Source organism: Pelodiscus sinensis, chromosome 1 (assembly GCF_052426305.1).
Source record: "Pelodiscus sinensis isolate ZL-2025 chromosome 1, ASM5242630v1, whole genome shotgun sequence".
Taxonomy (NCBI): Eukaryota; Metazoa; Chordata; order Testudines; family Trionychidae; genus Pelodiscus; species Pelodiscus sinensis.
In genome coordinates this window covers 326157089-326445446 of record NC_143052.1, presented here as the reverse complement: position 1 = coordinate 326445446, position 288358 = coordinate 326157089, and the positions used below count along the sequence as shown (strand labels likewise).

Below are 288358 nucleotides of genomic sequence, written 5' to 3'. Positions count from 1 at the left end.
CATGTTTTACATCACACATGAGCCCAGATTTGGTAATAGTATTTTAGGCTACTCTTAGCATCTGTGTCTGTGCTGTCCTGCAGGCCTCTTCTCCTCTTTCTTGTGGGACAGTTGAAGGGCTGTTCCTGTTTCAAATGGTGGAAGGAGATGGGTCTGTGTAGGAGAGTCCCTGATGTGCTAGGCAAGAACTACACCTCTAGCCAAAAGACACATTAGTGGCACCTCCTTTGATCATGGCTGTGCCTACTGGAGGAGACATGCTCTATAAGTTTGAAGACTTCTACATTAGGGACACCATTACCCTACCTGTAAAGCATTTGGATGCTATGGTGAGGGTGTTATAGAAGATTCTAAAATAAGCAAGGATACTTCCAGAGTTCCTTGGCAATTATCATTCTCTAAAATGTGCATAGTTAGTTAATCAGAAACATAAAGCTTTCATTTTATAGACAAGTTCTGATAGAGTTGTATTATGTCGGTAGTGTCTGAAGCACAGATCTTTTCAGATTTTGTAAGGTTTCATTGTGCTATGGGCACTCCATAAAACTCCAGCATCCAGGAAAAAGAGTTCTTGATTGGCTTCCTAATAAGCAGTAAATGTGATACCCGAAAGTTGTGTATTGAATGATTCACTGTATGCTGTACATCATTTTTATCGATGGTAAGGAATATGTCATCTGTGCAGCATCTGCCTACAGTTATTTGTATAAAGTTGATTAAAAGCACATTCCAGATCACCCATAAAGATTTCATTTGCTGAAATAAATAGGAAATTCCATTGCCTTGTTTGAAAGTTGCTTATTGTCCATAATATATGTTAAGAAATATAACAGAATTTCATGAACTCTCTTGTGCATGTATCAATTCATCATTATTATTTGGACATTTATTACTGATTGTTAGCATTTGGGGTAAAGAATTGCAGGCCATAGGCTATAAGAACTCAATAAAACAATCTGTATATGTATAAGTGTGAAAAACTGGGAAATGAGCATGCATTTGTGGGCATTTATGTACCGAAGGTACATTTCACCCCAGTGCAGAGGACTTATACTTAAAGCTACTATGAAAGACTTAAATACATAAGAACATAAAAATGGCCGTACTGGGTCAGAACAAAGGTCCATCTAGCCCAGTATCCTGTCTGCCGACAGTGGCCAGCACCAGGTGCCCCAGAGAGGGTGGACCGAAGACAATGATCAAGCGATTTGTCTCCTGCCATCCCTCTCCAGCCTCTGACAAACAGAGGCCAAGGACACCATTTTATCCCCCTGGCTAACAGCCTTTTATGGACCTAACCTCCATGAAATTATCTAGCTTCTCTTTAAACTCTGTTATAGTCCTAGCCTTCACAGCCTCCTATGGCAAAGAGTTCTATAGGTTAACTACACGCTGTGTGAAGAAGAACTTTCTTTTATTAGTTTTAAACCCGCTCCCCATTAATTTCATTTGGTGTCCTCTAGTTCTTCTATTATGGGAACTAATAAATAACTTTTCTTTATCCGCCCTCTCCACACCACTCATGATTTTATATACCTCTATCGTATCCTCCCTCGGTCTCCTCTTTTCTAAACTGAAAAGTCCCAGTCGCTTTAACCTCTCCTCATATGGTACCCGTTCCAAACCCCTAATCATTTTAGTTGCCCTTTTCTGAACCCTTTCCAAGGCCAAAATATCTTTTTTGAGGTGAGGAGACCACATCTGTACACAGTATTTAAGATGTGGGCGTACCATAGTTTTATACAGGGGCAGTAAGATATTCTGGGTCTTATTTTCTACCCCTTTCTTAATAATTCCTAGCATCCTAATTGCCTTTTTGACCGTCGCTGCACACTGTGTGGAAGTTTTCAGAGAACTGTCCACGATAACTCCAAGATCTCTTTCCTGATTTGTCGTAGCCAAATTAGCCCCCATCATACTGTATGTATAGTTGGGGTTATTTTTCCTGATGTGCATTACTTTACACTTATCCACATTACATTTCATTTGCCATTTTGTTGCCCAATCAATCAGTTTGGTGAGATCTTTTTGGAGTCCCTCACAGTCTGCTTCTGTCTTGACTATCCTAAACAGTTTTGTATCATATGCAAACTTTACTACCTCACTGCTTACCCCTTTCTCCAGATCATTTATGAATAAGTTGAAAAGGATTGGTCCCAGGACTGACCCTTAGGGTACACCACTAGTTACCCCTCTCCATTCTGAAAATTTACCATTTCTTCCTACCCTTTGTTTCCTGTCTTTTAACCAGTTCTCAATCCATGAAAGGACCTTCCCTCTTATCCCATGGCCATGTAATTTACACAAGAGCCTTTGGTGAGGGACCTTGTCAAAGGCTTTCTGAAAATCTAAGTATAATACATCTACTGGATCCCCCTTGTCTGCATGTTTGTTAACCCCTTCAAAGAACTCTAAGGCTGTGTCTAGACTGCATGGGTTTTTTGAAAAAAGTAGCCTTTTTTCGAAAAAACTTCACCTGCGTCTAGACTACAGCCGTGTTCTTTCTAAATTAAATCGAAAGAACACGGCTTTTCTTTCGACGGTGGTACTCCTCATTTCATGAGGAAGAATGCCTTTTTTTGAAAGTGCTGGTTCGAAAAAAGGCGTTCTTGAATGCAAACGGGGCTTTTTCGAAAGAGAGCATCCAGACTGCCTGGGTGCTCTCTTTCGAAAAAGTGGCTCACTTTTTCGAAAGAATAGATTGCAATCTAGATGCTCTTTTTCGAACGAAGCTTTTTCGAAAATATCTTTCGGAAAAGCCTCTTTTAAAAGAGGCTTGCAGTCTAGACGTAGCCTAATAGATTAGTAAAACATGATTTTCCTTTACAGAAACCATGCTGACTTTTGTCCAACAAATAGAACTTGAGTGGTACATAGGGTCTCATGTGACCTCTTACAATGGACTGAATTTCACCTAGAGGTAGCATGAATGACACATGTAAAATAGAAGTGGATGGACATCCAAAATTTGGAAGCAATCTTATAACCCTGTGCATAGTAAAGGGCTTGGTATACTGGGAGCTTCAGTTTCAATTAATTACCCTGATATTTGGTAGCACTAGAAATGGCATGATAAAAGACTTTCTTACAAGAGTTGTAGTGCTTCTTGCTTCTGGATGCTCTAGAATAGTGATAGCAGTAGTCTCTCAAAAGCATAAGGCTATTTGGGGCCTTATGCTTCTGGTCTCAGTTGAAACCTGAAAGAGAGGAGGCTTGTGGAAATGAAATTCACTCCCCCAAAAAACAGTTAAACTATGCCTTTTTAGTGTTAAAGGTTTGGTTTCAATTTTGGACTAAAGTTCATCATCTGTTTCATTTAGAGATGGACTCAAGATGCAAAGTTTAATTCTGAATCAGACCCAGATTCAGACTTACCCAAAGTTTAGGATGTGGGTACATCTACACAGCAGGGCTAACGTTGAATTAAGTTATGCAACTTCAGCTACGTTAATTGTGTAGCTTAAGTCAAAATAGCTTAATTTGATTTTGGGGGCTCTCTACACAGCAGGAAGCTGAAGGAAGAACACTCTTCCTTTGACTTCCCTTATTCTTTGTGAAATGACAGTTACCATGAGTTGGAATAAGAAGTCCTTCAGCTCAACATTAATCTGAAATAAAGGCTTGTAGTGTAGATGTACACTGTGATATTTTGGAATAACGTCAGTTATTCTGAAATAACGCTGTTGTGTAGATGTAGCCAAAGTGATTTGCATATAGTAGGTCTTCCTTGACACTCCCTCTAACCTTATTAATACTAGTTAACCAGTGCCTAATATTTATATAATAAAAATATATGCATAGCTTGTATGCCCAGACGAGACAGCAGTAGGTGGGACTGCAATATAATCACATATGCATAATTATCAAGGGAACACTATGGGCAACTTCTATGATGACTGCACAAACTAACAGGAAATGAAAGCAGGAACTAAATAACTTTATATAATGCTGCATGTGTGTGTGTGTGTGAGCATATATTTGAAAGAATTTGTCTGTCCGTGAGTGTGATTCTAGGTATGTCTACACTACAGTGCTATTTTGAATTAACTTAATTCGAAATAGTTAATTGAATTAAGCTAATTTGAAATAATGCATCTATACACAAAACCTATTTCAAAATAACATTTTACTATTTCAAAATAGCACGTACACACTGAGTGGACCCTGAACCAAAGTTAAGGCTGGCCAGAACCAGTGCTGACAGGGCATCAGGTTAGCACTTAGGCTACGTCTACACTGGCCCCTTTTCCGAAAGGGGCATGTTAATTTCACAGGTCGTAATAGGGAAATCCGCGGGGGATTTAAATATCCCCTGCGGCATTTAAATAAAGATGTTCGCCGCTTTTTTCCGGCTTTTAGAAAAGCCGGAAAAGAGCATCTACACTGGCCCCGATCCTCCGGAAAAAAGCCCTTTTCCGGAGGATCTTATTCCTACTTCAAAGAACAAGATCCTCCGGAAAAGGGCTTTTTTTCTGGAGGATCGGGGCCAGTGTAGACGCTCTTTTCCGGCTTTTCTAAAAGCCGGAAAAAAGCGGCAGACATTTTTATTTAAATGCCGCGGGGGATATTTAAATCCCCCGCGAATTTCCCTATTACGACCTGTGAAATTAACATGCCCCTTTCGGAAAAGGGGCCAGTGTAGATGAGCCCATAGTGTGTGGGGCTGCTGCCTGAGGCTAACAGAGCTCCATGTTTAAGGGGACCTTACTCCCACCCCGGACAGACAGTTCTCAGGGTTCCCCGCTTGCTAGTCTACCTCGATGAGGGACAGCAAAGCAGTCCTGTCTTGGAGTGCCCTGAATGGCCAAACTAGGGACACCACAGCACTCAGCCGCATGGAGCCAGAGCTGCCCCTGGGCATGCCGGTGTATCTTGTGGGGTTGTTGCCATCAGCCTGGCTGCACTTGCTGCAGGCTGCCATCCAGGGGGTCCACTGGGGAGCTGTCAGGATCCAAGAGGCCCTGAGGGAGAGCGTCCACCTCAAGGAGCCCTCAGAGTCTCCCCTGTTCTCCGCACCAGGGACTCGTGCCCCATTCCTCCCTCACATCCATCCACTTACCCCTCCCTAGCCCCCCTTCCTGAGGTTAAATAAAAGACTCGTATGTTCAAAAATAGAAACTGGGTTTATTGAACAAAACTGGAGGGTGGGGGTGGGAGATGAACCTCTGGTGAGACTGGGAAAAGGAGGTGGGAGAGGGGAAGAGAGAGGGTTGGAGAGGGGAGGGGGAAACCTGGGAGGAGGGAGCTGGAAGGGGGAAGCAAGGGGAAGAAGGGGAAGGGGAAGCTCAGGGCTCAGGGTTGGGGGTCTCGCCGGACCAACCTGACTTTCATGCTAACCTGCTCCTGGGTTCGCATGTGGCCTTTGGTGGCCAGGCTGGCAGCTATCCTGCCATAGACGGCTGAATTCCTCTGTCTAGTGTGGAGATCATGGATGTTGGGGGCATCCCCCCTCAAACCTGAATAAGGTCTATGATCTCCACCCTTGACCAGGAAGGCACCCGCCTTCTCCAGCCCCTGTCAGGCTCCTGGGATCTGGCAGACTGCTCCTGAGGAGTGGTGGAGGGCTGGCTGCCAGTGGCTTGCTGTCTCATGTTTTGAGGCCACTGGGTCAGGGGCCCTGGTGGCCACTGCTGGCTCTGGACTGGCAGGCTTGGAGCTGGCACAGGCACTGTGGCCAGAGTCTACCTCTTTAATGGCCCCGGGGATGTTGGAGAGGAGAGTAAGTTTTCCTGGTTGTGCCCAGAGTGGCCACCAGGGCTCCCTGGGAATGGCTGGAGGCCCCCTATTTTGAATTAAGTGTCTACACAGCACTTAATTCGAAATAGCTATTTTGAATTTGGTGTTACTCATCGTAGAATGAGGTTTACCAAATTCAAATAAGGGCTCCACTATTTCAAATTTATTTTGAAATAGTGGTTTGCCTTTGTAGATGCTATTAAAGTGAATTCGAAATAACGGCTGTTATTTCAAATTAACTTTGTAGTATAGACATACACTCTGTCTATCTGTTCAAGAATTTATCCTAAAAGATAAGAGCTAGCACCACCAAATTTGATATGCAGCTTTCTCTTCTCATAACTTAAAGCAAGGCAAGGGTTTAGTTGTACCAGGAAAATGGGAAGTGCTTGGAATGGGATTTCTTCTAATAAAATGGAAAGGAAGGAGGCTGCTATATAATTACTGCACATGGGCAGCAAGGGACCAGATATGGAGGCCTGGACATTAATTTGCTGCATTCCTCATTCTGCCTGGGGAGTGCAGGAGGCGGACAAACCTGAACCTGTCCAGGCAGGGGACATGCACCCCTTCCCTGGCTGTGCCTGATGAAGCTGCAGGGGACATGGAGAGGTGCTTCTCACTAGTCCCTGATATAAAAAGTTTCATGTGTGACAAAAATGATTTGCTTCTTTTTTTATGGAGCACCTGTACAATTTATTCTAATGCAAAATATAGGTATTACAAATTAAGTACCTGCAAAATTTTGCACAGTGAGGATAACCTCACAATTTTCCTTTAACTATATCTGTTAAATAGAATGAAATTAGTTTGTCTAACAGCAGATACATTACCTAAAATAAATATAATCTACGAGATGTTCTGATAAAAATTACGAACTGTGAAACAATCCTTACAAAATAACCAACCATAAGCAATCCACAGAAATATTCCAGATAAGATCTCAATCCAGAAAAGTACTTAAGCACATGCTTAAAGTTAAGCATGTGCTTATTTCCTCTGTCTACAATGAGGCTATTCATATTTAAGTTTTATCATGGACTGATGCTTTAAGTAACACAGAGCAAATCCTAATATGTACTCTTGAGAATCTGAAATTCTGTGGCTCTTCCTTAGCCTTCCACCTACAATATTTACACTGGTTCCCTGCCATTGAAGCTTCACCAAGTTTCAATAATCTCAAGCTTTCTGTAGTTCAGATTGAAACAATCAGCTTTCATATGCACACTGAAAGGGTTCATAAATACTGGCCAGTACAGTGGCAGAGGAGTTAAGATTCAGAACCTTAGCTTGATCGTTTTCTTACAGCTATCTGAATATAAAATGGTTCATTTTCTCCTAAGCTGTCTGGAATAACAGTGCACTCTTTATCAAATTAATTCAGCCTTTGTTGGCACTAATATACTGTATATAATAATAAGTCCCCAATGATAATTCCTTAATAGCTGCCAAAAATTGAACACAGTAATTCTATTGAATTAAGTAATTCAGTCTTCTGAACTTGTATGTAATGAATGCTACATCCAGGTCACTGCACTGCCTTTTGTTTTTTCTATGGCACCTTAAAATGCTTGCAACTGAAAATTTAGTTTCTCAAATCAGACGCTTGGATATTCTGGGGGAGAATATGTAATATTTAGCTATATACTGTACGTGTGACATAAATTAACTTTTTGTCTAAATCTCTCAGTTTCTGTAGACCCCTGAACAGTGAAGTGTGTGTGGCTTTTGAAGTAGTGGACAAAAATAAAAATTATTTGTGGTTTATAAGTGACATAGTTAATGTTCTCCTACTCTTCTGATAGGAAGATTCCAAACTCTTTCCCTAAAACTCTTGCTTTTTTCTGTATGGTAGGAAGCACAAAATGGAGCTTAAATAGCTGCTTCACAAAACTATACCCATATATACCACATATACTCATTTTCTGAGGCACATCAGCAGAAGATAATTATTATATTTCATGATATTCTGGTTCTAGTCCTTCAATTATCCATTAAGGAGACAATTTGACCATATAATCAACTGATGTAAATAGGTATAGCTCCATTGATAGCAATGGTAATTGGCTGATTTTATACCAGCTGAAGAGTTGGAATATTAAATATCTCTAAATTGTACAAAAATGTTGGTAATGGAAAAAGTTGGAAATGATAGCACAACACTGTTCTTTCCAGTACATTAGCGTACATTCTGATCAGCTCCGTTATTTTGTGATGAAGTTGTTCCAGATTTACACAGGTTTGGTGACATGTAGCTACAAAAAATTTCTATTTTCAGAAAAATCATATATACAAATGTGTCAAATTTTTCATCCTGGAAAATATAAATCTAAACATCAGCCTTTAAAGATATAGAGACAGATCCTTCATTAGCATAAAATGGTATAATCCCATTGTAGTAAATGGAGCTACCCTGATTTATAACCTCTGAGAACTAAAACTGAGAACTGCTGAGGCCCTTAAAAACTATAATGTGCTCATACGAAAAACACATTGTGCACTGGCCACAGCTTCTATTGACTATCATCTGAAATTTTGCCTGAGCATGTGTCAGAGATGTTCCTTAGTCTGGCACTCTATGTGCAGAAGCCAGGGGCCCACAAAGACCTTAAATACCTTGCCACTACAGAATCTGCTTACAAAAAAATTCTCCAGAGTTATAGAAGCACTTTATCTGAAAAAAAAAGCCCAAAAGCTTAACTATCAAGGGTATGACTACACTACCCCGCTAGTTCGAACTAGCGGGGTAATGTATGCATACCGAACGTGCAAATGAAGGAGGTTGGGGTATAGCCAGGGTGGACAGGGTAGGTATGGCTGGGGCAGTTCTGCACCTTGATGATTCTGGCTGTTTGCATTGCACACCTTTAAAGTGGTTTTCAAATGATATCTAACTCTGCACACTGCCAGGAAAGGGCTTTACATTAACTTCGCGTGGAACTATTCATTTAAATGAGCACCTAAGCTAGACAAGACAGTGTATCACTAACACTAGCTCTTTCATAACACAACTGATGGATTGTATAAGTATTTTATGAGTGGCACAAAAAACTGAAGTACATATTTACTTTTCATATCTGCCCTGCTCTGAAATCTGACACTGTTAAATATACAATTTGCTCCCTTCTCAGTCCCTCTCTTTACCAAATTGTAACTCAGAATAGTTTAAAGACAGAATTAATGGATCCCGCTGCTGTGATAACAGACATTCACTTCTGCTTGTTAAAGAGACGTGCCATTGAAAATACACAGCTCACCTTTCCAGGAACTCAAAGCAAATGAAATAACATGTCAGACTAAGTGATTCATCCACTGATCTATTAAGTGAAAAAGATACTTTCCAGTCTAGCTCAGAAGAAGCTGCTGAAATGGCATCTAATATAGGAATATTAAAGCTTAAAATAAAGAAGTTTCCAGAGCACATCTTGCACATTTTACAAGAGGAATATCACTCCTTGTCATTTTATAAAGGGGAGACGTGGAAAACAATGCTGAAAGACAGTGCTTGTAAATACACACAAAGCAATAGTGAACTTAAACTCCGTAGAGAAAACAAAGTGCCTACCATTTCCTTGCTCATCAAATTAAAAGGATATTGATAGCTGTTATAAGACTTCAGATTTTATTTGATTTTTAACAGGGATAATCTTTTAGCTATTTTCCAGTTTAAGTTCAGTCTTTAAACCATTCTCTCCATCTCTCAGCTATTACTAGAGAAAGGAGGTGGATAGCTGAGTAAACCTGAGTAATCCCTCTAGAGACAGTTAGTCAAATGTACTTTATCACTTGCAAATACTGTATACTGCAAATCCTGTGTACTATGTACCCAGCAGAAGAATGTTGTGCTCTTTGAACAAGGTTAGTAAGGCTACATCTACATTGCATCCCTCTTATGCAAAAGCCTGTGCAAATGAAGAGTGGCTTAGCATATTGCTGTGCTTCATTTGCATAATTAATTAATTTTGCCCAAGAGGCTTTTGCACAAAAAGGAGCCATGTACATAGCTCCTTTTTACACAAAATCCCTCTCTTGCACAAGAGCCATTCTTCCTCATTTTTTCCGGAAGAACGGCTCTTGCACAAGAGGGGGTTTTTGTGCAAAAAGGAGCTGTGTAGACATACTAGCTCTACCTCTACTTGTGCTACAGCAATGTGCAGACATAAACAAAATAAGCCTTCTACGTTGCCATATTTGGAAGAATTCTCAAGGCCATTCTCAAGAATAATAATGGTCTTATCTGACCAGCTTTTGCAGATCTTTACAGTCAGGGGCTAGTGCTGCCCTTAAAATATTTTATGGCCCTTTCTTATTCTGTTGAGTTTTAATCAGTTGGTGGAATTTAGAGCCACTGCCAGCGTATGCCAGCTAAAGCCAAATTCTGCTAGCCTCAGACTAGATGGCAAGTTACAACTTTTTAGAAGTTAGTAGATGATATTTGTAACAGATTTTGCAACCACCAAAGGTCTTTTGGGGGATCTTCTTAGGCCAGGTCTACACTGGTGGAGAAAATTGATGTCAGACACGCAATTCTAGCTTTGACAATTGCTAGTTGGAGTTGGTGTACCTTACATTGATTTTCTGGAGTAGCCCCACAGTGGGATGTTGATGGGAGAAATGTTCCCATTGACTTCCCTTAGGAATGCCAAAGTTTTAATCAGTTGGTTGAATTTAATCAGCCAGGGATCAGAGAAGTCTTCAGTATTCTGAGTCCCCTTTGCAGGAATTTAGCTTGTTTATGGGCTACAAGATAACTGTTTATCTAGACCAAAAATATGGGCTAAAAAACTCCTGGTTCTATGGCCTTCATGTTATATCATACCCCACAATCACCTGTCTTATAGAGACCTCCCTACTTCAAGGATTCATGTGCTAAAAAGGTCATTTACTTATTATTTATATATATTTTAATAAGAATCTATACTCTTTCTTTCTACAAATGCAGAATTTCCACTTCTTCTTTCCTGTCCACTGCTTGCAAGATACTTCTTGACTCTGGTGCAAAAATTGCTTTTCTTTGCCTGCTCTTTGCTACTTTTGATTTATTAGACACACAAAATCTGTGGTCCTAGGCCTTTCGCTTTATTTTTGGGCCATTAGAATCATAAATGAGGACTTTGGATTTCAGAGTTTAAAAATATAGAAAATGTGCAGCCTTTTTTGTGCTACTAGGCTTGAAAACAAACATAAAATGATCCCTAAAGTGCCAGGAAGAGCTCTCTTGCATCAGGAGGCTGGGAGAACTCATCTGTTCACCCAAAAGATCCTCAGGCTGCTCCACAGCCAGTGTTGAGACTGATGACGTTGAATAATTGGATGTTGGAATAGGGGATCATAGACTGGAAGGGACCTGGAGAGGTCATCGAGTCCAGCCCCCCGCCCTCAAGGCAGGACCAGGCTCCGTCTACACCATCCCTGACAGATGTCTATCTAACCTGTTCTTAAATATCTCCAGAGAGGGAGATTCCACCACCTCCCTTGGCAATTTATTTCAATATTTGACCACCCTGACAGTTAGGAATTTTTTCCTAATGTCCAATCTAAACCTCCCCTGCTGCACTTTAAGCCCATTACTCCTTGTCCTGTCCTCAGTAACCAAGAGGAACAATTTTTCTCCTTCCTCCTTGTGACACCCTTTTAGATATTTGAAAACCGCTTAATCTTCTTTTTTCCAAACTAAACAAGCCCAGTTCATGAAGCCTTGCTTCATAGGTCATGTTCTCTAAACCTTTAATCATTCTTGTCGCTCTTCTCTGTACCCTTTCCAATTTCTCCACATCTTTCTTGAAATGTGGCACCCAGAATTGGACACAGTGCTCCAGCTGAGGCCTAACTAGTGCAAAGTAGAGCGGCAGAATGACTTCACGAGTTTTGCTTACAACACACCTGTTGATACAACCTAGAATCATATTTGCTTTTTTTGCAACAGCATCACACTGTTGACTCATATTCAACTTGTGGTCCACTATGACCCCTAGATCCCTTTCCACCATGCTCCTTCCTAGACCGTCGCTTCCCATCTTGTATGTATGGAACTGATTGTTCCTTCCTAAGTGGAGCACTTTGCATTTCTCTTTATTAAATCTCATCCTGTTTACCTCTGACCATTTCTCTAACTTGCTAAGGTCATTTTGAATTATGTCCCTATCCTCCAAAGAAGTTGCAACCCCACCCAGTTTGGTATCATCTGCAAACTTAATAAGCGTACTCTCTATCCCAATATCTACATCATTGATGAAGATATTGAACAGTACGGGTCTCAAAACAGACCCTTGTGGAACTCCACTTGTTATCCCTTTCCCGCAGGATTTATCACCATTAACAACAACTCTCTGACTACGATTATCCAGCCAATTATGCACCCACCTTATCGTGGCCCTATCTAAGTTATATTTGCCTAGTTTATCAATAAGAATATCATGCGAGACCGTATCAAATGCCTTACTAAAGTCTAGGTATATGACATCCACCGCTTCTCCCTTATCCACAAGGCTCGTTATCCTATCAAAGAAAGCTATCAGATTAGTTTGGCATGACTTGTTCTTCACAAACCCATGCTGGCTATTCCCTATCACTTTATTACCTTCCAAGTGTTTGCATATGATTTCTTTAATTACCTGCTCCATTATCTTCCCTGGGACAGACGTTAAACTGACCAGTCTGCAGTTTCCTGGGTTGTTCTTATTCCCCTTTTTATAGATGGGCACAATATTTGCCCTTTTCCACTCTTCTGGAATCTCCCCTGTCTGCCATGATTTTTCAAAGATCATAGCTAAAGGCTCAGATACCTCCTCTATCAGCTCCTTGAGTATCCTGAGATGCATTTCATCAGGACCTGGTGACTTGCTGACATCTAACTTTCCTAAGTGATTTTTAACTTGTTCTTTGTGTATCCTATCTTCTAAACTTACCCTCTCTCTGCTTGTATTCACTACGTTAGGCACACCTCCAGACTTCTCGGTGAAGACCGAAACAAAGAAGTCATTGAGCATCTCTGCCATTTCCAAGTTTCCTGTTACTGCTTCTCCCTCCTCACTAAGCAGTGGGCCTACCCTGTCCTTGGTCTTCCTCTTGCTTTTAATGTATTTATAAAAGGTCTTCTTGTTTCCCTTTATGCCTGTAGCTAGTTTGATCTCATTTTGTGCCTTTGCCTTTCTAATCTTGCCCCTGCATTCCTGTGTTGCTTGCCTATATTCATCCTTTGTTATTTGTCCTAGTTTCCATTTTTTATATGACTCCTTTTTTATTTTGAGATCATGCAAGATTTCCTTGTTAAGCCAAGCTGGTCTTTTGCCATATTTTCTATCTTTCCTACACAGCGGAATTGTTTGCTTTTGGGCCCTTAACAACGTCGCTTTGAAATACTTCCAACTCTCCTCAGTTGTTTTTCCCTTCAGTCTTGCTTCCCATGGGACCTTACCTACAACTTCTCTGAGCTTATCAAAATCTGCCTTCCTGAAATCCATTACCTCAATTGTGCTGGTCTCCCTTCTACCTTTCCTTAAGATCATGAACTCTATTATTTCATGATCACTGTCCCCTATACTGTCTTCCACTTTCAAGTTCTCAGCTAGTTCCTCCCTATTTGTTAAAACCAAATCCAGAACAGCTTCTCCTCTGGTAGCTTTTTCAACCTTCTGAAACAGAAAGTTGTCTCCAATGCAGTCCAGAAACTTATTGGATAGCCTGTGCCCCGCTGTGTTAGTTTCCCAACATATGTCTGTATAGTTGAAGTCCCCCATCACCACCAAATCTTGGGCTTTGGATAGTTTTGTTAATTGTTTAAAAACTATCCAAGGGATAATAAAGGGATGGTCATTTATTTTTGTATTCTCCCAACTCTGCACAAGAGTCCCATAGAAAGGAGGCTCTGGTGTGTCAAAGGGAGCAAGATCAGTGGGACAGCTGCTCTAAATTGTTGTCATTTTCATTCCACAAGACTTGAATGTGTAAGTTAATGCTGAACCTGAATCCTCCCCATGGCAGGCATGGTTAGGGTTACCAGTGTCCGGTTTTTGACATAAAATGTCTGGTATTTTCTGTTTGTTTCCACGGCTGCTTGGGACATTCTTCCCCCTGTTGCATCTGCTGGGGGTGGGAGGAAGCGTGGGCATTTAGAGGCTCCGTGACTTTTTTTGGTGAGGCTGGGTTTTTTTTTAAATATTTTTGCTCAACCACTTGTTCTCCCTCCCCTTTTTTCTCTAACAATTTTTTCCCCTCCATGTTCGGTATTTTTCTTAAACTATCTGGCAACCGTACTTGGGTTCCCCTGGCACTAAAGATATGTTATCAAGCTCAAGAGATGTGTTTTCAAGGTCCTAGGACAGCCAGTGAGGTGACATATGCCTTTCCTCAAAATTTGCAAGACTTCCTATAGAAGAACCCTAGCAACCTAGGACTGGATGTGACTTTGAGAGGTCCTTCTAGTCCGGTCCTTTGCACTTTTAGCAGGATTATGCTTCATTTTAAATAATTTTAATTTTCACAAAATTCTGAAAATTCAGAGTACTTGCAAAATATTTTAAATTAATTTTGAACAAAAATTGTTGTCAGAGGTGCTAGTAAAGACAAGTTAGACTAGATTGCTCTTATATGTTAGCTTGCATAGCTGGCAATACTATTAATGGTCATGAAATTATCCAGTGCTTTTAAAGATTCAATCATGATATTTGTCTAAATGACTTCATATGATAGTGAGTTCCACAGCTTGATTATAATCTGCTTAAGACAATATTTCTATTCTCAATTTGTACTGGTGTTTTATCATTTACATCCTGTCTCCTGGATGAGATTTATGATCTTTAAATCAGCTCACTCGTTTAATCCTTTTTCTACACCATCAGTTTGCTGGCACTTACATCATCTCCTTAATGGGTTTCTTTGTTTAGCTCTATATTGTAGTTTTCTTTTTACTTAACTGCATCTCATAGTAGTGCCTTGCTGATTTTAACTCTAGTAGTGTACTGATAGTTGTGCCTCATCATCATTGATTCAGGTCTTGCTACTCTTACTACCAGGCATTGTATGATCAGCAAAGTTCTATCTTCTTTTTCAAGGGACTTTCTAACAACTGCAATCCTGTTGGCTATTTTCTTCCTATCAGTACAGGCTGAAATTCCCTAAACCGGGTCTCTCAGGTCTGGCAACATCCATGGTCTGGCATGGATGTTGCAGGACCAGAGAGTGCCAGTGGAGGGCCAGCCATAGGAAGCCCTGCAGGGCTGGCAGTGCAGTGGAGTTGCCGGCGAGGCTACTCAGTGCACAGCAGCAGGGCTGAAAGACCCAGCATCTGGCTGCCTGGCAGTGCTTGGAGCCGCAGCAGCAGTGGCGACGGTTCAGTAGTGCTGGGAGCTACTGCCATGGTAGTGGACTGGTGGGGTCCAGAGCAGTGGTGTGCAGCTGTTCAGGGGAGCCAAAATCCCCAGTGCATGACTGCTGGGAAGGCTCAAAGTGACTGTGAAGCTGTGCGCTTTTGTGAAGAATGCATCCACATGGCTGCCTGGGGGGGTTGGCAAGGCAATGGGGTCTGCAGCAAGTGGGGAGCCAGGTAGGAGGCCAGCAGCCCGGGCCAGAGCTAGGGGGGCTGGTGGGAGGGGGGACAGAAATGACCTCAACTGATCCGGCAAAATCCCTCATCTGGGACTGGTCAGGACCCAAGGGAGCTGGACCAGTGAGGTCCAACCTGTACTTCTAATCCCATTTGTTGCTGCTTGAGAGAATGGTTCTTTCAAAAATCCATTTTACCAGCCTTATATAAAGTTCAGTTTTTAATTCTGTAATTTCTTTTCTTCTTGTAAAACATAATGGTTCTTCATCCCTTGAGTGATGTCAAAATGAATTCTCTTAGCTGTCTATTGTTTGCTGGGGTTGTTTGATTTACATAATGCCTAATGTCCATAAAACTGATACAGATAAAAATTAAGATTCAGTCCCTGACTTGAAAAGCTTAATTAATAAAGAGATCCATTCAACTGCTTTTCTTCCATGTTCTTACTCTTTAAATCAACCACACATTTTCTGCTGCTCATTGCATATATTGCTGAAGCCTCTCAACAACAAATAGTTCATTCTCCTTCATCAACCTAGATACCGTTTTGGTAATCTAATGGAAAAAACCCACCACATTTATTTTCTATTTTCTACTGTCCTGCTGCACTCTGTCAAGGCCCTTTATGCAGCTAGTCAAGACTATTTGAAAAGATTGTAACACCTTCTCTTCTCTTTCATTACTTTTGCCAGAGATTGCCCAAGTCAATCTATCACAGTAGGCAAAATTTCAAGGTGCTCCCCTACTCCAATCTCCTTAGAAGTTCACAGTAACAACCGAATTCCCACTTTCTCTCTGAAGCCCTCTCCTGGCCTCTTCTATCTCCTGGGCTAGGGACTTAGTCTCCATTTGTCCTCAGTAACCCTCCCACAGTCTTCTCCCCACCACGTCCAGAGACATTCCTAATTCCCTGCTGCAACCCTCAGCCAGTACTAGCCCACCCCAGGGGCCAGAGGCCCCAGCACTTCCCCTGGAGCCACTCAGCTCAACCAGAGTGATATTTGGACATCCCTACACCTGCTTCCTGCATCCTGCATTCCCAGCCACCTCTAGCCCACACCTCTCACCTGACACCACGCCCTTCACATCACCAGCTCACTACAGCCCAAACTTCATGCCTGCCTCTTCATCACTTATTGGAAGAGCTTCTTGCACAGTGCAGCAGCAGCTGGGGCAGAGACTGGGAGCTGCTTGGACAGCAACACCCCAAGGATTCTGGCAGAAAGTAACAGGTATGAGATGGATGTTGATACAGAACCAGGTGGATTACTGGGCCCAAGCCCCAGTAATACCCTGTATCCCCAGGAACAGCACAAAGACACACAGCCTGCAAATACTTGCTGAGAGACAAAGTCCGATAACAGACAAGAAGAATATTTCCAGCTGGAAATAAGGTGCAAATGTTTAATAGTTTAAGGTCAATTATTTTAATAGCAAAGGCCTATCCATTGGGATAGATTGTCCAGAGAGATGGCAGATTCTGTCTCACAAGAACTCCAAAACAGATGACATTCTAAAAGAGCTGTTGAAGCTCAGTCATAAGTAAATTAGACTTATTCAAGGAAATTAATGGATGAAATTCTATGACCTGTGTTTATGCAGGAAGTCAGACAAGATATTAGAACAGTCTTTTCTGCTCTTAAATTAATTGAAAGTAAATAATATCACGCGACTTGTGACAAATCCCAACTGATCAACACAACTTGAATTTCCCATACAGAATGTCCAGTACTAATGTTGAACTATTCAGGATCAATCCCTTGGAGCTGGGGAGAACTCTGACCCCCAATTCTTTAGACTGTTCAGCTTAGGTTGGAAGAGACCTGTGATAAGATAGTCCCCTCTCTTTGGTGGATCCATGTAACTATCCCCAAGTTTTCTTTGCTAGCTGTGTGCAGTACTAATCTTGTCAATCTCCAGAGGAGGTGATTCTTTGACCATATGTCCTATTATTCTTTTAGTTAAATTTCCCAGCCCAAGCAAGAAAGCAAGAAAATAAGTAAATTATTCCTAAAGTAGCAAAAGTATTGAAAGTATTCTGTGTATGTATTCAACTAGCCATTAAATGCACAAAAACAATGAATATAAAATAAACTATTTTTTTCCCTTTTCTTCATCCTAGCATGGAGGGTGTGTATAGACTACAGGGTTTTTTTTGGCCTTTTTTCGAAAAAATTTCCTCTGCGTCTAGACTGCTGACGAGTTGTTTTTAAATTAAATCAAAAGAACACGGCAGTTTTTTCAACCGCGGTAAAACTCATTTTACGAGGAAGAAGACCTTTTTTTTGAAAGTGCTCTTTCAAAAAAAGGCGCTATGTAATGCAAACTGTGCTTTTTCAAAAGAGAGCATCCAGATTGCCTGGGTGCTCTCTTATGAAAAAGCAGCTTGCTTTTTTGAAAGTACTGGTTGTAGTCTAGATGCTCTTTTTTGAAAGAGGCTTGCTGTCTAGACATAGTCATACCGTTAAACCTAACAATAACCTTCATTTAACATTAACATTTTTACCCCAAAACACTTCATTTGACTCTATTTCATCTTTTATTAATTAGGTAGAAACATTTGAATCTTTCATTCAGAAACAGCAGTTAATCTGAGAATATTTTAAATTTTTAATGTTTCATAAGTCTTTTTTTATTGAAACTATTCAATTAGCCCATCATAAGACAGGATTTTCAGGTCTCTCCTCCACGTTAGTCTTCTCTCCTGAGCCTTCAGTCTCTCTCTCTCCTCCTCCTCTTGCCTCTCTCTCTCTCTCCCTCTCAGTTCTCCTCTGCCTCCTGCCTCTCTCTCTCTCTGTCTCTCTCTTTCTCTTCTTCTCCCCCTCCTGCCTCTCACTCAGGGGACCATGGAGCCCAAACAGCCATTTGGGCTCCACACTCCCCGTGCTGCATGGGGAGCGTAGAGCCCAAATGGTTGCTTGTGCCACTTGCTCCCATGTGGCAGACTGGCTGAGCAGCGCAGAAGTAGCCGAGCACCACGGCAGGAGGCGAAGGGGGGCGGGGCGGTGATGTTCATGGCCAGGGGATGAGGCCAGGAGCCACTGTCACACCACACGTCACTGCCCCGCCCCCCTTCACCTCCCGCTGTGGCGCTTGGCTGACTTCTGCACCGCTCAGCCGAGCTGCCGCGGGAGAGCAAGCGGACGTTTGGACCCCGCGCTCCCCATGCAGCACATGCCGCCGAGAGGGAACAGCCAGCATTTCAGGCAACAGCGCCACCCAGAGGGAACAGCCAGCATTTCAGGCAACTGCCCCCCAGAGGGAACAGCCAGCATTTCGGCATTACAGACTCACAGACATTGGGCTACTATATATATGTCTCAGGAAGCAATGGGAAAAATGCAAAAATACTTTCTCAATGATCTGGACCTAATTAGCTGCAGTCAGAAATGTTCTTATTCAGTGTACTAAAATTGTTTATACTCTAATTTGTTTTGGTTCCCTGTTTAGCAAGATGTCTGTAATTGTGCAAAGACTACCATTTTCACATCTGAAGTAATTTTTCCCTCTAGCTGTCTTTAATTGTTCAAATGTTTCAGAAAAAAGAATACCTTCTATGAAAAGAACATTGGGAATTATAAATTATGAATTATATCCAAATCTTTCACTCATTTTTGGTTGATTTTGGCAGATGCACTTTGAGTTTGTGATCTTTAAAAAAGAAATAAATCTAGATAGAAATTAAAATATTTTCTGGGCACTTTGTTCTTTTCCTTTTATAAAGTAAAGAAAGATTCAATCTGAACAGCACATTTTAGGAGGTTCAGATTGTACAGGTAGTGGAAGATAAGTGGACGGCAGAAGAACATCAGGTAGAAAAAGACCTTGGATGGATGATGTGATTATCCTGAGTGGATCAAAAGGACTAGTCACCAGAAGGTAATATAGTAGAAAATATAGAATGGCCTACTATGGTTGCAAACCAACAGTAATAGAGATGCCACATAAGAATTTTAGTGGCTTGTCTTCCTACAAAACTGATCCATTTTGAATACCATAAAAGCTCAATATTCCTTAAATCAACAAATAAGAGAGAGAGAAGAAAAGACCTTAGAGAGGAAAACCAAGTTAGTAAAACTGTCAATAAATGTATTTAATAAAAAGAACAAATACATATTTACTAGACTATATATGTCAGATACATTAATTGATGCACGAAAGTAAGTAAACTTAAGCAGGCTAACAACCTTTGATTGTAATATCTTCAAGGCAGAGGCCAAGTCCTTCTATTTATCCTGCTAAGTGCAGTATTATGATTATTAATAAATGAACATTGATGTTGTGGTAGCACTTGGAGGCCAATCAATAGCTACGAGCTGTACAAAACATATAGAAAAGGATAGCTCCTTCTCCAGAGAGTTTACAGCCTAAAGTAATGTAAAAATATGTTTATAAAATATTGTGATTTGGAGACACTTCCTCACAAAGGACTGTGTTGTGAGTGTAGGAATTTGGAGTTATGCCATGAAGGCAGGGATTGGGAACCCGACATGGCTAGGTTCAGTTGATCATCAGAGACATTATACAATTTGTTTTATAAAAGTTTTATTATGTTTTCATTCATGGAGGTCAGCAAACTTTGGCTTCAGGAACATCAGGGTAAGCTGTGGCGCTCTGGAACATTTTTTTTTTTACCTGGAATGTACAGAGGCATGGATCCTGTAAGTTCCCAGTGGCTGCAATTTGCCATTCTGGTCAATGGGAGCTGCAGGAAGTGACACAGGCCAAAGGATGTGGTGGCTGCCGCTTCCTGTTGCCAGGAATGATGAATCGCAGATACTGGGATTTGCAGGGCTCCTTGCCTGTACACCAGGTAAACAAATTGTCCCAATGGGCCATCAGCTTACCCAAAGTGGAGAATTTACTGTTTCTTTTCATCTTTGATTGCTTATTGACTGAGGAAGATTTGCTAATTTTAAGGACTGTTCTAAAAATTAATAGCTTTTACTGAAACATGACATACTGTATTTTGTTAGAATCTTCAGCATTTGAAATCTGGTCCAGTTCTGTGAGAAATGCCTTTACTATGTGAGGGCTGGAGTCTGCCAATTCTGCATCAAAATTATAGAAAAAATCACAAGTGTGCTCCAAGGATCCTTCATATCAGCAATGGTTTTAGACACACAAACCCAATCTCAAAAAATGTTTTTACGTTTTTATATGTATTGCTGTTACAGTCTATTGATTGAAGTATTCAGCCATCTACAAGGCCTAAATTACCTCAGCTGTAACAGATCAGGTCTCTCTCAAAATACTGGATGGTTTACCTGAGATCATGATGGAAGATTTTACCTTCTGCTGGTCTATTACTGGTTCCTAGAGTAGAGAAGCAATTGTTTAGCAGTGCCTGTTCTGTACTTTTTCATTCCATATAGGTATGTCACTAGAGTCTACAGAGGCTCACAAAAGGCTTTCAAGCCTCACAGGCCTAAAAGAGTGACAGCGGACATAAGTGGTTGTGGCCTCATTTGTACAGTTACAGACAGGTAGGAGGCAGTGCAAGGAATAAACCCTGTATATGATGGGTGCATGAGCCTGCAAGAGGAAGGACAAGGAACTGGAGTATGTATATTTCTTCACATTGGAAAACAAAAGGCTTTTCTCATCACCATAATTACATGAGGAGGCAAATACCATTGTATTAAGCTCCTCTTGCTGGAACTGTATTTACTTTATTCCATAAAAAGGATCAGGATAGACTAATTTTCAAAATTCAAACACATTAGGAAGTGAGGCACACTGATAATTGGGCAGTATAAACGGATCTTAATGGGGCCTCCAGAATTCTTAGGTTTATGGATCTTGGGTCGCAGAATACCCCCAGTTGGCATTCTAGGGGTGTGTCTGTGTAGATATGTTCTTGTGCTTCTTCAAGGAGTTTCTTTGGTACTCCTCAGTGGGATCAGAGGCAGATGGCCTGTATAATATGGTATTGGAGAGCTATCTAGCTCATCAGACCTACTCATAATGACTACAGCACCTCCTTTGTCAGCCTCTTAGATTATAAAGTGCTCCACAATGAGCACCGCAGAATGACCACAGAAGGGTAGCCTCACCAGGAACAAAGTGGCCAGCTGAGGTCAGAGCTCTCTATATGGCCAGCCACTGGTCCAGGTAAGTGGCCCTCCTGCCTAAACCCCTCCTCCCAGCCCCTTGATCTCAGAACCAGGTGGGAGGGGGGAGTCAGGTGGGCCAGCAACCCTGCCACCATGGCCTTCCCGAACCACCACCAAAGCTGGCCAGACAGCACCCCCACTCTGGAGCTGCTAAGGTTGGGACCTACATATGCAGCCTCAGTCCCCTGAAGAGCTTCCAGAACCAGCCTACACAGCCCCAGCCTCCTACACCCAGCCCCAGGAGCTGCTGGAGACAGGGGCAGGGCTGTGGACAGGCTGCATAGCCCTGCCCCCCCAGAAGGCTGGGCATCATCACTCCAGCCCCCCCCCCAAAGGAGCTTCACACCTCAGGAGCTAGCGGCCAGTGCCAGGTCATGCAACCCCACCTCTTCTTGAAGAAGCTGGTGGCCAGGGCCAAGCCCCATCGTCCCAGCCAAACCCCACATGCCAGTAGTCAGGGCCAGGCTCAATAGCCCTGGCCCCCCTGGAGGAGCCAGGTTGGGGGGTGGCCACTACAATGCCATCTTAACTGTCACAAGCAGCCCTGGTGAGCCCCCAACACTTCCCAGCCTCTTGCCCTGAGCCCCTGGCCTGAGCCCCCCCACCCTGAATCCTGCCCCTCTTTGCCTCTATTTTGCATACCTCCCACAAATCCCACAAACCCTGAATCCCACAAACCCAGCTCCTTGCCCTAGCCCCCCCCCCCCCCCATGCTTCCCAACTCCCTGCCCTGATTCCTGCACCACCAGCCCCCTTCCTGGAAGGACCCAAGCAATGCTGGGCAAGTCTTCTAGCAATAGAATATTTTCCAGGATCAAAATCAATAGAAGTTCAAGATGCTTAAAAATAACATGAGAACTTTCTACTGAAAGTAATTTTTAAAATCAATGTAAGTAAGAGAAGATTTAACTAAGTTAAATTTCTTAAATTGCAATTGAGTCAAATTAGAGGAAGGATTGTCCAGTGATTAGAGAACTCGCTTGGAATTCAGATTGCCTGGTCCAGTTCCTCTTCTCCCACAGACTTCCCACGATAGCCTTAGATATGTCACTTACATCCAGATTCTCAATGGCATTCAGGTGTCTAACCCCATTGATTTTAGACAGCTAAGCATCTTTGAGCCTTAGTCTTGACATGTTTCATCCAACAAACAAGGCTGATACAACTTTACCACCTCGCAGAGGTGCTGTGTGGATAAATATATTCAAGAGTGTGAAGATACTAAGGTAACAGGAACCCTGTAGAATTCAACCCATGAAGGATGAGTGCTTGCAGCTCCTGCTGATTTTCAATGAGAGCTGTATGGGAACCAATATTTCCTCACAGAAATTGTAACTGCTTTTAAGGACAAATTTAGCCCCAAGTTAATCAGATGGAAAGATTAAGTCCTGTAAGGGACAGCAGTGCCAACTTTCTAATGTGTTGGGGGTAATCAACCCTTTTCTTCTTCTCACCCCAGGACCCTCCTCCACTCCACCATCCCCTCCCCACAAGCCACAACCCCTCCCTACCTCTTCCTGCCCTATTTCACCCCTCCCTTGAATGCAGCCCACTCTCACTAATCTTCCTGGGGTGCCTCCTGCTGCTGTGGAACACTTGATTGACATTAGCTAGGAGGTGCTGGAGGAAAGGAGGAGGTGCTGATTACTAGGGTCACAGGAGGCACTCTTGGGGGAGCTGGCTGCTGATGGGTGTAAAGCACCTACCATTTTTCCCATGGAAGTTCTAGCTGCAGCTGCCCCAGAGTGAGTGCCTATGGTAAGTGAAGATACACTGCAGAGCTTGTTGACAATGACTAAGGGAGGTATCCTATTTTCCATGCCTGTTAGCTAGACACTGCTCTCCAATGGGGAAGAGACAAGAGGCTTTGCACACAGAGAGGAGGGTGGAGAGTCGGGATCCATAGTTAATAAAAATATCAGTAAGAGTCACCTGCTATTCTTTTGCAATAAGGCCTGCATGAGGAGAAAAGAAGTCCCTGGACAATCCATGAGAATCAACTCATAGCTCTCTCTGAATGTTCTCATCAAGTGTTAGAGAATCATAGAATTTAAGGCTAGCAGGGACCACAAGATCCTTTAGCAGAGGAGAAGCGTTCAAGGGTTGTGATCATACAAGGCCCAGGGACTCATGGGGAAAGGGAGCTACAAGCCCTGCTTTGCTGATGGCTCACCACCTCTCTTTGGCACCATAGCTTATTCTAGAGGTGACACTGTCTCCTATGCCTGGACAGCACCACCCTCTCTGAGAAGTTACAGGAAAGGGGTGGGAATAAATACAGCTTGTATTAACTCCCATGAGGATAGTTCTAGGCCGAGAAGGAAACATGCTACAAAGAGCAGCTCCATTCCGGCTCCAACCCCCTCTTAACCTAGCCAGCCTCTATCTTACAGTTGTTGTGAAGAGCCTCCTGCAGGAATAAAAGTGGGTGAAAGAGGAGCATGCTGTAAAGGTTCTGATTCCTATTATATATCTTTGACCCTGTTTCCTGTGGATTCCTCCCCCCTGCTTCCATTTGCAACAGGGGAAGGAAAGCACATAGGCATTACCTGGCTCAACCTTCAATTTTATTTCATTTGGTTTGTCACAGTAAATATTGACCCCAGTTACACAGAGTGCTTCATAAACAATAGATTTCTCTGGAAGAAACGGCAGCACTTCAGTCAATAGGTTCCTCAAACGTTGCCTGGCTGCTGGTTTGCTAGATGGCTGCATAGCTGCTGTCAGTGAGATTAAAAGTAGTTAATGGAGGAAATATTACAAATGCTTTCACTGATGGATATGCTAGGCTCTCATTAGGCTTGACATGTTCATCGTTGGTACGTGGAATTTCATTTAGAGTGGACTGGCAGTAAAAATTCAACATTTACCACATTGGTATTTGAGGTACTGTAATATTCTCAACAAATAAAGTACCAAATAACTGCAGATGAAACAGAAAGCTCCTCCAACGTGTTTAGCAAAAAAGTATATGGTATAGATCTGGGAAACCACAAAGTGCTATAATTAAGTAGGGATGTAATAGTGTAGTCAATTAACCAATTAACCAATAAGAAAAAGCTTATAGGTTAATGATATAAACTACATGCATTTCCACCCTACTCCTCTCCACTAGTAAATGTTTTAGCAGACTGGTCAGCAGCCCTGCTCAGTCCTGGCTTGTGCCAGGTCTGGGACCTACCCCTGCTGAGGCTCTGCATTTAAAGTGTATTAGGAGCCAGGCAGACTGGCTCAGTTCTGGCTCATGCCAGGTCTGGGAGCTCCGATCCTCCTACCCGGACAGGGGCTGCCACCACCCTAAGATGCTGCATCTTTATAGAGGCAACAGTGCAGGGTGACAGGTGGCCAGTCTGCGAGGGAAGGTGGTTTTAAAACTGGCTCCCCACACAGACCAACTCCTGCCTGGCACCCCGCACTGCTGCTTCTGATACAGAGGCAGCAGCGTGGAGTGCAGGGAGCTCCTCAGGAGTGATGCCAGAGTGCACTGGCTGCCAGCCCCACCCATGGAGACTATAGAATTGTCAAATAGCTGATAAGAATTCATGAGGTTAATCAACTATTCAGTTAACCATTATTTAACATCCCTATAGTTAAGTACACATTTAGGCCAGATCTCACTACTTGCCAATATCGGTATAACTGCATTGCTCAGGGACGTAGTTGCACCAACCTACCCCCCTATGTAGACAGCACTATGTTGACAGGAGACCTTCTCCTGCTGACGTAGCTACCAGCTCTCAGGAAGGTGGATTAACTATGCCCAATGGGAAACTCTTCAGTCAACCTGTGGAATTCCTTACCAGAGGATGTTGTGAAGTCCAAGACTATGCTAGGGTTCAAAAAATAACTAGATAAATTCATGGAGGATTGGTTTCCCCCCCACACTTGTCACTGAAGAAGTGGCCATTGAGCTGCAGTTGCCACTGTGGAAGTGGCTGGACAGTGTACTACAGCTCCCTTAGAAGCAGAGGAGGACACTTTAAAGGGGCCTGGTCATCAGAGATTGAGTACTGTGCATTTTCCGAAAATCAGACCCATTGAAGGTATCTCAAATGAGTGCCCATATCACAAATCGCTTTTTAAAAATATTTTTAATTTTAACCCCCCCAAAACTCCACTTCCTAGTTTGTGTGGATAGTAATAGATAGAGCCAACATAGTTTGTGAGGAAAACAATCTGAATTCATTTAACCCAGACATTTTAACAGTAAGAGTGCATATGAAATATAGTTATTGTGAGTTAGGATGGGCAAACTGGTTCTTGTAAAATACAGATGGATGCAAATCTCCTTTGAGTTAATGTTTAAAAGTTGTTTTGCTTTAGCCAAGTCAGATTGTTCTTGTTTTTTATCTGTCATGAAAAAAAAAACCCCTTCTGGAAATTGTCTGTGGTAATGTACTAAGCTAGGTCTTTCACTAGGATACATAACGTTCTTATCTCTCAGAGCAGGTGATATGCAATGACTATACAACAGTGCATGTGAAACGTCCCAATATTTTATATCTATTAAATTGAAAGACAGTTATACTGGCTTTGCTGTTGACCATCTGAGCTGAAAGACAACAATCTGGCAATAGTCAGATATATAATACTATGTTTTCTGAACTGATTGATAATGGTGTGTACAAACTGTAACCCCAGCTTTAAGTATATTCCCTAATCTGGGTTATTTAGTTAAGCAAGAGACATTATGTCTAACTGTAAAATTCTTTTTATTGGACATCACCTTAGTGTTCTTCACAATGACAAGTTAAAAACAAGGAAAAATGAATTAATCTTAACATGAAGATGTTGTATTGACTTTATTTTATCACACTCAGTGCAATTTCCTCCCGCTTCTACTCTCCAAAAAGAGGATGGAATACTACAGAAAGGCATCTGTGACACCATAATTCTCAACTCTTGGAAACACTGAAGAATGGTTATTAGGTGAGTTTGCATAATACCTGTACAAAAGACACCTATTTTGTGCTAATCAGTGACAAATGGTGAAGGTGAAATGACTGAAGGTAAGAACAACTTAAAAGAGATATATGTTCAGAAGGGACCAAGAAGAAAGGTTGTAGCAACTCGTAGCCATATAAAAACTTCAGTACTATGTAAGTATTAACTTAAGAACCAACATTCCTGTGAAGCATTCTGGGCAGGTGTACACGTACCCGGAGATCAGCACTGTGGCGATCAATCATCTACTAAAGACCCACTAACTCGATCACTGATTTCTCTCTCATCGGTTCTGATACTCCACTGGAGTGAGAAGCATAAGGGAAGTCAGTGAGAGAAATTTTCCCATTGATCCCTCCCCGCCCTCCACAGTGGAGATCCCAAGCAATACAACTTAAGGTTTGTTGACTCTAGCGATCTATTCACATAGTTGGAACGGCATACCTTAGGTGGACATTGTCCTGTTGTGTAGATCTGCCCTCATTTGTAGACATAGGAGGGCAGAGTGCAAGTGGCCAAACTGCAAGCCCTGGAGTTAAATAGTCAAGGCAGATGTGGATAGATGTAGAAATTCTTTCTCGCTGGTCCAACTGTCTTCACTCTTAGGTCCATGAGTGCTCAGATGCTGCAGTGGTAGGGGAGTATAAATATTGCCATTGGTGAGAAGCTGGGACAGCCATTGTAGTCTGCTCTTCAAGAAAGAAACAAAAATATAAGGTAAGCTTTGAAGTCAACTTGTAGCTCAGGGGTGGGCAAAAGTGCCTCTGTGGGCTAGATCTGGCCTTCCAAGCAGGTTGATCTGGCCCACAGAAGTTCTGTCATTCCCCCACGACACTTAGGGCCTAGTTATGAGGGAGCATATGGTGGCTGACTCTAAGCACCGCATGCCAGAGGGTAGGGAGCGAGACTTCCCTGCAAGGCGTGTGCAGCACTTAGAAGCACTGCACACTCCTTGCAGGATGGGGGCAGAGTGGGAGAAGACTTTGTGAACTCCGCTTGCCCCCAAGCCCTGATTGGCCTGAAGGTGGGGGGAGTGTGTAAATTCTACTCCCACCATGCAAGGGGCTCAGCACTTAGAGTCAACTCCAGCTGCTGCTCAGCTGGCAGGTGACTCTAAGCACAGCACTCCCTTGCAGGGTGGGGGCAGACTGCATGCTTCTCCCACCTCCAGACCCTGACTGATCTGACAGGGGAGCATGCAAAGTCTCCTCCCACTGCCAAGGGCCTGGACACCTAGAGGGAACTACCAGCTGTTCAGAACAGCTGGCGGTCCTCTCTGGGGGTGTGCGGGGGCAAAGACATCATGTGCTCCCCTACCCACAGACCAATCAGGGTCTGTGGGTGGGGAAGCAGGGAAGTGTTCTGGCCTCACCCCTTCCACCTGAGGCTCTGCCCTTTCTGAAGTGGCCCCTGGTGAAAAATTATTGCCCACCCCTGATGTAGCTATACAAGCTATAACAATAGGGTCTTATCAATGTAAGTTATAGGCAGGCATACAGCGCAGCTGGGGTTGTTTCTATAATCATCCTGCAGTTAATTGCTAATTGAGCTCTTATAACTAACTTTTGGCAGTACAGTGCTTTTGTACTGGTGGGAGCTGGCCTCTAAATAAAGTTTTGGGCAGAGCAGTTCCAAGGGTGGAGCCCCAGGAACAACCAGGCCTAGAAAAAAGGACTAGGACTGAGCTGGAATTTTAAAACAGTGTCTTTCTTTGGCTCTCTTTATATGTTAAAAGGGAAAAGAAAAGGGATTTTGACTTGTTGGCAGATTTAATTTACATTTTTACCATTTGTTCTCATGCAGTGTTTAAAGTTGTACTGTTTAGAGTTTTAATGTTCTGTTCTAGGGATGGTTTTCTGGGTCATGTGACAGGGCATATGAATGATGTATAGATTGTAAGGGTCACCCTAGAGATCATGGGCCTGATCGAACATTTGAGTCTGAAATGGGTATAACAGAGCAAAGGGATTATTTGAGGGTTTTGGTCTCCCAATTCAGCAATAGCACCTCGGCAAGAATCTTGTACTTATTGGGGACTCTTTCCAGAACACACTGTTGCTTTCTGAAGTATACTAGAGAGAAGTTGGTAAATGGGTATTTTGCTTAAGATCTGTGGGCCACAATGTAGCAGTAAAGAGGAAGTAACAGATGGTGCAGCTCACCAGACTGCCTGTATGTCTAGTGGCTTTTATTTCATTGTATTAAGTGTTTGTCTTTTCCCCAAATAGAAAAGTATGATTCTGTGTTCCCAAATAATCACCAAGCAGGGAAGGAACAGTGTTAAGCATAAACAGAGCTTTTCACTTCTTTAAACTTGCAATCAAGTTAGGTTTGCAGAGGGTGGAGAAGAAACAATAGTTTTATTTTGAAAAAAAATATTTTTTGGAGTTGGAGTATTGTGTCCAGATCTGGGCACCACAATTTAGGAAAGATGTGGAGAAACTGGAGAAGGTCCAGAGAAGAGCAACAAGAATGATTAAAGGTCTAGAGAACATGATCTATGAAGGAAGACTGAAAGAATTGGGCTTGTTTAGTTTGGGAAAGAGATGACTGAGGGGGGACATGATAGTGGTTTTCAGGTATCTAAAAGGGTGTGTCAAGGAGGAGGGAGAAAACTTGTTCTTCCTGGCCTCTGAGAATAGAACAAGAAGCAATGGGCTTAAACTGCAGCAAGAGAGGCTTAGGTTGGACATTAGGAAAAAGTTCCTAACTGTCAGGATGGTTAAAAACACTGGAATAAATTGCCTAGGGAGGTTGTGGAATCTCCATCTCTGGAAATATATAAGAGTAGATAAATGTCTATTAGGGATGGTCTAGACAGTACTGGGTCCTAGCATGAGGGCAGGGAACTGGACTCGATGACCTCTCAAGGTCCCTTCAAGTCCTAGTATTCTATGATTCTATGATTCCATCACTGTAGATATTAAGTTAAATTGAGCCCTATCCTTTCACAATTGTTAACACTTGGCAGAAAGAATATTAAGGCTGGAGTTGGATAATACATGATATTCCTGTCCCCTGAAAATTTTCAAAATATTGGGGAAAATGGATTTTGTTTTGATAATTTTTGAACATTTTATTTTGCTTTGAGCCATTTTAAAAAAAATATTTGTACTATAAGATTACATTTCAAAATGAAGTAATTTCAATTGTGTAAACTTTAACATGTCAAAATGAAGCATTAATATGTCATCTTCAACATTTTAGTAGAAATATTCATTGAAATTAACATTTGCTTGCAAAAGGGTTCAGCACCAAGAATTTAACATTTTCTAATGAAGTAATGATAACGACAATGACAACAGTAATTATAATGATGATGATGATAATCATCCTGGACTGTCCCATATTTGAGCTCTGATGACTTGTTAAACTCCTGAAGGAGCTGTTAAAATATCCCTTGAAGCAGTGTGAAAAGGATACTTGGTTACAAGAGGTATCATGTTTCTTGTATGGTAGTAACTATACTAAGGAAGGTTTAATGGAAAGTAGGAAAAGACTAGTTAAGCCCTTTGTAAAGTCTATGAGCATGCCAAATGTGAACTATGTGGGTACGTCTAGACTACATGCCTCTGGCGACAGAGGCATGTAGTCTAGACGTACCCTTGGTTTCAGAAGCTGGAGCAGACTCAGTTTGTATTCACAGTTTGTGTAATTGTGCTTCTCATCTTGAATACCTAGTGAACACTAAGTGATACATGATTGATAAACAGCTATAAACAAACTATTAAAGGAATGATGTCATACTGGAAGGAATATCAAGTGGGATTTCACAAGGATCTGTTCTGAGCCCTTGGTTATATGACATCTTTATTAACAGACTGGTTGGAGGAGTAGTCAGACTAGTTAGCTTAACTTCTATACCAGGAAAGATAATGGAGCAAGTAAAGGATCCATTTACAAATGCCTAGAAGATAATAAAGTGATAAGTAACCATCAGCATGGATTTGTCAAGAACAAATCATGATCGCTTTCTTTGATAGGATGACAAGCATTCTGGTTAAAGGTGAAGCAGTCAATTTGGAATATCAAGATTTTAATAGAGCATTTGATGCAGTTTCACATAACCTTCTCATTAATAAACTAGGGAAATACATCCTAGATCGGGCTACTATAAGAAGTGTATATAATTGGTTGAATAATCATTCCCAGAGAGTAGTTATCAAGGTTTCACAGCCCTGCTTGAAGTACATAATAAGTGGGGTTCCACAGGAATCAATTTGGAGACTAATTCTGTTCAATATCTTCATCAACAATTTAGATGATAGCATAGAGAGTACACTTACAAAGTTTGTAGATGATACCAAGCTTGGAGGGGTTGCAAATGCTTTGGAGGATAGGGTGATAATTCAAAATGATCTGGACATACTAGAGAAATGGTCTGAGGTAAATAGGACAGAATTCAATAAGGACTTATGCAAAGTACTCCACTTAGAAAGAAACGGACAATTTCACACATACAAAATGGGCAATGACCATTTAGGATGGAGTACGGCAGAAAGGTACCTAGAAGCATAGTGGACAACAAGCTAAATATGAGTCAACAATGTGACACTGGTGCAAAACAAAAACAAATAAACAAACAAAAAGGAGCATTGTAAGCAAGACACAAGAAGTAATTCTCTGCTTTACTCTGTGCCGATTAGGCCTCAGTTGGAGAACTGTGTCCAGTTCTAGGCATCACATTTCAGGAAAGATGTGGACAAATTGGAGAAGGTCCAGAGAAGGGCAACAAAAATGATTAAAGGTCTAGAAAACATCACCCGTGAAATTCAAATAATTTGATTTGTTTAGTTTGGAAAAGAGAAGACTGAGAGGGGACATAACAAAAGCTTTCAAGTTCCTAAAAAGTTGTTACAAGGACAAAAGAGAAAAATTATTCTCCTTACTCTCTCATGACTGGATAAGAAACAATGGGCTTAAGTTGCAGCAAAAGGAGATTTAGGTTGGCTATTAAAAAAAAACCTTTCTAACTGTCAGGATGATTAAGCACTGGAATAAATTGCCTAGGGAGGTTGTGAAATTTCCAGCACTGGATATTTTGAAGACCAATTTTGACAACCACTTGTTAGAAATGGCCAAGATGTGCTTGGTCTTGCCATGAGGGCAGGAGACTGGACTTGATGACCTCTCGAGGTTCCTTACAATTCCATTATTCTATGATTTTATGTGATCACATTTGCAGATGAATCACAACTGGGGGGAGGATTGCCAATATTTTGGAGGATAGAGCTAAAATTCAGGAGAGATCTTGATGAATTGGAGACCTGGTCTATAGACAACAAAATGAAATTCAACAAAGAAAAATGTAAGATGCTATACTTAGGGAAGAAAAACTAAACATACAAATACAGAATGGGTGAAATCTCACTGGGCAGCAGCATTGCGAAGAAAAATATGGGAGTTTTGGTTTGTAGTGGATCACAGCTTCAACGTGCTATGTTTTAAAAAAAGCAAATGAAATTTTTGGTTGTATTAACAAAAGCATAGCATGCAAGTCATAGTGCTGGTTAAACCTCAGTTGAAGGACTATGTCCAATTTTAGTCACCAATGCATGGAAAGAGTCGAGAAGCAAGCAATAAATATAATCAGAGGATGGAATGCTAGCCATATGAGCAAAGGCTGAAAGAACTGAGTATGTTTAGTTTGAAAAAGAAAAGATTAAGGGAGCTCATGATAGCAGTCTGCAGATACTTGAAAGGTTGCCATTAAAAAGATGAAGAAAAGTTGTTCTCCCTTGACAGAGAGAGGATGACTATAGGTTCTGGGTTCAAACTACCATATAGCACATGGGTTTGCAAACTGGGGGGGGGCGTGCCACCCTGGGGGGCATGAAGAAATTGCAGGGGGGCACGAGGTGACCCAGCCCCCTGTTAATTCCTCCCCCCCAAGTTTTGCTTCTAATTTTGGGGGGGAAGAGGGGTGTGATGGTTTCTCAAAAATCAAAAAGAGGGCATGATGCCAAAAAGTTTGGGAACCACTGATATAGCAGATTTATATTGAATCTCAGGAAAAACTTCCTAACTGTAAGGACGATGGGCACAGATTGCCTAGGGAGACTGTGGAAGCTCCTTCACTGGAGATTTTTCAAAGGAGGCTTATAGCCACCTGTCTTGGATGACTTAGATCCAACAAATACTGCTTGGCTGAGGGTTAAATCAGCTGACCCTTGTGGTCCATTGTACCCCAATAGTTCGATGATTGTGAACATTCAAGAGTTAAGTATTTGGCCCTCTGAATGTTGTGACTTCATCCTCAGTAAAGCAGACTCCATCCTCAGCTCCTTTATTTTGTTGTGCACAATGTTAAAGGTTGGTTAGTGTGGCTTTTGACAGATTGTTTCAACCATTTTCAACTAATTTACCTAATTAAATACACATTGTATATTTCAAATACCCTGTTAAAGATATACTAATGAATATAGACTTTGTTGAGATTTCAGGAAAGTATAAGTGGTTGGTGTTGCTTTATACTGTTGGACGTAATCATAGTGGGTTGGGTGAAGGGGGAAAACTGACCATGAGTGAAGCCTACCGTCACCTTTTCTGAGGAAAAATGAAGTTATAAACATTAACATTAATCAGGCATAAAAGCACACTGAGTCAGATTGGAAACTAGATATTTACAACATAAAATAAAGTTTCTCTCAGCAATATAATTCAAACTTTTAACATTTTATTCACTATAAATAAATTGAAGAGAAAAGCAAACACATAATTCTGTTTCTAATAAAATAGTTATTTTCCCCATTTTTTATTATTTACAATGTAACTTTCATTTCTAGCAATTTGCAAATACAATATTAAATGTTCTCTATAGCTCTGGAAAGCTTGTTTCTGAGCAATACTCGTTCATGAGTTATTATAAATTTTGTTCTCTTTGTATTCTCTCTACAAAAGTATGAATATTAATTTCAGTTAAGAGCCAGATTCAGCCATTCTTACTCACATTTGAGTGATATCTTACTCTCTGAAGCCCCATCGAAATAAATGGAACTACTCACTGAATAAAGTATTATGAAATGTGAATAAGGCTGGCAAAATCTGGCAAGATAATAGTTTAAAACTTTTTTATTGTTAGATAAAAGTAATAATATTTCTCATAACTAACAACTTTAATATAAATTACTATACTGTGACCTATGAATCCTATTTTCTTTCTTAAACATGGCATTGTGGAAATGGGTGTAAAATATACCTTTGATACATTTACTAGGACTTTTGTACAAGCCCAGGCCAATGTTCTCCAAGGGGATGGACATGGAAATACCCTTATGGGTAAATGGGATTCCTTAAAGACTGGGGATATGAGAATTATAGTGAAATGAATTGTCCACATTATTTAAAAAGTCATTATTTTTCACTCTTTAAATTAGAGGCCCTGGGCGTGATCAGGGATCAATTATGCCAGGAACCATTTAAGCACAGCCCTTGTACCAAAGAGTGTGAAATCTACTTTGAGACAGGATACACAAATGAGTGTGATAACAAAGGTAGACCTGCTTATGGGAAAAAGAAGTTATGGAGACTAAGGGTGTGTCTAGACTACAGAGTTTTGTCGACAAAAGTGGACTTTTGTCGACAAAACTATACCTGCATCTACACTACTGCTGAGTTCTGTCGACATAACGTCGACAGAACTCAGCAGTTTTGTCGACGTTGGTAAACCTCATTTTACGAGGCATAACGCCTTCTGTCAACAGAGTTCTGTCGACAGAAGGCGTTATTGCATGTAAACTGTCCTTGCGTCTACACTGCCATGTCGACAAAGCAGCTTGCTTTGTTGATAGAACTGAATGTAGTGGAGAAGCTCTTTGTCGACAGAAGCTTTGTCGACAGTATCTGTTGACAAAACTTCTGTCGACAAAACTCTGTAGTCTAGACGTACCCTAGGATCATGGGTTGGAGAGCTGATAGCCTCATGGGGCCCCTAGGGAAGGCGAAGGGCAACTTCAAGGTCCGGGAAGGGGTGGGGCCAGGGGCAGCCAGGCCTCAAAGCTTCTAGAGTGTGCCACACTGCTGCAGTGGCTGGAAGCCCCAGGCCCTTTTGAATCACCGGGCCTAGAGTAATTGTCCCTTTTGCTCTCCCAGATTGGTGGGCCTGATCCAAAAGCTATGTAAGTTAGCTGCTCTACAACTTAATGGCTCCTGATTGCTTCAAATCAGCGCTTTTCTAATTTATAATTCTTATATTAACTAAGCAATTCCATCAAATCAATGTAGGTTCATGAATGGAGGATGAAGTCAAACCAAAGCTGAGTGTTTTCAAGATGAATGATTGAAACAGCTTTAATTCGCAGCTGAAAATGCTTCATTGATAGAAATCAAATACTGAAAAGCTGTAAAAATTATCTGATTCTGATCACTTTGTGGTTTTGATGAAGTTTTATTTTCAGCCCGTCTCTTTAAAAATAACTCAGAAAAAACTCCATGCATTTGACAAAGTGTTTTTTACTCATGAAATCTTATGACCAAATACATCAATTAGTCTTTAAGGTGCACCTAATTTTTTTTACAGAATACATGCTGACAAAATTAGCCAAATCATATGGGCTGTGTCTAGACTGGCAAGTTTTTCTGGAAAATCAGCCGCTTTTCTGGAAAAACTTGCCAGATGTCTATACTGGCCGCTTGAATTTCTGGAAAAGCACTGACTTCCTACTGTAAGAAATCATTGCTTTTTGCGGAAATACTATGCTGCTCCCGTTTGGGCAAAAGTCCCTTATGCGCAAAACTTTTGCGCAAAACGGCCAGTGTAGACAGCTGAGATTTGTTTTGCGCAAAAAAGCCCCAATCGCGAAAATGGTGATCGGGGCTTTTTTCTGCAAAAGCGCATCTAAATTGGCCACGGGCGCTTTTCCGCAAAAAGTGCTTTTGCGGAAAAGCATCCTGCCAATCTAGACGCACTTTTCCGAAAATGCTTTTAACGGAAAACTTTTCCGTTAAAAGCATTTTTGGAAATTCATGCCAGTCTAGACGTAGCCATGTATTTTAGTCTCTAGGTATATCTGCAACTGGATTTTCAACCACGATAAAAAAATACTAATTATAGAACAATTTTTGTCTTAGTTCTGTGCAGCAGATAGCGTCCTTTTGTGAGCACTTTGCATAAATGAGGTTAGTAGATAAAGAATAGTATCAGAAGAGCGATCACCCATGGTGATCTAAAATTTGTCCATGACCATAGTCCAGTGTAAGAATAATTAGCACTTCTATAACAATTTCCTTCAAAACGTACCCTCTATAGGGATGATATTATGAGTCATCCTATTCTTAGGTGCCTAAATCCTTCACAAATGTGCAGTCTTATTACAACTAAGGCATATGACAAGTTCATAGGACCACAGAAACGCAGGACTGGAAGACACCTCAAGTAGTCATCTACTCCAGCTCCCTGCACTAAGGCTGGATCAAGAATACCAATGCCTTTTTTGAGGGGATGTCCACCTTACACAAGGGCTGAAGAGGTTGAAAGTCTCAGAGGGGGTAGCCGAGTTAGTCTGTAACTGAAAAAACTTAAAAAACAGCTAATGTATATCAGGGTATGTCTACACTACCACCCTACTTCAAACTAGGGTGGTTAATGTAGGCAACCGAAGTTGCAAATGAAGCCCGGGATTTAAATTTCCCGGGCTTCATTTGCATCTTTCCGGGCGCCGCCATTTTTAAATGTCCGCTAGTTCGGACTCCGTGCCCGTGGCTGTACGCGGCACGGAGTAGGTAGTTCGGATTAGGCTCTCTAATCCGAACTACCGGTACTCCTCGTCGAACGAGGTGTACCGGTAGTTCAAATTAGAGAGCCTAATCCGAACTACCTACTCCATGCTGCGTGTAGCCGCGGGCACGGAGTCCGAACTACCGGGGTTTTAAAAATGGCGGCGCCCGGCAAGACGCAGATGAAGCCCGGGATATTTAAATCCCGGGCTTCATTTGCAACTTCAGTTGCCTACATTAAGCACCCTAGTTTGAACTAGGGTGGTAGTGTAGACATACCCTCAGAGACTGGGAATGGATGACAGGAAAGGGATCACTTGATTCCCTGTTCTGTTCACTCCCCCTGGGGCACTTAGTACTGGCCATTGTCAGAAAACAGGATACTGGGCTAGCTGGACCTTAGGTCTGACCCAGTGTGGCTGTTTTTATGCTTGCTTAGAAAGGACTGCTTGATGACTTATAATTGTGGGTAATACACTGTCCATAACCTCTGAAGAGTGAGCAAAGTACAGACACTGGACTGTTTAGACAGTCTGAATTGCTGGGAATATCACAGTTTAAATCAGGAAGATGTACAGCCAGAAAAATCCTGCTCAGGAGGGATAAAGACTCCGGTCTTGACCAGAGAGAAGTGATGATTGGGAGCTGGAAACGTTTAAGTGAATGCCCTTGACCAGGGCTCACCTTAGGGAAAATGATGCCCTGGGAGAGCTTGTATTTTGGCACTCCCCATCACATCTGGCCCCCACTGGCTCTGAGAGGATACTATTATTTGATTATACCACTTTAAATAATGAATGCAAAGCACAATATAATAATGATAATTACTCCCACCAGGAAGTTCCCCCTGTGTGCTCCACCAAGGGCATGTTAGAATTTCCTGCTCAATAATTAAATTTCGTCATGGAAAAAATAAAATTCTGAAATGCACAGTCAAGTCAAAGAACTAAAATAACAGAGCTATAATCCTTAATTAACTTTGAAAGAATAAAATTACAGAGACTTGTGCATTCCAAGAAGAAATACCAAGAATAAGGACAACAATAATAATAATACAAAGGTGTTTTGGGAAGTGAGAGAGACAGAGAGAGAGAGAGAGAGAGTGTGTGTGTGTGTGTATGTGTGAGAGAGAGAGACAGTGAGTTGTCACTTTAAGCATAGTGCTCACTAGCCTGAAGGTTTGTTCAGTCTCACACCCACAGACAGCAGCTCCCACTCCTAACTAAGAGGCAGAACAACCAGATTCTTGTCCCCTCAACCTAGCTCAATGGAGACTGGTACACAAACAAGGAGGATGGAGATACACAAGCATCAGCCCCCCACTCTGCACAGCAAAGAGGGAAAGGGTGGCAGGGTCATGTTTCAAGAGCGTTTGTCACTCCTTGTAAGGAGTTTCTTTTGCTTCTGGCCAGGAGCAGAGTTGGCTGCAGACAACAGCAGAGCAGCTGGGAGCAGGAAGGGAGGGTCAGGACATCCCCACTGGATGCACTCCTTCAACAAGACACACCCTGGGCCATCATCCAGCCAGCCCTGTCCGAAGGGTGGCCCAGCCCTTGGTGGAGCACACAGGGGGAACTTCATAGTGGTAGAGTTGCTAACAATCCGAACAGTACTAAGTGAAGGCAAAGAAGATGATGCACATAAAAACTATGGAAGTGGCTGTTTCTTTTCATTCAAACAGGATAACTATTCAATATCCTGCATGTAACAAATAACTTTTTTGCATTTGGCTGATACTATTTTAGGAGCCATCATTTATTTTGAGAGGATTATTTCTTTCTCTTTTTATAAAGTGGCTAGTGAGACAAGAAGTAGTGGTGATTTTGCCACTGAGAGCTACTACTCTTATTACTGAAACTAAATCATACACAGAATGCAAAATATAAATATTATTTTCTTGTGACTCCTTAACTACTGGCTTGAGACTGGACAGACTTCCTGTAAAACAAGCTAACAGTGTGGTCCATGATTAACCATGGTTCTGATAACTTAGATATATAACAAAGTCAGTTTATTGACTTTTTCTCCTAAGACTATAATTTGCTGATGAAACAACATGGTGTAAAGATATAATTCTTTGGGACTGGGCAGTTTTAAATTAAAGAAGTAGCCTTTTGAATAGCCTGCTGGAAATCAGCTGGTTATGAAAACTGTCATATAGATAGAAAATAGATGAACGACTGAAATAAAGGGTAATAATAAACTTCAAAAAGGATAATAAACTCAAACAGGACATAGAAATAAATGCACAGCCTGAAGGGAGGTTCCAAAGAGGATGGAGAGAGGCTGTTCTTAGAAGTGACGGAGGCAGAACAAGGAGCAATGGTCTCAAGTTACAGTGAGGGAATGTAGCCAGACACAAACCCCATCTTGGTTTTCCACGAACCGCATCTTGGTTTCCCCCCCCAGAGAGCAAGAGAAAGGCAGTCAGCCTTTGATGCCCTGGGAACGCAGGTGTGCTGCCTAGCCCTGACTCTACCATAAACAGAAACCAGACAGTAAATGGGCTAGCTGACGACCCAGGGCCTCCCGTCGCCCTGATGGCTAGTACCAGTAATTGACACGCCTGCACTGCCCCAGGAGAGGAATCTTCGCCCATCACATACCAGAGGTGCCCATTGTCTGCATTTTCCCAGGTGTAAATTATGCTTTGCACCCTTCGTGGGAAACTTGGTGTTCAAAGCCATTTTTCCTAATTGGCCACTTGAGCCCAGGAAGAAGCCTACATGACCCAAGGGGTATAAAAGAGGTTCAGCAGCCCACCCCATTTGAGCTCCAATCATCTATACCTGCTGGCAGGTATTGATTGTCTCCCGAGGTCTGTGGGACGCCCAACCTCGCCCTACTTCTTCCCGAGGGATTGAGAGAAAGACGCTGGCCACGCCAAGTCTGGAACGCAGGGGTGAGAATATATACCTGCTATGTGTCTATTTTGCATGCATTTAATAAGAGCTCAGAGAACCAAAGGGTTTCATGGTACCTGTAAGTGACTTATTAGTGTAATTTCTGTCCTGTCCTTTGTAGTGTCTGTGTTATCTGTAACACAGTAGTAGCATTTAACAACTAAGTTTACCCTGTAACAATAAATAGTAACTGTTTAAGCTTTAACCTGACTCCTTCAGTTGCTGTAACAGAACCAAGCACAATTTAAAAGAACTCCAGCCGGTCATAAGGGACTCACTGCCCTGACCGTCGGCTGACAGGGAGGTCTAGGTTGGATATTAGGAAAAACTATTTCACTAGGAGGGTGGTGAAATACTGGAATGGGTTACCTAGGAAGGTGGTGGAATATTCATCCCTAGAGGTTTTAAAGTCCTGGCTTGACAAAGCCCTTGCTGGGATGATTTAGTCACGGTTGGTCCTGCTTTGTTCAGGGGGATGGACTCGATGATCTCCTGAGGTCTCTTCCCTCTCTAGGATTCTATGACTCTATGATTCTTTGGAACCTCCCTTCAGGAAGTTGAAGGCTGCTTTCAAATCCCCCCTCCCTCTTCGCTTCTGCAAACTAAATAAACTCAAATCCCTCGACCTCTCCTGGTAGGTCATGTGCTCCAGACCCCTAATCATTTTGGTTGCCCTCCGCTGGACCCTCTTCATTGTGTCCATATGCTTTCTATAGTGGGGGGCCCAGAACTGAACACAGTACTCCAGACGTGACCTCACCAGAGCCAAATAAAGGGGAATAATCACTTCTCTAAATCTGCTGGCAATGCTCCTCCTAATGCACCCTAAAATGCCATTAGCTTTCTTGGCTACAAGGTCACACTGTTCACTCACATCCAGCTTTTCATCTACTTTAATCCCCAGGTGCTTTTCTGCTGAACTGCTACTTAGCCAGTCGGTCCACAGCCTGTAAAATGCTTAGGATTCTTCCGTCCCAAGTGCAGGACTTTGCACTTGTCTTCATTGAACCTTGATATAAGTCTCTAAACTTATAGAATTTTAAACCTAAGAAAACTGAGGAATTATTTAAGGTTCTAGAAAGGGGCTTCATTAGGCTAAAGAGATTAAATTTGGAAAGGGACTTTTTATTGTTGTCCTTCATGACTGAAGATGACACTAACAATTGTATTATGTCTTCTGAATATGGCTGTGAATAAAAAGGCTGATGCATGAGTGTCAGTCCTTTTGGCACAAAGAGCATAGGCAATTTGATTCCGAGGGAAGAATTTTAATCTATGCCTGCTGAGTCTGTCGTGTCTAGTACTCCACTTCTGTGCCTCAGGATCCAGTCAGTGGTTAATCTCACACTGAGCAATGCTATCAAGTCTACAAGTCTCAGCTATCAATGTCAAGATTGCGCTGTTTCACATTATGTTTCAGTGTGCTCTTGAAGCATTTCTTCTGGCTGCTTCATGTACAGTTGCCCACTTTCAATTTGCTGTGCTACAGCTGGCATTCTGGTTTCATTTAGCCTCAACATATAACCAGCCCTATGTACCTGTGATGTGGTCATCGTGGCTTCAATTGTTCTGAATTGACTATGTTCCAGAACCTTGTTATTGGTAACTTTATCCTGCCTTTCACAAAGAGCATGGTCTGAAGATGTCATAAACAGAAGTTATGTAGAAGCTTAAAGTGATGCTTGTAGTAGATCCAGGTCTCCCACCCATGCGACAAATTGGACAGCACAGTGGCTTTATTGACTTTTAAATTGGTTTGAAGCTTGATGCCATGTTGCTGCCAGTCTGCCTGATCACCTGCCAAATGCTGAACAGGCGTGTGTAAATATGACTTGTCAGCTCACTGTGTATAATAACATCATTTGACAATATACTTCCAAGATAGCAGAAAAAAATCCTGCCAGAGACTATATAATGGATTCTCATCTCCCAACCAGTGCCTAATGTTCCATTTGCTAGCACTTTCTCATCTACTAAAAGTGCCACATAGTGGGGCTTTCACTGCTTCCAGCTGCAGTGTAGACATACCCTACCTAGATCTAATAGGCATTTTTCTCTTCTATCTTCTGTGAATTCATGAACGCTTCACAGTAAAATCTTTTCAGGGGATATCTGTAGCTCTGATATCAGGAGTTTGTTTGTGCTACAGAAATCACAACTCTAATATTAAATTGTTTTGCTCACATTTGCCTTAAAGGGAAAGAAAAAAGATCCATGTTTAATTAAATTAATTCTTGGTATAAATGGAATGCAACCTCCACTGATTTCAGTAGGGATCGAGCCTGCTTATGCCAGGGTTTGAGTAGGTGCATTCCGTGAATGAATCTATGATTTTTGTACTGGATAAGTGCCTTTTCTGTTTCACCTTTTAAAACATCTAATTCCTTCTGGAATCAGCCATTTTTGTTGTAAGTTAGGGTCTAGCCACCTCATTGCAGGAGGAGTAACGGTAATTCAAATTAAGAGTGTTAATTCAAACTACCTAGCCCGTGCTGCGTGTAGCCGCAGGCAGGTAGTTCGAGCTACTGGGCATTTAAAAATGGTGGCGCCCAGGAACATGCAAATGAAGCCCAGGATATTTAAATCCCGGGCTTCATTTGCAAGTTCAAATGACTACATTAGCCACCCTAGTTCGAACTAGGGTGGGTAGTGTAGCCATATCCCCAGAGTCCATCTACTCTGCAAAAAACACTTTGTTTACAGAACTTGTATGTGAGAATATTAAAAGTGTCAGCAGATGTAGCACTAAAATATTTTCAGGTATGTGGTTCATTTGTTTGACAGGCCTGATTACAGAGAAGTGCTATGTAGTATTAGTCATAGTCTAGAAATAATTCGAGACCTCTGTTAATATTCTTGCAAAAAAAAACCCACCTCCAAAATCTCTTTTCTGGACTTATTTATTACTTTCTTTAATTCTTCAGAATCTTCTTTTCCATAACACAATAGTTTTAAACCTATCCACTCTGTTTTCTGGCCTCTGTATTCAGAAAGTGTCAGACTAAGTTTAGCAGACTTTGAAAGTTAATGTATTTAGATCAGTGAATTTGCCCCTATGAGTTTAATCCTGTTCACTTTTCAAACTTTATTACATTCTCGGACTCTGTAAATTGACTTGTCTGATTCCTCATTTAAAGAAGCTTCAGCTTATCTACCTAGATGACTAAAATCTCAGAATCTGTCTACAGGCCTACACAAGCTTGTGATGAAGATCACAGTCTTTCCTAGACATTCCTTACATGTTCTGAAGAGAGAAACTGTTGTGTATACTTTCCTTAGTAGTTTTTATTGCAACAGGGAAAATTTTTACTTATGCGTGATGCATTAGCTTCTTAAATCAAAATCATGTGAGCAATGTTAATGTTTCACACCAACACAAAGTCATTGCAATGACATAAAATAGGCCTGATTATGGCATCTGACATTAGCTAAAATGACTACATGGAACTCCTTCACCATACACTGCAGCAATGCAGAGTATCCTTATGACTCCAAGGCTATTTCTAGACTGCAGAGTTTTTCTGGGAGACCAAAGGTATCCTGGAAAAATTCTGCTGAATCCAGGGAACATATCCGCTTTTTCAGAACAGTTTCCGGAAAAGTGGGAGTGTTCTTTCGGCATCCCTGTATTCCTCATTTTATGAGGAATAAAGGATGTTCTGAAAGAGAAGGTTTTTCCAACATTTGGCTCCATGCGGATCACAATTTGCATATCTTTTTCTGAAACCCCATCTTCCCCAAAATGGCAATGTAGACATAGCCTAACTGCTTTTTGGACCTCTGATCTGTGATGGAAGAGGAAGCACTAACTGCAGTTGGCCCTACATTCTACTCTTAGATGACTCTCAGAAGGTTGGATCCATGATGGAAGACCTGAACTTATTGCTTGCTTAATGCACTTCAGGGGTATCTGAATACATGCAGATTATGTTGTGAAGTGCTGTGATTTAAAGCCATTTCAAATGTTATAACACACATGCCACCATTCATGGATGTAAATTATTATTTGTATCCCTTGAGAATGTTCTATCCAGCTGTGATTTTAATACTCAATCTAAACCCTTCTAGGAAAAAGTGAGGAGTAGTAGTAGAAGTATCAGTGTTGTGCAAATGGAGATACTGAAACACAGGGGGTGCATCTAGACTGGCAAGATTTTGCACAAAAGAGGCCACTTTTGAGCAAAAACTTGCCAGCTGTCTACACTGGACGCTTGAATTTACGCAAGAGCACTGACTTTGTAATGTACAAAATCAGTGCTTCTTGCGCAAATACTTTCACGTTCCCATTCAGGAAAAAGCCCTATTGCACAAGAATACTTGCGGAAGAGGGCCAGTGTAGACAGGGAAGAACTGTTTTGAGCAAAAAAGCCCCGATGGCTAAAATGGCGATCGGGGCCTTCTTGCACGAAATCGCGTCTAGATTGGCCATGGATGCTTTTGCGCAAATGCATTTTTTTGCGCAAAAGCATCCATGCCAATCTAGACACGCTTTTGCGGAAATACTTTTAACGGAAAAACTTTTCTGTTAAAAGTATTTCTGCAAAATCATGCCAGTCTAGACGCAGCGAAGGGGTGCTATGACTTGTGTCAAAGCACACAATTTCAAAAAGATTAGGTGGTAAATCTTTAAACAAATTTTACCAAAAATCTTTCTTCTTCTTCTTAATTATCATTTCTGAGTCCTGTTCAAAGAAAACATCAGAGAGGAGTTTACTTAATTATGACAACTAATGCCTACTCCCAAGAACTCTAAATTAGTTTAGATTATGGGTATCTGCTTCTTTATAATTTTGATATAAGGCTCAGATTATGAGTAGTTTGGCTCACAACAGGACATACATAAATAATCTTTTCATCTTTATATAAACCTCATTTATTCTCTGGTTTACAAACAAAAATGTTGCTGAATAGCACATGGAAGGAACTTTTTGAGTTGCTATATTTCTTACACATAATCTTTCTTCTTATTAGTTTTAATTATCACTTGTAACATTTACCTGATTAACAACTTGATTTCTATCTTGCTTGTTCTACCTTTCAACCAAAAAAATTGTTGATTTCCAGATCATGTATTTCTATTGTAACATACTTAATTCAATCCAAAGGATGCATTTTAAATTGTTACATTTAAAAGTGCTTCATGAAGACGATAGAGAAACTATTTCTGATTCAATGAGATCTGTGACAACCTGCACTATGTCTGTTTGATATAAACATGAAATGGTGTGTTTAAGATTTCCAAAAGTGCTATAAATGTAAATCAAACATAAGTGTACTCAGCTTGTCTGTAAAAGCTCCACCACCTGCATGCAGAGGGAAGGTACTATCAAGGTAAAAGCATAGAACTGAGTAATGGGACTGGAGTTAGACTCCTCGCTCTGACAGAGATTTTCCTGTATAACCTTGGGCAACTCACTTGATGTCCTTTGGACTCAGTCTCCACTTATAAAACAGAAATAATTTCTGCCTTGGAAGTGAATCTTAGTGGATGATGAGAAAGCACTTTGTTATCCTTGAACAGAAAGTGAAATATAGAATAAATCCAAACGAGAACTGATTGAAATTTTTCACATTAATTTTATGCTCTTGACAAAAGTCAAGGAACAAAATCAGATTTCAATAGATTCTATTTGACACTTGACAAATAATACATAAGTCTTTACATTTCAGCTGATTTTAAAGGATGTTCATTTGCCTACAGCAACACGGAGAAGAATAAATATCATAGTGATGAAACCTCTTAGGGCTTTTCACCCTCTTTTTGTTGTTTATTCATTAGGTTCAAAGATGATTATGACATGAAGGGGTGGTTTGGTTTCTGTGAACATGTGAGTAACTGGTCAGGACAATTTGAGCTTTAAACAGTCTGTGGCACACTGATCAGGAGATGCCATGACAGGTTCCCTTGATTACTAGTGGATGTGCTGCTGTTATGAGGTTTATGCTGCTGGCTCTTCTGCTCTGCTTCATCAGTTCTCTGCTCATAGGTTGTTGTTCCAATGTGGATGATGCTTTGCCAGGTAGCATTATAATGAATAAGATCTTCCCAAAACTCTGGGTTAATGTTGCAATACCACATTTTTCCTACTTTAGCTCATTGTAAAATATCTTCTTTAGCAGTCATCCATTGACATTTTGGTGTCAAGGCAGGGCTGTCTCATCTGTGATTTCATCAACAGAGCATGGATGATTGGAATGCCCTCCTGTCTGAGAACCTCAGTATCTGGAAACCTGTTTTATCATCTTATCCTCACCAGTCTCCACAAGCATTTGAAAGTGATTCAGCTTCATAGCATGACTTCTGTACACCATCAAGGTTTCACAGGCATACATTGGAGTTGATAGGATCATGGCTTTGTAGACATTCAGTTTTGTTTGCTGACTGTGCTCCCTTACATTTGTAATATGCTAAAAGCCACACTTGCTTTGGCATTTCTAGCATTGATTTTGTCCTTGATGTGTACTGCCAAGGTAGATGAACTTGTACACTGCCTGGAGGGTTTATCCATTCTGTGTGATAGTAGGCTCTATATATAGCTTTCCTAATGCAGGCTGGTACTTTTGGGATCTTGATGTTGCTTGTGAGACTAAAGTTGTCACAAGCTGAACACAAATAATTTATACTGCAGTGCATAACACACTCAGATTTGTTATTCAGAGAACAGTCATCAGCAAACATAAGATTGTGAACAGTCATTTCCTGTATCTTTGGCTTCACCGGTAGTTTCAAATTGAAGAGCTTGCAACCCTCTACAAAATGTGCAACAGAACTGCTCATCAATTTCAACAGCTTCATGGAGGATTGTAAAAATTTTAGGGGCAGTAACATATCTGGCAAAAAAATCCAGCAACTGAAATTGTTTTGAGACAGCTGTTGAAAATTAGCCTAAAGGGCTGAGCACATTTGCAGTTTACACAAAAAAAGAACACACACACAAAAATCCAACAAAAAGTAGTAAATTGAAACAGACTTTGTAAAATATCAGGAGAGAGCTGAAGAGAGAAACAAAACCTGTGAGAAAAAAAAACTATGGTGTTAGTTTTGCACAGAGCATGTGAGATATCTTAAACATCTCTTAATAATTTAGTAACCATTTAAAAAGAATATCCTTGGGCATGAATTGCTTCTTTTCTGTGATTGTGCAGTGCCCAGCATTGTGGGTTTCCAATCTCCATCAGAGATTTTGAGTACTACCACAACATAAATATTTATTCCTATTATTTGATTCTGACCAACAATACTTGCATACACCAACAGTGTGCCCTTGTAGCCAAGAAACTACAAGGCATATTAGGTTGCATTAAGAGGAGCATTGCCAGTCAGTCCAGAGATGTGATTATTCCTCTTTACTCGGCTCTGATGAGGCCACATCAGGAGTATTGTGTCCAGTTCTGGGCCCCCAGTTACAGGAAGGATGTGGATGCATTGGAGAGGGTCCAGCAGAGGGAAACCAAAATGATTAGGGGACTGGAGCATATGACCTACGAGGAGAGGCTGGGGGAAATGGGTCTATTTAGTCTGCAGAAGAGAAGAGTGAGGGGGGATTTGAAAGCAGCCTTCAGCTTCCTGAAGTGAGGTTCCAAAGAGGCTGGAGAGAGGCTGTTCTCAGTAGTGACAGATGGCAGAACAAGGAGCAATGGTCTCAAGTTGCGGTGGAAAAGGTCCAGGTTGGATATTAGGATAAACTATTTCACTAGGAGGGTGGTAAAGCACTGGAATGGGTTACCTAGGGAAGTAGTGGAGTCTCCATCCCTAGAGGTGTTTAAGTCGTGGCTTGACAAACCCTGGCTGGGTTGATTTAATTGGGATTGGTCCTGCCTTAGGCAGGGGGCTGGACTTGATGGCCTTCTAAGGTCTCTTCCAGATCTATGGTTGTATGATTCTATGATTCTACGCTGCACATCAGTTTACAGATTAATTTGAAAATCAGCTTCTTCACTTACACACCAAAAATGAATGTATATGATCTGCAGCATGCACTGCTATATGTATCAGGGAAGAATGAAGGACTACGTAAAATGTGGTTCTGACAAGTAACTGTAAGATGACACTTTCTTACTCAGATGGTGTTTATGTGCTGAGTCATATCTATTTCTTCTAGTCTTCACAGAAGTTTTTGCTCTCTTTATCTTTCCCTTGATTACTATAATAATTGAACCAGAGAGCCAGTTTCCGGGCAACCAAGGGAACACAGCTGGTTAGTAGGATACTGCCTGATTAGAGGCATCAATGGACCAGGTTTTAAGTACAGCTGCTCGCAGCACTCATCTACAGCTCTGATAGCTCCCGTGTCTGCCTTGATCCCAGTCTTGCCTCACTCCAAGTAATCTGATTCTGACTGCAGGCTTCAATTCATGATATCTGACTTTGGCTCTGACACCGGTTCCCTATCCTCTGATTCCCATTCTGACCCTGAGCTCCAATTCCTGGCTACTGACTTTTACTCTGAGGGTACGTCTAGACTACATGGCTTTGTCAACGGAGCTATGTAAACTAGTTTACCTGGCATAGTCAATGAAGCGGGGATTTAAATAATCCCCGCCTCATTAAAATAAAAATGGCTTCCACGCTGTACTGATGATCAGCTGATTCGGCACAGTGCAACAGTCTAGACATGGCACGGTTGACAAGAGAAGCCTTTGTCGACCGCTCTGGTAAACCTCGTTTCACGATGCATATAGGAGTGGTCAGCAAAGGAGTCCCTTGTTGATCGCGCAGTGTCTAGACTGCTGCGCTGTGACGGATCAGCTGATCATCGGCACAGCACGGTGGCCATTTTTATTTTAATGAAGCAGGAATTATTTAAATCCCCGCTTCATTGACTATGCCGGTTAAACTAGTTTACATGGTTCCGTCGACACATACCCTGTCAGCCCATATCTTGGTCACTAACACTCATACAACTGTGAAACTGAACTAGACTCTAGTTTGGTGTGTGCATCATCAACTGATTTATTAACCAGATAAGTGTTGCTAGAGTTTTGGGCCACTGAATAAGGTTCATTTGCTCTTCTCTCTGGGTATGTCTACACTACAGCACTAATTCAAACTAACTTAATTCAAATTAGTTAATTCAAACTAAGCTAATTCGAATTAGTACATCTAGACCTAAAAACTAGTTCGAATTAGCATTTTGCTAATTCGAACTAGCATGTCCACATTGAGTGGACCCTGAACCAAGGTTACGGCTGGCCAGAAGCAGTGCTGGCAGGGCATCAGGTTAGGACTTAGAGTGTGGAGCTGCTGTCTCAAGCTAGCCGAGGGCTGTGCTTAAAGGGACCTGATCCTCACCCCAGACAGACAGTTCTCAGGGGTTCCCCGCTCGCTTGTCTAACTCGATGAGAGACAGCAAAGCAGTCCTGGCTTGGAGTGCCCTGAATGCCCACACTCGGAACATCACAGCACTCGGCCATCAGCCCGGCTGCACTTGCCGCAGGCTGCCATCCGGGGGGAGTCAATCGGGGGGTTGCAGGAGAGCTTCCATCCTGAGGAGCCCACAGAGCCACCCCAGTCCTCCCCATCGGGGGCTCGTACCCCATTCCTCCCTCACCTCCTTCCACTTACCCCTTCCTAGCCCGCCTTCCTGATGTACAAAATAAAGGACACGTGTTCAAAAATAGAAACTCTCTTTATTGAACAAAACTTGGGGAGACTGGGAAAAGGAGGTGGAAGAGGGGAAGAGAGAGGGTGGCAGAGGGGAGGAGGAAACCTGGGGGAGGGAGCTGGAAGGGGAAAGCCAGGGGAAGAAGGAGGAGGGGAAGTATCAAACTATGATACGCCATATCTTCAGTACTGTGTACAGATATGATCTCCTCACCCCAGAAAAGATATTTGGGCCTTGGAAAAGGTTCAGAAAAGGGCAACTAACATGATCAGGGGTTTGGAACATGTCCCATATGAAAAGAGGCTAAAGAGACTGGGGCTTTTCAGCTTAGAAAAGAGGAGACGGAGGGGGGATATGATGGAGGTCTCTAAAAGCATGAGTGGTGTGGAGAGGGTGCATAAAGAACAGTTCTTCATTAGTTCCCATAATAGAAGAACTAGAGGACACCAAATGAAATGAATGGGTAGCAGACTTCAAACTAGTAACAGAAAGTTCTTCTTCACAAAGCAAATAGTCAACCTGTGGAACTCCTTGCTGCAGGAGGCTGTGAAGGCTAGAACTAGAACAGAGTTTAAAGAGAAGTGAGATAAATTCATGGAGGTTGGGTCCATGGAGTGGTATTCTCCAGGGGGTAGAAACGGTGTCCCTGGCCTCTGTTTGTGGAAGGCTGGAGATGGATGGCTCGAGACAAATGGCTTGGTCATTGTCTTCGGTCCATCCCCTTCAGGGTACTTACTGTTGGCCATTGTCGGCAGACAGGCTACTGGGCTAGATGGACCTTTGGTCTGACCCAGTACGGCCATTCTTATGTTTTTATGTTCTAAGCTCAGGGCTCAGGGTCGGGGTCTCACTGGACCAGCTTGATTTTCATGCAAACCTGCTCCTGGGTGGCCAGGCTGGCAGCTCTCCTGCCCTAGACGGCCACTTTCCTGTGCCTAGTGCGGAGGTCATGGACGTTGGAGGCTTCCCCCCGAACCTCGACGAGGTCCACGATCTCCGCACTAGACCAGGCGGGCGCCCGCCTCTTGCAGCCCCGGGCAGGCTCCTGGGAGTTGCCAGCCTGGTCCTGTGAAGAGCCGGAGGGCTGGGTGGCAGCGGGTGGCTGGCTCGTGCCGTGCCAGGTGCAGGGTCTGCTGGCTGGGTGCTGGCAGGCTTGAGCTTGGCATGGGCACCGTAGTCAGACCATGTCCCTTTAAGGGCTCCGGGGTCGGGAGGGGGGCAGACGAGTTTCTCTGGTGGTGCCCAGAGTGGCCAACAGGGCAAGCTTGGGAGGGCTAGCCTCCCACTAGTTCAAATTAAGTGGCTACACAGCCCTTAATTCGAACCACTTAATTCGAACTAGGCATTAGTCCTCGTAGAATGAGGTTTACCTAGTTCGAATTAAGAGCTCCGCCTTTTGTCTCAGTTTGAATTAAGTTCTAACTAGCGGTTTGCATGTGTAGCGCCTATTAAAGTTAATTCGAACTCCTGGCTGCGGGTGCACCTGCTGGTCCGGGTGCGGGTGGCTGTTACAGGCGGGGTGGTGTGCCCTGCAGTCCCGGGTGGTGCGCCCTGCAGTCCCAGGTGCTGTGGCTGTGGTGAAACAAGAGCAGTGTTCAGTTCTCCCTGGGGACACGGTGGGTGAAACCCAGCCTCCCTCTACAAGGCAAGGTCGGCATGAGGGGAACGGGCCAGGGACCCTGCATGACACCCAGCTGCTGCTCCATGGTGGGCAAGGCCCAGGCACATGGTCCCTGGGCTCCCTCTCCACGCCCCCCCATACACATAAGGGGAGCATGATGGCACTCACATGTGGAGCCCTCCTTGGCCTCAGACGACACAGCAGATGTGCTCTGTGGAATGACTCAGGGGTCCTGGGCCCTGGGCAGGTTCCCAGAAGGCTCCTGGCTCTCGGCGTCCTCTTCCATGTCAGAGACAGGGCCCTCTGCCCCAGGGCTGATCAACACCCGAGGGGTATGGACTGCGTGAGCCCCCAGGATGCGTTCCGGGGTCTCATAATGAGGGCAGGCCTCTGGGTCGGCCCCTGGCTGGGAGGTCCTGGAGTAGGCCTGCCGCAGGTCCTTTATTTTGCAACGGACCTGCTCCTGGGTCCGCATGTGGCCTCTGATGGCCAGGCTGGCAGCCATGCGGCTGTAGACGGCCATGTTACTGTGCCTAGTGCAGAGATTGTGGACATTGGAGGCCTCCCCGCATACCTCAATGAGGTCCACGATCTCTGCACTAGACCAGGCAAGTACCCGCCTTTTGCGGCCCCAGGTAGGCTCCAGGGAGCCACCAGCCTGGTCCTGGGAAGAGGTGGAGGGCTGGGTGGCAGCAGGTGGCTGGCTCATGCTGTGCCAGGTTCAGAGTCTGCTGGCTGGGTGGTGGCAGGCTTGCAACTGGCACAAGCACTGTAGCCAGACTGTGGCCTTTTAAGGGCTCCGGGGCTGGGAGGAGGGCAGGGCAACCTGGGAAGGGCTAGCCTCCAGCTAGTTCGAATTAAGTGGCTACACAACCCTTAATTCAAACTGCTTAATTCGAACTAGGCGTTACTCCTCATAGAATGAGATTTACCTAGTTCAAATTAAGTGCTCCGCTATTTTGCATGTATAGCCACTATCAAAGTTAATTCGAACTAACGGCAGTTAGTTCTAATTAACTTTGTAGAATAGACATACCCTAATTGTAGCAAACAAAGTAAAATCCACAATACCGCAAAATGCCACAGCTTTGATGATACATATATTTAATGGTCTATGGATTTATTTTTTCTTTCTGTTTTATGAGCTGCATACTTGTGTGCTTATTTTAAAGATTATTTTCTACGTAATGCATTATTACAGGAATTAATCAAGTAGTGATTGTACTCATGCTTTTGTTCACAATTATGTATTCAAGCACAATTCTGATATCCATATAAACAAGGCTATTTTATATTTACAAAATTAAAGTTCACTGGTTGCCTAAAAGTAACCTGTTTAACTGCTATGCATTGGCCCTTCCATATTTGTTTCTGAATAATGGCTACGTCTAGACTGGCATGATTTTCCGGAAATGCTTTTAACAGAAAATTTTTCCGTTAAAAGCATTTTCGGAACAGAGTGTCTAGATTGGCACGAACGCTTTTCCGCAAAAGCACATTTTGCAGAAAAGCGTCCATGCCAATCTAGACGCCCTTTTCCACATTTTTGCGATTGGGGGTTTTTTGTGGAAAACAAATCTGAGCTGTCTACACTGGCCCTTTTGTGCAAAAGGACTTTTGCCCGAACGGGAGCAGCATAGCATTTCCGCAAGAAGACTGACAATCTTACATGAGCTCGTCAGTGCTTTTGCGGAAATTCAAGCAGCCAGTGTAGACAGCTGGCAAGTTTTTCCGGAAAAGCGGCTGATTTTCTGGAAAAACTGGCCAGTCTAGACACAACCAATGAGTCAATGGTTAAGAAAATAAGAACAGTCATACTGGTCAGACCAAAGGTCCGTCTAACCCAGTATCCTGTCTGCTGACAGTGGTCAATACCATATGCTCCAGAAGGAGGAAACATAACAGGCAGTCATCACATGATCTCTCTCCTATCATCCATTTCCAGAGAAACAGAGGCTAGGGACACCATTTTTACCTACCCTGGCTAATAGCCATTGATGGACCTAACTTCCATGAATCTATCTTTTTTTTTTTTTGATCCCTGTGAAAGTTCTAGTCTTCACAGCATCCTCTGGCAAGAAGTTTCACAGGTTGACTGGTGCACTGGTGAAGAAAAACTTCCTTTTGTTTGTTTTAAACTTGCTGCCTATTTAATTAGGTGACCCCTAGTTCTTATATTGTGGGAATAAATAAATAATTTTCATTATTCACTTTTTCCATGCCAGTCATGATTTTATAGACCTCTATCATATCCCTCCTCTATCATTTCACGAGGAGTAACGGTAGTTCGAACTAGGAAGCCTAGTTCGAACTACCTAGTTTGTGCCCCGTGTAGCTGCGCTGCACGGGGTTCGAACCAGCGGGGTTTTAAAAATGGCAGCTCCCCGCTTATGCAAATGAAGCCCGGGAAATTCAAATCCTGGGCTTCATTTGCAAGTGCGGTATGCCTACATTACCCGGCTAGTTCGAACTAGGAGGGTAGTGTAGACATACCCTTAGTCTCCTCTTTTCCAAACTGAAAAATCTAATTATTCTTAATCTCTTTTATATGGGACTCTCCTTCCTAACCCCTAATCATTTTGTTGGCCTTTTCTCAACCTTTAGGACAAGAGACTAGAGAACAAAAATGTCCTGATCCACAAAGATTTATTCTTTAAGAATCTGATCCAGTTTCCATTTAAACAAATGAGAGTACTGTATTTCCATTGAATCCAGTAGGGTTTGGCTCAGGCACAATAAGACTTTAAAACATTCATGTGAGTACACCTAGTGCATTGGGTTTGGTTCTGAAAATCACATTACCATAATGACATAGACCAAATGGAGGGAGTTCAGAGGAAAAACCACAAAAATGAGCAAGGTTTTCAAGGGGCTGAAGAAAAATGAAAAATTGTAAAAGGGCAAACACCCCTATTAAAGTACAGAGAGTTTTACAATCTGCAAGATATTGAAGGGTGTAAAGTCAATGGAGTGCTAGGAATTATTTAGCATCAAACACTGGGTTTGTCTACATGGACATTTAGCTTATTGCAAGCTGGTATGTGAATCCACAATAACTACTGTGACAGGGTCACAATAGTTGATGGCTACAGGAAAGTAATAGAATGCAGGTTTATTAGCTCCAGATTAAACAAGGCCCTGTTTCTCAAACAAGGTCTACCCCTGGTTAATTAAGGTACCTGATGTCAATCAAACAGCAGTAATCAGTGGAGACTGGTTGATTGGTATATCTTGAGCCAATCAAGGACTGGTTAAAAGCTTCCCCTTCACTCCGTTCAGTAGTGTTCCAGAAGCTCTGGGAAGAGGATATGCTGCTAGGGAGCAGAAACTGTAGAAATGTGGTCAGGCACCAGAAGGGAATCCTACAGGTAGAGAGATGAGGGGCAGAGGGAGGTCCTGTCTGGGGAGCAGTCCTGTTGGGACCCTGAAGCCAGAAGGAAGTAAACCCTTGATAGAAAGGGAAGAACAGACTGAGTTAGGAAATTAAGTCTGGTTGCCTTCTTGTCCAGAGAGGTCATCCGAGACTAAGATTTTTGTTTCCCCTTCCATTCCTCCTGTTAGGTTGAGGAGAATGGCTCACTACAGCTTTCAGTCTAACTCCTTGACTTCCAGGGCAACCCATAGTCTGATTTAGCCAATCAGGTGAGCAATTAGACTGGCTGTTGTGCTCTCCCTCTAGATGGGGAGAATATTCAGCCTACTGCTTCCCAGAAGCACAGGACCCAATGTGGACCCTGCTGAAATAAACTATCAATTCCTTAGTATGTTTTGATTCACCCTGCTTTGAAATGGGCTTGATCAAAGTGCAATCAGGCTGCAGAAAGGTTACTAGTGAAGTACAAGGATTGGTCTTGGGAACAATGTTAAAATTTTCTTTACTGACCTTGGCACAAGGGTGTATGCTAATGAAATCTGTGATTCTTGCAAAGTTGGGAAGTATTTCCAGTATTGAGGAGGACTGGACTGTGATAGAAGATTTGAATGATCTTGAAAACTGAAATAATAGAAGTGGAATAAAATGTAATAGTGCAAACTCATGTACTTGAGGATTAATTACAATTTTTGGTATAAGATAGATATCTAACAGTGGGAAGCCGAGTAAGACCTGATTATGAGCTGCCACTATGATGCAGTAGTGAAAAAGACTAATGTGATTCTAAAATGCATCTGGCAAAGGATTTCCATTAGACATAGGGATGAGCTCTTATCTTTTGCAAAGGCTCTGTTGAAGCCATGTCTGAAATACTTCTGGTCTCCCATATTTAACAAAGACTGCCTTCAAACTAAGCCTATGTCTAGACTGCAGGCTTCTTTCAGAAGAACCTTTTTTTTGGAAGAGATCTTCCGAAAAAACTTCTTCCGAAAGAAAGCGTCCACACACAAAAGCACATTCAAAAAAGCAGATCACTTTTTCAAAGATATCTGTCCATACTGAATGGACGCTATCTTGCATTGAAGCTGTGACTACTGTGGATGGAGCGGACACCGGGGCACTTGTGCTTTTTCTTCTTTCCTCTTCTTTTGAAAGAACTCCCTCTTCCCGTCCACACATGCCTTTTTCCAAAAGAGCTCTTTTGGAAAAGGCTTCTTCCTTGTAGAAAGAGGATTACCAATGCCAGAAAACCCCCTCTGTTCTTTCAATTTACTTTCAGAAGAACGCGATTGTAGTGTGGTCGTAACTCAGGTTTTGTCGGAAAAACAGACGTTTTTCTGGCAAAACTCTGTAGTGTAGACATACCCTGAAACAGGTACAGGTACAGAGAAGAGCTATTAAGGTGACTAGAGGAATCGGCAATTTATCTTGGAAGAGGGAATTCAAGAGCTTGGCTTGTTTAACCTAAAAAAATGAAGGCTGACGGGAAATGTATTTGAGAAAGCATTCATATCAGAGGGATAAACACTAGGGAGTGAGACTAGTTATTTAAAACTAAGACCCGGTGCTGGCATGAGAACAAATGGATACAATGTGGTCGCCCACAAGTTTAGGTTTGAAATTAAATGAAGGATTTAACTATGAGAGCATGGAAGTTCAGGAGCAGCCTTTCAAGGGGAGCAGCAGAGTCAAAGAACCTAATTTATTTTAAAAGAAGCTTAACAAGTTTATGGGGGGCATATGGTCTATCTGTAACTGCTATTACCAAATAGCTCCAATTGGCAGAGATGGGACACCAGCTGGACCATTCTTTCCCAGATCTGTGTATGGTAAATCTTGCTTGTATGTTCAGGGTCTAACGCAAAGGTGGCAATAAAATGACAGCGGTTCACCAGAGTTAGCCCCAGTGGGTTCACTGCCACTATATTTACCTACTCCTCTACAGCAATCACAGCTTCCACTGGCCAGGAACAGCAATCGCAGCCAACAGGAGCTGTGATCCCCATATTGAGGAGGTGCAGGTAAATACAGCGGTAGGGCAGCACCCCAAGGGCTAACCCTAGCAGACCAGATCTGGCCCATGGCCTGATATTTGCCCATCCTGATCTAACTGAATGCCGTATTTTTCCAACCAGAAAGGAAACTTGCAGAGAGATTGGCAGAAAGGATTTCCCGCTCCCTCTGCAGGGTGGGTCATCGGTCAATTGCTGCTCTGAAGTAGAGGTAATGGTGAATTCTCTGCAACTTGAAGTCTTTATATCAAAATTTGAGGGCTTCAATAACTCAGCCAGAGGTTAGGGGCCAATTGCAGGAATGGATGACTGAGACTGTGGCCTACAATATTCAGGAAATAAGACAAATGATCACGATGGTCTCTTCTGGCTGTGAAGTCCATGAGTCTACTTCCTGAAGTTGTTTCCCCAGGCCAGCAAAGCTTCTCAGTCAAGCTCTTACAGGAGCTTCCTCCCTTATATTCCCTAGCCTGGTTTGAGTTAGTCACATGTCCTCCTTTATTAGTACTCATCCTCCCTCACTATAAGCAATACTTGTCATACATGGGCCTGCAAATTACTCCCCTTCAGATACCTACCCGCCCTATAGCAATGTTATAAGAATGAAAGGGACCCTAGAAACCTGTCATTGTTAATGTATGTGATGTGACATTTTTAATCAGTATATACTAGGAAATGAAGTTAAGTCACCATAACAAGTAAATCACCAGGATAATCAGAAAACTAATTGTTTAATCCTTGATGGATAAATCCACATGTTCAATCTTTGTAATTAAGTGGTTTTAGAAATGAACAACCCTCAAACATTTGACAAAACAGAATAAGTGCTGAAGAAGTCTGATTACTTTTTCAGTAGTACATGTGTGATCTCAAACTGCTTAAATGCTGTGGTGTCAAACATAGAACTGAGATAACCCTGGTGACAAATAGCACATGAACATGAATGAAATTACCACTTTCATGGTTGTGAATCATACTCATCCGTAGGAAAGTGACAAACAGAATTAGTTTGTGGCAATGCAGGGTGACCCATTGTGGTCTACCTTTTCACCTGTTCCTTGCCCACCTTTCCATTCACACATCTCCAATTTAACTAATAATTTTTAGGTAGAACTGTATCAAATGCTTTACTTAAATATAGCAAGATATCAACTGCATTTCCTTTGACTCAAAAATCAGTTGTCCTGGTTATTAAAGGAGCTCATGTTGGTGTGGCATGATCTGTTTTGCAAAACTATCCTGTATTTCATCCTAATTATCATTAACTGCTATGTCCTTTAGCACTCTATTTTTCAAAATTTGATCTAAGACGTGGCATACAATTGAGGTCAAACTAATGGGCCCAAATGATTATGAACTACTGTTAAACCTCCTTGCAGGAAGAATATCAGTAGATCGAATGAGGAGCTTTAATTCGAACTACCTAGTCCATGCCACGTGTAGCCGCGGGCAGGTAGTTCAAACTACGGGCATTTAAAAATGGCGCCCACCTGGGAACATGCAAATGAAGCCCGGGATATTTAAATCCCAGCCTTCATTTGGAAGTATGAATGCCTATATTAGCCACCCTAGTTCAAACTAGGGTGGCAGTGTAGACATACCCTAAAAGACTTGGAACTCTATAAGTAGAGAGATGAATTCATCAACAGCAAATCAGAATGGTAACATTTTACATTCACTTGTACAAGTGTGGCTGAATGTATGAGATTTAAGGAAGCAAAGTAAAAACTGTGTTTTCCCTCACTTTTTTTGCTTTGTGCCTCCGTCCTCTTAAGGGGATGTTGATTTTAATTCTAAAGTAGAATGTATTCTGCCACTCACCTCCCCCAAAGGAGAAATTTGAAGAATGTTTGTAAAATGACATAATATTAGTGTAAAAATAACTCGCAAAACTACAGAAAAGAACAAGTTGCTTCATGAAGGATGAATATGTGTGACCTAGAGTGCACTATTCCACATGGCAAAAATAATATTCTGCATGAGACTCAGAAACATATGCGATTATGGGGAAAATAGCAGCACATGAAAAAATTGTATGGAATGCAAATGCAAGCAAAAAGATTCCTTTTTTCTTGACCATATAGGGTCAATGTAGCAACCAGGTCAAGATGATTTTCAGATGACAGTCCAGATCCAGATTTTATTCTAGAATAAATCAATTGAAATTATTTTAATTACTCTGGATTTACACTGATATAGTTGAAGTCAGGATTTGACTCTAATTCTCACAGTTACATTTATACAAACAAGAAAAATCTGAGAAGAATGCAAGCATATCCTCGAGCCAAATGCAGTCCTCAGTGAGTTATGAAACTCAGTTGTCTTACAGAGTTTAATGAGAATAATTGAGAAGCATGTGGTCCTTTTACTTACTGCACTGTAATGTAGCAAATTGAAAGCTAAACAGACATCAAAAGAGTTGTTTTAAGATGCTTGAAATAGTTAAGTTCAGACAAGACTGTATAGAGCTATAAAAGGATCTCACAAAGCTGGGTAAGTGGCCCACAAAATGGCAGGTGAATTTTATGTTGATAAATGAAAAGGAATGCAAAGTAATACATATTGGAAAACACTCACGTGCCAGGCACCTGAGGGCGGGGCTGCACACGCTCCTGGGGGTGGGGCTGCACACACGCCCGGGGGCAGGGCCATGGCTGCGCACACACCCCGGGGCAGGGCCACCCATACGCTGCGTGCCCAGTGCCGGTGCGACCCATGTACTGCACTCCCGGTGCCGGTGCCACTCCTGTGCTGCACGCCCAGGAGCCGGCATCACCCACACGCTGCACGCCTGGGGCTGGCGCCACTCCTGCACTGTGTGCCCAGGGGTGGGGATGCCCATACGCTGCGTGCACAGTGCCGATGCCACTCCTGTGCCACACGCCCAGGAACCAGCTGTGCCCATGCACTGCATGCTTGGGGCCGGCGCCGCTCCTGTGCCACATGCCCACGGGCAGGGACATTCACATGCCATGTGCCCGGGGCTGGCACAGCCCATACACCGTGTGCCTGGGGATGGGCTGGCCCTGATCACTTGGCTGGCGCACAGAAATGGCCTGGCAGGCACCATGGCGCCCACGGGCACTGCATTGGAGACCACTGGGTTAGATAATAAGACTAGGACTTTTCAGATTTGAAAAGAGATGATAAAGGTGAATACTATAGAGGTCTCTAAAATCACGTCTGGTGTGCAAAAAGTGAAAAAAGAAGAATTCTGTAATCCATTCCATAACACAAGAACTATGGAGTCACCAAATAAAATTAATAGGAAGCAGGTTTAAAACAAAGTACGTCTTCACACAATGCACAGTCAACCTAGAGAACTCCTTGCCAGAGAATGTTGTAAAATCCAGGACTAACAGGGGGGAGGGATAGCTATCAAGATTGAAAAAAGAACCAGATGAATTCATGGAGGATAGATTCATCAATGTCCATTGGCAGGAACAGTGTCCCTAGCTTCTGTTTATCAGAAGCTGGGGATAGACAACAGGGATGGATCACTTGATGATTGCCTGTTCTGTTCATGCCCTCTTGCACACTTGGCACTGACCACTGTTGGAAGACAGGATACTGAGTTAGACGGATGCAATCAGGGGGGTAAAAGTGGACAGCAATTTGAACTTTAGGTGATTTTAATTAGTTGAAACTTTCCTGGTAATTAGCATCAGAAAATTTTAGAAGTCTTTTAAAACTGAAATTATCACTAGCTTGACCAGGATATTTAACCCTCCTCCCCTTTTCTTGTCCCCAAACCACCATATCTGCAGTCATTTTACTCTCATTGGCAGCATATCACCTCTTTAGTATACAACTAAAAAACAACCCTTTGATAAGGAACAAACCAAATCCTAATATTAAATCCTTAGAGACTATTTACTTTTACAACTTTTTTTCTCTCTGCCTTGCACCCTTTCAGCAAAAAATATTATGGTTACATGTGTTGCCTGGAAGGTTTTATTTCTGAAGTTTTAGCATTCAGTTCCCAAAATAAATTTTATATTCAGTTATTATATAACTCCTCTCAAACTTTTTTTTGCCAGTGTCCCTGTTCCATTAAATGGAGAGTGTTTACTCTTCTGTGCTTTTTCACAGGATTAATACATTTAATATGCAAGAATTATCTTAAATTGTCCTGGGGCTTTAGCAGCTCCATTCTCAACTTACAATTGATAAATTATCTCCCTGTCACTGAATTTTATTTAATCGGCTCAGATGTTTCACACAAAATGATTATGGAAAACTTTAACTATTAACAAATAGCCATGAATGTTGCTAGAACGTGTGTTGCTAGGTATAGGGCCTAGAAGAGTCATGGGATGTGATGGGAAAGGCAAATGTGGATGGAACCCAATGCCCCAAAACAATTATGTTTGTGCCATTCAGGGGGAAGGTAGCAATGTTGACTGGAGTTCCTAGTGCTCGCTTGCTCCTGCTGGAGATTCTGATGCCCATGAGCCCCTATGGTGTGGTGTGCTTGGAAGATGTATCTCTCCGGCAGCCTGGCTTAAACACCTACTAGGTCCCAGAACAGTTGAGATTCCAATAGCTTGCACTGTTTTGTGAACATATTGGAGATGGACTTGTAATCTGAGTTCCACTGTTTTGAGCCAGTGGAATGTGAGGGTAAATTTGACTCACAGTACTTCAATATTTTCATTTCCTTTTACTGCAATTATATAGGTGACTTGACTTAAAGTTATTCCATATTCTGGACTCTCTCCTGTATTCCATGACTTTTCAAAAGATAATAGCTAATGGCTCAGATATCTCCTTGACTAATGTTCTGAGTATTCTTGGATGCATTTCATGGCCCCTAGACTTTAAGACCTCTAACCTGTTTAAGTAATTTAAGCCTTGTTCATTTTTCTATTTTACCTTCTGAAACTACCTCATTTTCACCAGCGTTCACTATGCTAGGCAGCCAAGCACCAACAACCAAAGACATCATTAAGCAACTCTGTTATTTTTCCCTCTTCATTAGGTAATGGACCTATCCTGTCATTGGTCTTCCTCTTGCTTCTAATGTGTATTTATATTGTTTCTTGTTATCCTTTATCTCTCAAGCTAATTTGACTTTTGTTTTGTGCCTTGGCCTTTCTAATTTTGTCCCTACATACTTTTGTTATTCATCCTTTCTAAATTGATCCCACTTTTTGTAGGATTCTTTTTTCATTTTTAGATCATGTAAGATCTCCTTGTTAAGCCATAGCAGTCTCTTGCCACACTTCCCATCTTTCCTGTGCAGTGGAATAGCTTGCTCTTGTGCCTTTAATAATGCCTCTTTCAAAAACTGCCATTGTCCTCAATTGTTTTTCCGCTTAGATTTGCTTCCCATGTGACCTTACCTACCAACTACCTGTTTGCTAAAGTCTGTCTTCTTGAAATCTATTGCATTTATTTTGCTGTTCTCCCACCTACCTTTCCTAAGAATCATGAATTCTATCTTTCATTATCACTTTCACCTAAGCTGCCTTCCACATTCAAATTCTCAACCAGTTCCTTCCTTTTTGTATGGTGGGTACACAAAATAAGTTTTAATACGTTAGAACTGTACCATTTCTGCTGGTCCCTCTGGCCTTGCAATGCAAACTTTTGTCTTTCACCTTTCTCTAACTGGGTTGCTCACAGGAGGACCCACAATCTTTCTGAAACCTCTTTGAGATGACCAAGTTCTGATCTCAGCTACCCAGGACAACCCCAATGAATATCACTGAGAGAGTGGCAGTTGTAGAAATGGCGCTCCATAGATGTAGTCTGTTTTTTACATCTATGCAGCTCTGGCTATGTGAGAGGCACTCAATAGTTAACCATAAGGCTTGATGTGAGACTTCCCTGTCTGTGTCACTTCATTTCCCCCCACCTTGTTTCACTTTCTTGGTTATTGCTCACTGCCTTTTTTGGAGAAGTGGCTGCTGATCTTTGGTCATCGGGGCTCAGATCTATTTTTAATTTTTTTAACCTTTTTGTTTTGTGTTTGCTTTAGGATTATTTCATTTATTTACAGCCAGATAGCCTGGCATAAACTCATTATTGAGAATGGAAAGCTAAATCCCCAGGGATCCTCTGGCTGTGATAGAAAATGTCTAGTTTATATATTAGTGTCACTGTAACAACTGAGAGGCTCCATGAAGCACTCACATTGTTAAACATTTATGGCAAGTTATGAGTCAGTGAGAAAAGAGGAGAAATGTGGTGATTACCATACTATTTGAATTGCTATAGCATCTTCCATCCAAGGAAAAAAATCCCCTATGCAAACATTAAAGAATCGTGTGAGGTAAGTAGGCAGAGGAGTCTACTTGGGTTGTCCCCTGGTGTGCTGACCATGACACTGACACCCACTTTCCTGCTGTCTGGGGTTACATCTATGCTGGGGGCTAAAGTCGGGTTAAGATACACAACTTCAGCTATGTTAATTGCATAGTTGAAGTCGAAGTACCTTAACTTGGCTTTAGGCGCTGTCTACACAGCAGGAAGTCAAAGGAAGAATACTCTTTCTTTGACTTCCCTTAGTCTTCATGAAATGAGGGCTACCGAAGTCAGAGTAAGAAGCCCCTTATTTTGAAATGATGAGCTTGCTGTGTAGACATGCACTGTGTTAACTCAAAATAACTCACGTTATTTTGAAATAAGCATGCAGTAGACATAGTCTGGGGCTTACCACCACTGTCCAGCTGGGTTGGTCTACTCCAATCATTAATCTTTTGGTCTACTCCAATCATGGCACAGAGTTGTGGTTACCACCCCCTGCCAAAGCACCACAAACGCTGAACCAGTTCAGTTCTAAGAGGGCTCAGCTCAGTTCTAAGGGCTCAGCACCCAGGAAACGAATCCTCAAATGGGACCAAAACCCCCAAATAAATCCATCTTTGTAAAAGTTTTACAAACTGAAAACTCAAAAGTCTGACCCCTTCATCAATAAAAGAGAGATTCACAGTGGTGACTCCCCATCCAGATAACAATTATTTACACTGGGCTTCTGTCAAGGCTGTTCCTCACTGTGGCACTCCAAGTTCAGAAGTGGGGGCCCGCAAGAGACTTTAAAAAGTACTCTTGCCTCTATAGGCCTTTGCTTAAAATCTTTCCCAGGGCCAGGTAATCTGTGACCTTGGGGATAGGCTGCCACCAACAAATAACAAAAAAAAAAATTCATCTTGAATCCAAGAAGAAAGCACTTGGAACATCTTCCAGAGGGGTACCCCAAGTGCTATTACCACAAGAGAGCTTTAAAAAAAGAAAACAAACTGTAATCTCTGATTGATGACCTCTCAGTCTTAAGCATGCATACATGGACCTCCTATTACCTTCCAGGACACAAGAATCAAATCATAGCCTTAAAAAAGATGATTTTATTAACAAAACAAAAAGATATACTTGGTAAAGCATACTTGAGTTACTAGGTATTTTAAAGCAACTGAAAAAAAAACTAAGTTAAAAGACAGAGAATTTCATTCCCGGGATACAGTTTTAAATTACAGCGCACAGAGGAGGAGCAGATCGATTTAGTACAGAGTTTAACCAAATAACAAAACAAAGAAAATAACCTGATCTCATCTGAATAGCCATTCTCTATCTACACACATATCTGTGCTTCAAGGTCCTGTCTATTTCCATGCCTGGTATTCTTTGTAGGCATGGTAGTCATTCCTGGTTAAATTCACCTTGTTCCCCCAGCTCCTGGCTTAAATTCACACAAAGAAAACCAGTAGGCAGGTTCCCCTTTCAGTTCAAATCTCAACACTTTCTTTCTCATTGGTTCTCCTGGCTTCCTGCCAACATTGTTTTAGCTACCTGGTTTAAATATTTGATTACTGAATGCTGGGATGTTTGGAAAAGGACAGCATTCCTCTTATCCATCATAGCTTGATAATAAACTACCTGTATTGGAATTCTAGAACTGGCTGTTTTCAACATGCAAAAGATACCTTTTGTTGAAGCCCTGAAGGATTTACTTTTGCTAAAATGAAGACTAAATTAGGCTTTTAGGAAACCAGTCTTGTATATAGAGCATGGGTACAATGTGCTCAGAAGGACGGGTACTGCTACATAATTGGGGTAGGACTGACTGAGGTTACAGGGATAAAGAACCTCCAAAAAGAATGCTGATTGTAAATAAACTGAGATGTTATCTCTTTTTTCATACTGTAAACTTTCATTTTCCCTCATAAGAACCTGCTCCAAATTCCTTTGAAAGTAGTGTGTGTTTGACACTGATTTCAATAAGGAGCACGAACAAGACACTAACAGTATTTACAAACAGTATTTACAGTTTCAGTATTGCCAAACTGAAGCAGTTAAAGATTGTCTCAACATCCCAAACCCATGGGATGGATTTAATAAATATGAGGTCCTTTATTTGCTTTCTGCTTTTGAGTGTCACATCCTGAACTGGATACACAATGCTAGCTGAGGCTTCACCAGTGCTTAGTAGAGAGGGACAATTAACTCCCAGGTCTTAAATACAGTACTGCTATTAATGCACCCAGAAAAGATATTAGCCTGTTTTGCAACTGCATCAAATTTTTGGCTCATATTCAATTTGTGATTTCCCCCTATAAACTTCAGATCCTTTTTATCAATATTACCACCTAGACTGTTATTCCCCATTTTATAGTTCTGCAGTTGATTTCATACACAGAGGCTATGTCTAGACTGTGGATTTTTTCAGAAAAAGATATGCAAATTGTGAACTACAATTTGAGTATCTTTTTCCATTTTTTTGGAAGAGGCTTTTCCGAAATATGGCCCTTATGGAAACTGTTCCAAAAAAGGGGATGCATTCCCTGGATACAGCAGTCTAAACATAGCCAGACTCTCCACTAAGTAATTAATAAAAAATATTGATTAATACCAGACACAGAATAGACCCTCTGTGGGACCACATTTGATATACCATTACAGTTTGACAACAAAACATTGACAACTACTCTTTGAGTAGAGTCTTGGAACCAGATTTGCACCCACCTCATAGTAATTTCATCTGGAGCACATTTTCTTATTTACTTATGAGAATGTCATGCGAGACTGTGCCAAAGATACCCTTCAATCAAAATGTATCATGTATACTGCTTTTCCCCTGTCTACTAGGTCATTACCTCTGTTAAAGAAGGATATTAGGTTGGTTTGGCATGATTTGCACTTCCCACAAAGTCCACTGCTTTTCAAACGCTGTAGTGGATGACATTTGGGATAAAATGTTAGAATGTTTCCCTTGGCAATAAAGGGAATGAAACAAGAAGTTCCACAAAAGGGTGTATTAGCTAACCTGATTCAAAGGGGGAAAATAGAAGAAACAGCTGAAGAAGCCTCATTTGTTCATTTAAAAGTAAACTACAAAAATCCTGAAAACTCAGGGGTGTGTGAGGAATCCCTATTGGGTAATGGGGGCAAGTCCTAATAAAGCTCCAATCCCTGCCAACAATTCTGTTCTTAAATTTGTGTAGTCCTGTTGAACTCAGTTGGGATACTTACATTGGTGAAATTAAGTAAAAAATGCCCAAATGTTTTTAGGAGTGTGGAATGAGAAGTTATAAAATTTATCTCAAACAAAAATACCTGAAGTCCTAGGCTAGCAGGATTTGTATTTTGCTCTGAGCTCTTCAGAATGTATCATCTTAAATATTCATTATACCATCAAATGCCTAGGTACCACTGAGAAGACATACATCACATCTATAAAATTATTTTACAAATAATTTTGGAAGGCCACATAAGCAGGGGAAAAATAATTTACTTGCAACAGAGAAGTTTTCTGGTATAAGTTAATTATCTACACTGTGTTTTCCAAATACAAGTCATTGATCCTGACCTGGAGTATGTGAAGTATATAGACAAGTATCTAAATGCCCAGGTCTCTTGCATACACAAAAGAAATCTGGGCCCCATTGAAGTAAATGGCAAAACTCCCATTGACTTCAATATGATGAGGATTTCACAAGTAATCTCATAGAAGTAACTGGCTTTCCATAAAGCTACTCAGGATACTAAGCACCAGTATGCAGGGTAATAAGGATCTGTAGGGTTGGGCCTAAAACTCAAATTTTTGAAATTGTTGAACAGTCTTTTTCCCATACCACCCGATCTTGTCTGTGGGGTGTACTAACAAACACTATGGCTGTGTCTACACTGGGCCACTTATTCCGGAAAAGCTGCCACTTTTCTGGAATAACTTGAAAGCTGTCTACACTGGCCGCTTGCTTTTCTGGAAAAGCAATGACGATCTACTGTAAAATTGTCAGTGCTTTTCCGGAAAAACTATGCTGCTCCCGTTCGGGCAAAAGTCCTTTTCCAGAAAAACTATTCCGGAAAAGGGCCAGTGTAGACAGCACAGTAGCCTTTTCCGCAAAAAAGCCCCGATCGCGAAAATGACGATCGGGGCTTTTTTCCGGAAAAGCGTGTCTACATTGGCCATGGACGCTTTTCCGGAAAAAGCGCTTTTCTGGAAAAGCATCCTGCCAATGTAGACACGCTTTTTCCGGAAATACTTATAATGGAAAACTGTTCCGTTTTAAGCATTTCCAGAAAAGGGTGCCAGTGTAGACACAGCCTATGAGGGTAGCTTATTAACAAGAATATCAAGGTTGGTAGTGATACCCTATACTGAAGAGTCAATTAACATAAGAAAGGCCTTATGCATTATGGGCAGTGGAGGCAATTTCTAATAAAGCTCCAATCCCTGCCAACAATTCTGAGCTTAACTCGGATCAAAGATCCATCTAGCCCACTATCCTGTCTTCTGACAGTGGCCAGTGCCAGGTGCTTCAGAGAGAATAACAGAACAGATAATCATCAAGTGATCCATGCCCTGTTGCCCATTCCCAGCTTCTGGCAAACAGTGTTTTCTGTCATTAGAGATTTTTATCCATCAACATTGATAGATCTGAATATATATCCAGGGAACAAACAATGAGCAATTACAGAAGCTGCATGAAAGGAGTTGCCTACATGACTCAGTATGCATAATTTCGGGTAGTCTTGTGGATTTATATTAAGTTTTTGTATCATTGAAGAAATGTGGAGGAGGGGGGTGAGGAGTTGATTTTTCAGCTACAAGTTTCTGCCAAAATGAATGTTCAATAAATGGAAACCATGCTGACGTGCATGGAATAGTCTGGTAGTGCTATTTTTAAACACATCATATAGAATTGAAATATGATTGTTCATATATTTATGACAAATAAATAGGATTTTTTTCTAATCTTTTAGAGGAGATTAAGCCATGAGAGAATTCACATAGGATCCACATAGGATTAAAATATAATGTACTATGTTAGATCTATATAATATTCATGCAGGGCCAAGCTCGGAGGCCCCTTGAAGCTTGCATTCCAAGCTTGTGTCCTTTTGACTTTAGAAAGCATTTACCTGAATCAGGCACAAGCGAAACTAAGTGAAAGGCCTCTGGAACTGCACAGAACAAATGATGCTCCATGCAACAGAAGTACATGCTACTGTGTGAAACATGCCTCTACTTTGCATTTTTCATACAATTTGTGTTCAGCTGATTTTCCAGTAAATGATAAAAAACCTGTGCACTACGCAGTCTAGGAAAAGAAGCAACATGGAAAATGGAATGGCAAAAAATCTGACTGATGAATCAAAAATCTCTAATTTTTTCCTGAAATGCTCTCTGTGCAAATTCATTCATCTTCTAGGCAGATGTAATTGACTGAAACAAACACACAAACAAAACTAGCCCAGATAAAGCAGGCAAATAAGGACCTTAGCAGCACTACTGTGATTTTATTATGCTTATTATTATTACTTTACAAAGTATTGTGCACAAATATATTTTTCTTTTTATATTGGTCATGCTAGAATACTTAACTTTCATTTCACTATTGTTGTGTTTAATATGCATGTTTATCCACTCCTCATTAATCCCACTATCCAGTAATTAACTGACTACACCAGATCCCTTTTGCATTATCCCTGGATATAGATGCTCTGCAAAAATCCTGTTATGCACCCACATTTCTGTTGTAGGGAAATCAAAGGTGGCCCCTCGGCACACATTTTTATTGAAAATAAAATGAGATTTACTATTTACTGTATTGATTCACTTTTAGTTCCTTTTATTTCTTTGTTCAGCACTGTTTGCAAGCACATTAGAATAGCATGTAAACACTCACTGCAAAACATAAAACAAATTGTGCTGAACTGGATTTATATTTCAGCTTTGCTAACTCTTGTTTCCAAATGAGAATATGAATGAGATCTATTTTTTTAAACTTTCTTTATTGGCTTTATAATTGGCTTATTATAATAGTAAAAATTTTTACTCAAGGATTTTTATTAGAATGAAGAAAACAGTAAAATACTCAAAGATACTGTTTTACCATAGACCTACTGCTTGAACCTTCCCCAACCCAGGGTTCGGGGTCTAATTTATCAAAAGACTCCAGCAAATCGTGGTGTTAATTTCCTTTTTGATACAGAACTGTGGATGAATGGGATGTGATGATGTAGGGATAACATATCAATGTATTGAAAATGATTCCCCCAAATGGAAGTGACTCCCCATAATTTGTTCCCCACAACTTAAAGTGTTTAGATTTATTATTAATTCTTATTATTATTATTATTTGTTAAGATTGTTAAATGTTTAGATTTACTATTATTATTGCCCCTTTAGAATATAATGTATTAGGTCATGTAACTTAGAACTGTTAAGAATATAATCCTATGTGACCAGAAACAGCCCCCTCCCTGTGTCCCAGGGCATGCTCAAGCTTGTGCAAGGGGGCTGCTTGAAATTGACATTGCAGAGATACATTGTAACAATGCATTGTCAAGCCACTAACTCTGCTATAGGCATTGTTACATAATTGATGCCTGTTCTCTTTAAAACATTGTAACTTTACTTAGCACTCAGACAATGTTTTAAGCAATACCAGCCAGAAACTTTTGTAACTACAACTTTTATTATTATACAAAATACTGTATGGGAAACATTAATTAGGGAATGTATGTGAGAGAGAGTGCTTGGACGATGAATGAATGGTTCTGAGAGGTGCCAGCCCGAGAATACAGCAACAAAGGGCTGAAGAAGGCGTCAGGTACCAGTGCAACCAAAAGGTGTCAAGTGGAGAAAACCAAGTACTGGAGGTCCACCCGATGAGATCACTGATGAGCACCTGGCAGCCACCCTGGACATCAGCATGATGCAGCAATTTCCATAGACTGGCATGGGAAGAAATTCCTATAAGAACTGGACTAAAAAACTATGGAATCAGAGTCCAAGGTTCTGCTGCCAGCCTACCAGGAGCTTCAGGTGCGCATCTGATCAGGACTTCGCTCCCCACTACCATCACTTGTGTACAGAATACCTGGCCAGTATTCTGTCACAAGCAACTTCCAGGCTGGTAACTATAACAAATACACCGAACCTGAATGAATGGATGAATGAATGTTTATATGTATAAGGGTTAAGTAGTTAAACAACGTTGTTTGCTTCTATCTTTTCTTTATTTTTTATTATTATCTTTACAATAAATGTGGCTTTTTGCCTTATCCCCCTCATAAGATCCTGCTTTCTTTTATTTGGTATAACAATGAGACACCATATTGTTTCTCATCAGTGTGCAGCTTGAAAAAGTTGACCCTGCCCCTCCTGTGCAATTTGACAGAGTACTTAGGTATACTTTATTGACTACTGATCTATGTTTCATCAGTTCATTACTGAGGGGTGGCCTAAAACACATGGTGTTGTCAGTATATTGAATTGTGCTATATGATATCTGCTTGAAACCTAAGAAATGCATGTGGTCTCCCACATCTGCCAGAACAGAGTCTGTTTTCAGTGACACTGTAGGTGGTTTGGACTGGGACTGGAGACAATAATATGGTGTATTTGTATGGAGTCCATAAAAGGAACAGTTCTAAATGAGCTTTGAAACATCAATTAATTTCATTTACCGCTGATTTGTTTAATATTTTAAATGTTTTCTAGATTTAAATTGATTTTACACAGGACTTAATGACCCGAGTATGTTTTTTGTCCCAGAGTTTGAGAAGTTGCAGCCTTTCATCTGCCTTAAGTTTGTCACTGGTTACTTTGGCATCTAAACCCTATTAGGGTATCAGAATTGCCCACAAAATGAACAGCAGCAGGAGCAGACTGTGCTGAGACAAACATTCCCACTCCTAAATTACAGTGATGTTGCCCACTATACACTGAAAGAAGCTCTTTTTGTGCTGATGGATAAGCATAAATTCCATGTTAAGGCAGAGAGCTCCAATGACCTATGTTTGTTATAACAACATTGTATGAAATCCATGTCCAGTTAGACTTTTTAATTCCCATTATATTCACCTGCCGTTTTTTGGAGCTCTGAGACAACAAAGTAAGGGAGAAAGAGAGATTCAGATACTCCTACCACTTTATCTAAAAGAGGCTCTCTAGTAGTATTACAATGACACACATGACACACAGTTGACACACAGTTGAACCATTTTGATTCTATTTCATAGGGCAGTTTAACACATTACTTAGTTTTTAAATAAAACCTTTCATCCTATATTCTAGTGTTCTTTGCAATCTGAACTACTGATTTCCCCATTACTTAAATGTAATTGCTTGAAATAGAGGGTAGCTGCCAAAAGACACGCTGCACAACAGGAAAGGGAAGAAAATCTTGGATCCATATCTGCAGGAACACACGTCTCTTATGAAAAGTGACATCGGTGCCATTATTAAATACCCTTACGTTTAGTAAACTGCATAGTAATTAATCTATTTACCTTGGAAGGTTGAAGGGCAAGTCAGATGGCATTATAAATCTGTGGTTCTGCACCATATACAGCAGGTATTCTGAACCTAGGAGTAAATGATGTTTGTGCAGCCCCATTGAAACAGATTTGTTATGAGATTGAGATCACACTAATCCACGTACACATTCAAAGGGTCCAGACAATGAAACTACTCCCAGATTTTTCATCATCACATTGTTCTGATGCAAAGCAACAATAATTGATCTTGGATTTATAGTGTCTTTTCATCAATAGATTAAATTGAAAACTTAGATCTGTCCTCTGCCATATCCTCTAGTTTCCCCCTCCTACCCTACCAGCATCAGGCTTTTGAGATGGAATGTCCACCACATGGCCACCATTAAATACCCAGTGTCTACCAGACATTAGAAAAGCTGAAAAAGACATACTGATGAATGGCACTGCCCCTGAAATCATAGGAGGATATTATATAAACAGAATGTCATGACAAACTAGAATTTGTCCAGGATCCTGGACAGAGGTGGTCAATCCTACATACGTAGCACTCTGTTCTGTTCAGAAATCTATTACATTTTCTGCAAATCATTTTATCACTTGCAAGAATTAACAAATTTCATTCTGCCAGTTTGCTTCAGCTACTAACTATTCACTAAAGCAAGTTGGTCACCTTCCTGCAAATCTCCTATCACCTTAGCTGCTGCCATCTTCCAGCCTAGTGATATCATACAAGAAGGTTAATATAATTTAAGGATGAAGACCAAAAGGCACTCTTCCAGGCCTGTGGGCCAATTTTCAAAGTCTGAAAGGCAAAAGAGAGAAGTTATCTTCTGCAGATAAGAAATGTATTATCTATGGAGGGGAGTGTGATTAAAAAGAAAATTATTCCTATTTCCTCAATTGCTATGCATAAGATGTTTATTATGGAAGTACTTAAAAGGACAATATCAAACTGAAAATTATATATGTTGTACACATATATACACATTTCTGTACCAATATCAATGTTACTATTCTCTCATTTTTAACTTTCTAATTATCAATATATGAACTCCTTGCTTAACTTTGGCATTGATTTGGGTTAATTCTGATTTGGCAAGAGAAGTGCCACATATTGTGTCTGAGTTATAATAGCGAAAAAAAATTCAGATCAGAAGTATCCTATTTTTTGCTTGTGTGACAGAATGAGATTACAAATTGAAGTGCATTGAACTTCTTGTGCTAGATACAGAAAAGCTAATGCACTGGTTTGAGTGCCAAGAGAAATCATATAAGAAAGATGTCGTCTTGTATATCAGGTGAATAAGTTGGTAATAGGACCTAGGGATACTGAGATTTTATTACTTTGTTTCTCTATATATGTAAAATACTGAAAGATGGATACAGTAAAAATTCATAGACCTGATTCTGATCTCACTTATGCTAGCCATACAATGGTATAGCTTCACAGACTTCAATGGAATTACTCCAAATTTCCACTTGTGTTCATGAGAAGAGTCCAATATCTTTTTATGTCTTCTCTCTTCTTGGAAGAATAATAGTGTGAGCGCCTTGGAAACTAGATTTAGGTAGAGAATGTTTTTCTAGTTTTGATTTTAAAAATACTCCTACTCACTTATAGTATAAAGGACATTTCTCATTAGCAGTAATGGGAAAGGGGGGTTGGTAAATAGAAGTGTTGTTTTTCTCCAAGTAGCAAGCTCCACTCTCTGGCATTGGGAACACGATATTTATTTTAAAACTGATTAATAATTTATAATAGAATTGCAGTGTATTTAATTACAATGTTTCAGTTGTATTGACTTTGATAACATATATACAATGCAGGTAGGTTTTGGTGTGTGATTCAAGAGATGCAAAACTACTCAGCGTCAATTAATTACACGGCGTAAAATAAATCATGTCATTCCAAAGGATTGGGAACTGTAGAGAATGGAAGATGGGGGGGGGAAGAGGGGAAACTCCTGTCTTGCACAAGTAGCTTTGTAGGTACACCAATGCAAAAATGATTTGGTTCACTTCCATGCAAGCACTGCCTTTCTGCAGCAGAAACTGACTATCCTGTCTTCCAGCAGTCATGGTATTCATTGGCTAGCATTTCCCCAAAGGTATCAAGTATTTTCAGTAGTTTCAGAGCCATGATTTATGTGGCTAATCTTAGGTAGAATGTAACCATTTGTATTCCTCTTGAAACATAAAACAACAACAACAGTGTGACCAGTTAACAACATGAAAAATTGACATTCTGCATACAGTTATTTTTCCTTATCTTTGTAACAAAAAAAGTAGTATAAAATAGATTAAAAACAAGATCAAAAGTTTAGGAGCTGCCTGTGCTGATTTTCTGATGCCAAACAGAACTATGTTATGACAGCTTTGTTTGAATTATTCAGTGCCACTGACTTACAGTACTAGTCTATTACACAACAGTTTTTATACCACTCTTATCACCATAGTATAAGAGTGACATTAGCAGTGCATTAAGTGAGGTAACTATCACCATCATGTGTGGTTCATGCTCTCTCATTCTCTCCCTCGAAGCTGGGGTAGGAACACAAATTTTCAGTTTCTTCACTTTTGTGTGTTTCAGATCTCAACACCAGTATTTCATTAATTGGAAGATGACAGGGGAGTAGCCAATGGCTGATGATTGATGAAGCTATTTGGTCTTCTTTATTATGGTTTAACGTGATTTTAATTTGTAATTAAATAAATTAAACTTCTTAGAAGGTGTATTTAGGGCAAAACAAAAATGTTTATTTACATCTCTGATCTGTCAATAGCAGAGAACACAGCGACACTTTCAGACAGTGCGCTCTGGAATGTACAAATGAAACAATTCCCAAAGTAGTCAAATAGTGTAATCTCTAGGAACATTAATACAGTTTAACATATTTTGCTGTTAAAAATGAAAATTAATGTTTATATAAGATATAGGTAAGAATCAGAATAAATTGTTCTCATAATGCTGTATTTTCCATGATTTAAAAATGTATTTGGACTGGAAACATTGTAGTTTGGAAACCTTTCTCTGGAACATACACAAGGATTCAATTTTAATTTGATATGCATTTTAAATGTCAAGGGAAACATTACAAAACTACCAATAGGAAATTCGTTGATTAATAGCATGTGTTGTTTATTAATATTAACAGTCTTTTCCAAGCCCAAAGTAATAACATGAAATTTATATCTCTTGGGAGATTTGTAAGATGTATAACAATCAGTAAATGTCATACTCTGTAGCAGGCATTTTTGGCTTATCACTCATTGAACGGTCAGAAGACCTCCTACTCCCTCATCCCACCTCCTTGCTAGATTTCCTATCCATTTACCTCTCTAGTTCAATTTTCTATACCCAAACAAGTGCTAGGGAGCAAATTATAACAACAGTTTGGGTTTCAACCCCATATCTTTGTTAAGAGTGTTTCTCCTCTCCACCATCACTTAGGACCACTCCTACCCAACAGCATGGGCTCATTTACACTGGCCCCTTTTCCGGAAGGGGCATGTTAATTTCACAGGTTGTAATAGGGAAATCCGCGGGGGATTTAAATATCCCCCGCGGCATTTAAATAAAAATGTCCGCCGCTTTTTTCCGGCTTTTAGAAAAGCCGGAAAAGAGCGTCTACACTGGCCCCGATCCTCCGGAAAAAAAGCCCTTTTCCGGAGGATCTTATTCCTACTTTGAAGTAGGAATAAGATCCTCCGGAAAAGGGCTTTTTTTCCGGAGGATCGGGGCCAGTGTAGACGCTCTTTTCCGGCTTTTCTAAAAAAGCGGCGGACATTTTTATTTAAATGCCGCGGGGGATATTTAAATACTTTGAAGTAGGAATAAGATCCTCCAGAAAAGGGCTATGATATGAAAAGATATGGAGAAATTGGAGAAAGTCCAGGGAAGAGTAATAAAAATGCTAAGACCTTGAAAACATGATCTATGAGGGAAAATTGTAAAAATTGGGTTTGTTTATTCTGCAGAAGAGAAGATTGAGAGTGAGCATAACAGCTTTCGAATACATAAAAGGTTGTCACAAGGAGGAAAGAGAAAAAAGCAATGGGTTTAAATTGCAGCCAGGGCAGTTTGGTTTGGAGTATCCTGGCCAGGAGAGCAGAGCGACCTGGGGCCGCCTTCCTCAGCTTCCCCGATTGCTGTCGATGAGTGCAGGAGGCTGGATCCCTGCTGCTGGCACCGCCCCGCAGTCCTACTAGTCCCCCTGCTGGCTGCTGAATGGCTTCTCCCCCAATGCATTTGGAGGGGATGTGAAATCTCGTGCCCCACACATGTCGCCCCTGTTTTAAGATCACAAGAGACCATCATGGTCATCTTGAAGGCCACAGAACCTCATCCATTTAGCTGTAAGATTCTTTTCCAGTGAACTGTGGGAGAATTTGTATATCATTCTGGACATTGAAAAAGGTAGCTTGAAATAAGAGGAGTGAGAAATAGCAGCCAACTGTGGAAATAAAAGAAGGGTTTAAAGGGAAAATAGAAAATCCACAAATAGCCCAGAGAGAGATGACAGAGGTTGAGAGATGGAGTACCCTATCACTGTGTGGGGGAAGGACAGTAGAGCAGAAACAAGAAAAAAATAGCCAAACAATTTAGGAGCCAAGTCTGGAGAAACCAAGGGAATGAAGAGATGGGTTCAGAGTGACCAGGATAAAGCAGAAAGAATCAGAGCAGCTTAAAAATCAAAGAAATAAATATCACAGACCTATTGTGTTACTGGCCAATGGTTTTATTACAATAATAAAATGTGAGATTCTAATCAACATGTTTCTCATAGGCAGAAGCTCTGGAGTCTTTCTTTTACAATACGAATGCTAATAACAGTGTTTACCATGAGAGCTGTAAAAACCAAAAGGCTAACAAAACTTCTGAAAACAATGAAAAACAACTAAAAGTCTGGGAGGTGGCAGGACACTCATGCACACTTTTGCTGAGGAAGTGAAGTTTACAAAAAAAACCAGGTAAAAATGTCTTATTTTAACAGTGGTAGCAAGATAAAAAATGATACCTAGTCCTAGTAAGCCATAGGCTGACTTACTTTTTTCAAAAAAATTCCTACAAGTGAGTTGGAATTGGGATAGGTCATGCTACCAGCATTAGTTCCTCCCTAAAGGCATGTCTACACTAAACAGAAGATCAATGCTGCTGCTGTCAGTTTTCTGGGGTTCGTTTTAGCGTGTTTAGTATAGACCCGCTAGATTGAACTCAAAGGATGCCCCCATTGGTGCCAGTACTCGTGCTCCTCATGTGGAGAAAGGGATACCGATAGGAGTGCTTGCTCTCATCGACCTCCCACTGTGTGGACGGTGTAGATACCCAATGTAAGATACGTCGACTCCAGCTACGTAATGTACGTAGCTGGAGTTGTGTGTCTTACTTCGACCTTCCAATGTAGTGTAGACCAGGCCTAAGTGTATGGTAAAGCGTGTAGGCTAGTGAGATGTTCGGTGATGTCTATTGGTCTGCCCAAAATAATACTGTTCTCAGACATTTTCATAGTGTGAATTGCTTTTTAATAGATTTTCATGGATTGTTTCTCTTCTCTCCATTATCAAATGGGCCCTCTCATTCCATGTTCAAAAGCATGCTATCCCTATGGTAATGATAGCAATTGCTGACATGGAAAAATAATATTGAACATGTTTTAGTTGTCTTTTAAAGCAGTACAGTAGCTGGAAATAAACTGGAGAATCCAGCCCTCCATGGAGAAGCTGCAAATGTTTTTTAGACCACCAGTTTTCTATCTAAGAAATATATTTTATTAAGACTCCAGTGAAAATCTATTGGTCTGTTCTTCAAATTCCAAAACTGAAACTTTATTTACCATTTTAAAAAAACATTTTTTATCCTTAATTCACAGAAAATGAGATTTTATTTCTAGCAATGTCCAATTTAGCCTGAAAGACTGAATCTTGCTTTTAGACCTTGAATTGCTTAAAACTATATTCACTAATGAAAATGTAGGCATAACAGCTGGTTGTGCAGTTGCAGAAATCCTCTCTGCTCATTGAGTGATGCCTTGAGTGTGTGGAAGGGATTATACAGATGATCTGCTTGTTCATTCTATAAAGCCTGCTGATGCCAGGGGAGATTTTAAGGATTTATCTGAAGAATCCTGATTCTTGTCCTTCTCTCCTGACTTTGGAAGCTTTATAAGAATTACAAGAATGGGGAACATGCTTCCTTGAGCTAATAAGAATTAACATAATTAGATGTTCAAAACAGGAAAAAGTTGTAAATGCCTATGGGTCAAAGCAGCTCTGAGACACTTTTCTCCCATTTTTTTCCCCAATGGAACTCAGTAAAGAACTCTTTACTCTCTAGGGGTATGTCTAAACTTGCCCCCTAGTTCGGACTAGGGAGGCAAATGAAGCATACTGAAGTTGCTAATGAAGCGTGGGATTTAAATATCCCACTCTTGATTAGCATATTCACGGCTGGTCGCCATTTTAAAATGCCGCTCGCCTGATTTAACTTGCCACGTGTAGACGCGGTAGTCTGATCCAAAATCCTTCCCTCGAATTAACTGTTACTCCTCATGCAATGGAAATAAACTGTTACTCCATGCAATGAGGAATAACAGTTAATTCGAGGGAAGGGTTTTGGATTGGACTATCGCATCTACACGCGGCAAGTTAAATCGGGCGACCGGCATTCTAAAATGGCGACCGGCCACGAATATGCTAATCAAGCATGGGATATTTAAATCTCATGCTTAATTAGCAACATCAGTATTCTTCATTTGCCTCCCTAGTCTGAACTAGGGGGCAAGTGTAGACATACCCTATGTTTTTAAGCCACAGATTTTACACTAGTAACTTTGGAAAATATGCAGACATGTGTCCATGCCCAAGGACAGATTAACAAAGGGACTTGAGAAGCTCTAGCCCCAAGCTAAGTAGGGGTCTCCACAAAAATAAATCTCCATGCCACTAAAAGTCCATTGGCATAGCAGGTCTCAGGCAGGCTGTGTGCATGATATGGTTCCATGCTGCTCCCAGAAGCAGCCAGCTGCTACATGCCCCTGGCAGGAGAAGGACAGTGTGTTTCGAAGTGATGTCCATGCCCGCAAATGCCACCCTGCAGCTCTGATTGTCTGGAAGCTGACCAGGGACAGTCCTGGAGGCTGGACAGCACACAGAACTGCCCCCTGTCAGGGGCTGTAGAGGCACTTCTGGGAGTGGTATGGGTATACGGCATGATGGCATCCTGCCTGAGCCCTGCTGCACCACCAACTGGGAGCTACCTGTGGTAAGTATCTCCTGGCTGGAGCCTGTACCTCACATGTCTCCTGCACCCTCCCTCCGTCCCAAGTCAGAATCCCCTCATGCATCAAGACTCCCTCCCAGAAAGAAACTAATATAACAGGTGATCTAAGGTAAGAAATAGGCTATTTTGAATTAACTATATTCTACATGTTTTAAGATTGAAATGTAAACACAGAATGGCTTATTTCAATTAAAAGGCAAGTTTAGTATAGTGTTAGTATACAATACCACAGTTGTGATGAATTTATTTTAAATTAGGAAATAGACTTGTATATAGGGGCCCCACAATATCTAATAGCTCCAGGCTGACAGGGGATTAATCTGATCCTGTCCATGCCTAAATCTATGTGTATCTATATTAGAACATAAAAACGGACATATTGGGTCAGACCAAAGGTCCATCTATCCCATCATCTGACCGTGGCCAATGGCAGGTGCCCCAGAGAGAATGAACAGAACATATAATCATCAAGTGATCCATCCCCTGTGCCCATTCCCAGTTTCTGACAAACAGAGGCTAGGGACACCATTCCTGCCCATTCTGGCTAATGGCCATTGATGGACTTATCCTCTATGAATTTATCTAGCTCTTTTTTGAAGCCTGTTAAAATCCTGGCCTTCAAACATCCTCAGGCAAGGAGTTCCACAGGTTGACTGTGAATTGTGTGAAGAAATACTTTGTCTTGTTTGTTTTAAATCTGTTATCTATTACTTTCATTTGATGACCCCCAGTTCTTGTTGAAACAAAAGACAGGACTATGTAGCACTTTAAAGACTAACAAGATGGTTTATTAGGTGATGAGCTTTCGTGGGCCAGACCCACTTCCTCAGATCAATATGTGGAAGAAAATTGGCACGATCATATATACCAAAGTGATACAATCAAAAAAAAGTGAACACATATAAAATTGACGAATCAGATTTTAGAACAGAGGAGGGGTGAGGAGGGAAGGTTAGTGTCTGTGAGGTAATTACATTAGGGTGATAATTGGGGAAGCTATCTTTGTAATGGATGAGATAATTAGCATTTTTGTTAAGATCCATACATAAAGTGTCACATTTAAGCATGAATGACAGTTCTGAGGTTTCTCATTGAAGTCTGGAGTTAAAATCTCTTTGAAGCAATATGCATGTTTTAAGGTCATTCAGAGAATGGTCAGTCGGGTTAAAATGGCAAGCAACAGTTTTCTCTCTGTGAGAGAGCCTGATGTCTGTTTTATGTGCATTGATTCTTTGGTGAAGTGTCTGAGAAGTTTGTCCAATATACATAGCAGACGGGCACTTTAGGCACATGACCAGACATGATTTTATAGACATCTATAATATCCCCCCTTAGTCTCCTCTTTTCTAAGATGAAAAGTCGTTTTATTAATCTCTCCTCACATGTCAGCCATTTCAAATAATGTTTGTTGTCCTTTTCTGAACTGTTTCCAATGTCAAAATACATTTTTTGAGATGAGGTGACCACATCTGCATGTCGTATTTAATATGTGGGAGTATCATGGGTTAATATAGAGGAAGTAAGATATTCTCTATTCCTCTCTTAATGATTCCTAACATTAAATTCACTTTTTTGACTGCTGCTAAACCTTGAGTGGATGTTTTCAGAGAATACAATGACTCAAAGATCTCCCTCGAGTGGTAATAGCTAATTTAGTGATCATTTTGTATGTATATTTGGGATTATATTTTCCAATATGCATTACTTTGCATTTGTCCACATTAAAATTCATCTGCCATTTTGTTGCTAAGTCACAGAGTTTTCTGAGGGTATGTCTACACTACAAAGTTAATTCGAACTAACAGACGTTAATTCGAATTAACTTTGATAGGCGCTACACATGCAAACCGCTAGTTCGAACTTAATTCGAACTAGCGGTGCGCTTAATTTGAACTAGGTAAACCTCATTCTACGAGGACTAAAGCCTAGTTCAAATTAAGTAGTTCGAATTAAGGGCTGTGTAGCCACTTAATTTGAACTAGTGGGAGGCTAGCCCTCCCCAGCTTTCCCTGGTGGCCACTCTGGGCACCACCAGGGAAACTCGTCTGCCCCCCTCCCGGCCCTGGAGCCCTTAAAGGGGCACAGGCTGGCTACGGTGCCCGTGCAAGCCTGCCAGCACCCAGCCAGCACCCAGCCAGCACCCAGCCGGCTCGAGCCAGCCATCTGCTGCCACCCAGCCCTCCGCCTCTTCCCGGGACCAGGCTGGCGGCTCCCAGGAGCCTGCCCGGGGCTGCAAGAGGTGGGCACCTGCCTGGTCTAGTGCGCACATCGTGGACCTCATCCAAGACCTCCGGACTAGGCACAGGAAAGTGGCCGGCTAGGGCAGGAGAGCTGCCAGCCTGGCCACCCAGGAGCAGGTTGGCATGAAAATCAAGGTGGTCCACTGAGACCCCCGACTCTGAGCCCTGGACTTAGAATGGCCATACTGGGTCAACCAAAGGTCCATCTGCCGACAGCGGCCAACCCTAGGTACCCTGGAGGGGATGGACCGAAGATAATGACCAAGCCATTTGTCTCATGCCATCCATCTCCAGCCTTCCACAAACAGAGGCCAGGGACACCATTCCTACCCCCTGGCTAATACCACTCCATGGACCCAACCTCCATGACGTTATCTAACTTCTCTTTAAACTCTGTTCTAGTTCTAGCCTTCACAGCCTCCTGCAGCAAGGAGTTCCACAGGCTGACTATTTGCTTTGTGAAGAAGAACTTTCTGTTGTTAGTTTGAAGCCTGCTACCCATTCATTTCATTTGGTGTCCTTTAGTCCTTCTATTATGGGAACTAATGAAGAACTTTTCTTTATGCACCCTCTCTACCCCACTCATGCTTTTATAGACCTCTATCATATCCCCCCTCCGTCTCCTCTTTTCTAAGCTGAGAAGTCCCAGTCTCTTTAGCCTCTCTTCATATGGGACCTGTTCCAAACCCTTGATCATTTTAGTTGCCCTCCCCTCTCCCACTCTCTCTCTTCCGCTCTCCCACCTCCTTTTCCCAGTCTCCCCGAGTTTTGTTCAATAAAGTGAGTTTCTATTTTTGAACACACATGTCCTTTATTTTGTACATCAGGAAGGGGGGCTAGGGAGGGGTAAGTGGAAGGAGGTGAGGGAGGAATGGGGTACGAGCCCCCCATGGGGAGGACTGGGCTGGCTCTGTGGGCTCCTCGGGGTGGAAACTCTCCTGAAGCCCCTTGATTGACCCCCCCCCCCTCCAGATGGCAGCCTGCGGCAAGTGCAGCCGGGCTGATGGCCGAGTGCTGTGATGTGCCGAGTGTGGGCACTCAGGGCACTCCATGCCAGGACTGCTTTGCATGTGAGGAACCCCTGAGAACTGTCTGTCTGGGGTGGGGGTCGGGTCCCTTTAAGCACAGCCCTCGGCTAGCCTGAGGCAGCAGCTCCACACTCTAAGTCCTAATCTGATGCCCTGCCGGCACTGCTTCCGGCCATCCTTAACCTCGGTTCAGGGTCCACTCAGTGTGTACATGCTAGTTCGAATTAGCAAAACGCCAATTCGAACTAGTTTTTAAGTCTAGATGCGCTAATTCGAATTAGCTTAGTTCGAATTAACTAAGTTAGTTCGAATTAGTGCTGTAGTGTAGACATACCCTGAGATCCTTTTGAAGCTCTTCACAGTCTGCTTCACTTAACCATCTTGAACAGTTTAGTATCCTCTGCAAATTTTGCTGCCTGTTTACCCCTTTCTCCTGATCATTTATGAATATGTTGAATAAGATTGGTCCCAGTCCAGACCCCTGAGGGACACCACTAATTATCTCTCTCCATTCTGAAAACTGATAAATTTATTCTTACTCTTTGTTACCTATCTTTTTAACCAGTTATCAATCCATGAGATGATCTTCCCTCTTATCACATGACAGTTTATGTTGCTTAAAAGTATTTGGTGAAGGACCTTGTCATAGGCTTTCTGGAAATTATGCTATATCTACTGGATCCCCCTTGTCCACATACTTGTTAAGGCCTTCAAAGAATTCTAGTAGTTTAGTGAGGTATGATTTCCCTTTACAGAAACCATGCTGACTTTCCCCCAACAAACTGAGTACATCTGTGTCTGACAATTCTGTTCTTTACTATAGTTTCAGACAATTTGCTCAGTGAGTTTTATGTTGGTATGTATAATTACTGCATTTGTGAATGCACAAGCAATATATAAATTAGTTTACAAATGTATTGCTTATGCATACAAATACAGTAATCAGTGCTCAAACTGGCATTAGTTAAATCTTTAAGGGAACTTCTATAACACTGAACCTGGCTGTTTTTGTTGCCATCAACACATGGCAGAAGGGTTATGCTGCTGTCAAAAAAAATAGCAAATGTGGGGTGAAGGAGGGAAGGAAGAAAAATAAAGAGGAAGGCTTTACAAATCATCCATGAGGCTCATTAGCACCAAAGGCAATAGTGGTAGATCCAGGAGGCTATTTCCCTATTTTCCCCTCCTCGCAACTGAGGCCTTCATACAGGTGGGCAAATTAAGAGGCTCAGCATAAGAATGGCATGACAGGATCAAACCAATTGTCCATCTAGCCCAATACCTTGTTTTCTGACAATGGCCAATAGTGGGTGCTTCAGAAGGCATGAACAGAACAATCATTGAATGATTCATTCCTATCATCTGCTCCTAGCTTCTGGCAGACAGAGCCTAGGGACAACCAGAGCATGGAGTTGCATCCCTGACCATGTTGGCTAATAGCCACTGATGGACCTACACTGCATGAAATTATCTAGTTCTTTTAAAACCCTTTTAGTTTTGGTCTTCACAATGTCTGCTGGCAACGAGTTTCACACATACAATGTACATTGTGTGTGAAGCAGTTCCTTATGTTTGATTTAAACCTGATGCCTATTCATTTAATTGGATGTGGGTTTACCATGGATTTAAATAAGTGGCAAGATATGTTCTCTCAGGAGCAAGTTGCTGTATTCTTCCTTCACCAGCAATTGGCAGCTAAGTTGAAGAGAGAGGTTGACTCGCCTCAGGACATTTGCCTAGGCAACCACAGCAGCAGTGTGTTTAGCACCTGATCCAAAGTCCATTTAAATTCATTGAAGTACCATTGAGGTCAATGAACTTTGGATCAGGTTCTTTATATCCTTTCCTGTCTGGTAGGTAAGCAGCTGCGAGAAGACCAGTCTCAGTGGCTCAGATTTCCAATATTGCCACAATGAGGCACGTGTAAGTATGTAACCAGTAGATAGCAGGGGCAGCTGCATTCATTCTTCATTTTGAAAGTAATTGTACAAGATTTCTTCACCCACTTAATAAAGATCTATTTTTCAAAAGAGGTAAAGGTGGATAGGCAGGACTAAAAAAAGTTACATAACATATTATTATGGAAAGAGACATTAAGCTACTAATCAATCACCTTTTCAACATAAGAAATGCTGTTAATAACTCTGATGTGACTGTTGGAGGGATTCTATGGGGATTTATTAAAATATACTCATTTTATAGACCCACACATTTTCAAATCTGGTTATGAATTTTCCTTTCTAAAAGGTACTTCAAGAACACTTGAAAGGTGCTGTATATCTGAGTGTACTCTTTCTTAAATACACTGCAGAATTTTGCAGGATAATTTGGTATTAATTTAAATGTACAAATTACTGCAGGAAAAGATTATGTTAGTCTCCTCATGGAAATGGAATAAAAACATATTGTGACTAGGTCTCACTAAATGTTCTGGTATAGTTTGCATCCTGAATTGCTACAATTATTTTGCGAAACTGCAGAACCATGACAGCATAAATAATTACAGTATCTTTTTTTCTCCTAGGCTGTGTCTAGACTGCATCCCTTTTCCGTAAAAGGAATGCAAATTAGACACATCGCAATTGCAAATGAAGCGGGGATTTAAATCCCCCCGCTTCATTTGCATAAACATGGCTGCCGCTTTTTTCCAGCTTGGAGCTTTGCCGGAAAAAAGCGCCAGTCTAGACGCGGATCTTTCAGAAAATAAAGCCTTTTCCGAAAGATCCCTTATTCCTCTTAAAATAAGGAAGAAGGGATTTTTTGGAAAAGGCTTTATTTTCCGAAAGATCCGCGTCTAGACTGGCACTTTTTTCCGGCAAAGCTCCGAGCCAGAAAAAAGCAGCAGCCATGTTTGTGCAAATGAAGCGGGGAGGATTTAAATCCCCGCTTCATTTGCAATTGCGATGTGTCTAATTTGCATCCCTTTTACAGAAAAGGGATGCAGTCTAGACACAGCCCTAGTGTCAGGAATGGTAAATTAAAGGAATAGAAAAAAAATCTTATGGTGAAACCAAGGGACAGAGTTTGTAGGAGAATGTGTGTCATTACTTCATTTCTAGGTCAAAGAGTAAAGTTTGCTTCCCTTTCCATGTAAATCAGTGGAACTAATTGTGATAATGATTTCAAAGAAATCAGGAATGGATGCTAGTCAATGACCATAATGCTAAAATGAGAAAGTTTAGTATATATTTAGATAATCTTACTTCGTAGTTGATGTAAATGTTTAAAACTGAAATCTGTTTTCATACTGAGCGCTTTTGTTTTGTTTGCATAATGCAGGCCTCATTGGTTTCTTCAATGTAGATTTACATGTGTGAACTGCTGACCCGTACGGTATATATATATATATATATTTAAAAAAACCTCCATTCACCATCTTTTGTAAAACAGTTAACTAAATGAACTTTCAGTTACATTTTAAAAGGTATATTAATTACCCTTGTTCCTTTATCCAGTTCTTGACACTCATACTGGTGGCCAAGTGGGTTTGTTTACTACTTTACAGATTGGTAGTAAACAATTGACCTCAGTGACTTATTTATGAGGTAGAGAACCTCACAAGAATGCTAATGCTAGGGCTGGAAGGCAGTGTAATTAGTATACTGCAGTGATGTGCACAAGGTGGGGCAAGGTGGGATACAGGTCCTCCCCACTACTCAACAAGAGCCCAGATTTCTGACCCAGGACTGCAGCAGAGTCATAGAGCTCCTGCTGCCCCAGGGCATGGCAGGGAGAGCAAGCTCCTAAAATCCAAGGCCCAGGAATTTAAATATCTCCTCCTTTGGAGAGAATATGTTACACCCACATATCAATATATAATAAAGCTGAGTAAACTGTATCCACAAGTACGTGGGTAGGGCAAGCACCTCAGGTCAGGGCCAAGGCGGGAAGAGAGACTGAACACCTCTGGCCCATGGGCCATGGTGAGGAGAGGGCATAGAGCAAAGGACACCTGGCCCCAGTAATTCTGTGCTCCTGCCAGGGGACCAAGGCCTTGGGACTAGAAGGAAGATGGCTCTCCCCCACACAGCCTCAGGGCTGGAGGAGCTCAGCGACCCCCCACCCCCACCTTGCAGCGAAGTGCTTGTGGATACCGTTACTCAGCTGGCTCCATGGCACAGATTTGCGCTGCCTGCCTCTCACCTATGTGCACGTGCTGATACGGTTTGAAGTGTGTTTAACTTGCGCCTCCAAAAGCGGCCAACTCACACTCCTGCGCGCTGCCCCTAGCAGAATATTAGTTTTATATGCAAATCACTTCCCAGTGTTATATGCTGGCAAGCACCTCACAGGAAGAGAGACGCCTCCTCTCGCAACCTGGGGCTACAGCAGCTGGCCCCGGGAGCAGGTACATTTCGCGGGGAGGGTGAGGTGCCTTTCCAGCGCCGCTGCGGCACTTGCCCATGGTCGGGCAGCGGATCCCCTGTTGCTCTGGCGCGGCCCAAACTTTCCCTCACGTCTGAGCGCTCCGGAGGCTGGGCAGTGACGCCTGGGGGGAGGATGCTGCCGACTGACATAGCAACTCCGCTCGCGCGCTCCTCAGCCAGTGTGGCGGGGAGCGGCTGGCGGCGGTGGCTGCTGGAGCCGTGCCGGGGCTGGGGCGCGGAGCGAGCCGGGGGCTCTCCTGCTCTGCCGCAGCTGTCTGGAGACGCCGGGCGGCAAAGAGCGGGCTCCATGGCGCTCCGGGAGCGGCCCTGAGCGACACCCGGATCGCGGCTCCAACCCAGGGTCCCGCACCCGGCGAGAGGCGGAGAGACCTTCGGTAGCAGCATGAGCCGCGGCCACCCCTACGCGCCGCGGCCGAGCACCCCCCCGGCCGGGCCGGGTCGCAGGACCGACAGCCAGGACTACCTGCTCGTGGCCCCGGGGGCGTGCGAGGAGAGCACCCTGCCGCCCTACGCCTACTACCCGCTGTGAGCATCGCGCGGGAACCGGCCCCGCCGGGGGGCGGAGGCGGAGCGGACCTCCAGAAGGGCGGCAGGAGTGGGGCTGGGGTGGGCTGCGGCGCCCCCTGGCACGCGGGTGAGCTGGGGCTGGCGGCAGCAGGAGCCTCCGGCAGCAGCGCCACAGTGCGGCAGGGTGCCCCACCCCGCGCAGCGCAGGCACAGGTGCGCCGCGGGGCGGGGAGACCGAGCCCCTGCAGCCCTGAGCTCCTGTCCAAGCGCGGGCGCTCCCTGCTCGGGTGCAGGAGCATTACGAAGCCCGCTTGAGATGTATGGGGTGGGGCTCAGCGAAAGCTGGTAGCCCGGAATCGCACGGCCCGGCCGGCTTCACCCTTTCGCTGGGAGCGGTCACAAGACCAATCCCCGGGAGTTCGTAGTTGATTTCTGTGTTTGCATGGCGGGGCGGGAGAGCGGATAATCGGAAATAAGCGGCCTATTAACAAAAACAACACGCTTGTGAAAAATCCGCGTCCGGCTCTCCAGCGCTACCCGAGCGGACACTGCTTTTCCCTCTGGCAAGCAGCAGCGTGGTGCACTAGGATGCGCCCTCATGTCAACAGGTGACATCTGATCCTTCTAGGCGGAGAATGGTTGGGTGCTCAAATGCTTGGGAGAGGAGGCTACAATAAAGTCTCACTCTGATGGTACCACTCTACCAGGAAATCTTTATTTCAGTTTTGAAAGGAAAGTTACACACATTTTCTCAAGTTCTTAAGAGATGTGGCCTCTAACTGGCGTTTGCTTTCCTTTGTCCTTCTCTAAAAGTAAAAGCACAAACGTGCTATTCATTTTCATTTACCCTTTCCTAATGAACATGTCATTTAGTTTTGTTTGTCTCATGTCATATCTCTAGAAAAGCTATCAGGCAGGTGTGGTGTGTGGGGTTTTGTTTGTTTGTTTTTGCTCCTAATATATATACAGACAATTTATTGCAACCAGGTCTTTGGCAAGTGAAATGAACACAGTGGTCATCTTCCCTGCAGTAGAACTGTGTATTGCAATTGTTTTTTTTTTTTTTTTTTTTTGAAAAAGAAGGGGGCAGGAAAGTATTTGAATATAAGCTAATGGAAGAGAGGGACACCAAAAGACAAGGAAAGTAATATTATGCCCTGTTGTAATGGCGCTGAAATAAAGTCTAACTAATCTGAATAGGAAAAACTTTAAAAAACAACAAATAGTCTAGTAGCACTTTAAAGACTAACAAAACATATAGATGGTACCATAAGCATTCCTGGGCGCCCTTGAAAGCTCATGATACCATCTACAAGTTTTGTTAGTCTTTAAGGTGCTAATACACTATTTGTTTTTTTTTTTCAGTTTTTCCTGTTACAGACTAACTCGGCTACCCCTCTGAAGCTTTTATTCTGAATAGAATAGATTTAACTATATATGGAATATGTTATGGACTACACTGGTCTGTTTAAAATTTATATCCTTAAATGGGTTCTCTATAGTTATAGCAATAATTTCTATGGTCAGTGGTCCCTATTGGGTACACGTTACATTCTAATTCATAAAGCCACAATTTCTCTATTGTACCTATCTATATCTACAGTCCAAATCATACAGGCTTGACAATTTGATTTTTAAGTGCTACTCAGGTTTGTTATCAATTTTAAACTAGCAATGTGTAAGAAGATAATACTTTAATTTTTCTATTTTTAAAAGTCTAAGATTTCTGGACTATATATATATATATATATATATATATATATATCAGGGCACTACATACGTTGACCACAATAACTCAATGTATTATCAGTATGACTGGTATAGCTAGCATTTGTTAGTATTTCTAAGGGAAAATGCAATACAAAGAGTGGGGTGATTATTATATATTAGTTGACATGACAATAATCATACAATTTTAGGGAATTACAAGACAAACTTTCTTTCTTACTAATGTACTCCTTTATGTATCCTGATACTTAACTCATTTTCTGGTTATCAACTTCCTCTGACATATGATATATACCTCTAGACCACATTTAATAACCAGACTGGTGTAGAAAGGGAATAAAATAGTAAGAAAAACTCTCAGACAGCAATGAGATTAGATATTTACATTGATACACTTGATATCAGGAGCTCAATAGTTAAAATACCTTTTTCCCCATCCTCTGTGAATCACATACAGCCGGTCCCTGAGTTATGAACACATCGACTTACGACCATTCGTATTTATGACCAACCTCCTATACAGCCTTTCCCCAAGTTACAAACAAAATCTGCACTTATGAACAGCGTGGCTGTACGTAAGTGAATGTAATCCAATTTACGAACAGATAGAGTTATGACCTAGTGTTTGGTACGTAACTCGTTTGTAAGTTGGGGACTGGCTGTACAAGCTAACATTTTATGTTGCTATTCCGGAAAGTAATACGATCACAGTCTCATCTTAGCTACTTCTACACTGGCATGATTTTCCGGAATTTTAACAGAAAAATTTTCCGTTAAAAGCCTTTTCGGAAAAGAGTGTCTAGATTGGCAGACGCTTTTCCACAAAAGCACTTTTTGCGGAAAAGCGTCCTTGCCAATCTAGACGCGCTTTTGAGCAAAAAAGCCCCGATCGCCATTTTAGCCATCGGGGCTTTTTTGTGCAACACAGTACTGTGCTGTCTACACTGGTCCTCTTGCGCAAATTATTTGCACAAGAGGGCTTTTGCCCGAATGGGAGCAGCATAGTATTTCCGCAAGCACACTGACGATCTTACATGAGATCGTCAGTGTTCTTGCGGAAATTCAAGCGGTCAGTGTAGACAGCTGGCAAGTTTTTCCACAAAAGCAGATGATTTTGCGGAAAAACTTGCCAATCTAGACACAGCCCCTCGTGTTTAAGAAATGTGCATATCTACGAGAAAGTATAACAGTTTGTAAGTGAATTTGATTTAAGTAACTAGCATCAACTATTGTACTAAATAAAATATTTTATATTAAAATTACTAAGCTCTCCTCTATTATGTTTCCTAGAATAGTCAATTATTAAGGACTTTTTTGTCAAACAGTAATGGAAGAGGATGAGAAATCTGACTGTCACATGCACATACAAAAAGGACTTATAAACTTGTTGCGATAAGATTGAAATGCACAGCAAAACAGCACAATATTTTAAGAAAGATAATTTAAAGGTGCTGTTACAAAGTATCCACTTTTGTATTTCACCTGCAAAAGATTCCTGCCACTTCTTCCACCACTCCTCCTTCCTAAGCAAATGAATAAATCTTAGTATAAATGAGAACTTGTCATATAGTTGAGAGAGATGTTCAGAGTAAGCTGCATTACCAAACACACTGTAACCTAGGCTTGCTCTACACTAGATAGGTTGACAGAAGGCAGCTTACATTGACCTAATTATGTCAGTGTACACACTATACCCTTGCTCCTACCCCTATAACTGCCCTATTACACTGATATGACTCCACCTCCACAAGATATGATGAGCTAATGATGGTGTAGTGAGGGCAACACAGTTTGTGTAGACACTGTGTTATTTACATAGGCAGTTGGCTGTCATTTTTGTCAATTTCACAGCTTCATGCTAGAGCAGTAAAATTGACAAGAAATCCAGGAGTTCACTGGAGCTAGTGGGAGAGCTCTGTACAGAGTTTGACTGTCTTCCCTCCCAGCTGGGCTGCACTCATTTTGCTCAGAGCCCCGCTGGACCTCAGCTTCCCACTCCTGGCTCCCTGATCAGCTGCTGTCTATTCAGCAGCTCTCATCTTCCCCCTTCCTCCTAGCACCTCTTAAATTGGTGGAAATGCTCCTGGTAAGGACAGACACCACCAACAGAAGGATGGTAGTATGGGCATGAACCACTGTAGTACTGGGTTTCTAGTGTCGACATATTCCTAATGTTATCTGTACGGTTCACATTATATCATCATCACCTTCAAAAGAGCACAGAAGCTACTAAAGTAAACAGTTACTTTTATGTTTTAAATTAGCTCTATTACAAGTTAAGGTTCCAATCCTCCAAAAATAAGAATCTGCTTAGCCTTACAATGTGACCAGCCTGTCCGAAGTCAGAGGGCCTACTCCACAGCATAAAATATATTCTCTGTGTAAGTCTTGGCAGGATCAAGACCTCTGCATTTATTTGTTCATTATTGGCAGTTTCTTTGCATTTGTATTTAACAAGATAAGTAAAGCCAATGCCAAAGATATATTCTTGCTAAATATATAGACTATAGAGAGTGCTATATGGTAAGTTTGTAAAAAATATTTCTTCAGAGTTCACTATTATTCTTGAATTTATTATCAGATGAGTTCCAATTATGCCTGAAATTATACCATGTAATAAATTATCGGGCACTGCATGCTTATCTCAAGAGACAGTGTGACAAAGTATTTTTTCATCTTCCAGTCGTGATATACATAAAAATATACATAAGCAGCTAGAGAGTTAGCTGCAGCATTTTATCATATCAACAATTAAGAAAAAACTTTAAAACAACAAAATGACTAGTAGCACCTTAAAGACTAACAAGACAAATAATGATTTAGAGACAGTCCAACAAGCTGAGTGCCTCCCAAGTGGTATTTCCCATTGACTTCTGAAAGAGTGGAAGTCATGAGATTGGGCCTTAGGAAAATGAGTTTTCTGAATTGTATATCCTTCAGAGTCAGATGAAACAAGGCTTGTGATTGTTGTGGAACAGAGTCAAGGTATCAAACTTTGTGTATAAGATTTGCTTTAGGTTTGCTAACATGCAAGGTTGTGAAATTAAGAGCATGGGTGTTGGAGATTAAAAGAAGAAAGTCAATAATTTGTTTCATTTTCAGGCTCTCTTTAATATCTGAATAAAATGTATAAATCTAAATTGCCTTCATCTCAATTGCATTTCAGAAAGAGAAATAACTTGAGTTGTGGAATGAAAGAGGACACTTAGGGTGCATCTACAGTGCACCCTTACCTCAAAATAGCTTATTTTGAAATAAAACACTACTCAGAAATGTCCCTTAACCCTTGTGGAATGAGGGTTACAAGGATGCCAGAATAGTGCACCCATTATTTTGAAATCTATTTAGAAATAATGGGCTGATTTAAAGACATGGAATAGCTATTTCAAGATACCGGAAGTATCCTGAAATAGTTCCACAATGTAGTCATAGTCTTAATGCCTTAAACGAAGAAATGATACTTTATGGGTATTTCAGACTACAATGATGACAATATGAATGAAGTAAAATGGGTATTTAGTCTTATAATGTCATTATGAATCTTGATCAGCAGTCTTTTGCTGATATAATTCATTTATTTCAGAGGTAGAAATTTATACTGAGGGCCTGTTCCTCAGCAATATGAAGCATTTGCAACTTTTACTAAATTCAATAAACAAACTTCTGTAAGATGAGCTGGCTGGAAAAGAAGAATTTCATTTTGTGACACATTTCAAGGTTTTGTCTTTATTCTCCATCAGAACACAATCTCTTGTCTTGGAGCTGCTGTGCTTTTGTACAAATAACTAAATATCTATTGGATGTGTGTACATGTAAGAGAGAGAGAGAGACTATAGCTCATTGTTTAGGGCACTCAGCTGGGATGTGGCATTTCTACCATAATCTTCAGTAAATCCTTAGTCATTAAGCACATAACAGAGCTAGGTAAATGGTTCAGTTACTTCGTTTATACAATACAAAGGAGTTTGTATTATCTGGGAACAAACTCCTTATATTGGTCAGATTTGCTTTTGATTAGACTGCCTGATAAGCTTTATTCACAGTAATATCTTTTAAAGTACAAAACAAGTTCCTTTTTGGGCCATAATGAACATCACAGTGTTTGGTGGTAGTAGTGTGGTAATGACATATTTCTATAAAAATCTGATCTTTCTTTTTCTTTTTCTTTTTTTTTTTAGTTATGACATATTGGGCTAAGGCTTAGGGGAGCTGTGGAATCTCTGTCACTGGGGATTTTTAAGAACAGATTAGACAAACACCTATCAGAGATGGTCTAGTTATTACATAGTCCTTCCTTGAGTGCAAGAGACTGGACTAGTTGATCTCCTGAGTCTCTTCCCGTCTTACACTTTTATGATTGTCTGTCTCTTACTGAAGTCCATAGAAGTTGTGCTTCTGTAAGAATGGAAAAAAAATTCCTTTCTCATCATAACTGTAGAATAACACAATTAATGGCATAACAAAGTGTAACATGATTAGCACTTTTTGAAAGTGTGAAGAAAATGTGCTAACCTTAAGGAAAATTTTTTCCTCTAGTTATCATTCTTTGCATGTCAAGCCTCTTCACAGAGTTTGTATTGCTTTCAGAATGTGCATTGTAAATCTCAAGCTCCTCTGATAATTAGACTTTTTACAGATTTCTGAAATAACCATTTAAAGAAAACTGTTTATTATATTAACAATTTAAGGCCCCAGTCCTCCAAATGTCACATTAAAATACTTTGAATCAATAATCTACACACAGTTTTACAGTTACTTATACATGTAAATATTTGCAGGATTTGGAAGCATTTGTATACAGCATCTTTAACAGTATCTGATTCTTTCCTTAACAAAAAGAGACATTTTTGCTGATCAGAATATATTCACTCTCATCATTTACTACCCCTTATTCCATAACAGAGCTAGATAAATGGTTCAGTAACTAAACCAAACTTGGTTTATATATTATAAAGGAGTTTGTATTTTCTGGGAACAAACTCCCTTGTATTGGTCAGTTTTGGTTTTGATTAGATTGCTTGATAAGCTCTATTTACTGATAATATTTTTAAAGTACAAAACAAATTCCTTTTTGGGGCATAATAAATATCAGAGTTTGGTGGTGATAGCTTGGCAAGGACATAGTTTTTATAAAATCCTGTAAATCTGATCATTTTTTTTTAATTCTGACATACTGGGCTAAATTCAGTGTCAGCATAAATGGATGCAGCTGCATTGATTTCAGGGAATTGTGCCTGCTTAAATTTTAGCTGAATTAGATCTATTGTGCTTTATTAAGAAAGCTCATGTGAACTGTAAAATAACTGAAAATATTAAAGTGGAACACACTGGTTCAGCACTACAACCAGTGCTATGGCTAGAAAAAAAAATCATATATCATACTTACTGGTGGATTTGAGACTAAACAAGCTTTAGTACTGCTAGCTAGTAAAGGGAATATAGGTGATGCTTTGTATTTGCCACACTGTATTCTATAATACTGAGAATCCTACATGAAGCATCTGTCTTGAGAATGGATTTACCATATTCGAGTCAGCTACTACCTTACTTCTAAGTCATATCAAATATTTTTATGGAACCTTGGCTTATGCATAGGACAGAGAAGGAAGGAATTTCACCAGAGGGGAAATAACAGTATGAAATAAAAAATGAATGAAAATAGATCATTACTTGGAACTGTAGAGATGATCAATCACTGGTCAATGAAAGTGAGAGCCCTTATAAAAGGATAAACAGAGTGAGAAAGTGAGACAAGATTATTTCCAAACATTGTGATTCCAGCTACTACTGGGGGAGGGGTAAATTTTTGACAGCTAAAAGGTGATTCTGTAGCTTACTGTTCCCAGAAATAGAAATTTAGTGAGGGATTTCCATAAGTGCCTAAAGGAGTTAGGCACCCAACTCCATCTGATCTAAGCGCTTTTGAAATTCTCACCCTAAAGTTCTAGTACCACTACATAATTGCAAGAGAAAAGAAGCAAAATTCATGACCAACAAGTCATTCAGGCCTACATTGCTCTCCAAGAGTAAGGGAAAATAGTTGAGAGCACTTAAACATGTCTATGTAAATGAGACACAATAAAACAGTAGAAGAGGGTAAAAAATTATCCCCATGTGCTCCCTTAGAATATTTTCAATTCCATGTAGGGCTGCCAGGTGTCCGCTTTTAAACCAGACAGTCCAGTACAGTATTTGAGCTTTCTGTTCAGGAAACATATTGAGAAAGTATAAATGAAAAAATATAAATGTCCGGTATTTTGTAAATAAGATGTAATGTAGATTGTGATGTAATGTCAAGTGTGTCTGGTATTTTTTTGAAACCATCTGGCAACCCTAATTCCACTGACCTAGACCATCCCTAAGAAGTGTTTGTCTAAACTGCTTTTAAAAATTTCCAATGATGGAGATTCCCGCCCTCGTTAGGCGGTTTAGTGCAGTGTTTAGCAACCCTGACAGTTAGGAAGTTTTTCCTATTTTCCAACAATGTAAGTCCTTTGCTTCTTGTCCTACCATCAGAGGGTAAAGAGAATATTTTTTCTCCTTCTTTGTAACAACCTTTTAGGTACTTGAAAGCTGTTATCATGTCCCCTTCTCTTTTCCAGACTAAACAAACCCAATTCTTTCAATCTTCCATCATCAGTCATGTTTTCTAGACCTTTAATAATTTCTGTTGCTCTTCTCTGGACCTTCTCCAATTTGTCCACATCTTTCCTGAAATGTGTCACCCCAGAACTGGTCATAATACTCCAGATGAGAACTAATCCTATGGCCTGACTGATCCTACAATGTAAAATGGAAATTTCCGTTGGATATACATAGTCATGAACGGGGCTCGCCAAACAGCGGCAAGCCCCGCTTGCCAGCTGCACTGTCCGGCGATCTGCGCATGCCGCGCTGTCTGGCAATCTCGCCTGTGGCGAGTAGATTGCAACCCGGAAGAGCCACAGGTGAGTAGATTGCATTATTTGTCGAGCCCTGGTCATGAATTTACCTGTTCACCTCCATAAATTATCTTTGTATTAAGGTACATAGAATTGTCATGGAGTTCTGCTATGCATGGCATAGGAGTTTCACACAGCTGCATGAAATCAAAGTATTATGCCCCCACATTATGAATGAGATGGAAATGAACTGATTTCAATATAGCCTGGGTCACAGGGAAATAATGTGACAGGGCAGGATTTGTTAGAGCACTTTAATAAAAAATATCACAGAGGTATTTCGAATTAAATATAATAATTAATACTTAACAATAAAAGCCCTGAGACATTTGTGTTCCAGTTCTGATTAAAACATCTAACAATTCTGATTTAAAAGGCCTAAGTTTATATTGCAGCAATTTATCTTCTTTTTTTCCGATAGTTTCTCAGCATGATCTTGTAAATTATCTAAGACATTATGGCTATGTCTAGACTGCAGGCTTCTTTCGGAAGAAGCTTTTCTGGAAGACATCTGAAAAAACTTCTTCCAAAAGAGAGCGTCCACACAGCCAAAGTGCATTGAAAAAGTGATCTACTTTTTTGAAAGATAGTGTCCATTCAGTATGGATGCTATCTCTTATTTAAGCTGTGATTACTATGGACTGAGTGGCCACCCGGGCACTTGTGCTTTTTCTTCTTTCCTCTACTTTTGAAAGAATTCCCTCTTCCCCATCCACCTACTCCTTATTTTGAAAGAGCTATTTCAGAAAAAGACTTCTTCCTTGTAGAAAGGGGTTTACCTATTTTAGAAAAACCCCTCTGTTTCAATTTTTTTCAAAAGAATGCGATTACAGTGTGGACGTAAGTGAATTTTTTGGGGAAAAACTGCTGGTTTTCTTAAAAAACTCTTCTGTGTAGGCATACCCTATATGAAGGATATTTGTTTCTGTTCTCCACTGAAGAGAAGCAAAATCTTAATCTTGATATTTTTCTGACCTTGATTGTAAAATTTTGATTTTAAATAGCAACTGAAGTTAATAAAAGTAAAGTTGGAGTATGGTGACACACTTAGAAGTCAACCAGCTAAACTTTGTTGCTGTTTGGAAAATGCACCCCTATCTAAATAACAAAGTGTCTCATATTGGGCACCCAAAAGCTGACTAAATCCTTCACTCTTTTGGAAAATTTAGGCCAGATTCTATGTTTAATGAAACACATTTAAAATCAGTGGAGCAGTAACAATTTACATCAGCAGGGCATCTGCCCAAAACATTCCAAGAAATTATGGTGGAGGAAGGATAGCAAAAGCCCTGGTAGTACTAGCTGCTGAAAGATGAAGAACTCCATAATGGAAAAACTTCAATATCTGAAGCAAACCTTTTATTATCAGTTGCTAAGTGTCATCTAAAATGTGTGTGTTTTTGTGTGTGTGAGGGGTGGGGATAGATTTGCCCCTACTTGACATTGCTCTTCAGCGAGTGGTGTTGTGAGCTGGTGCATAGGGTGCTGGTGCAAACTCGTATTTGATTTGTCCAAAAAGTGGTCAGGCAATGGCTCAGGTAATTCTCTTGGCTCTGTGGCCTGTATAGATAAAGTATGTGAGTGCAAGTCCAACATGAAAAATTAAGAATAACAGAAGTTCCTCAGAACCAGAGATGCACAATAAACCCATCCTAGAATTTTTAGATTTCTCCATCGAAGGCCTTCAGAATGTGTTGAGGAGAAAACTGCTTAATCGTGAGTTGCATATAGATGTGAACATGTCAGTAGCTAAACTGCAACTAATGCATGAATGACTCTTCAGCACAACTTTGTATGATAAAAAATAATAATGATTTTACCTAACAAGTTGATATATAAAATACACATAGGTGTTTCTTAATCCACAGGCACTTCTGGTCTGAAATACTTCAACTGTAGAGTACAATTTATAAATACTAGACAAGAAGTGAAACTTCAAGAGGAATATAGATAGCCAGAATAATCAGAGTGATCAGTTGAGAGTGAGTTGTCAAGGATAGTAGGACTAATGAATTAGTGTCTGCTTTCTCTCATTTAGTTAAATTCATAAACATATTTAATATGTATGTAGCAGTTTACTATGCAGACATTATTTAATTCTTACCATAGTTCTGAGAGGAAGGCTAATATATACTGTTATTTCCATTTTATGAGGAAACTGAGAAAGAGAGAGAAAAATTAAGTGATGTGTCTTAGGCTATTAGGAAGATTCCAACATTTATGTAGTCATTGGAACTTGCAAATATCCTGGGCTTCATTTGCATGTTCCTGGGCGCTGCCATTTTTAAATGCCCCGTAGTTCGAACTACCTGCCCGCGGCTACACGCGGCACGGGCTAAGTAGTTTGAACTAAAGCTCCTAATTTGAACTACCATTACTCCTCATTGCAGGAGGAGTAACGGTAGTTCAAATTAGGAACTTTAGTTCGAGCTACCTAGCCTGTGCCGCGTGTAGCCGCAGGCAGGTACAGGCAGTCCCCGGGTTACATACAAGATAGGGACTGTAGGTTTGTTCTTAAGTTGAATTTGTATGTAAGTCAGAACTGGTACATATTGTAGGGGAAACTCTAGCGAAACATTTCTCCAGAGCTCAGTTTTATTCTCCCACACCTCACTTCCCTCAGGCCTTTATTCTCAAACTGAGGTGTCTGCTGAGAAAAGCCGCTCTGAGTCTCCCTGGTCTGCTGGGGGGGAGGGGAGGGGAAGGAGCGCTAGCTTCACGTCTCCCTGGTCTGCTGGGGGGGCCGCTAGCTTCGCGTCTCCCTGGTCTGCTGGGGGGAAGCAGCTAGTGCGGGGTTGCCTCACCCCGTTTGTAAGTAGGGATCCGATGTAAGTTGGATCCATGTAACCCGGGGACTGCCTGTAGTTCGAACTACGGGGCATTTAAAAATGGCAATGCCTGGGAACATGCAAATGAAGCACAGGATATTTAAATCCCGGGCTTCATTTGCAAGTTCCAATGACTACATTAGTCACCCTAGTCTGAACTAGGGTGGCTAGTGTAGACATATCCTAAGAAATTTGTTATGTGCAGTTTGTTACCCTAACAGTAGCTTTAATCATCCATTTTCACAGGCTGGGATGCCTCCCAGTCTAGTCTTGTTCCTGCCCCTATTCAGTCTTAGATGTTTCCAGCAGTCATCTTGGATGATAAGCAGGGGTGTTTTGGTATCTGGGAGCAGCCCCTACTGTTTGGTTTCCAACCTTTATATTTCTTTTGCAAAAGGTGGGAATCCTTTGTATTCAGTTTAAACTTTTTCACATTTCAGCATTCAAAATTGGTTCCAGCATCAGGTGACCTGGCCACATGTCTTGGCAAGACCAATCATAGCTCAGGATTACAGGAAAAACAAGGCTGTTCACAGATCGTTGCCTAAATATTGGGCTACTAAGTTCATTGAGTACTATTAATGGACACAGCATGTCTAGATTAGTAAAACAGGTTTATACATCACATTTCTAACTTCAAATACAGGAATGGTACCTATACACAAATAGAATATACACATTCAGCAGATTATAACTTTTTAAGTGATATGTTGCACGCAGTATTTTACATAAAACATATTCAAGTTATGTCATATTCTCATTCATAAGCATATTTCCATAAATAATATGGGATTAAACATCACAGGAAAAAAGGTCTTACCTAAGAGAATATGTAGCTTTGAGGAGTATGGGAATCCTCCCCACTCTTGGAAGTGGGGTTGGTGCTAGTATTTAGAAGGAGATGTGGCTCTACAACTGATGTGAACTCATTAGGGACAGACTTACAAGGATATTGAGGGGTCTAAACATGCAGAGAGGATTTTCAAAAGTACTTCATATGTAGGTTAGATGCCTAACTCACAGTAAAATCAGTGGGAGTTAGATGCTTTTGAAAATCCCCCCCAGATCCTAACTTTACCCATAACCCTAAATACCTTTGACAATCTGGTCCTAAAGTCACTTTTGAAAGCAGAATCATTAAGTCATTTAGGCATTTTTGAAAATGTTACCCCGAGACTTTAAATTAACTGAAAATATATTTTTTAAAAATATAGAATGTATCTTAAAACAGTTTTGTTACTGTCTGACTCAAATGAGGCTGAAATAACTCTTCTGGGGACCCAGAACTTTTAGATTTTGTGGGGCCCCTTAGGCTCCAGGATGCGGTCAAAATGAGGGGTTAACTTTATGGTAAGGGGCTGCAGGTTGAAGCAGTAGGGTAAATGCAGGAAAGGGTGAGCTCCCTTCACAGCCAGGAGTGAGAGGCATGCATGGAATGCAAGCACTTTCCCCTCACTCCCTTAGCATCCAGGTAACAGAATCAAAATCAAGCCATGTCCCAGAGTGCACAGCTGCTGCCCCCAATACCCTACTGAAATTCCACCCTTGGCTGTTTCTTCCTTCCCTACTCCCTGGCCAGAAAGGGCTGGCCCAGAATACAGGAGCTTTAGTGGCTTCAGCTTCTCCCGGGATCCTTGGCTACAGCCCCTAAAACCCATTTTTTAATCCATCTTTGAATCCTTGTGCATTTTTATGTTCTTTTTTACTTTTCAGATTTGATAATCTCATAAGGAGTGGAAAATAATGGTGTGACAGGGCGAGGTCACAGTAGACCCCTTGGGGGTGCCTCCCAGAGGGCTGACAAGGCCACTGTCACTCACCTTCCAGCTCTCTGGAGCTTCTTACCACCCAGTCCTGCTAGACCAGATCTACTGGACTTCCCCAGCCAAGACACCAAGCTGAGATCATTCCCCTTCCTCATACCCTTCCTCCCCCTACTCCCGAGAAGCACTACAGACACTGCATCTCTTCAGCTCCAAGGAAAGTCCAGTTTAGGGCACAGCTTCATGGGATACCACTCTCCAAATGGGATCAGAACTCTAAAGGAATTATGTAGGTAAGCCCCCTTTAGCAAAGGAAGGGGGAATGTATACACTGATTGCCCCCCCCCCCCCCCAGGTGACAATTATTTACACTGGGCTTGATAGAAAATAAAAGTGATTTTATTAAGAACAAGCAGTCAGATTTAAGTGGTAGTAGGTGAGAACAGGCAGAGCAAAGTAGATTACAAACTCAAAATATCAGAAAATGCTTAGCTCTAACACTGAAATTTCAGTACAAACTTATTACAGACTTACTACAAACTCACCTTAAAACTGTTTCTTTCCTGGCCAAGCCTTCTAAACCAGGGAAGCCTCCTATTCCCAGGGGGGAATCTGGTTCCCTCCTTTGGTTGTGACACACCAGCCAATCAAAAGACTCCACCTGCTAGTGTCCTGTTGTTTTTAAAGATTCCCCTTCTTGCATGGGAAGTCACCTGGCCAGTTGGGGTGGACATGTGACTTCCCCAAACCAACCACTGCTAAGACTTAAAGGACAAAAGAGATTGCTTAGCAGTTGGTCATCAAGACATTGAGGGTAACACCCGCGATGGCTTTCATTTACACATTTAAAAACCATAAAGCATTCTATACTCCATATGTCTAATTTTACACATACAAATTATACCTACACCAAAATAAGATAAACAGATTGAGCGGATTAAGACATTAAGATTGAAAGGTTACATGAAACAATTTGTCCAAAGCATCTTTGAATTATGTATGTTTGCGTCTATAAATCCATTTAATAAAGCATGCGGTGGAGGGTGAGTCTCCATCACAAATCAGTTGGTATGGCTTGTTCACTTTTGTTATACTGATTGGTGTCACTCTTTTGAATCATTCAGGATACATTAACATTTTGAAAGTCATAGTGGCAGAAACTTAAATGTCTGACTTGGTAGTGAAGATATTGAGAAATACATTTTAAGCATGAAATATCTATAAATATGTACAGAACTCCTTGCCTTGTTCTTGGGAGTGGACAGATCCATCATGTTAAATATCAATGCTTGAATTATTTTATGGATCATGTAACTCTAGATGATAATTGTGTAGCAAAAGCACAATAGATAATTTAAATAGTTCTAGTTGATGGATAGCAGAGTATTCTTTACTTCTTCAAAACACAAAGACATGACATTATTTGGAAAATTGTAACCTACAATCCATCACAGATTAAAAAAATATATTAAGGAGAGCATAGTATAAAATTGATAGATTTATTATGTACATCCACAATAAATTAAACTTCAGCAGTTGTGTGAAACACAGTCCTAGTGGATAGGGCTGTATTTATTATGATGATTTTTTGTTTAAAGTTGGATCTGGGACATTATTGAATGAGAAAATTCACCTAGGCTGTGTCTACACTGGCATGAATTTCCGGAAATGCTTAAAATGGAATACTATTCCGTTTTCAGTTTTTCCGGAAAAGGAGCGTCTACATTGGCAGGCTGCTTTTCCGGAAAAGCCCTTTTTCCGGAAAAGCCCTTTTTCCAGAAAAGCGTCTGTGGCCAATGTAGATGCGCTTTTCCGGAAAAGAGCCCCGATCACCATTTTCGCGATCGGGGCTTTTTTCCGGAAAAGACTACTGGGCTGTCTACACTGGCCCTTTTCCGGAACAGTGTTTCGGAATAAGGACTTATGCCCGAGCGGGAGCAGAATAGTTTTTCTGGAATAGCGGCTGATTTTGTACAGTAGAGCATCGTTGCTTTTCCGGAAATTAAAGGGCCAGTGTAGACCGCTCGCAGCTTATTCCGGAAAAGCGGCTGATTTTCCGGAATAAGTGGCCCATTGTAGACACAGCCCTAAGGTATGGGATTAATCATTCAACACCACTCTCTCTGGGTAGAGTTTTGTTGCACTGGCTTTGAATTAACCTGGAGTGGCACAAATCTGGCAAAAAATCAGTAACTGCATTTCTTTCCACACAGTTTTAAAAGCAGTGAATTCATAAAATAAAACAGTGAAATATAAACACACCACATGAGGTAGCCATTATGAGTCCCAGAAATACCAGTTTGTTTCTAGTCTGGTTTCCAATTCTCTCCCATTTGAAAGAAACACCTTTGTTCAAGGTATTCCTTCTAAATGAGCTAAGATGTTTGCAGAGTTCAGCAACTGCTTGTGCTCTGAACCTTGTTTGGGAATTAATTCCAGAAACCCAAGCTGAGATTTGGCTCACAGGACTTCCTTATCTTAGGGAAGATCACTGGGAGTAGTATCAGCATTTCTTTAGATCCTCCAGAGGTGCCAAAAACTTCTTTACCTGTCACAATGTCACATTGTTTATCAAAAGAAACCTAAAGTTTCTTGCTTTTTTGAAGAGCAGAATAAATAATCTTCTGTGTCTTCTTCTGTTGAAATTAAGGGGGAGGGAATGAATTGTAAAGAACTGCTACATCTGCCAGTGTATATTCTTAAAACTCATCTGATCTCAGCAGAGATTAAATGTGCCACTGATTTTTTCATATAACTACAAATGTGATAAATGAATGAGTGGGACACAAATCAACTTATTTGGCAAGTAGATAGCTTAATGTTCTTACAAAACATGCTACTAGATAAAGTCTTATTCCCACAATCTAATCGATGCAGGAGGATTCTTAGCTGGTATGGGCCCTTGTTGGAGTCAGTGGGGCTCTGCAGAGGCATAAGGATCCATCGATATGAGTGTCACATTACTGGATCTTGAGGGGAGCAGCCAGATCACTGATGCACCCATAGGTGGGGGTGTTGGCCCCAAGAATGGTATAGAAGGGGGCCATGTGAGGTGCTGAATAGAAGCTTATTATCTGATAATCCTATGTAAGCTATTTATGTGGTTGTATAATGTCTGTGTGTGTAGTTAGGAATCTGTAGTCTGTGTGTGTTGAGGTAAAATGGAAGGTTCGAGAATGTGGCCAGCCCCAGAGAGCTGCAGAAACAGGCAGCCTTGTATTGAATATTTTTAACTTTTATTAAAATGCTTTTAACTATAACTTTTTATTTATCAACTTTTTACATGTGTGGGCGCCAGATAATTATTAACAGTAACAACAAACAAACTGCAATACAATAGAGGAAAATGCCCTGGGGTTTCTCTAAGTCTAAGTAATTATCAATAACAGCCCAGGGATTTTTATCAGTTATATTTACATTAATTTCACTCATGAGGTTTAACATCTATTTAAACTCCTAACTATACTATTTAACAAACTTCTAACTAACTTACTCTTAACACTATTATTTATCAAACCTTTAACTAACTTTACACAGCAATACTCACATTTATCAGACATACAAGGGACAACATAGACAATAGCATATTCGTTATTCGTTACGCTCTGCAAAAGATTCGGTAGATTCGGTGAGCGGGAGGGGGTCCTCGGGTGATCAGCCCTCAGAACCTGGCTCGTGTTCTGCCTTCCAAGTGTTCGGGAACCCTCAACTGCATGCAGGAGGGGTAGCTGTTTTATAGAGAGAGCAAGAGCTTTCCCGCGCCTAGTTGTGATAGGCTTGACTGATTCAGTCTGCCTATTGACAGGCTGAGGGGGAAGGGGAGGGGGTGAGATGGCCCTTGAGTGGCGCGAACTTTGTATGACCTTTACCTGCCTGGTGTCTTACTCCTGGTTTTTACTGATTTTAAGTCACATAGTGCAGGATTTTTGGTTTGAGAGGAAGGTAAACTTGGGCTAGGAAGGCTATGTGCACGAGGCCTGGCCAGAAAAGAGCCTGTTTTCACAGTGTGGATACTGAATATTTCTCTGCATGTGGTTGAGCAGTGGGCAGAGCCCAGGCCTGTGGACATGCTAATCAGCGAGGCCCTGTGGGACAATGACACTCAATGGGCCAAGGACACACATAAAGCATGAGGGCGGGACCTAAGAGCGGCCAGCAGAGAGAGGCTGAGGACCAGGTGATCTCCTGCAGCCAAGAAGAGGCCAGGAAGGAGGTATAAAGAGGCCATGTGGTTGACGCCATCTTGGTTCTCAGCTCAGCACTTCATCCCAGAGGCAGCATTGCAGGGATCGAAGAGCCCGGAAGACCTGTGCACGCATCCTGATGCTAGGATGTGCAACAAGAACTTTTAAACCAGCAGCTGCAACATCTCTGCTAGAGCCTGCATCGAGGACTGGGAGTTTCGATGCATGTAATGTATGATTCTTTAGCAACCTTACTCTCATAATAAACCTTTAGTTGTTAGATGCTAAAGGATTGGCCCAGCGTGATTTGTGGGTAAGGTCCAAAGGGTAAATTGACCAGGGATCTGTGGCTGGTTTCTTGGAACCGGACAGAACTTGTTCGGCGTAGGTGGAATTGGGTGCTAGGACCCCCCCACCTGTGTATGAGGCCCGGGGCCATCTGAGGCACGGATATTGCTGGGGTGTCGGAGGGGTTTTGCTCGGGAGGCTTCAGGCAGGCTGCTGGAGCGCTCTGTGGGACTGGTTTGTGGCCTGTTTGGAGAGGTCACCAGTCTGGGGACTGTAAGGAGCCCCGAAGTAGAGCAATTCGCCCTGAGTGGACGCCCTCAGCTGTGCCCAGACACGGCCCGGTCCGTCACAATGAGTCAGATTGCAGAACTAGGGCCTTGGTATAACAGAATGAAAGGGTAGTGATGATGTGAGGGCAAATATATATCACCCTTTATTTTCAGCTAAATTAGTTGTCTAATTTAGGCTACATCTCCTCTAGCACTTACTGCAGTATTACTTTTGTTGCTGAGGGGTGGGAAAAAGCCCTCCTTCTGAGAGCAACATAAATTATATTGATCAACGTAGCTACTGCTGCTTGTGTGGCTGGAGTAGTTAAACTGACAGCTTGGAGCAGTTACATTAGCAAGTTTACCGTGGCATAGGCTTAATTGCTCCAGCCCTGAGAGCAATTGTAGTTGTGTTGGTGGGAGTACTGCCCCACCACCATAGCACTGTCTTTGCCAGTGCTTAGGTCAGCGTAGCTTATGTCACGGAGGGTATGTTTACACTACAGCACTAATTCAAACTAACTTAATTCGAATTAGTTAATTCAAACTAAGCTAATTCAAACTAGTGCATCTAGACCTAAAAACTAGTTCGAATTAGCATTTTGCTAATTCGAACTAGCATGTCCACATTAAGTGGACCCTGAACCGGGGTTAAGGATGGCCGGAAGCAGTGCCGGCAGGGCATCAGATTAGGACTTAGAGCATGGAGCTGCTGTCTCAGGCTAGACGAGGGCTATGCTTAAAGGGACCCAACCCCCACCCCGGACAGACAGTTCTCAGGGGTTCTCCACTCGCTTGTCTAACTTGATGAGGGACAGCAAAGCAGTCCTGGCTTGGAGTGCCCCGCATGCCCACACTCGGTACATCACAGCACTCGGCCATCAGCCCGGCTGCACTTGCCGCAGGTTGCCGTCCGGGAGGAAGGGGGTCAATCGGGGGGCTGCAGAAGAGCTTCCACCCCGAGGAGCCCACAGAGCCACCCCAGTCCTCCCCATCAGGGGCTCGTACCCCATTCCTCCCTCACCTCCTTCCACTTACCCCTCCCTAGCCCCCCTTCCTGATGTACAAAATAAAGGACACGTGTGTTCAAAATAGAAACTCTCTTTATTGAACAAAACTCGGGGATACTGGGAAAAGGAGGTGGGAGATGGGAAGAAAGAGGGTGGGAGAGGGGAGGAGGAAACCTGGGAGGAGGGAGCTGGAAGGGGGAAGCCAGGGGAAGAAGGAGGAGGGGAAGTATCAAACTGTGGTACGCCATATCTTCAGTACTGTGTACAGATGTGATCTCCTCACCCCAGAAGATATTTTAGCCTTGGAAAAGGTTCAGAAAAGGGCAACTAAAATGATCAGGGGTTTGAAACAAGTCCCATATGAAGAGAGGCTAAAGAGACTGGGACTTCTCAGCTTAGAAAAGAGGAGACTGAGGGGGGATATAATAGAGGTCTATAAAAGCATGAGTGGTGTAGAGAGGGTGCATAAAGAAAAGTTCTTCATTAGTTCCCATAATAAAAGGACTAGAGGACACCAAATAAAATGAATGGGTAGCAGGCTTCAAACTAATAACAGAAAGTTCTTCTTCACAAAGCAAATAGTCAACCTGTGGAACTCCTTGCTGCAGGAGGCTGTGAAGGCTAGAACTAGAACAGAGTTTAATGAGAAGTTAGATAAAGTCATGGAGGTTGGGTCCATGGGGTGGTATTAGCCAGGGGGTAGAAATGGTGTCCCTGGCCTCTGTTTGTGGAAGGCTGGAGATGGATGGCACGAGACAAATGGCTTGGTCATTGTCTTCGGTCCATCGCCTCCAGGGTACCTACTGTTAGCCACTGTCGGCAGACAGCTTACTGGGCTAGATGGACCTTTGGTCTGACCCAGTATGGCCATTCTAAGCTCAGGGCTCAGGGTCGGGGTCTCCCTGGACCAGCTTGATTTTCATGCAAACCTGCTCCTGGGTGGCCAGGCTGGCAGCTATCCTGCCCTAGACGGCCACTTTCCTGTGCCTAGTGCGGAGGTTGTGGATGAGGGCCACTATCTCCGCACTAGACCGGGCGGGTGCCCGCCTCTTGTGGCCCCAGGCAGGCTCCTGGGAGCCGCCAGCCTGGTCCCGGGAAAAGGCAGAGGGCTGGGTGGCAGTGGGTGGCTGGCTCGTGCCGTGCCAGGTGCAGGGTCTGCTGGCTGGGTGCTGGCAGGCTTGCACCTGGCACGGGCACCGTAGCCAGACCGTGCCCCTTTAAGGGTTCCGGGACCAGGAGGGGGGCAGACGAGTTTCCCTGGTGGTGCCCAGAGTGGCCACCAGGGAAAGCTGGGGAGGGCTAGCCTCCCACTAGTTCCAATTAAATGGCTACACAGCCCTTAATTCGAACTACTTAATTCGAACTAGGCGTTAGTCCTCGTAGAATGAGGTTTACCTAGTTCGAATTAAGCACTCCGCGAGTTCGAATTAAGTTCGAACTAGCGGTTTGCCTGTGTAGAACCTATTAAAGTTAATTCGAACTAACATCTGTTAGTTCGAATTAACTTTGTAGTGTAGACATACCCTGAGAAGCGGGGCTTCTTCACAGTCCTGAGCAACATGAATTATGCCATAGTAAGTGCTCATGGAGACATAACCTTAGTAAACTTTGTTATCTCTGAAGTGTACGAAGGACATCTGTGCAGCTGATTGAAAAGAATGTAGCGTGCCAAGTTTAGCTGAGCAGTCCTATGTCACCTAACAAATTTATTAGGTCATGGAGCTTTTGTGGATAAAACCCATTTCATTAGGTGAGTTGAAGTTGAAATTATAGAATCCAGGTATATATAACAACAACAAAGTTACCTGTCAATTGTAGGACCAGTGTTAATTAAGTTAATTAAGGTGGATTTGTCTCATTTATAGCATTATGTGGAGATACGAATATCTCCAGGTGGGAAGTTGCCTTTGTAGTGCATTAACCAGTTAAGATCTTTATTCATGCCTAAATTGAGAGTGTTGAACTTCTAAATAAGCTCCAGTTCAGCTGTCTCCCTCTGTAATCTGATGATAAATTTGTTTTGTAGAAGAACAGTTACTTTAAATCCATTATTGAATGTCAAGGGAGGGTAAAATGTTCCCCTACAGCTTTATGTGTGTTGTCATCCCTGATGTCTAGTTTGTGTCCATTCATCCTTTGGTGTAGATACTGTCTGGTTTGGCCAATATAAATGGCAGAGAGGCATTGCTAGCACTTGATGGAATATATCACATGCCCCTAATGGTGTGGTTTATGTGTTTAGGTCCTGTTATGGTGTCACTTGTATAGATATGAGTTGGCAATGAGGTTTATTATACAGGTAAGTTCCTGGATAAGTGTATCTGTTGTATGGTATATGACTGCTGGTAAGTATTTGCTTCAGGTTGAGGGGTTGTCTGTAGGCAAGGACTGGCCTGTCTCCCAGGTCTGTGAGAGTGAGTGTTCATTTTCCAGGATAGTTGTAGATTGTCAATGATGTACTGGAGGAGTTTAAGCTGAAGGAGCTGTAGGTGATGACCAGTGGTGTTCTGTTATTTTCCTTATTAGGCCTGTCTTGAAGTAGGTGACTTCTGAGCACTTGTCTGGCTCCCGTCAACCTGTTTCCTCACTTCCCCAAGTGGGTATTTAAGTGTTAAGAATGCTCGATAAAGATCTTATAGGTGTTTGTCTCTGTGCAATTGCAGCAGATTCAGTTGTATCTCAGGGCTAGGCTGTAGACAATGGATGGAGTGATGTGTCCTGGATGGAAGCTAGAGGCATGTAGGTAAGAGAAGCAGTCAGTTGGTTTCCAGTATGAGACGGTATTTATGTGACTATCATTTATTTGTACTGTAGTGTCCAGGAAGTAGATCACTTGTGTGAACTGGTTGAGGTTGATAGTGGGGTAGAAATTGTTGAAATCCCTGTGGAATTCCTTAAGGGTTTCCTTCCCATTGGTCCATATGATGATGTCATGAAGTGCAAGTAGAGGAGGAGTGCTAGGGGATGGGGGCTAAGGAAATGTTGTTCTAAGTCAGCCATAAAAATGTTGGGATATTGTGGGGCCATGTGGGTACCCATAGCAGTGCTTCTGACTTGACGATATAATGCCTGATGTATTGTATTAACTGAAAAATGTGATCCTTTGACTACATTGTAATGCACATGTACATTTATTGATTTTTGAGTATTAAATGATGACACTTTAATGTTCACTAAATGGCTTTTATGTGGGGAAGAGAGGAAGGCATTTTCCAGTTTAGCCATTCGTAGCTTTAAAATACTGTATTGCATTCAACAGGTGAAGAGGCATGAATAGTCCTGAGATACGGTAAATCTGGACCCATTATTTCAAAATAACAAGGAGAGCATCCACACTACCAAGCTCGTCATTTCAAAATAATGGGCTGGTTATTTTGAAATAATAGCTTCTGCTTTCCATGAGAAATAACACTTATTTCAAAATTGTTATTTTGAAATAGCATAGGTATGGATGCTCAGTTGCCTCTATTTTGAAATAATTGGCTTCCAGAGGCCTCTCATAGCTGCACTTGTAGCTACTCTGGCCCCATACCTGACAACTTCAATGCTCCCCTTCTCCTGCAGAGTTTAAAACTGCAGGCAGAAGGGAAATGGCTTGTGGCACTATGAGACCCCATCAATCCCTCTGCACCCCACTTGCTGCCAGCACTTCTGCAGCACCATCTGATGTCCCTGGCCTAGGGTGAAAGAGAGCACCAGCCTAGACTGGTGTGCAGATCCTCGATCTCATAGAGGTCTGTGTGGGAGAAGACCTACATCCTGGATCTCCGCACCTAAACATGCAATAGCAATGGGTATGTCTAGACTACATGCCTCTGCCGACAGAGCCATGTAAAATAGGCTACCCGACATAGTCAATGAAGCGGGAATTTAAATATCCCTGGCTTCATTAAAATAAAAATGGCCACCGCGCTGTGCCGGCTCAGCTGAGCTGTTACAGCGCGGTGGCCATTTTTATTTTAATGAAGCCAGGGATATTTAAATTCCCGCTTCATTGACTATGTCGGGTAGCCTATTTTACATGCCTATGTCGGCAGAAGTCTATAGTCTAGACATACCCAATGTGTGCGGTTGGGTAGCCACCAGCGTGGCGGAGAAAGGGCACTCCAGGACCTAGCACCAGGTCCGGATGAAAATTAAAGAACTCTGGCAGTCCTACACAAAGGCCAGAGAGAAAAATGCATGCTTTGGGGTGGCACCGCACACCTTCTGTTTCTAAGAACAGCTGGATGCCATCCTGGAGAGGAGCCAGTCACCTCCCCCCTCTCCTGTCATCAGCTCTGGCTAGGGATGCACCCAGTGTCAGCCTCATGGGGGGGTGGGAGGAGGTAGAGAAGGAGGAAGAGGAAGAGGAGGAGCAGGCCAACCAGGACACTATATGTAAGCGGGGGAATGGTCCCGCTTTTGTGGGGAACTTTCCTGGCTTCTATACCACCCCGGTGAAATGGACCAGCGAAAGGATCTGAGTCCCCGCTCCCACTTCCTTTACCCCACAGCTTCCCTGATCCTGAGGGCTCCCCCTCCACTCTCCTGAGTAGCAGAGTCCTCGAAACCCCAACAAGGCTGGGCCCAGGTTTCCTGGGGCTTAATCCCTGACCTTGTAATCACTTGTAGTCCAGAGGGGCAGGAGTTAGGGGGTCCCCACTCCGAGGTGCTCTCTTCACACTGCAGGCTTTCTTGGCCCAGTGATCATTTCATAAGGTTCTAAGCAAATACAATTTATTAAACATCAACTGATTAAAGAGAAAAGAATAAGAAAAAATGAGAAAGGTTAAATGAGAACACACAGCCCTGCTCTGTAGCACGGGGACATCAAAACAGCAGTCTGCAGAGTGTAAGGACAGTTCACAGTCTCTTCCTTATAGGCCCCTTAGAGGCCCTGGATGTGCTGCAGGGGGGCTGCAGGCTGAACATGCTTGTTCTGGCAGTGACCACACATCCTCAAGCTCTAAGTGGCCAGACCCCTCTCTCAGTCTGGCCTGCTGGGCCTCTTGGCTGGTGATATCTCCCTGCCCAGAGCTTCTCCCCGCACTTTGCCGGTCCCAGCTGCTCACCACACCCAGCTGCAGGCTGTGCTGCTTTGCCAGTCTTTAGCTCCTTGTGTTGCTTCTCTGTCCCTTTTGGCTCTCTGAGCACTGCCAGTCTGCTGCTCAACACAGGGTCTACGCTCCTTGGGCTGTATGTGCCTGGCTCTGTTGCTGCAGGACTGCTTCTCCACACAACTTGCTCCTCTTAGCTGTCTCTCAGCTCTTTCCTTGCTCAGAGAGACCCAGAAAAATCCCAGCTCACAGGGAGGATGGGGCCTGGCCTCTTATTTTCCTCACTGGCCTGTACAACCTGTCAATCAGGCCGAGCTGGAGTGTTGGCTGTTTTCCATTGTCTGTGGGGTCTGTCAGTCTCAGGGCTCTGATTTCTCATGGACCCTTCCCCTTTTGATACTGGGAGCTGGCGAACCAAAAACTCCCACAGAGGTTTAGTAAGCTCCGCTATCCAGGAGCTATACAGCATGACAAGCTTCCATAGGACAATGGCGATGCACTTCTGCAGGGATTCTGTCACTGTATGGCAGGGGCGAGCCACTTGCTGAGCTCCAGGAAGGTGGCATTCCAAACGTGGAAGTTCTGGAGCCACTGCTGGCAGTCCCATTGATGCAGGACGATGTTGTCCCAACAGTCAGAACTGGTCTCTCTTTGCCAGAAGCGGCATTCCATAGCGTGTAGTGGGATTAAGGAAAATTTGTTACATCAGGAGCACCTAGGCTGGTCGTCGTCATACTGAAGCAGCACGTGGGCAGTGTAGATAAACTGCGCCATGAGGTGCAGCATGAGGCCTGTGAGCCTGGCACTGACTTGCAGCAGCTCTGGTTCCATGTTGGAAGTGCTGTGGCATCCTCAAGGGCAACCAGAGCACATGGTGCAAGTTTGGTGTCTCATGAGGGGGTAGGCAGTGGAGAAGTGGTGTGTGAGATGCGGCTGCAGAGAGGAGGCCCTTTAAGCATGTGTCTCAGCTAGCCTCAGCAAGTAGCTACAGGAAGTTTCCACTCTCCTGATGTCCTCTTCAGGATGCTTCCAGGGGCTTTAAATGCAATGCAGGCTCCAATCACTATGGATGTGCTATTTTAAAATAATTCTGCACTTTTTCAATGGTGCCTTCTAGTGTGGATGTGCTATTTTGAAATAGTTATTTCGGGAGTTTTTATTTTTAAATAAGTTATTTCAAAATCATTTCCTAGTGTTGACATGGCCATAGAGACTAATAAAATATATATGGTATCCTGAGCTTTCATGAGCAATAGTGGGTTTTACTCATGATACTATATATAAAATGTTGTCAGTCCTAAGGTGCCACAGGACTACTAATTGTTTTTAGAGTTACAGACTAACACAATTGCCCCTCTGAGACCACTTAAACATACATGTTAGAATTGGGACATTTATGGAATGATGCAGCCTGACAGTGATCATATAGTAGCAAACTATTTTCTTTTCAAGTCTGAAAGGCATTGTGTATTGAAGTCTCATTTAGGGACATATAGTCTATTTTGGAGACTCACATTGAATGAAGAGAGATAGCTGTAAACTGTCTTTCTTTGAGTGAATTATCATATTTCTCAGCTGTTATTTAGTATTTCCTTTAACTATATTAGGAGTATTTTATTTGTTAGAGTATTGTCTACATTACCATTGAATAGTCTGGATTGTGCTAACTTTGACTGGGTAAACTAATGTATTCCCATTTAAACTTGTTTTGGAATAATTAATTTCAAGTACTTACATTCTTAGGAAATAAAGACAGTATAATTTGAATGAATGTTTTAAAGATGTCAAAGATGCAAAAAATGGGGAGAGACACAAAAGTGTTAATGGTAATTTTTCTGTCTCACATCATCAGCATCTTGAGATAAAACTTGATGGAGCTGTGAAAAGGAGCAGAAAAGATGTAAGGCACTAGTCAGTTTACATTTTATCATGCAATTATATTTGGATCCTTAAGGTCAAGGTCCAAGGAACTGATACTGTTGCCAAGCTAGCTTCACACCCCAAAAGTGCATGACTGAGTAAGATGGTCAGATAGCTAGAGTATCATGCCTTCTGCACAGATTAGAGATTCAATATTTTTTAATCTAATTCTGTTTCTATTTTAATAATTCAATTGCCAAGAAATGGCATACAAATGTTGCAAAAGTTAAGACATAGTTTTGTAGTGCATTAAGTAACTGTAAGAAATGAATTGCACTTCCTTTGTCATTCTCCTTTGTCACATAAAGTCAGTGATGCTTTAAATTAAAAAGATATGAGCACAAGAAAACAGTTAATTTACAGTATGAGGAATGACCCTCATTCCATTGTTGAGTGTGGAAATTAGCCCTCCAAACTTGGAGAGGGAATGTGATCTTGTGGTTAAAGTACTCAACAGGGTTTTGAGAACCTGGCTTTGTCACACGTTTTCTATAGTACTTTGGGCACCATATCTTACTATATGCATGAACACCAAACAGTCCAGTGGATATTAGTCTAGACCCGTGGTCCCCAACCCGGTGCCCGCGGGCGCCATGGCGCCCGCCGGGCCCTTTACGTGCGCCCGCGGAGCAATCTGGGCTGGCCCTGCCCCCGGGCGTGCGGCAGGTGCCAGCCCCGGGCGCATGGCCGGCCCCAGCCCCGGGTGTGCTGCGTGTGCCGGTGCTGACCCTGACCCCCGCCCCAAGGTGCGCCGCATGTGCTCTTGCCGGCCCTGGCGCTGGCCTTGGCCCCGCCCCCGGGGGCACCGCGCGTGCCCTGGCCCTGGCCCTGGCCCTGGCCCTGGCCCTGGCCCTGGCCCTGGCCCTGGCCCTGGCCCCAGCCCCTGCGGCGCTGCGCGGAACCTGGGCAGCCGACCTCGGGCGTGCGGCGCATGCTTGGCCCTGCCCCCAGGCACGTGGCCTGTGAGCAGCCCCGCCCCCGTACACACAGCGCGTGAGCGGCCCCGCCCCCAGGTGCCCGGCAGCCCCAAAACGTTGGGGACCACTGGTCTAGACACTATTATAATATAAAGAATAATGACACAGATCATACTATAATACCTCAAACCTGAATCTGTCATCTAACAGAAAGAGTTTGGGCAATTATTAATAGTGATTTCCCCCCTATTTATTTCTTTTTGCTCTTAGAACCTGTGTTTCATGAGTTTTCCATTTACAGTGAATACTAAAATAAAAAGATGCATGTATAGTTCAGCTTCATCACATTTGTAAAAGATTTCCCTCCAAATCAGAGAGCTGGAAGTAAAGTAGTGCTGAGAATCTAGCATGAATTTCTAACATAACAATGTATTGTTAACTCTGTTTGATTTGTTTTCAGCTTTGATATATTTACTAATCTTTATTGACTATATATTATCTTGATTCCAAATATGGTTTCCCCTCCAGTAACAGTAAAAATAACTACAAATGATCATTACTGATTCTATGTAAAGAAGAGAGCAGTTGCATGTCCCATTGTGGAGCTCTGCATTTTCAAAAGTACTATCTACACGATTGCCAGTAGCTTTTCTTTAACCAGCTCTTGCATATTTGTGTTGAGGATGCCTGAGTCAGTTTTCCTAATCTGTACTTTCACTGATCAGTTGCATGAACTTTCCTTCCCCCAGTTTCTGGCTATTACTGTTTTCTTTTCTACCCTCTTCAAAGGTTGTGAATTATTTCTGCCTTTCATCTATGTTTTTACCTTGAACATATTTATGGTCTGTGATCATGTCTTCCTCGAGCCTACTCTTTTCTAGATTAACATAAAAGTACTTCTCCTGATCTCTATGAATATCTTATCCTCTCATCCATGCATCATTTTTGTAATTCTCGTTTGTATTTTCTCTAGGTTTTCAATAGACATTTTAAATATATGGACATAAACTTTGTGCAATATTCCACCTACTGTTCCATCAGAGTTATGCACAGAAACACTATTACCTTTACAATTTTACATCTGATTCCCCATATATGTATCTGAATAACATTGTCCTTACATAGCACTACATCACACTTTGAGCCCCATATTTAATTTGTAATCTATCATTCTTAGTATTTTTCTCAGTTTTTCTTCTTCGAGATAGCTCTCACTTTGTGCCTAGTGATAACAATTTATGAGCCATATTTTCTGCTCTTGCCTCCACTTTTGCACTCAGAGAACTATATGAACGGGTATTTGTGATGGCCAGATATCATTGTGATGGGGGCTTTAGGAACATTTAGTCAGCTGAATAGAAAATTGCTTGCATCATTGTGTGTGTGCTCATGCTAATGTGTACATTTTTGCAACACAGAACTGTAAGAAGATAGTTGGACCTTACCTTAATGACAGGGATTGACAGCACTTAATGTTTTAAAGACAGACATTTCTGTGAAATACAATGGGCTAGAATTATAATTCTTTCCATATGGTGGCTTTTCATTTTATTTTACTTTATTTTGGTTTAACTGGGAAGGGCTATATAAGGGCTGGTTCTGACTCACACCAAGCTAGTTTTGCCTGGGTGTATGAAGTGGTTCTGCGTGACAGCTCAGATGCTTTTTGTAGCAATGAAACAGAAATAATACTTGAGAAGCACTTTAGAAAATCTGGCTACTTAATTTAGGTGCCTAAATGGGAGCTGCTAATGCTGAAAAATCTATCCTGAAATGTGTTTGAGGAGGAATTTAAGCACATAGAAAGTCCTGGTCCCATGGATATCACTGATAGTTTTGCTACTGACTTCTCTGAAACCAGTTTTACCCACAGTGTCTTAGTGCAGTTAGTAAGAAAGTTTTATGTTTTACATTGGGGAGAGCTAAGCTGCGGTTTGCTTTCTCTATATAACATCTGTACTTGAGTCTACTTACTGCACAGAAATGAGACAAAGGCTACGTCTAGACGACATGCCTCTGTCGCCAGAGGCATGTAGATGAGGCTACCAGGCATAGGAAAATGAAGCGGCGATTTAAATAATCGCCACTTCATTTAAATTTACATGGCTGCCGCGCTGAGCCGATCAGCTGTTTGTCGGCTCAGCACGGTGGTCTGGACGCGTGGGTGTCGACATCAAGGGCATTTGTCGACCACCTAGGTAAACCTCATTCCAGGAGGCATACCTGGGTGGTCGACAAATGCCTTTGATGTCGACACCCGCGCGTCCAGACTACCGCGCTGAGCCGACAAACAGCTGATCGGCTCAGCACGGCAGCCATGTAAATTTAAATGAAGCAGCGATTATTTAAATCGCCGCTTCATTTTCCTATGCCTGGTAGCCTCATCTACATGCCTCTGGCGACAGAGGCATGTAGTCTAGACGTAGCCAAAGTTGCAACATTCTGTGCTTATCTCACACCATTTCTTTTCCAACAGTAAAACCATTGTATGTTTCTGTAATGGAAGACACTTTTCCAGATATTTAAGCAACACATTCCTTATTATATGCGTGGATAATTTAAATATATACCAGAGAAGTGGACAATCATTTACTGATTCTTTCTTAAGGTGAAACTTTTTGTGACTTCTGCAATTTCTTGTAGAAATGAACTTTCTGTTAAGAGTGTTAATATGTATCTGGACTACAAATCAGTACTTTATTTTCATCCAGTTACCTTTAATACCTTCAAAGCCATTTTCAGGAACAATTCCCCCAGGACTAAGGAATAGCAAATATACTCAATAACTGACAAAGGGGACAGTGTTGACAGATGTAATATGGATGTGGTAATAGATCAGGGCCAGGGGCAAAGTGAGGGGTGAAGAAGTCAGACAGCAACTTGGGGGATGACAGGTCAGGGAAGAAGAGCTATGCATTCAACAGCAGCAGCACAGAAAGTAGATTAACGTGGCCCTAGGTCACTGTGCTTCTCTAGCCATGTCGCATGGAGGAGGGGCAGGGCCATCTCCGCACTCACCAATGGGAACTGGAGTGACACAGCCAGAAGAGCAGAGCAACCTGGGGTCACATTGCTCCATTTTCCCCATCACTACTGGTGAGTGCAGACAATGGAGGAGGAGCAGAACCTTGCTTCCAGCAGCAGCCCCACTATTCTCCCAAGCTACCTTGGTTGGGTTGGAGGAAGAACTGGGGCAGGGAGAGGGGGGAGCAGGGGTAGGAAGAAGTAGGACCTGGGCTAGAGGGGGGGTTGTCCCAGCATTTTCCCCTGGTGGAGGGTTTGGCTAATGGCCCCTGAAGTTCTCCCTCATCATTCACCCCGATTAGGTCCTACACTTGTGTTGTCATATCAGCATTGAATTCAATGGACCCTTTTTCCTGTTATTGACATTAAGAAGAGAGAATAAAAATCTGTGGCTTCATTTGCCATAGCAGCATTTAAAATGAAATTTCATTTGTCTTATTTTTCATAGTTTCTGTGCTAGTAACATAACATACTTTTCATGGAAATAAATACATATATACACACCCTAGTTTTTAGTTTAAATTTGTAAGAGACAGTTTCTTCATTTACTTGCAGGTATTCATTTTGCAACATCACACTAATTGTGAGGAAAGATCCTTAACTGTCATGGAAATCAGGAGCTCATGTTTGTTTATTTTTGTCTGGTGAAAATTGACTTATGAAGAACATTTCAAAATTTGAAAACCACATTTGATATTCTTAGAAAGAAAATATCAGAATTTGGTTATTGCTTTCCCCTCTTTGCTCATTATTTTATATTTATATGCACTCTGCCATTTTGATAACACATCTGAACAGTGTAATGATTTCTCGGTTATTTTCCTATTTATCAGTCTTTACCAATTAACTAACCAGGTTTTTTAGTAATAAATAAATACACCTTAGTAATTGAGAGCAAAATTAAACAAAAACTCTCCATGATCCTTCAGATTGGAAGGCAAAATTATGGGAGATTATAGATTTTGAATTCTCATCATGTCAACTCAAGGATGCCATTTCTTTGGCCTAGATATATGGTACAAATGCAAGCTGTGAGCTCCCATGAGGATTTTTATACAAGGACGTTTTAGGAGAAAGTCCTAGCGATGGTTTTAGGGTATCTGGGACAGGTTTTAAATTTGCTTCTCTTCTTTCTCTCCCTCCCCCAGTTCTGACTTTGGTTGAATTTTTCACCTCAGCTACACCTGTGTGACTGTGGTTGCTTTGGCCATCTGTACTGGAAATGTGGAACTCCAAGATCTCTTTCCTGATTTGTCGTAGCCAAATTAGCCCCCATCATACTGTACGTATAGTTGTGGTTATTTTTCCCAATGTGCATTACTTTACACTTATCCACATTAAATTTCATTTGCCATTTTGTTGCCCAATCACTCAGTTTGGTGAGATCTTCTTGGAGTCCCTCACAGTCTACTTCTGTCTTGACTATCCTAAGCAGTTTTGTATCATCTGCAAACTTTACTACCTCACTCCTTACCCCTTTCTCCAGATCATTTATGAATAAGTTGAAAAGGATTGGTCCCAGGACTGACCCTTGGGGTACACCACTAGTTACCCCTCTCCAATCTGAAAATTTACCATTTATTCCTACCCTTTGTTTCCTGTCTTTTAACAAGTTCTCAATCCAAGAAAGGACCTTCCCTCTTATCCCATGGCCATGTAATTTACACAAGAGCCTTTGGTGAGGGACCTTGTCAAAGGCTTTCTGAAAATCCAAGTATACTATATCTACTGGATCCCTCTTGTCCGCATGTTTGTTAACCCCTTCAAAGAACTCTAACAGATTAGTAAGACAGGATTTCCCTTTACAGAAACCATGTTGACTTTTGTCCAATAAATTATGTTCTTCTACATGCTTCACAATTTTATTCTTTACTATTGTTTCGACAAATTTGCCCAGTACTGAAGTTAGACTTACCGGTCTGTAATTGCCAGGATCGCCTTTTTAAATATTGGTGTCACGTTGGCTACCTTCCAGTCGTCAGGTATGGAAGCCGATTTAAAGGATAGGTTACAAACCACAGATAATAGCTCAGCAATTTCCCATTTGAGTTCTTTCAGAACCCTTGGATGAATGCCATCCGGTCCCGGAGATTTGTTAACATTAAGTTTTTCTATTTGTTCCAAAACCTCCTCTAATGACACTTCAATCCGGGACAGGTCCTCTGATTCATCACCCACAAAGGATGGTGCAGATTCAGGAATCTCCCCAACATCCTCAGCCGTGAAGACTGAAGGAAAGAAATAATTTAGTTTTTCCGCAATGGCTTTATTGTCCTTGATTGCTCCTTTTATAGCTCGATCATCTAGGGGACCCACAGGTTTTTTAGCAGGCTTTCTGCTTCTAATGTACTTAAAAACATTTTGTCATTTCTTTTTGAGTTTTTGGCTAGCTGTTCCTCAAAATCTTTTTTCGCTTTTCTTATTACATTTTTACACTTGATTTTACAGTGTTTATGTTCCTTTCTATTTATCTCACTAGGATTGGACTTCCACTTCTTCAAAGATTCCTTTTTGTCCCTCACTGCTTCTTTTACATGGTGGTTAAGCCAGGGTGACTCTTTTTAGGTTTCTTGCTATGTTTTTTAATTTAGGGTATACATTTAAGTTGGGCCTCTATTATGATGTCTTTAAAAAGTTTCCATGCAGCTTTCAGGGATTTGGCTCTAGTCACTGTGCCTTTTAATTTCTGTTTAACTAACCTCCTCATTTTTGTGTAATTCCCCTTTTTGAAATTAAATTTCAGGGTGCTGGACTGCTGAGGTGTTCTTCCCACCACAGGAATGTTGAATGTTATTATATTATGGTCACTATTCCCAAGCGGTCCAGTAACGGTTATATCCTGGACCTGATCCTGCACTCCACTCAGGACTAAATGAAGAATTGCCTCTCCCCTTGTGGGTTCCTGCACTAGTTGCTCCAAGAAGCAGTCATTTAAGCCATTGAGAAATTTTATCTCTGCTTCTCTTCCTGAGGTGACATGTATCCAGTCAATATGGGGGTAATTAAAATCCCCCATTATTATAGAGTTCTTTATTTTGGTAGCCTCTCTAATCTCCCTCAGCATTTCAATGTCAGTATTGCTGTCCTGGTCAGGTGGTCAGTAATATATCCCTACTGCTAATTTCTTATTATTGGAACATGGAATTACTATCCATAGCGATTCTATTGAACATGTTGATTCACTTAATATTTTTATTTCATTTGATTCTATATTATCTTTCACATACAGTGCCACTCCGCCACCCAACCGGCCTGCTCTATCCTTTCTATATATTTTATATCCCGGTATGCTTGTGTCCCACAGATTTTCGTCATTCCACCAGGTTTCAGTGATGCCTATTATGTCAATCTCTTCATTTAATACGAGGTACTCTAGTTCACCCATCTTATTAGTCAGACTCCTAGCATTTGTGTACAATCACTTTAGAAATTTGCCACTGGTTATTTGTCTGCCCTTCCCTGATGCATTGGATTCCTTTGTATGCGGTTGTTTGTCTGCTCTGGCCCATGGTTTGCCCTCTCCCCTCCTCTCTTTCTGACTATAGCTTAGAGAATCTCTAAGAGAAGTCTCCTTCCGATTTACGTGCATCTCCGCACCAATCGGCTTTCCGCCATCTCTTAGTTTAAAAACTGCTCTACGGCCTTTTTAATGTTTAGTGCCAGCAGTCTGATTCCACCCTGGTTTAGGTGGAGCCCATCCTTCCTGTATAGGCTCCCCCTCTCCCAAAAGTGTCCCCAGTTCCTAATAAATCCAAACCCCTCTTCCCTACACCATCGTCTCATCCATGCATTGAGATTCTGAAGCTCTGCCTGCCTACCTGACCCTGCGCGTGGAACTGGAAGCATTTCTGAGAATGCCACCATAGAGGTCCTGGATTTCTGTCTCTTTCCTAGCAGCCTAAATTTGGCCTCCAGGACATCTCTCCTACCCTTCCCTACGTCATTGGTACCTACATGTACCACGACCACCGGCTCCTCCCCAGCACTACACAGCACCCAATGATCTTTTACACTGCCATGGCTCCCACTTCTTTCTTCTAAGTGGTGCAGTTTAATTGCCATCAGGGTGGTATTTAGAAAACAGATAATACTCCAGAAAAATATAGATTGAACATTTAATCTGAAAGTATTTGAAACTGCTTTCCTGTTTGTTTTCAATTATTTGGAAGAAGAAAAGCAGATTCCTGAATAAGCTGCCTTATGAAATGCCAGCTGCAAAGATGAGCAACATTTCAATTAGATATAAGTGGAACACAGAAATGATTAAAATGGCTCTTTTAATTAGTTTTGACATTGTTACAGTTGATTCAAAAATATATCATCATAAAAGAAATGTGGACAGATATCCCATGTAATTTTATTCAAGGTTATTGGAAGCCTTAAATTCCAAGAACCAATTTTTGCTTTGTCACTTCCATTTAGGTTTAATCCCCCCTTTTCCTCTCCAGGTAGATGGATATGTAGTGTAGTCTTTTAGATATTATGTGTATACTAGTTAGAGGGCTTTGGATGCATATTTCACATGCAGGTTGGACCTCTGTAATATGTAATATGGACTTCCTTCATCTGGTGACATCTGTGGTCTGCCATCCTCATGTATGCTCCCAGGCTGGTACACTTACTGGGAAAAGCTGGAGGTTTGGCACTCAGCAAATCCTCTTTTTCCCTCCCAGAATTTCTGGAGAGCTACAAATAGCTAATGTTCAGTGTTCAGGCTTACGAAGGGAAGGAGAGCAGCAGGGATTGGGGGGAGGAACTCAGGGGAAGAGACAGGGTGACTGCAGATCTATGTGGTCAGGGACCAGGAGCACAGCTCAGCTGCAGAGCTCTGCAGCCACCCTGCCTCTTTTCCCAAATGCTCCACCCCCAACCAGTCCCTCTGCTACTGCTGGAGCAGAGCTCCACAGCCCAGGTCAGTAGTGGGCCAACACTGACCTCTGCTGGTACAGCAAATTTCCTGGTTTGGGACCAGTCAGGTCCCAAGAATTCCAGACCAAATAGATATAATTTGTAATGGAAATTGTAACTAGATTTCATAATGTTAAATCATTTGGCTTTATTTCCTTAAGAGTTTACTGTCAAATATTAAGGATGGTAAATATTAACTAATTGACTAGGGTTTTTTTGCATCAGCTATTTGATTAGTCAATAGGGCAATTCCTCCTTTGAAGCCCAGACTGTTGTTACACTTCTAAGGCAAAAACTCTGTGTGGAGCCTGGGATCAGCTCCCATGACGCTAGTACCTGATGCTGGGCTTCCCGTGGTGTTTCAAAGTGGCAGAGCTGCGTGGAGCCTGGGGTCTGTCCCCGGGCTTCAAGCAGCACTGCCACTTTGAAGTACCCTTTTCTCTTCCCGCCTCCCTTGTTGCCTCTTTCTGATAGAGGCAGCAAGTGTGTGTGTGTGTGTGTGTGGGGGGGGGGGGGGGGGAGGGGGAAGCAACTAGTCAACTAGCATGTTGATGCTTATCGGATAGTTGACTAGTCCTTCACATCCCTAACCAAATATACAGGATTGCAAATAGTTTGTGTGTGGCTGAATGAAGTGTTAAAAGCTGTTTGTTTTTTAAAGGAAATGTAGAATTTAGCTTTAACAATTTATTCCAGCTGCTAATATGGGGAGGGAGAGCGGAGAGAGAGAGAAAGAGAATAGTGAATTTAAATTAAAACCTAAAGCCAAATCTTCTCTTACACACATTTTCAGAGCAAAGCACAGCACAACCAGTATAATACAACTGCTGAACTTTGACTTTGGGGCCTAATCAAATGCCCACTAAAATCACTGGAAAGACTCCTGGCCCCTTAATGAAAGCTAGATCAAGCTCATTCAGTGAAAATCAGTGAAATGCAACTCTATGTGATTTTAAAATCTTGTAGAAGATAAAATTCATTTCTGTGCAGAGGGTCTCAACATAAGACCACCTTGGAACTCAGGTTAGGTCTTGAATTGCCACTATGAACTTTGATCAATTTCATCCACAGTAGAGAGTTTCTGAGCGTAGTGTGATGTATCTGATATGATGTCTGTTTCTGTGTGCTTTGAACAAGGCTCCTTAAGAGAATCCTTGCTTGTTGGACCCCCACCCACAGTGATTACAATTTTATTCCCCTTAATAAAACCCAGAATAAAATTGAAAAAGATTTTAAAAGGAGATGCAAAGACAGGTCATAGCCACTGCCAGTCTGCAAATGATGACAGAAACCAGGCATGCTTGTCTAAAGTTTAATTGACCTTGGAGGATATAAAAGCTTGCCAGAGTTGCTGAACAGTAAGGATGACATGTCAGAACACCTGCTTCAGCTTTTCTGAAACACCAAATTAAACCAACTAAAACACAATATTCATTAATTTTTTTTAATATGGCACAGTGCCCATAGCTATTATTCTAATCAGAAACTAACTGCAGAAAACAAAGCAATCAGTGGCCTGCATCACTCTCAGATAAGATTCACATATCCAATGGAACCCATAAAAAGAGAAGAGTATGTAGGTTCATTTTAAGATCTTGTGCAATAAATTTGGAATGGCAACTAAAAGATAAGAAAAGAAGTACAGGTATTTAATAAGATGAACAGCAAAGAAATAGTTTTAAATATACAAATTAAAGGAATGAGAGCTGTCATTGAGTTATAGGGCTGTGATGTAATAAATGAGGGGAATTCTCAACTCAGACAGAAAAAAGATGTAAGCAGTATGGGTATGTTTAGACTGCATCCCTCTGTCAACATAATTTAAATATCCCGTGCCTAATTTGCATTAAAATGGCCACCACGTTTTGACGACTCAGCACTTTGTCGGCAAAAAGCGGCCGTCGAGAGGGGAATCTGTTGAGAAAGAAAGCCTTTTTTGACAGATCCTGCAAACCTCCTTGCAGAACGCGTAAGGGATCTGTTGAAAAAGGCTTTCTTTCTCGACAGATCCCCCGCTAGACTGCCGCTTTTTGCCGACAAAGTGCTGAGTTGGCAAAATGCGCTGGCCATTTTAATGCAAATGAGGCACGGGATATTTAAATCCCTGCCTCATTTGCAATGTCGACCTGCCTAATCTGCATCCCTCTGCCGACAGAGGGATGCAGTCTAGACATACCCTATAGCTGTGTCTGTGTCAATCTCAGGATATTTGAGAAACAAGGTGGGTGAGGCAATATTTTTTATTTACCAACTTCCACTTGTGAAAGAGACATGCTTTCAAGCCACACAGAGCTTTTTCTTAGGTATGGGAAAGGAATTCCCAGCCCCACAGTATAATGGAAGGTGAAACATTGTTTAGCTTAAGCAATTATTATATAAGGAATCATTCAAGGTACAGTGGCCCATTAACACGTCTGCAGTCATAAGATAACAAGAGGTGGTTACAGGGTTACAGATGTTAAAGAATGTCAAGTTCAGAACAGAAAATAGAAGCAATGGAACATGGCTAAGATCTAACTTGAGAAGCTTTATGAATTAAAAAGAAAACAGAAGAGAAATATATTATTACCATAGGATGAGATTCACAAAAGTATTTAGATAACTGGCATGTTATGTGCCTAAACCTGAGAATCAGGCTCCACTGGGATTCATAACCTCCCACCCAGCTGCTACCAAACACTTTTTAGACACATAAACTTATTCTGTGACTAAAGTTTTGTTCTAAAAGTTCCCTGGGCACCTATGTTTCCTATTTACGCTTGCACATTGCAGCCCATGGAAAACAGGTGACTCCTGGGCTCAGGGAGGCTAGCCACTGGCCCAGCCCACCCCTTATGTCCAAGAGCCACACCTCCTGCCAAGGGGGTGACTGTTGTATATTGGGTTGTTGTAGATATAGATCTTGTTGTTGTTACAGTAACTGAGTTAGGTCAGTAGGGGTCAGCCCAGCCAGTCTGGGCTGGTTCTAGTTAGTTCTGAGTAATGGAATAAATGGAAGCTTGCAACTACTTCAAGCTCTCTGTGTTTCAAGTGATTTCTTTCTAAATTCTCTAACTCCAAACAATATCACAAAGTGGGAACAAAGATAAGATACTCATGCTGCCTCCAGAAACAGAAGAAATAGAAGTCAATGTAAGAAATCAAACCTTTTTGCTGGTCTGGAAGGTGGAGGTGAGAACTGATTGTTACACTGACAGTGCAAACCGAAACTAAAATCAGTGAAGCCCAGAGGCTGCGAGGGGAATAAAAAAGAAAAGGAAGAAAGGAGATGCAGTATAGGGATGTTAAGGACTAATCTGGAGCAAATGCTTATCAGATAGGCAAGTCGACTAGTCGATTCCCCGCCTCTTGCGACCTCTAACAGATAGAGGCAGCAAGTGGGGGGGCAAGGGGGATACTTCAAAGTGGCAGCATGGCATGGGACCCGTACCTTGGGCTGTGTGTGGCGCTGCTGCTTTGAAATGCCTTGGCAGCGTTTCAAAGAGGCAGTGCCACACAGAGCTGACCCCAGGCTCCATGCAGCGCTGCCACTTTGAAACACTGAGGCAGCATTTCAAAGGGGGCAGTGCCACACAGGGCCTGGGCTCCGTGTGGCACTGCCCCTTTAAAATGCCACTGAAGCGTGGAGCCCAGGGTCAGCTGGGGACTCCCCAGCTGATCCCAGGCTCTGTGTGACACTGCTGCTTTGAAATGTCAAGAAGAGCCTGGGATCAGCTGGGGATTCGCCAGCTGACACTGGGTTCCACAGAAATGCCGCAGAGAAACCAAGGCCAGCTGACCCCCGCTCCATGTGGTATTTCAAAGCTGGGGACTCTTATACATTTCAAAGCTGGCATGCCACGCCAGAGTCCCACTGACTCTGGGCTTCACAAGGGCACTTCCGCTTTCAAATGCACAAGAGCCCCTGGGAGTGTTTTCAAAGCAGAAGTGCCCATGTGGAGCCCAAAGTCAGTGAGACTTCCTGCTGATCCCGGGCTGCATGCGGAGTTCCAATTTTGAAATGCACAAAAATTCTTTCTGGGGCTCTTGTAGATTTCAAAGGAGGAATGTGGAAGTGTCTATCAACTAGTCAAGTAGTCGATGGAAACTGCATCAACTGCTCAACTACTAATTTAATCGTTATTAACATCCTTAGTGCAGCAGCATGGCTACACTTAAAGGGCTGCTGGGACCTTCTGAGGCGACTATAGAGCAATGGCATGTATATACTGAACATTTTGAGCTTTTTGTTATTGCAAATGACATTAAGGAAGAGAAGAAGATGCCAATATTCTTAAGTGTTGTAGGGTTATGCAGTTTGCTGCACCCTGTTAAGCCAAAGACCAAATCTTACAGTGACATAGTGGTAATCCTCGGGTCACATTATGCTCCAAAAACATTGGTAATTGCAGAAAGGTATAGATTCCACAACAGAGACCAAAAAGAAAGTGAAACAGTTGTACAATTTGTAGTAAATTTGAAAAGCTTGTGGAATACCATGAATTTAAGGAGATGTTAAATGATGCATATGTGACAGGATAGTGTGTGGCCTATACAGTGAAGCTATATGGAAGCACCTATTAACAGAGGCTCAGCTCACCCTACAGAAGGCTTTTGATATTGTAGTCTCCATGGAACTGGCCACACGAAAGGTACAATATCTCAGTTCACCCCCTAGGGTGCATAAAGTATCCCAAGAAGCTACCCTCAAAACTGTGGGGAGCTACGAATGTTACTGCTGTGGTAAGTCAGGTCACCATGCATCACAATGCTGGTGGAAGTACTTAGTGTGTTGACTATTTGGGAAAAAATGACACATTAAGCGTGCAAACAAAAGAAAAAAAGACCTGCAGTCTGGTGAACCAAAAAGAAGAATCTGCATACCATTGAGCAAACTCATAACGATCAAGAAGACACCCCCCTGTCTGAAGAAAAAGTGCACTGTTACGTTTTTTCTTTGGCACAGGGCTCCCATGAATACTGGGTACCCCTACTGTTGGACAGCAAACCTGTACACATGGAAGTGGACACCGGTGCCACAGTTTCTTTGTTCTCAGACTCTGGCTGTGTCTATACTGGCCAGTTTTTCTGGAAAATCAGCCACTTTTCTGGAAAAACTTGCCAGCTGTCTACACTGGCCACTTGAATTTCCACAAAAGCACTGACTTCCTACTGTAAGAAATCAGTGCTTCTTGTGGAAATACTATTCTGCTCCCGTTCAGGCAAAAGTCCCTTTTGCGCAAAGCTTTTGTGTGAAAGGGCCAGTGTAGATAGCTCAGATTTGTTTTCTGCAAAAAAGCCCCGATCGTGAAAATGGCGATCGGGGCTTTTTTGCGGAAAAGCGTGTCTAGATTGGCACGGATGCTTTTCTGCAAAAAGTGCTTTTGCGGAAAAGCGTCTGTACCAATCTAGACGCTCTTTTCCGAAAATGCTTTTAACAGAAAACTTTTCCGTTAAAAGCATTTCCGGAAAATCATGCCAATCTAGACACAGCCTCTGTATATAAGGAATACGTAAAGCAACAAAGATCATTCTGGAGACACATACAGGAGAAGCAGTACCCCTGTTGGCCACTATTGATGTTAAGGTGGAGCTCAATGGGCAGACTGCTGAATTGCCACTGTTTGTGGTGAAAGGTCATTACCCAGCCTTAATGGCTTAATCATGGTTTAGGAAGATCCAGGTGAACTGGGCAGAATTGCACCAGTTGACTAAAGAAGAAACAGGTCTCACATAACCATGCTGCAGTTTTTAGAGAGGATCTGGGAAGTAGGAAGGGAATCACTGTGAAACTGAACATTAAATCTGTCAGCTAACCAAAATATCTGAAGGCCAGAACTGTGCTATATGCCATCAGACCAAAAGTTAAGTGGGCCTGGAGTACCTAGTCAAAAATGGAGTCCTAATACCAGTTACCCATACGACATGGGCAACTCCAATTGTTCCCATATTGAAAAAAGACCATTCCATTTGGATTTGTGGAGATTTTTAGGTCACAGTTAACCCAGTATTTTGTGCAGAGCAATACCCTCTTTCTCACATTGATGACCTCTTTGTGGGCCTGGCTGGGGGACAGAGTTCAGCAAGATTGATCTGAGTCAAGCATATTTACAGATGCACATTGATGAGAAGTCCCAAGAGCTGTTGAGTGCTTTAATTCTTAAGGGTTTTATTGTACTGTCACTTACCCTTCAGAATAACGTATGCCTCAACTTTGTTCCAGAGGGCTATTGACCATCTCCTAGCAAGATCTTGGTGGCTTGCTAGGAGTCCAGTGCTATCTTGACAACATTCTGGTCACTGGTTGGAATGAGGAGGATCACCTTAAGAACTTTGGGTATGTCTACACTAGCCCCCTAGTTCAACTGAGGGAGGCTAATGTAGGCATTCAAAGTTGCAAATCAAGCCTGGGATTTAAATATCCCATGCTTGATTTGCGTCTTCCTGGTCGCCATTTTTGAAATTTACAAGTCTGGACTAACTGCCCGCGTCTACTCGTGGCAGGGACCCGGTATTTCGAATTAAAGCCAATAAATCAAACTACCTGTTAAACCTCCTTGCAGCCCTGGAAGTTGACTGAAGCCTGTGATGTTGCATTTAACAAAGCTAAATGTGCATTTCTAAACTTGGAGGTCTCTGACGCATTTTGATCCATCCTTACGTTTACAGTTGGCCTGTGATGCCTCCCCGTATAGAGTGGGAGCAGTCTTGTTACACATTATGCCTTCAGGAGTAAAGAAACGAATCGCTTTTGCTTTACACACCTTAAGCAAGGTAGAAACTAAGTATGCCCAAATCGAGCATGAAGCATTGGGAATAATTTTCGGGCTTCAGAAATTTCATCAGTATCAGTTTGGATAGAATTTTACACTCCTCACTGACCATCAACATCTGACTGCAGTTTTTGGTCCACATACAGGCACTCGGCCATTGGCTGCTAGTCGTATGCAACAATGGGCATTGTAGCTTTCTGGACATACATATGAGATCAGACATCAGAAATCCACTTTTCATGGAAATGTAGATGGTTTCTCGAGGCTGCCTTTGCCATTCAATTGTCAAGATAATGGCCAAAAGTAAATCTTCTATTTTGAACAGGTGGAGAACACACCCATCACTGCTGAGCAAGTAAAGAGAGCGACTTGTGTTGACCCAGCACTGTCCCAAGTTATGGACCATTCTGGGTGCTTGTCATGGGGAATGTGTGTCATTATTCCAACACTACTGAGACAACAGATGTTAGAACAGCTATATTCAGGTCACTGTGGAATGGTGCGCATGAAAGAAATTGCACAAAACTATTTTTGGTGTCCTGGCTTGGATGGTACCATTGAAGAGAAGGCAAGAGCTTCTATTTCATGCCAGGATGTGAAAACTGCACATCAGTTGGTACCTCTCCAGCCATCGGACTGGCCTGAAAAACTGTGGCAATGTATTCACATTGATTTTGCTGGCCCATTTGAAGATAGCATATTCTTGGTGGTGATAGACGCTGTCATGATTAAGAGAGATGGCCAGCAGCCTGGGATTAGGCCAGATAAAGTTGGCCAATAGGAATATAGGTAGGAATTTCAAACTGGGACAAAGGAATTTTTGGTTTTACCCTCCTTTGTCCCTGGCCAGTTTCTCTCCAGCTACTGAAGGGGACAGATACTATGTCTCCCTCCAAGAAAAGACTCTTCACTATCTGTAAGTAGGGTAAAGTTGAGGCAAATCTGTTAGGTTTTATTGTTTTATGGTTTGGGAATGGGAATCAGATGTCTGTGCATTTAAAAATGGGTTTTCCTCTACTTTGTAACTAAGTTTTGGCCCATGGTGGAATTCCCCCATGAGTGTATTAATTTGTGACTTTTCCATCTAGTCATTATGCTTGCAACAAGAATTTTGTGGTGATAATTAAGGTTCTTTCTCTTTTCTTTTTATTAACCTGATATTGGTTAATTTTTGTGTCCTGGTTTTACTTTTGGGGCTGTGATTTCCCAAGCAGTCTCTCCCTGGTTTCTTTATTATTACAGTAGACTTCCAACAATCTGGAATCTTTAGGACCTAGGTGGTGCCAGATTATCAAATATGCCGGAGTACCAGTAGCTACTATAAGGGGGCATACTCCCAACCCAATTTCCCTCCCCCACCTTATGCTTGGGTCCCAGAGCTGCCGGTATAGCTGAACATCTCCCTCTAGGCTCTGGGGCACGTGCAGTGAGCGGCCGGCTTTTCAATGAGCTGGCCGGGACACCGTGCACAACCCAATTCCCTTCTTCTCCCCTTCCCTTCCCCAGAGCCAAACACCTCCCTTCCCTGCTGTCACCCAATCTCCCTTCTCCCCCAACCTTATGTCTGGGTCCTGAAGCAGCTGCCTGTGCTCAGTGGCCGGCTACTAGCATGTGCAGGCTGGATGCTCCCTGTGCTGGGGACTGTGAGCGGAACCGCACGGGCCGTGAGTGCACATGCAGTTCACAGCGATCCGCCCATGAGAGTGGCTGACCTGAGCAGTTTTGGGCTCCAGTTGATGCTGGAGAATCAGGAGTGCCGGACAACTGGATGTCCGACTATTGGAGTTTTACTGAACTTGGGTGGTGGCAGCGGATTTTTTATCCCCAAAATCTAGGGTTTTAAGATTTTGGGGGGAAGCTTTATACCAGAGCCTGGAAAGATAAGGTTTTGGGGTACTTTTGCAGGCCCCCACTTCTGCATTTATCATGCCAGAGTGGGGAAGAAGCCTTGACAAACATCTATTCCAAATGGCCAGAAGTATCTATAATGCTGTCCACTACTGCTGAGAGTACAGTAAAACTCCAATAGTCTGGCATCCAATAGTCCGGCACTCCTGATAGTCCGGCATCAAAATGGCAAGAGCCTAGTGAGTGAGCTTCGGCAAAAAATGAGTCACAAGGTAACAACGGCAGCAGCTGAACTGAGCAAAAAGGGTAAAAAAGGTTTAAAAAAACTAAAACATTACAGTATGCTGTATACAGTATGTACAATAAAATGGGTTAAGAACACTTTATATACAGTATATTATGTATACAGTATATATAACCATCTTATAGTACCTCCTGATAGTCCGTCATATCTGATAATCTGGCACCACCTAGGTCCCATAGGTTCTGGATTATCGGAAGTCTACTGTACTATTCAAAAACTACATGGAATCTTTATTCGTTTCAGTCTTCCAGAATAACTTGTGAGTGACAACAGTCCTTGCCACTGTCCTCACTCAAACAGGACCTGTTTCCTATACTGTCCGGACTGCAGAGGATTTCATCTGGCAGCAGCATGTAGATCAGTTGTTGTCAGGTTATAGCTGCCCCCAGGACACATCTGCAGTTGAGTTGCCAGACCTCACAGGCAAGCTATTGAGTCACGAATCACCTGTTCCTGACTCTCCTCCTCCATCACAGCCAGAGGCAAACACAAACCCCCTCCCTGAGCAGGCTGATCCGACAGCCTCACCTGTTCAAGCTTTGAGTCCCGAACCCATTGTCAGGCCCAGACCCATAACACCTTTGGGTGCAGGAACACCAGACGTCTGCTGTAATCCACCTAGAGAAAGAAGGCCTCCTCAATGGCTGGAACTTTAGTTAAAGTTAACTCACAGTTATGGGGCAAAATAATCCCTGGGGTTAGCCAGGAATTGAGGCAGTCTAGCCTCATTTCCTAGGTTAGTGTTCATTTTATTAAAGGGACATTCTTATTCAGGGGGAGAAATATGTTGTGTATTGGGTTGTTGTAGTTATAGTTCTTGTTGTTGTTATAGTAACTGAGTTAGATCATTAGGGGTCAGCCTAACTGGTTTGGGCTGGTTTTAGTTTGTTCTGTGTTATAGAATAAATGGAAGCTTGCAACTGCCTCAAGTGCTCTGTTATTCAAGTGGTTTCTTTCTAAACTTTGTAATTACAAACAAGATAACACCAACAACTGCTACAGGCCCCATGCAAGGTGTGTGGGGGCCCAGATCCACTTCTCTAGAAGAGGCAGGGACTTGGATGGAAGGGCACTGGGGTAGCCAGCCCTTAGCACTCCCCAGCCCTCAGAGCCATGCAGAAGTGCATAGAGTGGAGTTCTGGTGGTGATTAGTAGTGACGGCATCTGAGAGCCCCGGGCTTCATTAAATCGCTGGGGCCTGAGGCACTTCTCTATTTACCCGTACTCGTCAGGAGGACTTATCCTGCCAAGGCCCAAAAGACTCCCTCTGCATGACTGCCAACCCCTCCCTCCAGTTCAGACCACCCTTCAGTCCAGGCCACCCCCCACATTGTGCCTAGTGGGTGTCATAGCCTCTCTCCCCCAGGCCTGGAGTGCTGGATGGCATCCCCACCACAGCCTTGGAGAGCTAGGTGGGTAGCTAGCTGGGAGGGTGGTGCATCTCATTCCTCATCCCTGGAAAGCTTGTACTCTCCCCACCCACTTTGAAGGGACAAGTGCATATTGCCCAATTGAAGGCACTTTGAAGGAGGCTAAACTACAATGATACTGGATAATCTGGGTTTTATAAGGATGTCTCTTGCACTGCTCATGGGTAGAAAACAACTGTGAGAGGAGATTAAAGATATGGTAGCTGAATCAGATGTCAATGTACCTTAGTTCGAACTAGGGTGGCTAATGTAGACATTCAAACTTGCAAATGAAGCCTGGGATTTAAATATCCTGGGCTTCATTTGCATGTTTCCGGGCGCCGCCATTTTTAAATGCCCCGTAGTTCGAACTACCTTCCCGAGGCTACACGCGGCACAGACTAGGTAGTTCGAATAAAGCTCCTAATTCGAACTACCGTTATTCCTTCTGCAAGGAGCTTTAATTCGAACTACCTAGTCCGTGCCACGTGTAGCTGTGGGCAGGTAGTTCGAACTACAGGGCATTTAAAAATAGCGGTGCCCGGGAACATGCAAATGAAGCCCGGGATATTTAAATCCCGGGCTTCATTTGCAAGTTCGAATGCCTACATTAGCCAACCTAACTTGAACTAGGGTGGCAGTGTAGACATACCCTTAGAGAGACCAATTTGCATGATAGGCATATAATCATACATTTTGGAAGAGGGCTATACAAATGGTAGACACCAAATAGGGAAGTAGAAAACAAAATAAAATAGAAGAATTAGGATTAGAAGAAGAGGAAGAGGTTAATTATCTTCACTATAAACAATGTATGCCTTATTTCCAGTCTGAATTTGTCTCGCTTCAACTTCCTGCCACTGGACCATGTTAAACCTTTCTCTTCTAGATGGAAGAGCTTATTATCAAATATTTGTCCCTCATTTGCAATTGTAAAACTATCACAGGCAGCATAATTAATATGATAAAATCACCAGGGGGAAAATAACCATTTCAGAATCTGTTCAGATGCATGTTCAGCTGTTTCTAGATGGAGGTACTCTGGGAGCTTTGCTTGAACAATATCAGAGACACCCTAATTTTCATAAATCACATTTTAATTTACTATAACAATTTTCAATTTACTATAACGATCTTATTTGAGAAGAATGATCTGATCATAACATGTTCAAATTTATTTCTGATTTTGCTGATAGACGAATGGTGAGTGTCTGGCTGTTGCTAGGGCTTTTCAATCTGTGATTTTTACAGGATTTTGTATCAAACTTTCCATAGTCTGTTGACTTAATACCATCTTAAGTTCCTTTGCTGCAGGACAAGGCCACAATAGTTTCCCTAAAAGTGACATTGTGCTTGTATTTTCAAGTTTCGGGGGATAAACTCACTTTGTATAGCAAGCAATCTCCAAAGATTTTTAAAAAATTGCTGGCTTCGGTGGGACTTTCCCTAAAATGGACATTAGCTAAGATTAATCTAATTCATATTTGATTTACCTTGCTTGGAGGGAGTAAATTAAGTTCACAAACCATAAGAAGCAACAATAAGGTTGAGAAGCCCTGTCTTTTGGTTCACTGAGCTGCTTGAGGGGAGATTAACAATCCAGAATCTCTGAGACTGATCACCTCAGGGAGAGGAAATTAAGACATCAATGGATGGGCCACTCCAACATTCACCCAGTCTCTCTCTGCACCCAGGGAAAATATGCTAGTGAGTAGTGCAGTGCCAACAACTTCATTATCGGACACCTTGATTGCAGGTTAGCTCCCATTCCATGAGTCCAGGAGACTACCAGAGCTGAAGAGTTCATGAACTCTGTTACCTTGAATACCTTATTTTTAAATTTGTCTTTTATTAGCTGAGATATGTTCCAGATGTCTTAGGGTACGTCTAGACTACATGCCTCTGTCGTCAGAGGCATGTAGATTAGGCTACCAGGCATAGGAAAATGAAGTGGCGATTTAAATAATCACCGCTTCATTTAAATTTACATGGCTGCTGCGTTGAGTCGACAAACAGCTGATCAGCTGTTTGTCGGCTCAGCGCGGTAGTCTGGATGCGCGGGGGTCGACATCAAAGGCATTTGTTGACCACCCAGGTAAACCTCATCCCAGGAGGCATCTCTGGCGACAGAGGCATGTAGTCTAGACGTACCCTTATTCTCTATTTTTACTGTCTAAGAACATGATTGGGTGCATGCATGTGTGTATGAGTAAGAATATGATTTAGTAATGGGTATTTTTAGTAAAAGTCACCGACAGATCATGGACAATAAACAAAAATTAACTATGGCCTGTCCATAATTTATAAATACCCTTGACTAAATCTGGGGATGTGTGGGTGGGCACTGGTTGGTGGAGGGCAGTGAAGGGAAGGGCCAGTGGCCTTCTCTCGTTTCTCCACTTCCCGCAGTTATGCTGTAATTATTTAATCCACAGTGGAACAGGTTCAGGAGAACAGACTGAACTTCATTTCATTTTCCAACAGAGTGTGTCCAGCCACTTGTTCAGAACAATGCACATGCTGATTTCTTTTTTCTGGCTAGCCAAGTCTCTATTCTCTGCATTAAGATAGATCAAATTGCAGTTTTAAACAGTTTCCACTTTTTACTTTTTTGGAATCCTTTTATCATGGGAAAGTGGAGTCAACTCCCAGAACTTACAGCAATCATGATTCAAGAGGGCAACCACCCCTCCTAGACATTTCAATTCTTTCTCTGTGAAGCTCTCAACCTCTAACATCCTTCGTGGTGTCACATGAGGAGAGATTAATAAAATTAGGGCTTTTCATCTTAGAAAAGAGGAGACTAAGGGGACATATGACAGAGGTCTATAAAATCATGACTGTTGTGGAAAAATTGAATAAAGAAAAGTTATTTACTTGTTCCCATAACATACAAACTAGGGGCCTCCAAATGAAATTAATAGGTAGCAGGTTTAAAACAAACAAAAAGAACTATTATTTCATGCAACACACAGTCAGCCTGTGGAACTCCTTGCCATAGAATATTGTGAAGACCAAGACTTTAACAGGGTTAAAAAAAATAGATAAATTCTTGAAGGATAGGTCCATCAGTGCTTATTAGCCAAGATGGATAGGAATGATGTCTCTACTCTCTGTCAGCAGCTGGGAATGGGTGACAGGAGAGGGATCACTTGATGATTGCCTGTTCTGTTGATTTCATCTGGAGCACCTGGCATAGGTCACTGCCAGAAGATAGGTTAATGGGTTAGATGGACCTTTGGTCTGACTCATTATAGCCATTCTTATGTGAGTTCTCTATCCGTTATCAGTCTTTTCAACATTCATTTGGAAGTCCAAACTATGCAAAACTGTTATTCAGAGCTGGTGTGCAGTCTCACAATCTTATGCATATATCACTAAGTTATTAGTGAATAGCATATTGAAGGTGGCTCCCTTTGTATAGTCTCATTTATTACACCTATGACAACTACAGATACAAAAGGGCTGACCGTTAACCTCTGGAGCAGGCCAATGTTTACTGAAAACTTTTTGCTGTAGCCTCATTGGTTGTGATGATAGTAGTCACTCCCTCATACATATCCTGGGTAAGGTGGATATGTTCTTTTGGCACACCTCGTTGTTGCTAACTCCACCACACTAATTATCTTAGGACATGATCATATGCCTTTCTGTGTCTGAGCAAGGGCAAGTAATGATTGGAATAATTTATAAATGTTGCATTCTCCAGCAATAGCAATTTTAAAATCAAGATTGTATTATTTTTCAGAAATATATGCTCTAGGAACTATTTTGGGGAAGTACTATATCCTCTATTATACTAGATGATTACAGTGGTTCTTTCTGGCCTTGGACTCTGAGCTATGACCACAGATATACATGTTTATCAAGCAAAAAGGTACAATCATGGGCAGCTGGTATGCTAGGTGGGGGAAGACACTGCCTTCAAACTGCCCTGGCCCTACCCCCAGAATGCCTACTGTAAGTGGTACAAGGGGAGTGGGACCTTGGCAGAAGGGGTAGGGCTGAGGGCTTGCCTCCCCCGGCCCTACCTTCACCCACTGCCCAAGGGTACAATTGTATGCATTTTTATACAATTGTATGTTGACCCCTGTGTGACAGGGTGCAGTCACAGAAGACCCTTTTGTGGTGCTTCTCGGAGTGCTGATAAAACACCTACACTCACCTCTTTGCTCTCTGGGGCTTTTCACCACTCTGTCCTGCTGGACCAGCTCCCCTGGTCTGCCCCAGCCAAAGCACGGAGGAGCTGAGATCACCGCCCCTTCCCCCCACCTGAGGAGTAATAGAGACACCAAAACTCTTCAGGTCTCAGGAAAATCCATCTTCCAGGGAAACCACTCCCAAAATGGGATCAGAATCCCAATAAGCTATTTAGGTAAGTCCCCTTTAAAAATGAAAGGAGGAGGGATACACTGATTGCTCCCCCAAGTAACAATTATTTACACTGGGCTTGATAGTAAATACAAGTGAATTGATAGTAAATACAAATTTATTGGAATAAATTGCCAAGGGAGGTGGTGGAATCTCCCTCTCTGGAGATATTTAAGAACAGGTTAGATAGACATCTGTCAGGGATGGTGTAGACAGAGCTTGGTCCTGCCTTGAGGGCGGGGGGCTGGACTCGATGACCTCTCGAAGTCCCTTCCAGTCCTATGATTCTATGATTCTATTAAGTACAAGAAGTACGATTTAAGTGGTTGCAAGTGAAAACAGGCAGAGCAAAGTGAATTACAAATTTTAAATAACTAAAAATGCATAGCTAATTTTAACACTAAAACATCAGTACAAACTTACCCTAAAACTATTCTTATTTCAACTAAACCTCCCAGCCAGGGAAGATCCCTCTCCCTGGGGTCTCAGGTATATTTTCTTGGGTGTGCCGTGCCAGCCAAAGACAAAGAACTGAAAAACTTTGCATCTTAAATAGCCTTCCTTTCAGGCAGGAATTCTCTGGTTTACATTTTCCCTGTCCATGGAAAATGACCTGGTGCCAAGGCTATTCCCCAGTCTGTCATGACAAATGCAGAAGTGGAGGCCCACAAAAGCGCCCCAAAACCTGGTCTCTACAGGCTTTGGTATAAAAACTTCCCCGCCCCCAAAATCCTAATACCCAGATGTTGGAGAATTCCACTGCCACCACCCAAGTTATTTCCACAAAAACCAGGGAAGAGAGAACTTGGGAAACCTCCTCCCTAAGGTAAAAGTCTCCCCCTTCCCCAACCTCTGTTTTACTTGGAGTTGGGAAAAACCAGAGGGGATTCACAGACAGTAATGGCCTCTGAACTTAAAACTAGGCACTGAGTCACAGGACACAATAATTAACGAGCATCAGTTAAATAGAAAAAGAAAACAAACTTTTATTATCAAAACAAAACTACAGTTGCAAGCATAATAAAGTGGTTAGATGGAAAGGGCCACCAATTGATATACTTAGGGGAATTCCCTGGGTTTAAGATTTTAATTACAAAAGAAAAAAGCCCACTTAAGCTCAGACATCAGTTCCAAATTTCCCAAACCAGGAAAACAATAAAACCTGACAGACTGTCTAAACTTTGCCCTACTTTGTCTGAGGCAGACAAAGGAGGAAAAAGATAAAAATTCCTTTATCCCAGTTTGAAATCCCTACCTGCATTGCTATTGGCTGACCAGATACCTGGCTAGGGACAGGAATCATAGAATCATAGGACTGGAAGGGACCTCGAGAGGTCATCGAGTCCAGCCCCCCGCCCTCAAGGCAGGACCAAGCTCCATCTACACCATCCCTGACAGATGTCTATCTAACCTGTTCTTAAATATCTCCAGAGAGGGAGATTCCACCACCTCCCTTGGCAATTTATTCCAATATTTGACATAGTTAACCCCAGGTACTGGTCAGCACTCCTGATTATGACACCTGGTCAGCCCCTACCAGTTTAAGGAGGTCATATAATTTCCTGAGACCAACCACTGCAAAGACTTAAAGGACAAAAGGGGCTGTTTAAAGGCTGATCACCCAGACATAGAGGGAAACACTGTTGATGTCTTTCATTTGCACATTTAAAACCATAGAGATATGGAGTATGGTTTAATACAAAGAATGATATATACACTAAAATAAGATATACAGATCCAGCAGACTGAGACATAAAAATGGATAGGTTATGTGAGGTATTTTATCCAAAGCAGCCTCAAGTTATGCATATTTGTGTCCATAAAAGTTAATATCATAAAGCATGGTAGGAACCCTCAAACCCTGTTCACACATTTATTTCTGTCTGCTCTTTTCTTTGTTTCCTCTTTATTTAGTCCTTCCTTTCTCTTCACTGTTAGAATGATTTTTATTTGCTTATTAGTCTTTGATTAATAGCTTGCTTAATTTTCCTCTAAAGGGGCAGTCACACTGTTTCTACAGACAGACTTAATCATGTGTTTGTTTGGTTTTTTCCCACAAAAGCCTCCCACAAAGTCTCTCTTTCCTCCCACCCTAATAATCTTTTATGTATGTTGTTGTTTTTCTTTATTTAATCACAGTTTGCAAATGCTAATACAGCCAAGAAAAGAGATCAAAGTTCATTTGTAATATCATAACTTAATGTTTGTTAATGCCAAGAAGCTCACAGCTTAATGGGAACATGAAAAGCTTTTCAATATGCCTGTATAATGAGACCTTTTACAAATCATCCAATATGAACCTACCGCAAGTGCAAAGTGAGCCCACTTACCTTCACAGTAGGATGTGATGCCTTGAACATAACACATTTAATTATTATTTATAGTTGTGCCCAAAATTATGCATAGGGCTTTCAAAAAATAAATAAAGGTACAATGCTAGCCCTGAAGAGCTTGCAGACTTGGCAGATGAATAGCTGGCAAATGAAAATGGATACAAGTTACAATATATATGAAAAGTGATCCAACAAATGACAGTTGTTTCACAATATTTCCAATATAAGCCATCTATACAGTGTTTTTTCCCTTTGGTCATTACAGCAGATAAGTGTACAGGAGGAACTTGATTGTGAAGAGAGTAGAGCCTTAGTCAATGTTGGTTTCTGATTCATTTTTAGGTGCAGTTTAGTTGTCTGAGACCTGGTTTTCCCCAACATTCTACTGCCATAGGATACATCTAGACTACATGCCTCTGGCGAGAGAGGCATGTAGATTAGACTATCCGCATAGGAAAATGAAGCGGCGATTTAAATAATTGCCGCTTCATTTAAATTTAAATTCAGCTGTTTGTCGGCTCAGTGCAGTAGTCTGGACGCTCCGCGGTCAACATCAAAGGCATTTGTCAACCTCACAGGCATACCTGGGAGATCAACAAATGCCTTTGATGTCGACTACAGAGCGTCCAGACTTCCACGCTGAGCCGACAAACAGCTGATCGGCTTAGCATGGTAGCCATTTAAATTTAAATGAAGCGGCAATTATTTAAATCGCCGCTTCATTTTCCTATGCCGGGTAGTCTAATCTACATGCCTCTGTCGGCAGAAGCATGTAGTCTAGACGTACCCATAGTGGCTGGATTTGTAACTTGCTTGATAGTGCCCCATAGGCTGGGGAGTGAAACCCTCTCTCCCTCATGGGCACTCATAGAATGATGGAGGGATAGTTGGGCCAAATTTGAAAGGCATTGTGATCCCACGTGCTAGGTCACACAACACTCAAATTTGGCCCAGCTGCTTTTCCATCATGTGCACCTGTTTGTAATGCTACTCAAATTTGTGGTGACTGGGCAAGTAACATGAGCACCCATCCTGGCAAAATTCAGGTTGTGCCGCTGGCTGAAACACTAGTGGGTCTAGGCCTGCTTTCCAGAACATTGGTGGAGCTAAGTCCCCTTGAGCCAATATAATCAATTATCTATGTACACTGCCACAGCTGAGATCATTTGGGGGCACTTGTGTTGTTCTTTGTATTAAACCATGGTCTATTTGCAGCCTGGTGTGCTCAGATCCTTCCCACCTGCTTCCCTTAGTCTCTCAAAGCCCAAGTTTTGTGGCCATCAATCGAACTTGGTGTATCGTACTAGCAAACTGTTCCCAGTTTACTTGCTATATGGTAGCTGGAATACTCAAAATCATCAATTAAGTCATCATAAGTAATATTTTGTAAAGAGGCACTTCCAACTGTTAATATTGCTGAACTTGTCAAATGTTCCTGATTCATCATATTTCTCAAATAATTTTTAACTTGCTTTAACACAGAAAAAGAACATTCACCAGAAGCATTTGTCACATTTGTTAAAAATATTTTCAAAATGGTTTTTACATTTGGAAATGTTACCTGCAAATTGTCATGTCCAAGTCTATACAAATCAACTGGTGATCTTGAAGCGCAGACCTCACCATTTTTGATAAAATGAATGAAATGTTTCATTTCATCTTCAAAAAGATTTGTGTCTATGTGCTTTCCGTAGAATTCACTTAATTTTTTACTGTAGTGGCTTTTAGCATCTTCATATACTTCTTAAGAAAACAGGCAGAATAAAACAGCAGTTTTCTTTAGAGATTCATCTCTACTCTGCAATTGCTCTATTATTGTGTCACAAATAACATTGATGATCTTAGCGATGATCTTCTCTTTTCCTTTTAAATTGATTTCAATGTCTCTAGTATCATCAAATTTTGCAGCGATTTGCTGGTGGCATTAATTCTTTGAAGTAAACAGTTCCACAAAATAGCAAAAACAGCAATATCGTACTTTTCAAACTTTTCTGCTAAGGATTTTGATTCAGTTTTTGCACATGGTTTTTCAGAATTTTATGTGGTCATGTCTAATAAGGTTCTCTGTATAGCAACATAGCTCATTTTCAAAGCCAAAACATCAGCTGCATGAGCAGACCACCTGATCTCACAAATTCTTTTGACTGTCAAATGTTTTCCATTTGTCTGCTCCAAGTGTTATTGTAGCAAACTCCACTGATGAGTGGAAACTGAAAAAAAAGCATATACGTTTTGAACAAAGTCAAAAAAAAGTGTAAATCCCTCACAAGGTGTGGTTGCACCATTGCAGATTAAATTTAAGGAATGTCTGAAACCTAGTATGAATAAAGTAGAAGGATTTGCATTGTTCAGTCTTGCCTGTAGACCTGAATATGAATATTTTCTGGACATATTTGCAGCATTATCAAAGCTCTGCCCACAACAATTTTTGATGTCCAAACCTACATTTGCAATTATTTCCATAAACTGCTGTCTTTAGACTTTCAGAAGTATGGGATGTTAGTGGGACAAAACAAAGAGATCACTCTACAAGTTCACCATTGCCTGTCACATATCTCAAAATTAATGCTAACTGGTCTACATGACTGACATTTGGTGTGGAATCAATTATTATGGAATCAGTTACACATAGCATTAATATGAGCTTTGGAAGTTTCATGATCAGCAGTATCTCTTGCAACATTTCTAGAATTAGAGTGCCTGTCAACAAATGTTTTCCTTTACTAGAATAATTTCCAAATGTAACAGTAGACTGCCTTGGTGGTTTCTGGGGAAAAAAAAAGATCAACCAATTTCTGTGGTCCTAATTCTCTTCATCTTCAGAAAATGGGACTCAAGAAGACCTCTAAATTACTTTCATCCTCCAACCCCGTACTTTTTTTTTCTCAAATTTTCCATATTACCTATGGTTTTTGGTTTATTTACTAAGAAATATTCTATCATAGCCAATGAAATAGATTTTGACCATAATGCAGTGTCTTCAGGTAGGATTATTCCCTTACTTTGACAAAATTAACAATATTTTGTAGTTCCATTGGCACTTCAGAGTCCACTTGTTCAACTTTTACAGTCATCATGATATCCCCACAACTCAGCAAGTGATCAGATAATTGAGAAGTTTCCTCACCCATACTTTTTGATGAATGTCCTCTATTCAACATTTCAAGATTTTTAAAATAAGATGACAAACTGTCTTTTTGCTTAGCTTCGTCTTTGTGATTCACCTTCATTTTTTGGCGTTTTTGACTGCCAAATTCATGGTATCGCTTCAGTATTGCTTAAAAACTGGCCTTGATTTTTAGCCAGATTAAAAATGTCTGAAAGAGCAGGGTTGTAGCTAAGGGTGGGCCTGGGTGGGCCATGGTCTAGACCACCCATTCTCCAGTTAGGTTTAACACCAGTGGCACTGGAACATTTTTAATAGTGGGGTGCTGAAAGCTAGTTCTTGCCTCTCCTAAGAAAGGTCCAGACCTGGGTGCGGAACACAGGCACAGGAACTAAGGGTTCAGGCAGAGCTGCTGACAGAATAACCAGGCCCCCAGGCAAGGTGAGTGGGTGGTTCTGGGCCCCCAGAAGGGTGGGGTCCCAGGTCGAAGGGACAAAGCTGGGGGCCCAGCGTAGGATCACAGATGCCATGGTGAGGCTGGAGAAGAAGACTGACAGAGGAGATACGAAGATCTCCATGGCTACAGAGAACAGCTTCAGGTGCCCCAGTGGTCCTGCACTGGCTGGCCTAGAGAAGTCGCCAGAGGCCTACATGTGTTTCACCTGAATGTGAGGGAGGGAGGCACAGTTCCATCAGCCGCCTGAGCGCCTCCCCGGCTGCCCGTGGGAAGCAGCACTAACTAAGTGGCAGCCAACAGCAGCGCAACATTACAGGGGCTGGAAGATTTGGGAGGGGGTAGCGCAGCCACACAGCCAACTGCTGGAGAGAAGGGACACTTTCCTGCTTCAAAGTGCGGCTTTTTCCTGCCGGCTGTGCAGCTTCCAGGCTCTACATTCCCCTGGATGCCTCCCTGCCCCGCTGCAGGCAGCTACCACTCACCAGGTGGTGGCCAGCAGCACAAACCCAGGCTGGAAGGCTTCAGAGGAACACTGGGTAGCTGCACAGCTTGCAGACAGAGAGAAGCAACACTTTCCTGCTTCAAAGTGCTGCTTTTCTCCATCCAGCTGTAGGGCTGCCCCGTACTCCCCTGAAGCCTTCCAGACTGTTCACACTGCTTGCTGCCTCCTGCCATCACTCCTGAGGCTGCAGCCCGCAGGAGAGTCGGTCTGCTTTCCTGCCCTGTCCCCGTCCTCTCTGCAGAGTGACTGCCTCACCCCCCACAGAGTGGCCGCCCCCTGCGTGAAGGGTGCCAGACCCAGTGCTGGACTTTCTGACCCTGGGGTCCCCTGTCATTGGGGGAACCATGTCAGGGCATGCTATGTTTCACTGTAAATCTGACCATGTTTATACACTTTGCTTGGAGTGAACAGAACAAATACAAGCACAGTCTGGGTTGGTGGAAAATTGTGCTAATGCCAGATGAGCTAGTCAGTTTAATGGGTTGCCAAGCCAGCCTGTTATTATCTGTCTAATCTCTTTTGCACTCTGGTATTTAGCACTGCACAAAACACCAGAACTAAAAAGCAATTTGTTCCTTCCAGCTGATTTCAACATTATTTTGAATCATGAATCATGTTCAGTTTATTCTCAGCTGTGGCCTGGAATGTTGCCCAAGTACAAGTAAAAGTAAGAACTTAAACCGAGAGTGGGGAACCTTTTTTGGGTCAGAAGCCACTGACCCAGAGAAAAATCAGTCGGGGGCTGCACACCAGTGAAAAGCAAAAAACCCAAAACCCTCACTGAGATGGACCTCAACCAAGGAGGAAGATACTCCCCACATTTCCCTCGCACACCAGAGCTGTGGGGGTCTCAGGCTAATAGATTTTGTGTGCTCCAGCCTCATGGAGGTGCTGGAACACCAGTGCAGTCTCCCCAGTGCTGAGGGGGGAGCCCTGAGCTTCAGGAGCCAGATCTAAGCAAGCTGGAGCTGCATACAGGCCCTGGGCCTTCGGTTCCCCACCCCGATTTAAACCAACATATTTAAGCCATGCAAAAAGCTATGTAGAGACTCTTATTTTGGTACTAATGTGTTGGTATGGTAGGACAAAACTTGAAAGACATAGAGATGGGTTCTCTCTGCTCCCCTTTCAGCTTTGTCTACACTAGCAATTGAGTGACAAAGCTTGTACATGGGTGCTTAATTTCCACGCTCCAGTGACAAAAGCTTTGTGAACAGTGCTTTTTGGGCAGGAGTGCTTTTCTGGGGACAAAGCAAATGTGGCTCTAAGGAGTGGAAGTTTTTTCGTGGACAAAAGTGGGGACAAACAGTGTTTACACTGCTTTTTGGCAACACACTGTGTCAACACAGCCATGATGTTGCTAAAAGCTGTGTAGTATATACTTGCCATTAGTGATCATGTTTTGTCCTGAAGTTCTGAAAAGAGGAAATATTTCAGTCTGATAGTTTGTGTGTTAACCTCAAATCCTGGAAATTCCTATAATAGATAGTGTAGGAGAATCCCCCCAAAATAATAATTTAATTATTGATAGCCAACTTAAATTTGAAAGCAATAACTCATGCTTAGTTAATCCCCTGAAGTTCTTTTAAGATGCTGTATAAATGTCATGTCAGATAAGAAAAATGCATTGGATGTGGTACACTTCGATTTTCTGAAAGCATTTCCACATCAGAGATTAACAGCTGTTGTAAAGTGTCATTGAACAAAAGAAGAAAGAGGATATTGGACAGAAAACTGGCTGAAGCCCACGAAACAAAGTACAACCATAGATGGAAATTTTCTAAGATTGGTGTAACCCAGCCATCTGTTAATGTCTGAATGGGGATTTCATTAAGTCCAGTATATTATTTGTCTTCTCTCAGTCTCAAAAGAAAGACAGGGAGCATCAGTCAGAGGACAGGGAGGGGAATCAGGCAATCTGTTACAGCCAAAAGCTTCCTGGGTTTATCTACAGTGCAAGATAAGTTAAGAGTAGACAGACTCAAGTCAGCTGACCAGTGTTAGGGAGCCCTGGGCTTGGGCATCTAATATTGGTTTTAACCCTATGTTAAGATTCTTCTAACCCATGCTTGAACTTTGGATTCTTGTTTCCACACTAAAGTGTGCACACCCAAATCAAAGTAACCATATCCCAGAGTCCTTAGCATCCCCCCATACCAAAATGTGGCCACGGTAGCCCTAGGACAGATGCACTGTTGGAGAATTTGAGCAGGCCTCTGACACAGTAGGCTGTTTCCTACTCTGCCACTCCGAGTGCAGAAGGTGGGTGCCTGCAAGAGACCTTAAAAATGCCTTGCCTCTACAGGCTTTTGCTTAAAAGCTCCATAAGGTCACAGATTTCCTAGGCTTGAGAGGTAGCTGCCACCATCAAGTGGTTTAGTCCCTCTTGAATTTCTTCCTAAAGGGTACTCCAAGCTCTTTTGCCATAAGAGAGCTTGAAAAAACAAACAAACAAACAAACAAACAAACAAACAAACAAACAAACAAACAAACAAACAAACAAACAAACCCCCACAAGAAACAAACTGCAGTTCAAATAGCTGGCTCTTCAGTCTAGGCAGGCACCCACGAAGACCTCTTGTTACCTTCCAGGGCATAAGAATAAAATCATTGCCTTAAAAAAGGTGATTTTATTAACAAAACAAAAAGATATACTTGATAAAGCATACTTGGTTGGCAGGTGTTACAGAACAATTAAGAAAAGAGTAGATTAAAACACAGAGAATAAAATATATCTGGGCACAGCTTGGGGTATAGTGCATGGGGAGAAGGAAGCACATGGATTTCACGGAGAAGTTTTACCAAACAGCAAAATAAAGAAAAATAACCTGATTGTGACTAAATATACATTTTATCTCCATTCACAATCTGTACTGATCCATACCTGAAGGCCCAGTCCGTTCCCATGCCAATATTTCTTGTAGGAATGATAATTTTAGTTGATTATTTCATCTTATTCCTCCAGCTGCTAACTTAGTACTCACATAAAGAGAAAGGGTAGTAGGATTTAAATTTCAGCACTGTATCCCATTGGTTCTTCTGGTCCCCTGCCAACACCCTAAGGTTACGTGTACACTGGCATGATCTTGCACAGGAACTCTTTTGTGGAAGAATTCTTGTGCAAAAACTCTTCCAGAAGAGAACATCTACACTGGCATGTGCTTTTGCGCAAGACCATCCATACCAGTGTAGATGCTCTCTTGCGCAAGAAATCTCCGATGGCCATTTTAACCATAGGACTTTCTTGCGCAAGAAATTCATGTTGCTGTCTACACTGGCCTCTTGCACAAGAACAGTTGCGCAAGAGGGCTTATTCCTGAGCGGGATCATCACAGTTCTTGCGCAAGAAGCACTGATTTCATACATTAGAACGTCAGTGTTCTTGCGCAAGAACTTGCAGCCAGTGTAGACAGGCAAGATTGCACCAATGTAGACAGAGCCTTAGTTACCTGAGTTTAACCCTTTAGTCACCGAGTGCTGGCCAGCACTCCTTCTATCCATCACAAACACACTCTGCCCAGCAGTCATTTAGGTCGGTGTACTCTCAGCTACTGAAGCCAGCAACGTGGAGGTTGTGCCTTTTTATTAACTTCTCTTGCTTTGAAATTCATCAGTTTGCTTTGCTTTGCTTTCATTCCTGTGTAAGGTAAATGGCAGATTAACTGTGAGGTTGCTGGTGAATATTTTGGCAGCATTTTCTGTCCCAGCAAAGGAGGGATATCCTAATGGAGCTGCTAGAAATGAGTAGTACCCAGGCATCAGAGAGTCACACTGGCAGAAGCTGTTCTGTATAACAGCCATAGCTGCTGATGCCTCTGACACAGACAATAGCTTCTGGTGCAGAGCCACAAGCCACAGAGATTCACCGAAGTTTGACTATGCTTCTGTGAACATGAAGCAGCTTGCTTTGGAAAAGACTCTCCATTGCAAACCAAAGAGACCCTCTGACTATGTGCTTGCAAATCAGTGATCAGAATAGAATGGGTTAATTCTGACCTGAGCTGCAGCCATTCACCAGGGGAGGTAGGGTGGGTGGTTTCTATTTTAATAGAGTGGATTGGAGATTGTTGGACTAGAGAGGACTAAGGAAGTTGTTCTATGGAATTGTGGAATACTTCTGGCAGATATCTGGGACACAAGTCTGTCAAGGTTGTATCTACAATGCAAAGTATTAGTGCTCAAACCTTCGGTTCTGACTTACTTGTGCTCAGACCCTGCCATGCCATGGGACTGAGCTCTGCATTAGAACAATTTGTAGTGTAGACTAAGGGAGTTAGGCTTGAGCCTAAGCTCAAACACAGAGGCTACGTCTACACTGGCCCCTTTTCTGAAAGGGGCATGCTAATTTTACAGGTCGTAATAGGGAAATCCGCGGGGGATTTAAATATCCCCCGCGGCATTTAAATAAAAATGTCCGCCGCTTTTTTCCGGCTTTTAGAAAAGCCGGAAAAGAGCGTCTACACTGGCTCCGATCCTCCGGAAAAAAGCCCTTTTCCGGAGGATCTCTTATTCCTACTTTGAAGGAATAAGAGATCCTCCGGAAAAGGGCTTTTTTTCCGGAGGATCGGGGCCAGTGTAGACGCTCTTTTCCGGCTTTTCTAAAAGCCGGAAAAAAGCGGCGGTCATTTTTATTTAAATGCCGCGGGGGATATTTAAATCCCCCGCGGATTTCCCTATTACGACCTGTAAAATTAGCATGCCCCTTTCGGAAAAGGGGCCAGTGTAGACGTAGCCAATGAGTATGTCTACACTACAAAGTTAATTCAAAATAACAGTAGTTATTTTGAATTAACTTTAATATGTCTTTAATAGCGTCTACACAGGCAAACTGCTATTTCGAAATAAATTAGAAATGGTGGAGCCCTTATTTCGAATTTCAAATTCTACGAGGAGTAATGCCAAATTTGAAATAGCTATTTCGAATTAAGTGCTGTGTTGACACTTAATTCGAAATAGGGGGCCTCCAGCCATTCCCAGGGAGCCCTGGTGGCCACTCTGGGCACAACCAGGAAAGCTTACTCTCTTCTCCCCCAGCCCGGAGACATTAAAGGGGTAGACCCTGGCCACAGTGACTGTGCCAGCTCCAAGCCTGCCAGGCCAGAGCCAGCAGTGGGCACGGGGCCCCTGACCCAGTGGCCCCAAAACATGATCCAGCAAGCCACTGGCAGCCAGCCCTCCACCGCTCCCCAGGAGAAGTCTGCCAGCTCCCAGGAGCCTGACGGGCTGGAGAAGGCGGGAGCCTTCCTGTTCCAGGGTGGAGATCATGGACCTTATTCAGATTTGGGGGGGATGCCCACAACATCCATGATCTCCGCACTAGATGGAGGAATGCAGACGTCTATGGCAGCATAGCTGCTAGCCTGGCCACCAAAAGCCACATGCGAACCCAGGAGCAGGTTAGCATGAAAGTCAGGTTGGTCTGGAGAGACCCCCAACCCTGAGCCCTGAGCTTCCCCTCCTCCTTCTTCCCCTTGCTTCCCCCTTCAAGCTCCTTCCTCCCAGGTTTCCCCCTCCCCTCTTCCAATGTCTCTCTTCCCCTCTACCACCTCCTTTTCCCAGTCTTCCCAGAGGTTCATCCCCCCCCCCCATTTTGTTCAATAAACCCAGTTTCTATTTTTGAACATACATGTCTTTTATTTGACATCAGGAAAGGAGGTTAGGGAGGGGTAAGTGGAAGGACGTGAGGGAAGAATGGGGCACGAGCCCCCAGTGGAGAGGACCGGGGAGGCTCTGAGAGCTTCTTGGGGTGGATGCTCTCCCTCAGGGCCTCTGGGATCCTGACAGTCCCCTGATGGACCCCCTGGATGGCAGCCTGCAGCAACGACCCCATGAGATGCACTGGCGTGCCTAGGGGCAGCTCTGGATCCATGTGGCCAAGTGCTGTGGTGTCCCGAGTGCAGGCACTCAGGGCACTCCAAGACAGGACTGCTTTGCTGTCCCTCATTGAGGTAGACAAGCAAGCGGGGAACCCTGAGAACTGTCTGTCCGGAGTGGGAGTACGGTCTCTTTAAGGCCAGAGCTCAGCTGTGGCACCAGCCTCACACACTAATTCCTAACCTGAGGCCCTGCCGGCACTAGTTCTGGCCAGTCTTAACTTCGATTCAGGGTCCACTCAGTGTGGAAGTGCTATTTCAAAATAGTATTTGTGTATAGATGCATTATTTCAAATTAGCTTAATTCAAATTAACTATGTCGAATTAAGTTAATTCGAAATAGCACTGTAGTGTAGACATACCCAGAGTTATGTTTCCGTGTGGTGATACCAATTTTGACATATGCTCAAAGGAGCAGAGGTTGGAATAGTTATCAGGCTCTCTGTTGATTATCCAAGCAGGAGAAGACAACTGGCCAATTATAACATGGTCAGATCACAAGGTTTTGATCCCCGGAACATAACTAAAAGGGTGTGGCAAGATCCTATTTTGATCAATAAATGACAGCAATTGCCAGTTTCAGTGGATACAATGAAATAAATGAAACAAGGACATAAATCAGTAACAGTCAGGATGCCTGGCTGAAGAGGATGCCACCCTGCTCCTGAATAGCTTCATTTCCAGGCAGGAACCATTCAACAGCAGGGTGACCTCTTAGGGTACATCTACACTACAATGTTAATTCGAACTAACTTAGTTAATTCGAACTAAGCTAATTCGAACTAATGCATCTAGAACTAAAAACTAGTTTGAATTAGCGTTTTGCTAATTTGAACTAGCGCGTCCACATTAAGTGGACCCTGAACCAGGCTTAAGGATGGCCGGAAGCAGTGCCGGCAGAGCATCCGAGGAGGACTTAGACTGTGGAGATGCTGTCTCAGGCTACCTGAAGGCTGTGCTTAAAGGGTCCTGACCCCCACCCCGGACAGATAGTTCTTAGGGTTCCCCGTTTGCAAAGCAGTCCTGGCTTGGAGTGCCCTGAGTGCCCACACTGAGCACATCACAGCACTCGGCCATCAGCCCGGCTGCACTTGCCGCAGGCTGCCATCTGGGGAGAGGGGGCAATTGGGGGGCTGCAGGAGAGCTTCCACTCCCAGAAGCCCGCAGAGCCAGACCAGTCCTCTCCATCGGGGGCTCGTGCCCCATTCCTCCCTCACCTCCTTCCACTTACCCTTCCCTAGCCCCTCTTCTTGATGTACAAAATAAAGGTAACGTGTCTTCCAAAATGGAATCTGTCTTTATTGAACAAAACTGGGGGAGACTGGGAAAAGGAGGTGGGAAAGGGGAAGAGAGAGGGTGGGAGAGGGGAGGGCAACTAAAATGATCAGGGGTTGGGAACAGGTCCCATATGAAGAGAGGCTAAAGAGACTGGGACTTTTCAGCTTAGAAAAGAGGAGACGGAGGGGGGACAGGATAGAGGTCTCTAAAAGCATGAGTGGGGTGGAAAGGGTGCATACAGAAAAGTTCTTCATTAATTCCCATAAAGAAGGACTAGAGGACACCAAAGGAAAGAATGGGTAGCAGGCTTCAAAGTAGTAACAGAAAGTTGTTCTTCACAAAGCAAAGAGTCAACCTGTGGAACTCCTTGCTGCAGGAGGCTGTGAAGGCTAGAACTGGAACAGAGTTTAAAGGGAAGTGAGATCAAGTCATGGAGGTTGGGTCCATGGAGTAGTCTTAGCCAGGGGGTAGGAGTGGTGTCCCTGCCCAAGGTTTGTGGAAGGCTGGAGAGGGATGGCACGAGACAAATGTTTTGGTCACTGTCTTCGGTCCATCCCCTCCAGGGTCCCTAGGGTTGGCCGCTGTCGGCAGACAGGCTACTGGGCTAGATGGACCTTTGGTCTGACCCAGGATGGCCACTGTAAGCTCAGGGTATGTCTACACTACCCCCCTAGTTCGAACTAGGGGGGTAATGTATGCATACCGAACTTGCTAATGAAGCCCGGGATTTGAATTTCCCGGGCTTCATTAGCATAAAGCCGGCTCTGCCATTTTTAAAAGCCGGCTTGTTCAAACCCCGTGCCGCGCGGCTACACGCGGCACGGGCTAGATAGTTCGAACTATGTAGCCATTCCGATCTATCTGTACATCTCATTCCACGAGGCGTACAGATAGTTCGGAATAACTACATAGTTCGAACTATCTAGCCCGTGCCGCATGTAGCCGCGCGGCACGGGGTTCGAACAAGCCGGCTTTTAAAAATGGCGGAGCAAGCTTTATGCTAATGAAGCCCGGGAAATTCAAATCCCGGCCTTCATTAGCAAGTTTGGTATGCATACATTACCCCCCTAGTTCGAACTAGGGGGGTAGAATAGACATACCCTCAGGGCTCAGGGTTGGGGGTCTCAGTGGACCCCCTTGATTCTCTTGCACACCTGCTCCTGGGTGGCCAGGCTGGCAGCTATCCTGCCCAAGCCGGCCACTTTCCTGTGCCTAGTGCAGAGATCGTGGACGAGGTCCACTATGTCCGCACTAGCTCACGCAGGTGCCCGCATCTTGCGGTCCCGGGCAAACTCCCGGGAGCCGCCAGCCTGGTCCTGGGAAGAGGGGGAGGGCTGGGGGGCATCGGGTGGGTGGCTTGATCCGTGCCAAGTGCAGGGTCTGCTGGCTGGGTGCTGGCAGGCTTGCACCTGGCACGGGCACCGTCGCCAGCCCATGCACCTTTAAGGGGTCCGGGGCCGGGAGGGGGGCAATAGATTTTCCCTGGTGTTGGCCAGAGTGGCCACCAGGGAAACCTGGGGAGGGCTAGCCTCCCACTAGTTCGAATTAAGGGGCTACACAGCCCTTAATTCGAACTAGCTAGTTCGAACTAGGCTTAATCCTCGTGGAATGAGGATTACCTAGTTCGAACTAAGCACTCCGTTAGTTCGAATTAAATTCGAACTAACGGAGCGCTAGTGTAGCGCCTATGAAAGTTAGTTTGAACTAACGTTCGTTAGTTCGAACTAACTTTGTAGTGTAGACATACCCTTAGGGACTCATCTTCATTATCGTCCCAGCACGGGGGTCTCTGATCTGCCTTGCCAGCTTGTGCCTGCACGGATCCGGTGTCACCAGCCCAATAGCCATGTTGGGCATCCTGTGTGGGCACTGTCCCCTGGCAAGAACTGTTCAGAAGCTGGATGACACTCTCTCCCCACCACTATTGTGGCTCTTCCTCCTCCTTACAGTACTGGCCCAGGGTTTCTGTTCCATCAGGCCAGGATAACTTCAGTCTCCACAACACGTAGTACCCTGGTGTTTTGGGCCTCTCAGCTGCACAGGGACTACCCTGCTGGCTACTCTGAGCGCTGCCCTAACTATAACCCCAATCCTACCCCCCTCAATTGTAGACATCAGAATAGATAAAAACAGAACAAAGTCTTAAAAATAAAAGCCAATAAAAATCATGTACCCTGGGAAAAATCAAATTCGACAAGCCTAGATATATTTTAATATCTCTTAACCTCTGACAGCGTAAAGTAAGTGGTGTATAGGATCTGTGTTGTAACACATCCAGTAGTTTGCGAGCCCTTTAGCAGACTTTGCTGTCTTCCAACAGTGGTAAAACTAATAGAGAGCTGTGGGGGGTGTTGCCTCCCCTGAGGTCTCTTGGGTACATGTATATGCACATCATGAATTTTCACATGGGGCTAGAGTGTGAGCCCACCTTGCATTCATGTGGCCGAAATGGCTCCTGCAGGACTGGGCCCACTCCCACTCTGAGCATTGTGACCTGGAGCACGGGATCATGTGGTGCTTTGATCCATGCACATTGTTGCAAGGCCATTCTCTCAAATTTGGCCCTACTACTTCTCAATCATGACAGAGAGACAGATCTAAATGGTTCTGTGATCCCTGTGTACCATGTCGCAATGCTGGAGTGGTAAGCAAGGCCTAGCCCTATAGGATAGTAATAGTTGCTGCCCTGTGAGAATGGAGTAACTTGCTGTACAGCCCCTGCTCCCTCTAGTGTTAGGAGTTCCCTTTCTTACTAGGAAGTAAAGAGTACTTCTGCAGAGTGGAGGAGGAGGAGTGGTGGAAGAGAATTAGTGCACCCGTTGAATAGAGAAGCATAGCTAATTACTCATTGCCCCATATGCAACATCTGCTGCTGTGGCATACATATGTAGCTGGCCCTTGCATACTGTATATTCTTTATAAAACTGGGTATTTTGGCCCCCTTGTGACTGACTGGTTGTTTTCTGTTATGTTTGTTGTCTAAAAGCAAAAGAGACAACATCGTGCATGCTCCCACATTGTTCCACAGAGCTAGGCAGCAGAGGGCTTACTTCAGAGTCTATCTGGCAGCTGTGGAGTGTGTAGAAGAAGTGAAGGGTAGTGAGTTGGGCAGCATGGAGAACAGTGCAGCAACTGAGCTTTGGGTAGCCAGGAAGAACGAACCGCTGAAGCTCTTATTAGCCGTTGCTTTCCCTAGTCTGTGTGAGGGGAAAGAGGACTTCAGCTAGGCCACTTGGACAATACCAGCACAGATGAGGCTCAGAGTATACAGCCACCTGGAAAGCACAGTGAAAAGCATTCCTCAAAAATCATACTCTGAAAATAATAATTTAATTTTTTGTCAGTGAGTTTTTTTCCAAGTTGTGGCTCATTGTTCTATGTGTGTTTCTGAGGAGGCCCTGGGGCTGATGGAAATGAGGGGCCTAATAAGTGACAGAGTAAACTCATGTTGCCACAGAATTTAGTAGTAGATGCTGCAGAATTTGGGAGATGCCATCCTTAGTGCCTTTGGAATTTGGTTATATTATTCCACAGAGTACATTGGGCTCTGCCTATGCTGCTAGGTAGCTAATAATGACATATCTCCCTAACCTTCATTTTACAGAACCAGGTTTATGTAGTTAAGAGTTGTGTTTAATTTCATACATCAGTCTTTATTCTATATCGATCTGAATCAAAACCCTGTATCTGAACACTCCAGAACTGCAACAATCAAAATCTAAAAAAACATTTTTCAACTCAGAGCAGTTTCTGCTGCTTGGTTACATTAGCCTCTTTGGCCCATTTTCCTTCTTACAGATAAAGTGATTTCATAATCAGACATCTGCTAACTATTCATATAAATTATTGTGGTATTAATTAGATTCCATGCTTCTATGAAAAGAAACCAGAAACTGACTGACCATGGCTTTATTTGGAGAATGTAGTTCCTTCTCCAGTATATAGTCTGTCTGCATTGCTGTCCTGTCACATAAGTAATGTAATTTTCATTATCAAAAACCAAGTTTATGTTACAAATAAAAACAAAATACTTACACAAAAATGAATTTTTATTAGTTTACACTATTATGTGCAGTTTGTGCCTCTTGTTAAAAAACACTATAGGAGAATTATCTTTCATGTTCATTCTGGGCCCTGCTGCACTGGAGTCCTTCTTTTCACAGATGTAGAGAAAAGGGGCAAAGACTGTCTGAAGTCCACTGATGCATTGTCCTCTTGCTGGTTTTCCCAGGAGTTCCTTTGGGTTTCAGGTCCCTCCGAGCTATGTTTCCAGTATGTTTCTTACATCGGAGGTGGGTTGAGGGAGGATCTAGAGAAGGTATCCTAGAGCCTTCTTTGCTGCCTCTAGAACAGTGAAGTGGAATCCTCTGCCACTCACTTATGGCTTGTTTACTGAACCTTTGTGCCACCAAAATACAGATGGACGAGAAGGTGTACTGGTGTTACATCAAGGTTTCTTGACAGCCCTTGGATTCAGATATCTAAGTATCCAGTCCATTGTATGTAATGGGCCACCATGCAAGGGAATTAAAAAGTGTAAGTCACATCTCTTTGTAGTAAAAGTTGGGCCACGGTGCTCCAAACCATAGGCATTCTTGCACTTGCTGCCCTGAAAAATGAACGACAAGTAGCACAACTTAGCAGCAGCTCTTGCTCCAGACACTGTTTAAAATTGAGTGTGTGGTTAAACTACAAGAAGGCATGACTAAAGGAAGCAGCACATTATGAGACTGTAACTTCAGGGTGCCAGACAATTTTAAATACACTGCTCTCTCTATGCTGCAGCATGTCCTTTCTAGAAGTGAGACACAGAGGTCACAGGTAGGGTGGGATAGTATAAAGAGGAACATTGTGTTAGGAGTGATGGCCTACTGAAAATTGTATGTACGCTTAGTCCACAGCCAACCAATGACTATGACAGGACACAGTGGTGGCAGCGCCGGCAATCTGCATCAGTATGTTGGATGCTAAACAGCAATAGAGATGGCTAGAGCAAACATACCATCTCACTGAGGAAACAGTGACAGCCCACTGTGCATGGCTTCTCTTCAGCATCAGGAAGCAGAGTGTCCTGGCCCCAGGGCACTCCATTTCCTGCCACCATGAAGAAGGGGAGTGCAGTGGGCCAGAAGGAGGCATTGGGGTGGGGTGGGGCCACTTTGACCCCCACCATGGTCCTCTGATCCCTGTTAATCCCCTGGTTTATGTTGTGTGAGGAGAGGTAGTATGAAGGCAGAGCACAGGAGGGGCTTGGGGAAATGGATGCAGTGGGGGTGGGCAAAGATGAGGTGGATTTGGGATATGCAGAGGAGGTTGCCCTGGGCCCTGCATATCTCTATCCCTGCACTGTGACCTTTCAGTTGAAAATGGTACTATCTAGGAACAACTTTGGGGAGACATGGATAATTTGTGGAAATGAGAGGCCTGCAGGAGCCTCAGCCCCACCTCTACTGATTGAAGCCCTACCCTGTTTGGAGAATGTGAAGCCAGCCCCCTGCAACTTGCCCAAGGGCCTGGAAAATCCATCAGCCCCTCATGTTTGTGTGTGTGTGTGTCAGAGAGAGAGAGAGAGAGAAAGAGAGTTCACAGTTTCATAGAAACATAGATTCTAAGGCCAGAAGGGACTATAAAAAATCATCTAGTCTGACTTTCTGTGATACATAGGCCATAGGATTTCTCAAAATAATTCCTAGAGAATAGTTTTTAGAAAAGTATCTGATCTTTACTAAGAAAAGATCCCCTTTACTAAGTCAAAGACTGCTGGTTCATATAGCTTACAATTGTTGTCTGATAGATAGGTAATGTACATCTATATTTTCATATATTCACAGCAATTCCTTCCAGAACAACCTGAAGTGTTATCCATTGTCTTCCTCTTCACCATCATTTTCCCCATTGTCACCAGAGGCAATCATCAGGAACCTCCCAAAGACTACATCTCCTTCTTATCCCACCCCTAGGCTGGGATGTCATTGGAATAATATGTTACGCTGATGTTATAATGTTTGATGCATATTCAGTAGGGGATATTTCCCTTTTTCCTATTTCTTCCCATTAGTAATGGTCCAGTTCTTTTTCCTATAGGTCAGTATATAATTGATCTCACCTTAGTATCATATACATCAATTTGTTACCATGGCCCTTTTGTGGTTATGTATCACATTTGTTATTTCTGTCCAACTCAGTTATTTGGTTTTGTCTTAACTGGTTATTTTAAGTTTTTTAAGTTGTGGTGTACCTGTTAAGTTTGAAGGTGTTTTTGAAAGATCTATGGCATTGAAGGTTGATTTACCTTTGTGAAAGTTCCCAAATGTATGCACATTGCCTTTGCTATGTAGGTGAAAGTTCCCAGACATAGGTCTGCTAGCTATGCCTTAGCTCAACATACAGGATGCGGCCTGTTGGTCCCTTGTGTTACAGCCAAACTCCTTGGCTACGTCTACACTGGCATGATTTTCCGGAAATGCTTTTAACAGAAAAGCACTTTTTGCGGAAAAGCGTCCATGGCCAATCTAGACGCGCTTTTCCGCAAAAAAGCCCTGATCGCCATTTTCGCGATCGGGGCTTTTTTGCGGAAAAGAAATCTCTGCTGTCTACACTGGTCCTTTTGCGCAAAAGTCTTTCGGAAAAAGACTTTTGCCCGAACGGGAGCAGCATAGTATTTCCGGAAAAGCACTGACAATCTTACATGAGATCGTCAGTGCTTTTGCGGAAATTCAAGCGGTCAGTGTAGACAGCTGGCAAGTTTTTCCGCAAAAGCAGATGATTTTGCGGAAAAACTTGCCAGTCTAGACACTGCCCTTTAATATAAACATTCTGCAACCTATTATAATAAATATATAATGAAAACTAAAAAATATATATGTCTAAGGAGGTTGTGGCATCTCCATCACTGGAGATATTTAAGAGCAGGTTAGACAGACATCTGTCAGGGTTGATCTATATGGTGCTTGGTCCTGCTGTGAGGGCAGGGGACTGGACTTGATGATCTCTTGAGGTTCCTTCCAGTTCTAGTATTCTATGATATGTATGTATTTATATATATTAGGTAAGCAATCTGGTTAGCCTTATAGGCTACACAAGGATATGTTGATAATCCTTTTTGATACTCAAGAATTGTACAGATATTAATTTTATCCGTTTTGTAGCTGAAAGCCACATTTGCCCCTCCATCCTTCTAAGCTGAGCTTTCTACGTTGAGAAATGGAGAACAGAATTTGACTCATGATTCCTATTTTACAGATTTTCTTTAATAAATTAAAAGTTTCCAGAGATAGTATGTCATTTGTAGATCCTATAAGTTATTTGTGTTTTATCGGGAATTAATTTTAGTACAAAATCCAAGATTTTATTTTAAGTGCTTATTTTGTCTAACCAGTGCTAAGACATATTAAGAAATAGCATAATATTTTTAAAATCGAAGGAATATTTTCTGAGCTATTTTTAAGCTTCTGGATCATTTTATTTCTAATATGTAGTAAGATAATAAGGGCCATCTTGTTTGTGTTTACAGATTTATTAGTAATTTAATAAAGTTCTATTTTTACCAACATATTTGTAAGATACAACCAAGCCTGTATGTGCTGTATCTTGTATGATTGGACAGGACTTCAGATTCATTGCAGTAAAATGCATGCCTTTAAAGTCAACATGATTTTAATGCCATCCTCACCATGACTTAGAAAGTGGCATTAAGAAAAATCTTGGGGATTGCAATCTCAGATCTGACATGAGCAATATGCGCACTGCTACGTCAGTCCATGCCTAATGAGTAGCTGAACCGCAATTTATCACCTCAGATTAAACTGTCAGAATTGTGCATCAGACCTTACATTTTCTGTTCTGTGGCTGTAGAAGTCTGGTGATCAGACAGGTACTGAATCAAGGCAATTGCCTTTGTGTTAAATATGAGTTTTATATGTTAATATCTCATGTGGTTCACTGTCCCATGCAGGGGCACTTGGACCACAGCAACAGATAAGAACGAGGCATCTACAGCATGGGTTGGGAACAGGAGTGGCCCGAGGCCGACTGCAGCAGCTGGAGCCCTAGGTGGGGTGGCACAATTGGCGCCCCTGCCTGAACAGCCGTCAATGGCCATGACGTCATCACGGGGCACCCCATGACGTCATCATCGGGTGCCCGGGCCAGTGGCGCCCTAGGCAACTGCCTAGCTCGCGTAGGCTCACGGGCCACCCCCGGTGGGAGACAGCTGGCTTTTAGCTCAAAGGGTAGAGGCTGCTACACTAAGCTTCAGAAATCCCAGGTTCAAATCCACCTGGTGGTGGTTACATATGGATGTGGCAGTGTGGACCCAATCTGCATGTTTTTTACAGTATGGGAAAGGAGATTTCTTCAGAAATGTGAAGAAATAATGGACTCTGGCTCATCACATGTTAAACAGACAACTGTGCTGGGTAAAGGTCTTCTTGCATATATTACAAACATCCCTACTAACACTTGAAAACAAGAGCCCAGACTTTAAATGAGAGCCTAAACTTTGTCTCCTACATCTAAGCACCTACATTAGTAGCCTGATTTTCAAAAGTGCTAAGCAGCCAACAGCTCCCACTGTGGACACTGGGATTTAAGTATATGTGTATTTAGCTGAATTAGAACTCAAGATGCAAAAAAGACAGTTAATAAATCATTAACTCACTCTGGCTCAAGAAATAAGTAAATATACAAGGAAAAACTCCACCCAGCTTGTGTATCCTAACTTACTTATCCTTCTTGTTTGAACTGCAATATCTGCTTTCTGGTGCAGGTGTTGAATACCCTAGGCCAGAGAATGTTCCTTGCAGGACAGGAAAACCACATCTCTTAGCTTTATGCATATTAACAATATACGTATTTTGACAGAACAATGGATTTCAGTAGATCATGACTTTTCATATTATATGTTTTGTATGAAATATATCATAATTATATGAAGAATGAGTATGAGGATCCCTGGGTGCTGCTTTGAGATACAGAATGCCACAGTGAGCTCTGAAGCACAGGAATAGGAAAAATAAATTGGAAAGCCTAGAGGTGTAGCTACAAAATCAGATCTGAAGAACAACTCTGATATGAGAAAAGTGAGTCTGCACAGGGAGTCTTTACAGGGTCCCCCGCAAAAATAATTGATTAGAAGAAAAGAGCCATAAATTTAGCAAGCACAGAGATGGAATATCTTGTATTTGATGTCAGATTTTTTTCTTTTATTTAAAAGTCACTGTCCAATACACCTGAGTATGTGAGTGGAAAAATACGCTTTTGTACCGCGCAAACACTATTGTATGAGACATTTAGGGGAATTGCATATTTTGGGTATCATCACTTTACATACAATCATGAGATGATGTTGACTCATTTGAAAGATTTCTGTAAATATCTACAGCTAGTTGGGGTCTGAGAGTCACAGGAGCAGTGCCAGACCCATTTATGTTTTAGGCTATGTCTACCCTCTGAGTTTTGCTGCAAGAGCCAATGCAAATGAAGCACGGATTAGCATTTTCTCGTGCTTCATTTGCATACTCTCTCCCGATCTGTTTTTGCATTGGGGGTCTTGCGCAAAAACAAACAGTGTGGACTTTTTGCACAAAACCCCCTTTTTGCACAAGATCCTTATGCCTCAAAAAAGGAGGTATACTGTACTAATCTTGTGCAAAAAGGGACTTGTACACAAAAAGGAAACATCCACCCTAGCGCAAAAATGGATCGGAAGAGAGTATGAAAATGAAACACGAGAAAATACTAATCCACGCTTCATTTGCGTAGGCTCTTGTGCAAAACTCTTAATGTAGACATAGCCTCAAGTGTCAATTTCTCCTTTATATAATAATGGGCTGTGGATCTGATGGATGGTTCTGGGATATATTGTGCCTTGGTAGGGCAGGAGCCTTGAGTTAGTACTCTTAGTAGATTTATGTAAAAGATATGCTGCAGTCTTGAGGACTTGGCACTAGCTCAGGTACTCTGAGTGCTATGGTTTCATCCTGAGCCTAGGCATGTCACTTTTGTGGCTTGCAGTATTGTTGTCAGCACACAGACAAACATACTGTCTCTTTGCATTCAAGAAGCACAGGCTTTATGAATCTTTTCTCTGAGAGTGTACTTAATGAAAGATCTCTCTTTACCTTACACTCATAAAGATGATGTCATAACTTGACCTTTTGTGTTTGTATATTTTTGACATGCTTAAAGGCTGGCTGACATTTCCTTCTCAGATTATAAATATTTGAAAGTAGGTCAAACATCAGGCCTAACCGACTTTAGTAGAACTCCTTTAATACAATATTCAATTTAGATCAATGTTTAGATCATCACAAATAATTTCAGATGAGGTTATAGAAAGAAAAACGAGTGGTAGGGGAATCTGGGATCCAAGTTTGAGATTATTAGCTGAGAGATTTTGCTAAAAAGCTCTTGAGACTGACACATGTAAAGGGGGGATGCACAGGATCATTTCACACTCTAAATAGTGTTTGGTGCCAAATGTGCATTGCCTCTGCATTGGGAATATGAGATCCCCTAAAGAAAGAGGACAACTTGGCCCAAATGGGGTGCTTTTAGCACAGCACATTATTAAATTAGATTCTTCCCTCTTGACACCAACTGAAAGGAAGGTTAACTCAGGCAAAAAAGTTATCCCAGCTTTTCAGTGGAAACATTAATATCCAGAAGTTGGGACCACTGGGGAGATAGCTAGAGATGTGCTTTTTAACACAAATCTGGTTGCTCAGGGTTCTAATGTAAACAGTATGCTTAAGATTGTTATATGGATTTGACACACCCAGATCTGGAAGATTTTAGTTCCATAACAAGTTTAAGTGCCAGGCTACTATGTACTAAACTGAACAAGCTGAAATGGTAATGTAATTGTAAATTGCTTTACATTAGTTTTACTTTCACCAAAAGCATAAGGAGCTCACTTGAATGGAGGTCATCTATCAATTACATTTCAGTCAGGTAATACCTTGGGCCTTGATTCAGCATAATAGTTAAGAATATGCCAACTTTAAACACACAAGTAGCCCCTATGAAAACAATTGTACTATTCATGTGCTCAAATTATCTGCTTTTTTAAAGTACTCCAATGGAAAACCCTAAATCTATTTTCCTAATCTGTGTCTCCTAGTCATAACATTGGAGACTATATAGCTCAAGCTGTGCTCTCCTGTACCATTTCTGATTCTTTAAACTCTCTCCTGTAATAAGGCACCCACAACCACACATACTATTCCAGGTGTGATCTTACCAATGCTTTGCAATATGCCATTATGATGATTCTAGCTTGTGTTCACAAAAATGAATTAATAATAAATTTAAAGTTTCATCTGGTTGCTTGGGGCATGAGTGTTCTTTTGATTGGATGTTACATCAATTAATCATATGTAATTGTGTGGTTTTCACATATCTTTTTACATTATATTTAGAAGCTCTGATGGTCATAATTTGCAACATGGAATGAGAAAAAAAAATTCCAGCATGAACACTAATGTAAAAATAAGTGTACTTACTGAACAAAGAGCATGACTTCTCCATAGACCTGTACCAAAATGAATAAATCTGTTGATATGTTCTATTTAGTCTAATGTACTCACTAAACTAGTGTATATATGCTGTTTTCAGAAGCACTTTCTTTAATAACAATTCTGACAAGTATCTAATCATTAGTAGGATAAACTTGTCCATATATTTTTGGTGGCTTGGTCATTCTCATTTTCCATCACCAGCAGTCTTTGGGTTCTCCAAATACTTTGTGGAATCCTGAGGCTCTGCTGTTCCAACATGTTACTCACTTTTCCCCTTCTTCAAGGTGCTGCATTGCAGTAACCCTGTCTATCTATGAGCTTTACTCTAGAGTCTGTCAATAGCATTTTTTTAGTAAGGTAGAGAGAGGGTTTGTTGGCGAGTGAAATGATGCATTTCCTCCTTTTGGGAGCTAAACTCAGACCTTCTGCAGAGCTCCCAAACTCTAGCAATGTGAAAGGATTCAGATCTGCAGCCTCATCTGTTGGTGTAGGTGTGTCTAAACTGCACCCGGAGCTGGAAATAATTGCGTAGCTTATTTCGAGTTAATTTTGAAACAGCTTATTTCAAAATTTGGTTCTGTCTACATAGCACTTATTTTGAAATAAATCACTTTTCTGAAACGTCCCTTACTCCTCATGAAATGAGGTTTACAGGGATGTCGGAATAACAAGCCCATTGTGTTTTGAAATAACACGTGTGCTCAAAAGACACAGAATAGCTATTTTGGGATACCAGAGGTATCCCGATATAGTGCTGAAGTGTAGACGTAGCCTGAGACAATCAGATTTTAATTCCTATTTGGTAGTATACTCTATCACACTACCAAGTCAGCTTGAGCTCTAATATTGTTAGACACCGCGGTATCAGCAGAGGTGAAAGTAAGCGGGTGCACCCTGCTGCACAGCTCCAGCAAGAGCTGGCTGAGCTGTGGCAAAAGCCAGCAGGGAGCTATTTAAAGAGCTGGTGGGGACTTGGATTGCAATAGGACAGTACCTGTAAGAAATGTTAAGTTATTTTCACCACTCACGGTCATTCAGCAGATCATGAATTTTTTTATGAGAGAACATTGCAATTATTAATAGTATAAATGTAATAGTGCTTCTGTTTTAGGTCCCTAGTCTTCACTATGGCTTTGTTTATACTGCAAGATTATTTTGAATTAACTAAGTTCAACTGCTGAACTCCCGACTTAAGAAATTCAAACTTCCATGTCCACACTATGGGGAAGTGTTGAATGTAGTCCAAGGCAGTCTCCATTAATGTGGTCGCACTACCTCGGACTCAGAACCTGAGAAAGCACTCTGGGGAGCTGTGGCAGGCCTCCTGGAGGCCAATTAGTTTTAATTAGTGGCACTGTAGCATCCACACTAATGTTATTCCAGACTTACAAGTTCAGAACTAATGTTATTCCTCATAAAAAGCAGGACTACAGGGTTCAAGTTCCAGGGCCCCTTATTCCAAAATAATGGGCTTCATAGTGTGGATGAACTGCTTTTAAATTCGAACTTGGGAGGTTATTTCGGATTAAGGTCCTAGTGTAGACCAGGCCTGTAAGTAAACTAAATGCAAGTTAATCTAAGATCAAAGGTTTGCCACTTTCATAGTCTTTCTGGCAGATGCTAGAATATGGGTGGCACTGTTTTGTTTGCTGCTCAAGTATAATGTATACATATTTTTTGTCAGACTTTTGCATTATAATCAGATCCTGTGACTCTGACTCTCATGTGGACTTTTGGCTTCTTAAAAACTGCAAAATAAGGCCCTAAATAATGCTGAGGTAGACATTTCTTACCAAGTAAACAGGTACATAAGTAGAAATAATCACTGTTTATTTTGTTCTACTTCAAGTACCAGATTTAATTACAAAAAGACTTCACACTATAATAGCTATTAATTATGGAAAATTGGTAAAATAGGGATTTATTTCATATGGATGAAGCGTATGGGAGAGGGATAAATCCACTGGAAATAGATTACCCTAGAGTCCCAGGATCCCACCATAGCAATATGCACTGCCAATATTGTAATGAAGGAGGTAGTCTCTCATAACTGTTTCATTACAGTCTGTGATGAGCTCTCTGATCCAGAGGAAAAGCTATCACAAAGATAACCTATGTTTTTTATTTCCCATTTAAGCATATCCCTTTAAGCTAATCACAACCAAGAAGGAAGGAAGCATCATTGGGCAAACAAACTTATTTTAAGTGCTCTTTACTGGAAATATATATACTTTATATTTGTAAATCATACTGAGTACATTGGTGGCATAGCAATGAATTGAGTTCGTTTGTGTAACTTCAAGTAGAAAAATAAAATGAAGAACTTTTGATCAACTGTAGTCTTTCAACTGGTGAACTTAATCTTATCTCTGAGACAGGGACCATGGCACTGATCCAAATTTCATTGAAGTCAATAGGGTTTCGTTCCTTGTCTTCATTAGGCTTTGGATCATATATATTCAGCCCCTAGCCCTGCTGTCAATCTTCTAGAGTTTGAATTAGCAGGTCTAGTGAAGACATGCTAATTTGAACTGAGAGGGGTATTCCTGGTCAATGCCAGTAGTCCTGCTTCCATGAGGAGTAAGGGAAGTTGAAGGGAGAGTGTTCTTCCTTTGACTTCCTGCAATGTGGACAGCAAAGTCAAGCTAAGGAACTTCAACTTCAGCCACACAATTAATGTAGCTGAAGTTGCGTATCTTAATTCAAACTTACTCGTAGTGTAGACATACCCTCAGAGAAGAGGAAGAAACGAGGAAAGGGAGTAGAGAGAAACTAATCCATAACATTGGCTGAGACAAAACAATGAGGTTTCAAAATCAAGGAGAACTTTGAACTGAAGTCTTAAGTTAATGCTGGATTCTGATTAGTTTGTACTGGCTAGAAGTCAATGAAACACATCCTAGAGTCCAAGAGGCTTGCAATAATCAAAGTGAGAGGAGTTGAAGGTGTTTGCAAGGATTTCAGAAGAGGTAGATTCATGGCTATGGGAAATGCAGACATGCTTATTTTGATTACTGTCTTCTCAAATCTGTCCTTTGCCAAAAGTAAGAAATGGATTAAGATCCATTCAAAAGAGATGGTAGTCACATTGTTCAGGGCTTCACCCTGCTGTCATTGAAGTCGATTGCAAAACTTTGATTGTGTAAATGGTTGGCTTCAGTGGAGCAGGATCAGTCCCATAATGTGCTTTTGGAAGAGATTCATATACTACAGCATATTTAAGAACCTGACCAGAATATAATAGAGCTTTTACTTTAATTACATTAAATCATATTCCAAACATTAAATTTATGTTATTCTGCATTAGTCCACATTACAGCTTACTATAGCTATCATATTTTAATTGAAAGTACTATGAGTTTTTTTATCAAAGCTAAAAGGAAATACCTTTAATCTGGTATTAAACCTTTTGTTAATTTTTGTCACAATGCTTACATTTGACACAAAACCATTTATTAAAGAGAAGGAGAGCAACTGATATTCTTTGGCTGCATAAAATAGAGCACACAATTTGTTCCTCAGCAACTAAATTGCATTGTTGATATTTCAAATGGGGATGGATGATTTCCTTTCTTTTTACTTCAGCATATTTCATTGTGTGGAATGAGAACTGCACTATTTTTCCATAGTGAAAGAAGTAGGAAAATGAAGTAGATAAAATATGTTGTGGAATATTGCATCTGAACAAAATCAAAAGGATGAAGGGCACAGTGAAGGCTGCTTCTAACTATAATATACCCTGAGAATTGTATTTGTTTGGAATTTTCTAGTGGAAAAATTTTTCAAGTTGCTTATATAGAAACATTTCTTCTGCTATAAAGCATGATGCAAAAAAAATTAATGCAGCCAGAGTGATATTACTTCTAAATGTAAACCCATTGAAAGCAATAAATTACACATTTATTAGTAATGTGTAAATCTGAATTTTTGTGCATTTGTAATGCATTGTAATTTTATATATATATATATTTTAAAACTGGCATTAATATTCCATAAAAGAAACTTTGCCTTATAAAACTATTTAGCAGAAAAATATTTTGGATAGCTGACTTTTTTCTACAAAAATAGATTTTTAAAATAATGTACTGCATTAAAAATTGCCAATGAAAAAGTCTTCTTTACTTTACAACCCTTCAGTAAAAATGCTATTTTAAATAAAATGCATTTCCTAATATTACTACTTATTTAAAGTGTCATGCTTTTAACTTGTATTTGCACACCTGAACTATACTTTAGGATGGAGAAACAGAAGAGAAAATAGGATGGAAGAAAGACTACAATCTCATAAAAATTCTGTTTTTTTTCCTCAAATTTTCATCACCACCCCAAGTTAATCAAATGGTTTTTTAATTATAAATTTGTAATGGTTTTGAAATGCTGTAGCAAAATGAGGACAGAGAAGGTCCTCTTTACGTCAAGCCAAAAATCTAGTACAGATTAATTCATTTCTCTGAGTGTCTCTTACACCCTGGCATTAATTAATCATTTCATGAATTTGCATATCATTATACTTGTAAATAGACTTACAAATAATACAGTACAGTCATTACTCATATTTTGATGTATAAGTTTATACATTTATTTTCTCTGGATTGACATGAAGATTTATTACTGCATTTTAGAGGCAGTTAAAGTTGCACCAATATCAAACTCTAAAACCACTGATCACATCCAAGTAAGTTCATAGACATGTATACAAGATGTGAATACACTATTAGGATTACATTACAACTCTAACGCCTTCAATTATAAAAAGATGTATTTCCTTTGAGCATTACAAAATATTCAGATTCAAGAACATTCGATCCTACCGGAGTGTGCAAAATAGCAATATTTACCAATAAAGGAAGAGAAGACATTTTCCACTTGCTCCCAGAACAATGCATCACTAAATTGACTTTGTAGAAAAATATTTATGCGGATGTGGGTACAGTTGTTTGAAAATCCATCTCTATAAAAAAAATGTCCCCTAGGATGCCAAAGTGATGTCATCATGTCACGCTTCATCCACAGGAGCCAAGCCTCACCCACTCCCTGCCTGGCCCTCCCCAAGGCCCACGTGGAGAGCTGGGGTCGCCTCCGGCCCTGGCCTTCAGGGTTGCTAGATGGCTGAACCAAAAATACCAAACACCTTCCTTCTCCCCGAAAAAAAAAAACACCAGGGAAAAAATTCTGTTGAGGAAAAAAAGGGAGGGAGACCAAAGTTGTTAGGCTTTTTGCTGGTGGCCATTTTGTGTTCTTGTTCAAGCCAGAACTTAGCTTCCCTGTGGAACCAAGTAAGCATGGGGTCTGGGGCGGGGCGCTGGGGGTGTCGGGGGCAGGGCAGGGGGGAGGTCAGGGTCTGGGTCCGGGCGCTAGGGTGGCCAGGTGTCCGGTATTTTCGCCTCCTGGCCGCGGAAAAAAATAAGAAAATACCGGACATTTTAGGTTTCCGGTATTTTCTGAATTTTTTTACTGAACAGGAGGTGAAAATACTGGACTGTCCGGGTCAATACCGGACACCTGTCAAACCTACCCCTCCCCTCCCAGCAGCCAGGGGAGAGCCATAGCTACCCTGGCCTCGGTCCAGCCCTCCCCAGTGGTGAGGGGTAGGTGTCTGGGGGGACAGCTGGGCCCGACACAACCTCAGCCCTTCCCAGACCCTTCCCAGCAGCCAGGGAAAGAGCTGGGCATGACCCAGCCTTGGCCCAGCCCCAGCTCCAGTCCAGCCCTTCCCGGCAGCTGCGGGGACAGCTGGCCCTGGTACGGCCTCGGCCTGGCCCCCCTCCTGGTGGCCCGGGGGAGAGCTGGGCCCAGCATGGCCTGGGCCTGCCCGCCCTCACCCCCTCGGTACGCAGGGGAGCAAATGGCTGGGAGGGCCCAAAAGGTGGGGCCGGGGTGACCTTGGACCCTCCCAGCAGTGAGGGCAGGGGAAGATCTAGGCCGGGGTGGCCTTGCCCTGGGGTCTTCCCAGGCTGAGAGGGGGGTTGGTGAACGTAGTGAGCAGGGGGTGCAGCCTGCTAGTATTCTTTCAAAATATTGTGTATGTTCCATCTATGACCTTCCTTTGGCAGTAGAACAGAAGACTGAGCACAACAGAATTAATTTCACCTTTGATACTTTATTTAATTCTAAATATGAACCATGAAAAAATTAATCTGTCTCATTAACAATGATAAATATATTTTCTGAATAGTCAGCATAAGATTAGTTTAGAAAAAAAACCTTACTAAGGAACTTAATTCAGAGCTGAAGATGCAGTTGTTTATTATACAGCCACAGAAGGCAACTGCTTTAGATATTTTGTAGAAAAATAAGTAGGCAAAGGATGACAGAAATGTCTTCACTTTCACAGCAGGCAGGTCTTTTAAAGCACATCTTTAATTGCACGTATTAAATATCACTGTTGAACATGGGCTTGGGAACCTGAAAAGACACATATGATCAGGTACATATTTTTTCATCATTGCAAAATTTTCAAATCTTCTCTTGAAAATTTATTTTTCAAAATTTCAAATTTTTGCACTTCAGTAAAATTGTGAATGCAGGCCTTCCTAATAAAATGTCTCACAGTACAGGGCAAGTGCACTTATATTTCCAGTCTGTGGTACTGCAAGAGCACATATTTTAGACTCCAGACTTTTCAGCCATTACTTCTTTTGGTGAGAGACCTGCATTTCCCCCTGCCCCTTCTTATCAGGGTATTTCCAAGGTGAACACTTCCCTGATTACACTGCAATCTCCTCAGCAAAAGGCAGACTACTAAAACCACATGTTTTGTTTCTTTCCTCGGAGACAGAACACAGTGTAATTGCCACAGTTTGAGTTACCACATGGTCCTTTCTAAGCAAGTACATTTATTCTTAAGGTGAAAGCATGACAGAGAAAATATATTGAAAACCACAAAAGAACTTATGTATATGTTAATAAACTTAATGGAGATAATCCCTTAACTCCAACAAGGGTTCTGGTTAATGGTTTGTCTAACACCAATATAGGGGTTTTCCTGTGGTCAACTGTTAATAACTGCTTTTGCTCAGAACTATCTCCCAAATCTTATGATATCTTGATGGGCCAAAACCTTTCAACCCTTCCCAAGGATTCAAGTCCCCTTGGACCAGAGGTCCAGTCCATTTGTTGGATTGGAAAGAAGATCCTGAATCAGTTTTACCTCAAGATATTTAACTACAGTTAATTTAAACTGTAGATCCTTGGATAATCCAGTCTGAACTTGTAAATATAAGCCTTTCCCCAGATGGTAATAGCTCTTTGGAGCTGTTACAACTAGGTGAATGTGCCTAATTACACACCACTTAATTCCGAGAAGGCTGTGATTCCCCTCCCCCACAGAAATACACACAACCACTAAAGAATACATAAACATTTGCATTTTTAATACAATGAACTCTTAAAATATTTAAACTTAATTCTCTAAGGTTTAACTTAATTCAATGAGAGTTCATGATATTGCAGGATATTTTCATATCAGTCACAGTTCTGTTAATGATAATGATTAGGAGAAAACTGACTTGGTGGTAATACTGCTAAAAAAGGACCTGTGGGGGATGTAGTGGACCATAAATTGAATATGAGTCAACAATGTAAAGCAATTGTGAAAATGGTTGTCATGATTCTGGGGTGTCTGAGAGACAGAATGTGATTGCTCCTTTCCACTTAGCACTGTTGAGGCCTCAGCTGAAGTGTGGTGTCTAGCTCTGGCTACCAAACTTCAAATAAGTCTTCAAATATGTTAAAGTCTGTTATAAAGAGGACAATAAGAATTTGTTCTCCACACTGAAGGTAGGAGAAAAAATAATCTATAGCAAAGGGTATTTAGGCTAGATACAAGAAGTGTTCTAACTATAAGGGGTAAGTAAGCTCTTGGAATAAACTTCCACAGGAATAAACTTCTACAAGTAATAACAGGTTGGACAACCACCTGTCAGAGACTATTTTGGTTTATGTGGTCCTGCCTCTGCATAGCAGGCTAGACTTGATGATGAGCAGCAAGAATGATTACAGGTCTAGAAAACATGATCTATGAGGGAAGACTGAAAGAATTGAGCTTGTTTAGTTTGGAAAGGAGAAGACTGAGAGGGGACATGATAGCGGTTTTCAAGTATCTAAAAGGGTGTCACAAGTAGGAGGGAGAAAAATTGTTCTCCTTGGCCTCTGGGGATAGGGAGAAGAAGCAATGGGCTTGAACTGCAATAAGGAAGGTTTAGGTTGAACATTAGGAAAAACTTTCTAGCTGTCAGGGTGGTTAAACACTGGAATAAATTGCTTGGGGAGGTTGTGGAATCTCCATTGCTGGAGATGTTTAAGAGCAGGTTGGATGAGGGATGATCAAAAATGATACTTGGTCCTGCCATGAGGGTAGGGGACTGGACCCGATGACCTCTTGAGGTCCCTTCCAGTTCTAGTGTTCTATAATTATGTGATTTCTTGATGTCCCTTCCAGCCGTACATGTCTATGATTCTTACTTTACAAAAATAAAATATTACTTAATCAGTGATGTGTTTATAAACTCAAGGTTTAAAATAATACATTTACAAATGAAATTGATACTAGATGACTGGAATTTTCCTCCTTCTTAATGCTACCATCTATTTAATCTGAATTATAATAACCCCGACTACTGTCTCGCCCTAACCCTGTCATTGCCCCTTTATCCCAATTATTAACTATAACATTATTATCAAATGAGCTGGTAGTGCCACCTATAGTTCAGATTCACCCACATTTTCCATGATAAGAGCCTGTTTTCAAGTATTTATACGCTTGCCAAACTTAACTGTTTGATCTGAAATCTTGCATGCCAGATGTCTGCCTCAGACTGAATTGGTTTTGGAAAATCTAAGCTCAACAAGGTCCACCATTTTTGAGAATTGGTTTAAGGGAAAATAGGTTCATTTTTAGATGTTTAAAAATTCTTACAACCAAATCACTAATATTTCCATCCTTCTGACTTAGAGATATGAAATTTTGCAGTGGGACATCCTAGGAATAAAATTCCTGAAAATTTGTTTAGATTTGGCTCAGATATAAATCTCTTTAAAATCTCAGTTTGCACATGCTCAGGGGAGACATCTTACAGTATTGCAGTTAAATTCTTCAAAGATTTCATCTGAAATGAGCACATTCCTGCCCTGGAGTTGCTGGGGCTGAGCCATTAATAATGGCCCAGGAACTGTGAGCTGGGAGACCATCTCCTATACTTTGAGCTGAGAGACCATCTCCTATACTTTCAGTGTTTTTTCTGCTAGGCAGTGTGGCAATGGAGGAAGACCTCATTTACTGTCCTCCAACCACCACCATGTCTGTTTCCTCTCCTTGTCTCTTAAAATTCTGGAGTCTTGTCTAGATTTTCTCCTTTCTATCATTTTCTTTGGCACTTTCTGCTCCAGCTCCTGCTATTTCCAAGGTCACAAAAGTACACCAAGCAAATCCATGGGCTATGTTGTGGTTTCATCTTACACCTTGCTCTCCTGGCTTCTCTGATCTTTTTTATCATTCTAAGTGGCACCTCTCTTCTCTCTCATTGTCCCTTGGTAGTCTGAATCCTCTCAACATTTGCTTCTTGTCTTGCTGTTCTTTCGCAGGACAATCTCATCCATTCACATTGTTTCAGCTACCAGTCCTGTCTGCATCATTCACAATTCTACCTTTATGCTCTTGACTCCTCACCCTTTTTGCCTAGGCTTACACATGTGACATACTATTTTCTCTCAGAAATCTCTTTGGCTGTACTGCTGTACATGGCATTTCTAAAATTAAATCTTTCATCTCTCCCCTTGTCCTGTTTCAACATTCTTTACTATAGTTGGCAATTCCATTATCCTTCTTCTCCTTAGGCTAACAGTCTCAAGGGCTACAGAAGTTAAATGTTACTTGTGTTTTTCTTCTTATTACTGTATTCTTATTTCTATTGCCTCCTCTTTTCCTCCTTCACAATATGTATGTTCTTGCCAAATCCTGAAACTTCTTCCTGATTCTATTATTTTTCAAACATCTTTCTTTTCCTAGGGTACACCCTAAGAAAAGAACCCTACACAACACCTTAAACTCGAAATAAGATATGCAATTGGTGCTATGCAAATTGTGTATCTTATTTCAAATCTATTTCAAAATAGCTTCTTTTGAAATTTGGTGCATCTATAAAGCACCAAATTTTGACAATGTGCTATTTCGAGACGTCTCTTAACCCTTGTGCAATGAGGTTTACTGGGATGGTGAAATAGAGTGCCCATTATTTCAAAAAATATTTTGAAATCACAGGCTGCTCATGTAGACGCGGGATAGCTGTGCAGTGTAGATGTACCCTTAGCTTAGTTTTTGCCTGTGAAAAATTCTACATAAATAATAAATTGTTTGCATGGATTTTTTCTTTGATTGTTTTTGGTGGGAGGTGGAGGGAGAAGGAAGCTTTTGAAGAAATGAAAAACATTGCCTCCAATCCACAACATTTTCACTGGCAAGTTGTGGATTTAAGAAAAGTTAAAAAGTTAGTTAAAAATTATGTTTCTCACCAAAATTGCTATTTAGATTAATAAGTCCTTTTTCTGTCAAACAAAATTTCAACAGAAATTTTTCAACCAGTAATTTTGGTTATGCTTTATTTTAACTCTAAGATAATTTGCCCTGTTTTCTCTATTGTGTCTGAGCCCATTGTCATGTAGTCCATGTAAAGTCATAGAGGGAATTGTAACTCTCTTTTTCCCTTGTATGAACACATATTCATATCCTTAAATGTCATCAATAATATTATAATTGGACCCCTTTGTTTGTATTCTTTGGTTAATAGCCTGTGTTGTGGTCTCTAGGCATGACATGTTTTGGGAAACTGTTCTATCTATAGACTGGTGGGTAAATTGGAAGAAATACAATGCTGGAAAAGATTTGTATTTCTGGATAAGACAGATCAGAAGAGAAGCTGTATAGGAACTGTAGTTACATAAATGGTCTAAGTTTTTTCCTCCCCTTTTATGATAATGTTTTTATTTCTAGTTTAAGAGGTAGGATTTGTATTTGTCATGTCTTGCTTAGCATCCGAGTTTATGTCCAGCATGAGTAAACAATATCTAAGGAACAGTGGGCCCATCTAGACTATGCTAGAGAGTCGAAAGAGGATATGCAAATTCCACGGGAATTTGCATATCTTCTTCCGATCTCACTTTCTAAAGCAAAGCTTTCAAAAGTGAAAGTAGTTTGTGTCTTTTTTGGTGAGGTCCCCCTTTTTTGAGAAGCCGCTCTTCCTCAAAAAATGAGGTTTATGTGGCTTTTTGAAAAACGGGGGCGGAGGGGTCACCAAAAAAGCCGCGTCTAAACTACTTTCACTTTCGAAAGCTCCCATGGAATTTGTATATCCTCTTTCGACACTCTAGCATTATCTAGATGAGCCCAGTGTTCCTTCTGAGCACAATGGTTGCACAGCTTCACAGGTGATTATTCAGTGCCACCCAGTTCTCAGCTCTGTGCGTGGAGTCCTGAGCCTTCAACTGGGTGGGGCTGATTAATCACCTATGAAGCTGTGCTGCCACCCAACTTAGAGGAAACACTGCTCAGGAATACTGTCTATATTGCTTTGTTGCAACCTGAAATATTTTATGAAAATGTGTAAGGAAGAAATAAAATATTTAAAAAGCCATCACAGTGCCATTGATCAACAACAGAAAAAGAAAACAAAAGAAGCATAAAATGTTAGTGGATGTTGCATACTAGCAGTGTAATCTAGAAGAAGAAGTCAATTTGAAAATAAATTTCTGTAGGGGGTTAAAAGCTTAATTTTTCCAGATTGCATTTTTTAATTTTCTTGTTAATGAAAATGGGACGTATTTTATAGTGAGCAATCACTGCAAAAATAGAGTTGTTCTCAACAAATGTAGTATTGCCAACCCCAAGTGTTCAAAATGTTTCACTTCACATTTCAGTAGTCAAGACAAGAGAAAGTGCCAAGCAAGGGACTAAGATTTTAACAGTGGGAATAGAAGAAGGAGAAGGTGGCATGATTTCATGGCAACCTGAGTGTTGGAGAGATTAATATGACATCAGCAATTTGAGCCAAAATAATTGAGAGGATGGTGAAGGAGGGAAGTGTCAAGACTTAACAGAAAGATTCAGTTTCTACCAGGTTCAGGTTGAATTGGCAATTGGATATTCCAGAATAGATGTTAAAGAAAGAGCATCAGATAGTAAAAATAATAATATATACTGAACTCTTATATAGTGTTTTGAATCAGTAGAAATCAAAGCAAGAATGAATGGAGGGGAAGAAATCAGAGCAAAGAGATTAGGGAATTATTAATGTAGTAAGTAGTAACCAAAAGAATGAGAGCAGATGAAATCAGTTAGCACTGGGTAGAAGCAGTATACTATCTACATATTAACATGGGACCCTTGTGCCTAAGCCCTGCTTAGGGTGATAAGTGCAAGGATTCACACACACACAAGTTGTCACCTGTCCTGGTAAGAGACCACCATCATTCCTCATGTACCTCCTCTGGCTTCTGAACCACCACTTCTTGTCTACAAGTTGGCAGCAGGGATGTGAGGTCTCAGCATGCCCAAGATATTTTGATGTTACCCACTTTGCTGACCAACCAATATATGAGAAAAATATGGGACAGGGAATGATGAGTCTCAGTCTTGTAAAACGATGAGATGTGTGCCTGATATCTGCAGTATAAAAGCAAATAATGGAAAGTCCTGGAAAGAAAGACCATGGTTCCCAACCTGGAGAAAATACACTTTCTTTACAGTCATTACTCCATATTTACACTGGCGTAGCTGAGAGTAGAGTTTGGCTCAGTTTCTCTTTCTAACTTCAGATCTGATAACCGTGGGTGATGTCAGGAAAATATGCTTGGTCTTGAGATACTAGTAAACTACAGCCCCTTCACTGAAGTAGAGAGTAATAAATGTATCACTTCTGTATTAAAAAGTGCACAGTGGATAACTGATCAGAATTTCTTTTTGTATGAGTGCTTTTGTGTCCTCTTAGTAGGTAAGTTAAAATACACATCTTTTTACATATGAAAGCATTAACGATCTCTCTCTTTCTATGCAGTCGAGGTACTGAGAATAGGCTAGCACTTCGTCGACAGACCATACTCCGGGAAAAGGGCAGAAGGCTGGCCAATCGAGGACCAGCGTACATGTTTAATGATCGTTCTACTAGCCTTTCTCTTGATGAGGAGCGTTTTTTGGATGCAGCAGAATATGGGAATATTCCTGTGATTCGTAAAATGTTAGAAGAATGTACATCACTAAATGTGAACTGTGTGGACTACATGGGACAGAATGCTTTGCAGCTCGCAGTTGCCAATGAGCATTTGGAGATTACAGAACTTTTACTAAAGAAGTTGAACCTGTCCCGGGTTGGGGATGCTTTGCTCTTGGCTATTAGTAAAGGTTATGTTCGGATAGTGGAAGCCATCCTAAATCATCCTGCCTTTGCTGAAGGCAAGAGACTTGCATTAAGTCCCAGCCAATCAGAATTCCAGCATGATGACTTCTATGCATACGATGAGGATGGAACCCGGTTCTCTCATGATGTTACTCCAATCATTCTGGCTGCTCATTGTCATGAGTATGAAATTGTCCACACACTTCTGAGAAAAGGTGCTCGCATAGAAAGGCCGCATGACTATTTCTGCAAATGCAGTGAGTGCAATCAAAAGCAAAAGCATGACTCTTTCAGCCATTCTAGGTCCAGAATCAATGCCTACAAAGGTCTGGCAAGCCCTGCCTACCTTTCCTTGTCCAGTGAAGACCCAGTATTGACTGCCTTAGAACTTAGCAATGAGCTGGCTGTGCTTGCAAACATTGAAAAAGAATTCAAGGTAAGTGTATGGTCAACAGGTTCTGATTTGTACAGAATTAGAGAAGTCAGTTAATGTGCTGTCCCCATCCCTGCTTCTTCCAGAATAATAATGAGAAACAATGTGGAATGCTAATGGTAAGAATGGATGGTGCAGACCACCAGAACTTGATGTGTCACTCACATTCTCTTTGACAGTTGACTGATATCGAAGGAACATGGAGATTCAGCTACCTTCTGACCTCTAGAAGTGGTCATTCAGGGACAGGGCTATCATCATGCATTGGTAGGGCAAAGTGAAGTAACTTATACCTGTTTTGTGGACTGATATCTTCAATACCTAGGAGTCAGCTTATTGCCCTTTGTGGGTTACCAGTATTGCAATTGATAGGGTAGGGAGTGAAATGATTGCATTGAACTGCTATTCCCCTTCCTGTTCAGGTGTGTGGGAGCTAGTCAAGCAAAGGTGGGAAATGAGCACAGCCTTGGCTTTACCCCACTATACTCTGGCCCACTGAGCCTGCACAGAAGGGAAAGTAAGTTGCTTCAGTGTTAGGAAACTGATCATCTAGACAGTGTAGTGCAGCATTGAAGTATTGTCTGGCTTATGCAAAAATATTCTCTTACTTTATCTTCACCCCTTTGTAGGTCCTCTAATGACTCCCACCAACTTCATTGTTTCCTGCTCTAGAATCCTACTGCGGTCACTTCTGATTTTCAGTAGCAGGCTCTGGGTCAGATCTCTCTTTGCGGGAGGCTGGTCATTGCAGGGATGGATTGGTGTGGCCCAAGCATCTAGACCTCACAGCTATGCAAGAATTTCCTTTGATGCCACTGGGAGTTTGCTAGGGTTTCCCTGTGCTGAGCTCCCTGTCTCCCTGCTTTCAAACCAAAAACTGAAACTAAACTATCTCTGTCTATCTGAGTCAAGCTGCCCTCTCACTGGGCCTCAGTAATGGTTTCTATGTCCTTCTGTCTCCATCCCGGAGACCAAGAATGTTTAGAATTGAGATCAGGGGATTCTGATAGCCATTATATTTGGAGTTGTTCTGAAAAGGTTTCCTTAGAGGCCTAGTGTGCTGCTCCAGGCCCTGGCAAACTCCATGGCTACGGCTAGACTGACAAGATTTAGTGCAAATACTCTAAACGCAAGAGTTTTTGCATTAGAGTATTTGAGTAAGAGAGCGTCTATACTGGCATGTGCCTTTGCGCAAAAGATTTGCGCATTTTAGCCCTTGGGCTTTCTTGAGCAAGAAATTGATGTTACCTGTCTACACTGGCCTCTTGCACAAGAATACTTGTGCAAGAGGGCTTATTCCTGAGTGGGAGAGTCAGAGTATTTGCGCAAGAAGCACTGATTTCATACAGTCGAACATCAGTGTTCTTGCGCAAATACTCGTGGCCAGTGTATACAGGCGGCAAGATTTTGCGCAAAAGTGGCCACTAAATCTTGCCAATGTAGACACAGCCCATATATATAGGGTAGAGAGGGGTTACATCTCAATTATATTAATTACTCCTCATGAATGCTGGTAAGTGATTCTCCTGAGCTCCAGCTGGGTTATAAGAAAGTTCGACATCTCTGGGGGAGAGGGAACTAGAGATTGGAATAGAGGAGGTTCTGCACAGAAAGCTTAGGAACAGCATGTCTTGTGAGGAAGCATATTGAGTTTGTAAGTTTTGCTCCTGTTTTTGTTGTCAGTAAGGTCAAACAAGTGGGTATGTGTCAACAACACACACTATATCTAATTCTGGTCTCAATGAAGTCAATGAATAGAAAAATCCTTCCTTATTCATCATAAACTCATCCTGTTAAATTCACTGCTACATTAAGACCAATGTGACTGGATTTAGAGGAAGTCAATATGGAAAAGTTTGTGTTCCAGGCTGAGCAGCCAGTTCTGGCTTAGTTTAAGTAGTTCAGAACTTTTCAAAATTTGCTGAAAGGCATTTAAACCCACTCTTCAACATGTGGCTAGATGAGCAACATTCCACAGTTTGGCTCTTTTAAAATGAGTGTTAGCCAGCCTTTCCTTTCTTCTAAATCATATGCTCTACCACCAAGCTGTTACCTGAGTGTTCATAGAGTTATAAATTATATGTGATGAACATTGTCCAAAATAAATATATTCTGCAGTCTTGACAGAGACATTTGTGAGTCAGTGCTATTATGACATTAACAGGATTCCTCTTTAATACCAAAATCCTCTTTAGCCAAAAAAGACAGAGCAGGATTCTGTTTTATACTTGATGAGGTAGTAGTGGAATATTTTAAACAAATGTAGGTGTGTTACTATTTGGCACAAATAGTTAATTGCTATAGAATGTGAAGTTTGTCTCTCATGTTTCCATTTTCACTCAGGCTGTGTCTACACTGGGCCACTTATTCCGGAAAATCAGCCGCTTTTCCGGAATAAGCTGCGAGCTGTCTACACTGGCCCTTGAATTTCCGGAAAAGCAACGACGCTCTACTGTACAAAATCAGCCGCTATTCCGGAAAAACTATTCTGCTCCTGCTCGGGCATAAGTCCTTATTCGGGAACACTGTTCCAGAAAAGGGCCAGTGTAGACAGCCCAGTAGTCTTTTCCGGAAAAAAGCCCCGATCACGAAAATGGCGATCGGGGCTCTTTTCCAGAAAAGCGCGTCTACATTGGCCACGCACGCTTTTCCGGAAAAAGGGCTTTTCCGGAAAAGCAGCCTGCCAATGTAGACGCTCCTTTCCGGAAAAACTGAAAACGGAATAGTATTCCATTTTAAGCATTTCCGGAAATTCATGCCAGTGTAGACACAGTCCCTTTGTTGCATGAAGAAAACAAGCACAGAGTATCAATCTTAAATCTGAATTTCTGTCTAACTTTGATTTTCATATGACCTCCATAATTACAGTTCTGAACATCTCACAATTTTCAGCGCATTTATTCTCTCACCACTCCTCAGAGATAGAGAAATACTATTATCTCCCTTTTCCAGATTGGGAATTGTACAGAGAGGTTAAGTCTATGCTAAATTTGCAAGCAATTTCTGTCAGCCTTACACATACAGGCAGTTGATTTACAATTATCGTCCTCTAAATAAACAATAGACTAAAAATCTTTGAACATTCATGAATATTTATCCTGGCGAAGGTGTGCTATTTCAAACCATTATTTGGAGGGAAAACCTGCCGCCAGTAAGAGAGCTGCTATGCACTAGGGCTAAACACGGTAGCTTTTTTTTTTTTTTTTTTTTTTTTAAAGGATACAGGCCATCAGCACGCTTGTGCTGCTTCTGCACTTACCTGAGGGTTTCATCTATAGCCAGTGCATAGCATAGTGGAGGCTCTCTGTGCAATAGGTGTAAACAGCTCTCTGTATTGTATCCTTCCTGACATGGGAGTCTATTTATTGACTTTGATTTTTATCTGCTTCAGTTTAACTATCCAATTTTCAGATACTTACTGATGTTCTGTCTCCCACTTCCCTCTCTTTTTCTTTCCTCCTCCTCCCCTTCCCCTCTCTTATTTATTTTGGGTGTACATATCCCAAACTCATCCGGTCATCTGAAGAAGTGGGCTGTGCCCATGAAAGCTCATGATACTATCTATATGTTTTGTTAAGTCTATAATGGGCTACCAGATCATTTGTTGTTTTTTTTCTGTAACAGACTAACTTGGCTACCCCGTGAAGCTTCATAAAATGGGTTAATCTGCTTTCCACATCCAGATTAAGTATACACTTTCTTTGCCACTTTATGACAGATTTCAGATGCCTAGACTTAGATGACATTATTTAAAAATCTCAAAGGGGTTGCCGTGTCAATCTGTAACTTTAAAAAAATGAGTGGTCCTGTAGCACTTTAGGAGACTAACGAATATATATATATAGTATCATGAGCTTTTGTGACCAAAATCCACTTCCTCATCTTCAGATACTATACAGTATATATGTTTTTTGCTAGTCTCTAAGGTGCTACAGAACTACTCGTTATTTTAAAATGTTTGTGTTTAGCCTTTTTTTTTTTTTGCACTATTGGAACAAATACCTGATTTAAATTAAATGTGAAACGGGGATACACTCATCAGGCTAATCTACCCAAGTAACAAACTGTTGTTCTGGTATTATAAAGGAATATCAAGCATTGAGCCCAGGACAAACCGGGGGAGGGGAGGAGGAACAGGGCCCAGGACAACCCCCCCTTGCTCAGGCCCCACTCCTGTCCCACCTCTTCCTGTGGATGTTCTGCCCCCAATCCATATGAGAACATAAGGAAGGCCATACTGAGTCAGACCAAAGATCCATCTAGCCCAGTATCCTGTCTTCCAACAGTGGCCAATGCCAGATGCACCAGAAGGAATTAACAGAACAGGTAATCATCAAGTGATCCCTCTCCTGTCATCCATTTCCAAACGCTTATAAACAGAGGCTAGGCACACCATTCCTACCCATTCTAGGTAATAAGTATTGATGGACCTAACCTCCATGAATGTATCTAGTTTTTTGTTGAAGCCTGTTAAAGTCCACATCTTCCCCCAAATCCCCTAGCATGAGTGATACGGCCTGGGGCATTAGCAGGGGGTCTGGCAGTGGCAGTAGGGGTCAGGTCCTCCCCTGCACTCACCAGCAGCAGTGGGAAGCAGAGCAACCCAGCTGCAGCCCACTTCACTGGTTACCAGGCATGTCACTACGCTGCTGGTGAGTGCCAGGGGCACACCCACCCCTTTTCCCAAAACCCTTCCCTTGAGCAATGGCACTGGGTGTTGGGGGAGTGGAGTCAGTTGGGACCAGGTTGCTTTGTTTCCTGCTCCTTACCCCCAATTCCTGCTTCTGGCACTAGGCCCCTCACTAGCACAGGGTCCAGGGTGGTTGTCTCAAACCATACTGTAGACAAGGATGGCTCAGATTGGGCCTATAGGTTTGGGGAATGACAGAGTTTAGAGAATACAGACCCCTGAATTTACAGCAGTGATAATTAGTCACATGCCTGCCAGAGTACTCCCAGATGTCAGGTATTAGAGTAGGAAGGATTAAAAGGAGAAGAAGTGAATAGAGAAAAATAAAAAGTGGGAGCATGATGAATACTTGTAATGGGTGGAATGAGTGTTAATAAAAGTACCACATAAAGGAAAATTTAACATAGTAAAAAGGCATGGAGTATTGTTTTAACTGGAGACAATACAAAGTTTATTTAATCCTTTTATGAATGATTAGAAAAATCACTAAAGACATCAAAGTTGATGGATGGTGTTTCTCAGTAAACATCTTGTGACTGGGTCCCGAGAGGCCAGATGGCCTAGTGCAGTGGTCTCCAACCTTTTTTAAACATGAGATCACCTTTGAATTTAAGTGCAATCCAGGATCTACCTGAAACCCAAACATCCTTGACCCCCTTTCTTTCCCACCCATTCTCACTCCATCCTCCCTCCCCCATTCTCACTCACTTTTATCAGGCTGGGGGCAGGAGCTTGATGTGCAGGAAAGGTTCAGGACTGGGACTGGGGTTGAGAATGTGGGCTCCAGCTGAGAACCGCTTACCACAGGTGGCTCCTGCTTGGTGGTGTAGGAGGCTAAGGCAGGCTCACCCCTACCCTGGCCCTATACCACTCCCAGAAGCAGCCAGTAAACTCTCTCTATCCCTGTCCCCCTCTGCTCTGTGAAGATGGGGTACAGGGTGGAGGGAGTGACACCCTGATACCAGCATCCCATGCCCTGCAAAGCAAGCAGGAGGCTCCCAGGGGTGAGGGGCACCTCCAAGGCAGAGGGCAGGTAGGGTTACCAGGTAGACCCTGCCAAAAACCCGGACACACTTGATCATGGGCAGGGGAGGGACAGGCCAGGAGGGGGGTGGGGCAGGAAGCAGAGGTGTCTGGAGGGGGTCTGGAGGCTGCAGGGCTAGCCGGGAGGAAGCAGGGGACAGGAAGCAGAGCTTGGGGGGCTGCGGGGCTGGACGGGAGGAGGGGGAGCCCAGAGGAAGGAGAGTGGGAAGCAGAGTTGGCAGCGGGTGGAGGGGTGCAGCCATTGACTGCAGCCGGAGTCCAAGGGGCCACGCCCCCGGCAGGCACTCCCTCGAATTTCTAGTAGAAGCCAGGTGGGGGTGAAGGGAGGGGCTGGGAGCCACTCCTCCCACCCAGCTTCTGCAGGCAACCAGAGGCTCCCAGCTGAGAGGCAGGGCCGCAATTTGCCACTGGGCACGTGCAGAAGCCGGGTGGGAGGAGTGGCTGGGAGTCCCAGTCCCTGCCCCTGCCCCCCCCCCCCAGCTTTTGCACGTGACCACAGGCTCCTAGTGCCAATTGTGGCCCCCGCCTCCACCAGGCTTCCCCACCAGGCACCCAGCCGGGATTTTTTCTACCGAACAGATGGTGCAAATACTGGACTGTCCAGTAAAAAATCAGACACCTGGCAACCCAAAGGACAGAGAAGCATGACAGTGCTGAGAGGGGCAAATGAAATGTCGGTACTTGACAGCCTCCTGGTCAAACCTGTCAGGATCACCCGTCAAAGGTTCTAAGATCTACTGGTTGGTGACCACTGGCCTAGTGGCTAGATTATTCAATATGTAGGATGGAAAGGGGAGAAGCTGGCCTCCTTTCCCCTCCTTGTTCCTGGCCCAGGGGCTCCAGACTGCTCCTTACCCAAGTCCTTAAGTATGGGGCATAGCCCCAGGAGTCCAGATTTCCCTTAGTTGGTGTTTCTCTTTTGCTGAGAGGGGTGGGGAATATGGACTTACTTGCTCCCATGGCTGCTGGGCTGGCAGGCTCCAGTTCAGTCCCTCAAACCACCGGACCAAGCTCCTGCTTCCTCTCTAGTCAGCCCCAAACTGAATCAGGCTCCTTCCTTTTCCTCCCCCTCCAGACTTGGGGTATATCTAGACTGAAGAGTTTTCCTGGAATACCAGAGGTATCCTGGAAAAACTCTGCCACATCCAGGGAACGCATTTGCTTTTTCAGAACAGTTTCCGAAAAAGCTGGCGTGTTCTTTCGGCGTCCCTGTATTCCTCATTTTATGAGGAATAAAGGATCTTCCGAAAGAGGAGGTTTTTCCACATTTGGCCCCATGTAGACAGGCCAAATGTTGGAAAAGCCTCTTCTGAAAAAACAAGAGGAAAAAGGTATGCAAATTGCAGTTCTCAATTTGCATATCTTTTTCCGGAAAACAAATGCAGTGTAGGCATAGCTTTGGTATTGACTGTAGGTAAAGCAGGGCAGGGCTATCTGGGCCCAGAGGCTTTGTTTAATGCTTGAGGTGCTGGGCCATCTTTTCTTCACTCCTTCACACATCTCAAAAGCACAAGGTCTGTACCTGGGTAGTCTGGTCCGGGAAGAGCCTGAGTGCATAGTTTATATGTTAACTTCATCAGAGCACATCAGGATAGTGTAATAGGGAAAAGAAAGAAAACACAGAATTAGCTTGATGTGATAAGAAGAATTCAAACTCATTGACAGGGATTTCACCACATATGGTCATCTTGTGGTGTCTGTCTATGTATAGCCCTTATTAAGCAAACTCATTAGTTGTTTTAAAAACAACACCCTATTACAGACACATTCAGTGGGATTATTATTAATTTACTTATTCTAATTTATTCTGAATCCTAAAGATTAATTTGGTTAAAATAAATATGTTACCTGCCTGAGGCCTGTAGATCCTTTGTTACAATCTTAATTAATATTTATATTTTACATCTCTATTCTGATACCCGTTATCCTTGACTATACCTTCAAATTATATAAATTGGATATTGCAAAAACAGGAACAGTATTCCAAAATTCTACTCTGTTTCTGCCACTAGCTCACTGTGGGCTTGCCTGCACTACAGAGAAGATCAATACTACCACAGTCAATTTTCAAGGGTTCAAAATTAGTGGATCTAATGAAGATATGCTAATTTGAACTGAGAGGGTGCTCCCATCAGCACCAGTGGTCCTGCTCCTCACGAGGATTAAGGGAAGTCGACGGGAGCCTGTGCTCGCATCGACCTTCCGCTGCGTGGACAGTGCCAAAATGTGATTTAAGGTTCTTCATGGTTGCTCCCATCCCCTGCACAATCCCATTGGCTGATTTCTGGCTGATAGAAGCTGCCTGTTTGGGAAATAGGCAGCACGTGAAGCACTCTTCCCCCTTCTCTCAAGCTCTTATTCACAGGGCACATGGCCCTGCAGCCTGTGCAGGGGTGAGACAGGCTTCTGCCTGACAAATGTGCTGGGCTGCTGGCCAGAAGTCTCACAGGTAAGTCTCCCAGCCAAGCCTGCTTCTGGCACCCTAGCCCCTCCTTCCTCTGTAGCTTCACTCGTACCCCCTTTTCCCACATAAGCCAAATCCTCTGCTCCCCTCCTGAGCCCAAACACCCTCCCAGACCCTGCACCCCAATCCCCTGTCCCAGATCACAATCCCCTCCTGCTATAGATCATAGCCCAAACCCTGGTACCCTTTCTGCACCCCAATCTCTTGCCCTATGTCACAACTCAAGCTCCTGCACCCCAATCCTATGTCCCAGGTCACAATTGCTTCCTTCACCCAAACTCCCTCCCAGACCTCATGGGCCCTCCTGCACCTGAATCTCTTACCAGAGGGATGGGCAAGATACTTGGCCCTGCCCTTTCCAGGGTGTCCAATGACCACTTCAGAAATTTGTGAAGTGCTCCCCTTCAAAAATTATTGCCCACCCATGGCCTATGTAGTAATAATGTCCCATGTTGGCCTTATAATCTATAGACTGAATACTCCATGGACAAACCAGTGCAAAGACTGATTTAGAAGGGAGAATTTGGCAACATATACTTTTTGGTTTCACATCACAAAAACTGGGGGAAAATAATACCTATTTCAGAGGGATATTCTGGGCCTTCACTTAGAAAGTTTGTAAAAAACTTTGAAAATTACAAATAAAAGGAGTATATACATGCCCAGTGCTCTTCTCATCTCTTCCCTCTTCTGTGGCTAGTTGAGGAATAGTCACTCAGAAAATCATCTTATCACAAGTGAAGGAGTAAAAATGGTATCTCATGTGTTATGTACAAACAAGTATTAATTTTATTTTTCTTTTCCCTCTCCAGAATGATTACAAAAAACTGTCTATACAATGCAAGGATTTTGTAGTTGGGCTTCTTGATTTATGCAGAAATACTGAAGAAGTGGAAGCTATTTTGAATGGAGATGTGGAGACGAGACATAATAGTGGAGAGCTTGGTCGGCCTAGCCTTAGTCGTTTAAAACTTGCCATTAAGTATGAAGTCAAAAAAGTAAGCCTTGATATTAATAAAATAGTAGCTTAAATTAGTGGCAATCTCATTAACTCATACTACCATTCATGATTTGTATTACGGCAGCACCCAGATACTCTGAACAGGAGCTGGGTCCCATTGTACTAGATGCTGTGCACTCATAGTGTAAAAGAGAGTCCCTTCCCCAAAGTACTTACTCCCTTAATAAAAAAATCAGAGGTAAAGATGTATGCAGCACACAAGGAGGTAACAGTTAGAGCAATGTATGGTTACTTGAAGTAATTGTATACAGTATTTGCTAGTTTTGCATTTATTTATTTAACTGATGAGAGATTATTAATCCATCTTCTAAAACAAAATCATTGGACATAGTGAATTAAAATGTACAATGCAGTATAGTGGCCCTCTAATAATATAAAGACATGTTTTTGTTGAACTTTAATGCCCTGTTCACAGCAGATTTGCATCCTGAGACATGCCAATTTTGATTTGCTCCTGTTGAAATTGAACAGGTGATTGTCTAAAATGAAATTTCCCTTAATTTGAAAAATGAATTGGAATTTTCTTAAAGTTGTAACTACCTATACATAATCTAATTTGATTTTTGGACCAGTAGCCAAATTTCCTGCCATTAATAGCAGTGTGCCTGGATTCTAAAGAAATTATGCTTAACAAAAAAGCAGACTGCCTCCTTATTGTACTGTACACTCTGATGGTGATCTGAATGTTTACTGAGTTGTTATTTTGCATTCTACAGTCATTTCAGATGACTAACATTTTGTTTGTTAACATTTTGTTTAATGTTTTGTGGTGTTCCTTTTCTTTGTCATAGTTCGTAGCACATCCAAACTGCCAGCAACAACTTCTCTCAATCTGGTATGAGAATCTCTCAGGTTTACGTCAGCAGACTATGGCAGTGAAGTTTCTAGTTGTTCTTGCAGTTGCAGTAGGGCTGCCATTCCTGTCAGTGGTTTACTGGATTGCTCCATGCAGCAAGGTTAGTCTGTATAGTCTTGTTAGAGCATCTGCATGCAAGTCTCTAATTTGGCAAAGATGAAACCTATGTATAAATTACTGATGCCCTTAGCAAAGCTTCAGTGGAATGTCATTTAATGACAGATTGTAATGGAATAGCTTCAGGAATACACACTCAGACATTCACAATAAAAACAAGTAAATGCATCATGTGGAAAGTAATGAATACTAAATGCAAAAAAAAAATATGATCAGGGAGAGAAGGAATTATTGCCATGTAGAGACAATAATACAGGAATAACGAATCAAAGTACTCTCCATTTTGTTGCTATGTGGTTAAATAAACATATAGTAGCTAAATGATTTAACAAAAGCTAATTAATACATTTATGGGGATTGAGGAAAGAACATTGCAAAGAAATTAAATACTCATTTAGTGAGAAATTGCCCATCAGAGTATTGAGAGAGCAATAGGAAGCACTGCAATTAGCAGGTTTTCTTCCTCCTCCCTAGTGATATCCAAGTTGTTAGCCATCTACAAATGGGAAAATGTTTATTTTTCATAGAAAAATTTGTAGCCCTGATCCTGAGAGATACTGTGGGCCTTCAGACAGAAGGGTAAACTAAGCTGATGCTGAAGACAGATACTATTCAAAATAAAATAAAGATAGGAAAAAATCATAAATGCATGTCTAAATAAAATAAGCTTCTTAAATTCACACCAAGTGAACACAACCATCAAATTGAGAATTAAGACCACTTAGCTAGCTATCCATCTTATGATTTCACATAGGATAAAATGTCACCTTTATTTATATTTACTGCCCACAAACCACCAATACAAAATTGTCCAACTAACTGCTCAACATAGATTTGCAAGTGTCTAAAATTAATGATTCCATATGTGCCATCGAAGTAGTGTGGTGTAAATACGTTGAAGTGAATTAAACTATTTTTGGCACACTGGTGTAACTGAACTGAATTTAGCATGATACGTTTTGAATGGATTTGAGGTTTGTATAAGAAAGTTATATGCAAGGGATGAAATCATGGCTCCATTGGCATCAACTAGGTCAGGATTTTACCCCACAGTAAGGGCCTTCTCCAGGACCTTATCATGAAAAGATCCCTGGGATGAGCTGATGAAAGACCTTAGAAAATTCAAACTGCTTTTTAACACTGATACAAATACATTCTGTTGTTACTAAGAAACCTTTTCTTAAATGACCATCTGATTTCATCTCTCATTGCCAGGGGCCGGCCCACAACATTTTGGCACCTGGGGCGGGGAGCTCAAATGATTCCCCCATGCCTCCTTGCTTGGGCCAAAACTTTGAAAGGTCTCAATTCTCTGGGTCCTAGTGGCACCCTCCCACATTCTGGCATCTGAGGCAGCTGCCTCAGTTCGCCTCATAGTAAGGCCAGTCCTGCTCACTGCTACTACCTATGGGCTTGTCAAGATAATTTTTAGGCTCATTTCATTTCATGAGTTTTTTCAAAGCAGCCACATGGTCTTTTCTGTGTGCATTTACAAAACACTGTTATTTCAATGTGGCTTCTAGAGCTGAATGCCAGTTTCATGTTGCAGAATCTATATCCAATATAGATATGCCCAAAATCTCCCATCCATAGAATTTTGCATTTGTTTGGAATATCTATCTGGGCACCGATTCAAAGTTTCCTCCCTAAAGCATTTACTTCCCCTGTTGTCATAAGAGGTAAAAGAGATACTATAAAATTAAAATTATACACTGTAAATAAATGAATGTATTATGATTATCAACTTAGATTTTTAAAAGTATATCTAGTCTCCTTAGATTTATTTATTTATTTCCTTTATTCTCAGCCTGAAATATAAAAATCAATTCAGTCAGTTCCTTTTTTTTATAGTCTCTACTGATTTTAAAACTTCTTTTGTCTTTAAGCATGTCTTCACTTTCATAGTGCTTCAGCATTTGGGTTTCCAACATTGCAGGGAAGTGTCTATGTGTTTGTTGATTTTGTTGTTAAGACCTTTTTACTGGATTGTAAAATCATTTTGATTGGTCTTTCATTTTAGAAAATATATTTCTCCATTGCATTTTTGTCCAGTTTCAATCCACAGCACCCCTTTAAAACTTACCTTCCTCTTCTGTTTTGTAGCTGACTCCCCTTCTGATATAACTGTTTAAAGATTTTCTTACATTTAACGCTGTTAATTGGCAAGTTGGCTCTCTCTTTTCTGTTACATTTGTTGCTGTACTTCTTTTTTATTTTAGATACATGCCTCTTAGTTTTTAAATGCTAAAATGAAAATTACTTCATTTGAGACCAAGTTGGAGATTTCCTCTCCTACCAGGGGATTTACCCTTGAAAATTAAACATATCAGAGCAATTCCAGGGGATTCTGAGCGAATACTGTTCTTCTGACAGACCAATCTATGGATGGGGTGATGGAATTTAACACAACTTTTGTCCTCAACTATCTATGAAGTGACCTCTAAGACATAATTTTTTGTTGCTTTTATCTCATGAATTATCTCACCTTGGTTTATAGATGTCCCATAATAGCTGAAGAGAGAAAGAAAATGACCATAGCCTCTCAGGTGAAAATTCCTGCTTGAATCTGATTAATTGTGACAGGGGAATTTTTGAAATTTTTATTCCATGTCTGTGAGAGAGGCAAGGGAGTAGTTTCTTCAATCAGTTGATCCATTTCAGGGGGGGAGATGCTTTAATTAATTAGAATCACCTCCACTCAGTTGTTGAATTGAATACGTTCTGTTGTAAGGACATTTTTCTATGTTGCTTATAAATCACAACTTCATACCTCCATCTCAACTAATCCAGATGGAGTGGCCATTTACATTTCTCAGTGTCTATATACTTTTTATGAGGCTACAATTGGAATCCATCCATGGAATGCAGCTGGTGCAGATTTTGGCAGCTTGCTTTTAAATGGTATGTCCTTTTGTGAGCATATTGAACTAGTGCACTCTGATCTCCACTGGCTGTTTGTTGGTTTCCATGTTGATTTTTAACATTCTTTTTTTTTCCCATGAAACTCTCTGACACCTACTTATGACAGTGGCAGTCTCTCTCCCTGTGACATAAGTCCCACAGCTGCAGTCAGGAGAGGCATAAAAGAAGTTCTATGGCATAGGAAAGGAAGGCTGGCCCATAGGTAGAGTATTGACCAAGTTAGAGAAATAGAGGTTCACATCTCTGCTTTCCTTAAACTTCCTGTCAAATAGTGGCAAGTCACTTAGGCCCAGATTTATAAAAAATATTTAGGAGTTGTAATACTCAGCATTACAATGTATAACTAATTTAGGAACCTAAACCTAATTTTCAAAAGGCATTTAGACACTACAGAATCAAAATTTTATTGTCAATAGATGGGGTTTAGGCTCCAAAGTGCCTAACTCCCTTTGAGAATAGGATTTAGACTACTAAATCAGTTAGGAAATGCAATGATGAGTGAAGCAGTGCCAAAATAACTTTAAAAATCTGGGCTTTGTCCTTTCTGAACCTCAGTTTCCCATTTCTAAAATAGGGATAAATAGAACTTCCTTACCTCATGAAAAAGATTTTGAGGCATTTTTCTTAGGTTTCTTATTGTGGCAAAGGCTAGGACTTTAACAGGGTTCAAAAAAGAGCTAGATAGATTTATGGAAGTTAAGTCCATCAATGGCTATTAGGATGGGTAGGAATGGTGTCCCTAGCCTCTGTTTCTCTTGAGGTGGGTAACAGGGGAGGGATCACGTGATGATTACCTGTTGTGTTCTCTCGCTCTGGGGCATCTGGTATTGGCCATTGTCAGCATGACAGGATACTGGGCTAGATGAACTGTTGGTCTGACCCAATATGGCCTTTCTTATGTTCTTATTGTGGCATTCAGATACTTCAGTAATGAAAGCCACATAAGTACTTTAAATGTTTGGGAAATTCTTTGTTAGGGCCCAGTACCATTAAAACCCATTTCTCCATCTAGTCTGTATGTAACAACCTGAATTTGATAACCTTCTGATCACACTTGGCTGTAAGGAACTCAGGGCTATCTCATGTTGGAAATTCTGGTGCTGACTTTGTTAGTGGTTTATTATATGGTTTTGTTCATACTATTTCTCAGGTTTTGCCATCCATGAGTAAATGTGTGTCTAATAATGTATTAATTGTATTTTCAAAAGTTTGTCAAGGGCTTGGGATAGGTGCTCTTTTTTGTAGTTAGAAGAAATGTAAGTCAGTAAATAAGTGGTGGTCTATTGACTATGGCATCTTTGGAAAAAAATGTTACTTACTGATGAGCAGTTGAAAGTCCTTTCTGCTTTCTGATATATTACTGGTTCCTGTGTTATTTTTTATATTAAAAAAGAGACCTAGCAAAAATATCTCCATAACCAAATTGCACCTTGCAAGTGTGCCCACCCTGTCTGTATTTCTTGTGCTCAGATGATCTGATTTTACTAGATTACCAAAACCGCTGAGAGTTATGGAAGTTCCCACCTATCTTGTGCTGGAGGCATGGGAATACTTCTCCTTACATATGGGCTACGTCTAGACTACATCCCTATATTGGCAGAGGGATGTAAATGAAGCACTTCAAATGAAGCCGGAATTTAAATATCCCATGCTTCATTTGCATAATCACATAATGGCGCTCTTTTGAAAAAGCCCTTTTTGAAATTGAAACTGCAGTCTAAATGAGGTTCTTTTGAAAACAGGGTGCTTTTTTTAAAGAGCCTGTAAACTTCAAATAAACCTCAAGCGCCCCGTTTTCAAAAGAACCATGTCTAGACTGCAGTTTCAGTTTCGAAATAGCACTTTTTCAAAAGAGTGCCATTACGTGATTATGCAAATGAAGCATGGGATATTTAAATCCCAGCTTCATTTGCACTTTCAAAGTGCTTCATTTACATCCCTCTGCCAGCAGAAGGCTGTAGTCTAGACACACCCATGGAGTCAGTACAGAACAGCAATCAGAGCTAGATGTTAAGCTCTTTGGGGATAGGGACAATGAGTTTTGATGTGTTTGGTACCAGAAGGCACTGTTGTAATAAAAATGCATGATGATGTTAGTGATTTGGTTCAAAATGTTTATATATGACTTCTAGAATTTTGTACTAAAAGCTTTATAGTTTCTTCCCTTATAAACATAGATTTTTCTCCTGTCATGCTTAATGTCATGCAGCCATTATGAGACTGGATTCTTTTTGCGTTGTTTTATCCTTGGATTCAGTGCAATGAATATACATCCGAGAGACTAGAGAAATCAGCATTCCATTGCTGGCTCTGATAATAATAGACTCGTAAAAGTATAGAACTGGGAGGGACCTTAATAGGCTATCTAGTACAATTCCCTGCACTCAAGGCAAGACTAACAACTAGGCCATTCCCGATAAGAGTTTGTCTAACATGTTCTTGAAAATCTTCAGTGATGGAAATTTGGCAATTTTTTTTCATTACTTAACTACCCTAAAAGGATTTTTTTCCAAATGCCCTTGCTACATTTAAGCTCATTGCTTCTTGTCATTTAGTCAGAGGTTAAGAACAATTTTTCACCCTCCTTGTAACACAGATTCATAGCCTTTAAGGTCAGAATGGACCATTATGATCATCATTCTAGTCTAAGCTCCTGCACATTACAATCCACAGAACATCACCCACCCCCTCTTGTAATAGACCCCTAACCTCTGACTGAGTTACTGAAATCTTCAAATCATGACTGAAAGACTTCAAGTTACAAAAAAATTAACCATTTATATTAGTTTAAACCCATTCCCCATGTTGCAGAGGACAGTGAACCCCCCTCGCTCCAAGGTCTCTGATAATTTGACCCAGAGAGAAATTCCTTCCTGACCCCAAATATGGTGATCAGACTGTGACCATGTGAGCAAGACCCAATCTTTTATGTACTTGAAAAATGTTTATGTTCCCATCTCAAGTTTTCTCTTCACCGAACAAAACATGTTTTTCAATCTTTCCTCATAGGTCCTGTTTCCTAGACCTTTGATAATTTTTATTGTTTTCCCCTGGACTTTTCTCAATTTGTTCTCATCTTTCCTGAAATAAGACATCCTGAACTGGACACAAGATTTCAGCTGAGACCTTACCAGTGCAGAGTAGAGCAGAAGTAGTGTTTCTCCAGTCTTGCAACATTTTTGCTGATACATCCCAGAATTATGTTTGCTTTTTTTTGCAAGTGTTACACTGTTAACTCATATTTAGCTTGTGACCGGATCCCCTTCTAAAGTACACCTTTCTAGGCATTCATTTTTAATTTTGTATGTGTGCATCTGATTGTTTCTTTCTATAATGAGAATTGTATGTCCAGCTCTCTGAATGTTAAAATATGATTCTTACATTTCACTATATTTAAGTGCATCTGTCAATTCTATATCATAAGTAAATATCATTTGCTTACTATAATGTTTATTCAGCAACAATTTTCCTGCCATTTCCATACAGTCACATAGTAACAATCCTTAGACCGTACTTACTAAAATGTGGATTTTTTTTTCATTTACACAAGTGCAGATTCATTCACTCTCTTGGCATCAGCAAAACTGAGAGAAGATTTAACACTATCTTTGTAGGATAGTATTTTATTTCATGAAGTTTTGTATGAATCAAATTCTACCCTCTATTACATCCAAGCAACTCTAGGGTTGCACAGATGTAACTAAGGACAGAGTTTGGCTTTTTAAGACTAAGTAATTGAGTCAGTCCGATGAATTACTGGAAAAATAATGGGGATCTGAATTTGAAGACAATATTGGCTCCTCGCTCCCAGGTCACTATGGGCTGAGAGTTCTATAGAGGAAATATTCTCAGTCCCTGGGGGGAGGATATGCTTCCTGAAGCAGTGATATGACAGGTATATACGGTCCTCCTCTGAAACATGGGCTTTCCATGTGTCAAAGAAAGTGCATGTGAAAATGATGGCATGCCTAGATCTGTAAGTTTGGAGGGATCCCCCTAAAAAGCATCTCCACAACCTCTTTGCAACCAACTTTTTCATTCCTTTCTCACCATTGGAAAGTGTTAATTTCCTTTTTTTATATTAATGTCATCTACCAAGATTTATGGCCCAATTTATGTGATACTGCAGGCTCACAACTTTATTAAATCCAGTGCATATTAAGTGCAGAAAGCTCTAGTATCAAACCCTGTCTTTCTGTTGAACCATTCTGTCCATAATTAATATTTTCTTTTCTGTCTCTTCTTCATAGGTAGAATCAAAGTTAGAAAATTTTTATTTCTAAATCATCCCTGGTCACGTCTAAAATATAAGTATCAAAAATAACTCTCACACTATTTGTAACATATTTTATCTCCAGTGAGCTTTTAATTACATTTAGTAAAGATTTTTCTGTGTTTTGGGGGTTGGGGACTTTCTCAATCTTTTAGATTTTTTTTTAAATTGCTTGAACAACTATTCCGGCATTAACCTGATTTCCTTAAATATTTCTGCTTCTTCCCTGGGCATGTCTCTTTCTGGCATCTGTGTCCCAGTCCCATCCTCGTTTGTGAACACAGGCAGATAATACATTTTAAAAGACACTGTCAAGGTATTTTGTTTATCATTCTCAGAATCTGTTTTACTCACTATTGTTTATAACACATCTAGGGGAAGTTTGAATATGAAACCTGTAACAAGTATCCTTTCACTTTGCACTGCATACAGAATGATCTGTTGTTATAGGGCACCTCTTGAGGCTGAGAGAATTGAATATTTTTAGGAAAAGGACAAAGAAATTGTTTAGTGGGGAGGATTGGAAATGCATAATGAATTGCATGGATTTGCAAAAGGCAATGTAGAAAAGTCAAAAGGTCAAATTTTGAGCCAACTAACCTTGACAGTGTTCCTTTAATAATATTTTTACATATGACTATTTTTTTTCAATAAGTTATCTGTGTTTATTACCCCTACGACTGTATCTTTCACTGACTTCTTATTCCTTGTTTACTTAAACTTCAGTTTGGTGTTAGCTGAAGTTTGACTTTGACCTTTTAAAAATCATTCTAAATAATAACTATTTATCGTAACTAATGCTTGCTTCCTCTCCTTACCTTTTTCAGTGGCCACCAAGATTAACTGTTTCTTATGAACCCTTGAGACTTGCTTTGAATTTTTCATCTATTTTAATACATGCAGTAGCTGCCATTACCCAAAATAACATGTAGGCATTTTGTGCCCAGCTTGCAACCAAATTAATTCATTAGGACTGATGAAAAGAATTTAAGAAATTGCCAATCCCTTTAAAATAGATATTTTGGTAGCCTAGATTGGTGTAGGCTTACGTGACTTTTCAGTTTTGCTTAGTGTCATGCTTAACCTATCCATTAGAGCTTATGCTCTAATAAATCTGTAAGGGTGCATCTATACTGCAGGGCTTAATTTGAAATAAACTACACAAATTGAGCTACATCAATTGTGTATTTTATTTCAAAATAGCTTATTTCAAAATATAGCACTCTTCCTCTGACTTCCCTTATTCTTTGTACAATGAGGGTTACAGCAGTTGGAGTAAGAAGTCCTTCAGCTTGACAGTATTTCAACATTATTTTGAAATAACTGCCTGCTGTGTAGACACGGATTAAGTTATTTCGGAATAGCATTAGTTATTTCAAAATAGTATTGCAGTGTAGACATATCCAAAGTCAGTAAGGTGCCACAAGACTCCTTGTTGTTTTTGCAGCTACGACTTATACAGCTCCCCTTCTAGTCTATTCAAGGTTTAGTCATCTCTCTTGGTGGGTGTTTAAGGAAATTTCTATTAAGAGAATCAAGAAAGAATGTAAGAAGCTATAGAAGTGTATACACAACTTTTTGTGGCCCATTAAAATGTTAAAAACAGAAAAACTGCTCTTGCTAACCTGAACCTTCCTGCTAAGCTGAATACTATATCAAATCCAAAACTGGTGTCCATTTTTGCAAGGTAATTATGGTATCTCGTTATGACATCACAGAGTGTATATATTTTCATTGTAATTATTTACTGTGCTTTTGACATAAATGTATTTTAAAAAGTTGATTGAATGTTTTGTTTTGTGTTGCAGCTGGGGAGAATAATGCGTGGTCCATTTATGAAGTTTGTAGCACATGCAGCCTCTTTCACCATTTTTCTAGGTCTGCTAGTCATGAATGCATCTGACAGATTTGAAGGCACCAAACTCCTACCTAATGAAACATACAAAACAGCTGATCATAAAAAACAGCTGTTTAGAATGAAAACGTCCTGCTTCTCATGGATGGAGATGCTAATTATCTCTTGGGTAATAGGTAAAAAATATTTTTCTCTTAGAATTCTGTCATGCAGTGTTGTCATTAGAGCTGAATTCCAGTTATACACATTATTTCCAGTCTCACATAGAAAAAGTGCACAGCTCAAGAGGAACATATCATGTCTTCCATTTTCTTTGCTGTCAAACCCTCTATAGGATACATATAATTAATTCCATATTCCTATACCATCAAATGATCTTACCATATTAAGGACCTGATTTTTCATCCACTTCTGCCTCTATATTGAGTAATAATTCTGCAGACAATCCCATTGAAATGAATAGGACTTCTTGTGAAATAAGCTACCGTTCAATCTAAGAGGAGTAGAAATCTAGCCTCCTAAATATTAAAGGGCAAATTCTGCCATCATCACATATGTTGAAAAGCACTTTGAATGACCCATTGAGTTCAAGGGAGTAAAATATTAGTCAGTGTGAGTAAGGATGCCAGGACTCATCAAAGTCAATAATAAAAGAAACTTGAAGTCAAGCTACATAGTTCAGTGATCCTGCAATTTTTATTCAAGCAAATTCCTACTGAAATCACTGTAAGTTTGAGTGTTGCCTAAGAAGGATTATACTGAGGTCATATTCTGCTCTACATTTGCATGGGGAATTCCTTACTGGCATTGGTATAGATACCAATCATATTTTTTTAAGATACCAGGGAATAACATGCATTTTGGTAACTTATAAAATGTGTCTTGTTACCAAAAGTCACACTTGACAGACTTTTTACTGTTCCCCTGCATGTATATATGTGTGATGCTGAAGCCCACGACTTGCAAAGGAGGTGGTGCATCAGCTGAATGCCTTTGCCTACAATACCCTTTCACGCTTCTGGAGGCATTATGCCTGAATCAGACATATGCCTCCCAGGATATGCAGATTCATACATCACACACAATGCAGAGCTGTGTTTAAATATTCAAGCCCTAGGTTTTGAAGTATGCCAAGCATTCAGTGTAAAGCATAATGAACTAATACTTCTTTCCCCTAAAGATGTGTCGGGGTAATGCATAAATAAGATGTAACTTACAATGGCTCTCTTTCAAGTCCCAAGTGTTTAGAGTGATCTCTTACAGGTTTAGCCTAAATCCCATTGAACTGACTTTCTTTTAAAGCCCCTATCCTTAACTGAAGTTGTGTGACTAATAAATCTTTTTCCATTAGAGAATTTGGAAGCATTTTATTGCTTTTCTGTGAATGAAATCAAGGAAAGTCATTTCTATAGTCTTAAAAAGCACTAACAGCCTCTCTGCTTTATCATATTTAACCAAAAAATGAATATACGAATATAGCATATAACTCATATAGCTCTTATATTTCAAACATTATATAAACATAATTCATCTGATAATAAATGAATAAATATAAACTATTCAGTCTAAGAACTTAATAAAGCTATATATTGTAATCTGATTTAGGAGCAAAATGACATGATTGTATAATAAATACATCATTTTGGTAACTAAAATATAATACATGTAAATGTTAATCAAAAATGAGTTACTGGCAAGGTGTTATTTGAAAGTCACATATATTTATGGTGTCAAGTATCAGAGGGGTAGCCGTGTTATTCTGAATCTGCAAAAGTGGCGAGGAGTCCTGTGGCACCTTATAGACTAACTGAAGTGTTGTAGCATAAGCTTTCGTGGGCAAAGACCCACTTCGTCAGATGCAAGTAGTGGAAATTCCCAGAGGCAGGTATAAATATGCAGGCCAGAATCAGGCTGGAGATGACAAGGTGGATCCAATCAGGGAGGATGAGGCCCACTTCTAGTAGCTGATCTGGAGGTGTGAATTCCAAGAGAGGAGAAGCTGCTTTTGTAGTTAGCTAGCCATTCACAGTCTGTTTAATCCAGAGTTGATTGTGTCAAACTTGAATATGAATTGAGCTACTTGAAGATGAACTGAGCTACACATGATGAGCAGCCCTACACAATCTGTGGAAATTCCAGCAGAGTTAGAGCAGCCAAATACAGTCTATGGGGAGCTCAGGCAGAGTTAGAGCACCACAACACAGTTTGTAGTGGTTCTGTCAAAGGCTTAATAGCATCCAAAAACAGTCTATGAGGGGGTTGGGTCAGGCAGGTTTAGAGCCTAGTGTCCTCACTTAGGGTGCATCTACACTGCAGGGCTTAACTCAAAATAAGCAACGCAAATTGAGCTATGTCAATTGCATAGCTTATTTTGAAAGAGCTTATTTCAAAATTGGGAGTGTCTACACAGCTCTTATTTTGAAATAGAGCACTCGTCCTCCGACTTCCCTTAGTCCTCATACAATGAGCGTTACAGAAGTCGGAATAAGAAGTCCTCCAGCTTGCCATTTTTCAACATTATTTCAAAATAACTGCCTGCTGTGAATCGGCGGACTAAGTTATTTCAAAATAACACTTGTTATTTTGAAGTAAAGTTGCTGTGTAGAAGTACCCCTAGTGGGCTGTAAGCAGAAGCAGGCCCTCTGGCCTGTGGAGGGAGAGTACTTAGGTCCATAGGAGTTCCTCTGGGTCATCTAGGTAGCATGCCAGAGGCAGTTCCAGAAACTTCTCTGAGACTTGGTCTGTGGGTGTCAATCTCTAAGTGTGTCCATGCTACAATATTGTATTTTAAACAGTGGTAGAAATGTAGCCGTGTTAGTCTGGTGTAGCTGAAACAAAATACAGGTCTATGTAGCACTTTAAAGACTAACAAGATGGTTTATTAGATGATGAGCTTTCGTGGGCCAGACCCACTTCCTCAGATCAAATAATGGAAGAAAATAGTCACAACCATATATACCAAAGGATACAATTTAAAAAAATGAACACACATGAAAAGGACAAATCACATTACAGAACAGAAGGGGGAAGTGTGTGGGGGGGGGGGAAGGAGGTGAATGCCAGGTGGGGAAGGGGAGATGTCTGACATCTCCCCTTCCCCACCTCTAATATCATTAACTCACTGGCATTCACCTCCTTCCCCCCCTTCCTACATCCCCCTTCTGTTCTGTAATGTGATTTGTCCTTTTCATGTGTGTTCATTTTTTTAAATTGTATCCTTTGGTATATATGGTTGTGACTATTTTCTTCCATTATTTGATCTGAGGAAGTGGGTCTGGCCCACGAAAGCTCATCATCTAATAAACCATCTTGTTAGTTTTTAAAGTATTTTAAACAGTTACTCTGGGTGAGGTTTTAATTGACACTAACTGAAAAATAATGAAAAGATCCTACACACAATTTCATATAATTTGCTAGCTCTAGTAAGTCACTGGTAAAATGATTGTACCACATGTTATTATCAACTCTCCAGAAACCTACAATAACAAAGTGTATTTTCTTCTTACCTTTAAAATAATAAGGCAATGAAAAAGGATGGGTATGTTAATACATTGCAGACCTATGATATCTGAACATTATTTGTTGGCCATTTTGTAAATGAACAAATAAGAACTTTGCCTTATTTTATTTCAGCTATATTAAGCCTACTCCTTACTTGTGTGACTAGTCATTACTTATACGAGAAGTCTCGTGGAAGATAGGCAGTGTCCAGTGGACTGTTCATGAGAACACAGTTTCTATTCCTAGTTCTGCAGCTGATCTTCTGTTTAACCTTGGACAAAGCATTTAATTGCTCTGTTCCTCCATTTTCCCTGTCTGTAAAATGGGGCTAATGATACTATCCTTTGTACAGCACTTTGAGATATACAGATAAAAATCACTACGTAAGAGTAATATTACTACATAAGAAAGGGCTACTCGCACTAATAAGAATTTGTTGAATTGGCCCATATCACAATGCAAATCACGTTAAGAACTCAGGATCAGGCCCCTTCTTCTACTAGATCATCACACACTAATGTGAAAGATAGATTTTAAAGTAACATGTCTTTATTAATAATTTTTAAATTTACTTTTCAGACAGCTAGAAAAAGGAGATTTTGCTGAACAATGCACACAGCTCTTGATAAAGATATAAATGTCAGCGTATCTTTCATTTTACTATATCCAAGGCTTCCTTCCATTATTTTTCAGATTGTGGAGCAGAGAGAATTGCTATCATGTCACTATAATTTTAAGTGCTACTGTATGTCATTGGGCCTCTACTATTTATGATGACCAGCAAAATGTTTGTTGATCAGATGTTGTTTCTCATACTGGGAAGAATAATGGGAAATCAATACTAATTAGAATTTTAAAATATTTCCAATGACTGCAATATAGGGTCCTATAATGTGACTCTCCTGCAAAACACAATACATAGAATTTACTTAAATTATATTTAGTGTGAACCATTTTTGCATGGAGAAGTTTCTTAAAGTGGCAATGATTTACTCACATGAGAGAAAATTCATATTGCAAGCACAAGGTCCATGCATCACTTAAGCCCTCAAGCTAAATGGGGCTTTTGTGTTTTTAACTGAAGTAAGGGCTTTGTGCTTATTCTCTGTAAAGAGGTGAATTTTACCTGTGAGAAGTCCCATTATCAACTGAAATCAACAGAGTACTCATATAAATCTTATGTTCCTTTCTCTGGGATATAGTCAAAGGAAATCAGTGGAAAGACATCAGTATAAAACCAAAATACCATGACTGAAGAATTAGACCGCCTCTCGGAATGGAAGAGGCACAATTACTTTTCCTTCATTCTCTGTTTAAGGGTATGATTTGCACATCAAAAAGGAAGTCAGAATATATAAACAGAAATGCTTTCCAGTTTGACTGCCTTCAAGAGCACATTCTATTCAGAATATAATATTAAAGAAAATGAATAAGTTAAAAATTAATGAAGTATATTCTCTCTTCTGTCTTACGCAGGCATGATATGGTCTGAATGTAAAGAAATTTGGTCTCAAGGGCCCAAAGAATATCTGTTTGAATTATGGAATATGCTTGATTTTGGTATGTTAGCCATTTTTGCAGCATCATTCATTGCAAGGTTTATGGCATTTTGGCATGCTTCCAGAGCCCAGGACATTGTTGACTCAAAGGCAGATGGGACAGACATAGAAACTGCAACATTAGATTACAACATAAAATACTACACTTTGGGTGAGTTGAATTCCTACAATAGACTTAAATACAATTTAAGTTTCTATATCAATAAGATTCTAATTCTTTATGTAGTCTCCCAGTCAGCATGGATTAATTTTTCACCTAACTTTATTTTTTATTCTCTTAATTGCATTAGGTGTTATATTTGTTTATACCATTACCTTAAATACACTTCTGGTAGTACATAGGGGGTTGCTTTACTTCATAATATATTAAAGCAGTATGATGAATAAATATGCTATAAAATACTAAAAATATTTTTTTGAAATACAACCATAGGTTAAAATGCAAGCCGTGAGAAATTATTAAAAACAGCTCGATAAACATCAATGCAATTATAAATTACAGCAAAATATTGTCTTTACAAACAGAACACAGCATCTAAATTGCTCTGGATTTCTAAAGTTGCCAAGCAAAATTCTTCTCTCTAATCTACGCTGTATAACTGTATCAATGGAGCTTTAATTGATACCAATATTATGGAAGTTCTGGTTATGACTTCATAGTTAAGGTTGAATTCCATTTTGCACTAAAACTTCTTGGGTTTTGAATGGAGCAAGCAATGGATTCCCAAGGGAGGAGTTCAGAAATTTGCTGAACAGATATGTAATTACGAGAAATGAACTGCATCTAAAAAGGCCCTGTTCACAGGCAAATATACATAATCTAATTGAGTCCATGCCATGTCTAAGGTCACACAGTGACTCATTCATTGTGTGTGTGTGTGTGTGTGTGTGTGTGTGTGTGTGTGTGTGTGTGTGTGTGTGTGTGTGTGTGTTACGTAAATTATAGTGCTCTACTGAATTCCTGGGATGGGAATGTCATTTTCTGTGTTATATGTAAGGACATTTTGAAATGAGGTGGCTGTGTTGCATTTTGTTTTCAAAGTATGGTAAAAGAAAAAACAATACTTGAGGATCTGGGACACTCTTTACTAACCAAAAGAAGATGGTTGCCATGAATAGCCTAAACATACTTTTGCTCAGTGATCAGAAACTCTCATTTTTTATTTCTAGCCAGAATAAAGTGGGATCCAACTGATCCACAAATCATATCTGAAGGCCTGTATGCAATTGCTGTTGTTTTAAGTTTCTCCAGAATAGCCTACATTCTCCCAGCCAATGAAAGCTTTGGACCACTACAGATATCACTTGGCAGAACTGTGAAAGACATCTTCAAGTTCATGGTAATATTTATCATGGTGTTTGTGGCCTTCATGATAGGAATGTTTAATCTCTATTCCTACTACCGTGGGGCCAAACAGAATGAAGCATTCACAACGTAAGTATTCTGTGTAAATGTTAACAATTGCACATTGTTTTGTAAAAGGAGTGTTACTTGTATTTGTACATTAATGTACAAAGTGTCATAATGTATAGTCCAAGATTCCCATCTTTTATTCAATCGTTTGCTTTTATAATGAGTGGTAACTTTCTCTGTAGTGCAGGTACCTTTAAGATATAATTGAAGTTAAGGATAAAGTTTTTAGCCCAATTACACTGGAGTAAATCTGCACTGACTTTATTGAACATTAATGGGACTTAAATTGTACATTTTCTAGGGCAAGGGCCATCCCTTACAAAGGGCATCTAGAACAATAATCCAAGCCTGATCCATGATTGTGGATGGTCAGTGCTACCACTATATAAATAATGATCTTGTCTGAATAAAATAGGTGGGGTTAGCATAAGAGGTGACATGTTTACACCAGGTTTAAAGATGACCCCAGGAGAGTTGGACTAGGAATGATGTAAATTAAGGTAGAGGTTTCCTTTGCCATGCCAATGTTAGTTGCTGTTTTTAATATTTATCTTTCTTTACTTCTGCCTATTAGTTACTCTCATTTTGCAAACCCAGTGAATGCTAAAACAGGGCAAGTTATGCTGCTTTGTATTTGATTCCAATTTACATACAGTACTACTTATGTCACCACGGAATTGGCCCAGAGGCTTCTCCGTGAGTTGCAGCTGATTAAACTAACAGACTGAATTTGGGCCATCACATCACATGTGCCCCTAGAAGGCTGCATATACCAGCTATGCAACATTTTCACATTTTTCAAAGGAAATTTCAGTAGAGTGCAAAAGAGATACATTGCCCACAGCTGAGGAGAATATAGCAACATAGTGATTGCCAGATTGGATCAGACTCAAGTTCCATTCAGTCCAGTATTCTGTCTTGAGCAGTGACTAAAACCAACTGCTTAAGAAGGAGCATTTCAGAGTAAGAATTGTTCTGTAGATGGATGTGGGATAATCATACCTTCCTCGCTCCCTCATCATCCAAAGAAGTCTGATTCTGATAGATAATATTAGAGATTGGCTTAAACCCCCAAAAGTGAGGTTTAATATCCTTTCTAAAAGTAATGTTTAGTTATAACAACTCTGTGTTAGACAAGAACAGGTGTCCCTGAGGTGGATAGAGGAGAAGGGCACCTTTCTTGCAGATACTCATTCCGTTTTGGACTCCTCCCACAACCTGGGATGCAAGTGAGCAATAAATTAACCACAGGTTCACCTTTTAATTTTAGTTAGTATGTAAATACATTTATCAATTACATCACCCTTTAAGCCCTAATTTAGTAATGTGAACACTTATATAATGCATAATCATAACCATGTGATGAATAGAATTATACCTGCCTCTGTTTACTGTGTAGAGCATTTTAGTTGATGTAGGCAGTGCTCATATCACAAAACTCCTTAAATCAGCAACTTACAATGGAGAAAGGAGATGTACCCCTGAATATATACTTCAGAGAGAATGAGAACAGATAAGTGGATAAGGAAGATAGCATTGTTAACACATAGAGCATTTATTAGAAGTTACATCTATCCTAAGCAAGCAGGAAAGGAGGAATCAGAGTAAGTCTATAAATCAGTAGAAGTGATGTCTGCCCATGCTGTACCCCCATCACCATGATAGCAAGTGCTCAGACTCCTTATTTAACACTCCCCCCACCCTCGCAACACTCTGGATATCTTGATCTCCATATAAAATATCAATCCCATTTTTAATCTTAAATTCTTGACCAAAAATCTTCCTGGGTCAGTGAGTTTGTGTGAAAATTATTTCCTTGGTTTTTAATTTCATTAATAGTTCCCTGGTTCTTGATTTAGAAGATGGGGAGAGCAGAAGTTCCCATTCTACCTTCTCTGCACCATTCATTATTATTATATACTTTTCTCTGATCAGTTTATATTAATCTTCTTTCTAAGGGTATGTCTACACTACCACCCTAGTTCGAACTAGGGTGGTTAATGTAGGCAACCGAAGTTGCAAATGAAGCCCGGGATTTAAATATCCCGGGCTTCATTTGCATCTTACCGGGTGCCGCCATTTTTAAAACCCCGGTAGTTCGGACTCTGTGCCCGCGGCTACACATGGCACGGAGTAGGTAGTTCGGATTAGGCTCTCTAATCCGAACTACCGGTACACCTCGTTCCACGAGGAGTAACGGTAGTTCGGATTAGAGAGCCTAATCCGAACTACCTACTCCGTGCCGCGTGTAGCCGCGGGCACAGAGTCCGAACTACCGGGGCTTTAAAAATGGCGGCACCCGGTAAGATGCAAATGAAGCCCGGGATATTTAAATCCCGGGCTTCATTTGCAACTTCGGTTGCCTACATTAACCACCCTAGTTCGAACTAGGATGGTAGTGTAGACATACCCTAAGGTAGATCCTTTGCATGATCATCTGTCCTCCTGTGCACTTCAACTTCTAGTTCTTTGCTTTCCTCCTCTTTCATGCCTCCAGGGTATATTCAGACCTTGATTTTACAAGTGTAATTAACTAAATACAGTGATTTTATCTTTTATGCCATAAAATTTAAACTGTTATTACGGAGTGGTCTTAAATGGCAGTGCTTTTTACATCGAGGATATGTGTACATTTGTGCGATCTTGAGCCAAAGGAGCCGCTTTTGCACAAAAACATGTCGCCTGTCCACACTGGCGGAGAGTTCTTGTGCAAGAACACTGACGTTCTAATGTGTGAAATCAGTGCTTCTTGTGCAAGAACTATGATGCTCCCGCTCAGGAATAAGCCCTCCTGTGCAACTGTTCTTGCGCAAGATGCCAGTGTAGACAGGCAACATGAATTTCTTGTGCAAGAAAGCCCGATGGCTAAAATGGCCATTGGAGCTTTCTTGCGCAAGAGAGCGTCTACACTGGCATGGATGCTCTTGCACAAAAGCACATCTCTTGCGCAAATGCACATGCCAATGTAGACGCTCTCTTGCGCAAATACTTTAACGCAAGAACTTGTGCGTTAAAGAGTATTTGCGCAAGATCATGCCAATGTAGACGTAGCCTAAGTGTATGAGTAGTATCAGTAAGATCAGACTTCTGCCATTTCATTGAGGAGAAGTTTATATGGGTATGTCTACACAGCAAAGTTATTTCAAGATAACTTTACTAGCATCTACACAAGCCAACCGCTATTTCGAAATTAAATCAAAATAGCAGAGGGCTTATTTCGAACTTGGTAAACCTCATTCCACTAGGAATAGCGCCTATTTCTAAATTGCTATTTTGAAATAAGTGCTGTGTAGACGCGGAATAGGGACTATTTCGAAATAGGGGGGCCTCCAGCCCTTCCCAGGGTTTCCTGCTGGCCACTCTGGCCCCAACCAAGAAAACTCTCTTCCCCCCATCCGCAGAGCCCATAAAGGGGTAGGGTCTGGCCACAGAGCCTGTGCCAGCTCCAGGCCTGCCAACCCAGAGCTAGTATTTGCTGCCCCTGACCCAGTGGCCCCAACATGAGCCAGCAAGCCACTGCCAGCCAGCCCTCCACTGCTCCCCAGGACCAGACTACCAGCTCCCAGGAGCCGAGGTTTGGGGGGATGCCTCCAACGTCCATGGTCTCTGCACTAGATGGAGGAATGCACCTGTTTACAGCCGTATAGCTGCCAGCCTGGCCACCAAAGGCCACATCCAAACCCAGGAGCAGGTTCGGATGAAAATCAAGAAGCTGCGTCAAGCGTATGCCAGGGCCACAGGAGGCAGCTTCCAAACAGGGGCAGACCCAGACATCTGCCCCTATTTTGATGCCCTTGACTACATCCTAGGGGTGGGACAGTCTGTGCCTCCCAGGTGGTCATCGACCCTGGGGCAGAGAGCCCTGATCAGGGCACAGAGGAGGAGGAGGGCCAGGAGCCACAGGAGCCTGGAGGGAGCATGCCACGCAGCCAGGACCCCCAAGCCATCCCGGTGAGCCTGATGCTGGTGCCGTCCGAGGCCGGGGAGGCAACAACATGTGAGTGCCATCATTGTTCCCTTATGTGGGGGCGGGAGGAGAGGGAGACCAGGGACTGTGCGCATGGGATTTGCTGACTACAGATCACGAAGCAACCTGTTCATGTGCCGTGCCACCCCTGGGCACGTGGCTCCAGCTGGCTGCCACACAGGGGCCTTGGCCTGTTATCCACACATGTGTATGTATGAAGGCACATGACGTGCTTCTGACCCGGGGGTGGGACATAGCAGGACACCCTCCCTCCACAAGCCTCTTCTACACAGAGACAGGGGACATCTCCCCCACCTCACACACAGACCCACACCACATACAGCACGGGCATGGATGCACTCTCGGGCCAGCTCCCACTCCCAGGGATAGCAGGACATCCCAAACTTAGCCTCTGTGCTAGCACATCAGCTCTGATGGTGCGGAGACTTGTTGTCTTTGCTTTGCAGAGGGGGACTGAGCTTCACTTACTGTGTCCCCAGGGATAACTGACCATTTCTCTTCTTTGTCCACAGCCACACCAGCTGCGAGTGCAGAGTGCACCACCCTGCCTGGGACATCCTTCTGCACCCGAGAACTCTGCAGGCTGACCCATGCCCAAGAGTACTCCCAGCGGCAGCACCTGGGGATACTGCGAGGCCTGGACCGCACCCTTGACCACTGGGTGCACGAAGACCTGCAGCTCCGTTGGAAGAGCTGGCGGGAGCTCTTTGCTCATGGCTGTGCCATCTGTGACCACCTGCAGACCCTACTGCAGAGATTGCTGCCTCCTGCCGCTCCAGCCTCTGCTGCCTCCCCAGCTACAGTTCCTCCTCCCACTCCTGCTCCCCCTCCCGCTTCTTCCACCCCATCCTTCCCACCCTCTATGCCCTCCACCCTTCCCCCTCTCCAGGGACACCGAGGCCCCTGCTCCTGCAGTGCTGGGAGATAGGTGGGCCGGCAAGACCTTGAGCCCTGAGCTTCTCCTCCCCTTGCCTCCCCCTTCCAGCTCCCTCCTCCCAGGTTTACCCCTCTACTCTCCCACCCTCTCACCTCCCCTCTCCTGCATTCTTTCCCCAGTCTCACCTGAGTTTCATTCCCCCCTCCCACACCAGTTTTGTTCAATAAAGAGAGTTTCTTTTCTTGAACACGTGTCTTTATTGTGCATCAGGAAGGGGCTTCATGAGCCAGGTTTGTAGGGGCTAGGCCGCATCCCCCACCAGGCACACAGGCATGTCCACGTCCCCGACCCCAATGTGGCGGTCGGGGAAGAAAGTCCCGGCATGCAGCCTTTGGCACATGGAGGAGTTGCGGTACACCCGCGTGTCGTGCGCTCTGCCGGACCAGACCACATTAATGTCCACGAAGTGGCCCTGTTGGTCAGACACAGCCTGCAGGATGACCAAGAAGTATCCCTTATGGTTGATGTAGAGGGAGGCCTGGTGTTCCGGGGCACAGATGGGGATGTGTCCCCCATCGATTGCCCACCTCCCTGGGGAAGGCCATGGCACCAAACCCCTTGATGACTGCATCCACATCGGCAAGGCAGATGACTCTGCGGAGCAGCACTCTGTTGATAGCCTTGACCACCTGCACAGGAACACACCAAAGTGAGAGTCACTGGGGTGCCAGGGTGGCTGAGATTGCTCCCTCCCCTCCATTGCCTTGTGCCCCCACTCTCCAGGAACAACCCCCTCTGCAATCCTGGCCACCACGGGCAGTCCTTAGTGCGGGCGAGACAGAACAAACCCTCCCAGGGAGGGGACTTTCACTCCCCCCACTCCTTTTCCCTCGGGCAGCCCATTCCCTCCTTGCACCCCCCCTCCGGGCATAATGGCCGGAGACTGCCATACTTGCATAGGCACCACTCTGACGTTGGATCTCCCCACACCAAACTGGTTTGCCACAGATCAGTAGCTATCTGGTGTGGAGAGCTTCCCAAAGGCAATGGCCACATGCTTCTGGAGGGGAATGGTGGGCCTCATGTGCATGTCCCATTGCTATAGGGCAGGGACGAGCCACTCACAGAGCTCCAGGAAGGTGTCCTTCTTCATCCTGAAGTTCTGGGTCCACTGTAGGTCTTCCCAGCGCTCCAGGACAATGTGGTTCCACCTGTCAATTCTAGTGCCCAGATGCCAGAAGCAGCAGGGCACACTGGCATCCAGGAGCTGCAGCTGCTCCCCCACATATCCCAGGAGAGTTTGGATGACGGCCTGGGGGTTGGGCTGCAGCAGATGCTGGGAGGCAGCCTGCAGAAAGTGCAGCCAGGCTTGCAGCAACATGTCCACAAGAAGCACAAGAGTGCCCAGGGGCAGCTCCGGCTCCATGCTACAGAGTGCTGTGGTGTCCTGAGTGAGGGCAATCAGAGCACGCAGAGAAAAAAAATGCTTTGCTGTCCCTCAGCGAGGTAGGCAAGCAAGCAGTGAAACCTGAGAACCGGCTGTTCATTGGGGTCCCTTTAAGCACAAGCCTCAGACAGCCTCAGGCAGCAGCCACACAAGGTAACTCCTGACCTGGTGCCCTGCCGGAACCAGTTCTGGCCGATCTTAAATGCGATTCAACGTCCAATCAGTGTGGACACAGTATTTCAAAATAGCAAAACGCTATTTTGAAATGCATTTTGTGTGTAGATGCGTTATTTTGAAATAAGCTATTTCAAAATAACTATTTTGAAATTAGATATTTTGAAATAATGCTGTAGTGTAGACATACCCTTTAATAGGTAAATAGTAGTAACTTGTTAATTAAATCAGCTTTCATAAATATTTTTAGAGTATAATATTTACATGTTCTGTTTTTTCCTTTTAGAGTTGAAGAAAGTTTTAAGACATTGTTCTGGGCTATATTTGGACTTTCAGAAGTGAAATCAGTTGTCATCAATTATAAACACAAATTTATTGAGAATATTGGTTACGTCCTTTATGGAGTCTACAATGTTACTATGGTCATTGTTTTATTGAACATGCTCATTGCAATGATCAACAGCTCCTTCCAGGAGATTGAGGTAAAACTTTATTTTATGATTATATGTGACTGGTTATATCTCCTTGTGGTTTAGTGTACAAAGAAACACACATTATGACAAGTTGTTTCTTGTTTCTTCATATAGATATCTTTTATTACAGAAAAACAACCTGGTGCTATTTTTGCTTAAATAAGCACCATAAATTCCTTCCAAATTGTTGGTAGTGAAATTGAAAATAGTTCCAATGCCTGGAGCTCATGGGGCTGCTGGAGCTTTCAGGGCTGCCGCAGCGAGGTGGCCAAGGACAGTGATGCCATGTAGCTGGAGAGAGGAGCCCAGAAGGGAGGCTGGTATGGCCCCTCCATCCAGATCTTCCCTGGTCTGAAAAACTTCCTTGTTCAGCCATACCAGGGAGTCCAACCTGTACTATAGAACAGTGCCACAGAAGGATATGTTAGCTGATCTTGCAAGTCTCTTCTCTCTCTAATTTCAAATTATTATTCACGTGGTTTCTCTATTCTTTCTGTTAGAACAGAATCCTCATTCATATGCATCCAACTCATAGGCAAATCTAGTACATAGTTTCAAATTGTAAACTGTGGAAAGGTAAAATGGAAGGTTCGAGAATGTGGCCAGGCCCAGAGAGGTGCAGAAACAGGCAGCCTTGTATTGAATATTTTTTAACTTTTATTAAAATGCTTTTAACTATAACTTTTTATTTATCAACTTTTTACATGCGTGGGCGCCAGATAACTATTAACAGTAACAACAGACAAACTGCAATACAATAGAGGAAAATGCCCTGGGGTTTCTCTAAGTCTAAGTAATTATCAATAACAGCCCAGGGATTTTTATCAGTTATATTTACATTAATTTTATTCATAAGGTCTAACATCTATTTAACTCTTAACTGTACTATTTAACAATTTCTAACTAACTTACTCTTAACACTATTATTTATCAAACCTTTAACTAACTTTACACAGCAATACTCACATTTATCAGACATACAAGAGACAACAGAGACAACAGCATATTCGTTATTTGTCACGCTCTGCAAAAGATTCGGTAGATTCGGTGAGCGTGAGGGGGTCCTCGGGTGATCAGCCCTCAGAACCTGGCTCGTGTTCTGCCTTCCAAATGTTCGGGAACCCTCAACTGCATGCAGAAGGGGTAGCTGTTTTATAGAGAGAGCAAGAGCTTTCCCGCGCCTAGTTGTGATAGGCTTGACAGATTTAGTCTGCCTAGTGACAGGCTGAGGGGAAATGGGAGGGGGTGAGATGGCCCTTGAGTGGCACGAACCTGCCTGGTGTCTTACTCCTGGTTTTTACTGATTTTAAGTCACATAGTGCAGGGTTTTTGGTTTGAGGGGAAGGTAATCTTGGGCTAGGAAGGCTATGCGCACGAGGCCTGGCCAGAAAGGAGCCTGTTTTCACATAAATAACTCAGCTTTTTTTCCCTATTTCACAGAACTTAAACAATTTTAAATGTAATAAACATGTACAAATTCACACAAACTTTTGAGTGCTGTGGGGAAAAAAGGGCCAGATCACATTGTCAATTTTTAAATACAACTTCTTATAAGAAAGTGATTTTTACTCTTTCTTTGACACAATCATTATTTAATTAAAGTGGAACAACTTCATTTGGAGAGACTGAGACAGACCAGCATCAAAGCATCCTATAGTCCAGTAATTAGAGCACGCCGCTGAGAATTGGGGAACCCCTGTCCAAATCTTTTTGCCCCATCAGTCACAGAGGAGAATTGAACTAGGGTGTTTCATATCCTGAGTGAGTACCTTCATGTGGGACTAAAGCTTACAAAAGAGGCAGTCCTTTTCCACATGGGCAGTGGGTGAAGGTAGGGCTGAGGGAGGCAAGCCTCCAACCCCACCCCTAGCTCCGCCACTTCTGACCCCACCTTCACTGCCCCAAAGCATGGGAAAGGAGGAAGGCACGTGGCTCCAGCCTCCACAGCCACAGAGCGTGTAGAAGGTGGGCAGTGTGCAGCTCCAGCCTCCACAGCCCTGGAGCATGGGAAAGACAGGTGGCGCACAGCTCCAGCCTCTCCACCTCCAATAGGGGTCCTGAGAGAAGAGTATGGGTGAGGCCAGGCTGGTGGTTTGGGAAGGCAATGCCTTCCCCCGCTCAGCATACCCTATGCCCAATGCTTTTCCATCATGGCCATCTGATGCAGAGTTAGGTGTGCTCCAATCAAGTCCTGCAGGCAAGATAGACTTTCATTGCCTATCTTCCCCCAGTTTGTGTATCACTGAGGCTTAGGCATGAGAGAGGCATTCAGGTGCCTAGAATGAGGCCATTTGATCAATGACAAATATGAAATAATTGGTTTGTGAATATATATATACAGGCAGTCCCCGGGTTACATGGATCCGACTTACATCGGATCCCTACTTACAAACGGGGTGAGACAACCCCGCACTAGCTGCTTCCCCCCAGCAGACCAGGGAGATGTGAAGCTAGCGCCACCCCCAGCAGACCAAGGAGACGCGGAGCGGCTCTTCTCAGCAGACACCTCAGCTTGAGAATAAAGGACTGAGGGAAGTGAGGTGTGGGAGAATAAAACTGAGCTCTGGAGAAATGTTTGGCTAGAGTTTCCCCTACAATATGTACCAGTTCTGACTTACATACAAATTCAACTTAAGAACAAACCTACAGTCCCTATCTTGTACGTAACCCGGGGACTGCCTGTATACATAAAAACTAATGCGGGCTCATGTGCATTGAACATAAATTAGAATTACTGAAAACATTTTCTTCTGTAAATACAGTTAAAATAAATTGAAAATTCAGTTGCATTCTGGGAAATAGATCTCTTTCCTTATGCATCATATTGAAAGCACTTGGGAGGACTTCATGCCCATCTACAGTCTACAGCAACTAGAACAATTAAACTTTTAGACACATTACTTGTTCATTTTTTACAATGAACAAGTAAGACAAACTAAACGATAAGAGTAAAATGAAAGGAAAGGATAAAAAATGGAGCAATTTAATTTTATAAAAAATTACAGGTAATGAGACCCTTAGTTATTTTAAGTCTTAAAAATTGCCATGCATATAAAATGATGAAGATAGGGGCAGATACATGTGCCTTAAAATAACTTAGCCCAGTGCCAAAATCTTTGTGTGTGACCATTGGCAATGTTCATCTGCTGCATTTGAGAGGAGAAAAACATCAAATCCTTGAGTCCTTGCACAAGCAAAACTCACTTTGTATTCAATGGTATTCCAGCTAGTGGGAGTAGTCTGTGGAACTGTAGTATTTAACTTACATTGTATTATTGTGTAACAGGGTTTTTTTAACCGTTACTCCTTTACATAATAGTGTATGTCATGTAGAAATCAACAAAAAGTGTATCTCACAACTGACTTTCCCATAGAGTTTCTTATACTGGGGACTGAGTTTCCGAAAGGGTCATGCAGAGGTTACTCAGTTAGGGCAACTGCAAAGAATGGAACAGACCATCCCCAGAACAGATGGCTATTTGAATACCTAGAGTCACCAAGTCTTCAATAAAACAGCTTCTATAATTCTTTAATATACAGGCAGTCCCCGACTTACGTGGATCCGACTTACGTCGGATCCCTAGATACGAACGGGGTGAGGCAACTCCCGCACATGCGCAGCAGCATTCCCGGGGCTCGCTCACCTGGGTCCTAGGATCCTCCTCCTCCTCGGGCCGGCTCCGACTGGGGTCCCGCAGAACTGCCGGGCAGAGGAAAAGTGCCTCCCCACGCCCGCTGCTCTCCCCCCCCCCGGCCAGCAACAGGCTGCCCGCTCCCCTGAGCAACAGGCTGCGGAACAGACAAAAGTAGCCTCTCTGCCCCTCCTCCCCTCTATACATGCTGGGCTCCAGCAGCGCTCCCTGGGGCTCGCTCACCTGGGTCCTAGAATCCACCTCCTCCTCCTCTTCGGCCGGCTCCAACTGGCCTCTGCCTGCAGCAGCTGGCCACAGGGACAGGGATCCCGCAGAGCTGCTGGGCAGAGGAAAAGTGCCTCCCCACGCCCGCTGCCCCCCCCCGCGGCCTCGCATCCTGCACGCCTCCCCCCTGCCCCCCTGCCAGCAACAGGCTGCCCCCTCCCCTGAGCAACAGGCTGCCGAACAGCAGACAAAAGCAGCCTCTCCGCCCCTCCTCCCCCTATACATGCTGGGCTCCCTGGGCAAACAAAGACTCCACCAAAACAAACAAAGTGCTGGCCTCATTGTGTTAGCAAAAAAAGGACCCTCCTCCTAGAACCCTGGGTGGTGTGTGGAAATAAAGCTATTAGCTCAAAGCATGGTGCAGAGCTGTTTGGTATTTGATGAGTTACTCCTTTAGTCCTGAGTTTGTCACAGGGACAGAAATAGATGTGAAATCTTCTGAACAGGGGAACAGACAGCAAAACAAACATTAGAGGGGAGTTAACCTTTCCCTATGCTATCCAAAACTAAAAAAAATGTTTGGCTAGAGTTTCCCCTACAATATGTACCAGTTCCGATTTACATACAAATTCAACTTAAGAACAAACCTACAGTCCCTATCTTGTACGTAACCCGGGGACTGCCTGTAATAAAATTATTTATTCGTTACCCAGACCCAGCAATACAGTTTGCTTAAAATAATAAAAAACAGGACTATGTAGCACTTTAAAGTCTAACAAGATGGTTTATTAGGTGATGAGCTTTCGTGGGCCAGACCCACTTCCTCAGATCAAATTGTGGAAGAAAATTGGCACGACCATATATACCAAAGGATACAATTTAAAAAAATGAACACATATGAAAAGGACAAATCAAATTTCAGAACAGAAGGGGGATGGGGGGGGGGGAGGTAAATGTCTGTGAGAATGATATTAGAGGTGATAATGGGGGAAGCTATCTTTGTAATGGGTAAGGTTATTAGTGTCGTTGTTAAGACCTAGTTGTAAAGTGTCAAATTTAAGCATGAATGACAGCTCAGAGGATTCTCTTTCAAGTCTGGTGTTAAAAGGTCTTTGAAGCAGGATGCAGGTAATCAGGTCATTGAGACAATTCCCTTTCTAGTTGAAATGGCAAGAAACTGTTTTTTCTTTGTGATCCTGTCTAATATCTGCTTTGTGTGCATTGATTCTTTGGCGAAGTGTCTGAGATGTTTGTCCAATGTACATAGCAGACGGACATTGTTGGCACATGATAGCATAAATTATATTTCTGGATTAGCAGGAATATGTGTTCTTGATCTTATAACTCAATTGGTCCAATAATGGTATCAGCAGAGTGAATATGTGGACAAAGCTGGCAATGGGGTTTGTTGCAAGGGAAAGTTCCAGGGTTGGTGTTAGTGGGGTATGTCCGGTGGTTGTTGGTAAGAATCATCTTGAGGTTAGGTGGTTGTCTATAGGGGTATGTCTACACTACCCCCCTAGTTCGAACTAGGGGGAGTAATGTAGTCATATGGAGTTGCAAATGAAGCCCGGGATTTGAATTTCCCGGGCTTCATTTGCATGAAGCTGGCCGGCGCCATTTTTAAATGCTGGCTAGTTCGGACTCCGTACCACGCTGCTACACGCGGCACGGACTAGCTAGTTCGGATTAGGCTTCCTAATCTGAACTAGCTGTACGCCTCGTGGTGTACAGCTAGTTCGGATTAGGAAGCCTAATCCAAACTAGCTAGTCCATGCCACGTGTAGCCGCGTGGCACGGAGTCTGAATTAGCTGGCATTTAAAAATGGCACCATCCGGCTTCATGCAAATGAAGCCCGGGAAATTCAAATTCCCGGGCTTCATTTTCAACTCCGTATGACTACATTACCCCCCCCAGTTCGAACTAGGGGGGTAGTGTAGACATACCCTAGGAGACTATGGGTCTGTCTCCCAGAGCCTCTCAGAGTTTAGTATCCTGTTCCAGTATAGGCTGTAGTTTATTGATAATGCGTAGGACGGGTTTAAGTTGGGGGCTGTTGGTGATGACAAGTAGTGTTCTATTGTTGGTTTTCTTGGGTCTGTCTTGAAGTAGATGGTTTCTGGGTATTCATCTGGCTCTTTCAATTTGTTTTTTTATTTCTCCGGGTGGGTAGTCGAGGTTTATAAATGCTTGGTAGAGACCCTGAAGTTTCTGGTCTCTGTTAGTGGGATTAGAGCAGATGCAATTGTATTGAAGGGCTTGGCTATAGACGATGGATTGATGGATAGTCCTGTTTTTTTGTTTCAGCTAGACCAGACTAACACAGCTACATATCTATTACTATTCTTAAAAGAATACAGTCTTGAGCTTCCACCCAGACAACCAACTCAGACATAATAAGAATCAATAAAATTCTTGTTCATCACTGAAAAAGTTCAACCAATCCCAAAGATTAGACACATTACACTTCAGGTTAATAAATATTTCAATCTTATCTGAATACACACTTATAACCAATTCTTATTAACTGAACCAAAATGTATTAAAAATGAAGAGAGAGAGTATATGTTACAAGATCATTATACTCACAAGTATCAATAATTCGTAGGTCAATTTCAAAGTAGAGATGATGAGTGTTAGAGTTGCAAAGAGTTATTTTAGAATTAGACCACATTTTGTAATCCAGTGTCCAAAATCAGGGTGATCAGGAATGGCAATGGAGACTTAAAAAAAAAAAAGATCCTGTAGATCCATTGGGTATGTCTACACAGCAACATTATTTCAAAATAACTTCAGAAATAATGTCGAAATACTTGGACTTCTTACTCCAACTCCTGTAACCCTCATTGTATGAGGAGTAAGGAAAGCCGGAAGAAGAGTGCTGTGTTTCGAAATAAGTGCTGTGTAGACGCTCCCAATTTTGAAATAAGCTATTTTGAAATAAGCTACGCAATTGACGTAGCTCAATTTGCATAGTTTATTTTGAGTTAAGGCCTGCTGAGTAGACACACACTTAGAGACTGACAAAAAAATGTAGATCGTATCATGAGCTTCTGTGGACACAACCCACTTCTTCAGATGAATGGAGCAAAGTGCCAAGAGGTTCAAATAAATAGCAGAAAAAGAAGAGATGGGGAGAGAAAGAGAAGGAATTTTTTTTGTCAGTTAGAGTGTCCGTGCTAAATTAGACTAATAGGGTACGTCTAGACTACATGACTCCATCGACGGAGCCATGTAAAATAGTTTACTTGGCATAGTCAAAGAAGCAGGAATTTAAATAATCACCACTTCGTTAAAATAAAAATGGCCTCTGCGCTGTGCCGATGATCAGCTGATCCGGCACAGCATGTCAGTCTAGACATGGCGCGGTTGACAAGGGAAGCCTTTGTCAACCACTCCGGTATGCCTCGTGAAACAGATCAGCTGATCGTCGGCACAGCGCGGCGGCCATTTTCATTTTAATGAAGCAGGGATTATTTAAATCCCCGCTTCTTTGACTATGCGGAGCCATGTAGTCTAGACATACCCATAGAGTGGTCTGTAAGTGCATGATACTTTGCCTTTGATGTCATTACGGTGTTGATTGTAGCAGCCCATCCAGTTCATGTCTTTGTTCAAACCTTGATTAAAAGTGTCAAATTTGCAAATGAAGGAAAGTTCCTCAGCTTCTCTCTCCAACTGGTTTTTGAAATTGCTTTGTAATGGTATAGTCACTTTTAGATCCATTAGTGAGTGCCCCTGAAAGTTAAAATGTTCCCCAACATATTTCTGTGTGTTACACAGAATATCAAATATCTGATTTGTGTTGATTAATTATTTGTTGTAGAGACTGTCCAGTTTGGCCAATATACATGGTAGAGGTGCATTGCTGGCACTTGATAGCATAGATCACATTCGTGGATGTGTCGTTGTATTAGCCCTCTAATGTGGTAGCTTATGTGGTTAGGTCCTGTGATGATGTCATTTGTATAGATGTGTGGGTAGAGTTGGCACCAGAGTTTATTGCAGCGGTGGGTTCCTGGGTGAATATGATGGAGATGTGCTGCATGGTTGCTGGAAAGAATTTGAGGTTAGGGGGTTATCTGTAGGTGAGGACTGGCCTGTCTCCCAAAGCCTGTGAGAGTGAGTGATCATTTTCCAGGATTGGTTGTAGACTATTAATGATGCACTGGAGGGGTTTAAGTTGGGGGGCTCTAGGTGATGACCTATGGTGCTCCATTATTTTGTTTGTTGGTCCTATCTTGAAGAAGCTGATGCCTGGGTACTGACCTGGCTCTGTTAATATGTTTTTTGACTTCCCCAGATGGGTATTTCAGTTTTAAGAATTTTTTATAGAAATCCTGTAGGTGTTTGTCTCTGTCTGTGGTATTGGAGCAACTCTGATTGTATCTTATGACCTGGATATAAACAATTGATTGAGAAATATGTCTTGGATGGAAGCTAGAGCCACGTAGGTAAGTATAGCAGTCAGTAGGTTTCCAGTATAAGTAATGGAAATGTGGCTGCTGTCTAATTGTACTGTAGTATCAAGGAAGTGGATCTCTCGTATGGACTGGTCCAAGCTAAGGCTGATGGTGGGGTGGAAGTTGTTGAAATACTGTGGAACTGTTCATGAGTCTCCTTCCCATGGGTCCATATGATGAAGATGTCATCAATGTAGTGTAAGTAGAGTAAGGGTGCTAGGAAGCACCAGCAGAGGAAACGCTGTTCGAGGTCAGCCATAGAGATGTTGGAATATTGTGGGACCATGTGTGTACCCAAAGCTGTGCTGCTGAAGTGAAGACATAAATTGTCCCCAAATTGGAAATAGTTGTGGGTGAGGACTGTCATGATTATGGGGATTAAGGGATTAACTACACCTAGCCAGGTGGAGTGACCAATAGGAATGTAGGTGGGACTTTTCCAACTGGGACAAAGGAATTTGGGGTTTTTTTTCTTGCTCCCTTTTGTCTCTCTGGGTATGTCTACACTACCCCGCTAGTGCGAACTAGCGGGGTAATGTATGCATACCGAACTTGCTAATGAAGCCCGGGATTTGAATTTCCCGGGCTTCATTAGCATAAAGCCGGCGCCGCCATTTTTAAAAGCCGGCTAGTGCGAACCCCGTGCCGCGCGGCTACACGCGGCACGGGCTAGATAGTTCAAACTACGTAACCATTCCGAACTATCTGTACTCCTCGTGAATTTTAACAGAATACAACAATAGGCAGGAACTGATTAACTACATTGTTAGCCTTCAACAATATATATGTAAACACACAAAATCAGAAACACTATCTACTATGTCTTTAAAGGTTGAATCTGGATCATTTTGCCTACAAGTTGCTTCACCCTTTTTGACTCTGAGAAACAGACATCGTACTGCAATAAATATTTAAATTTTTTAATGGAATCCCATGTGTAATGCTTTTTATTCAGAGATTCCATAGCATGTTACAGATATTCACTTAGGTTTAAACCACATGCCTACAAAATATAGTTAAGCGGTAGAGAGTAGCCATTTCACTGACCACTGACATGTGCTCATCTCTGGGACAGAACTCAGCAGCTGTTTATAGGACAGAAAGTAAGAAAGAGGGCTGTATTCAACTGCAACTGCAATTGAGCTTTAGATATGCAGTATAATGTACTAACAGCAAATTGTAATTGAGCAGGAAAGTGGTTAATCTTAGAAAAAATGCCATGGAATCTTTAATTGCTATAGTTTTGTGGTCAGTTTTGTGCCTCATGCTCTATTTTAAGCATGTACTTAAATCCATCTCTATTCAACAAAACATTTTTGTATGTGGTAAAAAATTATCATGAAAAGTTAAGCATATGATTGATGTGGGGCCTTTCCTTTCCTTCTGTCTAATTTTTGAAGTGTCAAAGGATTGTGCCTCCCTTGAGACACTTTTACAGACTGATAGCATTCACTCTGGACTTCCAACACTCCGGTCATCTGAAGAAGTGGGTTGCGCCCACGAAAGCTCATGATACCATCTACATGTTTTGTTAGTCTTTAAGGTGCTGCTAAATATTTGCTGGTTTTTACATTTTTCCTGCAAAGGAGCTGATAGTCAAATTAAATTTACATTTTCCTAGTTTGGTCCTTTTACCTTCCTCAGATTAACAGATAATTTGCACAATTAATGTATTATTTAATTGGATCTGCTTGGGGTTCTTGTCAACAATTCTTATTCAAAACACAAATACCATTGGCTAGGGTAATTTCAGAAATGAATGTCTCAGAGATAGCTCTGTTAGTCTGTAACTAAAAAAAACTTAAAAAAACAACAATGGCCCTGTAGCACCTTAGAGACTAACAAATATATATAAATACTATCATGAGTTTTCCTGTCATCTGAAGAAGTGGGTTGTGCCCACAAAAACTCATGATGCTATTTATATATTTTTGTTAATCTCTAAGGTTATGGCTACACTAGCCACCCTAGTTTGAACTAGGGTGGCTAATTCAGTCATTCGAACTTGCAAATGAAGCCCGGGATTTAAATATCCCGGGCTTCATTTGCATGTTTCCGGGCGCCGCCATTTTTAAATGCCCTATAGCTCGAACTACCTGCCTGCGGCTACATGCAGCACGGGCTAGGTAGGTCGAATTAACACTCTTAATTCAAACTACCGTTACTCCTAATTGCAGGAGGAGTAATGGCAGTTCAAATTAAGAGTGTTAATTCGAACTACCTAGCCCGTGCCGCGTGTAGCCGCGGGCAGGTAGTTCGAGCTACCGGCCATTTAAAAATGGCGGCGCCTGAGAACATGCAAATGAAGCCCAGGATATTTAAATTACGGGCTTCATTTGCAAGTTCGAATGACTACATTAGCCACCCTAGTTCGAACTAGGGTGGCTAGTGTAGCCATACCCTAAGGTGCTACAGGACTATTGTTGTTTTTTTAAGTTTTTTTCGGGAATAAAGACATTGTTAGCATTGTTTTGACAGTAATATTTCTGTCTTACAGGATGATGCTGATGTGGAATGGAAATTTGCTAGAGCTAAACTCTGGTTTTCCTACTTTGAGGAAGGGAGAACTCTTCCGGTACCCTTCAACCTAGTGCCTACTCCAAAATCTTTGCTTTATCTCTTACTCAGAATTAAAAAATGGATCTCCAAAGTGTTCCTATGCCATAAGAAAGGTTTTCAGGAAGATGCAGAGATGAATGAGGTAACTTTTCAATATAATACACCATGGATTAATTTTAAAAGTTAATAATAATTTTACTCTTTCACTGCTGTCAACCCCTTTTTGTAGGCAACTTACACTCCCTGTGCATTGGATAAGGGAGCCTGGCTGCCCGACTCTGGGCTGCAGATTCCACTGTGAGGCAGAGCCTCTTGAATTATGCTTTGGAATACTGAACCCAAGTCCCCCTAGTGGATCTAGCTTTAAAGTTTCAAAGTGTGGACCTCATTCTAAGTCTGTACCTTTTCCCTGTTCTCATTTTATGTGACATGCTTTTATCTGAAAAAAACTTCTGTTCTCTGATGTATTTAGGACACTAAAGTGCAACTGAGCTGATCTACTGCCTTATCTAATAGAATCACTCAGTCTGCGTCTAGACTGGCAAGTTTTTCCCCAAAAGCAGTTGCTTTTGCGGAAAAACTTGCCAGCTGTCCACACTGGCCGCTTGAATTTGCGCAAGAACACTGACGATCTAATGTAAGATTGTCAGTATTCTTGCGCAAATACTATGCTGCTCCTGCTCGGGAAAAAGCCCTCTTGCGCAAATGCAAATGCCAGTGTAGACAGCTAAAAACTGCCGGAAAAAAGCGCCAGTCTAGACGCGGATCTTGCAGAAAATAAAGCCTTTTCCAAAGAGGGAAAAGGGATCTTTAAGAAAAGGCTTTATTTTCCACAAGATCCACGTCTAGACTGGCGCTTTTTTCCGGCAAAGCTCCGTGCCAAAATAAAGCGGCAGCCATTTTTATGCTAATGAAGTGGGGGAGATTTAAATCCCTGCTTCATTAGCAATTGCGATATGTCTAATTTGCATCACTTTTACGAAAAATGAATGCAATCTAGATGTAGCCAGTATATATGTGCCATTGCTCCTCAAAAGGTCCCAGTGGTCCTGCAAGTGTAGCCACGCTGCTGCACCTTCTTTCGGAAAAAGATACGCGAATTGCGAAATGCAATTTGCATATCTTTTTCTGCTTTTTTTAAAGAGGCTTGTCTGAAATTTGGCCCATCTACACAGGGCCAAATTTTGGAAAAACTTCCTCTCTTGGAACATCCCTTATTTCTCATACAACGAGGAATACAGGGATGCTGAAAGAATATGTCAGTTTTTTCGAAAACTGTTCCCAAAAAGTGGATGCATTCCTTGGATATGGCATAGCTTTTCCGGGATACCGGAGGTATCCTGGAAAAGCTCTGCTGTGTAGATATAGCCACAGACTGTGCTTCACTGATCTTAGTTTCAGTTTGCACTGTCAGTGTAACAGTTAATTCTCATCCCCACCTTCCAGAACAGCCAAAAAGATTGTTTTCTTACACTGACTTCTACTTCTTCTGTTGCTGGAGGCAGCACAATTATCCCATCCTTGTCACCACTTGTTATATCATTTGGAGTTACAGAGTTTAGAAAGAAATCACTTGAAACACAGAGAGCTGTAAGCAGCTACAAGTGTCCATTTATTCCATAACAGAACTAACTAGAATCCATCCAAACTGGCTGGGCTGACCCCTAATGGCCTTAACTCAGTTAATATAACAACAAGATCTACAACAACCCAATACACAACAGTTACTTGCAAAATTAAACTAAATACATATATAATACCCACAATAAAATGCCACATTTTACTTTGGCCTGGTTTCTAATGACTTCAGCATTTGCAAACCTCTTGTCAAGTTACTAAGTGCAAAGTGATTTTACAGCATCCTTGGGTGAGAAGGATGTCACTGAAATGCACTAAATTGCAGCAGATATCCGTGCTGCTCAAAATGGGCCGATAACAAGAAACAATAACAACAAGGAGTTTTGTTTTCAATTTCAGGTACAATTTTCAAAAGCACATAAGGGACTTAGGAGTCATTAAAAGTAATTGGCACTTGTGCTTCCAAGTCACGTCTTCCAAATCTTGTCTTGCACCCTATCAGTATTGGCCAAGGAAACCAAGTTTCACCTTTAACTGAAACCATATTCAATCACAGGTGATACTATGATACTAATTATCATATCCTTGGCTATTATGGGCAAGCCCTCAGAACTCCAGTCCTGTTTGTGTAGATTAAAGTACCATCTCTGACAAAAAGCCATGTGGAATATAACCTGTTGTTTTCCATTAGCAGAGTTATTCTAGAATATCAAATGCTAAACAAGTGTACATTCTCTCCTATTAAGACAGCTATAAACATTTGACTAAATTAAAAAAAAAGAAATAAAGACTCTTCCACTAAAAAAGCCATAAATTCTCTGAGCTCACATCACCTGAATATTTAGGGTTCCCACCACCGTCTGAAACTGCTAACCAGTCAGTTTTGCTTTTGGAGATCCCTGTGGTTGGGAGCTGGCCCTACCTGCATCTATGACATGTCATCTCTCCCTACTTTAAAAGAAACAACAATAATTTTTGTTTCTAAAGACATTGTTTAGAATGACCATTATTAGTACATTATTTATCACTTTCCCTTTCTGGACATAGTAATGAATCATCTTCTCTCCCATCTAGACCAGGTATGAAAGATTCTTTATTATTGTTTTCATTTCATCCTCAGAATGTCATCCACAATCTGCCTCCTAATAAGCTTTGCAAACTGTTAACCAGTTGAGCTGAAGATACTCAAAAAAGTAGTTTCAGTGGGCTAACTGAACAGTTTAAGGGTATGCAGGATCTGACCCAAAACTCAATGGCTGTGTCTACACTGGGCCACTTATTCCAGAAAAGCAGCCACTTTTCCGGAATAACTTGAAAGCTGTCTACACTGGCTGCTTGCTTTTCCGGAAAAGCACTGACGATCTACTGTAAAATTGTCAGTGCTTTTCTGGAAAAACTATGCTGCTCCCATTCGGGAAAAAGTCCTTTTCCAGAAAAACTATTCCGGAAAAGGGCCAGTGTAGACAGCACAGTAGTCTTTTCCGCAAAAAAGCCCCGATCGCGAAAATGACGATCGGGGCTTTTTTCCGGAAAAGCGCGTCTACATTGGCCACGGACGCTTTTCCGGAAAAAGCGCTTTTCCGGAAAAGCATCCTGCCAATGTAGACGCTCTTTTCCCGGAAATACTTATAACGGAAAACTGTTTCCTTTTAAGCATTTCCGGAAAAGGGTGCCAATGTAGACACAGCCCATGTTTTTTACAAATAGATCCTTTCTGCTATTGCTATTGCAGGAGCAGCAGCACAATAACAGTAAAAAGGAAAGCTGCATAGAGAAAATGTGGAAATTCTGTATGGAATGCCAACTCTTCTCATATTGCCATAGGCAGGAGACAAAGCCAGACCTTTGGGGTGTGTCTAGACTGCACCCGGAGCTCAAAATAAGCTGTGCAATTTGGACTTTGCAATTTGCGTAGCTTATTTTGAGGCAATTTCAAAATAATTTATTTTGAAATTTGGCACTGTCTTACACAGCACTTATTTTGAAATAAATCGCTATTCTGAAAAGTCCTTTACTCCTTTTGGAATGAGGTTTATAGGGTCGTTGGAATAGTTGAGCCCATAATATTCTGAAATAACGGGCACGCTGAAAAGACATGGAATAGCTAGAGGAATCCCGAAATAGTGCTGCAGTGTTTACATAGATTTAGTGTTAATTGGGGAAGTAGCTTAAGTGGAACTCATAAAGTAGCATACTACAAACAAGTTTCTTTAGACCCACCTAACATTTAGAAATAAAGGCACAACATATGTTCCCTTCCATGGTATTTCCTCCTCTCTGTGCAGCAATAATTCAGGAAATGGTGCCCTAAAGGCTGTAATCCAGGCCATAATTCAATGTTATCCACTCCCCACATTTCTCTTAATTCTTGGTGCCTCATCACTGGAGCAGCATGATCTTTGCATCTCCTGGGACAGAGACAACCAACTCTGAACAGAGCCAAAGGAGACATCTGCCTGTGTGCAGCCTGCCTCAACTTTTTCATCCAGGTTCCTTTGGCTTTCTTCCCTTTATGGCAACTAATCAGCCTGGATCTGAAGTGACATTTTACAAGTGAAGAATCAAAAAATAGTAGTTTATTTTAAAATTACATTCATTGGTTTTAACCTTAGAATCAAAATTCTTTATGAAGTATAAAGTTCAGCTTCTCCACAAACTGGATTCAAAAGCCAGGAAATCAGTTAATTTTTCTGACTAAGGGAATGTCGACAGTATGGTGTTCTGAGTGAGCAGACATCTTTAAGTATGGCCTTTCATAAAAGAAATAAGGAGCAACTTAAGGATGCTTACTTAATAGAAAATTAATTCAAATGTTGTATCATATTAGCATGCCTTTGCTGACTCTAAAATACAATGTTGAAAAGTGCCTTTTGATTTTGATGCCCAAAATGAGCAACTTGGTCATACTTTTGAGATGGGCTGTATTTTCAAACTCCAGTTGAAGTGCATAGGAATTGCTGAAGTTCAGCACTTCTGAAAATCAGGCTCATGTTGTCTCAAGTTGGCCAGCAAAAAAATGGCATTCAAAACCAGCAGCCTTTTTTGAAAATGTGTCTGTCTGACATTATCAAAGTATAATACAACACTGCTACCATAATAGGCATGGTTTACTTTTTTAAAAAGTGTTGATTGTTTTTTAATGATAGAAAACAATGAGATATAACAGTATGGACACAATACTAAGGTTATGTTTACCCAGCAAAGACAAACCTGCAGCTTACCCAGGCCAGGCAACTGCGGTTCACGGGGTTCTCGATCTGGGGTCAGGCTAAAGCCCAGGTTCTAGGACCCTACAAGATGGGAGGTTCCTATGCCTCAGGCTCCAGCATGACCCTAGAAGTGCAAAAAGCAATGTAACATCCCCTCAGCCTGAGCCCTGTGAGCCTGAATCAGCTGGCATGGGACAGCTGCAGTTTTTTCTTTGCTGTGTAGACATTACCTAAGAATTTGTCCATGCTTACCTGGGGATGGTGCTATACCAATCAATCTAGTGGGGGTTGATTTAGCAGGTCTAGTGAAGATCTGCTAAATTGACTGCAGATCACTCTTCCACCAACTCTGGTATTTAACTGAAATGAGAAGCATAAGGTAATGTCAACAAGAGAGTTTCTCCATCTAATCAATATGTTATAGACACCACAGTAGTCAACCTAAAATACATCAGCTCTGGCTACATAATTCACATAGCTGGAGCTGCGTAACTTAGGCCTATGTAGACCAGGCCTATGTAACCAAAGTTGTGAACTACTCTACCTTTTCTTTCACATAACACTTCTGTAGCAATCACCTGTCTCTCACTCATTTGTTTCCCTTAAAAAAAAAAGAGAGAGAGACTGTATTATTTAGGCTATATCTAGACAACAGGGTTTTTTAGAAAAAAAGTGGGCTTTTTTTGAAAAAAAAATCACTTGCGGCTAGACTGCCACCACATTCTCTCAAAATTAAATTGAAAGAACGCAGTGGTTTTTTCAACAGCGGTAAACCTCATTTTATGAGGAAGAACGTCTTTTTTTGAAAGAGCTCCTTCGAAAAAAGGAGTCTTTGACTGCAAAGAGGGCTTTTTCGAAAGAGAGCATCCAGATTGCCTAGGTGTTCTCTTTCGAAAAAGCGGATCGTTTTTTGAAAAAAGTTGTGGCTGTCTAGACAATCTCTTTTGAAAAAAGCTTTTTCAAAAGCTTCTTTTGAAAAGGCTTCTTTTGAAAGAAGCATGTAGTTTAGACGTACCCATACATTTCCACATAAATATGTATGACTTATAGTGGTAGGCCCTGAGTCAGCAAAACACTTAAGTATGTATTTAAAATTAAGCACATCTCTAAGTTCTTTGCTGAACTTTGGTGACTACACTCTTATCAGGCACACAGAAAATCCATCAATGGTACTCCTTTATGCTTTCTCTAAATACTTATGTGCTGGCTGTGATTACACGCTTGGTAAATCTTTGTCATTTTAGTGGCAAACTTAATTTACTTTCTGAGTAATTTTCAGGAGAGAAAATGCTTCAGCCATGAAGCTCAAAGAAAGAGCTTCCATACCTGATATAAGAGTAAAATGCAGTTGTAATCCTAGCATTCCCTGCCACCAAGTGGTTTAACAAAGTTATGCAATGCGTTATATATCTCATCTCTACAGGCAGTCCCCGGGTTACGTACAAGATAGGGACTGTAGGTTTGTTCTTAAGTTGAATCTGTATGTAAGTCGGAACTGGCGTCCAGATTCAGCCGCTGCTGAAACTGACCAGCGGCTGACAACAGGAAGCCCGAGGCAGAGTTGCTCTGCCCCGAGCTTCCTGGAATCAGCCTCTGATCAGTTTCATCAGGCTGAATCTGGACGCCAGTTCTGACTTACATACAGATTCAACTTAAGAACAAACCTACAGTCCCTATCTTGCATTTCCCCAGGCGTCCCCAAGTCAGCTGCTGCCTCAAGAGCAACTCTGCCTCGGGCTTCCTGTAGTCAGCGCTGGTCAGTTTCAGCAGCGGCTGAGTTGGGGACGCCTGGGGCAGAGCAGCTGGGGTGCTCCTGGGTTGCTCCAGTAGCGCCGCCCCTCGGCGCTACTAGACCAACCCAGAAGCACCCAAGCTGCTCTGCCCCAGGCGTCCTGATTCAGCCGCTGCTGAAACTGACCAGCAGCGGCTGAATCAGGACGCCTGGGGCAGAGCAGCTGGGGTGCCGCCGGGTTGGTCCAGTAGCGCCCAGAGCGGTGCTGCGGGACCAACCAGCAGCACCCCAGCTGCTCTACCACAGGCGTCCGGAGAAAAGCCTGGTCTGCTGGCGGGGGGGGGGGGGCGCACTAGCTGCACCACTTCCCCCCTCCCCCCCCAGCAGACCAGGGAGACGCAGGCGGCGGACCGAGACTCACCGCGGTCCCGCCGCCCGGGTCCTCCGCGGCTTTCATAGAATCATAGAATAATAGGACTGGAAGGGACCTCAAGAGGTCATCGAGTCCAGACCCCCCGCCCTCAAGGCTTTGCTCTGCATCTCCCTGGTCTGCTGGTCTGCTGGAGACCAGCAGACCAGGGAGACAGGGAGCAACGCTGCGGAGCACGCGGTCAGCGGGACAGCCCAGACGCGCTGCGGCTGTCCCGCTGCCAGTGTCCTCTGAGGCTTTGCTCCCCGTCTCCCTGGTCTGCTGGTCTCCAGACGCGCCGCGGCTGTCCCGCTGCCGGCATCCTCTGAGGCTTTGCTCCCCATCTCCATGGTCTGCTGGGGGGGCTCCCTTCCCCCCCAGCAGACTAGGGAGACACGGAGCAGCTTTTCTTGCCCCGGAGGACGCGGGCGGCGGGACCGCGGTGCATCTGGGGCTTTGCTCCCCGTCTCCCTGGTCTGCTGGTCTCCAGATGCGCCGCGGCTGTCCCGCTGCCCGCGTTCTCCGTGGCTTTGCTCAGCATCTCCCTGGTCTGCTGGGGGGGCTCCCTTCCCCCCCAGCAGACCAGCGAGACGCGGAGCAGCTTTTCTCGCCCCAGAGGACGCGGGCAGCGGGACCGCGGTGCATCTGGGCGTCCCGCTGCTCCCGTCCTCCAGGGCGAGAAAAATCCCATTCGTAACTGTGGATCCGACGTAAGTCAGATCTGCGTAACTCGGGGACTGCCTGTATTGCTCATTGTGGACTGATTTAACAAACTTATACACCTTTATATGGCACTTGATTTACCAGCCTAAATTAAATGCATTTCCCTTTTTCTGTGCTCTGTCAACTTTGGACTCAGTTAATACAAAGTCTATTGCAGATTATATTATATATTATATATTATATATTGCAGATTATATCCTGCCAACAGAGGGGAATGTGTAGTAGAGTGTTAATGATAGAATAAAGGTAGTGCAGTATGCCATTTATTTCTATCCTTCTTCACCAGGTGTTATGAACATTGTACAGGACATAGACACTAACTCCATGGGGAACTAACTCCATATCTCTGGAACTCAAGCAACCACTAAAAAAATAGGGAGTGCTCAGCACCTGCAGAGCCAGATTAATCTTTTGTGGACTCTAGTGTCCAGACCATAGTTCCCCTCCCCCTGCTCCACCTGCACTCATCCCTGAGACCTCATCCCCACTTATCCTTTCCCCCCTAAGGCCCTAACCTTGCCCTGTCTCGGATGCCCTTCCCACTACTTGCACGGGGTGGTCATGGGGCAGTGAGGAGCACCAGCACAAAAAAAAGTCAGCACCTGTAACACAGAAGACTACATAGAATCATAGAATACTAGCACTGGAAGGGACCTCGAGAGGTCATCGAGTCCAGGCCCCTGTGCTCATAGCAGGACCAAATACTGTCTAGACCATCCCTGATAGACATTTATCTAACCTACTCTTAAATATCTCCAGAGATGGAGATTCCACAACCTCCCTGGGCAATTTATTCCAGTGTTTGACTACTCTGACAGTTACGAACTTTTTCCTAATGTCCAACCTAAACCTCCCTTACTGCAGTGTAAGCCCATTGCTTCTTGTTCTATCCTCAGAGGCCAAGATGAACAAGTTTTCTCCCTCCTACTTATGACACCCTTTTGGATACCTGAAAACTGATATCATGTCCCCCTTCAATCTTCTCTTTTCTAAACTAAACAGACCCAATTCTTTCAGTCTTCTTTCATAGGTCATGTTCTCTAGACCTTTAATCATTCTCTGCTCTTCTCTGGACCCTCTCCAAATTCTCCACATCCGTCTTGAAATGCGGTGCCCAGAACTGGACACAATACTCAAACTGAGGCCTAACTAGCACAGAGTAGAGCGGATGAATGACTTCTCGTGTCTTGCTCACAACACACCTGTTAATGCATCCTAGAATCATGTTTGCTTTTTTTTTGCAACAGCATCACGCTGCTGACTCATATTCAGCTTATGGTCCACTATAACCCCTAGATCCCTTTCTGATGTACTCCTTCCTAGATAGTCACTTCCCATTCTGTATGTGTGAAACTGATTGTTCCTTCCTAAGTGGAGCACTTTGCATTTGTCTTTATTAAACTTCATCCTGTTTACCTCAGACCATTTCTCCAATTTTTCCAGATCATTTTGAATTATGACCCTATCCTCCAGAGCAGTCGCAACCCCTCCCAGCTTGTTATCATCTGCAAACTTAATAAGCATACTTTCTATGCCAATATCTAAATCATTGATGAAGATATTGAAGAGAGACGGTCCCGAAACAGACCCCAGCGGAACCCCACTTGTTATACCTTTCCAGCAGGATTGTGAATCATTAATAACTACTCTCTAAGTATGGTTATCCACCCAGTTTTGCACCCACTTAATATTAGCCCCATCTAAGTTGTATTTGCCTAGTTTATTGATAAGAATATCATGCAAGACTGTATCATTGCAGGAGAAGTAATGGTAGTTCGAATGAGGAGCTTTAGTTTGAAATACCTAGCCTGTGTTGCGTGTAGTCGTGGGCAGGTAGTTCAAACTTCCATGTATTTAAAAATGGCGGTGCCCGGGAATATGCAGATGAAGCCCGGGATATTTAAATCCCGGGCTTCATTTGCAAGTTCATATGACTACATTAGCGACCCTAGTCTAAACTAGGGTGGTTAGTGTAGACATAGCCTAAGTGCAGAAGATGGGGGCCCGTAAGAGACCTTAAATACCTTGCCTCTCAGGGCTGTCCTTAGGATTTATGGTGTCCTAAGCAGGATTATTAAACTGGAGCCCCATGCCTGACTTGCAATTCCATCCGTATCCCCTTCCTTTCCCTTTCCAGAGACCCCAGCATCCAATCCCCTCCCTCAGACTATGCTGCAGGCAGCACATTCAGCCCTCTCTAGGACCCAGCCCTGCTGTTACATGTGTAATCCATCCACCGGGTAGGCCTGGCAGCAACTAGGGCCGGGTTCAATATCTAGAGCTATGTCTACACTGGCAGGTTATTGCACAAGAACAGCTGTTCTTCCGGAAAGCATCCACAGTGCACACCTGCTCTTGTGCAAGAAGATGTACAAGATAGCGTGGTAAGAGAGGGCTTCTTGTATAAGAGCTACGCTCTATTTTAACAGGTGTAAGCCCTCTTGTTCAGGAGCTCTTGCACAAGAGGGCAGTGTGGAAGCTCAGCAGGGATTTCTTGCGCAAGAAACCCTATGGCTAAAATAGCCATCAGAGCTTTCTTGTGCAAGAGAACATCCACACGGCAATGGATGCTCTTGCACAAAAGCACAGTTCGCACACGGCAGTGTGGACGTTTTCTTGCACAAGATGTTCTTGCACAAGAAGCCACCAGTGTAGACATAGCCTAGGGGTCCATCTCACACAGAACCGGCTTGAGCCCCCACCCAGTAGCCTGGGAAATTCACATACCCCTGGGCGCCTCTGAGAGGCAATGCTTCCCCACTTGCAAGCACAGAGTGAAGAAAAGAAACTTTTAATGAAAGAGAGAGAAGTCACATGGCATTATCTTGGGAAAATACCACAACAGAGTTCAATTACCCAAACTTTCTCTGTACCCCACTTCAGATGCCCCACTTACAGCTCTTTCCAGTCAGTGCAGACCCTGACACATTATCCAGATGACTCCCCTCCTTGAGCCTGAGGCAAGGCCACCTTTGTGCTACTCCTGGTCTACATCTACACTGGCAGCTTCTTGCGCAAGAACTCTTTTGTGGAAGAGTTCTTGTGCAAAAACTCTTCCACAAGAGAGTGTCTACACTGCCATGTGCTTTTGAGCAAGACATGTGCTTTTGCGCAAGAGCATCCATGGCAGTATAGACGCTCTCCTGTGCAAGAAAGCTCTAATGGCCATTTTAATCATAGGGGCTTCTTGTGCAAGAAATTCATGTTGCTGTCTACACTGGCCTCTTCTGGAAGAGCTTTTGCACAAGAGGGTTTATTCCTTGTGGGTAGGAATAACTCTTCCGGAAGAAGCCCTGTTTTCCCACACTGTACTGTAAATTTACTTCTGGAAGAATGCTCATGCAGTGTAGACAGCCGGCAAGTCTTTATGGAAGAACAGCTGTTCTTGCGCAAGAAGCTGCCAGTGTAGACGTAGCCCTGGGCAGCTTCCTGCGCAAGAACATCTTGCGCAAGGGTTCTTGTACAAGAAGTCTTGTGCAAGAAAACGTCCACACTGCCATGTGCGAGCTGTGCTTTTGTGCAAGAGCTCCCATGGCAGTGTGGACACACTCTTGCGCAAGAAAGCTCTAATGGCCATTTTAGCCATAGGGCTTTCTTGCACAAGAAATCCCTGCCGAGCTTTCACATTGCCCTCTTGCACAAGAGCTCCTGCGCAAGAGGGCTTACACCTGATAAAAAAGAGAGTAACTCTTGCGCAAGGAACCCTCTCTTACCATGCTGTACTGTAAATTTCCTTGTGCAAGAGCGGGCAGGCAATGTGGACAGTTTTCCGTTATAAGTATTTCTGGAAAAAGCGTGTCTACATTGGCAGGATGATTTTCCGGAAAAGCGTCCATGGCCAATGTAGATGAGCTTTTCCGGAAAAAAGCCCCGATCGTCATTTTTGCGATCGGAGCTTTTTTGTGGAAAAGACTACTGTGCTGTCTACACTGGCCCTTTTCCGGAATAGTTTTTCTGGAAAAGGACTTTTGCCCGAACGGGAGCAGCATAGTTTTTCCGGAAAAACACTGACAATTTTACAGTAGATCGTCATTGCTTTTCCGGAAAAGCAAGCGGCCAGTGTAGACAGCTGGCAAGTTATTCCAGAAAAGCGGCAAGTTATTCCAGAATAAGTGGCCCACTGTAGACATAGCCATGGAGTCTGCTTTCGGTCTGTCCATTAACCACGGGGAAAGGGGCAGGTTGAGCCAGTCTTTCAGCTCTCCCACCTGGCAGGCATGAAGCAGGCTGACTCAGCCCTCAAGCCCTTTCCACCCCAACTCAGTTCACTCAACTCTGGCGGGGGGGGAGGCTTGTTCCTCTGAGACCTCTTACAATGATGGTATCTCTCCTGCAAGCACTGGTGTCATATTTACAGTTCCCACATTTAGGGGTAGCATGATTTGTGACCTCCACAACAGCCCCAAATTATTTTCAATACACCACATTCCATTCCAACATTAATCCTCCATCAGCCCTAGCTGAAGTGGATTTACATAACCACATCTCGGATTCCTTCCCCTTCCTGGCATGAGCAATATTTACATATCAACAGTTAACAGTTAATTATCTTGCAGAGCTAAACAATTGGGCTACGTCTGCACTCTTTTGTGGAAGAGTTCTTCTGCAAAAACTCTTCCAGAAGAGAGCATATACACTGGCATGTGCTTTTGTGCAAGAGATGTGCTTTTGCACAAGAGCATCCATGGCAGTGTAAATGCTCCCTTGTGCAAGAAAGCTCTGATGGCCATTTTAACCATAGGGCTTTCTTGTGCAAGAAATTCATTTTGCCTGTCTAGACTGGCCTCTTGTGCAAGAACAGTTGTGCAAAAGGGCTTATTCCTGAGTGGGAGCATCAGAGTTCTGGCGCGAGAAGCCCTGATTTCATACATTAGAACGTCAGTTTACTTGCGCAAGAGCACGCAGCCAGTGTAGACAGGCAGCAAGTTTTTGTGCAAGAGCGGCTGCTTTTGCGCAAGATCACTCAGTGTAGACACAGCCTTGGAGTGAGCATACCCACCCCCCAGGGCAGCTCTCCTTTTAGCTGGCTGATAGCAGGCAGTAGTTTAGCCCCTGCTTACACACACTCCACTGCTTCCGTCCATCCTGGGAGATAATTTTACATTTATAACAATGTTTAGTTCTTTTAGACAGCTAATAGATAATCATGTTATATAACCCAATAGTCATATTTTAACAAGACCATGAAATGATTTACACAAAAATATTGCTTATATAATTCATCTGTTAATCCCCCCATCTCACAGATACACACAAAGTTAAACTAAGAAATATTTTGATGCATAAAAACAACAGGAAAATTCTGCTTTATTTACACTAGGGTAACTCCATTATTTTACTGGCATTATTTTGGATTTACAGTGGATGTGAAAGGAAAGTTTGCTTTTGAATTCTAGGAAGCAAGCTATATTAAATAATCCATGACAAAAAGCTGATATCATTTCATAACAAGGTTAATTGGAGGAAATTAACCAGGAAACTGACCAGGGGCTGACTACAGGAAGCCTGAGGCAGAGTTGCTCTGCCCTGGGCTTCCTGGAATCAGCTGCTGATCAGTTTCAGCAGCAGCTGACTTGGGGATGCCTGGGGTTCTTAAGTTGAATCTGTATGTAAGTCAGAACTGCTGTCCAGATTCAGCCGCTGTTGAAACTGATCAGTTTCAGCAGTGGCTGAATCTGGATGCCAGTTCCCACTTACATACAGATTCAACTTAAGAACAAACCTACAGTCCCTATCTTGTACGTAACCCGGGGGCTGCCTGTATTCCATTCTGAAATTTTCTTTTATGTTCCTTTTTTTTTTAGTTGGATGTCATTTTTGTGCTTTGCTAATTTGGTTGTTACCTACTCATTGGGACATTGGTTCAGGAAAACAATTAAAGACTTAGTTGTCTGCACATCAGGTTTAGGTGCTACAATGGGCCACCAAAATCTCACCCTGCTTAGATGCTCTCTTGCCCTGTAAGCAGCTACACTCACTTACTACCTTGATTTCTGCTATAAAAGTCTCCTAGCCACCTGTGTTTCTGTTGCTGAGCATGCACACTGCTGACTCAATAGGCTCTGGGTGCCTATCTCACACCTAAGCCCAAGTTTGAGCTTTAAACCAGGTAAACATAAATGCTGCCCTGCCTACCTTGTCTGTGGGGCCCAATCTGGCAGATATGCACTCAGAATGCCTAACTCCCACACAAAAGAACCAGGTTTCCTTTATAACCTTTAACCTAATAGGTAGTATATTCCCCCACAAACTGCATCTGACAGGGAGACAGGATTTGAACAGGGTTTCTTTACCTTCCAGATGAATGTCCTAATCACTGGATTTAGAGAAATTCTCATTCTTTCATGAGCTGAATTAATTTTCATTATTTGAAAACAAAGTGGAAAAGCTTCAAGAAGAGAGACTGAGAGAGCCCATCATCAGAGTATCCCAAAGGACAGCGGTTAAGACATGGTGGGAACTTAAACCAGGGTCTCTCACATACTGGGGTTACTATGCTAACTGGGTTAAAGGTTATAAGGGAGGTTCTCCTCCACCATCTCTCAGCTATTTTGTGCAGATTAGTTAGGTGTGTAAGGAGTGTGGTTCCCAAATAGAGATAGGCACTTAACTCCATGTGAACAGTGGGACTTAGAACACATCCATTATATCAGCATCGGCTATTGGCTAGCTTAGACAAAGAGCTGCCTGGTGTGCTGGCTTTGGTGGAGCCCATTCTTAAATGTGTTATATCTTATCATGGTTTGTATGGAGGGCCTGGATTCCTAATTCAGGCTTTGTGGATTCCAGTTCTTAAGCCTAAAAGTTTAGCATTATAATTCTGAGTGTTACATGTGAGATCTAGATGAGTTAAAGTGACTTGGCATGGTGAAATGCTGTCTCCATTGACTGTAATAGCAGTGTTGCCATTGATGTCAATAATGCTAGGATTTCACCCCTGAAATTTAACCTTCACCCCTACCATTAATTCTAAAAGTGAATGTTCTGCTGCAGAATGCTTGAACACGAGAAAATATAACCAAATAATCCTTAAATTTATTGCTAATGCTCATCAATCTTTTTTTATTTTAGATTGGACAAAGTAAGCAATCAAGTATAAGAAGCACAGATGATCTCCATTTAAATAGCTTAAGTAATCCTCCACGACAATACCAGGTAAAAGATAGTTTAATACAACTTGCATTGAAAAAGGAGTAAAACCATCAGATTAAATATTTAAATACAAATTGTGGTATTAGTTATAGTGTGACTCCAAAGTAAATCTAGTAGATGTAAATCCAGAATAATTGCGTTGGGTGCATGATTATGGTAGAATGCTTCCTATACGCTACATTCTGAGTGGAATGTTTTAAAGGCTAATATGAAAAACAATTTTAGTCAAAGGAAAAGACTGATGTCTCAGTGATACCGTGCAAATCAGCAGCATTCCTTTTGGAAAAAAATCCAGGTCGTAAACTAATCCAGATTAATTTTATGTGACACATTTTTTCTTTCTTATCCCTCAAGAATTACAAATCTCTATCAGCTTAATTCCATATTCTTATGGTACATTGTATGTATTCTTTGCTTCTCAAGAGGTCCTCAGTCTGTCTTTAAGAGTGCACAGTGGAGAAGGAGTATGTTAGGAGTCTTAGGCCAGTCCACATAAGCTCCAGAAATCACTACAACTCCTGCACTTGGAGAAGTTCAAAGTCATTTCCTTCATATAGTCATTTCCCACATGGGGTGGGAAAGGGACAAGTAGAACTGGCTAGCCAAATAAGAAGTGATATGACAACACAGCACACTTATTTGGCAACATTTAGGCTATGTCTACACTGCAGAGCTTTTCCAGGATACCGAAGGTATTCCGGAAAAGCTCTGCCACGACCAAGGAACACGTCTGCTTTTCTAATTTTTTTTTTTGGAAAAGTAGACACATTTTTTCAGCATTCCTGTAAAACTTGGTCTATGAGGAAGAAGGGATGTTCCAAAAGAAGGTTATTTTTCCTGACATTTGGCCCCGAGTAGATGGGCCAAATGTTGGAAAAGCTTCTTTCGGAAGAAAAGCAGAAAAAAATACGCACATTGCAGTACACAATTTGCATATCTTTTTCTGGCTTTTCTTAGCCTTAGAGTAGTGCCTGCAAAGCCCACTTAACACAGGTCTGAATAGCAGTGTAGCTAGTGAGGCCTGTCTTAAGTGTGTAAAGATGTGGATATGTATCCTCCAGGCTCTCTACTCAAACAAACTGTACCTCCCTGTCTATGCTGCTATTTTAGAAGTGTAGTGTCCTGCTGCTTGCCTGCTAGGGGAGTGTTTTCCTGCCAAGGGTAAAGGCTCCAGCAGTGTGGAAGGGGTCTGGCAGTGGAAAAGGATTGGACACATCCCTGCTATGACACTTTTCCATGAGGCAGAGAGAGGCTCCCACAGGGAGGAAAGACATAGATACTTTCCCAACTACCTAGCCCCTGTCAGCTAGGCCCTGACAAATAGCTCCACATAACTACATACCAGTTCACTCAGAGTATGTCTAAACTACAGAGTTTTTTCGGAAAAATGGCTGTTTTTCTGAAAAAACTTCAATGATATCCACACGGCAATTGCATTCTTTCAAAAAAAAATCAAAAGAACAGAGGGATTTTTCTGACATTGGTTATCCTCTTTCTATGAGGAAAGAGCTCTTTCGGAAAAACCCATGTATGGACGGGGAAGGAGTTCTTTTGGAAGAAGAGGAAAGAGGAAAAAGCACAAGTGCCCTCGTGGCCATGCCATCAATAATAATCACAGCTTAAATGCAAGATAGCATCCATTCAGTGTGGACACTATCTTTCAAAAAAGCAGATCACTTTTTCCATGTGCTTTGGCAGTGTGGACACTCTCTTCGGAAGAAGTTTTTTTGGAAGATCTCTTCCGGAAAAGTTTCTTCCAAAAGAAGCCTGCAGGCTAGACTTAGCCTCAGAGTGGATACAGCCTGCATCTCACTCTGGCATGCAGTTACACATTCTGCTACACCTCAGTGCTAATGGTGTGTGGCATAGACATAGGCTAGGCATAGCTACCTCCCACAAAAGTGTATAGTAGCAAGTATGAAGATGGACTATTCAGGATCTCTTTCATCTCTGAGACAGCAAAACTTGAAAACAATGAATTCATTGTTTTTAAGTTTTTCTAGTTACAGATTAACTTGGCTACCCCTCTAAATCTCTGAGGGTATGTCTACACTACCACCCTAGTTCGAACTAGGGTGGTTAATGTAGGCAACCGAAGTTGCAAATGAAGCCCGGGATTTGAATTTCCATGAGGAGTAACGGTCGTTCGGAATAGGAAGCCTAATCCGAACTACCTAGTTGTGCCGTGTGTAACCGCGGGCACAGAGTCCAAACTAGCAGACATTTAAAAATGGCGGCGCCCAGCAAGATGCAAATGAAGCCCGGGAAATTCAAATCCCAGGCTTCATTTGCAACTTCGGTTGCCTTCATTAACCACCCTAGTTAGAATTAGGGTGGTAGTGTAGATATACCCTGAGAGAGAAAGCCTGCTGGTACTCTTGTTGGAGTAGTGTGACTCCCCCCCGATTGTAGGTTATACCAGAGGATACAGTCTAGCCCAGAATGTGATGCCTTTGGAATGGCCAATCAAGTTATGATGGGCTGATGGCTATTAAGAACTTTCTCCATGAATATTAGGCTATGTGGTTTTTTATTTGGAATTTCTGTATTATTAAAATATACCACGGTGTCAGCTACATTGCAAACATGGTTATGTAATGATGCCACTGGTACAATCATCTATGTGGATTGAATTTAGTCTACTTGATTTAAAATATGAGCCTCTACTTCCTAAAGCACAATGGCTACGTCTACATTGGCCGCCTAATACGGAATAGGCATGCTAATGTAGCACTTGGGAAAAGGCAAGTTTTTTTGGAAGATCTCTTTAAATATCCCCCGCGGCATTTGCATTTTCATGGCCGCCGCTTTTTTCCGGCTTGCAGATAAGCCGGAGAAAAGCGTCCAGACTGGCGCGATCCTCCGGAATAAAGCCCTTGAAAGTAGGAATAAGAGATCCTCCGGAATAGGGCTTTATTCCAGAGGATCGTGCCAGTCTGGACGCTTTTCTCCGGCTTATCTACAACAAGCCGGGAAAAAGCGGCGACCATGAAAATGCAAATGCCGTGGGGGATATTTAAATCCCCCGCGTATTTGCCTTTTCCCAAGTGCTACATTAGCATGCCTATTCTGTAATAGGCAGCCAATGTAGACGTAGCCCTAAGGTCTGTTAGAATTGAGGTTTCATCAGACTCATGCATCTGTCAATATGGTCTAGTTACTAGAAAGAGACCGAAATCATACTGGATTCACATGGAAGTACAGTTACATCACATTAAATGTTAGAACCAAGCACTTCAGGAAATTTTCTCAGTCTGGCGTTTGAAAGCATAAATAATGTAGTATAATGAAATATTGTGTGGAAACAATATATTTATTGCAAAGTTCTTTAGGAATTAGTGCTGATTAAGGATCAGATCCTCAGCTGGCATAAACTGGTCCCATAGAGTCTGGTTTTGGTGTATTTTATTTTAATTGAAAATGTAATCATTAGTAAGATGTTTCCACTTTTGTCATCTTGTATATATACACATGTACTGGATAATTAATTTTCAGATTAATAGTCTAAATAAAAGTAGAAACTGTCATGTTTCTTTTATACATAGTAGGCCTTTAATCCTGGCAAATGTCATGGACTAAAGGAGTTAAATGCAAGACTAGCTTTACAGCAGCAAAATATTGGCAAAGCACGTGTCTTGGAATTTCAGAATCAAAGCAAAACAGGTCTAGCTCTGAATACTCTAACTCTTTTCTCCTTCCTCGACCTAGAAGATAATGAAGCGTCTCATTAAAAGATATGTATTGAAAGCTCAGATTGACAAAGAGAATGATGAAGTCAATGAAGGTGAGTTTAGCATATTGATCACCATTTCAAAGTTAATCACAAAATCAAAAGAAGCAACTCAAAAAAGATTATGAGGTTTTTGACTTGGAAGAGCATTTCCAAAAGTTTTTAGGACAATCACATCTCAAAGGCCTTGCAACCATGGCAAAATAAAAGTGATCACAATAGTAAATTATTATAAAACAGTGGCTTAGCCAGCATGGGATATTTGGGTGGCCCCCAACTTAAGATGGGCTGGCAATTCCAGGGAGGGCCTGGGAAGGCAGTAGGGATGGGTGTCCCTTGCATTCTTCATGGTGTGGATCACATGTATGCTTGTGGCAATGATAGCAATCCTGTACATGAAAAAGTATTACTGGGAACATATTTAATAGATTGTAGCTTCTTTTAATGTGATTTAAGACTCTAGCCAGCTCTCTGCATATACAGGCAGTCCCCGGGTTACGTACAAGATAGGGACTGTAGGTTTGTTCTTAAGTTGAATCTGTATGTAAGTCGGAACTGGCATCAGCCGCTGCTGAAACTGATCAGTTTCAACAGCGGCTGAATCTGGACGCCAGTTCTGACTTACATACAGATTCAACTTAGGAAACCCAGGCGTCCCCAAGTCAGCTGCTGCTGAAACTGATCAGCGGCTGATTCCAGGAAGCCCGGGGCAGAGCAACTCTGCCTTGGGCTTCCTGTAGTCAGCCGCTGGTCAGTTTCAGCAGCGGCTGACTTGGGGACGCTTGGGGCAGAGCAGCTGGGGTGCTGCTGGGTTGCTCCAGTAGTGCGGCTCCTTGGCGCTACTGGAGCAACCCAGCAGCACCCCAGCTGCTTTGCCCCAGGCGTCCTGATTCAGCCACTGCTGAAACTGACCAGCAGCGGCTGAATCAGGACGCCTGGGGCAGAGCAGCTGGGGTGCTGCCGGGTTGGTCCGGAGCGGCGCTGCGGGACCAACCCGGCAGCCCCCAGCTGCTCTACCCCAGGGGTAGGCAAGAAAAGCCTGGTCTGCTGGGGGGGAGCACTAGCTGCACCCTGCCCCCCCAGCAGACCAGGGAGACGGGGGTGGAGGGACCGCCCAAGTCCTCCACGGCTTTGCTCCGTCTCCCTGGTCTGCTGACCTGGGAGACGTGGAGCAAAGCTGCAGAGCACGCGGGCAGCGGGACAGTCCAGGCGCTCCGCGGCTGTCCCACTGCTGGCATGCTCCCAGGCTTTGCTCCCCATCTCCCTGGTCTGCTGGTCGGGAGACGGGGAGCAAAGCCGCGGAGCACGCCCGCAGGGGGACAGCTCAAGTGCATCCGGGCTGTCCCGCTGTGGGCGTGCTCCAAGGCTTTGCTCCCCGTCTCCCTGCAGACCAGGGAGACGGGGAGCAGCTTTTCTCGCCCCGGAGGATGGGGGCGGCGGACCGTGGCGCATCTGGGCGTCCCGCCACTCCCATCCTCCGGGGCGAGAAAAGCCCCGTTCGTAACTGCGGATCCGACATAAGTCGGATCCGCGTAACTCGGGGACTGCCTGTACTAGCAAATGGTTCTGCAGACCACCACACAGAACTGCTGCACTTCTTCTCTCACCTTTCTCCATCCATAGATATGCATTGGCCCTGCCTTTTTGGGCAGAATATTGCCTCCTTTGTACCTGGAAAGTTAATGTAGAGCTATGCCTCTGTACTAAAGTTCTTTATCTGTGGTTCAGGAGATGATGCAGATAAAGATTATGGCTCCTCTACAAATTTAATCAATGTATGTTATTTCATTCGGGTCATGAATTAGCCACCTCCACTTAAGTGCCAATGTGCACAGCATTGTGGAGTCAGAACAGCTTCTCCTGCTGACACAGCTACCGATGTTTGTGGGTGTTGAAGTAATTAAGCTGAGAGGAGAGCTCTTTCCTGTCATCTTAGGTCAGGTCTACACTGGCAGAGATAAATTGATGCAAGATACCCAACTCCAGTTACTTGAATTGCATATCTGGAGTCAACATACCTTGCATCAATTTTCTGGGGTGGCCCCATAGCAGGAGGTCAATGGAAGAAACACTCCTGTTAACTTCCCTTACTCCTCATGACAGAAAGGAGTACCACTTTCGAGGGGGGCATCCTCAGCATTCAGTTTATCAGGTCTTAACTAGACTCACTAAATTGAACCACAGAAGATTGATCAATGGAGTGTCAATCCTCTGATAAATGGAGACAAGGCCTTACAGTGGCTATATGAGAGAGCTTAAAACTGCACATCAATATTGGTTCAGCTGTGTCACTGTAAACTCTCTGATGTAGCCATAGCTATGGAGAAATGCAGCTCAGCAGTATTTAGCTCTTCAGGTGCCTCTGCCTATTTGCCAATGATCAAAAACATGAAAGCTTGTCATCTGTTTGGGTGCACCGCAGAAGGGAGAAGGAAAAAGCTGGCTATCACAGCCAGCCATTGTTTTTAAACTAGTGATATTTTAATGGAAATCTAGTATACTATTTCAGTTCAGAGCCAGGTTCTCTTTCTTTAAGCAGGAAACATCTATCTTCTAATAAATGGGGTTCATTTTCTTATGCACAAGCCTGGTTCAAAACTGTTCTTAAATAAATCAGTTTTCTGATAAGATGACACTGGTAGTTTATTCACAGACATTCATTCATGGAATTTGTTACAGTGGTGTTAAATCAGGCATGTTACATCAACATTAGTTGATGTATCTCTTTTATAAAATAAAATATTTCAAATTGAGTTAATATCGCCCTTTTCCACAAAAGTACAACACTTCCCAAAGAATTGCCTCTGGAGAGAGTGAACTCCATAGGTTTTCTTTGTGACATTGCCCCCAATCATTCTGTGGTTGTACCCCCACCCCCCACCCTATGTGAAAAAGCTGCTGTTCTGCCCACAAATTGTGCAGAATCAAGGGAATCTGTGGAAAGAAATAGACTTCTGATACTTCTGGGATCCCCTGCTCCCTGTCAGCTGGCTCTGACATTCTTGGCACTAACATACCAAGCTCCTTGGCTACATGGAGCAGGATTCATATGCATGGAGCAGGTTCCTTCTTTGGACATATGATGTGTCCCCTATCACTCCCATATTCCTCATCCCAGACTGTCCCATCTCCTCATGTGGATCCTGACCTCAGAGAGAGCACAAGGCCATGGAGGCAGCTGAACTTCCTACCCTTTCTAATTAGACAGAGAAAATCCATGCACGTGATGGTCTAGCACTAAATTACAGTTACCATAAAAACTTTGATTATACTCTGCTTTTCTTTTGCTTCATAACTTTTAATCTTCTCTCTCCTAGGTGAACTGAAGGAAATAAAACAGGACATCTCAAGTCTCCGTTACGAACTTCTTGAGGAAAAATCTCAGAACACAGAAGACCTGGCAGAACTCATTAGAAAGCTTGCGGAGAAACTTTCAATGGAGCCCAGAGAGGAAGAAAGCAGGAGTTAACCTAAACATTCAAGCAACGAAGCAAAAAGTCACCCCTTCACTTCAAGCCATATTTATTCTCCCTTAATTTCTCAAGCTAAATTCACATTTTTATAATAGATCAAGAAATGAAATTATTCCAGTTCTAAAACCTGCAATTGGCTAAACCTTTACATAGCTGATTGACAAAAGAGTCATTTGAGAAAAATATATTTATTTTACTCCCTTTTGGAAAAATAATCATACGTGATTCAGTATGCAGTTTACCTCTTTCCAAATATACGCATCAAAGCTCAAGATGATCATCCATTAATGATTTAAACAGTTAGTTCTATAAATCAGAATTCCTCATGTACCACTCATCATATTTTCTGTTTCCTTACTTTAAAAAACATGCATAAGTATAATTGAATGAAATAGAAGAGAAGAAGGCATATAATGCCTAATTTCCCCCTCCCCCCCCCACACACACACCCATATCAAAATCCATTTATTTTTCAAAAGTTCCCAAGTACAAAAATCCCTTTCTGCTCAATTTGGAAATGAAATTCAAAGCAATGAATGTAATTTATTTTGAAATGTTTTCTAGTCATGACATCATGTGAGCTGCCTCCTTACCACTCATCCCTCTATTTTTTTCAACAAATCAGTACTGAGCTATCCTGCCAGGAAGAACTCCTTTCACAAAGTTTTATTGAAAAGCTATTGAGGAGGCCCAAAGCAAAACCTTCAATCCATCTGAATCTTGAAGAAGTTCTAATTTGTTTCTATCTTCTGAACTTCCCCAATTTCTGTAATGTCTTAATACACAGTTCTGAACATTCCCCAGTTTCAGAGGAGTTTACATCCATGTTGCTGTCACTTCCATCTAAGAAGGACCAAATCCTACTCTAGGGTCAGGGGTCTCAAACTCAATTTACCTTAAGGCCAGTGCCAATCCTCAAATTGCAGGTGCGTCTACACTGCAGGGCTTAACTCAAAATAAGCTACGCAAATTGAGCTACCTCAGTTATGTATCTTATTTAGAAATACCTTATTTTGACATTGGGAGCATCTACACAGCACTGATTTTGAAATAGAGCACTCTTCCTCCAACTTCCCTTACTCCTTGTACAATGAGGATTACAGGAGTTGGAGTAAGAAGTCCCCCAGGTTAACAGAATTTCAACATTATTTTGAAATAACTGCCTGCTGTGTAGACATGGACTAAGTTATTTTGAAATAATGCTAGTTATTTTGAAATAATATTGCTGTGTAGACGTACCCCTGTGGGCCAATAGGCACCCCTTCCGGACAGGACTCCAGGGGACAAGTAGGATGTATGTGTCTATGTGCGTTTCCCATCCCCACACATCTTGCAGCCCTGATGGCCATTGCACGATGATTTAAACCTCCCGCAACCACCACCCTCTCCCGGCACCATAAACAGTAGTGCAGCAAAACTAAAGCAGCTTCCAGTTGCTATCTCTGCACTGCTGCTGCCATGTCTATGTAGCCCCAGGAGAGGTGTGTGCAGAGCCATTCTGTCCATAGGACAGGTCAGCATGGCTGCCTCAGGCCCTGTGCCTTTGGGAGGCTCCACGATGGCCGCCTCAACTGTCCTATGGACAGGATGGTCCCTCATATTCAGGTTAGCCTGCAGGGCCCTGGACTGGCTGAGGCCAGCAGCAGCAGTTGGGCCTCCCCCATGCTCACTTGATGGGAGCTGTGGTGAATTGGAGATACACAGAAGGCTATTCAGTTTTGCCACCATCTCCCAAGCCAGCCTGAGCTGGGCCCACGGTGAAGCAGAGCAACCGAGCTAGCCTGGGAGATAGCATCTTCTCTACTCTGCTCCAATGCTGCTGCATCACTCTGCTTCCCTTCAGCTCCTGCCACTGCTGTGAGTATAGGGACGTGGGGATGACCCCTGCTGCCATCCTACACCAGGCGTACTGGTAATTCCTGAGGCTGCATTCCTCAGGTGAGGTGCTTGAGGGAATGGATATAATGGTGGGGGAAAGGGCAGAGCAGAGGCTGAACTTGAGAACAGAGTATGGATTCCCTTTCCCCCAGAGCCACAGGGACTCACGTGTCAGCTACCATGCATGGGACAGATTGTGGAACTACCCAGGTCATAGGTGGCCTGTGGGCCATGAATTTGAGACCCCTGCTCTAGATGATAACTCTTTAAGATTTGGGAAGATATTGAATGCAGATACGAACATCTTCAAAGTTTAAATAATGTGTTTAATTTGGGCCCATTTCTAATGAAAAGAAAAATCACCATTCGACAGTAATAGTTTTTAAATTAAACTTTGAGACACTCCCCCTCACTTTTTTTGTAGAAAGTATCATAACCTATCTTTAATGCTCACAAAATGTATTACAGATTATAGGGTTTAGTTTCTTGTTGAGTGGCTGAAAGATAATCTTGTTGGCCAAGTCATAATTATTTTGGAATAAGTACATGGCAGGAGTGCAGTTTCAGTCTTTTGTGCAGGGCAATCCTAGCTGTTACTAAGGTTACCCTTCCAAGAGTATATCAGCTTCGATACATAACATTTCTGTGATTCTGTCAAACTTTTTAGCTTTACCAACTCAGCTAGTAATGGAAAGTGTGGGACAAACTCTGTACTGCAGGCCTCAGATTCAGTGAACTCAGGGTTTAGAAACATTAAAGGGCCTCTCTCAGGGAGGAGAAGGAAAAGGGTTTTCAGAGGTGTCAGAACAGTGTTGTTATAATTATGCATGAAACCATTGTGGCTAAGGCTGGGGAAAATTGTGGGACACACAATAGCCACCCCTATCCTTAATCACTTGCCTTAGATAATTAAAAAGCATGATCTCATCTGCAGTATACCCTATTGTGAGGATAGGGGGTACTGCAAACATTGAGAATGCCCTTGTCTATTTGTCTCAGGCTTTACGGCCTAGATTTTATATTGACCAGTGAACCTAAAGCAGTTAAGGTTTTGACTCCCATTGGAAGTCAATGGGAGTTGGGCACATAAATCCTTCACGCCCTTTGAAAATCCTGGCCTATATTTAGGCCAAAATTAGACTTTGATTTTGAGTGTCCAACTTCAAACACTTTGGGCCTGAATTCCAGAGATAATTATTAGCATTTCCTACTCCAGTTTCAGCTCAACGTGCTAAGTTCCTCTAAAAATCAGGCCTAACTTGTCCAAATCAGGTCCTCCAAAATTCACACGTGCTTTTGAAAATATGTCCGGTAGAATCTTTAGATAACAATTGAAACAGAATTCTCCTTTCAATGTTAGAAACTTCTTGATGATGTTCTGTCTAATTTACAATTTGGATATATAACATGTAATATTAAATCATGATTAAACCTTGAAACTGCATAAATCTAACATGAGGGAAATGTTTAGAAAACAGATTCACAAAAAGACAAAAGCAGGCATTATTAAATATTTTTATTACAGAGGGCAAGTGGACACTGTAAATGTTTCATCCCGAATTTTATCTTTCCTTAAAACTGAAGGACTGTAATGTACATACTGTATTTCATGAACATATGCATACGGATTTTTTTATTCAATGAAGATATTTTATATGTGGTTATTACTGATGGAAGAATATTTTGAAGCAGAACAATGCCAAATGTAATGTGACAGACAGTGTAATAATTCAAATGAACACTATACCAAATACATTATGAGAGAAATTAAAATGTACCAGACTCAAAATACCTGTGTGACACATTGTCTGAACATGTTGATAACTTTGGCTACTTTTACTTTGAAGTCAGTGAGAAATCAAAGATGGTTGGAGAGTACAATTTGCTAGCAAACAATCATCTACCAAAAGCAATTTAAATATCCCCCAAAGATTTTCCCTCAAAGTAGCTCACTTGTTATACCCAATCTGTTCTCCTCAGGTATGGCTCTCCAGGATAGCTAAGAAATTATAGTACATCAGTGCAGCCTTCCAATAAATGATTGACATAAGCAGTATTCTTTCCAAAGCAAAGCACCCTTTATTAGTGCAAACACAAATCCCTAACACAACAGCAGCCCTTATTGATGGGGCTATAAAACACAAATCCCTCATAGCAAGCTGAGCGCCCCAAACCACATTGCCTCTCATCTGGAGTGATGCTAAGTGGTGATGCACCACTTTAATCCCAGGCTGCTGACAGCTGTTGGTAGCAGTTCTTAGATGCTCTCCCCCTGGTTTCTTCTTCTCTTGATCTTCTTTCTCATGCTGCACTAAATGAGCTGACTGAATGGACGAAGTGAACAAATGTGAGATGGCCACTCATGCTCTGTGTCTCTCTTCACATATTCTGCTCACAGGCTTGCTTGACAGTTGTTTTGCTTACTTTTGCAGATATGTTCCTGTCAGCATTCTGCAGAGAGTATACCGCACCACAGTGTTGTTTTTTATGTACCTCACGTCATACTGAACAATTAGCCTCAATGGTTTGTAGCCAACTTGCTTTTAGCTAATGATGGAATGCTATCAAAGGGTACGTCTACACAACAGAGAAGATCGAAGCTGCCACTGTTGATCTCCCATGATTGGAATTAGCAGGTCTAGTGAAGGTAATTTGAACTGAGGGGCACTCTGGTCAATGCCGGTAGTCCTGCTTCCACGAACAGTAAGGGAAGTCAGAAGAAGAGTGTTCTCCCTTTGTCTTCCTGCAGTGTGGACAGCACCAAAAGTCAAGTTAAGGTACTTTGACCTCAGCTACACAATGTAGCTGAAGTTGAGTATCTTAATTCTTAGCTTGTAGTGTAAACATACCCTTAGTGAGGTACTTGCTTAATTGGAGGCAAGGAAACAAAATAGTTAGTATAGTATCACTATAAAAGTTATTTCAGTTAGTTCAGTCAGATATGAAAAAGTATTTGTTTTTACCAGTTTTTAATTTCCCACCTTTTATTTTCATTGAAGTCATCTTGTTCCTGAGTTATGACACAAGGAGATACGAGGTTTCCAGTCTTCTTCTACATCCATACCATTCTTTTTTTAAAATCTTTCCTTATAATTAGTTTGCTTAAAACACTATCTTGATAAAAGATGTAGAAACATTTTAGGAATTCCAAAGTAAATGAAAAGGAAAGCAATGGAGACAATGTGTCCATTCAGGTTGAAGCCTCTAGTGCATCAGCCCCTTATGCCTACTGGCACAGGAGAATGCGTGCGGTCAATTAATGTAATGCTGGTCATTGTATAATGCTAAATAATAATATTGTAATAGCAGCCTTGGGACTTAAGGAATGGAATGTCAGATCCTGACTAAGGACTGCTGGGTTAAGCTCAGTTTTATGCTCTAAAATCAGTCTGTGCTTTCTACACTACACTCCATTTTGGGTTTGCCATTGTAAATCAGTGGGATCAACAAGCTTCGTGGATTAGATCCACAAAGGTACTTAGGTGCATAACTGCCACTTCAGGTGCCTAAATCTAAAATGTATGCACAAACAAGAACTTCAAAACACCTACTCAGTTGGCACTGCTTGACACTGTTAGAGCCTAGATTTCTAGCCACTTTGAAGTAGGAATAAGAGCCTCCGGAAAAGGGCGCTTTTTCCGGAGGATCGGGGCCAGTGTAGATGCTCTTTTCCGGCTTTTTTAAAAGCCGGAAAAAAGCGGCGGACATTTTTATTTAAATGCCGTGGGGGATATTTAAATCCCCCGCGCATTTCCCTACTACGATAGGTGAAATTTACATGCCCCTTCCGGAAAAGGGGCCAGTGTAGACGTAGCCCTTCTGTATTAAACCCTGTCAACCAGCATTTACAGTACACAGGGAGATCCTTGTAGAACTTTAACTAGGGCAGCTGTATCATATAATTTCACTAAGCACGTATTCTTGTATCTTTATGCATGGTCCCACAGGACAGTTTAGCTCAATGAAATTTTTCATTTACATTTCACAGATTTCCCTGAAGCTTAAAATTTGTAGCTGGATGTAGTAATTAAGGCATCACTGACCATATAATGTGCCAATATGCTGTGCTGACACACAGCACAAGCAAAATCTTCCGTCTGTGTAAAATTGCTCATTATTCATTTAAATAATTAAGGGCTTTTTAATTCACTAGAAAATATCCAAATGAATAATATTTCTTGCTCATAAATGGCCCCTTTCCTGCTTAATTTTTAATTTGGCCTATGAAAAACAACTGACTAATTGGGAAGTTTTCGAGCATACTTTTCAATCTATTAAAATTTCACAGACCCCCCAAACAATCCATTTTTTCTAGCCCAACCAAACCCTTCCTGCCACTCTAATAGCTTTTGAATGGTTAGAGAGGGTGATGTCTTCAAAAAAGAGAGAAAAAAGGTAAAATGGTAAAAAAGTGACCGACCTGTTTATAAGCTGATTCCAGAGTCCAGGCACAGCTTGTCAGTTTCCGCATGGGCTGAGGAATGTGCAAACTGCTTAGCATGGGTCCCACTGGCTGCTGTTCACCTGTGCTGCTTCCTCAGCTCCTGCCCCTCCGTCCCCTGCCCATACATGGAGAGAGGGTACTTTCATGGCCAAAGGGTACTTTCCACAGATCCTCTGCTGTGCCCTCAAGGACTCTCAGGGGTCCGTGGACCACAGGTTGGGAACCCCTGGTCTAGAAGACTGTTTGGCTACTCTCTGATTCGACAAGCCCCCTAGAGTGTAACAAGTACTTAAGGGCAAAGCCAAGTCTTGGATGGGTCAAAAGGCATCACTGCCTCCAGTAGAAAGACTCTGCGTTGGAAACTAAAGGGGAAAAATATTCTCAAGACTTGCAGATTCCTATAGGAGCCACTGAGTAAGATGTGTTCATAAAGTCACTGGATAAGGGTTTTCAGGTTACCTGGTTAGCCTAGGTAACCTGAATGTGTGGGGACGTGGGGCAAGGCCATGCCGTAATGTATGGCATGGCCAATGTGGGCGGTGAAGGTGGCGATGGAGTCGGCCGTCCTCGTGCACTGGGCCTGGAAGGCGCCCCAGGCCTCCTGGCGCCACTGCAGGACCGCCTCCACGCGCCAAGTGATGGCAGCCTCGATGTGCTCAACGGCCTGCACATGGCACCGAAGGAGCTGGTCCTGGTGGCGGAGCCTCTGCCTCGGTGGTTGGGCGGCTGGGGGTGCTGCTGCTGCCGAACTGGAGGGTCCCCAGCTTGTGGTTGGTCCTGCTGCAGGGAAGAGAAGAAAGGATGGGTCAGACAGGCAGCCCAGCCACTGTCCCCACACCTCATGCCCTCCACCCCTGAGCCCAGGTGACACCATAGTAGTGTGGCTTGGGCCCACTCGGTTACCCCTCTGCCCCCCGTGTTGTATGTTTGCATGGAAGACCACCCCTGCAGTAGGGTCCTCTTCCATGTATTGTAACCACCAGTCTGTGTCCTGGCCCTGTGGAGGATGGGAGGGCACTTGTGTTGTGTTCACCTGTGGAACTCCCTGCTGGTGGAGGCTGTGAGGCTTTGGGCTAATCAATGGTGTTTGACAGGGAGCGAGATGAATCCCCACACAGTGCCTGGGAACACATCTGGCAGACGTGGTCTGGGCTCTCAGATCCCCATCGCGTGGGATATCACCTGAACGGAACGAGGAGAGTGACTAGGGAGTGTCCCATCCTTGCAGCAAAACTCAGGCGGCCCTAAGGCTGGCCCGAGCACTTCCCCCCCTTCTTATTCCCACTATCCCTCACACACATAGCCCAGGGACATGTGTGGCCACAGTGGGGACTTCCCTCGGGGAGCCAGCCAAGGCACCGGGACCAGGGGCGAGGGGCTCAGTGGGGCTCAGTGGGGGCCACGTTCACAGGGCTGTGACACTGTGGTTTTCCCAGGAGCAGCTGGCTGTACCTCACAGCCAGGCATGGGACAGTGTGCTGTTCTCTGTGCTGCACCCTTGCGGAGATGTGGGCTCTGGCCTGAGTCCCTGGGGCCCTGGCTGGTTCCAGATGGCATCCACCCTTCTCCCTGGTCCTGCTGGATGTGTGTGAGCAGCACGGTCCGATGCGAGCCCTAGAGCTGCCTGCCGCAGCCACATGCCGCTCAGTCACCAGGCTGCACGTGGTTGCACGTGCTGCTTACTGCCTAATGCTACACAGCGTGCAGCTCACGTGGCCTGAGTGCCATGCTGTCCCCCTCCCCCCTCTGGGTTCCTGTCTCCCCCTTCCCTCCCGCCCTTGTGAGTGCAAAGTGCAACACTCACCGGTGGATCCTTCCCCAGCCTCCGAGGATGCACGGGAGACATCGGGGCTGCGGGGGGAGGAGGGGCCCTGCTGAGCAGCAGTGCTGGCCTCATTCTCCAACGCACTGCTGTCTCCTTCCCCCGTCTCAGTGGTCCTGGTGATGGGGAGGGGGCACATGCTGCTGTCGATGGGGACCTCCGGGGCTTGCGGGGCTGGCTCGCCCAGGATGGCGTGGAGCTGGTCGTAGTGGGGACAGGTGTCTGCTCCTGCCCCCTGGCGCCGGGAGCGGGTCTCGTGCAGGGCCTCCTCCTCCTGCCACAGGTCCAGGAGGGCTTCCAGCTCTCCCTGGGATCAGGAAGGGGCCCGTCTCTTTCTGGCCCTGGGGGCCTCCTATGCTGGGGGTGGCAGGTGGCTGATCCTCACCTGGAGCTGCCATTGTGCTTGGGGGGGTGTCTGCTGGAGGGCAGGGGCCACGTGGCAGAGCTGTGGCCAGAGAGCTCTTGCCTGGTGACCTCAGTAGCCTGCCTCTGCTTTAAAAGGGATCAGATTACCAGGAAGTCCGAGAGCTGTTTGTGGCTACGGAGCCTCCGAGCGTCCATAGGGCTTTTTTCCGTTTAGCCTGCTTTTGCGCAAAACGTCTTAGTTGCCTGTCTACACTGGCCCTTTTGCGCAAAAACATTTCCAGAAAAGGGCTTTTACCCAAATGGGAACATCAAAGCATTTGTGCAAGAAGCACTGATTTTGGACAGTAGAACGTCAGTGCTTTTGCGCAAAATCAAGCGGCCAGTGTAGACACCTGGCAAGTTTTTGCCAGTCTAGACGCAGCCATTGAGTAACAGACCTACCCTGTCCTTTGTCTTCCTCTTGCTTCCAATGTATTTGTAGAATGGTTTCTTGTTATTCTTCATTCTTGTTTCTTATTGCTTAACAGTACATACATATAAAATCTGGAGGACTTTGAGATTTTTCATAGAAATGTTTTGTCAAGACTATTGACCTTAATTCTTCACTGGTGACCATGGTCATCTTTTCCGGCTTTCCTTCACCCCAATCCTTTTATGGAATGGTGGTGGAAAAGAATCCCAAAGCAGCAGATTTTGAAGTTAATTTTCTCAATTGAAATGCATAGGACAATTCGTACCATTCAAAGGTGCTATTTTAAAATGTCTGAAGTTGGACCCAACTGCATTTCAGTGTACATTTCTGACCTTCTCAATAATTCATAGAAAAAAAATGAAAGATTTTGAAATTAGTCTGAGAGCTGGGGGCCTAGACTCATTAATGGACTTATGTAGTGAGAAGCTCAGCATTGCAATCCCGAACTTTTATGTCCCTAGACATAAAAGCTCTTTTGCAAAAAGACATGTGTGGATGGGGACAAGGGAGTTTTTTCGAAAGAAGAGGAAAAAGCGCAGGTGCCCTAGTGGCCATTCTGTCCATAGCAATCACAGCTTACATGTGAGAGAGCATCCATTCAGTCTGGATGCTATCTTTCAAAAAAGCAGATTGCTTTTTTGATGCACTTTTGCAGTGTGGATGCTCTCTTTCGGAGGAAGTTTTTTCAGAAGATCTCTTCCGAAAAAAGCTTCTTCCGAAAGAAGCCTGTAGTCTAGACATAGCTTCGCATGCAGGACCTAAGCTAGGAGGCATGCTCAGAGGATACCTTGATCCACATAGAGGAGGAGACTCAGGTCTGCATAACCTGTAGCTCAATGGTTAGCGAACACAGCTAGGATATTGGTGAGCACTAGTTCAAATTCCCCCTTTTTCTGAGGAGAAAATATGTGAATGGTACTTTGATACCTCTTGGATGAGGTGCCCTGACCACTAAGCTAGATTTCAACCTTTCTCTAAAAATCACTAGGAAACACAAAGCTCTCCATCAAAATATGCCCTAGTTCAGTGGGTTGGAAGAAGTTAAAATCTTTTCTCCCTCTCCAGCCTAGGTCTCTTAGGGTACATCTAGACAGCGGAACTATTTTGGGATATGTCCGGTATCCCAAAATAGCATTTTCTGTGTCTTAACAGTATGCCCATTATTTCGAAATTCAATCAAAATATTGGGTATGCTATTCTGCCATCCCAGTAAACCTCATTTCATGAGGATTAAGGGACTTGTCAGAATAGTGGTCTATTTTGAAATTTGGCACTATCTTTTGCATAGCTCAAATTGCATAACTTATTTCAAGCTAGTGCCTCTGTGTAGATGCTCCCTCATATCACAGATGAATGCTTTAACCATTAGGCCCCTCCTGCTCCTGTCCTTGCCCCTCCTGCCCCTCCTGCTGCTGCCCCTCCTGCCCACCTCCCCGTGCAGCCTGCCCCGATGCGGCCTGCCCCCCATGTCCAGGTCCACCCCTGCAGGAGCAGTCACAGGGGCCACCCCTCCCAGGAGTAGCTCCTCCTCCTCCCAGTTCAAGGTCTCCTCCCCTCCAGTTCAAGGTCTCCTCCCCCTCTTCTTGTAAATAAAAAGATACAAGTTTTTCTGTTGAAAACCAAACTGTGTTGTTTATTGGAAGGTAAGGAGAGGGGAGGGGGAAGGGTAGGGGATGGGAGGGATTTGTATGAGGAGACTGAGATGACCCTACTATGGGGCCTGTGTGAACATGCCTGCCAGGGCCTCTCGGATGCGCACCCATCCTGGTGCGCCTGGCGGATGGCAGCGGTGTGGGGCTGTTCATAAGTCTGGGCCTCGGCTGCCACTCCGCTCTACAACATTGTGGAGCATGCAGCTCGTGGCCAGTACCACCATTGCATTCCGCTCACCCATCTCGAGACGGGTGAGCAAACAACGGAAGTGGGCTTTTAAGTGGCCAGAGGCGCACTCCACTTGATTTCGGGCCCGGTTGAGGTGGTCATTGAACCGGACCTGGTTTTGGTCTGGCCGCCCCGTGTAGGGCCGCATTAGCCAGGTAAGCAGGGGGTAGGCTGCGTCCCTGATGACGCAGATGGGCAGAGGCACATCCCCGACAGTCAACTCCTGCCAAGGGAAGTAGGTGCCCGCCACCAGCCTGCGAAACAGTCTGGAATTGCAGAGGATGCGGACGTTGTGTGCCCTGCCAGATCAGCCTGCATACACGTCCAGGAAGCGACCCCGGTGGTCCACGAGGGCCTGGAGAACAATCAAGCAGTACCCCTTCCTGTTCGTGAAATGGGCTGCTCGATGCTCCGGGGCCCAGATGGGGATGTGGGTTGCATCCAGGGCTCCCCTGCAGTTGGGGAATCCGAGGGCAGCAACACCGGACAGTGTAGCGTCCACATCGCGCAGGCGGATCACTCTCGGGAGCAGGACATCGTTGATGGCATGGATGACCTGCAGAAGGGTGCAGAGAAACACAGGGGAACACATCACATAAGGCAGGGGTGAGGGTGCGCTCCCTTGCCCCCCCCCCCCGTGATTCCCTCTGTCCTCACGCGCACACACGCACACAGATACCAGGGTCCCCTCGCCCCATGCACCCCTCCCCCACCAGCAGGCCTGTGCAAGGGAGGGACGGCCCAATCCCCTGGGTGACACAGCCTGGAGTCTTGGCTGCCCCTGGGCATGGAGTGCAGCACCCTCCCCCCATCCCACTCCCCTGGGACTTACCTCCATAACGATGACACTGACTGTGGATCTGCCCACCCCAAACTGGGGTGCCACCAATCGGTAGCTGTCCGGGGTGGTCAGCTTCCAAAGTGCGATGGCGACCCTCTTCTCGACTGGGATGGGTGCACGCAGCCGGGCGGTGGCTCTCTGGAGTGCAGGGGTGAGCCAGGCACCTAGGAATTTCGCATGTGGAAATTCCGGAGCCATTGCTGGTCACCCCACTGCCCCAGAACCAGCCGGTCCCACTAGTCGGTGCTGGTGTCCAGTCTCCACAGTGGCCTCTCCACCCTGGGGTGGGGATGCCGCAGAGACACCCTGGCCTCCCTGGTGAGGGAGTCCAAAGCGATCTGTGCCTCCTGGTCCTGGAACAGGAGGGCACCAGCCTGGAGCACCAGTTGCAGGCACTCCAAAATGGCCAGCAGGGGCCAGAGCAGGCACATGGCCACCCTTGGCTCCATGGCAGACAAAACAAGGCAAAAGCACTAGGTGGCAAAAGGCAGTGGTGTCCAAAAGGCAGAGGGCAACCACCAAAACTGCTACGGCTGTCAGTCCCTACAAGAGGTACTAAAGCATGGAGCAGGAGAGAAACGGCTGTCCAGGGAGATCCCTTTAAGCACGTGTCTCAAAGGAGCTCCAGCCCACGGAAAGGGCTGGTGCCCTTTTGCCCTCTGCAAAATGTTTCCGGGCTTCTGCTTTTGTGCAAAAGCGCGCCACCAATGTAGACACGCTTTTGCGCAAAAGCGCATCGTTATAACAATAACTCCATGCCAATCTAGACACTCTTTTGCGCAAATATTTTTAACGGAAAAACTTTTCCATTAAAATATTTCCGCAAAATCATGCCAGTCTAGACATAGCCAATGTGTGGGAAGAAACAATAACAGAAAATAAAGAAATGGCAGAAGTGCTAAATGACTCTTGTTTCAGTTTTCACCAAAAAGCCAAATACAAAGTACTTCATTTACAAAGGAACAATCAGTTATACATATATAAAATGTGAAGTGACTGCTTAGGAAGGAATACTGTGAAAAGGGTTATTGTATTTTTTTTTTAAAAGCAAATTTCATTCTGAGGGTTGTAAGCAAGGCATGAGAAATAATTCTCCTTCTCCACTCTAAATGGACAAAGAAGACATAGAGAAAAGTAACAAAAAAGATGAACTGTCTAGAAAACATGACCTATGAGGGAAGATTTGGAAAAATGGGTTTGTCTGGGAAAGAGAACACTGAAAGGGAGCATAACACTTTCCAAGTACATAAAAAGTTATTAAAAGGAGGGGAAGGTACATCTTTTTCTTTAACTTCTAATGATAGTACAAGAAGCAATGGGCTTAAATTGCAGCAAGGAAGGTTAAGGTTGGACACTAGGACAAAAATTTCTGTCAGGGTAGCTAAGCACTTGAATAAATTGCCTCAGCAAATTACTCTGCCACTGGAGATTTTTAAGAGCAGGTTAGACAAATACCTGTCAGGGATTGTCTAGATAAGACCTAGTCCTGCCTTAGCTGCAGGGGATTGAACTAGATGGCCTCTCAAGGCCCTTTCCAGTTCTACTATTCTATGACCATATAATCACAAATTATTCTCCAGTTCATTCAATATGGCTATACAATTATTCTATGCTACTTTGCTGTTCTGTAAAAACTTCCACTCTTCAGTAGAATATATGTATGCTCTCTGCTCATTCCTCCCTCCAAAGAGCCTACATTTAATGGAAATTTAGTTATGTAAATATAAGAAATATAGTTTCTTGTGAATAAATCAAATACTTTATTATCTTAGGGTATGTCTACACTACCCTCCTAGTTCGAACTAGGAGGGTAATGTATGCATACCGCACTTGCTAATGAAGCCCGGGATTTGAATTTCCCGGGCTTCATTAGCATAAGCGGGGAGCCGCCATTTTTAAATCCCCGCTGCTTCGAACCCCGTGTAGCGCGGCTACACGGGGCTCGAACTAGGTAGTTCGGACTAGGGTGCCTATTCCGAACTACCGGTACACCTCGTTTCACGAGGAGTACCGGTAGTTCGGAATAGGACCCTAGTCCGAACTACCTAGTTCGAGCCCCGTGTAGCCGCGCTACACGGGGTTCGAAGCAGCGGGGATTTAAAAATGGCGGCTCCCCGCTTATGCTAATGAAGCCCGGGAAATTCAAATCCCGGGCTTCATTAGCAAGTGCGGTATGCATACATTACCCCGCTAGTTCGAACTAGCGGGGTAGTGTAGACATACCCCCCGAGAGATAAAAGCAAAACCGTCTTTACATCTCCATACACAACTTGATTGCAATAACAATTTCCTGCAACAATGCCCTGTCACTATCCATATAACCTGTTACTGCCATACCCAGAATTACTAACTCCAATTGATAGGAAGATAGTGATTGAGAAATGGTTACTTTATAAGCTGATTATCTTTGTTCAGTACATTTATCAAGGGCACCATTAAATAGATTAGTTACGGCTAATATCCACAATCTTTGCTATGCAAAAAGCATAAAGAGCTCTTTCCCTGAGCAAACTGAATGCTGAGCATTCAGATGAGATCTTCACCCTCAATTCATCTCTCTTACAATTGAAAAGGGCTGCTGGAGTGTTTGAGGTGACTCTGATAGTCCATTCCTTGCTGTGTAAAGATTTGCCCAGCACAGGACATCAGAAAGATCTGTAAGATGCTTCCCAAAGACCTCCTTGCAAGGCCTCATTCAGGGGACATAATGGAGGTGCAGCTGGCATGATGGGGATAGGACCATAGCATAGGTACTGTAGAGATTCCAGGTAGCACTGTAGCCTATAGGCAGCCATAATTTAAAAAGGCCTCCAGGGCTGCATAAATTACACTGGACAATTCTCCAGTCCCTGGAACAGCCTCAGATGCAGAGGGCACGAAAATGGCTCACTGCCAGTGTTCCCTGTAAGCTGTGCATTTGTGCAGCTGCTCAGGAGAGATGCCGCCCAGTTGATTAGCTGAGCACCCACAGGTAGGTTTTCTTTCTACTGATAGTCGCACATTTGCCTTGTGCACATAAAATGTATTCCACACATGGCTGGAAAAGATTAGGGTACGTCTAGACTACATGCCTCTGTCGCCAGAGGCATGTAGATTAGGCTGCCAGGCATAGGAAAATGAAGCGCCGCTGGGATGAGGCATACCTGGGTGGTAGACAAATGCCTTTGATGTCGACAGCCGCGCGTCCAGACTATCGCGCTGAGCCGACAAACAGCTAATAAGCTGTTTGTCAGCTCAGCGCAGCAGCCATGTAAATTTAAATGAAGCGGCGATTATTTAAATCGCCGCTTCATTTTCCTATGCCTGGTAGCCTAATCTACATGCCTCTGGCGACAGAGGCATGTAGTCTAGACGTATAGAGAGAACATTGCTTACCATCACCACCACCCTCCTTGGCCTTGTGCTGTCAGTTCTGCACTGCAGCTCTCAGACGAACAGCATTTCATCTCTTATGTGCAAGACTCTTGAAAATGTAGCCTGAAGGGCCTGATTCAGTTTTTACTTGCACTAGCTTCACAGGGGTGAAACACCACAGATTTCAATGGAATTGCTCCTGATTTAAATCAGCCTATGTTGGTTCAGATCAGGGTTTGCCACTTTATTATTTTGCTGTTCTCATTGCTTTGTTCTTGGTGTCCTGACCTCTGTCATCGCGTGACCCTTTCACCTCATGTTTCCCTTTCTGCCTCTGGCAGTGATTCTGAATGGTCAGGAGACAATATTTTGTCCAAACTCATATGGTTATTTTCAAGGAATGAGTTGTGGTTTCTGACGTGTTTGGGGCAGTTTCTAGGTCAGGAATCCATCCAGAAGTTCTGATTTTTTTCTTCCTTTGGGTATGAGCCAACAGAAATTCCTTTAGTGCTGTTATACTCGGGCTGTTAAAGGCACAGCTACATACATTAGAGAGCCCACAGTGGTGCACTGATGCAGCTGTGCTGCTATAATACTCTCTAATGTTGCCACTCTTAGCTGATGGAAGAGAGCCCTCCCATCGCCTTACAAATTCCAGTTCCCATGAGTGGCAGAAGTTAGATTAGAAGGAGAAACTCTCCCTGCGTGACACTAGTTATGCCAACATAAACTGTAGTGTAGGCATAGCCTAAGGCATTGAAACAGTTGCTTTGCCATGGGTTTTGAAGGAGAAGGGGCAGCAGAAACATTAAAAATCTCTGAAGAACTCTGCCTGCGTCATTCCTGTGGGTGAGGGGAATATCAGCCCTGAAGAATGGGTCATATGGCTGAATCACAGATCCTCTGGAATCTACACAGATCCACGATCCCAGACTACATGAGGTTCTGCTACTGGTGGCTATCACAGCACTAAATGAAAGGGGTATCCTGACCAGAGTCTGTAGTGCATTCCTGGTGTGATCTAGGCTGAGACACAGGGGAGAGAAAGGAGTGAATTTGTTGTTTGTATTGCCCTAGTACCTAGGTTTTTGAGAAATATTATTTCTAAAAAAAAATAAAAAACTTCTAATAGAACATATTACCTGATGCTGTCACAGGCCAGAACCCCATTGTGTTAGGTGCTGTGCAAACACAGCATAGAAATAGTTCCAGTCCCAAAAAACTTACTGTTGAAGGTTTTGTCTGCGTTGCATGGCTTTTAGCAACATGGCCGTGTCAACTGGCTGTGTTGCTAAAAGTTTGGCACTGTTAACTGTCAGCACATTTGCCAACGGAACGCTTCCACCCCCATGAGCAGGGCTTGTGTTATCAATAGGAGAGCACGCCTGCCTATACTGAGCCATTTACACTGCCACTTGCTGTGGCAAAACTTTTGTTTATCAGGGTTTTTTAAGCACCTGTGAATGACAAATTTCTGTTGTTCCACTGGCAGTTTAGACACAGTCTAAGCCAGGGGTGGGCAATAATTTTTGACTGGGGGGCCACTTCAGAAATTTTTGAAGTGGCCCCGGGCTACCCCAGATGGTGTGGAGCCTCAGGCAGAAAGGGCAGGGCCACAACACTTCCCTGCTTCCCCACCCACAGACCCTGATTGGTCTGTGGGTGAGGGAGGGCATGACATTTTTGCCCCCCCAGAGAGAACCGTCAGCTGTTCAAACACCTCTAGGTGCCCATACCCCTGGCGGCGGGAGGAGACTTCACAAGCTCCCCCCACCCCAATTCAATCAGAGCCTGGGAGTGGGAGGAGCACACAAAGTCTCTCACTCCCTGCCAAGGGAGTGCCACACTGAGTCACCCATCAGCTGAGCAGCAGCCGGAATTGACTTTAAGTGCCAAGCCTCTTGCAGGGTGGGAGGAGAATTCACGCACATCCCCTGCCCCCAGGCCAATCAGGGCTTGAGGGTGAGGGGAGCACACAAAGTCTCCTCCCGCCCTGCCCCCATCCTGCAAGGAGCATGCGGTGATTCTAAGTGCTGCGCTCCAGGCCATGATTGGCCTGGGGGCAGGGGGAGCGCGAAGTCTCTTGCTCCCTGCCCTCTGGCGTGTGGCGCTTAGAGTCAACCACCCTAATTGGCTTGGAGGTGGGAGAGTGGCAGGACTTCCGCAGGCTGGATTAACCCGTGGAGGCTCTTTTGCCCACCCCGGTCTAAGTAATGCAAGACACAATACATAGCCACACAGAGAGATGGTCATACAAGGAAACACAAGGTCTCCTCTGTAAGCAGATCATACAAGTGTGTGATTTCAGGCCCATGTTCTGGCAATCATCATTTTAATAGCTATTGAGCTTCAAAAAGTACTCGTATCCACTAGAAATCAGTGGCATTGCGCTCTGTGACGTAATGAAGTGGTGAACTGAGTTATTTCTTGAGGATTCACAGCCATGAAAACAATTTTTAGTGACCAAACTTGTGGGAAATTTCACACAGAAACATGGTTTCTTGAAAAGTGACATCTAATAAAACATTTGTCCAGGCGTGTTAATGTAACATGGCTGGTTCTTATTTCAGTTGCCAGACAGCTCACCATCTCGCAGTCTTGCTGTGGGGAAGTGCATGCATTTAAACAGCATTCTAGCTACATAGTGTTCATTTAAAAAAAAAAAGAAACATTGGCTTTGTAGAAGCTAGAGCTAGCAACAGACTTCTCAGAGCCTTGGGGAATGTGTGTGTGTGGGGGGGGGGGGGTTGAAGGCTCAGCATCAGGCTCCCCCCGCCCCGAAGGAGCAGGGCTTTGAGTAGAAGGGGTGGTACTAGTGCAGCCAGCCCTTAGCACCACCTAGATTTCGTCATGCCAAACCTCCCCTAGCCAGCCTGTAGTGCTACCCAGACTACAGTGCATGGGGCTCCAGGGACAATTTAAAGAGCTTGGGGCTCTGGCCACCCCGCTGTTCCATGCTAACAGCACTGGTAGCCCAGAATCCTGGTCCCTTTTAAATAGCCAGGCCCTGGGACAACAGCACTCCGTCCCCACATCAGCGGCTCTACTATTAGCTGCTTACTAGCGTCTGGTTAACAGACCCAGAGTATTAGGTAAGTGACACAACACAAATAAAGCCGAAGCTTGGTGCTGCTTGTGACTGCACTGATATGAAAAGCTTCCAAAAGAAAGAAATGCAACTGGAAAATGAGGTGAATTAAACTCTTGCCATTTTAAAGAAACATGCAAGAACTGAGTGCACCACAATGGGGCAGTAATTTCCCACTCTTGTTTAATCCTCAGCATACTTCCTTACATGTTGCCTTTGTATTCTTTGCATCTGATCTCACCGAGCAATATTTGGAATACAAATATATATAACTCAGAAGCAAAACTCCTGGGAATGAGAAAGCTAAGCAAAGAACTATAATAATGAAACATAACCTCCTTTAACAAAACCCAACAGTGCATAACGCTCACTATTCAATTATAAGGAAATGCAGCAGCCTAAACCCTTTCAGTTTTGATTTTAGAAACCAATCGGCAAGAAAGCTGAATCTGTTTGACTAAAAACTAATTCCCAAATTACTGCAAGTTTTATATTTCCAAGTTTTATATTTTGGACAAATCACCAAATCTCCAGAGTCAGAAACTAATGATAGTCGAGGATTAAGAAAGATGGATAGTCTGGGCTAAGATTGTTAAGCGCTTTTAAACAAGCATGAGTAGTCTTGAAATCCATCCAGTATTGCAGTGGCATCCAAAGGAGAAACTTCAAAACAGCGGGTAATACGATCAAATTAACGTCATTCCAGTCAGAGCTAGAGAAGGTGTCCTTCTTTGGAGAGCACAAGCTGAAAAGCTCATAATGACGCACAGGAATCAAGCTTTGCTGTCCTTGTGTCCTCAATCTGGCAATAATAATGATAAAAAAATCTCTAATGAAAAATGCCAAACACCAATTAATAAATCCAATGTAAGAGCAGAGAGATTTTAATCATTAACGATGATATTCTATCTTTCTAACAAATCAGTTGGCACTATCAATTAGCACAGTTGGCGCACAGAAAAATCAGTCAGAAGCCAGGGGCTGTGCAAAGGCAGCAAGGTGGGGGAGGGGAGTACCAGTTCGGGCTCCTCAATGCTGGAAGAGGTCCTAAGCCTTGAGGGCCAGATCCAGGCAAATCAGGGGCCACATCCAGCCCCTGGGCCTTAGGTTCTCCACTCCTGCAGTAAAGGTTTCCACGAGGCTTCCATTTTCTATGCATTTTATAAAATTCATACACAACAGGGCATGAATTATGTCTCATGCTTTGTTCATTGTCGATGATCAAAAAGGACAAACAATGAGTAAATCCTGAGATTTCAGCTACTAGAAACAAGTTCCAGCAAGTAATTTTGTATCTTGATCTGATCCATGTTTCTCCAAATGGAAATGGAGATACATGCTGTGACCAATAGTCTCATCAGGGCATGCTGTGTTAAAGATGAGGACAGCTGTTAGCCACATTCCAGAATTAAAAGGGCTACATTTGGTCCCAGTGCTCATACTTTGCGGATGTGACCTCAGAACTTTGGATTGAGTCCACATAAATTTTCATTCATACTCTTCTAAAATGTAGTTGACTCCTGCCTATTGTGTGGTCATCCATGACACAAGCATTGTGAACAACATATTTTAGTGCTCTTTTTTCTCAAGAAATGTATCCAAAAAGGCAGGTAGGAAGATGCAGTTCACACACACACAACATACTTGACAAATACCCAAGGAAATTAAAAGGGATGTCAACAAACAAGATAGATCCTCCACCCTCACACACACCCCTTTCTTTTATTCTAGTTACCACAAACCACAACCATTTTATTTTTATTCCAGAAGACTCTAACTTGATATTAGTTTACATGGTCAGGTGACTAGGGTTCAAATACTTCATGATGATGTTCATGTAATAATGCTAAATTGTATTTTAAAATTCAGCCACTAGGTGGCACCAGATGTAATATAGCTTAGCTCACAATAGTTATTCCTGAAGTAGAGATGTGTGCATGCCCAAAAGCAGTCTCTCTCTCCAACAAGAGTTAGTCCAATAAAAAGATATTACCTCATCCCTTAGTCTCTCTAACAGGCATTTCTGACTGTACATTAAAATGGTTTAAAAAGAACACATCTCCAGTGTATTTCCCTGGGAGGGAAGTTCTGTAGCCAGTCCATGGCTGCTACAGACGCCTGACCCACTAGTAGCAAGGTCCCGTATATAAAGAATATATGACATGGTATCAGAAATACCCTCCAATGCCCCGGAGAACTTGAGTTTTGACAAATCTTCAGAATCAACCACTTAGAAGCAGCATTTTGCAAGATGTCACTTTGCAATCAAACACTTTGAGGATACTGGAGATATTCAGGTATCTTCTTTAATTTAGTATCTCTATGGAGAAGCAAGCTGCATATATATTTAAATCTTTCAGTTTTACTAAAGACATCCACAATGGTCATATGAAAGAGTATTGTCTTTGTTTGATGCATACTTTATACCCCTGAGGAAAGAGATTTATGAAAAAGCATGTTTTCATCAGAGAATTCAGGAACATAAGAACATAAGAACGGCCGTACTGGGTCAGACCAAAGGTCCGTCTAGCCCAGTAGCCTGTCTGCCGACAGTGGCCAGCACCAGGCTGCCATCCTTCTCCAGCCTCTGACAAACAGAGGCCAGGAACACCGTTACTATCCCCTGGCTAATAGCCTTTTATGGACCTAACCTCCATAAACATCTTCCGGAGATGAAGTCACCTGACACAAACCTGACTAACCTGGGAGGTTTTATGAACTACAAGGGCCAGTTCACCATAGAACAATTTACATCCAATTTACAAATGCAAAGCTCTTGTCTTAGTACATGATCAAAGAATCACACAGCAAAAGATCATGTGACAATGATCAAGTGATTTGTCTCCTGCCATCCCTCTCCAGCCTCTGACAAACAGAGGCCAGGGACACCATTTCTATCCCCTGACTAATAGCTTTTTATGGACCTAACATCCATGAAATTATCTAGGTTCTCTTTAAACTCTGTTATAGTCCTAGCCTTCACAGCCTCCTCTGGTAAGGAGTTCCACAGGTTGACTATGCGCTGTGTGAACAAGAACTTTCTTTTATTAGTTTTAAACCTGCTACCCATTAACTTCATTTGGTGTCCTCTAGTCCTTCTATTATGGGAACTAATAAATAAATTTTCTTTATTCACCCTCTCCATACCACTCATGATTTTATATACCTCTCATGATTTTATATACCCCCTTAATCTCCTCCTTTCTAAACTAAAAAGTCCCAGTCGCTTTAACCTCTCTTCTGAATCTTTTCTAAGAGCTCTGCAAAATAAATTCTGAATCTTCTCTAAGAACTCTGCAAGAATTGTCTAAGAACTCTGATTATGGGACTGACAACCCTGAAAACATCTGAGACAGGCTGGTTTTGGGTTTAATAGATAAAATATTTCCTGGCGGCTACAATTAAAAACAAACTTAACCTTATCCACAGCCCTGTCCACAGCTATACAAATAGTAAAGCAATCTGCAGTAATCACATAGCAGAACAAAAGGTAGAGCAACTTGAAAACCCCAAAATTAGTTTGGGAGATGTAAACTGCATGAGCATTAAAAATGATTATCATAAAACCTCTGAGGCAAAAAGAGAAAATGCCCAGGCTAAAGGGGAGAAATTCCAGTCAAACACCGCAGTCTTTCACTATAAATATAAGAGCTATGGAAAATTCATAGCCAAACAGATGCATTTTTGCCAAAGATGCAAGGTATAATAAATATACAAAATATGGACATTTTTGCAGCTGACTGATATACCAAAGCAGTCAGGAAGTTTACTATTATTACAGTCAACCAAAAGCAATTGTTATTGGGATCTATAATGTGTAATGAAGCAGAGCCTGATTGGAGAATGAAACTGAATATTCATGGAAAGATTGCTGACTTTAAAATGGACTCTCAGGAGCAGGTATCACAATCATTTCAGAATAGACTTGCAATAGCCTTCAAGGTCTTCCGGAGATGAAGTCACCTGACACAAACCTGACTAACTTGGGATGTTATATGAACTACAAGGGCCAGTTCACCATAGAACAACTTACATCTAATTTACAAATGCAAAGCTTTTGTCTTTGTACATGATCAAAGAATCACACAGCAAGAGTCTTCTCAACTGCCATTATGGGCTTAGAGAGAAAGCTGGAGGAACTCAATAAACTATTTGATTAAACTGGACTTCTGAAAGGAGATCCAGTACAGATTACCTGATGAGATAATTGTGAACCATACTGAATAAAACACCTCTAGTAGACAGACATTCCCCTTCTAATCTAGCCCCCTGGCCTGACCCTGTAATAATAGAAATAAGGCACTTGAAAGACTGTTATAGAGAAATTGAAATGCACTTTTGGTCATTTTGGTATTCCTGAGCAACTAGTGATGGACAATGGACCAGAATTCACCACACAAGAATATAAATAATTCCAAGCTAAATATGATTTTGATCATATTACTAGCAGCCCACATTACCCACAAGCAAACAGAGAAGCTGAGAGATGTACATACCATCAAGAAAATCTTAAGGCAGCAAGATCCACTCCTTGATCTGTAACTCTGAAGAACAATACCAGTAGCTTCTACTGAATATAGTCCCCCTTACTCCTGATGGGAAGACAGTTTAGGTACTCTGACCAGTAGTTCTCTGTCCATAATGCTCAGACATGAAGAGTATCCAAATTGAATAAAAAGGCAAAAGGAGTTCACAAACATTCTTATAGCAGATGGCTCTCAGGTGTGTCTAGACTACAGGGTTTTGTCAACAAAACTATACCTGTGTCTACACTACCACCGAGTTCTGTCAACAGAATGTGGCAGTTTTGTTGACGGCGGTAAACCTCATTCTAGGAGGAATAACGCCTTTTGTCAACAGAGTTCTGTCGACAATAGGTGCTATTGCATCCACACTGTGCTTTTTCGAAAGAGAGCATCTAGACTCTCTGTCGAAAATGCGGCTTGTTTTGTCGACAGAACTGGCTGTAGTCCAGACACTCTTTGTTGACAGAGGCTTTGTCAACAAAAGCCTGTAGTCTAGACATACCCTCAAAGAGCTGCCAGGTTTAGATAGTAACAATGTTTGTCAAATATGATGGAGTAAAAGATGGAGAAATCCAGCTGTTATCAAAATAAATAATTCATTGCCCAAATGATTTGTGATTGAGATCCACAGAGGAGAGTTCAACAGAAACTATCAAAATATTCCATTTTGTTCCAAGAACATTCACCAGAGCAAATTCAGCAGATGGTGGCTACAGGGGTGCAAAGATTCCAACTCAACCAGAGCCAGTCATTTCTATTAGTTGGGATTGGTCCTGCTTTTAGCAGGGGTTTAGATTCGATGACCTGCTGAGGTCTCTTGCAATCCTATGATTCTTCAATTACAGCTAATGGACAGCCAGAAGATTGAGTTTTTAGGCATTCAGGTTTTGCAGTCAGAAAACCAGTATGATTCAGAGATCTGCAGTGAACTTCAAAAATGATAATATACATTTTGTAAAGGGTGGGAAGGTGGAGATATAATATTAACCTGTAATTAACATTATAACCACTGTAATATTAATGTTAATGTTCAGCCAATAAGTGGCACTGTGTGCAACATACCTTAGCTCGCAATAGGAATTCCTGGCTGTATATAACGTCTTAAGGCAGGACTTCTCAACACACAGCCCCTAGGCCGAATGTGGCCCGCAGCCCGTTTGTTTGCAGCCTGCAGTGCAGTTTGGATTTACGCGGGGCTCAACACGCAGCCCGCAGGTGGGCGCCAAAATAAAAAAGCAGTCACTAGAATGGTCTTTTGTTGATATGCGTTTTAGTAGTTAAATTCCTGGACTTTCATTGCTCGCTAAAAGTGCAGTCCTATGGGTGGAAATCGTGTAAATATTGCATTGTATTAATATCAGCAGAACTAACTTAAATGCGGCCTGCGTGTTGTGCAGTCTTGCCTTAATCTGTGTATTCATGCCCGTCAGTGTGAAAGAAGCTATTTGCCTATATTGGCATATATATTTACATGTCAATGCAATCACACTTAAGTTGCAGCCCTCAGCATGTGCTGTAGGTATCATTGTGGCCCCCAGGGCTTCCACAGTTGAGTAGCCCTGTCTTAAGGTGAACATATCTCTAGAGTATCTCTCTGTGTAGGAAGCTTTTTAGCCAGACCATATCTGGTACCGAAAACTATCCAGCTGGTAGCAGCCATACAATCTGCAGAGTAAAAGGTGTACACGACAGGGAGAGGTTTCCATGATTTTCAGGACTGGGCAGAGCTCTGTGTGAGAGCCTGAAGGCTAAGGATATATGTCTACCCTGTCTCTGAGCCCTGCCTGTCATTTCTGAGATCCTGGACTCAGAAGCAAAATGTATTTGTCTCCTGTGAGGTAGGGGTGGTTTGGGAAGGAGATGCTGCCAGGTTTTGGGAAAAGAAGATCTTCAGGGGGCAATGAGGTAGTGCTGGGTCTGGGGGAAGAGGAGAACTCAAGGGGGCAGGAAGTGGGGGTGATTTGGGGAGGAGGTGCTGCTGGATCCCAAAAAGGGGAGGTGCCCGGGGGCAGAGAGAGGCAGGAGCAAATCAGGTTAGTAATAGGAAATGGATTGCAGTTCCCCTCTCTTCAGGAGAAGGTGAGGCTAATAGAGTTGTCTCTAAGCAGCGAAAAAGAGGCATGCTGTTTTATGCATTAATGGTTGACCTTTCACCCTTAAATCCTCTCTGACACCCAGTCACAAGTGATGAGGAGAGTTAAAAAGTCAAAAGATGGACTAAAAACACATCTTGGTATTTTAAAAATCTCTTGATTTGTAGGGATCTGACTCCTGATTTTAGATCTCTTGAGTTTGGCACTACTGCAAACTAGCTGTCAGATAACAGGAAGCAGATTGTTTGATTTGCCTAGCTTGTGTAGGCATATGGTACACGGTGGATACAACTTACTGAAAATCACAGCTTTACATGCATGCTGTACCAAGCAGGGTAACTTAGAGTTCAGTAAATCCTTTCTAAGCTCTCTTAAAAAGCATAATCCTATTTCATTAACTGTTGAGTTATCCTGCTGGAAGTACAGTGCTCAGTGACTCCCACTGAGAGCAATAGGTACAGATCACTTTTTAAAATGCAGCTACTTCAGTGTGTAAATAGTAGTTGAAATCTTCTGTGCCTAGAAGGGAATACCTGGCCTGTGTGCCATCATTTACCATTTGCCATTGTTATCTCCTCCTTCACTGGGTTGAAATACAGGACTTTAAGTAAAGCTCCTTTATGCATAGGAAAGAGTAATACTTTGTGCAGATGAAGTGGGCATGATGTAGAATCAAGTTTCTTGTGTGAGGTGGTTGCTTCTGATGCTTGTAAAGCCATCTGAAGGAGTCAAAAATAAACGTAGTGTCGCCTTTAGGGGATTTTAGAGCTGCAATACATCACAATAGGAAAAACTAGCACAAAGGGTCCTGGAAAATGTTTTCCACCACCCTCAAGACCTAAACCTGTAAATTCTCAAAGCTCCAGGTGCTGCACTTTAACCATAGAGTCTCACTAAAATCAATGCAGTCATGTGGCTCATGACTGCACAGCACCAAATTTCGAAATAATATGCATTTCAATCCATCCCTTAGCTCTCGTGCAACGAGATTTACTGGGATGGCGAAATAGAGCATCCATTATTTCAAAAAATATTTTGAAATAATGGGCTGCTTGTGTAAATGTGAGGTAGCTATTTCATGCAGTGTAGACATACCCCAAGTCACCAGAAAAGTAGTAGAGTATCTCATATTTAAATAATTCCACTATTTCAAATTCTCATATGAAAGGAGGCTTCTGGTCTTTTATATTCAGCTCAGTCTGGTTGTTGTCAATTTATATTCACTGAATGAAGTAATCTACGCCACACAAGAGGGCTGTGACACTCTAGTGTAACTCACCCATTCAGTTTCATAGGAACCTCTCTTTTCCCTTAGAAGGTTGGACAAGCCACTATGGTTCAAACTATTTGGAGATGGCCACACTCTTATTTCAGCATTAGAGATGAATAAAATATTTGATGGAAAATTAAAGTAGTCTCAGATGCTGCAATTTCCCATGACTCCCCTGGATACTTGTGGTTTTATAACAACATTTTTCTATTTGTAAACAAATATTCCCTCCCTTGTTGCTCTGCCAAAGACCCACACACGCCAGTGACTAGATTCTGAAACCCTTACTCCCATTGATGTGTAGTTATTTACATGAGTGATCCCAATTTAAGGTACAGTAGTATGTGAATAACTGTGCTCATTAGTAAGTGGCTGAAAATGCTCCCAAATACAGCGAGTAAACAAACTGGAAAGAAAAAGGGAACTTTTCTCTCATAGCTCAGTTCTACAAGTCATAGTTGTCACTAGTAAGCAGAGGGGAGAAAAACACTGAGAATTCTATTCAGGCTTTATCCACATCCATCAATTTCTAAAAATGCCTGGTTTTATGTTAAGAGGAGTCTTATAAATTTGCAGAGTTTCATATGCAAAGTTTCCTATTACCAACTTTATTGAGAAAGTGTCTTGCAGGAAAAGAGAGTGGGGGGATAAGCCACCCATTAACCCTCTTATGACAATGGACCAAATTTTATTTTCAGATACACCTGGGCAAACAGGAGGCAGGGAACAGAGAAATGCAGCTAGTCACAATACTTTGAATTTTGAAATTTTGTTGACAAAAATAAAAAAGGAAAAGCTTTTCATCAAAAATGCTCTCAAAGTTTTCAAGGGTTTCATGATTTCTAGTGCATTGCTCTTTTTTTTTCTTTTTCTTTTTAATCAAGAGTAGAAACCACTTCATGTGGTTAAATAACTAAACCAGGACAGATGCTGCTGGAGATGCCTCAAATTCAGGCAACTTGGAACTGAATGTACATTAAGTCAGGCAAGTAGAGGAGAAACAGCTGAGGCAACTAAAATAATAAGCTGCCCTTTTTTGCACAGCAAGTTGTTGAATAATGTGCTGCTTTGGCTAGCAGAGGAATGTGCTATAGTATGACATGCAACAACATTAAAATCTGTTGTGATATAAAAGAGGCCATTTCAGTAATAGCCGTGATAAGGGTAGCATTTCCCCTGCCAGGAATTGTTTACTTAATCCCGCTCTTGGCAAAGTTCTGATAGTTAACTGGTTACTATGTAGCTTCCTCTTATCTTATCCTTCATTACCCTCACTGATCATTTGCTGTTCACTATGGAATCTACTTCAGAATTATTGCATTTTTGACCTAGTATCTACCTACTCCCGTGACATACACCCTGCCACTTTCCCCCTCACCTAATCTGACCTCCTGGGTAATTCTCAACTGGGGGAAAGACAGTATTTCATGTGTGCAGTATCATCTCCATGTCTGTGACCAAACAACTTGTGTGACCAGATGTCCCAATTTATAGGGACGATCTTGATATTTGCATCTTTGTCATATATAAGTACCTATTACACCACCCCTGTCCTGATTTTTCACACTTGCTATCTAGTCACCCTACCAAGCAACTGAGTCACTGCCTTACTTCAAATCCATTTAAAAATCATCCTCTTCATTGTCAGTCACTGACACTAAACTTGGCTCCCTTTCTTCCAGCACCTTTTGCACCATTTCACTCTGCCTTCACTGCAGCTTGTATTCAGTAGTACTAGCAGCTGCTGTTAAATCTCAACTTGCTTTTCCCCCTTTCTTTCCTTTCCCTTTACACCAGTTGTATAAGTTGCTTCTGCATGTTGGAGGCTCTGCACAAAATCTGTTGAAGTATTATCTCTCTGATTGATCGGTTTGTTTCTGTCTTATTCAAATTATTTTATTGGCAGGAAAACCATACAAGCACCGCCAAAGTTGAAAGAGGGGAGTAGAGCCATGAGGGCTCTAGTAGAGATAAATACAGTATTTCAGTTGTTTGCCTTGGATAGTGCCCGGCAATGCATTTGGAGTTCAATCACCTGTAGCCACTTGCCATTGATCATTCCTGATTTGGGAGAAGGTTGCTACATAACTTAGCACTGTCTCTGCTATCTCTTTCCTTTCTCCCAGGGTTATGTACAAATTTTCCTCGTTTTAATGGAATGCCTTTTATCTTTTCTGAACATAGGAAGAAATATTTTTCTCACATTCCCTCACGTTTTGGATTTGGATTAAGAAATCATCTTCTATTTCAGCGTTTCCTTTTCAGTTCTGGGTGCACGCGGGTTCCTCCCTGGTGTTATTTTAATGTCTGTTCCCATTTCGAGCTGTGGCTTATTGTCTCTGATATCTGTACAGAGTGAGAGTCTGCTTTAGTTTTACAATTTTCATTGTGGTGAGATGTAGTTGTCCTGTTTGAAGGTTCTGCACTGGGCCCTTTGGCACTCCAGCTTGATGTTTTGACTCTGTTCCTCCAATGACTCATACTTTAATTGTGAGGTGAGGGTTGTCTAGTGTTTTGAATATCTTCTAGCTTCTGATGGAGCTGTTTGCTCTGCTGCTCAAAAAGTCAATGGTGTTGAAGCCTGGGAGGAATGCTATATAGGGAGACTTGTGTTTACATTTTGATTTGGTTCCCTAGTGCTTTACAGAGGAAAGAAATAATATGCTAGCTGAGAGGACTCTATACACTAATTTGTATGTTGCTTATTTATCTAGAACCCTCTGTACTCTTAGCACTCCCTAGATACATATGAATGCATATCTTGAATGAGTCTACAATCTAATTGAGCCTATACAGAGTAGGGACTAACAAAAGGGGAACAACAAAAATGTAGTTTGATCTAACTAATGTTAACTACACATGTTCTACATTTTTCTTCCTATTTATTTTTAATATCTGGGGGTTTCAAATTTCATGCAATTCAGCTTTTAACTGGCTTAAAAAATCTTGTGATTAAACATTCAGATGTGTTCACTAGTAAACATTTGAGTTAATAATAACAGTGATGACTTCTGAGTCAAGTATTTCCTGTCAAATAATAACCAGCTGTGTTAAGGGCTTTCATTCTCAGTTCCTCCAGTCATAACTACCCTCCCAATGCAGAGGTCACAGTAGATTACTTATCCAAGAAACATGCCAGCTAGCTAGAACTGTTAAAGAATGATCCTGTTAAAGCCAACTATAAGATGTCTAATTAAAAAAAACGGCGAGGCGTCCTGTGGCACTTTATAGACTGTGGGTATGTCTACACTGCCCCCCTAGTTCCAACTAGGGTGGCTAATGTAGTCATTTGAACTTGCAAATGAAGCCCAGGATTTAAATATCCCAGGCTTCATTTGCATGTTCCCGGGCGCCACCATTTTTTAAATGCCTGGTAGTTCGAACTACCTGCCCGTGGCTACACACAGCACAGACTAGGTAATTCGAATTAAAGCTCCTAATTTAAACTACCGTTACTCCTCCTGCAATGAGGAGTAACGCCAAAACCCTGGCCTTCAGAGCCTCTGCAAACAGCTGGCTTCAGCCCCATCAGTCCCCCCTCCCATCCCTTAGAGCCACCCACCACCAGACCTCCTGTTTCCAGAGCCCCACTGCCATGGGGGGCAATGGCATATTAGTGCAACAACTCACAGGTGAAACAATACACCATTGTGCATAATGGATGCATTCTAGTCTTTATTGATGCTAGAATCCATAAATATAGTTTTGGGTCATCTCCCAGCTCCCATTAAGTTGATTGTGGGTCCCAGTGACTTAAGGAGGAGCAGCTGCCACAGCCACGTGGCTCTGGCCCCAGCCAATAGAGGAGCTTAAGCCACCCTCCATGCAGCTCATGCTCTGGCCCCAGCCGAATCACCACCAGCCACCATGCAGCCCACAGCTCTGGCCCTGGGGAAGGGTTGAAGGTAGGCCCAGGGCCACATGGTGACTGCCCTGCTGTTCCTTGGGTGGGGCAGCCACTTGCCACGTGACCCCACCCCAGAACAGCCACTGTGTGGCTCTGCTGAGGAGGTGGGAGGGCCTTCGAGGGAACATTGGCTGGGCAGCGTACTCCACCCCTGGCCTCCAGAACCTCTGTGGCCCAGCAGCTAGTGGTTCGTGGACCGGCACTGATCCGTGGACTGATGGTTGGGAACCACTGTTCTAAACTACCCCTCCAAATTCACACCCAGACTCGGCTCTGACTTCCCAGTTAAATTGTTATGCCAGGTCGACCAAAAACTCATCTTCACAAAGGGTCTGTATTAAAGTGTATAGTGTTGCTAAGAGAACATTTCTAGCTGCAAGCACATCATTATCTAGTATGTTGTGAAAATGCGAGGCAAGAGAATATCCCTCTGGTGCTTTCATTTGTCTATTTTATCACATGGTTGCCAGTTCCCTGCTCTGCTTAGATCCCTATAGCTGGACCGTTTCAGGCTGGTCACTCCCCAGAATCTAGATACAGGTATTTTGTGAGATCTTTGATTTTAGTGTTCTGGAATATTTCCCCACCTACCTTTCTTGGCACTTCTTGGGGCATTGTCCTTTTTAGCCAGGAAGGGGAATAATTCAAAAGCTGGTCAGTCCTAGCAATGGTTTGCAGTTTGCTAATAATAACTGGCCTTTTTAAGTGCTATTGTCATTAGATTTCAAAGCACTTTCCAAAGTACATACTTTATCTCCCTTTCACAACAGGGGAGCGGAGGGACAGAGTGGTGACATCACTTCCCCAAAGTCACCCAGCAGGCCAATGGCAGAGCTGGGAATAGAATCCATGTTTGCTGAGCCCTAGTCCTGTGCTTTAGTCACTATGCAACATCTGGACCTTGAAGAATTATTTTGGGGGTCCTGGAAGTCCTGAAAAATCAAAATAATAATAATGAAAATCAGTTCAAATTGAACCGAATCCAAAACATGAAAAAATTTGGAAATTAAAAAAATCTATTTTCGCTCAAACAATTCAACCTGAACATGTTTTAGGAGCTACAGTCACAAAATGAATCAGCTCCTTATAACTTCAGTTAGTGCACTCGGGTGGGCTGACATGGAGAAGAAATTTGAACTTGGCTCTTTCTCATTGCTCTAAGAGGGGGTGCTGTCTAATATTCTCATGGGTATTTGTCTGTCCTGTTGAAGCTCTTCTATTTTTTACAAATAATTAAACAGCTGTTAGAGCAGAGACTTGAACTTGGATCTCCCATGTCATAGCTGAGCTTCCTAATGACAAGGTTGTAGAGTTGTTTCAACACTAGCTCTGGCACAGTGACTATTTATTGTCACGAATTACCACTATTTGTAGAAAAGAACCCAAACAAACTTGCCCAGCTCTACTCCCATCTCTTTCATTTAGATGAAAAAAGGGTTAACTAAACTAATTGTGTTCCATTCTAACAGATGGAATATGTTAGCAAAGCAGACCGAGAGGGCCAATGTTTATCTGATGTGCTTTTGGTTTGATATCTTCCTGTGTGCTATCATATTTCTCATGGTAGGAGATTATCTATAATTAAAAAGTCCAATTTCAGTTCTGACTGGGAAGTATTCTTCCAGTACACAGCCCTTGTTGTTATAGCTATATTTCCTCTCCTACTCATCTTGAGAGCCTAAAATCTATGTTGAGAAACTCTGAAAGACTTGGAATCCTTAGGAATCTGGGCCAGCACCCATCATAACAGCCAGGAGGTGAAACCTTCAAGGAAAATGGCTATCCTGGGCGTGTCTTAATCTGAGCTTCTGAAATGGACCAAACTATGCTACCAAGACACATCCAACAGCCCATCATGTTGCCCTAAACCCACCATATGCAAGAATGTAAATGTTTTCCAAGCTCAAAGGTGATCTGTGCCTTGGTTCTGATTCTCCTTTCATGCTGTCTGGTGCCTAGTGATTTGTTTGACCCTTTCAGTGGTTCTGCTGTTGATGAACTGGAGGATGGTCCTGTGGGTAAGTCACTATATTAAGTTGTTGGAGATCCATGAACTGTTGTTGGCTCTGTTATAGACTGTCTCTGTGGTCTTTGAGTGAGTCACTAATCATTCTGTATCTCACTTCCTATAGATTAAATAAAGACACTACTTCCAAGCCTCACATGGTATATATCTACACTGCAGCTGGGAGCTAACCTCCTAGCCCAAGTTCACAGATGTGTGCTAGCTCTGTTTCAGTTAGCACACATCCTAAACTCAAAATTCCAGTCATCTGAAGAAGTGGGCTGTGCCCACAAAAGCTCAAGATACCATCTACATGTTCTGTTAGTCTATACAGTGCTACCAGACCATTTGTTGTTTTTCAATATAGATGACGGTACTGGCTAACCACTGAGTACAGATCTGGGGTTGGGCAGGCTTGTACTCTGGTGACCAGCCATGCTGTAACATCTCCCCTGCTTCTTTTCGCATGTTAGCTTGCCCAGGAGTGGTAAATGTCTGTCTAGCTGGGCTAGGAGTCTTGCTTCCAACTGCAATGTAAACATACCTACAAAGTGTTCTGATGGACAGTATATTCTTTAATGCTTGTGAGATACTCTGGTACTGTGGTAATAGAGATAAAAATAGACAGTTGGAAGGACACATGCAGATAGTTCCCTTGCATGTGCACTGGTTATGTGTTAAGAAACATTTTAATTTACTTGATGGCAGGGGAGGTTGAGGACATATTTGTTGAAAACTGTAGAGCATGCTCTTAGCAGAAGGATTGCTACTGCAAAACTTTCAGTTTCATATATGATTAGGTCAGCTTGCCATGGTTTTCAGAAGCTAGAAGAGAATAAGAACAAGTAAACTACAATAAAAGACACTACAAAGATATTAAAAGAAACTTACACTGACAAAGACAGTACTATTGTACTCACAACAACAGGCATGGACTATGAAGCATTACCTTTGTCAGGGCCATCAGCTTCCCAGTTATAGATGTGAGAAGCTTTAAACTTAATACTAAATGCACAATTGGCTATTTCTGCTGATTTACATCTAGAAATAGATGATGCACAGAGGACTAATTCAAAAGAGTTAAAATAAAACAATAGAGGGGGCTTGTTATGTACTGGTTACACATGAATATGTGTTCAGAAACAGTATCCTTTATCTGTCGCATTATTCCAGGTACACCGCTTACTGAATTAGATCCCATGTCATTTGGATATCAGTAGCCATGGAGGATGTGGGATCTGAAAAATAAAGCAAAACTCTCCCTTTTTAAAACGAGAAAGTTTTGCTAAAGTATTGGTGGCTGTGACAGGGCGAGGCAGCCCTGCACTGAACCTGCAGGGCCCAGCCAGCGTTACCTGGCTACAGAGGCCCTTCCCCCACAACCCCACTGAGCCTACCCGGGCTGTAGCTCCACTATAAAAGGAAGGACTCAGTCTGGAGAGACAACAGGAGGAGAAGGACCTGCGAAGGGGGCTCCTGCACAGCTGCTGCCAGAGACTCCAGGAGAGGCCAGAGGGGACACGGAGGCGAGCTGGTGTGACCCAAGGACTGCCTGCCGAGGAGACACCGGCCCGGAGGTCGCTGCAAGCTGAGTGAAGACAGGGGAAGGAACCTCAGGGAACCAGGTAGGAAGTGGCCCAGGGCAGGAGCGGGAGCCGCCTCTCCCACCCAGAGAACCTCGGTGCGTTTCGGCCGGATTGCCCCGCCGAGGGAGTGACCCACTACCGGGTCACTCACAGGGTCCTGGGCTGGGACCTGGTGGAGCAGGGTGGGCCTGGGTCCCCCTACCTGGGGTGCTTCCCCGCTACAACCCTGAACAGTGTTATGGACTCAGGCCGGAGGGCCTTGGCCTTGTCTGAAAGGGCCAGCTTCAAACTGTGTTGCGGACTCAGGCCAGAGGGCCTTGGCTTAAGAGGGCAGGTGGGAGGGGCCCGCCACATGTGTTGGAGAATGTGGGCACTTTCTTTTCCTGCGACAAGGGGAACATAGGGAGACCCACTTGGGGGGGGGGGGAGAAAAAAAGAGATAAGAGATGGGGCGGTTTAGAAAGAGGAATCGCCCCCAGAGCTGTAACTATGGGCAGGTGTTGATGGCTGGCCAGAAGGCCCAGAGGTGGGACGAGGCCAAAATTATAGTGCCCGTGCAGGTGAACGGAACCCCCACCACTGCCCCGGTGGACTCTGGCTGTAGCCAAACCATTGTCCGGATGGGGGTGGCCATAGGGATGGACCAGCTGGGACCCCCTGTACAAATGCTGTGTGTTCATGGAGATGTACGGTCCTACGACACAGCCTAGGTGAGGTTGGAAGACGGGCAGCGTGTGGCATGCAGGCTAGTGGTGGTGGCTCCGAAGTCACCCTACCCGGTGATCCTGGGGCGGGACTGGCTGGGGTTTAATGAACTACTACACGAAGGGAGTGGTCTAATGGCAAATATTGTTCGGGTGCGACAAAGCTTGCTGGGCCCCGCTAAGCCAGCCCCTTGAGGTAGCGGTGAGGGAAGGGGCCTCACAGCACTCTACGCCCAGAGCACCGGCAGCAAGCATGGGCGGTGCCCCTACGGGTTCCCCATTTATCGACCTAGAGCTAGATGGGGACTTCCTGGAAGAGCAACGGAATGACCCCACACTAATCCGGGCCTGAGAGCAAGTGGTTATGCACCTGGAAGGGGAGGAGCCGTCTTCAGGTCAGCCCCAAAGGACCTGCTTTGAGGTACGGCAGGACCTTCTCTACCGCCTAGTATGGAACCCTCAGACCCAGGATGAGATGCACCAGCTGTTAGTCCTACGTCGTTTCCGCCAGGGTCTGTTACAGTTGGCCCATGCAACCCCCTGGGCGGGTCATATGGGCCAAGAGAAGACCCTGCAGCGAGTGGCACGACAGTTCTTCTGGCCAGGAATCCACCACAAAGTGCAAGAATACTGTGCCTCGTGCCCCAAGTGCCAGAAGGCTAACTCCACCAGCATTCCCTGGGCCCCTCGGTGATGCTACCAATAGTGGGAATGCCCTTCGAGTACATTGGCCTGGACTTGGTGGGCCCGCTGGAAAGGAGCCAGACAGGGCGTAAATATATCCTAGTCGTAGTGGACTATGCTACGCGGTACCCAGAGGCCGTCCCGTTGAGGACAACTACCGCCCGCGTCATTGCTGGGGAGTTGCTAGAAATATTCTCCCGGGTGGGTCTGTCCCAGGAGAGCCTCACAGACCAGGGGACGAACTTGACATCGTGACTCATGGCGGAGCTGTGTCGGTTACTGAATATCTGTGAGCTCCAGACCTCGGTCTACCACCAACAGACAGATGGGTTGGTAGAGCACTTCAACCACACCTTGAAGACAATGCTGTGCAAATTTGTGGAGGAAGATGCCCGTCACTGGGATAAGATGCTCCCAGCACTGATGTTTGCGGTGCGAGAGGTGCCTCAAGCCTCTACAGGGTTTCTCGCTCTTCGAGCTCCTCTATGGACGACAATCCAGAGGGATTCTAGACCTCGTCTGAGAGACCTGGGAAGAACAAGAGACCCCAGCTCGAGGCTCCGTACACTACATCCTGTGCTTGCAGGATCGGCTCCGGGAACTAGGGCGTTTGGCCCAAGAGAATCTACGCCGAGCCCAGGAGACCCAGACCGCTCATTACAACTGGGGATCCAGGATCCGGACCTTCCACCAAGGAGACCGGGTACTACTGTTGCTCCCTTCCTCAGAATCCAAGCTGCTAGCAAAATGGCAAGGCCCATTTGAGGTGGTGAGATGGGTGGGTCTGGTGGACTATGCAGTACGGCTGCCAGGGCGGAGGAAGGAGGTGCAGATATATCATGTAAACCTGTTCAAGGGATGGAAGGAGTGAGAGGCCCTGATGATCACCCCGTACCCTATGGAACCGGAGTTGGGGCCATCCGCAGAGGACTCCACGTCCGCACGCCTGGACATCAGTCCTGACCTCGAGACAGGACAGCAGGAACATCTCTGCTGGCTGCTGAGCAGCTTTCCCCATGTCCTGTCATTGCAACCTGGCCAGACGAGCCTGGCGAGCCACCACATAGCCACCCACCCCGGGGCAGAAGGTGCACGACCATCATCGCCTGCTGCCCAGGAAGTTGTGGGACACGGTGCAAAGGGAATTGGACCAAATGCTAGCTCTGGGCGTGGTAAAAGAGTCCTGAAGTAACTGGAGGAGCCCCATAGTACTGGTGCCAAAAGCAGATGATTGGTCTGGTTTTGTGTGGACTTCAGGAAGGTAAGCTCCATCTCCCATTTCTATGCCTACCCGATGCCACGGGTGGATGAGCTGTTGGAATGGTTGGGGTGCACCAGAGTCATATCCACTCTTGACTTAACTAAGGGCTACTGGCAAATTCCCCTGACACCAGCATCTCAAGAAAAAACGGCCTTCCCAACCCCTTTTGGACTCTTCCAATTTACAACAATGCCTTTTGGCCTTCACGAGGCAGCAGCCACTTTCTAGAGGCTCATGAATAAAGTACTAAGTCCACATAATGACTACGCAGCTCTGATATACAGCCAGAGCTGGACAGAACATCTCCGACATCTGACCCAAGTGCTGTAGGCGTTAGCTGAGGCTGGCCTCACTGCCAACCCGGCCAAGTGCCACTGGGGATATCCTGAGGTGAGCTATCTAGGCTATACAGTGGGGAAGGAGCAGCTCTGAGCCTTGGTAGACAAAGTCCAGGCTCGACAGGAGAGCCCTACGCCCACCACGAAGAGGCAAGTACGGCAGTTCCTGGGGCTGGCAGGGTACTACCGCTGCTTTATACCCAACTTCGTGACCATCACAGCACCCCTTACAGACGTAACTAAGAATCCCCGAGGGCGTCGCATAGAGTGGACCTTGGAGTGCAAAGCTGCCTTCCAGACCTTGAAGAAACAGCTAGCTCAGGGGCCGGTGCTTGTTCAGACAGATTTTGACAAGCCATTAATTTTGCAGACAGATGCCTCCCGAGTAAGACTAGGAGCGGTATTATCCCAGGTGATAGAGGGGGAGGAGCAATCCATCCTGTACCTTAGCAGCAAGCTTTTCCCGTGAGAGACCAGATACTCTACTATAGAACAGGAGGCCCTCGTGGCGAAATGGGCCATAGAGTCCCTAAGACATTATCTACTACGGAGTCCGTTCACTTTAGTAACTGACCATGCCCCCGAGATAGCTCCATGCCATGAAAGACTCATGACCAGCGGGTCACGTGCTGGTACTTGTCATTACACCCATTTGCTTTGAAAGTAGTGCATTGGCCGGGAAAAGCCCATACTAACGCAGACTTTTTTTCAAGGACAAGTAAGAGGGGTCAGCTGAAACTCCGTCGCCAACCCTCTTAAGGGGGACGGTGTGTGACGGGGTGAGGCAGCCCTGTACTGAAGCTGCAGGGCCCAGCCAGAGTTACCTGTCTGCAGAGGCCCCTCCCCCACAATCCTACCGAGCATACCTGGGCTGTAGCTCCACTATAAAAGGCTGGGGAAGGACTCAGTCTGGAGAGACAGCTGGAGGAGAAGGACCTGCGAAGCGGGCTCCTGCACAGCTGCTGCCAGGGACTCCAGGAGAGGCCAGAGGGGACACGGAGGCGAGCTGGTGCGACCCAGGGACTGCCTGCCGAGGAGACATCGGCCTGGAGGTCGCTGCAAGCTGGGTGAGGACAGGGGGAGGAACCCCAGGGAATCAGGTAGGAAGTGGCCCAGGGCAGGAGCGGGAGCCGCCATTCCCGCCCAGAGAACCTTGGCGCGTTTCGGCCGGATTGCCCTGCCGAGGGAGTGACCCGCTACCTGGTTGCTCACAGGGCCCTGGGCTGGGACCGGATAGAGGAGGGTTGGCCTGGGTCCCCCTACCTGGGGTGCTTCCCCGCTACAACCCTGAACAGTGTTATGGACTCAGGCCGGAGGGCCTTGGCTTTGTCTTAAAGGGCCAGCTTTAAACTGTGTTGCAGACTTGGACTTAAGAGGGCAGGCAGGAGGGGCCCGCCACAGTGGCACAATATGCTCCTCTTATATTTCAGGTCTTTTTTCAGGATGAGAGAACGAATTTGCTCATTATTTCCTAACTGTATTGCAACGGGAGATCAACATCATCCCTGCACACCCAAAATGTTACACTCTACTCAACTTGCACTGACCCTTGCCCTCATCTTCTGTTGTGAAAGAGACACATGCTCTTCACTATCTAGTGATGATTTTATACACAGTGTGTTGTAGTCAACTGCTTCTCGGATACTAGAGACAAGGTAGGTGAGATAATATCTTGTATGGGACCAACTTCTGTTACTCAGAAAGGCAAGCTCCCACTGCCCTCCCCAACATTGACCCACGCGCCCTATCATGGCCTCACTGCTCCTTGCCTCTTGACCCTGGAGCCCCCTAACCATGGCACCGAGGCAGTCGCTTGCATCGCTCATCCATAAAGCTGGCCAGGCAGCAGAGGCACTGTCCCCCTCCCTCCTTCCCATGTTCCATGGAAAACAGCTCCTCTCGGAGAAGGGGAGTCAGAATGGCTTCTGCTAACCCTCTTGGATGCATGGACTATGCCAAGGCAGCCTGTCTATGAGTATGTCTGCACTGAAGATGGAAGTGTAATTTTCAGCTCAGGTAGATGTACAAGTACAGTCCCATCTGTAACCCTAAGTACCTACTTGTGCAGATAACTATGCTGCCACGCTTGACTGGCATATTTGGCACACTAGTTCATCAGAGCTACCACCTCTAAATCTACACAAACTGGAAAATGTCTCCAACTGCTGTGGAGACCTACCCTTTATCATCCCTATTACAATAGCACCTCACAATCTTTAATGTATTTACACACACACACACACCATAATGTAGAGGAGGGTTATTATCTTCATGGGAAATGAAGGCACCAAGAAACTCACACAAGTTCACCCAAGAAATCTGTGGTAGATCAGGGAATTAAATGGGGGCAGGGTGAGAGGGCAACAGAGGTTTCTGATTCCCAGACTAGTGCCTGAATCACTAGACTTCCTCCTTGAGAGCCAATGCCATGTGATCTGTAACCTCTAGCAAAGTTCAGCCAGTTCAGGTCTAGTTTATAAAAGCAGCACATATTTTCAGTCATCTAAATTACAAGAACATTTCAATATCCTCTAATTGACTAGTGGAACTGCTTAACAATCTGCAAACTTACAAAACGGACATTTGTCAGGGAGGAGTTGATATTCTAAGTTGGAAGAGGGAAATAGACCTGTGTTAGTTGGTAAAGGTGATTGATACCATGACCCAACATGTCTAATGTAGCTTTAACATCTACAGGATGGATTCTGCCATGCTTCCTCATGTTAAACAATAGCTAACCCCCCAAAGAGTCCCACCGAAGCAAGACACTGGTCAGTGTAAGGATCTAAGAAAATTAAAGTTGCATTTTCAGCAATCTGTAAAACAGACCACAAAACCCAGCTTGGGTACAGAAATGAAACATTTTTAAGAATGCTGGCCAGACACAGAACAGACCACAGGAATGCAGATCAGCATTTGAAAGATTACACGGCTAGCAGTCAGTACTCCTTGCCTTATTTTCACCCATTATAAATTATTCAGAAGCAAAAGTCTGTCAAGTTGCCATGCTCCTCTGAAGAGGACAGACCAGGACTAGTTAGGAAAGTTCATTCTGTGCCTTGTTCTGTAAATGGAGAGAGGGTGCAAAGTTAAACAACAAAATCAGAGTGACAATAGGCAGGTAGTAAGCATCACGTCTTGTACTATATGAATGAGACCCATGAGTTTCTGTAAGATAAAGGATTGGAAGAGAACAGAATGTGATTTCAATAACCAATGTAACCTGTTGGTGATCTGAATCATTCTCCCAAGTACCTAAATCTTCAAATAATCTTTACAGGTTGCAGCCAAAAATAACTTTCCTTTCAACAAAATACTGAGAAAATTGCCAACAATGACATTTTTCTATTTTGTTAAATAGCCCTTCACCTCTTTTTCTTTATATGCACATGCATGAATACAGTCTGCCAGATCCTCTGCTGGTGTATATTAACATAGCTCCACTAAGTCACTTGAGCTGTGCTGATGTACACCTGCTAAGGATGTGGCCCAGTAGAGGCAAGAGTGACTATATACTAAAGCATAGCCTCCTCCCTTCGGGAATTCGTAGAATTTTCTTGAAAACTGCATTTGACACAAGAAAAATATATCTTCTGAGAATGCTGTCTCTGGGGTGTAATAGCTTTCAAAAGGCAACTTACCTGGGTATAACTGAACACTTCGACCAACCAGAGTAAATTGTAAATAATATCATATGGCAGACATCGAGCAGAACAAATCAGTTGCATGCAATGGAAAGTTTAACAGGATGTCTAACTCCACAGATTACATTTTTGCATACTCCCCATATGTCTGGCTTGAGGTATCCATTTCCACCTGGCTCTCAGGGCACAGGCAATAGCCCAGCCATTCCAGAAATTCAGTCTCATAGGCAAGCCAGACAAACTGTCACTATAAGAACAAATGATTTGACAACAATTTGGCACAGCCACATGTACTACTTAGTCCTCAAACTAGTACATCCAGCCAGCTTTCTGAGAGAGCTTCAAGGTCAGCATTTCAAAACTCTCCTTTTAGAGTTATGTCATAGGTTGTCTCTAAGCTGCCCTATTACCATACTGGTGGGCTACTGGGGGGGGGTGGTAATGCTGTACTTCTACCTAGATAAACCCCTTCTAAATGGTGCCACAAGCAGTGTGTCATAACAGCAAAGAGTTTAATACTTCAGCTATGAGATGAAATAGAATTGGGTTTATTTAGTCTGCAGAAGAGAAGAGTGAGGGGGGATTTGATAGCAGCCTTCAACTTCCTGAAGGGAGGTTCCAAAGAGGCTGGAGAGAGGCTGTTCTCAGTAGTGACAGATGGCAGAACAAGGAGCAATGGTCTCAAGTTGCGGCGGGAGAGGTCCAGGTTGGATATTAGGAAAAACTATTTCACTAGGAGGGTGGTGAAGCACTGCAATGGGTTATATGGCAAGGTGGAAGAATCTCCATCCCTAGAGGTTTTTAAGTCCTGGCTTGACAAAGCCCTGGCTGAGATGATTTAGTTGGGATCAGTCCTGCTTTGGGCAGGGGGTTGGACTTGATGACCTACTAAAGTATCTTCCCACACTACGATTCTATGATCATGCAATCTGTATCCCTAATTTGGGTTTTGAAAACGTACCAGCACTTCCTTCTAAATATAAGACTCATCTATCTTGTTAGGATAAGACCGTGACAGGGTGTAATTTAATTGGAGATTGGGCTTTTTTCCAGATCTTTTATGAGTCAGGATGGTCAGTAGCCTGACCCCTTTCAGGGAAGCTTTCTTTTTCCTCAGATACTGCTTTTCTCCTACTTCTTGCTTCGGAGCTAGTCTCTTTCTAGCTGCTGTCAGTTCTGTCTGTCACCTAACTCTCACAAGGTGGTGGCAGGTAGGTGCAGTTCTGTTCATTGCTGTTCTTCCTGCTCCATCTCTGCTTCTCCTGGTTGTGTGTGTGTTTCCTGGCTATGTGTCTGGTCCCAGCTACTGCAGTGCAACCACAGCTCTTCCAGACATTTCTGTAGTTGCCTGAGCTGTGATATGCCCCAGATACCCAGGAAGACTAAAATTGGGAAATGGGGGGCATGAAACTGAGTTAGGTCCCCTATTTCCTCCCTCCCCCATTGGCCAATGAGAGGTAGAAACACCACTCCTTTTGTCCCAGGAATACTCCTATGTGCACTTTGAGGTATGAGGAGTGGCTAGACCCCTGTTCATGAGCTCTCCCTGCATCCTCCCAAGAGCTGACCATCCTTCTGAGGGTCTTACCGAGTTCCACCACCACCACCCATACTGAAACAGGGAGGAGCATTTTCTTCTGTATTGCCCCAAAGGCATTTACAGTGTTCCCCTTTGTCAAAATTTGTTTTGAGATATTAGTTCAAAGAAAGTCAAAATATTGAAATTCCCATGATTCATGTCATTTTGTTTAGAGCAGTTTAAGCTGCACATTTTGCGTTATTTCAACTCTAAATTGTACATTAGCCTGGGTTTGTTTGACACTGTACCCAGGCTGCGTGGTGATTTGAGGAAAGTGGTCCTGAAGTGGCACTGGGGAATGGGTTTCTAGTATCAAAAGGGGTTTTTTGGCACCAGTGGCATGGCAGTTAATACATCTGACTACAGATCAGAAGTTTATGAGTTTGACCCAGTCAGGTTTGTATGTGCCTTTTTCAAGATTGGATATTTTTCAAAAAGATACATATTGTTCAAACAGAAATGAAATCAGGGAAATTCTGTGGTCTGTGATACTCAGGAGGTCAGATTAATTGGCCACAATCATCCTTTCTGCTTTTATAATTTATGAGCCTTCTCTGAATTTGAACTAATAACAAAACAAGAAACCTGGCTTGCCTTGATTTTGAGTTTAAATTGCTAAACAAACAGAAAACTATTCTATTTCTGACTGGATGTGAAACACATAAAGATACATTACAGGAAACAGGCCTTTTCTTTCTGCAAAATCATTGAATGTCCTCATATATCTGAAGACCCTGAAGATAATGAATCTGAATCCAAAATGGGGATTATTTGTGCAGGAACATTTTGCTGACTTTTTGTCAGAACTATATTTAGGCTAGTTTATGTACTTGAAATGTATTGCAGAGCCATGGCAAAAAGCAATATTCGGTCTCACTCCTTCTGCTTCTAACATAATGTATCCTGATTTATTTAATTTCAGAACAGAACATGTGCACATGGAGTCAGACATGTTTTAAAACATTTCACGGTGCACAAATCCTTTTATTTTTGCATTCTGCATCTGTGATGAAATCTATCTGTTGGGAAACTCCTGTATCTGTTGCATCCAGGGGCCAGGCTGGGATTGTAGAACCACAGCCAAGCAGCAGTCGGCAGGCACAACGTTGCCCTGGCAGGAAGTCCTGGAGGCTTTGTGTGTCACCGGCAATGTGTCCTGAAGCAGCAGGATCAGAACGTACCCATTATGTCCTTTGTAGGGTTGCAGAGTGGCTCCCAGTGCTCCCCAGTACTTGGAGGATCCCTCTCCTTACTTCCACTTCTCCTATAAATGTAATTTTACTGGGAGAGGTGGGGACACACACATCTGTCTCCCTAAAATTTCAGCCCCCTATTTGGCAGTGGAAAAAAGAACAGTCCAAGGCTACCACGCAGTGTCATTCAGGACACCCTCCCTACATGTCAGCTGGGCAAGGAGAAGAAAGCTGTGTTGCAGCATGCTGGAGGTAGGGGCTGTTTTGTGCCCCTCCTGAGGGGATAAGTGGCTCTCTGGAGTCCCACCCAAGGTCTGAGAATGCAGAGCTGTGGGAGCCCAGCTGGGCATGCAGGGGCTGAGCTGGCTCCAAGAGGAAATAGGTCCATGCTCAGTCCATCTCTAGTGCCCTTCCCCAGCAGTGAAGGAAGCTAAGAGGTTGGGGTTAGGGTAGAAGGCGCTGGGAGACACGTGGCGGAGGGCACGAGAAGTCCTGGGGACGTTGGGAGGGATGTAGTATGGGGGAGCATGAGAAGTAGAGAGTAGGGAAAGACACACAAGCTCAGGATAGGAGGGGGGCACAGCCTCAGGATGCCTTGAGGGGGATTACAGATGTTTCTTGAGGGGGGTCTGCTAGCCGTTGCTTCATTTCTCATCCCCCTGCGAGGAAGCTGGTGCCGCCGTCAGGGCCTGTCCTGTTCTCAAGGAGTGGGAGTGTGCTGACTGACGAGGCCCCAAATTGGGTAAAAGTGGGAAAGTCTCCTTGATCCACGTCCCAATGCCTGTGCACTGCCCTGGGCTAGCCCCAGTTTGGTACTATTTTTGTCTGAACCTCTCTGTTTCCTTTTCAACTCTGTTATCCAAAGCATTAGAAATGACTCCCATTTCATCCTTGTGCGCAGCTTGTCTCCCATGTTACCACAAAACTTGCTCTGGTTGAGCTCTGACTCTTCATTTACAAGCCCTTAGAATTATGATTTTATAAAATCATTTAAGCAACAGAGTGACCTAAAAGGCCTGCATTAGCAGCTAACACAGCCTCATGGCAACACATCAGGTAAGAGTGGCTGCAGGATTCCCCTGAGTTAGTAATAACAAGTTACATCTTGTTAGCTTCTCTTTCAAATGATGCAAATCATTCTTTTTCATTCACATTATTGCAAAGGTTTAAACAGTTTCCATGTGGTCTCTGCTGGCAATTTCTATTGTACTGCATTAAACCTTGCTATTGCCTCTCCTTTTGTTCCCAGGCATATGCCTGGGAACAAAAGGTACAGTTTGTTCTGAGGGCAGGGAAAGCCCTGAGCAGTGAGTAGATACTGTTCTTCCCTTCCACTGGTGCCAGGAGTGAGGAGATTTGCTGTTGAACATTACACTACCACTTGTCTGGGCTCAGCTGTGCTGACCAGTGTGTTCCTCTGGAGTCATGACTGCCCATGCCCACACACTCCCCTCCCCCACTCCCACCTCCACACACACTCACCCACTCAGTTCTGCTCCTGTGGGCTGGAAGCCTGCAGAGCTCCGAGAGGTGGACTCTTAATCCTCCTCCTGCCCTACAAAGGTAAGGCTACAAATCACACTCCAACCCTGAAGTATTAAACTGACTAACTGGAATGATCAGGAAGCAAATTTGGCAAAGATTAAATGTCAAATTCAATCCCAGTCAGCCTACCTACTTACAGAAGCAAGGTCACAGAAAGATGAAGAAGAAATTAATTTATATGGCCTGTAAAAAATGAAGCATGGTTGTTATTCATCCTTTTAACATATTGTTTGGAATTCTATGGCTATAAGGGATTGTAAGATTAACAGATCTTGAGTCACACATCTTTAAATAGTTAAGCAGTGTATTCTGTCTTGTGGGAGGAAGGCCATTTGCAGGCTAGTAAATTATGATCTTGTGAACTTATTCGGGGTAGGTAACTCCCATCCTCTCTCTCCTCTCCTTTTCCTCTGCAACTTTCATGGTCTATAAAAAGACAAAAGTCAGCCTTTTACTTATTTTTAAATGCTATTATTTTGTAAATTTCTCATTATGTTGTACTTCTACATAGGTATAAATTCATTAATTAATCATATCTGTGATTTATACTAATACATAAAAATGAAAACCTTTCCATGCTATTTTACTTTCCCATAGCTTCATTAGACTCTTTGACATCACTTGTCTATAATCGCGTATTACAAATAGTTTACCCTATCAGTTTGGATTTGACCCTGCAGGTACTGTGCATGATACAAATCAATGAAGAGGAGGAGACTATGTTCAATATGGCTGCAATGTTACTCCTGCTAAGGAGCAAGAGTAGCACTAAAGAGAGAAGTGATTTAGATTGTCTAAGTTCTTTAAGTGTGGGGATTATAATTTACTATATTTTTGTACAGTGCCTAGAGCAATAGGTCCCCAACCTACTTGGCTGCTATTATTATGACTAATGATACTAATTCATAATAAATAGCATAGTTTCATTTTACATTCTCAAGGTCATATGTCTAATTTTGCATTTGCAGACACACCCATTCTCTGCATCATTTTTAGCCCTACATGCCTCTCTTCACAGGAAGAGGGGAGAGCTGCCAAAAGCGGTTTCATACTTTTTTGCATGTAGGATTTGATACTGCAAGGTGCTGAGCTTTCCTACAACACCAACTCACCCTGATGTCATTGTGAATTCATAGATCGTAGATTCTGAGGGCAGAAGGGGTCACTGGGGTCACCCAGTCTGACCCAGGGTATGTCTACACAGCAGGGCTAAAGCCAAAATAAGCTACTCAATTGGAGCTACATAGTTGCATAGCTTAAGTCAAAATATCGTATTTCAGCTTTTGGTGCTAGCTATGCAGCAGGAAGGCTGACAGAGCACTTTTCCTTCAGCTTCCTTTATTCCTTGTAAACTGAGGGTTACAGGAGTCAAAGTAAGAAGTCCTCCCACTTAACATTATTTTGATATTATGTCAAAATAATTGCTTATAGGGTAGACACACACTATGTTATTTTGGAATGTCAGTTGTTCCAAAATAATACTGCTGTGTAGACTTACCCTTACATAGCAGGGGGCCCTACAATATACCCAAAATAATCTCTAGAGCAGAACATTTAAAAACCTCCAGTCTTCATTTAAAAATGATCAGTGATGAAGACTCCATCATGACTCTTAGTAAATTGTTCCAATGGTTAATTATGTTCACCAAGTCCAAGACAGGTGCACAATTTACCACTGGAACAATTATGTCAAAAAAGAGCTAGATAAATTCATGGACAATAGATCCACCAATGGCAATTAGCCAGGAAAGGTAGAAATGGTGTCCTCTGTTTGTCAGAAGCTGGGAATGAGTGCGCAGAATTCCAAACAATATGTTAAAAGATCACTTGATGATGACCTGTCCTGTTCATTCCCTCTGGGGCACCTGGCATTGGCTGTTATTGGAAGACAGAAGACTGGGCTTGATGGATCTTTGGTCTGACCCAGTATGGCCTTTCCTATGCTTTTCAAAATTTATGCTTTATTTCTAGTCTAAAGTCATCTAGCTTCAGCATCTAGCCATTGGATCATATTATACATTTCCTTGATAGATTGAAGGGGCCATCATTAAATATTTGCTTCCCTCATAAGTACAAACCAACCCTTACTTTCTCTTTGTTAAGATAAATAGACTGAACTCCTTGAGTTTATGACTACAAGGCAGGATTTCTAATGCTTTTGTCATTCGCATGGCCCTTCTCTGAACCCACTCCAGGTTTTCATCTTTTTTCTTGTATTGTGGATATGACACTGGCAGACCAGCTCATGCCAAGATCCACAGGCATCAATTGAATATTAACAAATAGCTGAAATTGATCTGGCTCATCTGCTTGTTAGTGCTGTTAAAAGAGGGATTCGAATTATAGGAATTAATTAGTGTTTAGACTTTATTGAATGCTTGTGAGTTGCTGCATGGATGAATCTCACTTCTAACATCTGTATCTCATATTTCAAGGCAGTATTTGAGTGGATAGTATTGTACACCTGTGTCACTATGTATATCTCCATCTCCAAGAGAGAGACGTTAACTAGTGTAAAGTGTTTATTGCCCACAAAAGGTGTTGCATCCTACCCAACAGATTACTGTGGGCAAATAAAGTGGATAAAAAACATTTGTTGTTTTGCCCTTCCCTTCCCCCAACCCCGAAGGATGAGTCATGGAAGTGGATTCTTCCCATCAGCTGAGTTTGCAGCTCAGAGCACAAGGAAGAAGAAGGATAAACCCCCATAACAAGACGGAATTGGATCTCTAGGCTGCTTGGACTCCGTGGGACAAAGTTTAATAGTATGAATGAGAGATCCCCTATGCTTAACCTGGGTTGATCCTAAAAGACAAATAGTTCTTGCTTATTGTAGATGCTTCTATTACTTTTTTAAGCTTAAAATTCTAACTCTTTTGTGTGTATGTTTGCCTGCTTTATCCTTGTAAATAACGCTCTTGTTTTCTTTTCCTACTTCATAAATCTTTCTACAGTTTATAACAAAATTGGCTGCAAGTGCTGTTTTTGGTGTGAAATCTAAGATGCAAATGACATGAGTTAAATGACTCATCATCTGACACTTGGAATAACCTGAGTATTACTGTGAATTTTCATGAAAGACACCATCAATTACAAAGGCACAATTACCTGAGTGGCAAGAAAAATCAGAGTATCCAAAGGAACTGTCCGTGACTCCACGTTATGGTTGTTACTAAGCCTGAGGAGTTTACATTTGATAATTGGTTGGTGAAATCTAAGTATAAAACTTATAACCCATTTGGGGTTTGAGTTCAGCTTCTTAACAGCCCAGAGGTTGGTACTCATGCTCTTCAATCACCACAGGCAGCTTGACAGTGAACACTAGAACTGGACGGAATATTCCAGCAGCCATCACTCCAGGGTCAAATATAGAGGTAAAATAATGTTTCTAATCCTGCTTGAGATCCCCTGTTTAAATATCCAGGATTGCATGGAAGCTCATGTTCAGCTGATTACCCACCATTTCCTCCATATCTTTTTCAAAATCACTGTTTGCCAGGAGACAGACCCTCATCCTTAGAGTTGTTAGGTGTCCAGTCCTTGCCTATTTGAAAAGGGACCTTGGCATCTGTTTAAAACTACAGTCAGCAGTCTGGTGCAGGTCCAGGGCTAAGGCAGGCTTCATATCTACCCTGGCTCCATCTAGCTTCCAGAAGCAGCTGTCAGGTCTCTACAGCCCCTAGGGGCAGGGAGGTTCCACTTGGTGCCCCTGCCCTGAGTGCTGTCTCTGCAGCTCCTATGGCCAGGAACCACAACCAATCAGAGAGGCTCCTTCAGGTACAAAGGCAGTGCATGGACAGATCCTCTTTGGATATCCAACCCTCTGCCCCATCCCAGAGTCCTTTCCCACACCCAAACTCCCTCCTGGATCCAAAACTGCCAAGACTCCAAACCCTGACTCCCTGAACCAGTCTTGCGCCCCTCCTGTACTTTAAAACCCTCCTCCTTGACCCCACCCCAAAGTCTGCAGTGCAACACCTTCATCTCCAACCAGCCAGAACCCTCATCCTCCCCTTGCACTTCAGCCTCTGCCCCAGCTCAGAGCCCTCATCGGCACCATGAACCACTCATTTCTGATTCCACCCTGAACCTACATCCCAACTGGAATCCTTCTCTCCTCATTGTGCATTCCAAACCTCTGTCTCAGCCCAATGAAAGTGAGGTAAGGTAAGTGTCAGAGATAAGGG

The 288358-nt window shown here is 42.7% G+C and overlaps 1 protein-coding gene across 2 annotated transcripts; it reads left to right on the top strand.

Moving 5' to 3' along the window:
* Window positions 1-85377: 85377 nt before the first annotated feature.
* On the top strand, window positions 85378-243505 carry TRPC6 (transient receptor potential cation channel subfamily C member 6). Of its 2 annotated transcripts, none has more exons than XM_075919281.2 (12): window positions 85378-85758; window positions 173358-174132; window positions 183140-183325; window positions 184140-184304; window positions 193325-193547; window positions 198349-198582; window positions 199602-199866; window positions 206618-206813; window positions 217623-217826; window positions 232407-232490; window positions 236199-236271; window positions 239535-243505. In XM_075919281.2, exons 1-12 carry the CDS (start codon window positions 85616-85618, stop codon window positions 239684-239686), a joined length of 2700 nt encoding a protein of 899 aa, XP_075775396.1. In that variant the 5' UTR covers window positions 85378-85615; the 3' UTR covers window positions 239687-243505. The 2 variants fall into 2 exon arrangements, with proteins under 2 accessions (XP_075775396.1, XP_075775395.1); XM_075919280.2 differs by having other exon boundaries at window positions 236196-236271; window positions 239535-243504.
* The last annotated feature ends 44853 nt before the right edge of the window (window positions 243506-288358 follow it).

What these genes read in the sequence shown, in the direction of transcription:
- TRPC6 (XM_075919280.2), top strand. Translation starts at nt 85,616, where the DNA reads ATGAGCCGCGGCCACCCCTACGCGCCGCGGCCGAGCACCCCCCCGGCC. An exon ending in CATAAAATACTACACTTTGG is followed by an intron (nt 198,583 to 199,601) that starts GTGAGTTGAATT and finishes TTTTATTTCTAG; the next exon opens with CCAGAATAAAGTGGGATCCA. An exon ending in AAGATGCAGAGATGAATGAG is followed by an intron (nt 217,827 to 232,406) that starts GTAACTTTTCAA and finishes TTTTTATTTTAG; the next exon opens with ATTGGACAAAGTAAGCAATC.